Source organism: Ascaphus truei, chromosome 1, assembly GCF_040206685.1.
Source record: "Ascaphus truei isolate aAscTru1 chromosome 1, aAscTru1.hap1, whole genome shotgun sequence".
NCBI lineage: Eukaryota > Metazoa > Chordata > Amphibia > Anura > Ascaphidae > Ascaphus > Ascaphus truei.
The window spans coordinates 382,191,592-382,479,949 of record NC_134483.1 but is presented as its reverse complement, the minus strand read 5'-3'; positions in this window follow the sequence as shown (position 1 = coordinate 382,479,949).

Below are 288,358 nucleotides of genomic sequence, written 5' to 3'. Positions count from 1 at the left end.
ATTTCGGAGAGACATCTGCTAAGGTGGACCCTCTTTGTGAGAAGTAAAAGTTGGATTCTCTACAGGATGTGCCTGCAGTCATGGACCCTCCCTATAGGGTGATCACCAAGGAGGACCGTCCTCAGAGTGCTGCAGACCCCGTGTCATCCCTTTTCCCAGGCAGTGGTAGAGGAAGCAGTGAAGGAATCATGCCTCTGTGGCTCTCTGAGTCACTCAGGGGGGCACACCCTCCACCCAAGTGCCACCAGGTACCCCTAAATGTTCGTTCCCAGGATATGTAGAAGGTATTATTGAGACCCTTGGAAACACCAAAGAGGGACCCATCATAAGGCTGAAATTAACTTCCACAGGGAAGGGCAGGAAATTTTAAATCCTCAGCCAGGAGCAGTCATGGAAGTTTCAGATGAGTGAGGGGGAGTCCTCTGGCACAACAGAGTCAGTGGACCTCTCAGCCCACATTATCCCTATGCAGAAGCTAGCTGATTTCCTGGACAGTACCTTCTATGGGCATAAAATATGAAGGTGCAGTTGGCCCTCGAGAGGTGCAATGATGCCTCACTCATCCTCCACCCTCTAATTTAATATATGAGGGCCAACCACAGGACCAAAAACTCTGGTAGCGTTGCCCAGGCATTTTACCATTTGTTGCGAGCCCATAAGGTAAAAAAGTATTCAAACTGTGCTCCTGTGGGAAGCACAAGATAAACACTTGAACATCAATGGCTTGGCGCATAGGCACTCTTAAAATTGATGGCATCAGGGACAGGTTTCTCAGGATTCAGATGCGGTTCTTCTTGTGGTAGAGACAGTATTCTGTGAGCTTCCTGCTCCATACCATACATCTGGAATCTGGAGTGGCAAGGCAGGTTTTTTTTTCCAAACAGCTCACAGTGTCATCTTGTGAGGTGGTCACACTGTTCTTTAAGCCAGAGTTGCTGCTTGCCAAAGCTGTTGTTCCACACTGCCTATGGCAGGCAGTGCTCCGGCCACTGGACCCTTGAGAGTGCTGTTCTTTACCAAATTGTCTGAATATGTCAGGAATCGGCGTTCTCCACGCTCCTCACACAGAGCACCCCCTTCCCGCAGGGAGTCCCTGGACACACAAAACAAACCTGCCTTACCGGCCTCCACGGCTCCTCGCCCCTGCCGCCGTCGCGGGATCACTCCCCTCAGCGATTCCTCTGCTCAGCGCCGGGTGCGCCCATGCCCTCCTGCACGCACACTTGCACGCACACCTGCACCATCCACTGGCTCGGTTCATGCGCGTACACGAGTTACGGAGCACGCTCAGTCTGCACACTCTTCTTCCCGTCCCCCGGACCTCAGGCTCCGCCCCCGCACACTGCACGGGCATACTCAGGTTACCAACAAGTCTCACCTGGCCTGTTATGCCTGCACCAATCTGCAGTGTCTCCCTGTAGCTCTTCCTGTCCCGCCTCCGTTCCTAATTGGACCTTCCTGCTTTATCTAGCTCCTCTCTGCTCTCAGTCTTTGCTCGACATAGTCTCTGTATGGAAGTACTTCTGGATTCTCTCAGTGTTTTCACAGGTTCTGACGCGGCTTGTACGACTACCCCCTCTGGCTCTCGATCTCGGCACTCCTTGGACAACGCTCACTCTGGTAACCCCTTGAACACAGCTTCGACAAAGACCTATCTCCACTCTCCACTCCCTGACTTCAGCGAGGCATCCTTCACTCTATCTCTACAACCGGTACCGGCAAGTATTGTCTACCTTACTACACCTGGCCTGGCAACGCTTCATACCACACTCCGGACACGCTCCCTTTGCTGCAGGTGCGTGTATTACCACTTCCCCCTTAAGCTCAGGGGACGGGTCTGGTCTGCGGGCAGGACCGGCGTAACATTATGTCGAGCCCACAAGACGCAGACCAGAAAGAACTTCAACAGTTTCTCTCCAATTTGCTTCAGCAAAACCAGGCCATGGCGGATCAAATTGTGGCACTTACACACCAGGTCGCAGTACTCTCAGACAGGGTACCGACCGCGACCCCGCCAGATGTAAGCCCCCACTCCGCAAGCGCAGTTAGCAGCTCAGATGTAAGGATTCCTCCCCCCAAGCCTTATGCAGGTGAACCGCAAGATTGTAGGAGTTTCCTAAACCAGTGTGAGGTGCAGTTTGAAATGGCCCCCCATCTCTACAATACTGATCGCAAGAAGGTAGCCTACATTTATAACCTCCTCACTGGGAGCGCCCTGGCTTGGGCTTCCCCGGTTTGGGAGCGACGTTCTGACCTTACCCAAGATTACCCGGCATTTAAAGCCGAGTTCCAACGAGTATTCGATTCTCCCGCTCGTCGGGAGATGGCATCTGTTTCTCTCCTCCAGATCACTCAGGGACGGCGAATGGTGACACAGTATGCTGTGGAATTCCGGACTCTAGCAGCCGAGACTAACTGGGGACAAGAGGCTCTTGTCTCCGTATTCTGGCAAGGCCTGGCAGATCCCATCAAGGACGAACTCTCTCGCCAATCCAGGCCGGATCAATTGGAGGTCCTCATTGATTTGGCTGTCCGAGTGGATCAACGTATCCAGGTACGCCGCTCTGAGCGTCAGCGCACTCGCTTCCATAACTTTCAAGTTCCATTCTCCAGTACTCCCAGCAACACTCCTGCTCTCCAAGTGCTACCATACCTCTTCGTCCTGCACTGGAGTTGCCAGAGCCAATGCAATTGGGGGTACAACGCATCCGCACACCGATACGGCAGTTCCGCCACGCCGGGGGATTGTGTTTCTACTGCGGATCCATGGAACATCTGGTTCGGGAGTGTCCACTGCGTCCGGGAAACGGGAACACCCAGTGAGTACAGAGGGGCTCTCTCTGGGTGTAATGTCTCCACGTCCCCTTTCTAAAGGTGAACTCCCTAAAAAACTTACATTTCCAGTCTCCCTTTCAGGCGATAAGTTCAAGACTTCTACCGCCACTTTCATTGACTCAGGAGCTGGAGGAAACTTCGTGGATCTTGAATTCGCCAGGTTAAACCGCATACCACTCGTGAGAAAGAAGGTTCCCATCGCACTCGTCGATATCGATGGACATCCACTTACCCCGGCCCACATCTCCTTAGAGATGGCTCCCTTGCTTCTGTCCTCACATCTGCACAAGGGGATCTTAGTTCTCTGTGCCATTCACGCTCCTGGGATACCCATCACCCTTGGTCTTCCTTGGCTACAGCTTAACAATCCTCTCATTGACTGGACTTCCTCTGCTCCCATTTCCTGGAGGCCGAGGTCAGGCGAGACTCATCAACTGCTGGCCAATACCTCTGTTCCCGAAGTTATTCTACCTTCCGTTTACCATCAATTCCGGGACGTTTTCAGTAAGGTACAGTCAGACCTCTTGCCGCCACACAGGACTTACGATTGTCCGATCGATCTAGTTCCAGGTTACTCCCTACCCAAGTCCAAGACCTACCCCTTGTCGTTACCAGAATCTCACGCTATGGATGAATATATCCAGGAGAATCTCAAGAATGGCTTTATTCGTCATTCCAATTTCCCAGCAGGGGCTGGGTTTTTCTTCGTCAAGAAAAAGAACGGGTCGTTGAGGCCTTGCATTGACTACAGGGGTTTAAACCACATAACTATTAAAAATCGTTACCCCCTTCCTCTTATTACCGAACTGTTCGATAAATTACAGGGGGCCAAGATTTTTTCCAAGTTGGATCTACGTGGTGCCTATAACCTGGTGCGCATCAGGAAGGGGGATGAATGGAAGACGGCCTTCAACACGCGTAGTGGACACTACGAATATCTGGTAATGCCTTTCGGCTTATGTAATGCTCCCGCTGTCTTCCAGGATTTCATCAACGACGTCTTTCGTAAGGTACTCAATATTTTTGTTATTGTATACTTGGATGATATCCTGATTTTTTCCAAAGATCTCCAGGACCATATACGCCACACCTCCTACGTCCTTTCCCGTCTCCGTGAACACCATTTGTACACCAAACTGGAGAAGTGCACCTTTCATCAGACCTCTACTCCTTTCCTGGGGTACATCATTTCCGATGAGGGCTTTATTATGGACTCCGGTAAACTTCAAGCAGTCACTGAATGGCCAAGACCCAACTCTCTCAAGGCCATACAACGTTTTTTAGGGTTCGCTAATTATTATCGTAAGTTTATACGGAGTTTTTCCACCATTGTGGCACCCCTTACTGCGCTCAACAAAAAAGGAGCTGATCCTTCTGCTTGGTCATCCGAGGCCATCTCCGCCTTCGAGACACTCAAGGAAGCCTTTATATCCGCACCTATTCTCCGTCATCCCAACATTGAACTTCCCTTCGTCCTGGAGGTCGACGCTTCTGATTGCGGTGCTGGTGCCTTTCTTTCTCAGAGACCCAAGCCCCAAGATAAGTTACATCCCTGTGCATATTTTCCCAAGAAATTCTCGTCTGCCGAGAGGAACTATGACGTGGGTAACAGGGAATTTCTGGCCGTGAAGATGGCTCTTCAAGAGTGGAGACACATGCTGGAGGGGTCGAAAGAGCCGTTTACTATTCTCACGGACCACAAGAACCTTCTTTACATAGAGAACGCTCGACGCCTTGGTCCACGACAGGCTCGTTGGGCTCTTTTTTTTTCTCGATTCGATTTTCACCTTTCCTATATCCCCGGGACCAAGAACGTAAAGGCAGACGCACTCTCCCGTATACATTCTTCTGAAGAGAGGCCAGAGGAGTCTTTGGAGACTATCCTTCCACTAGAGAGGATTCTCGCCATGTCTTCTTTCAAGAATCTTGACAAGATTTTGCACTCCCAGAGACGCATTCCCAAGGACTTGGTCGTTCCCAACAACAAACTCTTTGTACCTTCCAAATTTGTTCCAGAGGTCCTGTCTTAGGGTCACTCCTCTAAATCTGCAGGTCATCCAGGTTTTAAGAAGACTACTGATCTCATTCGTCGGAATTTCTGGTGGCCAAGGATGTCTCAAGATATTCTGGAGTTTACCCGCACCTGCCCCAAGTGCGCTCAAAGCAAGACTCTCCATCAAAAGCCTCAGGGTTTTCTGTTACCCCTTCCAGTTCCCGACCGCCCCTGGTCCCACATTTCAATGGACTTCATCGTGGAGTTGCCCAGGTCCAGAGGAATGAACACTATCTTGGTGGTCGTGGACAGGTTCTCGAAGATGTCCCATTTCATTCCACTTAAAGGATTACCCACCTCCCCCGCCCTTGCTGAAATCTTTACGGAGCAGATTTTCCAGATTCATGGGATCCCTTCGTCCATTGTTTCTGACAGAGGTTCTCAGTTAGTATCCAACTTTTGGAGAGCTTTCACGAAGAGATTGGGCATCTCTTCTTCTTTCTCTTCCGCCTATCATCCTCAGTCCAATGGACAAACGGAGAGAATCAATCAATCCCTGGAGAAGTACCTGAGATGTTTCATATCCGATTTCCAGGATGATTGGGCTCAACTCCTCTCTTGGACAGAGTATGCTGTCAATTCTGCCAAAAACGAGTCCACCCGGGAGTCGCCCTTCTTTATAAATTATGGGTTCCATCCTCCCTGTCTTCCCATCCCCAACATCCCTTCTGGAGTACCAGCCGTAGATGAACGCATTTCTTCCCTCCAAACCGCATGGTCCAGGATTCAGTCTACCCTTCTCAACTCCTCCCGCAGATCGAAATTACAGGCTGATCGTCGTCATCGTTCGGCGCCCAGTTACAAACCAGGGGATTTGGTATGGCTCTCCTCTAAGAATATCCACCTCTAGGTACCATCTCCTAAACTAGCACCTAAGTTCCTGGGTCCCTTCCCTATTTGCGAACAAATCAATCCCGTGGCATTCCGGCTCCAACTACCACCCAGTATGAAGATTCCCAATGTCTTTCATGTGTCCCTCTTAAAACCATTTATCTCCAGTCACTTCTTTCCGGATCAGACTCGTAAACCGGATCCCATTACTGTACAAAATAACGAGGAATATGAAGTTCACTCTCTTTTGGATTCTCGCCTATCCAGGGGTCAGCTCCAGTTCTTGGTGCAGTGGAAGGGCTTTGGCCCTGAAGAGAGATCCTGGGTACTTCAAAGGACATTCATGCCCTGGCCCTTCTTAAGTCCTTCAGGAAAAAGTTTCCAGAGAAACCGTTCTTGGATCATCCTGAGGCCGTTCCTGAAGAGGGGGGTACTGTCAGGAATCGTCGTTCTCCACGCTCCTCACACAGAGCATCCCCTTCCTGCAGGGAGTCCCTGGACACACAAAACAAACCTGCCTTACCGGCCTCCACGGCTCCTCGCCCCTGCCGCCGTCGCGGGATCACTCCCCTCAGCGATTCCTCTGCTCAGCGCCGGGCGCGCCCATGCCCTCCTGCACGCACACTTGCACGCACACCTGCACCATCCACTGGCTCGGTTCATGCGCGTACACGAGTTACGGAGCACGCTCAGTCTGCACACTCTTCTTCCCGTCCCCCGGACCTCAGGCTCCGCCCCCGCACACTGCACGGGCATACTCAGGTTAATAACAAGACTCACCTGGCCTGTTATGCCTGCACCAATCTGCAGTGTCTCCCTGTAGCTCTTCCTGTCCCATCCGTTCCTAATTGGACCTTCCGGCTTTATCTAGCTCCTCTCTGCTCTCAGTCTTTGCTCGACATAGTCTCTGTATGGAAGTACTTCCGGATTCTCTCAGTGTTTTCACAGGTTCTGACGCGACTTGTACGACTACCCCCTCTGGCTCTCGATCTCGGCACTCCTTGGACAACGCTCACTCTGGTAACCCCTTGAACACGGCTTGGACAATGACCTATCTCCACTCTCCACTCCCTGACTTCGACGAGGCATCCTTCACTCTATCTCTACAACCAGTACCGGCAAGTATTGTCTACCTTACTACACCTGGCCTGGCAACGCTTCATACCACACTCCGGACACGCTCCCTTTGCTGCGGGTGCGTGTATTACCACTTCCCCCTTCTGCTCAGGGGACGGGTCTGGTCTGCGGGCAGCACCGGTGTAACAGAATATTTGGATACAGTCAATGAGGATGAGTGCGTGGTGCTTGGGTCTGATTTCAACTTCGCCCTCAAGACTCTGGACTGGAAGAGGATTTGATTGGGACATCGTTTAACTCCCTCTCTGCATTGACTCTGCTGGATTGTCTCCCGCAACTCCTTGGTAGAGGTCTGATGAGAACAACATCCCGGATCATTAGTTGAAATCACCTAACATACATTAGGTGTGGGGTGAACATATGTCCAGGTTCCAGATGGACAGGATTTATATATGCATCCACAGCCTGTTTCAAGCACAGTCAAGTGTCATTAGGCTGGCGCAGTTCTTGAACCACAATTGTGCGTCCGTGATGGGGGCGCTCTACCAGCAGTGTCCTCGGTCGCCTATCAGCACTTCAAAATACATTGTTCGAGAACAAAGAATTTGGTACTTTGGTCTGGGAGTTTTGTATGGCATAGAGGGGTTTTCGGGGTAGACTTTGCCACATTAGGGCAGTGGTGGGACATTCAGAGCCTGCACCTTATGTGTCAAGAGTACACCAGAGGTGATAGCAGACAGAGCAATGATGGAATCAAAGCTTTTAGGGGGTGGTTGATCTTGAGAAGTGGCTGTCTACATGAGGGGACCAATTACTGCAGATTGTGTATGTAGAGAGGAAGTGTGGTCTCTGAGACTTGTACAGTGACAGGGGACTATGTGTGTTCCAATGGTCAATTAATTAGTTTTAAGTGTAACCAGAATTGATTGTACAGTACAACATTGTTGAACTGGGCCGTTCTCTGAATGCCTTATGGTAATATATCTATCTCTTACATTTTACAAATAGTAAACCTTCAACATTTCACACCAATCACCATCTGCCCAGCCATATTGTCACTGAACAGTGACAGATGATGAGAATTATAGAGTAAATTAATGAAAGTGTAATATGCTTGATCGTGTTAAACAAATCATAATTTTTTTTGCAGCCTCATTCTCAGTTTTTCTGCTGAGACACTAAGCAGTGTATGAGAAGCTGACTTCAGATGAAGAAAAGCATGTGCTGGTGAGATATGGAGTCGGAAAGGTGGTCTCAGTCTAACTTCATAGCAGTAAGGTAGAAATATTATAAGCAGATTGCCTCATTGGGTATTTTTGATATCCAAACCACTTATTTTGGCAACCTAACATTTTTCTGCCATACTCGTACTCATTTGTAGACATTGTTCTGTGTTGCAGAGCTACGTTTTCTCTATGAAAATTGAGCCTGAAAGAGGGGTTCATTGAGGAATGTGTTAATTGTACAGCGCTTTTTTTTTGGTGATAAATTAGAATCAACGTTTTTTTCAACAATCCTTCAACAATGTTCATACATACAGTGTATGTATTTTTGTCTAATCTGTGTGCTACTACTGTACATGCACATGTTATTGCCGTTTTTGTTTTTTGCTTTACAGTCTCTATAATTCTGTTTTAAATGTTGCCACTCCTTCAAAGGAGTGTAATACAAGTAAAAGTTATTGCTATACAATATTTATAAATATAGGTATTGATTGCCGTATCCACTATAGCCTTCAATATAACTTATTTTTAAATAAGCAACATAATCATCAATTGTTTATTTTTATATTTCACAGTGACTCAACACTAATTGAAATATAAATATATATATATATATATATATATATATATATATATATATATATATATATATATATATATATATATATATATAATAAAAAAATAAATAGATGATACCGTTCTGTGGCTAACGAAATGCTTTTATTTGTGCGAGCTTTCGAGATACACTGATCTTTTCTTCCGGCGATGTTACAATGAATGAAGCAAGGATTACTTAAAAACAGTGTCTCTTGGAATGTTATCTGTGCTGGTCCTTCCCCCGATGTGGATGTGTTATGGCTAGAGGTGTCAAAGGGTTACTGAAAGCAAGTGAAGAAAGAGTGTGTATGTGTATCAGTGTGAATAAGAATGAATGGAGAGCCCACAGTATAAACAGTGCTCTACACAAGGTGTGTGTGGAGTGAGAGGGGATATAAATGGTGTGGGTGGGTGTGGAAATGTGAGAGTTTGTAGCACAACTAAAAGTGTGTGTGGATACTATGTGGTCCCTATTGGTGTATAGGGATGGAAAAATAAGGGGTATTAGTATGTGTTAGAGACAGCTGTGTGTGCATACATGTAGCACAGTATGTACAGACATGGCCTTTAGCGCTCATGGGAAGAGAGTTCGCTAGTGTCAGTAATGACTCATAAAATTTCGATCTCTGTTTAGGCCACTGCTAAGTGCCCCAAACAGTTGCATAAATTTGTATTCATGCAACCGTCTCTCTTTCGGGGTTTTAAGATTACCTTTGAGTATGGCAACCCTCAGATCGTTCATCTTATGGCCAGAGTCAGAGAAATGTTCGCCAACAGGACTGTCTCTTGACATTTCTCTCACATTTCCACACCCACCCACACCATTTATATCCCCTCTCACTCCACACACACCTTGTGTAGAGCACTGTTTATACTGTGGGCTCTCCATTCATTCTTATTCACACTGATACACATACACACTCTTTCTTCACTTGCTTTCAGTAACCCTTTGACACCTCTAGCCATAAAACACATCCACATCGGGGGAAGGACCAGCACAGATAACATTCCAACAGACACTGTTTTTAAGTAATCCTTGCTTCATTCATTGTAACATCGCCGGAAGAAGAGATCAGTGTATCTCGAAAGCTCGCACAAATAAAAGCATTTCGTTAGCCACAGAACGGTATCATCTATTTATTTTTTGATTATTGAAGCTCGGCTAACACGGTACTGATACCTCTACATGTATATATATATATATTTATTGTATTCATTTGAAGAGGAATCAAAAATAATGTCACAAAATACTTGCTAGTAAGCTATAGATTATGAGAAAGCCGGCTTAGATGCATTTTTTTTAATTTAACCTCTACTTTCTTATAACTAAATACAAAACAAACAAAATTGGCAATTTGTAAACTAGACATGAAATTTTGCTTAATGCCTATGTATATGTACAGTAGATCTCCTAGTGATAGGAATCCTTAATGTACTATATGTAAGAAAATAGTTATAAATTAGTGATTAACAAGAACACAAACCAGGTAAAGGTAAAATATTTTAGGGCTGAATTAGTTACATTAATAACTCATGTCAAAAAAATTCCAAGCAAAATAAAATAAGTTTGCTTAAGTAAAATCTAACCACTTTAGACTTCATGAGACTTGTGTGCACCTACTGTATACAATGAAGAAAAGACCTATGGCGCAAAAAGAAAAAAATACATAGTGCAATCTGGAAAAGTAATATGATCCTCCACTCCAAAGTATTACACCCACAGAAAAAATGTATTACTTTTACAGATTGCACTATGTATTTTTCTTTTTGTGCCATACAGTACAGTACTTTTTTTCTTCTACTGACATTTCTTCACTGTACTTCACTGTACATCTATGGCGCGAACCTGGTACTCTGGAAACAATACATCAATATGTTTTTTTTTTTGGTGGGGTCCTGAAGATGATTTGAAAAAAATTCCTTTCGAAATGAATATAAATGAAAAAATTTGAACAACATTGGGAGAGCCTAAAAAAATATGATCTCCTAAAAACTGCTGTATCAGACAAGCCAAGAGTCCAGTTTTATCAGGCACCAAACCTTAAACAACGTTTGGTTCCCAGCTTTCAAAAAGAGCAAAACAATTGAGATAAGGGGTCCAAAGGTTTCTGAAGATGCCTTAATTGCAAAATATGTCACTGTAATCCCAAACAGGATAAAAAAATCACTAGAATTCACATCTAAGTATACTGGTGAAACACTTAATATAAAAGAACATATTCCTGTAATAGTAAAGGGGTTATATATTTACTTGAATGCGACTGAGCACACAATATGATGGCCGCAAAATTAGAACATTAAAAACAAGGCTATCTGAACATGTGAGAAATATTGAAAATAGTTTGGAGACACGTGGAGATTATGCACTAAGTGGTGGAAAAATAAAATCGGAGAGTTGTTTAAATCGCCAGTTTTGACAGCGTTGCTATCACGCATGCAGAAAGCCCAGAATACCTGTGATAGCAACATTTGAAAACCTGGCGAGTAACTGGCGACATGATGATCGCCTCTCTGAAAAGGCTCACCCGGCGATTTTTTTCTTCTGTAGAGAGAGAGCTGCCTCTCACTGCGCAAATCTCACCAGAGATCAGACATTTGTAATATTACATTAAATACTAGTGTATTGTAGCAGGGGGTCTCCGGAGCAGAACCTCGTTGATTTGAAATCCTTAGCAGCACGCTCCTAGAGGGCACCACTATTAGGTGTGAATAATTTATTTAGCCATCCACCTGCAACTGCTGATTGAGCAGCTTGTGGGAGGCCAGTCCCTCCTTTTTCAAGGTATATATTCTCCCAGTAAGGTCTCTGTATATTCACTTTTTACTTTACTTGCTTACATGTAAGTATCTTCACTGGTATATACCAATTTTTAACTGCACTAAGTTACATAAGCGTATGCTTAGTATATTAACCCCTTCAGGGTATATTTCACAGAACATTTGTATGCATTTAGCATAAGGACCTGCTATTGGGACTTACCTTGACGTTGGTTAGCAGGCTTGGCATTATTTGATCAAAGAATGTAACCAAAAGTCTCCTGTGTCTTACAGATTTAGTGTGCACTACGTATATTTATTTCCCCATTTATTGCTATCCGAATGGGAGAAGTGCAGGGATTCACTTCCTGTTATGGGGTGCCAGTATCTCCTATGCAGTTTATTCCCACTGTCACGTGACATGGGACATTTAAATGCATAGGAGAACCAGCACCCCATAATAGGGCCTGTATCCCGGGAAGCAAGGGGTCCTAGACCTCAAATCGACAAGGTTCTGCTCCGGAGACCCCCTGCTACAATACACTAGTATTAAAACCCAAATAAAAACTTGAACAAATTTGTTACTATAGCTGGTATCTGCTATTTTAATGAAGCTGCTTTATTTTAATTTTTATTAATAGTGTGCGGGAGCAAGGGGTCTCCTGAGATGAACCGCATTGATTTCAGCCTCGGGACCCCCTTCTTCCTGAGTTGCAGGCCCTGGTATGGGGTGCCAGTATTTCCTCCTGTATTTAACTCTGACTGGCACGTGACCCGGATGATTTAAAAATGTCGGCCATACCGGCACCCGATATAACTCGGGAACTCAGGAATCAGCGGGTTCCTGAGGCAGAAACCATAGCGGTTTAGCTCAGGAGACCCCCTGCTCCAGCACACTATAAAAATATTATAATAATAAAAAATTTCATTAAAGCAGCTTCATTACCTTAGCAGATAGCCGCTAAGGCAATGAAGGGGTTAAGGCACAATGGCAGGTTTATTGAGGGCAGAGGCGGTGAGTGAAGTGGGTACTTGGCCCTTTACTCACGCCCTCTGCCCCTAATAAACATTACAATATGTGTTAACCACCAATACACAACCCACCAACCCTTGTGCCCCCACTGTCACGGGAGACCAACATTTTTAACACCTTAATACCCGGATCCTTTGATTGAGCAAAGCAAGAGATAAATTAAATTGTGATTTATTTACAGAATTAACACTCGCAGCTTAGTTTATAAAAAACATTTGAAATACACTTACTGGGATGGGGTAAAGCAAAATCTTCTATTCCCAAAATGAAATCTTTACAAATAGAGTCTCTAGGCACAATTTCCCAGGAGTGGGAGCTGTGCGCAAACAGAGCCAAAAACAGTCTTTATTTTTGTACTTCAATAAAAAAAATCTGTATTTTTCAGTACCTACAGTGGCGAGATAAAGTATGTGAACTCATTAGGATTTTCACATATTTCAAACCTAAAATGTTATTAGTTCTTAATCTAAATTCAAATAATAGATACATATAACATGATACTTTTTCAACATTTATTTATCATGATTCAACATTCAATATACGTGTGAAAAACCACCGTTTCTCCGCCGGAGCTGCTTACTTTGTTCTACTGTCGTGGAATTTGTTCTGGATTCCTTAGTTCTTATGAACTCTTGACTTGGGTTAAGATGGCAAAATAACATGAGAAGAAGAAACAACTTTAATATACTGTAGCATCATTATGCACATAAACACCCAGTAGCATCCCTAAGAATTATGGGTATTGAGCAAGTTAGCAGACCAGTCTTAGGGACAAACAGGGACATTTCATTATTGCGTATAGAAACACTAGACACAGCCCACCCAAAAGAATTAAATGATCATTTACAACTGGGATGTTTTTGGACCAGAGATAGGATCCGTAATCACTCTTAAAATTATGATTAGAGTCTTAGAGATTAGAGAGACATAAGCAATTTATTTTTTGCAGTTGGAACCCCTGCTGCTAATTCTCTCTGGTATCAAAATACCCCATGAATCAATGTAGGTATTGTTTACTTTGAGCTTGAAATTTGTGTTTTTACTATTGTTTTATTATGTTTAGCTTATTGAAGTACTTACTGATATACTCTTTTTCCATAATTTTAACCATGTTCATTATGGATATGCTAAGCAAATTTATATTTACTTAACTTAAACCTTTCAATTTTGAGAGATGCCTCAGTTGGTGTACTAACGTACAGTGGCAGCCGCCTTTACTCTAAAGCAGCCGCCACTGCGGGAATTTTTAACCCGGGGATGGCGCGCGGCTCCTTTTCGGACGGTTTCCCGCGCCTCGGGCGCTTTCAATGATAAGCGCCATTAGCGCTTATCTGCTGAAGCGGCCGCCGCGTGGGAAACTCCGATTCAAATCGGAAAAAAGCCCCGTATTTATCCCGGCAAGCTTTAGAATAAAGCTGGCCGGGACAGTATGTAACTATAACTTAATTTGTAGTCACACAGGTCTGCACCTATCATAGTTTTTGCACTTTATTAGGTGGGCACTTTATTATTGAGGTTAATATGACAGATTTAGGGGACTTTACTATGCCAGCTTGTCCACCCTGTAGTCTGCTCACTCATCCCCATTTGTCTAGTAATTTTTAATCTGGACTCTTTTGTCGATCTGTGCATTTCTCCTTATTTGTTATATACACAAGATGCTTTGATGATATCTGCATGCATGATCCCGAGAATATCACATCTCTTTATTTGATGATGTGATATTCTCGGATCGTGCATGGTTCGATGGACATGGACTCTATCACTGTACATGAACTGGGGACACAATTTTGGGGTATCAGCTGGATTTTAGGTAAATACATGCACTATGCATGTTTCTGTACTGTATTGTGAAAGAGTGAAGGGTTAAACTCATTCTGTTCTCTCAGGAAACAGCACCCTAGTGATTGGTTTCTTGAGCTGTTTCATGGGAATTCCTGATTGAGCAGATATAAAATGCCTGTCAGTTGTTTCTGCACAGCAATAGAGGAGGGTCACAGGATGATTGACTGGGACTGGATGGAACATAAAGCCAGCACCAAGCCCCATGTCTGCAAGGACTCAGGCTTCTTACTACCAGAGGGATTTGCCTGGGAACAGCGGGGACCCAAAATCCTTGCACTAAAGACATGCCTGTAGAGAAAAATTACAGGAGTGGACCAGTGGAACTTCCTGAAGGTTACCTGGAGAGACCAGGGAGTCTGATCCAGCACCAAACAGTTAAGAACTTTATATTGTTCTCAGACATATTCTATGTCGTATACTGTAAGACTGGTTACTAGCTTAGCTATCCAGTCACTTATTTAGGAATCTTTCCTGTGTAGTAAATCTATCCAAGGTGCAGTAGGCTTTATTTTTATGTTTGTTTGGCTAAAAGGGACAGTGTACCAAAGGATTTATGTTTACTTGTGTTATAAATAAAACTAGAGGGCTTGCTTAAACACAAGTACATTGCATGGATGTTTTACTTAACTTGCCTACAGGCCGCTCCATTACATGTATGTGGAAGGCTGAATCATGCCATATTCTTGAAAAAGGCTGCTGTGATAGCTGAAATGACGGTCAATGATGGCTGAAAAACCCTTCTTTCTTTGTTTAAAAATCCAAAATGCCCTTTCTTCATTGTCTTCTCTGTCTGGGCATTCTGGACAGCAGCAGGTCTGAGAACAAGTTAGGAACACTGTTATTTAGACATTATTATTGTTTTCAGATTTATCAGGAGTGCTTTTACCTTTTTATTTGAACACAACTCCAATCATGGCTCCTTATGAAAGGTTAAGATTAGTTATAACTACAAAGATGGCAGACAGCACCACATTATAAAAGAGTTACCAGAAAAAATAAAGAGACTGGTGTGAAGGGAACAAACAGGAGCCCCTCAAGTTCCTTAATACAACAAATGTATACAAAATGGTTCCCCGCACTCACTTCACAAAAATCATTGAAGCAATTACAGTGACGAGAAAACGTTTGTGAACCCAATGGTAATTACGGATATTCCATAGTTTTTTCATTATAACCTTCTTGAATCAAAACCAGGCTTTTATTAAATACCCAATAGGGGTTATGTTTGCCAATACCATCTTTTTTTTTTTTTTTTTTAAACAAAATGATGTATGAATTAGACAAATAATGAGTAATTATGAGTCAGGGTATGTACAAAAATAAGTGAAATCCTTGTTTTATCAGCTAAATTAAATGAGATAATAGAATGAGGTGTTTCAATAATAATGTAGATCTTTAGGTGTGAATATAAAGACCATAAACTTTGTGAATTTGATCTTCACCACACAGGTGTGTGGAAACACGTCATGGCACAATCAAAAGAAATCTCTGAGGACCTCAGAAAAGTAGTTATTGATGCTCATCAGTCTAGAAAGGTTTGCAAAACAATTTCTAAGGATTTGGGGCACCACCACTCCACTGTCAGACATTCTACAATTGGAGAAAGTTCAAGACCACAATCACTCGACCCAGGAGTGGTCGTCCTACCATTATCTCACCCAAAACAAATTGGCAAATCATCCAGGAAGTCACAAAAATAACCAAAGTAACATCCAAGAATCTGTAGGCCACTCTCACCTTGGATAATATAAGTGTTCATGACTAAACTATCAGAAAAAGACTGAACAAGAATGGTGTTCATTGATGGATAGCCAGAAGGAAACCACTGCTCTCCAAAAAGAAGATTTCTGGCCTTCAGGTAGAGGATCCACAAGACATCTGGAACAATGTTCTCTAGACAGAGGAGTCAAAGGTAGAACTTTTTGACCTCAATGAGAAACGTTATCTTTGAAAAAACCAAATACTGCATTAAAACAGAAGAACCTCATCTCAACCATGAAGCATGATTGTGGGAGTGTGATGGTTTGGGGCTGTTTCGATGCCTCAAGACCTGGATGGCCAGCCATCATTGTCACAACCATGAATTCTGCATTGTATCAGAAGACTCTAGATTAGAATGTCAGGCCATCCGTCCATTAGCTGAAACTGAAGTGAAAGTGTGTCATACATTAAGACAATGATTATAAAAATATAAGAAGATCTACAAAATAATTCCACTTTTTAGAATGGCCCAGTCAAAGTGCGGACATAAACACCATTGAAATGTTGTGGCAGGACCTGAAGCAAGCTGTACATGTAAGGAAGCCATCAAATGTCATTGAGTTGAAGCATTTTTGTAAGGAGTAACATGCCAAAATACCTCAAAATGGATGTGAGACACTGACCAGCAGTTAAAGGAAATGCTTAGTTGAGGTCATTGCTGTTCAAGGGGGTGCCACCAGGTACCGAATCTAAAGGTTTGCATTATTTTTCACACGTATATTGAATGTTGAATCATGATAAATAAATGTTGAAAAAGTATCATGTTATATGTATCTATTATTTGAATTTAGATTAAGAACTAATAACATTTTAGGTTTGAAATATGTGAAAATCCTAATGAGTTCACATACTTTATCTCGCCACTGTAGGTACTGAAAAATACAGATTTTTTTTATTGAAGTACAAAAATAAAGCTAAATATACAGAATTGGACAAACATAGACATCCAAACAACATATGTGCACTGACCCAGTTAAGCAAACACAAGGACCTCCTGTGTAACAGAGTAGAAGTACTATATCCCCACCAAACAAGGAAATGCCATACTGCACTAACTGTAGAATCTACAAGTAATCGCATTGGAGTAAACATATACTTATCCTTCTATGGAAATGGTCCAATGTGTACACAAGATCATGGTTATGGACTAAATGTTTAATACAAAATGTAACAAAAGAATCATCATACAAATAAAAGAAGAGAGCCCTATCAATATAAGAACTGACTGACCTACAATAGTAAAGTTGGTAAAGGGGGGTAATGTTTCAGCGTAAAAGCCCTTTCTTCTGGTCTGTCCCCATGTTAAGAAGAAATATGGTACTTTCCACTTGTACTTAAAAAATCTTATGCTCATGAGGACTGGTGTCTACACCAACCCCACACAAAGGGCATCATATCCAGAATATATCACAGTTTATCCTCTATCAAAAACAACCAAACCCCCGATAAATACATGGTTTCCTGGGAAAAGGATCTTAACATCTGTATAGATCTCGATACCTGGACAGACATCTGGGAAGCTGCTTCCAATAACTCATCATGCGTTGTAATTAAGGAGAATATTTACAAGTTAATATTCAGATGGTATATGACCCCTGCCAGGCTGCACTCTTTTCTCCCAGGCGTCTCCCCTCTGTGCTGGCGCGGTTGTGGTGAAGTGGGGAATATACTGCACATATTCTGGTCATGCCCCAAAATCCAACAAACATGGACAGAAGTGTTCACCTTAATACACAAGATACTAAAAATCTCTGTCCCACACGACCCAGTATATATATTACTAGGAAAACCAATGGCAAATATCTCCAAAAAAAAAAGCTAGAGTAATATCCCAAATTTTAAACGCTACACGGTGTACAATTGCCAAAAACTGGAAACAACCGACCCCCCCATCCTTAAATCAAATAAACAACAAAATTTGGCATATAGTCTATATGGAAAAACTCTCAGCCCATCTGAACGGCTCTACCTCGCAATTTTCTGATATTTGGGCGCCTTGGTTCCGCCATGCAGGTATATCCCCATATATAGACTAGAATACTTTGAACAGAGTGATACATGTGATATTTAAATTGTTGAATACAGTACGATACTGATACAAATGCTACCCCTTCCCCCCTCTCCCCGATCTCCCTCTTCCCCATTGTTTCATTACCAGTTTATTTGTATTACTGTATCCCTCTTTTTTTTGTGTAGTATGTTATGTTTACCTCATTTTGTATGTTTTTGAAAATGCTCAATAAAAATTCAAGTAATAAAAAAAAAATGTCTTATGCTCACACAGAATAACTAGCTTAGTCTGTAAAGTCACTTAGCGTGCATCCTGCTGGTTCACATCCTGCTCAACAGCTCAGGAGTCCTAGCAGTCACAGCAAGAAGTAGGTGCTGGTGGGCACCTGACCTCAGAGGTTGTGAAATCTCCTCCCATCTACTATCTGTGTTCATTGGAGTCAAAGCACAAGCAGATACAAACTCAGAGGTAGATGGCGTCATGATTTCAGAAAGCATTCTCGGTAGTCATGTAAACCCAGTGGAGGAATACAGCCTCCGTTTAAACCAAGTGGTATAAAACCAGAGAGCTGTATTATATCCAGTTAGAGTCAGCTTAGTGGCTGTTTAGGGCTTGCGGGGGGGTTGCCGGTGGACTTAACCCCTTCATTACCTTAGCGGTTAATACCGCTACGGTCATGAAGGGGTTAAGCCCTCCCGCAACCCACCCGCAAGTCCTAAACAATCACCGTTGGGGCTAATACCCACTTCGCACACCCCCGCTACCCACAATTAAAACAATACACACACAACAGCCCCACATTAAATAAATAAATACATATATAAATAAATAAATATATATATATATATATAAACAGTGTTCGACAAACCTATACATTTGCTCGCCCCGGGCGAGTGGATTTAACCCCCGGGCGAGTAAATATTAGCCCAAGCAGAACACGTATGGTACTAGGTGGCGAGTAGATTTTTTTGTGTGGCGAGTAGATTTTTTGGTGATTTGTCAACCACTGTATATAAATATATATTACACCAACAACCCCTATACCCCCCCAACATACAGTACATAAATGCACAGAAATTATACTATAGGCCGGCGGTGGCCCTCGGGTGTTACCCGCAGGTGTCCCCGCGGGCCTCCAGTACCAATTCTGTGCCCCCAAAAAATAATTTAAAAACACATACATACTTATAAATACATACACCCCCTCCCTAACACATACAGTATAGTAATGTGCACAATTACTATTATCCACAAATGGATAATAGTGCATTTGCCCATTTAAAATACATAAAGAACAATAAATACATTAAATACATATTGCACTCACCCTTATCCGGCTGCCACGATGAAGGCCATCCTCATCTTCATCACCGTCCATGCCCACTCCGATGCTGCAAAACATAAACAAGAATAAAAACAGTCAATGTAATGTCCCCTAACCCGTTAATCACCATAGCGGTTATTAACTGTTAACCCACCCTCACCCACCACTCGGGAGGCCTAAATACCCTCCCCCACTACCCCTCCACCCCATGAGGCATACTCACCCTTGCACACTACCCAGGTGGGAGGCCTACCCACATACCCTTGGGGCCAATACCCCCTTCCCCCACCCCCGTTACCCACAATAAAAACAATACACAGCCCCACAATAAACATCATTATATTTATTAAATACATAACCCACCCCCTGTGCCCCCCCCATAAATACATGATTTATTATTTTACATACAGGGTTAATACCCCAGGCCCACGGGAGTCCCCGGTGGGCCTGACGGGTGTACGTAGACCTCACAGTAGCCCAGCACCAGGTTTCAAACAGGGTCTGGAGGCCTACGGGTGGTCCACGCCAGGTGCCGTGGTCCACCAGGTGGTCTCCGCGGGTCACCGTGGGCCACAATGGGGTCTCCACGGGTAGGCCCAAACACATACAGTACAATAATGTGCAAAATAACTATTATCCAGCCCATTATTAAACACATTAACTAGTATAATAAAATAAATAAAGTTCTACTAACCTCATCAATATGAAGCCCCTTCGCCAGCAAATTCAGTGTCCTCCATTGCCAACAAAATACATAGCCAATACTGCACCGACACACTTTATTCGAGCAAATACCCAGTATGTACCTGGCAGATACCTGGAATGCGCCGCTCCTCACCTCTGACAAGCCCCGTTGCGTTTGCCTTCCCAGCCTGGGTTCATGCCTGGCTGACGGGCGGCTGATCTGTTAAATGATAATGATTAGGATTTAATAGGCTGCAATGCTTCGCGTGTCTACCAGATGGCATAAATTCATGAATTGTAATGCAGTATATATATATATACTGTGCAGTATTGCAGCCAGCGGGAATAAAATGCTTCAATCCCTGCCTGGAAAATAACCCAATGCACTCGGGCAGAAAACAGTCACAAACCTCAATACACCCGGGTATACCCGAATTCGTGGGACTAGCCGAGCTCGAATAAAGTGTGTCGCCAGTGTACATTGCAATTACATTCTGATATCAATGAACCCCTTACTCACCTTATCGGATAATAATCGCAAAGGTAATTAAGGGGTTAAGCCACCCTGGCCCGATAACCACCCTTCACCCATTCATTTGTACAGTGGCTTCATCATGCAACTATATATACACATATATATACACATACATATACATATATATACACATTATTAACCAATATACAAAGAAATGTTTAACAGTTAACAAAAAAATGCACAAATAAAAATACCACTTCTCCAGATCAAGACATCATCTTGAATATGAAAATTACAATATTATATAGCCACAGTAAAACTAAATCCTATTTCCTAATAAAATCATTCTCATCTTCCAATCAATATCATCAAATGCCAATTTTATATTGTATACATGATGCATAAAATCTGTGCATCATGTACACTCTGCCAATCAATGTTAACAATAAAATATTCCAAACAAAATACAATGCCCGCATGGGGGCACCGTGGACCCATAGGGACCACCCAAGGGGCCCAGACCCCCCCGTGGGAACGACCCGAGGCCCCTCAGACACTAGTGAGTCTGACCCAGGGCCCCTCAGACACCCGCGGGCCTACCAGGGAGACCCCATTGTGGCCCACGGTGACCCACGGAGACCACCTCGTGGACCACGGCGCCTGGCGGGGACCACCCATAGGCCTCCAGACCCTGTTTGAAAACTTGTGCTGGGCTACTGTGAGGCTTACGGACACCCGTAAGGGCCACCGGGGACAGGGGAAGGGGGTATTGGCCCCAAGGGTATGTGGGTAGGCCTCCCGCCTGGGTAGTGTGTGAGGGTGGTTAGGCCTCACGGGGTGGGTAGTGGGGGAGGGTTTTTAGGCCTCCTGAGTGGTGGGTGAGGGTGGGTTAACCCCTTAATGACTGAGGCGGTTAATAACCGCTGTGGTGATTAAGGGGTTAGGGGACATTACATTGGCTTCTGTTATTCTTGTTTATGTTTTGCAGCATCGGAGGGGGCCATGGACGGTGATGAAGATGAGGATGGCCTTCATCGTGACAGCCGGACATGGGTGAGTGCTATATGTATTTATTGTATTTATTGTGCTTTATGTATTTTAAATGGTCAAATTCACTATTATCCATATGTGGATAATAGTAATTTTGCACATTACTATACTGTATGTGTTTGGGGGGGGGGTGTATTTATTTTAAAATATTTATGTGTTTTTTAATTTGGGGGGGCACAGAATTGGTACTGCAGGCCTACGTGGAATACCCGAGCGTCACCGCCGGCCTATAGTATCATTGCTGTGCATCCCAAAAATTTAATATATGTACTGGGGGTATAAGGTTTGTTGAGGGCAAAGGGGGTGTAGGTTGTTTATTGCAATGTTTATTGGGGGGCAATTGTCCCCAATAAACATGCTATTATGCCTTAACCCCTTCATTGCCTTAGCGGAGAGCCGCTATTTTAATGAAGCAGCATTAATGTATTTTAATAATATTGTGCGGGAGCAGGGGGTCGCCTGAGCTGAACCGCATTTATTTCTGGCTCAGGACCCACTGCTTCCCAAGCCAAAGGCCCTGGTTTGGGGCATCGGTGCCAGTGTTGCTGCCATCTTTATAGTGGGCACGTCGCGTATGGGATGTTATAGAGATGGCGGCGACAATGGCACCCGATGACCCATTCCGGGGCCTGTAACTCAGGAAGCAGGGGGTCCCTGATCCACAAACCAATGTGGTTCAGCTCAGGGGAACTCCTGCTCCCGCACACTCTTATTAAAATACATTAATGCTGCTTCATTACCATAGCAGATAGCCACAACGGTAAGGAATGATTCTTTATTGATATGTGTGTTTTACTCATACTGTAGATGTGCAGAGGGTCTCCGGAGCTGAACCGCTTTGGTTTTAGGTCCGGGGACCGCCTGCTTCCAGAGATACAGGCTCCTTTATGGGATGCCAGTATCCCTCTGCTTTGTATACATTCCGCGGTCACGTGATCGGGACCTTTAAATGCAGAGGGATACCGGCACCTTATAAAGGGGCCTGTATCTCGGGAAGCCGGGGGTCCCCGACCTGAAACCAATGCGGTTCAGCTCCGGAGACCCCCTTCACATCTACTCTATGAATAAAAATTGATTGCAAATATTTTTATATTGCCGAGGTTTGCGCAGAGAGAGCGGCGGATCTCTCTCTGCTGCAGACACATCCCGGCAGGGGACGGCATATCGCAAGGTTATCGGCAGACAGACTGTCTCGCCACCGGCTACTCGGCGTGTTGCTTTCGCAGTGATTCGCCAGGCATTCGGCCCTTCCTGAATACTGCGAGGGCAACAAGCCAAAATCATGCCGATATTGGACCCCTGCCGAGAGTGCTTTTTCAGTGCTTACTGCATAGAGCCCAAGATCTGAGAGGTAATGTTGATGAAAAATTGACAACATATTTAAATGATACACAACACAAATATTTAAATGCTAATGTTAGCGTGTTTCAGAAATGATGGTTCCCTTGGTACCTAAATGTCAGGAGATATGGCAACATAGCCCTATTGACACTGCTCTAACTGGGTATAATACAGTATAACACTGTACCAGAGTACACCCCACCCTAGGCAATCCTGGATTCTTTGTTTTTGTTGTATACATTTAGCCACGCCCACTACCACTCCAATTGACACATATACATTTATTATTATGTGGTAATTTTTGGGGTTCCTTAGAGCTTGCTGAGTTTGTGTGTTTACATCTGTATACACAGGAGTACCATAAATTACTTATCAAAAAAACTATCTTTTAATGCATGCCTTTATTTGTAACTTTTATCTCTTTATTTTCTCCATTTGTAGTATCAAACCAAATCATATAGTGTACATTTTGCTAGTTAATGCAACTCCTAAATTTGCCACAGATTTTTAATATGCACATCAAAATAACCAATTTACGAGTTCACTACATAATTGCCATTCCATGTATTTGCACTTCCTTCTATTTGTATGACAATATCCTGAGCAACAGTAAATCAAGAGTGAATCATTGTCATGAGCTTTTATGATAAAATATCTCTTTAGCATTTCTGAACAAGCCTTTTTCAGGAATCACACATAAAATCCATAGTATTCCTTTTGATTACTTTGATTAGCTTGGCCAATCATTGTTCTTATTACTGCACGTTGCAAAACTTCTAAGTATATACATTTCTGCCACAAAGAATTAAAATTAGTATTTTCCAGAAGTTTATTTATTTATAGTTACTCATACTCGAGACATCCCATTATCATTGGGAGTATACTTATAACCAAATAAAATATTTGATGGAACTATTTTTTACCAGAAAATCTTAATCAACAAACCTGACTTTTTCCCCTTTGTTTTGTCACTTCTAATCAGAAATCTCCAAGTTCACTTAATATTTAAAAAGTAGGAATGTAATGGTGCACATCGCTTTGAAGACACCATTTTTACTTTGTGAAAATTGCAATACTAATGTGGAAAGACATATTGTTTGCACTTATTCCTGTGGCTGTCAGTTTTCCTATGTGATTAAAATGTGTTGGACTGCAAAAAAAAAGCATAAATGTTCAGTGAAGTTCAATTTTCATCATCGTCACTTCAAAAAAAGACTCATTCATTAAAGCCAACAAAGTATGCATGGTTCAGAATGCTGCTGTGTATCTTACATAACTGAAATCTTTTATTTCTGTTTGAAAATGTTTACTGCTCTGGAACAAAATATATTAATAACCATTCCAACGGGAAAAAGCTATAAACGACCAAACCGCAACCGTGCATGGGTGAACTGTGTGAAATACAGCTAAAATCAAATCAGAATGCTGTCCTGTTTCAGCTAAAATTGCTTTTCAAAGCCTAGCCAATTGTCTCACTTCAATTCAAAAACTGCAATCATATAAAATATAACTTAGCCAACTTTGTTTTGTGAAAATCTGTTCATTGCTTTTTATTTTATTTTTGCAATACAAAGATGCACATACATCTTTTGCATATTCATTTCTTGTATTTGTCTGTACATATTTTGTAATAGAATGTACATTACATTGTTAATTGTTAAACTGTTAAAGGTATAATGTCAGAAAAAGAACCATTTGAAAAGCAATAGCTAATTTTTAAAGCCGTTTAAGTAAATAAACCCACATTTGATTCCAACAAATACTCTAGGGTGTATTTAAATTGACATTTGAAATTAATGCTGTTTTAAATGCAATCTACAGTCATAATCTGTACTAAGACAGGGCTTTAATATTAACTAAGAGAAGTAAAAGTATCAGTAATGTAATTCTGTAACAGTGTTCTGATGAATAATTTATTGGTGCTTCTATAGGCACACAAAAGCTACAGTACATTATGCCAACCCATTATTCATATTCATTAATAAAGAGGTTGTCATTACTTCAGAAGGTTAAACTATCTCTGCACTACAGTATATAGCACCCTGTTATATGATCCCTGTACACTCTACACTTAGTTGATATAAGTTTTTTTTTATGTACATGTGTAAAATCCTGGCTAGACTAGCTTGGCACAGATAAATAATGTATTGTAAATGACATTAAACTTTTAATACAAGCACAAATGGCTATTGTTCATTAATTGAAAACCACAATGGCACCTCCAGATAATTTCATTGGTTTCTTTTCATGTCAAAGCAAAGCTAACCCTGATGTCCATATTGTTTTGCTACATAAATATGTTGTCATGGACACCAGAGGGTCCTTAATGGTATGAGTGTTGCAATGACTCCAATTCCAGTGTAGCAAAAAATAATAAGAAAAAACAGGACAATTAGCGCAGATTGCTGTTTTGGTTATACATAGAATTTGTTTAATTAGCGCTATAGAATATATGTAGGGTAATGAAAAAGGAAATTATATCTAAGAAACATTGTATCACTGTTATGAATGTATTGCTTAATGTTGGGAGATCTTTATTTGCTTTAGGAAATAATTAATTAGAAGACTATTGCTAAAACTCCTTTTACTTGCTCTAAATATTCCACCAACCATTGCAGACCAACTCAAATAACAAACACAATTGCATTAATGGCTATTAAACACATTAGTTTGGGTTAGAGATAATTATCAGTTCACAGGTTTCTCTTGAATTTAAAAATAAATAAATCTTGAATATTTTGAAATAACTTTTAGGGTCAAAACTACAGACGAGACAACGAGTATTCTAAGGCTTGCCTTAAACTAGCCCGGTTACATGCTGGATACATGCTGGGTGTAACCTGGCTAGTTTAAGGCAAGTTTAAGGCATTTCTGCATTGACTAATGACTCATCGGATTAACACAACAGGGGTCCCTGGCAGTCCCATTCAGTTTGGATGGGACTGCCAGGGAGCCTCGCTGTTAATCTGATGGGCCATTAGTCAATGCAAAAATGCCTTAAACTTGCCTTAAAGACGACCCAGCATGTACCCAGCATGTACCTGGGTCTTTTTGGCAATTGCCACTGGTTTGTGTTAGAATTACCGTCGGCACTACAGTGCGAGGAAAATTGTTCAATTTTACTGATTTTATTAAAAAATATATTTTACACGTGTAATATTCAGTATGTTTACATTTTTTTTATTAGATTCCCCCCCCCCAAATTGTCAAATATTCAGAAAAACAAGCAAACACATTAGCACCAGTTATTTTTAAACTCTTCTGATTTTGTGACTATCATTTTTTTTTTTTAAATATGGTCTTTTTCACTGGGACTTCGAACATTGCTGAAAAAATCCATCCAATGTAGTTGAAACAATGAATAATAACAATAATAATATTTTGTTATGCAGCACTGACAGTATACATAGCATTTCATACTATAAAACTTTGCAATTACTGTACATCACTTTGCTCATCATCTTGGTTTCATACAGTGTATGTCGACCCCTCTATGTAATTATTTATGAATTAGCAAAACAGAAACTTTAATCACAAAGACTATTTCAGAGTTCATGTGCCCCTAAACATGGCAACTTCCAGAGCCATTATAAAAAGCTTACTTAGATTGCTAGCTTATTTATTTTTCAGAAAAACAATATATTTTTTGTCATTTCTATTTAACATTGAACAGTGTAACAATCACATTTTGAAATACTGTATGCATCTCATCAGCTCAACATGTCATTGGCACGGAGGTCTCTTGTCAATCCTGATAACAATCTGCTATACAGTACAACAGGAATAACGGTCATGAAGAAAAAATGTGCGAAGGTTTTTTTTTAAGAGATTGGACCTTTTAAGACTAATGCAAAAAAATACTAAAAGAAAAACAAAAAAATATGAACTGAACATATTTGCTTTATCAGTGTAAAGATCATAACTGAAGATTTTTTTTTTTTAATTATCTGTGAAAATCCAGAGCTGTGAATTGTTGTTTGGGTTTGAAAGACTAACATTTGTGCATCGAAAACACTTTGATTCTAATATTCTTTAAACAAAGTCAGAGAAGAAATATTAATGTAATTGTCATTTTTTTAACTCACGTTTTAGTGACATATTTAAAGAAGGGGTACAGAAAAAAGAATAGACGGTTGAAGGGTATCTATCAGGAAATAGCCCTGACATATTTTCCTAAACCTCCCTCTCTCCCAGTTCCTTTTACTGTCCACCAGGTGTGCTGCTGTTTCCTGTCTGCTCTGGGGTTCCTCTGTCTGCCTGTTTCCTCTTATTGCTCCTGTCCTCTGTCCTTATAGCTTCCTGTTTCCTGTTCCTCCCTTGCCTTTGTTTTGTGTCAGACTCTTTTGCCCATGCTTCTGCCTCTGCTTCTGTTCCTGTTCACATTTGAGTCCTGTACATTATTAAAGGCCCTTACTGGTAATCTGGCTTGCCCCTGTTTGTTCCTTGCTCCCTGGTCTCAGTTCCTGCTCCCCTGACCTGCTCCTGCCTTCCTGTTGCTGAACTGCTGCTTGTGACGCCAACACCACTACCTGCTACCTGCCTCCGACCTCAGCCTGTGACCCCAACAATCCTTGCCTCCCCTGCTGTTCTGGCCCGAGGTCCTACCCGCTCCAGAAGTCTCCCCTTGACAGTAACGTCACTGGGCAATGTACAGAGATAAAGATGATAAAACTACTAATAAAGTCCAATAAAGGGAAATTAACTACTGTACACCACTAAATATACTATTATTATCATAATTTATTTGTAAATCAACAATATATTCCGCAGAGCGGTACAATGGTGGTACAGAGTTATGTATATTACAAAAACAATTTACATACTGTACCAAATAAGAACAAACAAGTACTGTACAAAAAGATATAAAAGGTAATGAGGGCCCTGCTCGTGAGAGCTTACAATCTAGAGGATATATATAACATATACACAAAAATATGGGTGTTAGGATGTAATCGTGAAGTCAGATTGACATAGCTACAGATGCAGCCACCAGTATTTGAACACTTACCTTGGAAAATGTAGGAGATTCTGGGGCAGTCTCACAGTAAATGCTTCAACATTTCTGTGCGATTCTTAATGGCCCATCGGAATAACACAGCGGTGGTCCCTGCTGTCCCATTCAAACTGAAGGGGACTGCAATGACCTCTGCTGTGTTAATCTGATGAGCCATTAAGAATCTCACAAAAATGTTGAGGCAATGTTGAGGCATGTTGAGGCATTTACTGTGAGACTGCCTCAGAAGTTCAAAATCAAGAGTTCTAATACTGGTGGCTGCATCTGTACATGCCATGGATTTTAAGCTCTATAGAATATAGGTGTTCATTCTTTAACGTAACTGGAGATTTGTTCTAAGCTCCAAATTGCAAAGGCAGTTCAACCAGCTTCACACTGTTGAGACCCAAAAGGTAGAAACAGCTGTCTGTGGGTAGATTTACTGGCTATGCATCGTAACCCAGGCTGTGGTGAAAAGCTTTGCAATGCAGCAAGCATGTGCTTATAGGTGTCCATGTCAAAATGGATTTGAAGCAAATGGTGGCACTGTGTGCTCATTTGCATGTCATTTCCCAGAATCACTTGCTGCAGTGGATGCTGTGTATGCTGGGCAATAATGGTGAAAGGCAGGTTTGCAGACCAGACTAAGACATGCAAATGAGCACAAAGTAATATTTCCATTTGCTATATGCTTTACGGTGGAGAGTTTTTTGTCATTTTTTTTACCCACCATGACTTAACTAATGTGTGGTGGATACCAATCCAAGCTTCAAATTGCCAAGACAGTATAACCAGCCTCCCACTGATGAGACCTAAAAGGTTGAAACAGCTGTCTGTAGGTAGGTTTACTGGCTATGCAGATTAACCCAGGCTATGCAGAAAAGCTGTGCAGTGCAGCAAGCATAAGCTCATATGGGTCCATGTCAAAATGGAATTGAAGCAAAAGGTGGCACTGTGTGCTCATTTGCATATCATTTCCCAGAATCCCTTGCTGCAGTGGAAGCACTGTATGCTGAGCGATACTGGTGAAAGGCAGGGTTGCAGACCTGTCTAAGACATGCAAATGAGCACACTGATATTTCCCTATATATATATATATATATATATATATATATATATATATATATATATATATCATACACAGGGGGTGAATACCGCATCAACTGCCAATTAATATATGCAATGTCTAAACCTATCTTAACCAGAAAAAGTAAATCTGAGAAAGAAATCACAGAAAACACGTTAACTGCTAGGCGGTGCTAGAGGAAAGGGTAAATGTATAAACACAAAAAACAAAACCTCTAAAAAGCACTCAGACAAGTATATGCAAAAATAGTAATGGTAATTTATTAAATCAACAATTAATGAAAGACACAAACAGCTGACTGAAGAGCCTGCCTGACTGAATAAATCAGAAAATCATACAGATAAACCAAAAAAAAAAACCCCCCACAAAAGTACAATATTGTAAACCCAGCATGAATGATACAGTATCAAAAAAGTGAGTGATCACTTACGGGAACATGGTTCCCACAGTGAAGACAAAAGAACGGCCGGCCATAATCAATAATACTGAGCTGAAGGTAGTTAAATATAAACCCTTGAAAATTAAGCAAAATACAATGTTGTGAAGTAAATAACAGGTGTGCTATACCAATATGCAGGATATTAAATGACAGAAACCTGTATGCCTATTGCCATAACATAATGCATATAATATGGAAGCATGTTAAATAAGTACTTCAGTGACCCAAATACATATATCACAATGATGGGAAACCAAGGAAGATACTCAGCTCCTTATTGGCAAGGCAGTGCAGTCTCAGGCAAGCACAACCCACAAAAAACGATTTCCATGGATTGGAAGAAAAAAAAATTGTCCCAATAGAGTGTCAGCAGGCAGGGTCAGCAGCAGCAACAATTAAAAAGTCCCACAACGCGTTTCGCCCGCTAAGGCTTCTTCACAGATTTGATAAAGTCTTTCCAGACGAAACGCGTAGGGCAGTGTGCTTTTAGAGTTCCTACAGTTAAACGGACTCTCTTAACAACATGCCTTTTTAAAGGCATGTTTGGACTTTTATATCAAGTTGTATTGTTCCTCGCTTATTGAGGACTGTCGGTGAAACACAAGATCGCTAACAACATTTGTACAACAGAGCAAACATCGCGGGAACAGCTGACCGAGAGGAGAAGGAGCCAGACTGCAGTCGCTTTGTAACATCAGAAGGCTGAGAGCGGAAGGCGTCCTATGCTTCCCTGGGTGCTCCAATGCTTGTGCTGCTGTGAAAGATTTATACCAACATGCTTGTTTTATCTACAACTTTGTAAGTTGGATCAGTGCTGGCATTGTGGAATCCTTAATTATACGTACTGCACCATATTGGCTCTTCTTTCTTTATTTTAGGTTTCCAGTCCCCCCTTTATTACTGGACTTTCAAAGTTTGTAACCACATGTGTGTTTATTATTTGTAAACACTGTTTATATAGGCTGCGTCTTCTGTTCTTTTTCTCTATATATATCTGGTTTTGTGTGTATCCTACACATTCTGGCAGCATCCTATATATTTCTTATTCACAGTTTGATATAATATTTTGCGCACTATTGCATTATATATATATATATATATATATATATATATATATATATATATATATATGAAAAAGAAAAGAAAAAAAACAGGCGCACACCTAGTGCATTAAAGTATAACAATGTAGTTATAGAACAATAAAAACAGTCAAATGCCCACTCACAAAAGTAGACGGTAAATAGGCAGGTATGAGATAGGCTCTCATAAGCCAATAATGCCGTCCGACTCAGCAATGGTGTCCTTCTCATGTGTGCTCTCCGCGTGGTCTCCCCGTGGTTTCCTGCAACCGGAAGTGACATCCACCCGGTCGGGTGCCTCGCACAGGAAATCCCTCCGGGAACCAGCACCTTCAGCTCCCTGCTTCTGGTCACTGCACCACCGGGGGAAGAAGGGATCCAAACTTCTGCTTTGCCTCTCACAGCCTGCAATAGTTCTCAAACCGCAGTGATAGTCTCCGTGGGAAAGTGACTCCTCTGTCTTAGCCACGCCCTATGCGTTTCGTCATCTATGTGTCAAGTGCATAAATTTGTATGCAACTGTTCGGGACACTTAGCAGTGGCCTAAACAGAGATTGAAATTTTATGAGTCATTACTGACACAAGTGAACTCTCTTCCCATGAGCGCTATAGGCCATGTCTGTACATACTGTGCGATATGTATGCACACACAGCTGTCTCTCACACATACTTATACTCCTTGTTTTTCCATCCCTATACACCAATAGGGACCACATAGTATCCACACACACTTTTAGTTATGCTACTAACTCTCACATTTCCACACCCACCCACACCATTTATATCCGCTCCCACTCCACACACACCTTTTGTAAAGCTCTGTATATACTGTGGGCTCTCCATTCATGTTAATTCACACTGATACACATACACACTCCTTCATCACTTGCTTTCAGAAACCTTTTGACACCTCCAGCCATAAAACACATCCACACCGGGGGAAGGACCAGCACAGATAACATTCCAATAGACACTGTTTATAGTATAGCTTTTGCTTGCTTCATTCATTGTAACATCGCCGGAAGAAGAGATCAGTGTATCTTGAAAGCTCGCACAAATAAAAGCATTTAGTTAGCCACAGAATGGTATCATCTATTTATTTTTTGATTATTGAAGCTCGGCTAACACGGTACTGATACCTCTACATGTATATATATATATATATATATATACATATATACATATATGCATACAATATATATATATATACATACTATATATATATATTTATATATATATATATATTTATTTATTTACACCGGTATATGGTGGACAAAATGATTGCACACACTACAGTAAGTTGAGTCCCTCAGCAGAAGGGTAGGTGGGGCATGGTAAAGGTAAATCATAAATGTCAGTAGAGATCACAGAAGGGACCTAAATACTAGCACAGCACTAGGAGTTGGAGAGAAAAGATGTTTATTCAGTCCACAATGTAGACATATCCTGATGCTTTGGTCTCCAGGTTCGACCTTCTTCAACCCTGAAGGGGATTATCTGTTTGGGTAATTTAATGAAACAAAAATACGGAGTGTACATAAAAAACACCCATTTTTGTCCACATTACAGTATTATAAAAAAATGTATTTAGGAGAGTACCTTTGAAAGAGGTTCGTTGGTGCAGATGGAGGGTTCTTAAGCTTACCCTATTTTGTTTATCCACAGGAAAATATATACTTTTTTGTACCATGCAACACTCTTCTTGCAGTTTCAAACCAAAATATAACTTTGAACCCACATTGAAAAAAAACCTACATTGAATCCAAGTAAGAGTTTTCTTGTATACAATCGGGCTATTTACATATTTGCTACTAATCTCAATGGATACAGAGGTTTAGAGCAGTGGAGCAATATATAGTATGTCAAAGATCCATAACAATTCGGAACTCCTGATCCTTCACCAGATGGGAAATAGTGCCAGGAACAGAACTAGTCACAGGTTGGCTGCGGTGCAAAAAAAAAAAACACACCCTTTTCCAGAGGGCCCTACCTGTGGTGCAGGTCTTTAAATGGCAGCAGCGGCAGTGAAAGAGAGAACCCTCCCAGGCTGTTATTTTGGAAGTTGAATCCAACTTCCTGTGGAGCTTAACTTCCATATTAGGACCAACTAGGTGAGTTCATTCCACTATCGCCGGGTAATGTACCACACCAAGACTCAACAAAGTATCCGGACGTTCCTCCTTCTCCTTCCGTGGACCCCAAAACTGGAACAACCTACCAGAGACTCTCATATCCACCACCAGCTTAAATTCTTTCAAATCTAAGGCTGTCTCACACTTTAATCTGGTCTGTAACTGTTTCATACGCTCATAATATATATTTTCTTTAACTGTGCATGCAATGTCTTGTATATAATGTATACCTTGTTCATTTATGTAACTGTACTTGTAACCATGTATTATTTTGTTTTACTCTGTGCCCAGGACATACTTGAAAACGAGAGGTAACTCTCAATGTATTACTTCCTGGTAAAATATTTTATAAATAAATAATAGGTAGGGCCCAGGGAGGGGCTGTGAAGAGAGAGGGGGTCTGCTAAAATGATTTCCGGAACAGCATTCCAGTGCGTTTTGGATTGGCCCCTATAGGTGGTACCGCTTAACCGGCTGCACATATGGTAGTTACACCCCTGAATAGTGCTGCCATTTTTTGTCTTGTGGTAAAATATATATATTTTGGTTTTAAACTGCAAAAAGAGGGTTGCATGGTACCATAAGATATTAGTGAAAAACAGTGTGTTTTTTTTTACATTTTTTTACCATAAGATATTAGCAAGTTAATTCAAATGAGTTTTCATGAAAAAAAAACAGGTTTAAACTAAGAGCTACAGAAAAACAAATATCCTGGCCCATATTTATTAAACTGTCTTTTGCTATTAAGACACTTTCCAGTGCTGGGTGACGTCTTACAGCACATTTCAGTTTTCCAATGTCTTATGCCAGAAAACTACTCTGTAAATATGGGTCAAATATATACCAATATAAACCTTGTCTTATTTGCCGGTTAAATCATTTTCAGATACAGTACTAAGAAAATTGTACTAAATAGATTTGAAATGTATGATTAAAGGAGGTTGGGGTGTCACACACAATTACAGTACATACTCTTGGTCTATATGTGTCAAGTGCTTCTTAATCATACAGTATACACATTATCAAAAGAAAGTAGGTTTTATGCAGATTTGTAGATCATTCCTCAGCTCAGCAATTAAGATTGTCATATTAAATACGGGATTATTTATTACGCTTTGTATGTGCCTAATTATAAAACTCTATTGACTGCAAAACTTGAGCAAAACCAACGTAAAGAATTGCAAAAAATGCATATAAGGGAAAATGCCATTGGCATTCTGTACTTTACTTTTACAAATCCGTGTACCAGTTTTGCTCCAGTTTTGCAGTCAGGAGGCTAATATTTTGCCTTTTGAGCAAATTGTTTATTTACTTATTTTAATTGATAGAGTGGTATTGTATATTTCTTTGCAGAGTATTTGCATGGACAAAAATATTTGTTGCTTTAATGCATTTGTGCTCCAGATTGTAAAATCTCAAAAGCAGGGTTCCTCATTACCTTTTGTATCAGTTTCTGTTTGTTTGTCCTTATTTGTATGTCATTTAGTTTATGCAATTGATGTCACTCTGTACTCCCACTCTACTGCTTTGCAGAATATGTTGGCGGTTTAGAAATAAACGATAATAATAATAATTTGTTTCTACATCATCCTTACTCATCTTGTTCGACTGCAATGGCACATATTTACTCTCATATCCAGACGCTGATGGTTGTTGGTGGGTTGTTCATCTGACAAGAGGTCCCTTGCTCCATGCATGAGTACACAGTAGATGCTGTAGGTAATGTACAGTATCAAAATAGTGCTTATAATGCTGGGCTTACAACATTTAAGGACGCTGTTAAGAAGAGATATTTAATTCTGGTGCCATTTATATTTAAAGCTGTATTACTATGAGGATGATTATCTAGGCTTGTTTCCTAAATAATATGTTTTAGTAATTTCAGCAGTTATGCATTTTTGCCTGCACAAAAAAATAAAAGCTTTAGATGAAAGCATTTTTGACATGATGAGTTTGCATAGTTTCTATAACCTAATACAAACTGAATGTTTATAATAAAATTAACTGTATGCATTACATGTTTGATACAGTAACTCTTTTTTTTTTTTCCACAAAAAGGTTTTTATTGGGTTATGGTACAGCTCAAACATTGTCTAACAACCCATTGTCTTCCCTTAGTGTACACATTTCCCAATTTTTCCGCTTTTTCTCCTCTTCACAATTAAAGACATACAAGGCAAACCGACTCACAGACCAGACGAACTACACAAACAAGCGGGGGGGGGGGTAGGGGCAGAGGGGGGGAAGCACAGCGTATTCCGAGCATTTCCATCTTCCGCCCGTGTCGCACCCTTCCAGTGCGGGTCCACCCAGCGGAGCGCTATCTCTGTATGCCGTCATCCCTACCTGTGTCCCGTCAGTTTATTGTCGGTACTGTCACTTCGAAGGAGAACGCATCTTAGTTAATTAAGGCATTATGGTGGTGGCATTCACCCCGGGGATGTCTGATTGGTCTAGCCACGGGGCCCAGACTTTTTGAAAGTTTGTGCCGGTGTTATTGACCAGACTCGTCAACTGTTCCATCCGGCAAATATACCAAATCCTGTTCCGAATTTTCGTAATTGTGGGCAAATCTGGAAGCTTCCACAATGCTGCGATTTCGCATCTCATGGCCGTTGCAAAATGTGCAATCAATTTCTGTGCTGGTCTGCCTAGCCCCCTGATGCGCCTGCCCAGCAGGAACAGCCAGGGGTCCAGAGGGACCGCCCGTCTGAGAATACTCTGTAACCAATCTTGGAGTTCCTCCCACAAAGGAGCCACTTTGGTGCAACCCCACAGCATGTGGAGTAAGTCTGCGTGTTCCCCACATTGTTTGGGGCACAATGGGGGATAATCCTTTACAAACTTTGCCAATCTCGTTGGGGTAAGGTACCACCGCATTAGGACTTTATATGCGTTCTCCTTCAAGGTGGTGCATATAAAACTCTTAGCTGCTGCCAGTACTATTGTAGACCAGTCCTCGTCATCTATCATCTCCCCTAAGTCCGATTCCCATTTGTTTCTGTAACTAAGTTTGATGTCGTCATCCGTTCCCGGACAGACCACCTCTCTGTAAATCCTAGACGTAAGTCCCGTAGTGTCCGTACCTCTGGAACACAGCTGCTCAAAATTTGTTCGCCGGGGGCGTTTTGGAATTTTTGTGTAGAATGCTCTTATCTGGAGGTATCTAAAAAATTCAGAGTTTGGCATCTCTGTTTCTGATTTAATTTGTTCAAAGGTTTTTATTAATTGGCTCCCCTCCAGATGCAGTAGCCTCGTGAGGCCTTTTGCTTTCCAGACAGCTAAATTCTTGCTCAGCAGACCCGGAGCGAATTCAGGGTTCCCCATAAACGGGGTCATGAGGGTGTGCTGGGTTGTAAGGGCACACCTCATTCTAGTGTTCTCCCAAGTTGTCAACGAGCTACTCAGTGCGGCCAGCGGCTCTCCCATGGTCCTATGAAATTTTTTTGGTAGCCAAATTAGATCTTGTAGATCTACTGGGGCGCAGCATGTTGTTTCTAGTTCCACCCATCTGCGTAAGCTAGGATGCATGTGCCACTGAATAATTTGGGTTAATTGTGCCGCTCTAAAAAACGATATCAAGCAAGGTACCCCTAATCCTCCTTATACTGTTGGCCTGGTGAGAATGCTAGATTTGATGCGTGGTTTTTTATTGCCCCAAATGAATTTCACCATGGAGGACTGTAAGCGGAGGATGTCGTCTCTGACCACTTGTATCGGAAGGGTCTGAAAGAGATACAAGATTCTGGGAAGGAAATTCATCTTCAGGCTATGGATCCTGCCGATCCATGAAATTGCGTAGCCTGACCAGATCCGAAGATACTCCCTCAGAGTCCTAATCAGTCTGGGGTAATTGGCTTTATATAGGGCGTTATAATCTTTGGTTATATTAACCCCTAGGTATTTAATGGAGGAGGCTTGCCATTTAAAGTTAAAATTTAGCTCAATTAGTTTTTCGGTGACCTTTGGCAGGTTTATATTTAAAGCTTCTGATTTGGTTAGATTAATCTTGAATCCGGAAATCTTGTTAAATTCGCCCAGCAGGCTGAAAACATTCGGCAGGGAGGCAAGGGGCTTCGATAACATTAGGATAATGTCATCCGCATACAGGGCCACTTTGTGTGACTGTTCTTTAATTTGTATACCTGCTATATCGGGTCTGTTTCGGATATGCGCTGCCAGGGGCTCAATACATAATGCAAAAATAAGTGGGGACAGGGGACAACCCTGCCTGGTGCCACTCCTTATCGGGAAGTCTTCCGAAGGGAAGCCTTGGTATCTGACCCTCGTCCTCGGTTCCCGATAGAGAGCTAGAATGGTGCCCAACATTCTCCCCCCTATGCCAAACTCCCCAAGCGTCTCTTTAAAGTAGGGCCAATCGATTCGGTCAAAGCCCTTCTCAGCGTCCAGACTCAATGCCATTGACGGAATATGTTTTCTTTGTGCCAAATTAATCAGGTCTATGATCCGTCTAGTATTGTCTGCCGCCTGCCTCCCGCATATGAACCCTACTTGATCGGGGTGGACCAGCTTTGGCATCACTGCGTTTAGGCGGTTAGCCAATAATTTGGAGAAAATTTTGGTGTCCGAGTTGATGAGGGATATCGGACGGTAGCTTTTGCAATCAGCTGGGTCCTTCCCTGGTTTGGGAATCACTGATATAGACGCTTGAAGCATTTGGCCAGGTATAGGGGCACCCTCCAAGAATGAGTTAAACAGTCAAACCAGGTGAGGTACTAAAATTTTTCGGAATTTTTTGTAATAGAGATTAGAGAAGCCATCCGGGCCTGGGGCCTTGGATGACTTCAGTGCTTTAATTACCTCTGTTATTTCCTCACCCGAGAAATCTTCCTGTAATGCCTCCCTTTCCAGCCTGCCCAGTCTGGGTAGTTTTGCTCCCTTTAAAAATGTCTTCAGCTGCCTATGAGTGGTCTCGCAATGGGAGACCTTTGCCCCATCATAAAGGGTCTCATAGTAGTTTTTAAATTCTTCTACGATTTGTTTGGGATCAGAAGTGAGGTCACCTGTTTTAGTTCTGATTGTTTGAATATGGAAGTTACGGTTAATGTGCTTTAGTTTATTGGCAAGAGGGGTATCTGACTTGTTCGCTTTTTCGTAGAATTTACGCCTGGACCAGGTCAGCTCCTTCTCAGCTCGGGAGGACATCAGTAAATTTAGTTTCGTTTTGGTATCACGCCAGGCCTGAAGGGTCTGTGCATGTTTGTTATTTTTATGGAGGGCGGATAGGGCTGTCAAATCTGATTCGAGGGTCTTAATCTTATGTTCCCTTTCTTTTTTCCGCCTGCTCGCTATCCCTATGAGCTCACCACGGAGAGTCGCCTTATGGGCCTCCCATAGGGTGGATTGAGATGTCACGCTACCGACATTCTCAGTGAAATAGTCCCTGATTTTGTCCCCTATTGTTATTTCAATCTCGGGGATTTTCAAGAGTAACTCATTGAGTTTCCACATCGCTCCTGGTCTGTCTAGTCTGAAGTCTGTACACCGCAGCTCTATAGGTGCATGATCACACCATGAAATATCATGGATATCCATGTGGGAGATCTGCGAAACCATTCTATTGGACACAAAGAGGTAGTCTATCCTACTGCATTGGTCGTGCAGTGTGAGTAAAATGTATATTCTTTGTCTCTGGGATGCTGTTCGTGCCATATGTCCACTAATCTGTTTGCTTTAAGGCCAAAGGTCCATTCTGCTCTGCTTTGCGGGTGTTTCGCCCCGCTAGGCGTGCATCTATCGGCCTGAGGGTCCAGCGTGAGGTTAAAGTCTCCTCCCAACATTATGCCGCCCTGCGCCACTTTGTGTAGGGTCGTGAAGAATCTAATGAAAAAGGTGTCAGCCCGCTCGTTAGGCGCATAAACATTTGCTACTGTGAGAAGTTGCCCACGGATGACACCCACTATTATTATAAATCGCCCATTTTTATCTCGTTTCGTAAGTTTAATGTCTATCGCAAGGCGGTTGTGCAACAGGATCGCGACCCCTCTTTTCTTTTTGTTAGCCGCCACTGAGACCCAAGTGTGGTATCTACCATCAATGTATTTTGGGGAACTGGACCTAGAGAAGTGTGTCTCCTGTAGGAGGATTATGTCAGGGTCGTGTTTTCTGTAATCAGTCATAGCTAATCATCGTTTCAGGGGGCTGTTGAATCCTTTCACGTGTGAGATTATAGTGAGATCCCTACCCATCGGTGATGTCGGGAGAGTGTCCTGCGATTTCAATTGGCTTGTGGGCCGGGGTTCTCTTGGGCCTCTGGATGCATAGTGCGTCTTGTGCTTCTCCATTCTGTGTGGGGGGGAAACAAAGGGGTACACATAACGGGAACAAAGGGGAAATAACGTATAGACATATATGACCTTCGGTGAGCCATAGGGACTGAGTCCCCCGGGACACCTGAACTGCCCCTTCAGGGGGTCCGGCTTGGGCAAGCTCGCCTCTGAACGTGCCGAGGCGCACCTGGCTCGAGTCTGCCAGCCCAGTGGGGTCTTGCATGGATCCCTTGGGGGTTGACCACCAAGTACCCATGTGGAGTCTCATGCCGACGATGAGCGGGCAGCCACCCCCTCCCCCGCCCTAGTCAATAACCTTTATAAACAGTTACAACCAACTTGTCTGTGGAACATCCCATGGTTCGTGGGTAAAAACAATAAGCCGCTCCCGCGTGCAAGATAAAACCTCGCTCTGTTGTACAATGTTTCCGCTTTTCCCCTGTTCGTGGTCAGCTCCCCGCCTCCCCCTAACACCCTGTATATCGATCCTGTGATTTGGGCGCGTGTGTAATCCCAAGGGAGCTTCCCTCCGGACCCCAGTGTCCCTGACTGCCCCAACGGTGGAGCTTTCATCAGCTTCCCCCCTGAACCCATCTGTCATCTCCCCCCTTATGAGTGGGCCTCCTCACCCTGTGTCGCGCTCTGGCCTGGTGTTGTGATTACGTCCCAACTTAGATGTATTAGCCGCTAACGTATGAGGCCTGTGTGGGGTTACTTTGGAGGCTGGTCTATATCTGGGGTCCACATACCCTCTCCCTCCTAGATCCCCTGGCGCAGGCCCCCTATGTGTGGTTTGGGGCCGTTGGTGTGTAGTGCATTCGTGTGCTTTGGCCTGGGAAAGCTTCCCCGCGGTCCCTTCTGGCCCCCAGGATGCTTCCGTCGCTCGCCGGTTGCGTGCTTCCGGACCCGGCTCTGACGTGCCCCAACCAAAATGGCCGTGCGGCCATATCCGGTGACGTCTGTCCGGTTCCTGTCATTCGACTGCCGGATGTGTTCGGGTGCAGACGTCTTCCCGCGCTGGGACCTTCTCCTTCCGGCGAAGTGGTTTTTAGCCCTCCAAGACCTGGAGCGCCACCATCTTCATGGGCGTGCGTGTCACGGCCCTCTTCTGGGTTGCCGGTTGCCCTTCTCCACCGGGATTTCTGGTAAGGCTTTGGTTTTGTAGTTTTGACAGGGAATCCTGAGGTCCGGTGGTCACCCGCCCCCTCAATAGGGTGATATATCGGTTTCTCAGGGGTCAACCTCGCATTGTTGGGCAGTCTATTAGGGGTTAACTGGGCTCGTAAACAGTAAACTTGTGCCTCAACTTCGGCAACAGAACCATGTATCATGTCTTTTATTGCCCCCCTATGATTGTTTATTCCTTCTCGGTTTCACTTGTTGTGCTTCTTGGAGGCACTGGCCTGATGCCATTCTGTGACAAAAAGAAAAGAGGTTGGGGCGCTCCCTATTTGTATAGGCTTGTGATGTTGCCTGTGTGGTAGTGTGTAACCAAAGAAAGGGTAGTGTATACTTGCCCTTGTTGTTTTCTGCAGCTGGACCAGTAGAGAAGATAAAGCCCGGAATCTTCTTGTAGTTGCAGTGGAGGTGGAGGGTTGGTCAGCGCACGGGATTTTGCTCAAACGTAGAGATAAGAGGATAGGAAGATATGGAACACGGTATTAGTGTTTCGAACGGTACAATACAGCCAAAAGAACTTTGGAATTAAAAATGTATGAGAAATATATTTTTAAAATAGCTTAAAACTCTTTGGAATTAAAGAACCTTGGTAATTAAAAGTAAATGTATGAAAAAATATATTCTAAAATAGCTTAAAAATCCTTAAATAAAATCCTTAAATAAAATTTAAATGGAATTGTGTGGTTTTTTTGTGAACAGAAGCAGAATACGTGCTATATGTGGATGACTAACAGGGTGTGTTTATATAGCCTGTTGTTGGTCTGGGGTAAAAAGGGGATAATGGGGCTGGTTAGCAGAGTTTAATGCGCAGTCTTTCCTTCACGGAATGCTGCTAAAAACAATAGCTTTCTCACCCTCCTGGTGGAGGCAGTACGTGAGTTGCTTCTCTCCCGGGGGCCCAAATAGGAAGAAAAGGGCCGAACTCGGTGAGTGAGCAAAATAGAATTTATTAGGTACAGAAAACAAAGTCAAAATAACACTCACGGTACAGCTTTAAAACAGCCCAGCATCAGCCTGATCGTCCGGTGATATTCCTCTGATGCCATTCTGTGTCTGGTTCTGCTTCCCGTCGAGGCCCCGGCGCCTCACCCTCTTTCACCCCCAGCTTGCGTAGGATGTCGTCGGCTTCCTCGGGGTGTTTCATTGAGATGGCCTTCCCGTTTCTAATGACCAGCAGGCCAAACGGGAAGGTCCATCTATAGCGTATGGCTCTGTTCCTCAGTATCTTTGTGACCGGCTGGAGCTTCATGCGCCGGGCTAAAGTTATGGGGGATAAGTCCTGAAATAGCTGGAGGGCAACCCCCTCAAACCGACAGGCTCCCTCCCCTCTTGCTTTCTGAAAAATCGTTTCCCGGGTACGATAGTAATGCAAGCTGGCGATAACATCTCGTGGCTGGGCATTTGCCACTGGCTTACTCCTCAGAGATCGGTGGCACCTATCCATCACAAGCTCCACCCCGGGGGTGTCTGGGAGCAGGGTCGCCATCCATCGGGTGACAAAGTCCTCCACCTCTGTTATTTCTTCAGGGATGCCGCGTATTCGCACATTGCTGCGGCGGTCCCGGTTTTCGGAGTCTTCCTGGCGGTCCGCCAGGTCCGAGATCTGGGCTTGGAGATAGGAGGTCCGTTTCTCTGCTTTTTTGACGGCTGCGGAGACGGTCGCCATTTTATCCTCCAGGGCCCCTGTTCTTTAGCCAAGGCCATGCACCTCCTTCTTGAGCTCCTGTATCTCCGCGCGAAAGAGCGACTTCATGCCATTATAAAGGCGATCAAAGTCGCAGCGCCGTACAGGTTGCTGCTCCAGTGTTTCGTCCAGGTCGTCCTCGTGGTCTGAACCCGAGCCAGCGGCGGAGCCGGGTGCCATTTCTGGCTCTGCATCTCTAGCCGCAGACCGGCTAAGATATCTCCGTAAGTCGCCCGTATTTTTCTTTTTTGATGATTGCGGAGCCATCCCTGCTATCTCCTGGTCTAGCGTGGGGGAACGTTGATCTCGGGATTCAGGTTTTTCTGGTTGTAATTATGTTAGTGCATTAGCGGGGGTAGGAGCTCTTGTCTTAAGCAGCTATTCCCCTCACCATCGCGCATGCGCCTCCCACAGTAACTCTTTTTAAAGTATCTGCAAGCACTGGGCTGTTTGACTGAAATGCAGTGTGGTTCAAGTGCAATTTGGATTGTGTGGTTATAACCAGAAGGAGTTTAAACAAAGAAGATGTGAAACATGGTATTGTATATTGAAATACAGTAATCTCTTAGCATTTATACTCCATACTGTAGTTGCATTAATGAGAAGGATTGAGAATTCCAGTCAATGTACATCTTGCCACAAGTATGTTCACTTGGCGCAGCAGTTCTAGGGAGCATACCGCTGTGGGAAGTGTGAGCACACAGCCTCTTTGGAGTCTCACATTGCCGATCTGAAGAGGCAACTTGCAACATCGAGGGATATTGACAATGAAAGGAGTTTATTACTCACTAAGCAGGCCCTGGATGGGACTAGTGGTACAGAAGGTGGAGCTGTGACTGAAGACAAGGAAGAGGTAGATAATTGGGTAACAGTTAGAACGGGAAGTAGGGGGAAGAGAAAGAGGCAGGCCAGTTATTAGCTGAGGCTAATGAAATGAAACTTCATTCTTTTAATACTAGGAAAAGTGTATTCAAAAAATATATTACACAGATATGAGTTGCAAGTATAAAAAATCAATAAAAGAAACAGATAAAAATAATAATAATAATAATAATAAGAAGAAGATATAATAAATATAAGTTAAAATATAAATGGTAATAATAAAAAATATATTATTAAAAAATATATAAAAAAAGATATTGAAAAACAGTTAATAAAAAGTAACTAAAATATAAGAATAAGTAAAAATAGTAAAATAGCTAAATTTGGATATTAAAAGAATTTAGTTCGAAAAGTTCCAAGTGAATAGACCTGAATATGATTAACATGAATATGGGATATATAGATAAGACTACTTGGCGCTCCCCAGACACAAGACACAGCAGTATAGTGACACCACCTAGAGGTGTTTAAGATGTTAAATAGTAGTAAAAATGGTATACACAGATAAGTGAAAGTCAAATAACTGTTGGAATCACTCAACCTCTAACAAGGAACAACCACATTCCTCCAGGAGTACAAAAGCAGAAAGGTGAGGGAGTTGATGATAACAGTTGACCACTAAGGGTTAAACGAGTTCTTTCTAATCACTATATGTTTCCAGTGAGTAGGTAGATAGAGCAGGTGAAGAAAGCAGGGGATTGGTTGTGCAATAGTTTTAAATAATTTTTAATACAAGGTGCACACAACAACAATAAAAATCCCCTTACAGGGCACTCACATTTGTTAGTGCCCTATGGGCATAAAATGGTATTTTTAGTATACTGTCTTTTTCCTCCGACACTGGATCCCGGTGTGCGTCGTGGCTATGTGGCTTTGTGCTGTGTCCCCCCGAATGCGGCCGCTGGGAGTGACGCTCTGCTCGGCACAGTGCTCTGACCTCACTGGTTCCTGGTCTGTCGGTTTTCTCCCTCCTCACTCACCGTGGTTCACTAGACCGGTGCTAGCTTCGTCAGGAGTCTAGTAATAACTACTCTACCTACAGTTAAAATAGTCTATGTCCGCCTCCTATTGGTCCGAGCAGAAACTTAGCCCGAAAATGTAAATGACTGATTCGTCAAAATCGGACTCAAAACACCAAACATCAGGAGCTCATATGCAACCGGATAATGATTAAATAATACACAATACTTTATAATTCCTAAACTGATGCCTTAAATAATAAAAGTGTTCTATTTAGTGGGATACAATACTTGTATATAAAACAGGAATGAAATGCTCAGACTGGAATAATTAAATCAGCAGCTTATTCACAGAAGCAGATTCGTCATAAACAAATGGGAACATCTGAGAGATACATAAATGACCGCTTGCAATCTAATCGGATAGTCTGACTCCAGTAAACTGTACTATATTACTAAACTGTGTAGTTATTCCAGTTGAGGTATTTTGATGTGCTCCATGTTGATCCTAATGTGTTCCCCAAAAAACAAAAAGGAAAGAAAATAGGGGCCATAATTGCCCATGGGTTAAAATAAGCATAATGACCCAATGTATTTTGAATGGCAATAAACATCATAATGAGATATGGTAAAGGAGGTTTAAAATGAAACTTCATTCTTTTAATACTAGGAAAAGTGTATTCAAAAAATATATTACACAGATATGAGTTGCAAGTATAAAAAATCAATAAAAGAAACAGATAAAAATAATAATAATAATAATAATAAGAAGAAGATATAATAAATATAAGTTAAAATATAAATGGTAATAATAAAAAATATATTATTAAAAAAAATATAAAAAAATATATTGAAAAACAGTTAATAAAAAGTAACTAAAATATAAGAATAAGTAAAAATAGTAAAATAGCTAAATTTGGATATTAAAAGAATTTAGTTAGAAAAGTTCCAAGTGAATAGACCTGAATATGATTAACATGAATATGGGATATATATATATATATATATATATATATATATATATATATATATATATATATATATATATATATATATATATATATACAGTGTTCGACAAATCACCCAAAAATCTACTCGCCCAACCAAAAAATCTACTCGCCAACTAGTCCCGCCCCCAACCCCGCCCCCAACCCCGCCCCTAGTCCCGCCCCCAACCCTGCCCCTAGTCCCGCCCCCAACCCCGCGTTAAAATAAAATAAATAATTAAAATACATTTAATAAATTCCTAGTCAGAACAACATTCGTTTTTGACAAATGTATTTAGTGTGTGTGTGTGTGTGTGTGTGTGTGTAAGTGTCGGATCTAGAAATAAAAGCCAGGTGTGAATGACTAGTTTCCTGAAACCCTTAACCAGTGTCTGGATGTCCCCGCTTCACAATATCTAAAGCAGCAATCCCGCCTGGGATCTTACCTGATCTGCAGTCCCTCAATGTCCAAGTACCTCATTCCCGCAATGTTATAAGTTGGAGGGGATGTGTTCCCTACCTGTGTTCTGGGTTAGGGGTGATTCCGATGTCTTCCGTGTGAAGCTTGAGTCAGATCTGGAAGAAAGCAGTATAGGTTATTTTGGTGTAGTATAGGACAGTTAAGATATATAGGGTAAATAAGATATCCAGATACAGAGAGGGGAGAGAGAGGAAGAGAGAGGAAGAGAGAGAGGGGGAGAGAGAGAGAGGGGAGAGAAAGAGAGAGGGGAGAAAGAGACCAGAGAGAGGGGAGACGGGGGAGACCAGAGAGAGGGGAGACCAGAGAGGGGGAGACCAGAGAGAGGGGAGACCAGAGAGAGGGGAGATGGGGGAGACCAGAGAGAGGGGAGACGGGGGAGACCAGAGAGAGGGGAGATGGGGGAGACCAGAGAGAGGGGAGACGGGGGAGACCAGAGAGAGGGGAGACCAGAGAGAGGGGAGACCAGAGAGGGGGGAGACCAAAGAGGGGGAGACCAGAGAGAGGGGAGACGGGAGAGACCAGAGAGAGGGGAGACGGGGGGAGACCAGAGAGAGGGGAGATGCGGGGAGACCAGAGAGAGGGGGGCAGGGGTGACTGACCGGGGCAGGGGTGACTGACTGACCGGGGCAGGGGTGACTGACTGACCGGGGCAGGGGTGACTGACTGACCGGGGCAGGGGTGACTGACTGATTGGGGGGGGGGGAGGTACCTCTGGTGTCACACATACTCCCATACACACATACACATTCTCCTATATATATACATACACACACACACACACACACACACACACACACACACACACACACACACACACACACACACACACACACATACATACACACACTCCCACATACAAACACACACTCCCACAAAGATACACACACTCCCACATACATACACACTCCCATACATACACACACTCCCACATACATACACACACTCCCACATACATACACACACTCCCACATACATACACACACTCCCACACACATATACACACACACACACACACACACACACACACATATAAGCGGGGACATGAGGGGGCATCCCCCGCTCCCATCACCCGGCGCGCTCTCTGACACGGGACCGGGGGGAAGCGGGGGGGGAAGCGGGGACTTGAGGGGGCATCCCCCGCTCCCATCACCCGGCGCGCTCTCTGACACGGGACCGGGGGGAAGCGGGGGGGGGAAGCGGGGACTTGAGGGGGCATCCCCTGCTCCCATCACCCAGCGCGCTCTCTGATGCGGGACCGGGGGGAAGCGGGGGGGAGGGAAGCGGGGACATGAGGGGGCATCCTGCGCTCCCATCACCCGGCGCGCTCTCTGACGCGGGACCGGGGGGAAGCGGGGACATGAGGGGGCATCCCCTGCTCCCATCACCCGGCGCGCTCTCTGACGTGGGACTGGGGGGAAGCGGGGCTGGGGGGAAGCGGGGACATCCCCTGCTCCCATCACCCGGCGTGCTCTCTGACGCGGGACCGGGGGGAAGCGGGGGGGGGGGAAGCGGGGACATCCCCCGCTCACATCACCCAGCGCGCTCTCTGACATGGGACTGGGGGGAACCGGGGACATGAGGGGGCATCCCCCACTCCCATCACCCGCCGCGCTCTCTGACACGGGACCGGGGGGAACCGGGGACATGAGGGGGCATCCCCTGCTCCCATCACCCGGCGCGCTCTCTAACACGGGACCGGGGGGGAAGTGGGGGAAGCGGGGGGGGACATGAGGGGGCATCCCCCGCTCCCATCACCATAACTGCGGGCATCAGGAGCACCGGGGAGGGGAGGGGAGGGAGGTGGAGAAGGCACAGATAATACTTACTGTGTCCTCCATCCTCCATGGAAAAAAATGGCCGCTTGTTGGGGGCTGGCTCATATAGAGCCTGGCCGCGCGCCCACAAAGCCTGGGAGCGCGCGCCAATCATCTGTCAGGTAGGGGGAGTTTTTTTTTTTTCCAGCCAACGCGAGCAGGGAAATGTCAGCGCGAGCAGGGAAAATTTAAAAAACAAAACACGTGTGCTGCTTGGGCCAATAGTTACTCGCCCGGAGGTTAAATCCACCCGCCCCGGGCGAGTAAATGTATAGGATTGTCGAACACTGTGTATGTATATGTATATATATATATATATATATATATATATATATATATATATATATATATATATATATATATATATATATATATATATCATGTGATAAAACAGCAACTTCGGAGTGATCAACAATTCTACTGTTGCGGCCCCTTTTATCCTCCTACATCCCCGAATTTTTTCGGGGATGTTTTCCGTATGTCACGCACTTTGCCGCGTTTAGCCGCATTCATGGCTAGACAGCGCTAATAGCGCTAAACAATAAAACCGCCCGCGGCGCCTAAAATGGCCGGAAAACGGCCGGAACATGCTGCATCTGCCCGCGGTTTAAAAATCGCGTTGAAACGGCCGCACGATGCTAAAAGCAGCCGCCACTGGAAGTGAGAAAGACATCCAGCTCTATGTCTATGTTGAGGCCATAGGGTGTCAGGGTTTTTAACCTGTGAATCCAGAAGGTCCCTTTCTTAGTGAGCTGGATGTCACTATTGCCTCCCTTCCAGTTTGAATTAAGTGCCAATGTGTGTTTATGATTTTCGTGATTTGTTTTGCATCTTTATTATATTTAGTTAAAAATGCCCATTCCATATTTTTTTTACATTTTTATTGCTATTTATGTTCCCAATCTTGTTTGTGATTATTTGTTTTCTTTCTAATCCAGAGTTTTATTAAGGGCTAGCGTATATTGTCTTGTTTGTATTTTCTTTCGAGGAATTTGTCATTGAGGACCTGTGGCTGTGCCACAAACTATTTATCATCTGTACAATTCCTTTTCATCCATCTAAATTGACCATATGGAATGTTTTTTTTCCACCGTGGATGATGACAGCTGCTATTGAGAATAAAATTGTTGCTATCAACTGGTTTAAAAAATGTCTTTGTTTTAAGTTTTCCTTCTTCAAAAAAAATTGTTAAATATAAAAAATCAATACTACTCAAACTCGAAGTGTGTGTAAATTTAAGATTTAGGTCATTGTTATTTAAAAGAACCTTAAAATCATTAAAACTGTCTATATTGCCCTTCCAAATAATCAATACGTCATCTATGTAATGCTGCCACAGGGCCAAATTTGCGCTGGGTCCTGTTGGGGGCCAGATTGTGGACTCTTCCCAGACCCCCATAAAAAGATTCACATAACTTGGCACGAATTTGGACCCCATGGCGGTCCCACGTGCTAGCTGGAAGAAGTCCCCATTAAAATGAAAGAAATTATGATCTACAACGAAAGCAATACTGTCTACAATACAATCTCTCTGAGGTTGATTAACCTTTGAGACTCTGGATAGGAAGAGAACTACAGTACAAGTCATACTCAAATTACTCTGTTTATACTGGAGTTCTTGCCTTTCTTGATTAAACTCTGACATTCCGGATAGCAAGAAAACTACAGAACAAGTCATACTCAAATTGTAAGTGCATGAATATTAATTGCCAGAACTTTAAAAAGGAGGTTAATTTTTAGTAACACTTTGTTATCTTCTTTGATTTTTTTACCTGGACTATTTATAACAAATATACTTGGGTCAAAGCGCTGGAAGATATTATTTCTTCTCTGCTCACATTTGGAGGGACGTGGAAATCTCTCCTGGACTCTGGCAGCTGGACTTGAGTATATCTATATTGGACTCTTTACCTTCCTCCATTAACACTTTTAAGTTGTATTACAGATGCAGCCATCAGTATTAGGCTGAGGCCCCGCTGCACGTGTATGCACGGCCGCCTTGCTTGCCGGCGGCGTGTGCAAGTCACTGCACTACGATCTGCAGCTGATTTTTTTGGCGCGGGGGTGCGTGGCCAAGATGGGTCAGGGGGCGCGGCCATGACAGGGGTAATATCCCTCTCCAGTCTGTGCTGTCCCGCAGATGTCACAGCACTCCCCCCAGTCTCTGCAGCTCCCCACAAACCATAGCCGGGGAGAGACAGGGAGCGGATCTGTGCCCTGTCACCCCAACTCCCATCGGCAAACACGGGGAGAGGGAAGCGCAGGATATGGGGAGCGTATGGAGCCTTTTATATGGCTAAGTCTGTTTCAGCCCAGCACTGTTTCAGCCCAGCCTCCCTCCCTCCTGTAGCCGCCTCCCTCCCATAGCTGCCTCCCTCCTGTTGCCACCTCCCTCCCATAGCTCGACAGCTCCCCTCCTCCCCTCCTCACTGGCTGACTGCTGCACCACGTGACGCGTCAGAGCTGCAAATCACGAGGAGCTTGCAGCTCTGGTGGGCTGACGCGTCACAGCACGAAGTCAGCCCTGTCGGAAGGAGGCAGCGGGGACCAGCACACTTGAGGTAAGGGGCTGGTGGCCCGCGCGCACGCGGCCACGCGCTCCACCGACTGCAGCGGGGCCTCAGCCTTAGAACTTGGATTAACACAGTATGGGTCCCTGCAGACCCATTCAGTTTGAATGGGACTGCAGGGAACTACCGCTGTGTTAATCCGATGGGCCATTAAGAATCTCACAGAAATGTTGAGGCAAAGTTGAGGCATTTACTGTGAGACTGCCCCAGAATGTCCCAGCATTTCCCAGGTGTTCTAATACTGGTGGCATCTGTAACACTGTATTTTGTAATATATATTAGTAGTAGTAGTTTAGTGATTAGCACTACTTTATCCTTTTTTTTTACCTCTGCATATTTAGCTGTTGTTCAGATAGGGTTGTATGTTGTCTTTTACTCACATGTTGGAAAGATATGATCTATTTCTAATTATATGTGATTTTATTATTTTTAGGTGCCATTTGTGTGCACTAGATCTCGCTGGTCTGAATGGCTTCTGTCCTTGCCCTCCTAGAGGACTGGGAGCCTGCCACTCATCTCCCACTTTACTGTTTATTTCTGGGTATTGGACATTTTGTTAATGATTGCCAGGCAATAGTGACAGACGTTGACGTCATTGTGCCATCACGCCATGTCATCATTGCATAATGCCGGAGGTCACAAGGTACAGATTACATGCAGAGGCTCTTTGACAAGGCAGGAATGTTTTAATGGATCTCACCTGGAGTGTCACTGTGGATTTATTAGGCAGGTATATACACGTATGTTTGTTTGGTCTTTATTCACTATATCCCTCACCTTAATAAAGGTTGCATGTAGCAACTAAAATGTTGTTTTTCTTGGCTTTATTAAATTGTTTTTGCAAGTCCACATTGCCCTCCTCTTCATTCCTTTCTGCATGACACTGTATGGGACCATCCAGCATTTTTTCTTATCACATTATTTGACATCAGGTATGTCTGGGGAACCTTTATTTTGTAAACTGAAATTGAGCCACAGTGACTGCCCACAATTTCCCCCTTCCACGGAATAACAGGACTTTTTTATCCTGTGGCTATAGGGATTTTCTCTTCTGTCTCTATGGGGAAGAGAATTCTGCCGACATTTGTAGCATCTGCCCTTTTTATTCATTTCTTTTAAGACAATACAAATTGACAGATCTGCAAATACATAATGTATGCATAATATGTATATTAAATGTAGCCCTGTTTCCTAGTGAATACAGTACGCTACCAATGCTGTACAACCTGTTTGGCTCGCAGGGCCTAAGCCTCCGCCACGGAGAGCCTGGGGCGCTCGTAGGCATATTGATAACCTCTTACTTGGTGCAGTGCCTCCACCTGCGATGGCTCCCACCAGAGGGGGAGTGGTTCCTCGCAGGACAAATATATATCACTCCACACACACAGCATGTAAAATAACCAATGACTTTACTCACACCATCATAACTTTGCATAAGATCAACAGGTGTCCCTCCCTAGAGGAGACACTATTCTACTGCGTCTTGCAGGGCGTGATCCCCCTTTCACCGGGTGCTCCCACCCCGTGTCCAGTACCCACACTCAGTGTTCCCCCACCCTCAAGTGAGATATGTGTGTGTGACTGCGCAGCCACTATGTCCTGATATAGATATATGGTATAGTTGGTGCACTTGATGATGTTACCTGCCAGGCGCTCCAGCGCCCAGGCCTGCCAAGGGACTTCACAAAGGGTCCGACAACGGTTGAATGTCCAGACTGCCGTCCGGGGCGATCCCACCCGGTCGGCTGCTGCTGCGGCTGTTGAGGTCTGAGCCCAAACCTCTGGATGGCTATGGCAACAGTCTCTGGGTATACCACTCTCCTGCAGATTCTAAAGGGAACTGTCTCCTATCTAATGGCCAGTCCCTACTTCCGCTTCACTCTATGGGGACTCAGGGCCTAACTGGGCTGGGGTATGTGGCCTAGTGTAGGGGCTGTTGGCCTCCCTACACATTGAGCTCCTTCTCCTTCCTCCTTCCGCTCGGTTCTGCTCAAGCGTGCTCTCCTACGCAACCTCTCACCCTTCCTCCCATTATTACAGCCGCCCTATTGGCTCCCTGGCATCACCTGGTCTCGCCATGGCTGCTGGGACTCATAGTCCTGCGCACTCCACCTTATAGGAACCGCTCCTCTTTCGCGGGCTTTGCAGCCTCTTGCTGAGCATACGCGACCTCTGCTCCCTCACCACCTCCATGGGCTCACCGTGCATGCGCGAATACTAACATGGCGGCGCCCTATCACTCAGGTCACTGCGGAGCCTCCGATGCACTGAAGCACTCCCTACACGCCGCAACCTTCCCTTCCTCCCAACATGCAGAGATTAGGGTAACCTGGGGGACCTGGCTACATCCTCCCCCATGTGGACTCCAACATCCCCGCTTGGAACACTAGAACCTCAACTGGCACATAATTATATAATAAAAATGCATGAATACGTGCAACGATACATTTCACACTCTATATAAGATTATACATCTCACTGAACATAACGATAACTGGCTTTACTCGATTACGAGTCCACTTCTGAGCCTCATAATGGGGTACCTCGAACTGATCATAGGTCATCCTCATTGGAGGCTGTCCAACTCTCTAGCTTCGTCGTAATTGTTCTTCGGTCACTCCCTCGGGAGAATGACTATTATAATCCTGGGGCTCAGCCTCTCCCTCGGTGGGGATTACAGTCTTTACATGATCATTGGAAGGCACAAAACATGAACTCTGCGGGTCCAAAGTAGATTCCTCAAGAGCCATCGTATTAGGCGGTTGTTTACCGAGCCCTTTACCCGTAGCTCCGCCGGGAGATGCTCATTGCGTCTGAGGGCCCCTTTGGGAGGGTCCCTCCTGAGGGTCTTCATAGGCCGTATTATTGTCAGTCTCTGGACCACCCTCACCCTGGGTCGTTTCTCCATCCATTGGAGTAGCTGGCAGCTCAAGCTCATCCTCCCCCACTTGCGGGATAGGAAGCAAATGGTTTCTGTGCCATACCCTTACCCGGCCCTCCGAGTCCTTGATATGATAGACTGGGAGGCCAGGCATCTGCGACTCTACTTTGTAGACTCCTTCTCTCCACCGGTCGGCCAATTTGTATTTCCCCGGTACTCCCAAGTTGCGAAGGAGTACCGCATCTCCAGGTTGAATGTCCCGATGTTTGACCTTGTGGTCATAGCATTTCTTGTTACCAGCATTCAGCTTTTCTGTAGATCTTTCAGCTTGCTGATAGGCCTGCTGCAGGTTCTCTTGTAGCCTCTGCACATATTTGAAATGCGTAGCATGATGAACCCCATCAGTGGAGACCCTCAACCGTATGTCTACTGGCAGACGGGCTTCCCTTCCGAACATCAGGAAGTAGGGCGAAAATATAGTAGATTTGTGCCTGGTGCAGTTGTATGCGTGTACTAGCGTTTCCACATGTCTACTCCACTCAGTCTTTTGCACCCCCGTTAAGGTTCCCAGCATGTCCAGTAAAGTGCGATTGAACCGTTCAGGCAAGGCGTCCCCCTCAGGGTGGTACGGGGTGGTTCGGGATTTGGTGATGTGCAAGATCTTTAGTAATTCCCAGATAAGCTTACTCTCAAAGTCTCTGCCCTGATCAGAGTGTAGTCGATGGGGAAGCCCATAATGGATGAAGTATTTTTCCCAAAGTACCTTGGCTACCGTGATGGCTTTTTTGTCTTTTGTCGGAAAGGCTTGCGCATACCGTGTGTAATGATCTGTGATGACCAGCACATTGCAAATTCCCCGGCTATCCGGTTCAATACACAGGAAGTCCATGCATACTAAGTCCATGGTACCCGTACTTTTCAAATGACCCATTGGGGCAGCTATGGTGGGAAGTGTTTTGCGCTGGATGCATCGGCTACACCATCGACAATGATTCTCCACGGCATCCCTCATTTTTGGCCAGAAGAATCGATCTCTCACCAGTCTAAAGGTTTTGTCGACGCCCAAATGGCCATGTTCGTCATGTAGTGACCGTAACACCAAGTATTGTAGCATTTTAGGTAGGACCAGCTGCCTCCTACTGGGATGATTATGATATTCCACCACCCGGTATAATAAATTGTCCCGTATTTCAAACTTATCTGCTTCTCTCATCAGAATGCCCCCCACATTGCCCGAAGCGTGTTTGAGTAGATCGGTACGGTTCCTTTGGATAGCGTGGCAGATGGCGCCGGCTATCGGGTCACGGACTTGGTAATGCACCATGTCTTTCCAGGATATGATTTTGTCAGGGTTGATGTGCATACCGCTAGGGTCCAGATACAGAGCTGGGATGGCTTTGGACGCACACCCTAGAGAATCCGCCACCCTTAATTTGGAAAATGCTACTTGATCGTTAACTATGGCTGCGGTGCAGCACAGAGCCCGCATCCCGGGGCCGGGGATTTCTTCCCATTGATCGTCGTTGGGGGAGGCAGCCAGTCCCGGTCATCTGGATAGGGCGTCGGCTTCCACATTCAGAGGGCCCGGTTTGTATTTCAGGGTGAAATTGTAGTTGAAGAGTGCAGCCAACCAATGATGACCAGCCGCATCCAGCTTGGCTGAAGTCATGATATACATGAGGGGGTTACTGTCTGTTCGCACCTCGAAGGTGATTCCATAGAGGTAGTCATGGAGCTTATCCACGATGGCCCACTTTAAACACTCTGCAGTCCACTTGTCCCCGAAAGGTTGTCGTGCGGGGGTCGTCTTTCGTCCTGTGTCCTCTGGATATATTTTGAGGAGACTGTTGAGGGTCTTGGCCCGACGAGAATACCCTTCCACAAATCTACGATAGTACCCACAAAACCCCAAGAAAGAGCACAATTTGACCACGTTGTCGGGTCGTGGCCAGCTTACTACGGCTTCTATTTTGGCGGGGTCGGTAGCTATTCCCTCAGCGGACACGATGTGTCCTACGTAGGTCACTGAGGTCTTACAAAATCGGCATTTATCCAAGGACAACTTGAGTCCTTCATGGGCTAGACGATCGAGTACCTTCAGGAGTCGGGTCTCGTGTTCTTCCAGTGTTCTGCCGAACACGATTATGTCGTCCAGATACACCAAACATTCTCTGGGGTTCAGATCCCCCAAGGTTTTCTCCATCAGCCGCTGAAAGGTGGTGGGCGCTCCACAAATGCCCTGTGGCATGCGAGTGAATTGATAGAACCCCAACGGACAGATGAAGGCAGTCTTCTAAGTGGCCCCTTAATCTCTCTCTCCACTCTTCGGGCAACCCGGACAACCCAAAGTCGAAGTCTAGTCCTTCTGAGGGGCATCCAGCTCGGGCGGTTTTGACCTGGACGGGCTCATCCACTAGACTGACCGGGTAGATCCTTCCCAATTTCTGCCCCGCATCTATAGCCATGGTGAAGGGGGATAGGTTCTGTACCAACACATAGATGCGACGAGGGATGGCAGCGGACCAATCCCAAAACTCAGGTTCTATTCGGTACTGTAACAGGGGACTTATCCCTGTTCAGGTAATGTGCCTCTAATCCAGCAGTGTGGTGGTTAACTGCTGGTAGTCAATTAACAAAACACAACCTGCCTGATTAGATGGCTTAGAAAGCCTGTCTTTTGAAACAGGAAGTGAGAACTCCTTAGCTGTGACTGAGAGCTGAACTTGGGAGCGAGAGCAGAGATTGTCTTTGACTCTCACAACAGTCTTGAGCCCTGCCAGAAGAAACAGCAGAGCTGCTTACAAGACACACGGAAAACTTCTAAACCTGTATGCTGACCAACCCTGGAGACAAGGGAGCTGAAGCAGGAACAGTGAAGATTTTCCCTCCAAACCACAAGGAACAGATAAGACTTTCATTCTTAAAAGACTGCTTATATCTGCTTATTGCATGCTATGTGTTTGGGGCTGCGAGAACTGCTTGACTAAGGGAGATGTGAATTATTGCATAGCGTTTCACTAGAAATACTCCCAAGTGAATAGAAGCTTTGTTCCCCCCCCCCCTGTGTTTGGAAAAATTTCCTGATGAAAAGCAAAAGGCACAATAAAGCCTTATTATAATTTCACATTATAAACGACTCCAAGTGTGTACATCTGTGAACGTCCGTCTACATTTGGTGTCCGAGATGGGACAAGAGGTGTCTTTGTAGTTAAAAAGGACCGGAGTTTTTATGTGAATTTTTTTGTTATGCTTTTTGCCTACAAACAGTCTAAACAACTTGAAAATAAAACCTCTCATGCAGCAGAGGCAGAGTTAAAGGGGTACACACCACTGAAACTTACACTGCACTGAGACTTACAAAAACCATGGATGGACTCTTTTCCCCAATCCCAAGAGACTGCTGAAGCAGGTAAACCTTTAATTGCCTATCACAAAGTGTAATACAGTCATTGAAATAGGGGTTTTGCCTTCCAGCCATAGTCAGGGTTCAAGAAGTGAGTCAGCCCTTGAAAAGGGATAGGTGTTTGTTGTTTTCAAAAGTTTCGCTGAAGCAGTGAATACAGATGGTGACCCACGAGTGGTACTGATTTTGCAGATAAAGGTTGCCACACCGCATAGGACTACCAGCTGTGAATGGAGTATATGCAGAAAAGTGTGAAAATTGATACAAGACTGTGCTTAAGCAGGGGAATTTTTAGCAAACAAATGCTGAGTGTAAAATTTCCCTATAAAGGTAAAAGGTTTTTCAAAGCCAATTGTTGAGTGTTGAGTCACCCTGCCGGGAATGAAAGAAATAGTCCACTGCAAAGAATGGTTTTTTTTCTGCAAGTAAAAAAGTATGCCTATTATCTTGGGAGCAAAACAGACACCCAAAGAGTGAAGTGTGAATGTCATAATACCCAAAGATGAGACTGAAAATTACTGAACTCAGGCAGAAAACCAAATTCTGTTGCTGAAGCGGAGGGATTGCACCCAGCAAGTAAATGGTGTATAGCAAATAGACTTTTTTTTTTACCTAGCCGCTGCACAACTTGTATACCTGATAAAAGAAAATGCATGCACAGTACTGCTGATATTGAAAAAAAAAAATTATCCAAGAAAGAAAAGTCTACAGAGATGCCTGTGAAAGCTACGACCTCTACAAGCAAAATATGCCCATCTGTAGGACTACCACAATTGGGGGTTTTAGCAAATACAGTGGCAACAGCTGCAATAGCGCCTCCTGAGGTCAGGAAGAAAATTACACCTGATAGCCTAAAAATGGAGGACAAGATGCAGCGTTCCTGTAATGAACCCTACCCCACGGAAGAGTGGCCCTTCCAGTCCAATAAAGAGGAAGACATCTCTTACGGGGAACCCGAACCGAGTCACACCCACAAAACACCCCAAGAATGGTAGGGGTGCCTGAACTCGGCCCGAACAGAAAAGACCGCTCCCTTTGATGACGAATATGATCAGAAGGAGACAGAGCGGGAGCAGTGGATCACCGAATATTTCTGTCAGCTAAAGCAGCTGCAAGAAAAGCCTGGCGTATATAATGAAGCTGCTAAAACTTCATATGAAGATGGAGACCCCAGTATCCCTGAAGAGACGGTGTCATCCAAATCAAAAAGGAAGAAAAAGAAAAGCAGTTCTTCACTTACCGTGGAAGGAACAGACACGTCCGCAGATCCTGTGGAGGAAAAGGGGGACCGAGTTGCCCTGCAGCCTAGAGAAAATGGCGAATTCGTCCCACGGTTAACCGAATATCCAGAAGGCCCAAGGCAAAAGTCGTGTACCCCAAAGAAGTGTCTGTCCGGTGCCAACAGTGAGGAACCCTCAACTAGTCATCCCAGGGAAGCGGAGCCGGAACCAGTGAGTGACGATCCCTTGACCAGCCCTGAAGATGCCCTGAAAATTGCCAGGCATGACTGTGATCTGCTCTGTGAAGAATTAGTAAGAGAGAGAAAAAATAATGCTGAGCTACAGAAGACTGTGCTCGCAATTTATTCTGCGGCCAAGACCGAATTGGAGGATCTCAAGACTGAGCTAGATACTGCAAAGGCTACTATCTCCGCCATGGATGAAAAGCAGAGCCAATCTGTTAAAATGGTGGCTACGCTAAAGCGGAAGTATGAGGAGACACTGAAGCAGATGACAGTCTTCCAGCAAGAGGTTCACACTCTTCGTATAGAGCTTGATGCCTCACATCATGAGACCAACTGCTGCCGCACAGACCTGGAAGTTTCCAGAAAGGAACTACACAGTCTCACTGAGGAGCTGGACATTGCTAAAGAAACTATTGGTAATCTTGGTACAGTTCTCAAAGTCTCTCAGAAGGAGCTTCAGACCCTCAACCTAGTGAAGGAAGTCTCACGCCAGGAGATTGTCATTCTCAAAGCAGATGTGCGTAAAGGGAAGGAGGACTGCAAAGAGGCCCCGAAGAATACAGAGACTGAAAAAAGAGAAAATTCAAGATTAAAAACAGAAAACTTAAAACTGAAAGAAGAAACTTTTCAGTTAACAGAAGAAGTCAAGGAAAAGTTTGAAGCAGAGCACCGACTGCAGAACCAACTGCAAGGTCTGCGTACACACCTCCAGTATGCTGAGGAGAAGCAGCAAACGCTGCAGGAAGAAAAGCTGCGGGCTGCTAAAGAAATTCAAGTGCTGCAGGAACGTCTGATGACCCAGTATGTCCCCGCAAAGCAGCATCAGAAACTGAAGGCTACCCTGAGCATCACCAAAGCAACGCTAAAAGCCAAGTTTAGAACCCAGGTGACGCGTCACAAAAGGTAGCACAAGAAGGTCCAGAAACTGAAACAAGTAACATTTGGCCCAAGCAAAGAAGTTCATAGTGCGCCACAAGGCAACAAAAATTACAGAGCTCCAGAATATGAAGGAGACTCTGATACAGACTCAGAGAAAGCACCAGTATCCCACAGTAACTAATGCCCGTGAGGACAAGGGTACAGTGTGTGTTGGGGACTCCATGCAACTTCAAAACAAAATTACGAAGTTTGAGCCACCTAAGAAAGCACTAGCCAAACCTACAGCTGCCCAACAGGCAACAAACAGAGGTAGGAGTGCAGAATCAAAACCAGAAGAGTCCTTAGCTGAGGAAGCTGAAAAAATAGGACGTTCTCTGGAAAAGGAGGTGGAGGTGCAACTCGGTCCCAAAGAAGCTGAACTGGCGACTCCGTGGTGTGGAGAAACTGCAGAAAGACCACTTAAAGAGCAGAAAACTCTAAGGGCTAGTCCTAACGGCCCTACAACTGTTGCCATACATTTTGTCTACAAAAAGAGGAGTGCCCGACACAACAGAAATCTCATGACCGCGCACGAGATAAAAAGACTTTACGTGGAAAAAGTCCTCCTCGAGCGACTGAGGAGTGCTGATCTCAAGCACCTTCGGGAGGAGACAAAAATAAACTGGAGAAAGGGCTCCAATCACAGCGGGACAGAGGGTTCTCTTCCTCCATCCACTCTCATTCAAGTCACAGAAAGATCTCGAATGAGAGTGGAAGGATGGGCTTTGGCCGTGGTAAGCCCGAGCTTCCCACAAACAGGGGAGGTATGTAACAGGGGACTTATCCCTGTTCAGGTAATGTGCCTCTAATCCAGCAGTGTGGTGGTTAACTGCTGGTAGTCAATTAACAAAACACCACCTGCCTGAATAGATGGCTTAGAAAGCCTGTCTTTTGAAACAGGAAGTGAGAACTCCTTAGCTGTGACTGAGAGCTGAACTTGGGAGAGAGAGCAGAGATTGTCTTTGACTCTCACAACAGTCTTGAGCCCTGCCAGACGAAACAGCAGAGCTGCTTACAAGACACAGGGAAAACTTCTAAACCTGTATGCTGACCAACCCTGGAGACAAGGGAGCTGAAGCAGGAACAGTGAAGATTTTCCCTCCAAACCACAAGGAACAGATAAGACTTTCATTCTTAAAAGACTGCTTATATCTGCTTATTGCATGCTATGTGTTTGGGGCTGCGAGAACTGCTTGACTAAGGGAGATGTGAATTATTGCATAGTGTTTCACTAGCAATACTCCCAAGTGAATAGAAGCTTTGCCCCCCCCCCCCCCCTGTGTTTGGATAAATTTCCTGATGAAAAGCAAAAGGCACAATAAAGCCTTATTATAATTTCACATTATAAACGACTCCAAGTGTGTACCTCTGTGAACGTCCGTCTACAGGTACCCTCTTTGCACGTCTTCCTCCGGCGTGCTATCCAACGAGAAAAGATGCTCGGTGTCTTCACGCTCGGCATATGAGCACCAGGCTGGCATTCTCTGTATTGCTGCCGGTGGAATTTCCGTTAGACCGGCTCTGCCGCAGAACAACAATCCGTAGCTCTCCAGAACCGAGGCTGGGGGGTCCTGGCCCACCTGAACGAGCTGCAGTTGAAGACTGGACATGGGTAATTCATTCGTCTCTAGCAAGTAGGCCCGGATAACAGCCTGTACAATGTCTGCATTGGTCCCCAGGATGATAGGGTATTTGGGCAGGTCCTTGGGTTCTGGGCACACGAGGGCGTCCATGTTCATGGGGTGTGACTTCCCGGTGTTGAGCTGCTGAATCTCCAGAGACACCGTCACGATGCCATCGATAGTTTTGCTCAGGCCCCTTACTTTTATATGTTCGGCCGACTTCAGTGGTCTGTTCTGGAGATGTTGATCATAGAACCCTCGATATATAATGGTCACCTGCGACCCCGTGTCCAGCAAGGCGGAGGAGTAGATGCCATCCACTAATACGCGTATAAGGGCCACTGGTCCCACTCGATTGTTCCAGTCACGAGGACATTCACTATCTCGGGTAGTGGTCGGAGTTAGGTCAGTGGGAATTGGGGGGGCAGGGGAGACCGGCGCCTCCAGGGCTCTGCCGTCGACGGCGTATACTCCACAGACCAAGGCATTGGGCGTGAACTTCTTGGGGGAGGGGCTCGGTCACGAGACTCTCCCATCCGACAGTCATAAGATATATGTCCCTTTTTCCTGCACTTGTAGCAGGTCAGATCACGGGGTGGCGTACGACGGTTGTAGGGGGGGAAGGTTTTCCCCGAATACTTTGGCCGCTCAGCCCCGGGCTTGTCCGGAGGATCTTCCTTTTCTCACAAGTTCCCTTGCTTTTGGGGGTGGGTACCCCTTTTGATTTTTGCGGGAAATGAAGCATTAGAAGAGCCTCGTGCTCCTTGACTTGCTGTAACAATTTCGTGAACGTAGGGGGGCTCCCCCGGATGAGGTTATCATGAATCATGTTGGCAATGGGGTGGTTAGGGCTGGACCCCAGCAGGTATTGCTTACGGAGTTACTCATCCATTTGGGAGGCTATAACATACTTGTGGTGGAGTAGGGGCCCCAATGCTATCTGCACTCGGTGGATGTAGGCCGATAAGTCTTCCCCTTCCTTCTGGTTAATGGCATAGTATTTGGCCCACAGTGCCCCATCATCTTCTGCCATGCCATAGGCCTCCGTCAAGAATTCGACGATCAATCGAGAGGTCAAATCAGGATGTTGCTCTCTATGAATGCTGACAGAGTGGACGCTGGGGGTCTCAAGCATTCCATGAAGCATTGCGTTTTACCGCGTCCGTACAGGACCATTCTTCCATTACACCCCTGGTGTGTTCTTCCATGGGTCTATTCCATCTTCCCCCGTCGGAACGGGCAGGGTCCCTGAGAAAGCTTTCTATTTCCGGTAATTTTGGGAGTGTGTGGCCAGTGTGAGGGCTTCTACTAAAGGCGGTAGACTGGGTGGGGCGGTCAGTTGGCCTGCCTTGTCATTGAGTTTCTGTAGCATCTCCCTACACAATCCAGCTTCTTCGGACCCCCGGGTAACTGAAGTCCGACCAACAACTACCAGCGTCACTGGCCGGGTAATTGGCAGAGGTGGGAGTATGGCAATCTTCGCCAAGCACGACAGTGGGTATGTCCCTGAGTGGGTAGACAAAGGGGCTTCTGCCAGGTGGATAATTGGGAAGCTGTAGGTCTTGAGGAACAGAGGGCTCTAGTACCATCAAATCTCTGCGACAATCAACTAGCAGGGTGTTCCACTTGGCGCCTTGGTATATGAGGACATCCACCAGTCGGGCTTTGGAGAATCCTGGTAGTTGTCTTAGGGCCGTTTGTAATGTCTCTAAGGGCAAGGCCATAGGAACTTGACTCACGGCCACCATACGGCGGGCGTTTGCCTCTGCCGCGCCCAGTCACGCACGCTCTGACGCGAGGGGAGCGTTATTCTGGACAGGTGGCTGTGTAAATTTATAAGTGGGGCACCCCAGGTCTGTCTCTCAGCAGCGCCTCCAAATGTAGCCCTGTTTCCTAGTGAATACAGTACGCTACCAATGCTGTACAACCTGTTTAGCTTGCAGGGCCTAAGCCTCCGCCACGGAGAGCCTGGGGTGCTCGTAGGAATATCGCTAACCTCTTACTTTTTGCAGCGCCTCCACCTGCGATGGCTCCCACCAGAGGGTGAGTGGTTCCTCGCAGGACAAATATATATCACTCCACACACGCAGCATGTAAAATAACCAATGACTTTACTCACACCATCATAACTTTGCATAAGATCAACAGGTGTCCCTCCCTAGAGGAGACACTATTCTACTGCGTCTTGCAGGACGCGATCCCCCTTTCACCGGGTGCTCCCACCCCGTGTCCAGTACCCACACTCAGTGTTCCCTCCACCCTCAAGTGAGATATGTGTGTGTGACTGCGTAGCCACTACGTCCTGATATAGATATATGGTATAGTTGGTGCACTTGATGATGTTACCTTCCCGGGCGCTCCAGCGCCCGGGCCTGCCAAGGGACTTCACAAAGGGTCCGACGATGGTTGAATGTCCGGACTGCCGTCCGGGGCGATCCCACCCAGTCAGCTGCTGCTGCGGCTGTTGAGGTCTGAGCCCAAACCTCTGGATGGCTATGGCAACAGTCTCTGGGTATACCACTCTCCTGCAGATACTAAAGGGAACTGTCTCCTATCTGATGGCCTGTCCCTACTTCCGCTTCACTCTACGGGGACTCAGGGCCTAACTGGGCTGGGGTGTATGGCTTAGTTTAGGGGCTGTTGGCCTCCCTACACATTGAGCTCCTTCACCTTCCTCCTCCAGCTCGGTTCTGCTCAGGCGTGCTCTCCTACGCAACCTCTCACCCTTCCTCCCGTTACTACAGCCGCCCTATTGGCTCCCTGGCGTCACCTGGTCTCGCAATGGCTGCTGGAACTCATAGCCCCGCGCGCTCCACCCTATAGGAACCGCTCCTCTTTCACGGGCTTTGCAGCCTCTTGCTGCGCATGTGCGACCTCTGCTCCCTCACCACCTCCACAGGCTCACCGCGCATGCGCGAATACTAACATGGCGGCGCCCTATATGAACCTTGACAAACAAGTTTCTTTCATTAAAAAAATCTAAATGATATGCTATTTTTTAAGTAAATAATGATCCCGAAAAAGCTGTACTGAAAGAATGATAGCTTTGTTAATATAATGCCATCAGTAACAGACATGGTACATATAATGATTTAATTCCATTATATGTGCCAATTTTGTTTAATTGAATTGTCATCATTACATTTTTCTTCTTACTGTATTTAGAAAATTACAAAATATTATAGCATTAGTCATACCAAAGCCAGGGAATTAAATCAAAATCACAACATATATTCTGGTAAATATGATAATATAACCCTGCAAAGTACATCTCTAAAACTAATGAGAACACTGTGGACGTAGGATTTTATTGGCAAATATCACATAAATGCTAAAATTTGTAAGTGGTTGTCAAAAATATGACACAACTGGAGTCATATCAATGACAGAAAAATATACTGCATTAATAATCCCAAAATATAGTCCTCAACTAATCTTTGACAAAATTATAATGTAGAGTAGTCATTAATTTAACCCCTTGAGTGCTGCCTAATGGAGGGCTTACTGACATAAAAGGCACGCTGTGTTGCTGCATAATATTACCGTTATGTGAGATGCATAATCATCATAGTTTGGGTCTGCAATTACAGTATAAACAAGGTTTTAGTTAACTTCTTTATTATCAGACTGTGACTGTGTGTAAGTATATACAAAAGTACCCATATGTACCTACACATACACAAGCAGCGATAATAACAGACCAAGTTAAGATTTATTTACTCTGCTGTCATAGGCCAGTTTGTGCAGTGGAAGTCCCATTCCTGATTTTACAGAACTCTTTAGTAATAGACCTCACCCAAAGGAACCAGGGCATTCCTTTATTTAATTTGGGGGTTGTTTTTTTTTTTTTATCTACTGCAGTAAGAAATCAAATACTTCCTATTCCTTCCATTCAAGCTTGCTGCTCAGTTTCTCACTACCCAAGGCCACTATGTTACTAACTGACTAAAATGAATACATTGACACCACCTGGAAATAGATGTAGCGCACTTTCTCCCACCCCGTGTGAGATATGGTGGCTAGTGTGTATGTGCTGCTTTACCTGTGGCTCACAGGAGGTCTGAGCCTCCACTGCTGGGAGCCTGGGGTGTACCTGATCCGTCGGTCGACAGCACCTCCACCTGCGCAGGATCCTAACAGTGTGGGATGATCCCGGGCAGGACAATAAAGAAAACACACTGGTATAATATAACCAGTTAACTGTACACATGTAGCTATTACTAATAGTAATATAGAACCACTCAAGCCTCGCAGGGCCATAACCCCACACCGTGCCCCCAACACCGTACCAACACCCCAATGATATAATCCCTAATTTAAGGAGCCCTCGGTCACCCAACCACCCTGGTGTCCATGAGTAGTGACCCACCCAAATGTGTAGGTCAGCGCTGCCCACATAAACTGATGTGTACATTGGTGCAGTTGTGGAGGTGAGGTACCTGTCGGGTGGTCCCACACCCGGGCCCGATGGGGTCATAATGATGGGCTGCAAGGATCCAAGGATGTCCTCCGCGTAGCCTCCGCCTCTACGTTGGTGGGTCCCACGTGGATGGTATTACCATGTTCAATGTCTATATGATCGCAGATGGATGATCTGGTCCCAGATTACCAAAGGCCAGGATGCAGTGGCATCCTGGCTTGGTCTCTCTATGGGCACTACAGGGGCAGTGTCCTTGCCTATGGGCCTGTCCCTGCAGCAACCACAAGCTGAGGGGAGTCGATGTCTAGCTGAGGCCTAACAGGGGGTTTCTGGCCTAGTGCTGATGCAACAGATCCCTGCACACACCACCTACCCTAATGGTGTCCCAGCTCCGACTGGCGTGGTGCTCAACGCGCAAAATGTGTCTATGTGGCCACAGAGGATTGCTGCAGCCCGATTGGCTGGCTTGCGCCATGTGATCTAGCAGCCCCAGTGGCTGCTGGGTGTTGTAGTCCCCTGGCGGGGCTTTTGGGTGTAATGGCCACCGCTCAGGACCTCCTGCGCATGCGCGGGGTGTAACAAGATGGCCGCCACACTTGGAAACCTATTGCGCATGCGCAACTGCTTCTGCTCATGCGGAAGCATATCCAACATGGCCACACCCTGCTATGGGAGCCGCCAGTAGCCTCCGCGATCCGATCGCCTCTTCACTGGCAGCGCTTTCCCATGCTGTGCAGAGGTAAGCAAGGGGGACCGGGGGAATGCCCCTGCTACATAGAGAAAACACATTTTTACCTGCTTTAAAGGGGGTGAAATTGTTGAATATACTTCATGTAGGATGGTATTGGCAAATACTGTATAATGGATAGAATTAAAAAGGAATTAGATATTGCCGTTAGAAGTATTTCAGTGAAGCCTTAATGTAAGTTCAACATGATAGACAACATATAATTTACAATGTAATTACATTTATATTAACTTATATGTAATGCAATTCTTGATATTCTTTTAATATGATAACATATACAGCACAAGGTGTTAATATTAAAGGCTACCTGTTTTTACCTGTAAAACACTGTAAGTATTGTGTTTTAAAAACAAATCTCAGCATTACTAACACTGGTCTCATTCCTGTAAATAAAAATATATATCTGATACATAATACATGATGAATATTGTACAAAGAGTACCAATTAGTCAAATAATGTGTATTTATAATGCCTGCACTGGGATGTTATTTCATAAAATTATATGATCTTTCTGTTTCTATGATTATTCTGATATTGTATGAATGGCATGAGATGAATATTAATCAGTTCATGATCACTACATTTTAGATTTAAAATTACATGAATCCCACAAGGTAATGAATAGAAATGCAAAGGTGATATATCATCTAGATGTTTGAAAAGATGGGTTCCTGCTCACTGTTGTTTTCTGAACGTGTATAGAATACTGTGAGATATCAGAAACATATTCATGGATATAAAAATGTTAAATATGGAATTCTGTGAGTACACTACAAAATAAGATAAGGTCGCTGTGCATAATTTAGATAACTAAGATATTTAGTAGATCTACAGATGTTTAGATACTGTTTGACAGAAAAATAAGATGCCTTGATAATGCAGAATTACATTCCTAAAATGTGTGCTGCTTTCAATTTAATTATGTACAGAACATACTTTTAGACAAATATAAAAAATATATGTGTATATTCTAAAACATCACCTGCTGCAAAAAACATTGAAGCTTCCCTTTGAAATACAAACACATCTAACATATATTTGATATGAAATAACACATCTGACCTTTCTGTTGTATTTTGTTTTTCTTCTGTCGTGTATTACTTACTGTGGGTTGTGGTAGCCATTTTAATCCAGTTGCAGTTGTGCAAGTACTTCAATGGATTAACACAATAGAAGTAAAAAGTATCCCTCAACCAAAAACTATATTTAAGTCATCATATGTATGTTTGTAGAATTTGTGTGTAAATTATTGCTTTAAAGAAAGTAACAAATAGGAAAAGTGACAGGTTTATATCCCTGGGACTTAGTCTATAATAAAAGTCACAAAGAAATTATGTAAAAAAAAAAAAAGTGCTGTATAACATACAGTATACTCTGGCTGCGATATAGACCTAGATCTTAGACCTATATTGACTATGTATATTATGGGCTTCATGGCTTCCATATACAGTACAGTATATAGTAGCAATATAAGTTAAAAACTTAGAGAAAGTGCTAAAATAAACTAAATAAAACATATATTGATATTTACTAGTGTAACCCCCTCCTTGCCCGTCTCCTAAGGAGTGTTACTGTAAGGTAGTGTAGGTGTGGTGACACTGATTCTCTTTACATGACCAGGGAGGTTCCAGGCGGTTCCCCTCTCCCCCCTCCTTGTACCCACATGCAACGAACAAATAAAGACAGGAAACGGGAGCTGGAGGTAAAATGGCCGCGGCTATTTATTTATACAGAAAACCTAATGGGGTAAATGCACTCCCTGCCAGAGTGTGCTCCTTTGTCAGGAGGGGGAGGGGACGGTCAGCCAGCCCTCGAACCGCTGACCTCGTGTTCCCTACGCGAGCGGGCTCTCGAGGTCATGGATAACTGACCTTGCCCACTCGTACTCCCCCCGGGCTCAAACGGCCCAGCTCCCAGTCTGGCAAGAACAAGCACCTACCCCCCAAAAGCCGCCACCGACGGGCCTATTTAACCCCCCTTAAACTAGGCCCGTACCGCCAACCCTCCAGACCCTCTCGAAGCCCTCCCGGAAACTGAAATAAGTCTATCCCGCCTGGCATGCCTAGCAGCGGGACCCATGCTCCTCTACCAGCCCAGCCTGTCCTTACCATTTACCTGGGGCTGCCAATCGCGCCTGGAGCAGTAGTTACTCAACTTGCCATGGTTTTTAAAGATGCCCTGAGAATCGCTTTTTTCGCTGCACTATCCCTCACCCGGTCCCGGACATACCCACCTCCGGAGCCGCAGGCCGCCTTTGCCCAGCGCTATCTGGGATTTCGCCTTTTTTACTGCTGCAGGCTTCTTACCCGCCCTCAGCGACCCCTGGGGAATAGACCCTGGCAGTGGACTGGGCCACGCCTCCTCCCTTGCTCGCTCTGTGTCGCACACTGCAAGCCTTGATGCCTTGCCCTATCTCCTCGATGCCGCCCTAAACGCGACTCCTTACCATTACCCGATACGCCATATGCCGTACCTTACACGGCGTGTCCCCATCAACCGCCCGCCGGGGCTGTTCCACCATCTGTGCAGTGCGTGATGCTGCCGGGTGGGTCCGCTACCGTGCCCCTGACCCCGGCCGTGGCTGAAGAATTGAAAGACACCGGGGTCCGGCTGATGGCTGTTGGTACTGGAGTGGGATTCGCGGTGCCAGTGACATCCGGCTGTGGCCATTGTGGCCTCTCGTGAGGAAGAGACCTGGGCCGCGACTTGGTTCGCCCTTCACCCGATGCCGTCTCCACGTAGTCGAACCATGCTGGGTTCTCTGCTCTCTGAAACACATTGGCACCAACCGCGGCTGCGGTTGGCCGTCTTGGTCTACTTGGCCCTGCCGACTCTGCAGGCGAAATCCTGAGTGACACCGCCCGCGTCAGCAACGGGCGGCCGTGTGGCGTGCCGTGACGCCCTGTTCTGCGTCACGGTGGCTGGAAGTCACCGCCCCTCCTTCGCGGGCCGACATGCGCGCCGATCCGCCGTGTCCTGCGTCCCAGCTGTCGAAGTCCTACCCACCATCGCTGAGGCCCGACCTGGCCGCTGTGACGCCCTGCCTCGCGGTACCGTGACCGAGGGCTGCCGTCCTGCGTGCGGTTGCTGAACTTCGCCTGCCGCCTTGCACTGCAGCACCCTCCGCGCTCCTTTCCTGTGGAGCGCGGCCTCTCTGCCTGCCGCCTGTCTAGCGTGCAATGCTGCCTGGGGACTGTCGCCTGACGCATTGTGCTGCAGCGCCCTCTGCTTCCCCTTCCCGCGGGGAGCAGCTATACACGCGCGCATCTACGCGTGCCCATACACTCGCACGCATCCACGTGCGCCAATACCCACGCGCGCCCACACACCAGCGTCCCAGCAGTCGAAGTCCTCCCCATCATCGCTGAGGCCCGACCTGGCCGCTGTGACGCCCTGCCTCACGGTACCGTGACCGAGGGCTGCCGCCCTGCGTGCGGTTGCTGAACTTCGCCTGCCGCCTTGCACTGCAGCACCCTCCGCGCTCCTTTCCTAGGGAGCGCGGCCTCTCTGCCTGCCGCCTGTCTAGCGCGCAATGCTGCCTGGGGACTGGGGACTGTCGCCTGACGCATTGTGCTGCAGCGCCCTCTGCTTCCCCTTCCCGCGGGGAGCAGCTATACACGCGCGCATCTACGCGCGCCCATACACTCGCACGCATCCACGTGCGCCAATACCCACGCGCGCCCACACACCTGCGTCCCAGCAGTCGAAGTCCTCCCCACCATCGCTGAGGCCCGACCTGGCCGCTGTGACGCCCTGCCTCGCGGTACCGTGACCGAGGGCTGCCGTCCTGCGTGCGGATGCTGAACTTCGCCTGCCGCCTTGCACTGCAGCACCCTCCGCGCTCCTTTCCTGTGGAGCGCGGCCTCTCTGCCTGCCGCCTGTCTAGCGCGCAATGCTGCCTGGGGACTGTCGCCTGACGCGTTGTGCTGCAGCGCCCTCTGCTTCCCCTTCCCGCGGGGAGCAGCCTTAGTGCCACGTGCTGGTTTCGCAGAGAACAACGCCTGCAGCCGCCGATCCAACCATGGTTTTCCGCCTCGACTTGAAGAAGGCAGAACTGCTCTGCCATCGATGCCATGCTGCTGGGGGGGGGGGGGGGGAGGGGGAGATCCTCGCTTAACTTCCGGTGCTTAGCTGGGCCCTGAGCTATTCAAGCGCTGCATGTGCGCTTGCCAAGCTGTTCTAAGCCTATCGCCGCTACGCAGTCCCCACACAGTCACCCATATACACACGCACGCGCCTCTGCGTGTGCCCATATACACACGCGTGCCCTGCGTGTGCCCATATCCATACGCGCGCGCCCTGCGTGTGCCCATATACACACGCGCGCATTTCCGTGTGCCCATATACACACGCGCGCATTTCCGTGTGCCCATTTACACACGCGCGCATTTCCGTGTGCCCATTTACACACGCGCGCATTTCCGTGTGCCCATATACACGCGCGCATTTCCGTGTGCCCATATACACGCGCGCATTTCCGTGTGCCCATATACACGCGCGCATCTCCGTGAGCCCATATACACATGCGCGCGTCTCTGTGTGCCCCTATACACGCGCGCATCTACGTGCGCCCATACTCGCACGCATCCACGTGCGCCAATACCCACGCGCCTCCATACACACGCACCTTTACGTGCGCCAATACCCACACAGTCACCCATATACACACGCGCTCGCCTCTGCGTGTGCCCATATACACACGCGCGAATTTCCGTGTGCCCATATACACACGCGCGCATTTCCGTGTGCCCATATACACACGCGCGCATTTCCGTGTGCCCATATACACACGCGCGCATTTCCGTGTGCCCATATACGCGAGCGCATTTCCGTGAGCCCATATACACATGCGCCCCTATACACATGCGCCCCTATACCCACGCGCGCGTCTCCGTGTGCCCCTGCAAGCGCGCATCTACGCGCGCCCCTATACAAGCGCGCCCATACACTCGCACGCATCCATGTGCGCCAATACCCACGCGCGCCCATACGCACGCGCCTTTACGTGCGCCAATACCCACTCGCGCATCCACGTGCGCCCATACACCCGCGCGCATCCACGTGCACCCATCCGCACTCGCACCCCTTCCACATGATTAATTGGGGAATTCAGATAAAAGTAACCAAGCATAAATGCTAAACACTGTGATTCCCATTAACAAGTATTTATCCTCTAATAATTACTACAGTATATTTATATAGTTTATAATGTCACTAGATAAAGAGCTCTATTGACATCTATGTGTGCCCATACACACGCGCATCCACGTGTTTCCATTTTTTTAATTTTTATTTTTATTTTTTTATAGCTTATAGTATACATGCCTATATACACATATGTATGCACCGATTTACATGCACCCATATATACGTACCCTTATACACATATATATATATATATACCTGCACACAATTGTCCTGAGCGCATCAGCATGTGTCCCCGCGCCGAAACTTTAACTGCGGGGGCAGACCGTGAAGAGCCAACCTTGGCCGCCCACCCCTTCGCGCTTACCCCCGGCCTAGGGCTGCAACCACTAAGAGCGGCTGCACTAGCCTATACATGCGTATATCTCCACCTACGTATACATGCATACCCATATACACATGAACATACACACCCACATACCTGAAAATAACACCCATAAATACCTATACGTACATCCACATATATACCCACGCACATATACATATATACCCATACCACACACATATATACATATATACCCATACCACACACATATCCATACCACGTTATTTATTTATTTATTATACATTTATCCCGGCCGGCCCCCTCCTCACACATACATTTTAACGACCCCACAGGTGTGGGAGGGGGGCCGCGGGAGCAGCCGCATCTCCAGCCGCAAGGCTGACCGGTCCACCACAAACCCCCCTGCCCCGAGACCACTAAACGAAAAGGGGAGGGGTAGGAGGGTCCTCTGCCCGCGCTACATTGCCCACCGGGAGACTTAAGGCCCGCACCACGTGGGACTGCGCACCTGCCCCCGAACGGGCCACGAGCAGCCGACGGGAAACGCCGCGGGGACCGGGAAGGGAACTGACTGAGGCCGTGCCCGCACCCTCCAGGCCGTGCCTCAGCCCCCGAGTGCCCACACCACGTGGGACCACAGGAGGACGCCAGACCCCCGCGCCGACAGTGAGAGTTGGGGGAAGGGGTCTGCACACCGCCTACTGCGCGGCCGCCGCCCGCAAAGCGGGGAAACCTGCCCGCCAGCCGCGCGACACCAACAAGGGAAAAGCAGGAGGCCGCGCCTCTGCCCTCCCGAGCGGGCCGCGAGCGGCCGCCTGGCCCCCTCTTTTGCCGCCCGCATGGACCACATGCGGCGGAGCTCCTCATGTTCGCGTGGGCCGCATGCGCCAACCGGACCCTCCCTCCCCGCACCAACAAGTACCCTTCTGCCCCGAGACCGCCCCTCCCCGCCGGCCATCTGCCGCGGGGATCAGGGGGTAAGATGGAGGGGGCCCCTAACCCCACGACGCTCCGATTCAGGAGCAGGTAGCCCCCAACCCTAGAGGCAGAAGCCATACTGTACTCACGTGCGGTGAAGGGAGATGTCCAAATCGTCTGGCGGGCAGCCAAAGAGGATGTGCTGCCCACCAGCCTGGCCTTAAGTAGGCCTTCCGTGAACTCCTCCCCTCTGCTGGGGAGGGAGGTGTGGGGGCGGGCCAGCGAGGGGAAGGCCGGACCCCCCCCGGTCATGAAGCCCCCCCGCCTATGGCTAGGGGTGCCGCTTTCTCAGGGTGCTGACATTCAGCTGGCTGGTAGTGTAAGCTCTCAGGGTGATATTAAAAGGGTTACTAAAGGTGAAATGCTGCACACCACATAACAATTATCAAAAGATACAACTACCGGTGCACCTGGTTCAGGATTCTCTGTGATGATCCAGCTTACAATGGAAAGTATAAGAAACAGGGCTCCACAGAATTTTCAAGATTAATTTATTGCCAACAAATTGACGGACGTTTCGGCCACAATTGGCCTTTCTCAAAGCAGAATGGCATAATACCTCAGGGTGATAAAAAAAGGGTGCCATGAACTTTGGTATACAAACAGGACAAGTTTATTGACAGGACAGGCTTTCACACATACAGTTTTCTTCTCCGGAGTCCAGACAGCTCCACAGGGAGGTACTGACCCCTGAGACTCCCCTGGCCCCTGAGACTCCCCTGACCTCTGAGACTCCCCTGACACCTGGGACTCCCCTGAGCCCTGGGATTCCCCTGACCACTGTGACTCCTGTGATTCCACAGATTCCTGTAACTGTCTACCCTCTCTAACTCCTGTGGCTCTCTGCCCTCTCTGACTCTTGGGACTCCACTGGCACCCCTTCCCCCTCTGTTACTCCCTGCCCCATCTGAATCCTCTGGCTCCCTGCCTAATCTGACTGTCTGTGGGGCCTATTCACAAAGCAGTGATAAAATCAGTGCATTTGCGTCCGACTTTGAGGCCTATGCACTAAGCACCGATAAGCCACTTATCAACGCTTTATCGCCAAAAAGGCCTACAGGCCTACAGTAAGCCCCGATAAGTCGGCGATAAGAGACCTTTTTGGCAATTTTTTTCCAGAGACATAGGAAAAACAAATGCATCTTTCCTGCATCTATTAATATCAGCACCGGAGACCCCCGGCATCAATCCAATGCAATAAAAATGCATTTACAGGCAACTTCATTACCTTAGCAGCTAACTGCTACGGTAATGAAGGGGTTAAGGACCAACAGCAGCTTTATTCTGGGCAGAGGGGGTGAGTGAAGGGAGTACGTGGCCCTTCACTCACCCCCTCTGCCCCAATAAACATAACAATATGTACTAACCACCAATACACAACTCACCCACCACCTGTGCCCCGACATAAAACCATAATTTATTTTTTTATACACAGGATTAATGCCAGAGGCAAGCGGGGTCCCCAGTTGGTCCCATAGGGTGACCGTGGGCCTCCAGGTGGTCCCTGTGGGTGTGCGGGAGCCCCAAAGGGGTCCACAGGTGGTCCCTGGAACATCCCTGCAAGTGTCTTGGTGCCATCGGGTGGTCCCTGTGGGTGTCCTTGTGTCCTCAGGTGGTCCCTTTGGGTGTCTGGGGTTCCTTGGGTGGTCCCCGTGGATGTATGGGGGTCCTCGGGTGGTCCCTGTGGGTGTCCAGTAGTTCCAGCGGGTTCCTGCTGGCCTGCGGTAATAATCCTTTTGCAAAAAAAATATTTGGAATACATTACAAAAAATACATCTCCCCCCACACCCATAACACATACAGTACAGTAATGGACAAAATAACTATTATCCGGATATGGATAATACAGTAGCTCATTTGCCCATTATTAAATCAAACATTAGCCAGCCAGCATAAATAAAGTAAATAAACCTTTCTTCTTACCCCTGCCATCATGAAGGGCGTGCATGTCCTCCGATGCCAGCATGAATACATGAATACATGAAAAAATACAATCTAATAGCCCCTAACCCCTTAATCACCTTAACAGATAATAACCGCTATAGTAATTAAGGGTTAACCGACCCTCCCGCTACCCACCCTGGAGGCCTAAACAACCACCCCTGGCCCACTATACCAACCCTGTACCCATTGATTGGCCTAGTGGTAAATCATGCCCATATAATATGGGCATGATAAGTCACTATAGCAGTCAATGGCACCCTAATAAAAAAACATGAAGGTCAAAAATACACAATAATAAAACATATACACAAACACCACAATTCGATAAATGAAAACACTAGCCAACAAATTAAATAAATGAAATCACTAGCCAGCCAATTAAATAAATAAAAACACTAGCCAACAAAACAATTAATTAATTTTAACCAGTAGTCAACAAATCAATTAATTAATTAAAACATTAGCCAACTCATCAATTAATATCAGGAGCCAACAAAATAAATAATTCATTAAAAACGCTAAAGATTTGGAAAAATAAACAATTTAATCCAAACAATAAACAGAAATAGAAATAATAACACTTGTTCCATCTGGGATCCCGCTGGGAGGGCGCTGCTGAGGAGGAGTTTGTGCCCCTTGGAGGACCAGGCCCACTGCACAAACACTCGCCCAACCTCCCCCCGGCGACCGGAGCTTGCTGCTGTGGGTGTTGACAGTCCCGAGCGGCGTTCTGACATGATCTGGCCCCGGATCAAGATGGCCACCGCTGGTTGGTGAGTGGGGGAAGATGCCGAGGGTCCGAGGAGGGTGATATGACTGCCCTGCCTGTGCTTCTGTGGAAAAGGCAGCCGGGGCTCACGGGTCTGCCTTTCCCCCTCCATCCTATTTGCTGACTGAGCCCCAGAGTCGTGCCGGCAGATGGGACCTGCTCTGGTGGGGAGGGAGGAGAGAGAGACTGGTAGTGACCGAGCAGTAGCAGGTTTAAGGTACAGGCTCTCTTAGTTCTGGGGCTGAGGGGGAGATTTGGAGAAGTGATCTGGGATCCAGTGCCAGAATAAAAGCCTACAGACTTAAAAAAAAAAAAAAAAGGGAGGGAGGCTGAGGAGACGGCCACCCTGCGCATGGGTATTGCACCCTTGCAGAGGCATTGAATCACCCTAGCAGACAAACATCAAGAAAATGCCCTCACCCAGAAAGCCAGACACTGCCTCAAATCTTACCATCAGATTTTCCCCTCTTGCCCAAAATGGCACCCATGAGTCTGTGAGACGAGGAGTGAAAAGTGAGGAGCAAGGAGGAGAGAGAGATTTAGAACTCCCCCCTCCCCCTCCCCAATACAAATAAAAATAAATAAAGAAGCAACAAGAGCCTGGCTAGGGTGCTGCTGAAGAGGCTATACTTACCTTCTCCACTAGACAATACTCATATAATAGCCAAAAATACACGCAGCTACTGTAGTGCAGATGATTATTCTTAAACAAACCTGGAGCAATCTCCAAAAGGACCCAGGTACATGCTGGGTACATGCGGCAACATTTCACACATTTCTGCAGACAGAATAATGACCCATCGGATTAACAGCGGGGGTCCCTGGCAGTCCCTTTCAAATTGAACCCCTGCTGTGTTAATCCGATGGGCCATTGGCCTCTGCAGAAATGTCACTGAAATGTACCCACCATGTACCCAGCATGTACCCAGCATGTACCTGGCTAGTTTAAGGCAAGTTTTATAATACTCGTTGGCTCGTCTGTACCTGTAATATTGAATGACTTTAGTTCACAAAATTTTTTTATAAATGGGGAGATTTCTGGTGACGTCACCGAGTATGGCCACCTAGGAGAGAAGCTCCCGAGACCCTCTTGAAGCATTAGCTAAGATCGAGTGCAAGCCAACACAAAATTACATTCTTTGTAGAGTAAACTGTCCCCCAAGAGACCTACAATGGCAGGAAAAGCCAAAAGAACACAAAACCAAGATGTTTTACGGTACTTTGCAGCGACACAGTGCTTTACAGAACAAAATACAGATTCCCAATATGGTGCCGCCGCAGCATGTGCGCAGCATTGAGTCTGCAGGCAAGCAGACACATGCAGGCATAACAAATAACGAATTCAACAAAGAGTATATGGAGACCCTTTTCGCAAGAATGAGGCAGAGTTTTCAGGCAGATTTAAAATCAGCATATAATGGACTCCAAGTGGACATAAGCGTTCTATCCAAAATAACAAATGGACTGGAGACCAAAATGGTGGAAGCACTCCAATTGCAATCCTCTGCAGACAATGAAATTATCAGACTAGGGCATGAAATAAATACATTAAAAGGCAGTCTGGAGGATCAGGAAAAAAGGGACCGCAGGCAGAACCTGAGGATCCGAAATATACCAGAGGCAATAACCACAGAAAACTTCTACACTTACCTGTACAACCTATGTCACTCACTGGTCCCTGGCCTGAACTTCCAAGATCTTGAAATAAATTGAGCCCATCAAGCGCTGGGTCCCAGATAAGAGGATCCAAGGCGAAGACGAGATGTAATTGTTAAATTTCATTCATACTGTATACGACAAAATAAAAAATAATGTTTGCGAGCAGGGAAAAGGGGGACTTCCAATTTGAGAAGGAATCTCTGCAAATATATAACGACCTCTCCAACGTAACCATCGCAAGATTCTGAGACATGAAACCACTTATTCAGATATTGAAAGACCAAAACATTCATTATAGATGGAGTTTCCCCTTTAAACTCATGGTGCAAAGGAACAGTAAATACAGGACAATATCACGCCCTGAAGAAATCCCACTATTTCTGAGAGCTGTGGGCATAAAAGTCCCAGAGAGACAAGAAGAACTTATGGAAGATAAAGGGTCAAATAATAACTCAGTTCCCCCTCAGGGCATCAGAATGCCTCGCTAGTCTAAGACTCCCTAAATCAGTGTAAGGAATCCGTTTCTGGCTTTGCTTGTAGCCTTGTAGATCTCTGCAGTTCACCTAATACTCCCTCTTGCAATTAAAAGCACCAGTGCTAGCTTTCACTGCAGCCTTAGTCCTGTGCTCTGTCATTGGAGGATTCTCACACACCTCCCTCCTGTTATTGGCTTGCTGCCATTTATATGCTGGGCTCTGGCACTGATTCAGTGCCGAGCATAATCCTACTCTGGATGTTACTGTGTTCTGCCACAAGCCCCCTGGCTTGCCTTGTTCCTTTTTCCTGTGACCCGCTGCTGCTCTCCACGCAGAGGTCGGTGTTCCCAGTGACCTGCTGCTACTGTTCATGCAGAGGTCTGTGTAACTGTTTACTGGGGCCTGCTGCACTAACCCTTCTGCAGAGACCTACTTCGGACTACTGTACTGAAGCGCTGGTTTTTCCCCGGCGCTATCCTACAGTGTTCTTCGGCCAGCCTGCTGTCTCCTCCTACTGAGACTGGCATCATGGGCCGTTCCCGCTCCTCGCGCAGAGGCCACTACCGTGCTCTCGCTCCTTCGCTGAAGAAGAGAGCACCCGTCTACCCGTTGTCGAACTCCTGCCTGTACCACGATGATCCTGGCTTCACCTCAGACTATTTGCAAAAAGTGATCAAGAGGTAATCACCAAAAGATTCCCATTTGGTTGCATGCACTCAGCCTATTTATGGTATATATAACTGAACCGTAGGTGTACAGAAAACGCATTAATAAATGCAAATACCAGGGAGGTAAGTACAGAAAAATAATAAAATTTTATTAAACTCATCTATCCAAAAAATATATAAACATAAACACTCTAATAAAAAGTTAAAACCAACGTCTCTATTGTTTACACAGTATCTACCAGACTCTGCAAATACATTCAAAACCCAGTGCCAAATGTCCACTGATTATAATATTCTCTATGAAATGATATATATGCAAAACAGTCTGGGAAGTATAGAGTACCCAAACTTGGGTTATGGCATGGAGGAAAGTATCAAATGGTTGCTACTAATGGTTTCAATGTTTGAAACAAAGTAAGGTATAGTGTTGCAATCCTGACAGTTCAAAGTGTGTGTCTGCTTCTGTTTGCAGCAGTAAATCCTACACATCCAATAACATTATTCTGACCATTCAGCAGATGTACATATAGCTTAATCCGACAAATACTTGTGATGTTCAGATTAGATGTATACATTTGTCCTCATTTACGCAATATAATCAAACAATAGATCATACAATGCTGTCTTGGCCAGCCGTCACAGATGAACATCAGGAAACACTATCATTGTGGTTCATGACATATATTCACCACAGTTAGCTTCCAGAAGTAGCAACTCATATATCAGTGAAACGCTATCTAAGCTGTTAGCCAACAGCCATCACAGATGAAATTCAGAAAATGGCTCAAAAATGCAAATAGAGTGCCACGTGTTATACATGGGGTTAATACCTTTGTGGCATATATCAATCCTAATGCCTTAGTTGTATAGCAAGGCTGAGTGTTTATGCATTATGAGAAAGTATATAGAGCCATACAACCGTGATTCTCCATGCCTCTGCTGTTAGTTCAATATACTGTGTACAGCATGTTCCTCCAAGCTGACTGACGTCATCAGTAGTGGCATCGCCAGGCTGCCCGACAGCTGTTTCGTGCCGTAAACCGGCACTTCTTCAAGGGGGAGGAGTGTGCCTGCACTCGTAGTGTCTGCATATTTATACCTCTCCTATGGGTGGGACTTCGGGATACAATTAGTATGTATTTGTGTCCCCATTGCGTCTGTCCCAATGAGGTCACATTCAGACCTCTTTCAAGGTAGGATTTTAGTAAATTGCTATTTTATTGTATTTGAATAGTATAAACCCACATGAGTGTTAGCGTTCTTTTGCCATAGTAAAGTGGTATGTGGGAAAGTGTAGATCAGGCATTACACACCATGTCTGTAAGTCAGATTGCATATCATTGCTTCTTAAAGGCATATGCTCACATATAGGGTTGGACAGCAGATATATTGAGGTGTAGGACTGAGAGCTAAATAAATGGACCGCCCCTAAGGTCAATACGATCCTACTAGAAATTAAATTATTTAGTTCTAACTATCAACAGGATTTTCAGAAGATCCCTTGAGTTCCGCACAGGTTAGATAAATGGCGAAAAAATAAAACCTTCATTTAATCCCAGTGGGCTCTGTGTTTTTAATTTGAAGATCCATTTACACTCTTTCTGCAGTAGATGTTTATTCCAATCCCCCTTACGTGGTCCCAGGGGTATTTGTTCGATGCCTGCAAACTGTAGTACTTTGCAGTTTCCATGGTGAATGCCGTTTACATGCCTTGAGACTGGTGTGTCCTGATTATTGCGTATAGAGCTAAGATGCTCTAAAATACGTACTTTGAGTTCTTGATATGTCTTTCCCACATACATCTTTTCACAAGTGCACTTGATCAAATAAATAATCCCTTTACTATTACAATTAATAAAGTCCTTGATTTTAAATGTATTTTGTTTATCAGTGTCTGTGAATACCTTAGTTTGGGGCATGAACACACAGGCTTTACAGAGGCCACATGGGAATGAACCCTGCGGCTTCTGATTCAGCCAAGTCCTTGTGAGGACAGGTTGGTAGTGACTTTGAACAATTCTATCTTTGATGTTCCTAGACCTCCTACTTGTAAATGTTGGAGACATATTAAGTACCTCAACCAGGTCTTCGTACTCTGTTAGTAAATTCCAGTGTTTATTAAAGATACGTCTAAGGTCATTCCACTGTGTATTATATGTGCTTATATAGCGGATCACTTCCTTATTGGTTCCTCTTCTCCTATTTGGAGTTAACAGTGTATCTCTTTGTGTGTGTAGTGCTCTTTGGTATGCTTTTTTCACCACCCCTTTGCCATAGCCCCTATCGTGAAAATGCTTGCTCATTTCCTCCGCTTTAGATACAAAATCAGATAGTGTGGAACAATTGCGTCGGAGTCGGAAGAACTGGCCAGTTGGTATATTTCGTATGAGGGGGTCAGGGTGGTGACTGTCAGCTTTCAATATACTATTGGTAGCTGTTTGTTTCCGAAATATTGTTGTTTCAAGATATCCATCAATGCCTCTTTGAATGGTAATATCTAAGAAATCAATCCTATTTCTATCCATTTGCATAGTTAGTTTCAAATTGCACGTGTTGTCATTAAGTTTTCCCACAAATTCATATAGTAGTTCAGATGTTCCTCTACACAACAACATAATATCATCGATATAGAGGACCCATAAAATAATGTGGTCCGCATATATCTCCAGGGCCTCGCTGAAGACCACGGTTTCCTCCCACCAGCCCAGATATAAATTGGCATAGCTGGGGGCACACGTGGTCCCCATTGCGGTTCCCTGGATTTGATGATAGTACTTTCCATTAAAGATGAAAAAGTTGCTGCTAAGTGTAAAGTCTAGCAGTTTAATGATAAAGTCATTGTGTAATTGTGTTTCTATATTTCTTGATCTTAGGAAAAATTCCGTTTCTGCGAGTCCTATTTGATGTGGTATGCTCGTATAGAGGTTAACCACATCCAGTCCAACCAGATAGGTCTCATCATCGATTTGCACATCATCGATTTTGAGTAGGATATCCCTAGCATCTTTAAGATGGGAAGGAAGGGAGCTTACGAATGACCTAAGAAATTTGTCGAGATAAACACTGGCATTATAGGTTACGTTACCAATCCCCGATACTATCGGTCTACCCGGTGGTGGTGACATTCTCTTATGCACTTTCGGGAGATGGTAAAAGGTCGCAATCCGTGGGTGGGGTACAAAGATAAAATCGTGTTCAGTTTTTGTAATCACCTTGTGTTCAAGCCCCTCTCAGAATTGTTTTGAGGACATCTTGGAATTTCTCTTTTGGGTCTGTAGCTAAGATTTTGTAACATTTTTTATCACTTAACAGTTTAGCGCACTCCTGGAGATAATCATCTTTATTCATAATGACCGTGTTACCCCCTTTGTCAGAGGGTTTGATTATTATATTTATATCCGATTCTAGATCTTTTAATGCTTCTATCTCTGAAGATGAGATATTGTGGTTAGTCCTTGTGTGTTTATGAAGATGTTCAATGTCACTTGTGACCAACCTCATAAACACGTCTATATTAGAACATGTTTCCATTGCCGGTACAAATTTAGATTTGTTTCTAACATCTGTGAATGGTCCCTCCCCAGATGGTTTCTCACTCTCTTTCAGTAGATCTCCTAATAAGTGAATCGTCATCCGGTCAAGATGATCATAACCCTCCATTGGAGTATTTAGGTTAAGTCTTTTTTCCCGCATTGGTGTGGAACTTATGCAAAAGTAATTTTCTTAAGAAAAGGTTCAGATCTTTTATACATTCAAATCTGTCGAGGGTATTGGTTGGACAGTATGACAATCCCCTTGATAGTACTGCAATATGTGCTTGGGTAAGTATTTTAGCTGATAAGTTAATTATCTGCGTTGTCTCCTCGTCCTTCTCGATCCCCTCCCCCTGCTCTGTGGTCTGTAACCCCAGCGCTCCCGATCTCTTAAATGATTTAGATTGTCCCCCTCTCCTTGTTCTCGTCCTCCTCGATTTATGTCTATGGGGCCACTCTGGTCTAAAAAATCATGGGGTGCGGAGTTAGATCGATGGTCAGTGTAGGTGTTTTGGATATGGTTTGGTTCCAGTTCTATATCACTGTTTTCCCATTCAGTAGAGGAATCTCCAGTCCAGACCCCGGCTTGTTTGCCATGAACTTCGCACTCCGGATCCGGCTCCGAGGCCTAAGGTCGGTGATTATGCAACCCCACCTCAGTCTTGCAGTCCGGTCCCGGTTTGTGGCGAGCACGTCCGTGACAATCAGGAGACTGAAAACAAACTTAAAACTGTAAAAGAAAGAAGATCAGAATGCTAATTCTACGAGATGCTTTACCATGAACTTTTTAACTAAGCTTGGGTGAGCCTCTACCCTGTTGCTGTTGGATCCTTCCTCTTTAAACAGTTTACCTTGTTGGTGTTCCATTTTGCTGTTCGCTGCAGACCCAGGTGCGACTCGCTCCTGGAATGACCTCGTCCTGAAACTGCCAAATTGAGATAGACTTTGGATAGCTTGTATGGTTTCTCTATTTCCACCGTTGTGGGTACGATTGCTGTCCAAGAGAGCCGCCCAGAGTAGGATGTGTCGCACCATACACCCGGGGCCTCCGGCTGTCCAAAGCAGATGTCCAGATGTTCCAGCCTGTCAGAGCCTGTTATCCCCCCTCCACTACCTACTCGATGCATAACCACTCCACTCCGTTCTCCACCCCCCTTGTTACCCCCCCTTCCTTCGTCCATTCTCTCTCCTTTTCCCCCTCCCCATTTTTCCCTACCCCAAACACTCACCCTATTGTGTCTCCCTGTGTCTCCCAATGTTTGTCTGGTCCTCTGAGCAAGCCTTTCAAACAAGATGCCCGGTCTCCACCCACAAGGCGCCGTCAGCTTCGGCACATGAGCAAGACTTCAGCGTAATTTCTTGTGGTGGGTCAATATGGTCAGTAGCCCACCTGCAGCCCTTAGTGAAGCATCAGAACTACAGAGGAGAGTCTCCCTGGCAGGTGGGCCCATCAGTGCATCCATCTCCCCTCCCCGATGACCCCATCGCTGCTCTGGTGAGGCATCTGTGAACAGGATCGAACCTAAATGATGCCCCCCTCCCCCTTCCCACCCCCCATCCCTGTACTGATAATGTTATACCCGCTCAAATGTCTGAACTTTTACTGTGTTTAAAGTTCAATATTGAAATTCCAAAGTCTCAAAACCAACTGTTATTGTTAGGATCTTTCTGTAGATCTGGGGTGGACTCCACCCCTTTTGTCCCCCCGCCCCCTTGCTGATAATGTTATATCCACTCATGTGTTGGAGCTATTGGACCATTTACTGTGTTTAATGATTAAAATTGAGTTTCTGAAAGGTCTCAAAATCAAGTGATATTGTTATGATATTTCTCTAGATCTGTGATGCACTCCACCCCCTCTCTTCTCACTCCCCTGCTCCCTCCCCCCTTTCTCCCCCCTCCATCTCCTCCCCCCCCCACTCCCTTCCTGCTCTCTTTAAACCAAGAACACAATGAAGCTTTCACAATTCAAGGTCCCAGTTTTGCCAGAATCTTAAAGTTAATATTGTCATGTTATGTGTCTGCAATTTACCCTAAGAATCTTTGGTGGTTGTTATTTAGGTTCACAGAGGGTACTCTGCTTTTTTTCTGACGTCCCCCATGCTTTGTGTCTGTGGAATTTCTCCTAAGGGCATTGTGCCCAACTGACTTTTCACCATGGTGACTAAGGCTTTCATACTTGGGCTTCCATTGAGCCCACCTTTTCTTTTTCTTTCTTTCTCTTTATTCCTGTCCACCCCCTCTCCCCACCTCCCTTTCTCACTTTCTTACTCCTCCGACCCCTTATATACTTCCAGGCAGAAAAGAGCAACAACTGCTCTACAGTAGAGGCAACTCTTATTCTAACAAAAAACAGTGGCAATTCCCCAAAAAACCCAGGAAACACCCAGGTACATTCTGAATACATGCTTTAAACTTTCCTTAAACTAGCCCCAGCATTTCTGCATTGATTAATGGCCTATCAGATTAACAGCGGGGGTCCCTGGCAGTCCCATTCAAACTGAATTGGACTGCCAGGGATCCCTGCTGTGTTAATCCTATGGGTCGTTAGTCAATGCAGAAATACCTTAAACGTGCCTCAAACTAGCCCAGAACATACCCAGCACATACCCAGCACATACCCAGAATGTAACCCGGCTAGTTTACGGCAAATGTTAGAATAAACGTTGCCTCTACTGTATCTCTCATTAAAACTATTTGAGACACACCAAGATTTCCCCACCTTGGGAAAGTGGATGGTCTCCATAATGTTCTATCCAAAACAAAACCATGTCAAACATGACTTCCATAAAACTAGTATCCCTCAATGTCAAAGGACTGAACTCCCTTTAAAAAAAGAGAATTGCACTTCTAGAATTTAAAAAAAAACAAGAGACATAATTTTTATTCAGGAAACACATTTCAACTCTCTTTCTCTGTCCAATACATTTAAGAATATTTACCCTCAAGCATATTACGCATCATTCTCTACCACGAAGAGAGGAGTTGCAATTCTAATTAAAAATAACGTCCCTTTTGTCTACAATAAGGTGATCTCAGAGGGTAGATATTTGATTGTCCAGGGCTCCCTTTCAGGGACCACAATTTCTTTAATAAACATATGTAACCCTTGTTCCCCCCCCCCCAGACTCATCTGTGGTGTCTAGGGTGTGTGAGGGCAGATTACATGCGTAGTGGTGGTGCATACCTGCGTGGAACAGGATGGCCTGAGCTTCCTGCATTGTTATTGGGGAGACAGGACCAGCTTCTGGGGTGGTAGCCTCAATGCTTTAGTGGTGCAGCGCCTCCATCTTCTATACTCCCAGGGATATGGGATAGGACCCGTACAGAAGAGTGAACCCTGGTCCCAGGGTGAATACTCCAGACTCACACAACAGTCTTTGTATAAAAGTATTGTCTCTTTATTTATCAGATCAGCGACTCCAAATGTAGTGGCGGCCAGCAGCCACAACAACAACAGCAAAGTCCCGCTAATTACTCCTCTCTCCTCCCTTCACAGATCTTTCCTCCTCTCCTTCCCTCCAAGTCTCTCCTCCGACAGGATGGTCTGGGCTGGGGCGCCAATACCCCGCAGCCCACCTCAGAGGTTATCCCCTGGGTGGGGAATGGATTCTCCCCATCACCCCAGGCATGGGGTGAGGGACATTGGTCCACCGGGTCTATGATCCTATCAGCTCTACTCAAAGTGGCTGAGTCTCTCCTCTCCTCTCTTTGCTCCTGTACGACTGCACAGGTGAGACCGCACGGTCTCCTCCAACTCCGCGGACAGAACAGACAGTCACTCACAGGAGCGGGCTCCTAAATAGACTCAGCCCCACCCCGCATGTTGTCAGCAGAACCTCCCCTCCGTCTCATGCCTGCAGCAGAGTCAGGGGCCTGCATCTACCACTCAGGGCAGGGCTTGGAAGTGGGAAAACCCATGATGACTACTGGTGCCTGCCCTTAACAGGACTTACCACAGTAATAAGAAGATATGTATAGCCTGTGCTGTTTACAGGGGGCTACACATATATGCCCCTAATGAGAACCAAATTACATTCTTGATGGAAGTATTGGAATCTCTGGAGCAGCAGTCCCTCTCCTATTTGATAATAGCGGGAGATATGAACATGGTGTGTTACCCCAAACAGGACATGTCCACCAACCCAGGTATCACTCACTCAACTCAAATTCAAAGGCTGCCAAGAAATTAAAGGAACTGATGAAGGACTTTGTTGATATTTGGAGAGTACAGCACCAGGGTCAGCGGGACTACACATTTTTCTTAGCTCCACATCAGACCTACTCTAGGATTATTTTCCAGGTACCAAAAATATTCTACAGGCATCCTCCCAGTCGAACATAGGCCCAATAACCTGGTCAGAGCATGCCGCCATTGACCTAACTCTCTCTCTCCCCTTTGTTAAAAACAATTCATATAAATTGCTTCCGTTCCAGACATCTCCTCCACCACAGCAAGCAGTCCGTGCCAGCAACAATAGATTCCATGGAAGGAAGGGGGGCAGCAGTCATACGTTCCAGTGAATAGAGAGGGGGCCTCAGCTGTAACAAAGTCCAGCCCTACAGTACATGTTTCACACTAGATCTACTACCTCAGGGGCATTATTAATAAGCAATGGTAATGGTAAAGTAAGGGAATTGCAATTCTATTAATCAAAATAGATGTCAGAAATCATTCTAACCTTGTGTATACTGTAGGTATTTCAATCTAAAGATGGCATTCACACAAAATATGCTAATTTGAATATTTAACAGCGGGCACAGTTTTAAACTAAAGTAATATTATTAAATGCTCACTCATTGAAGTAGAAAACCTTTCTGCTTAGCCATATCTTTACCACACACAACAGTCATTTCAAGAATCCTTCCACAACTCTGCTTTCTCAGTCGCTTGCTGTGGGTCACAGACCTTGTCAGTGCAACTGATGGGATTCTGTCTAATGACAACTGATGAATTACCAGTTCAGCCGTAAATTTGTACTTGAAAAAGTTTTAGATGTCTCAGTCATATACTTCTAAGACTGATCTGATCTTTACTTCATGTGAAGGGAATTCATACGGCAATATGACCATTTGCCCCAAACCTTTTTTTTTCCACACGCTATTAAATGTTGACATTTTCTTGCTAAAACACAACAATATATTGTTACAATATGTGTTAAAATTATAGATAACAACATAAATCTTTAAAAAATGACCTGGTACACATAGGTACGGTAATTCTCATAACTCCAGTTGTATTCTATTTGGCATTATATCAGTATTTATATTACAGTTGTCATGTTCAGTTAATTACTGTAGTTATTGAATCTATCCACATCATGCACATTAGTTAGAAGTAAATAGAGATGTTATGTAAGAAATGTGTTAACTTTTAGTATTTATGCTATTTTTTTCTCATTAAAGAACCTTTAGTTAGAAACAAAAAACTCACAATGAAGCACTTCTTTCATCAGATATGACACATTACTTTTCTGTATTTTAAGGTGCATTATGTAGCTACTGTATGTGTTTTTAAGTTTTTGTAAAATAATATTGAAATATTGCAGCATGACATACACAATACACCAGAGAGAAGCATGCATTGTTTTAAATAAGTGGAGGGGCTAACTCCCTATTTAACCCATAGGAGCACATCATGGATTGCAATAATGTTGCCTACATCTGTATAACCATTATTTACAGAACAATTTAATGGTGATGTACTGGACATTGCCCTCCTACATACTGTATGTAACACAATTATTTTTCGATTAAATAACACTTTTAATGGCAGTATTGATTTCACTGGATTTCACTTTAGCCACAAAAAGAAGCAATGCACAGATAAAAAGCACCAATATCTAAATGCAATCTTCATTTGTGTTTATATCCAGCACACAATTAATAAAAGAGGAAAAATACAGTACAACACCTAATTATTTATCATTGTGTATCTACACATTTTTGTCAATAGCCTTATTGCATTAGTCATATCTTTTTCCCTCTTACCCATTTAGTTGACTAACGATTTACATCATTTTAGAATCAAGCACTCGTCAAGGTGAAATCTTTCTAATGTTACAAATATTGTAAATATGTTTAAACCAAACATCTGGTGTTTTTTTTTTAAAAGGGAACTCATAATGGAGAATTGTGTATTAATCAAGTGTTACTATAGCCTTCATCCACCCTGCATCTGTATGAGGGCCAACAACAGACATTTGTTCAGATCCATTGACATCACAAAAAAAAGCAATAGAGGAAACTTGACCTCTGAAATTAAAAAATGGTCTATAAAAACTATTTAAAGTATGATTAGGTGTCGCAAACTATTTAAAGTATGATTTGTGTAACAAAATGTAAATCATCCACACTTAACCCCTTAAGCATATCATTGCCATTGGTTTATCTTGTTCTTAGGAGGTTCTGCACGTTTCAGTGGTTTGGTGGTTTGTCTGCAGTCTCAATTATGCAAGTTTTTCTTCAATTACATTTACTTTTAACACTGCAATTAATTGGTTGTGTCTGATAAAGCAATTTACAATAAAAAAAAACAAGGAACATTGTTGTTTAGTATTTTGTTTATGAGTAATATTTTCAGTGTTTCAACAACTGTATCTCATTAAGCTTATATTTTGTAGTGATGGTACATGGTCTGTGTTTTTTTTATAACATCTAGACTGATGTACTATTCTGTACCTCACTGTTTTTGTGCAAAATTAAGTATATCACTTTATCACTTTATAACTGTTCATGCAACAGTCTAAACTAATCCCTCGACTATTTCACACTGAATTGGAAAGATTAGTTAAATACAATGCATATTATTACTATATTTATATGCTTCATGGCATACTTTGAACAAATAGGCAGTTGATTTAATATGACACACTCCAAGATCCGAATGAGCCTTATCATTGTATTCCATACCTGAAGTTATTCTTGATGAAATGACTTCTGTGGCGTATACTGTATTAATAATAATATTAGCTAGTGTAACATTGCACATCTAGCACTATGTAGATGGATCAAATATAGTATGCAACATTTAGAATTGGCAACATTTTGAGTAGTGGGAGAGTTCAATACAGTATGTCAAGTTGTTTACAAAAAATTATTGATATGTTAAATCAGAATATTTATCACTATATTATTCATACAAGTGTAGCCCTCCCTGTGGGGACTACTAATTAGGGTAAGAGGGTAACAGTTTTCTAGTGATTCTGTATCAGAGACCTACAGCCAGACTCACAACCTATAACTGAGTTCTAAAAATAGACGGAGAATTAGTGCTTTAAATTAAGCCTTTCCAACTGCTCGTATATTTGTACTGTCTTGAATCTGATATATTTCATAGGGGTCAGGGGATGAACATCCGTTTGACTCACTGTATTTTAGGAGCACACATAGTATATGTTTATCATATTTTCTTTTGCTGCATGTATTTTAATTAAGCCTATTAAAAATCTAAGTTTAATTATCTACTAATATTTTGTTATTTGCTCTAGTGGAGTGCACCACAAAGGGATTTCTTCTCTCTAATTACACACTAGTACATTTTTTATATTCTCGTTACATCCCAGGAAGCACACACCTCCTCACATACCACCCTGAGAGATTCAGTGAGGTTTCTTTCTATTCGTTTTGTCATTAATCCTCTATTTAATTTTTGTGACTCAAGTGCTACAGTATTTTTTTGGCATTTCATTGTAGATTGTATTATTGTAGTGTCTTTTGTTCAATTTTAAAGGTACACTAATTGACTAGAAAGATGACAAGCTAAGGTATAACTTCATCATGTCTTCAACACCAACACTTCCTGAGACAAGAACTGGTAACGCAGGGGAACTGAAGAAATGGTAGAAAGAAATCAAACACACCTGGAACTGAAGTGACATACAGTAGGCCTATATTTACTAAGCAGTGCTATTCCCCAAACCACCTACCAATGCTGGAAGACACAATGAAGTGAATAAGACAAAGGGTGTCTTCCTGCACTGCTAAATACTGCTTAGTAAATATGGCCCAGACTGACACAAGATATGTCAGGGTTGATCCTTATTACTGTTAATGCATAACATTTGAATGCATAAAAATTAAAAAATTTGCCATAGCAATTTTGGAAGACAAAAAGTATATACAAATATACTGTACAGTGCATGAGATCCCAGCATTTGAGAAAAAAAGTGAAGGATCAATAACATCTGTAAGCAACTTCAAACTTTTAATGACTTGCAGCCTGTTAATTACCTTACATTAATATAAAGGAATTGCAATGCAATCTGGGATTAGGTCATTAATGAAAAACAATGGCAAAAGATAAATGCCCTCATTATCAAACTTTTGTTCATATATCATTGGCAATCATTTTCATCTGCTGTTTAATTACTTTGTGACCTTTGACAATGGGATAATCAGGATTTGGTGAACTGTTGGAGAACAACTGTTGGAGGACAACACTGAAGATTGTCATTACTTGTTAAGTGGAGAAACTGCATCACTTTTTAGCCACTATAACTTTATTGTATACTGTTTAATAATTGACACTACATTGTAAATATAGATGTAAAGCCTAAATTCTAAATTAAAGTATTCTAAATTAGAAGTTTCAAAATCACACACTATTTTTATCAGGGGCCCCATTTCTTTTAATGGATCCACGATAATTCATCGCGTTAAACCGCAGTCTAGCGATATCATGCTTGTAAGTTTAGAATAACAGTGCTACATCTGTAGTTTTCACCTTGCAGTGAAGAACACTCAAAAACACTGTCATTTTGTCAATATTTTATATAGCTTACAAATTATGGGATTTTGCATTTCACTGGTTTCTTAATTACAGATAACAAAAAAAATAGACAACACTCAAAGTAGCTAACATAGATAATAAGTGATGCAACGTGAAACAAGGAGGAACCCTATTTCCTCCAAACACTCAATAGACACAAAACAATGTTCCCAGCACTCATAAAAGACAAATGGAAAAATGCATGTCAAATTAATTTAATAAAGAAAAGGACACACACTGCTAAGGGGTATACTGTAGGTCAAATTCAGTATCCGTATATATATGTGACAAGGGAGAAAGGGAAAAAACAAGGGAAGGGTGGGACAGGAAATGGAAACCTCAATGAGGTGGGTAAAGAGTAGGAAAGGAGGGGAGGAGCGGGGGAGGGGGCGTATAAACAAAATGGTGATGCAGGGGAAGGGGGGCAATGTTTTGGGTTAAGGCCCCTTCTTCAGGCCCATTCCCAACGGGCAAAAAAAGATGTCCAATGGTACTTCCCTTAAACCCTGTAAAGTGAAGAAACGTAAATAAAGTCAATCCAAAAGGAGAAGGTGAAAAAATCAGTCCAGCAACTCAAAGAGAATACTATGGGATTTAATGCTCCTGAACAATGCTCAGTGTAAACTGTCACGGGAGACCAGGCCATTTACACCTTTTTACCAGGATCATGCATTGAGCAAAGCAAGTAAATGAAATAAATTGTAAATTTATTCACAAGAAATGGCAAACACACAATGTTACACAAACTACAGTGAAAAGACACACAGTTCCAAATGCAACAGCTCCCCTCTCTCTCCAAAGGGCTGGAATTCACTTGGTGCTTAGAATCTTAGAAAACTTTGAGAGAGCTTTGAGAGAACTTTAAGAGACCATGGAGAACACTGGAAAAAAAACTCTATCTAATGGGCGCAAGGTGTTATAATACTTCTGACTATCATTCACAAAATGCTATGGCCCAATCCAACGCCTGTGAAATTTCTCCGCCGCCAATCAGAGACAAGCTGGTAGACACAACAGGGTTACCTAGAAATCTGAATGAACCAAGGGGCATGGGCAATTTGGCACCTCTGACACTGGCTCCCTCAATGCCCCCCGCGGTGACAGGCTCCTGCCAGTCTGGTGGGGCAAATGGACATGCAAATAGCATCCATTGATCTCAGGACGTGGATACTTGTCCTTCCCTCCTGTCCAAATGGTCTTGATACCTCAGACACATCCTCTATGGCTTTCATCTCCACTGTATGAGTAGACACAGTGGCACCCAAGTTGGTAGCCCACTGGCTCACTCATAACATGGGCTATGAAAGTCCCAGCTCATCTCTGTGCACAAACAGATATGTTTTAAAAAAACACTGTTCCATATATTATACACTTTAAAACACACTGTTCCATAAAATATACACTTTAAAAATATCCTAAGTCTATTGGTTATAGGAAATAGATTACGAAGCTGCACGTTATTTCTTATTAGCCATATTACCCACACTCTATACAATAAACTTAGGATTGGACTTTTTTTTTTTTTTTCAACTTGTATTTTATTGATAATTCACATGTTCAACAGACATTGCATACATTTCCATTGATATCATAATCAAAACAGTGTCAGGTGTCCATGCATTATTACTGTCAACAGATTACCACAAGACATACTGGGAAGACAGACCAACAGAAATACATCACAAACCTAAAGGAAAGGGGGGTTGGGGTATTAGAAGGGGGGGGGGGAAGGGGGACCTTCTGCCGTGGTTCCGCTGGGAGCTCTACATCTTCCGGCCCATTGTTTCCTGGGGAGCTAGATTTTTCCCGGCATCACCCGCATCCCCTCCATGGGGCTTCATTTAGTTCAGACCAGGTATTTCTAAGTTGTCTTGTATGCCTATTCTTGTGCTACAGCCCCAGAGGAGAACGCACTCATCTCTATCATTGCCAAATCGTGGAACTTTCGACCCCCGGTATGTCTGTCTGGGCCAACCACGGCGTCCAGACTTTTAGGTAATTTGTGCCAGTATGGTTGACTAAACTTGTCAGTTTCTCCATCTGGCAGACTGTCCAAATTCTGTTCCGAATTGTAGCTATCAATGGAATCTCATTTTGTTTCCAACATGCTGCGATCTCCCCCTGTACTGCCGTTGCGAAGTGCGTTATCAATTTATTTGCATGTATGGGGAGGCCCGGGTGCGGTCTATTTAAGAGAAACAGCCACGGATCTGACGGGATATCTATGCCTAGGATCCTGTTCAGCCAATCTTTGATTGAATCCCAGACCGTGGCTATTTTGGGGCAAGACCACAGCATGTGTAACAAGTCTGCTTGCTGTCCACATTGTCTAGGACACCATTGAGAGTAACTAGGCAGAAATGTAGCCAATTTTGTGGGGGTGTGGTACCATCTCATCATAACTTTATATGCGTTCTCCCATAGGGTCGTGCACATGGAGCTTTTGGAAACTGCCAGGGCAATTTTCGTCCACTCCTCTAGTTCTAAAACCTCCCCTAAGTCTGTCTTCCATTTGGTCATATATCCTAACTTTTCTGTCACTGTTGAGCCAGAAACCGTTACTTCTTTGTACAACTGTGATATGAGTCCCTTTGTGGTCGTCTCTGAGCGACAGAGCTTTTCGAAGTTCGTTAATTGGTTTAGAGGTTGTTGAGCCTGATAGAATGCTCTGACCTGGAGCACCTTTTTGGGGAGCCAAATTAGATTTTTCAGTTCAACCGGGGAGCATATCTTCTATTCTATCGCGACCCATCTTTTTGAGTCCGGGTTGGTGTGTTATTGCACAATTTGGCATAATTGGGCCGCCTTTTAATAGAAAAACAAGCAAGGTACCGCTAGCCCCCCTGCCCCTGTTTGTTTGCGCATTATCTGCTTACCCACTCTCGCTCTCTTCCCACCCCAGATAAATTTATCTATCTCCGATTGAAGCGCGAGGGTGTCCTTCAATCCTAGTTGCACCGGGAGGGTCTGGTAGAGATATAGAAGGCGAGGAAGCAGATTCATTTTGATGCAGTGGATCTTCCCTATCCAAGAAATTTTGAAATTGGCCCATCGCCTTACGTCCCCTTTCAGGGCGTGTATCAGTTTGGGGTAATTTGCCTGGTACAGCAGTTTGGTTGTCTTGGTTACGTTAATTCCTAGATATTTAATTTGCTTCTGCTGCCATTTAAAGTTGAAGTTGAGGGTGATCAGCTTCTCCAGCTGTTTTGTTAAGTTTATATTCATGGCATCTGATTTAGATTGATTAATTTTGAATCCGGAGATCCTGTTGAATCTCCCCAGTAAGTCGAACAGGTTTGGCAGAGAGGTAAGGGGTCTAGATATTGTCAGGAAAACATCATCTGCATACAGTGCCACCTTATGCGACTGGCTTCCAATTACAATACCTGAAATATCTTTGCTGTCTCGTATCTGAGCAGCTAAGGGTTCCATGCATGGTAGAAAAAAGGGGGTCCTCTGGCGCGTTGCTCTGCTTGTGGCTCCACGGCGTTTAAAGCATGTAAAATAAAGGAGAGAAGAGAGGGGACCACAGTGAGGGACCAACACAGTGGTTATACACAGCTCTTTGTTTGAATAAGGGGGGGGGAGTGGGGGTGGTTAGAAGAACAGTGGAGGTTGAAAGATAATGCTGTATGAGAGGAGACACACTCACATCAAATGTCTGATATCTTGAGCTGTTGTACTCTTCTCTTTATGTGACTGTATTTGTTGAGGGTGAGGAAAAGCCTCCTGGTATCCTCCTTAGCAAAAAATAGAAGGGAAAAAAATAGTGCAATAAAATTTATTAACAGGGAAACAGCCAGGACAAACCACCCCAACCCAGGGAGGGACGTGTTGTGGAGTCTGGCAGCATCTCCTCTCTATGCTTGAAATTATCGGCCGCTTGTAAGTGTTAAATCTCTTTTTTTCAACTGTTAATAAATTTTATTGCACTATTTTTTTCCCTTCTATTTTTTGCTAAGGAGGATACCAGGAGGCTTTTCCTCACCCTCAACAAATACAGTCACATAGCTAAAGTAGTTGTGCGTGAGCAAAAATGTGATAGATTCAATTAAAAAAATACAAAGTGCAGGAGAGAGATCAGATTTCTTAAGAAAGTGCTGTACAGCCTCTATGCCCTGCCTGTGGTCTATGATGGAGTACAATGACTTCACATCCATAGTCACCCAGACACAGTTGGTAGTCCAATTTATTGTTTGTAAGTCTTCAATTAAATGTCTGGAATCTTTAGTGTAAGAGGGCAGGCTGATCACTAGAGGCTGTAGAAAAAAATCAACTTAACGTGATAAAGCATCTCCCAAAGATCCAATACCTGACACAATTGGCCTACCTGGAGGTTGCGTCAGGGTTTTATGGATCTTTGGGAGATGATAAAAAATAGGTATAATTGGGTCTGGTGTGTACAGGAAGCCCTGCAGTATAGCACTCTTTGAAAAAGTCTCTTAGACGAAACGCGTCAGAGAACCTGTCCTGTTTTTAATGGCAATTTTGCCGGAATAAAGCTTTTGCACGCAGTCACTGCCGCCAGCCTGTCTTTTTGCTGTGCTCCAATGTCCTTGTCTCTCCCCTCCCCTGCGCAAGTCTAGCAACATGTCGGCGCCCTGCAATAAGAGCCGCCGGTTATGTGGTTGCCTCTCCAACTGCAGCTCTTCCCCACGCCTACCGCCGACACCTGCTCTTGCCTCTGCTGCTCAGCACAACCCTGCCGGGAGGTAAGGACAAAAGGGGGGGGGGACCCGGGGGACCCATGCTATATATATATATAAATTTGAAATATTATTGTGAATGCTGAGTAACTAATGACATGCTACAGTGTATGTGCTGTCTGTTTAGTATCATCCAGCAGTGCTAGGGCTAAGTCTCTTGCACATGGGCCTGCATGTGAGATGGCAAACCATAGAGACACTAAGTAGCCAAGTGCAGGTTGATGAGCCTGGCAGTTGGAGTCACATGTAAGGGGTGTGGGCAGACTAGGCCTGTGATGTCAGCTGGGTGATCGGGATTAACCCCTCCCCAGAGGGGGGGTGAGGGCCCCCTCCCTAGTGGGTCTGTTCTGTTCACTCCCCTCTGAGGGGAAGAGAGTTCTTAGTGAGTCCTGTTCTGCCTTACCCCTTAGGGGGTGAGGTGTGTCTGAGTACAGAGAGTAGCATGGGCTCTGGTTGCTTGGCCTTTCACCGTAGGAGAAAGAGAAGGATACCCCCGGGCCAGAATGCCTTGTTGGGAGAAGGACACTGAGGGAGATTCACTAAGCAGTGATAACTGCTTTTAAGTATGATAAATGGCTTTTAAGACAGATACTGCCTGCTGCGCGATTCACTAAGCAGTGATAACAGGGCTTTATCGACCGTAAAAGCATTTTTTCAGGAAAAAAAAAATACGTCCGATCAGGCAAAAAACGGCATACGCAACATTTTTTGCTTGTAAGCGCGATTCACTAAGCAGTGAAATGATAAAGAAGTGGAACCATGAATAAAATCATTGTTTATGTTTTTTTTCACCACACAATTAATAGAACAGGCGGATGACCTCGGGTGATTCCCGCGGGAGTTCGGGGCCCTCGGGTAATCCCCGCGGGAGTCCAGGGCCCTCGGGTGATCCTCGAGGGAGTCTGGAGTCTGGGGCCTGCAGCACCAATCGTGTGGCAAAAAAACCAATACCAGGCAATACATTTAAATAAATAATCCCCCATCCCCCTGCCCCCCCCCCCCACTGCCCCCTAACACATACAGTACATTAATGGTCAAAATTACTATTATCCAGATATGGATAATAGTGCATTTGTCCATTACAAATAAAACATTAAGCTGCAGAAATAAAATGAATAAAACTTGCACTAACCCCTGTCAGGCTGCCACGATGAATAGCAGTTTATATAGCAGCTCATATCTAATACCTCCTATCAAAAGTCCAGATACCGCTGCTATTTGGCATACATTAGAAAAGGTATCAACTACAATAAAAAAGAGTTAATTACAATATTCATACTAAAGGAGATAATAATAAAATGCAAAACATTAAATAGAATCAACACATAAATATAAGGACACTGCTAGGTAAATGGAGGAATTGTACCCATGCCCCTGACGAAGAAAGCACAGAGCTTTTGAAACACACAGGGCATACAGATGACAGACGCAGGTTCAGCCCCCTCTATTGTGGCCAATTCGAAGTCTCCTGAAACCCCTGGAGGCCCTCCTCCTACACTGAGGGAGATCGGAATGTTATTGGGAAGTACAAGGACGCATGCGCGAGCGCACATGTGCGCGCCCGGGTACCGACGGCGATTGGAGGAGGGGATGCACAGGCAAGGACAATAGAGGCATGCCAGAGGAAGCTGACACCAGATTATTTATTAATCATATGCTGTCCTTGTGCTGAGTGCAGTACCACAGAATGTGAGTGGGATTTATCACCAAGTTTTTATTGTGTTTTTTCCTTATTAAAATTATCTGCACCATAGAGGGGTGTTTGTTTTTGCTCTTCTCGTTTCTACAGTTTCTACCTCATAGTCAGTTCTTAAGGGCGAAAAAAAGAATTAGCATTCCTGATATGGTGTCCAATAGCTTGGATATTATGCAAGAGAAGTTTAGGATGAGAGGCTATCCGAATTCACTTCTCTGTGATCAAAGCAATAGGGCTGTGGCCCGCACGAGATCCACACTTCTCCACAAAGAGCCACAGGTAAGATCACAGAGAGAATAATCTATTCCATTTGTTTCTACTGTACATACAGTACCCTTATTGAACATATTAAAAACATAATTCTAAAACACTGGCATTTATTTGGGATAGACCTTCTTTTAGCACCTATACTTACCCTCCAACCGCTGTTTTCCTATAAACATGGTAAAAATCTTAGAGACAGGTTGATTAAAGCAGATTCAGAGTCATCTCACAGTTCCAAACCTTTCTGGGTATCCCAAGAAAATCCACAGACCTGCCTGTCTCTCGCTTGACTTTGTTGCCCATAGTTTGAAGTGTGTGACCCATACCGGCTTTGCTGTGCATCATCATTGTGTGCTGTGATCGGAGTCACCCTTCTCTTCTTCACCTCTGCCCTGCCACTTATTTGCCCAGCCTGACCAATTGTCTACAGGGTCTCCAGTTTTACTATTTTTTTGGATTTCTGGTGTTTTTTGGTGTTTGTGCACAGGGTGGAAATAGATGACCGGCTGTGTGCATACACATACACACACGCATGCACAGAACATAACATCCTCATCAGTAGATGGCTAGACCCGCAAGTAATAGCGGGAACCCTAGGGATCCCCAAATAAAGACCCCACTTATAATTACCCACCACATAATTTTGTACAACTACGAGCTAAATAAGCTAAGGGGATAACAGGGAGGAAGGGAATGCAGAACTCAGAATAGGATGTAGGATAACAAAGTTTGCAGGGGCTATGTTACTAGTGTTTCAGTTAGGATCTAAATAAGTTGAACCTAAATAAATAGAGTTAAATAGAGCAAATTAGAGTTTAATAGAGTGTATTACTACATTAGAGATCAGAATATGCTAAAAATAAAAGGGGAATGGGCCTGAAGTTGATTAAGAGATGATTAAGAGCTAAATTAACCCGGGATTACGATGCTAGGATAGCAATCACCCAAGATTTCACCAGTAACTATTAATCAACATCAGTAAATACCCTAGGGAAACTGGTGGGAGAGGGATCTGCAGCGGAGCGTAGAAATTGTAGACTGCATATAGCAGGTCTAAGGAAATAAGAACTTTAGCAGTGAAGATACGATATGTCAAAATTCCAGACGCAGTCGCCGGCTGGGGACGCGGTCTAGCTATTGTCATGTGCCTACAACCTCGGCCTGGAGCCTACACCTCGGGGTCCGAGAAAGTCCTTAGGAGGAGTGGGAACGGAGCCACCAGGTTGGAAGGAGGAGAACTGGGAGAGGCTCCAACAGATTCCCATGTCCTGAAGACAGGGGAAGGGCAATGGTCAATGGCCATTGATTTGTTTCCCATTTTGTTTCCCATTTTGTGTACCTTCCCTTATGTATCCTGTGTCCCCTCCCCTCAGGAGTCGCTTTCGAAACGCGTAGAGTGGGAGTCTTATTCAGAGAGGAGCATACAGCAGAGGAGTTGTAGGAGGATCCAGCCCTCACCGAGCGGCGAAACCGGAAGTGACGTCACACACCAGTCGGAGCAGTCTAAACAGCTGACCGGAGGCTGAGGCGGAGGAGTGGGGGAACGTTGTGGGACGGTGAGCCAGCTGGCTAAAATCTTCCTACATTAATGCAGTGTGATATGCCCATTTTTTATTGTTAGAATGTGAGTATAATATTTTATTGTTATAAAGCTATTTTTATCTTGAGTGATCTGCCCTATGCCAGTTTTTCTCTCTACATTGGGGTATGTGATCCTGGGGACCTGATCCACCTTGATGACAACTGCATCATCCACTTACCTCTGACCGTTTGAGTCAACCCTGCCTTTTTGACTCTTACATCTTGTAAGTAGTCAATTCATTAGAGCCAAGTCAATTGAAGGCTTTTTTCACATTGTCATTTTTGCTGCACTTAATTTATTTTTGTTTCCTCCCCATGCTCCCCGTGGATTTTGTGTGTTTTGCTGTTACTGTGGGGGAAGAGTGAAGACTACCCCTTCCAGTGGGTTCCAGAGCAGGGGGTGACACTGTATTTACTTACATTTTATCAAATTTTTCACTTATTTAAGTTTTTGATTAGTCACTTATTATTAGTGTCCACTTTTTATTTGTTTGCGCCTGTGTTCACTTTACCACTATACAATTACCCCTTAGGGTAGCCAGGGCTCCTATAGGGAAAAGCAGAGCAGTCAGAGCCATTGGACGTCCCTTGGAGATGACATCACATCCTTAAAAAAAAGAGGTGGGCACATGATACAGCGACCGATCGGATTGGAGCTGTACCATCTGACAATAAAATGTGACGTCACATGCCCTATATAAGGCCTGTACGTCTCATTTTACCTCAAGATACCGACAAGTGAACATCGTGTTCTGGATTTACCATTGGGTTTTGGATTGACAGATGAAGATAGAAGATTAAAGAAAAGATAAAAATAATGACAGAGGAAGAAAAAAGACGGTGATAGAAGATAAAAGAAAGATTTTTTTTACCTGATGCAAGGTGGATGGCGTTGGATTGCGGGTGATGATGTCGCGATTCGGAGGGTGAAGACTAACGACTTCTAAATGTAAGTAAAATATGTAAGTAAAATATTGAATGTATGTAAATGTCTTTTTTTCAGGTTTTTTCATTGTATTTATTTATTTTTATGTTTATGATTGCCCATTGATTGATAATGTATTAATGTGTGCCCCTTTAGGGTAATGATAAATATAGTGACAGCCAATAATTTTTTGGGCAAATACTTTTTTTGAATTGATTGTAATTTTTCCTATTTGTTTTTATTGTTTGGAGTCAACTGTTTGGAATTTGGATGGCTTGTTTTTAGTACATTTTAGCACTGGTTAGCATTTTTAATTAATTATTTGTTTTGTTGGCTACTGGTTTAAATTCATTAATTGTTTTGTTGACTAGTATTTAAAATTAAATAATTAATTAATTGTTTTGTTGGTTAGTGCTTTTATTTATTAAATTGATTGGTTGGCTCGTGGTTTTATTTATTTAATTGGTTGGCTAGTGTTTTTATTTATTTAATTGGTTGGCTTGTCCTTTTATTTCTTGAATTGGGGTGTTTAGGTGCTTGTGTATTTCTTTTATTATTGTGTATTTTTAGCCTTCATGCTTTTTTATTAGGGTGACCATTGACTGCTATAGTGGCTTATCATGCCCATATTAAATGGGTATGATGTACCACTATGCCAACCAATGGGTAGAGGGTGGGTATAGCGGGTGATCAGGCCTCCCGTGTGGGTAGTGGGGGACGGTGGTTAACCCCTTAATTACTATGACGGTTATTAACTGCTAAGGTGATTAAAGGGTTAGGGGTACTTAGATTGTATTTTTTATGTATTCTTGTTGCCATCAAAGGACATGGACTTGCAGTATGCTGATGAGGACACCCTTCATGATGGCAGGGGTAAGAAAAAAGGTTTATTTACTTTATTTATGCTGGCTGGCTAATGTTTTATTTTATAATGGGCAAATGAGCTATTATCCAAATATGGATAATAGTTATTTTGCCCATTACTGTACCATATGTGTTAGGAGGTGGGGGGAGGTGGGTGTATTTATTTCAATGTATTGCAAAAAGGATTGATACCGCAGGCCAACAGGAACCTTCGCGGGGACCACCCGAGGGCCCCGGACACCCGAAGCCTCTGATACCAATCAAGTAGGGTTAGAGGAGGTGGGTATTAGTGTTGTTGTGTTTTTAATGTTTATTGTGGGTACCAGCTATTTTAATATACATTTTAATACTAGTGTGTGATCAAGTGGTCTCCGGAGTAGAACCGCATTGATTTGAGGTCCGGGGACTCCCTGCTTCCCGAGATACAGGAAACAATAGGAAAAAGCAGGCACTGATACTCAGGAAACAGAAGGGTAAATGATGTCCAAGAGAGCATGTGCCCATAAAAAAAAATGATTTAATGGATACCCCATAATGTACCTTTTTTTTTGTAGTATCCTGAGTATCAGTGCCTGCTTTTTCCTATTGTTTCGTGTCAATTACCTCAGAAAAAACGGAAGCACACCCCCTGTTGTGGAAGAAGACTGGACAGCCTTAAGGACATCACCAACTCTAATGTGAGTTATTTAACATCACATGCAAATTCTCCATTCCGATATCATATGTTGGGACACTTTATTGTGAGGTCCCTTACTGCATTGCTTGTATGGACCCTAGCCTACTAGTCGGATTATAATGGAGTAGTGATTACAATACGGTTGTTCCACGTGCTAAGGGTTGGCTATCCCTTATTCATTATCCAGGGGTTTACACTACAAAAATCATCATTCAATTTCATTGAACTTTATTTTTTGTCTAGTACAACTTTGAGGCTTTTTTTTTCAGAGCACCAGACATTTTTCCTTTTTTCCCGAGATACAGGCCCCGTTATGGCGTGCCATATCTCCTATGCATTTAATGTCCTACGTCATATGACCGGGGGAATAAAATGCATTGGAGATTCCAGCACCCCATAACGGGGCCTGTATTTTGGGAAGCAGGGGGTCCCCAGACCAGAAATCAATGCGGTTCTGCTCCGGAGACCCCCTGCTCATGTACACGAGTATTACTGTACATTTTTTATTAAAAAACATTAATTTTGGGCGTCTCTTTCTGAGCAGCTCTCTCTGCTGGGTAAGGCCTTTTCAGAAAGGCGATCAACACGTCGCTGTCTACTCGCCCATTTTGTGAAGTTTGCTATCACAGGTAATCAAGGCTTTCTGAATATCGTGATAGCAACGCTCAAAAAACAGGCATTTTAAATGGCCTGGCAATTTTTTTATGAATGCTTATAGCATAGGCGCCTTAAATTTCTATATTATCACAAATAAATTTCACTGCTTTATTTAAACCTTTATAAAATGTTACTATACATTTCTTGTTCAGGTAACAATTGTTGCAAATTTCTTCCTCTCTGTAAACCCCATAATTGCAGAAAGTCAGCAGTGGCATTATGATATTCATCAACATGATTAACCTTACACATTTGAGTTTTTCTATTTCTAACAAACCTCACATGCTCCTGTGTTGTTTTAATTTTCTTATTGTACATCCAATATAAAATGTATTGCCTGAAAACCATAATATACCAGAAAAAAATGGACAAAATCCTATACCCACTAAAAGTATGCACTCCAGTGAGAAATATATTATATTCTAAAAAAATAGGAACGTGGGAAGGAGAAACCCATGGCAAGGATTGAGAGGCCACAAAATATGGTTCAGATTGCTTTATAAATGGATAATATAAAAAAAATAGTATAACACAAACGGAGGTTGAGTGTAAACATTGAGACCACCCTGGGTCAGACAGCGAAGAACAGTCCAAAACCTCATTCCTTCTCTGGGGATTCCTTCGTGGCGGCCATACACAGTGGTTCACAGGAAGCAAGGATCAAATCCTAGGCACATAGTCCCTCAGAGCACACCAATGTTGAACAGCCCTCCTATTGTCTGTGGTATTCACCCTATGCGTTTCATTTGTGAAGAACTTCCTCAGGGGTCATGTGATGTAATTGGCTGATGAGTTATTTTAGTCAACCAAACCAATTAAAAGAAAGTTGCTGTTCCTTCACTATGCCGACAATGCAGCAAATAAATCTTTGCAAGCGTAGTAATGATTGTCCCACTGCATAAAACTATTAGCTGCCAACAAGTCCTAGAACTAAACAACAGTGTTAAGCCAGTTGGAAAATCTAGTCAAACAAGCATACTAACACAAGTGTATGATCACTACTAGAGATCTGCAAAAAAAATCTTGTGGATTTGGATCTGCCTCGGATTGGCTGGTTCATTTGATCCGTGGATTTCTGCTGATCAGTCTCAAAAATGGCGATTCACCTTTTACTGATTTTTTTTACCAGCAATCCATCCACAGATTCTGCAATTTGGAATCCGTAAATGGATTGTTAAAAATCCACTAGCGGATTGTATCAAATGGCAATTTTGGATTAATTGGCACAGATTGAAACTGTAACAGTCCATCAGCGGATTTTGCACCGCAAAGCGGATTTTGAAAGAAATCTCTTGGAATATCCGGGAAACGAATATGGACTGGTTCGCCCATCTCTAATCACTATCTCAGTCATGTAACATTTGTGCTAAACTGACTTCTCCATCCTAATTCTCACACTGCCCTGCCCTCACTCATTAAGTATTAGCTGTTTTTTTCAATTATATCCTGGGTACACAATAATAAGTTCACAAATTATTAAAACTGAAGGAAAGGGCTAAATATAAAGCCCTCATGAACCCTAATATGCTAAATGTTATTTCCGGAAGAGTTTGTTATCACGATTTTCCTGTTTAATATTGTTGGTTCGATGGTCAATGGAAAGGGAAAAATATCCAGGCACACGGTCTTCTCGTCAGGGGTTTATTCAGCAAAGAAAACGACCAACGTTTTGACTGCCACGCAGTCTTTGTCATGGTGAAGGCTGACAAACATAAAAAGAGTAACAAATATATACCTGGCGGTGAGAGCCCGGCGCATACGTCTGGTGCAACGTCACTACGCCCGTGCATCACAGTGGACTTGGATCCACCTCCCCTCTGCTGCCATGACAACATGACGCTATAAATAGCGCAAGGCATAGCAGCAGGACAACAGTGAAGAGTACAACAGAGCCCCTCGGTGATAAGAATAAAATAAAGGACCCTTATCAGCACTAAGGGCCTTATTCAGAGAGGGTTCATAAAAAAAATCGCCAGGTAATTTAAAGTGACTGTTTTTTGGGCGTTGCTATCACGTTTTTCAGAAAGGCTCGATTATCAGTGATAGCAAAATGCCCAAAACGGGCGTGTTGCTGCCAGCGAGAGCATCGAGCCTCTGAAAAGGCCTGAACCAGCGATTCATTTCTGCTGCAGAGAGAGCAGCTCTGAGAGAGCCGCCTCTCACAGCTGAAATGTCGCCCGAAATTTATTTATTTAAATTTACATTTCTTTAATAGTGTAGAGGTGCAGGGGGTCTCCGGAGCTGAACCACGTTGGTTTTATGTCCGGGGACCCCCTGCTTCCCGAGATACAGGCACCTTTATGGGGTGCCGGTATCTCCTATGCAAGGAAATGTCCCGGTCACGCATTTATAGATTGGTATTGGTGTTGCTTTTTTTCATTTCATGTATTATGTGGATGTTATTGTTTGTTTTTTCATGCTTAATGTAATTAAAGGTTTGCGATTGGTGTTCGTTTGTACTTAATGTAATATTATGTTAGCTAATATGTTTTATGGTTACTTTAGAGATTGTTTTAATTTATTTTTTGGAGTTTTAATGGTTATATTCATTAATGTTGGAGTAATTCATTGTTTACATTGGTTAGTGTTACTATTCATTTTGAGTTGGTTTTGGAATTAATTGTTTAGATTGGTTAATGGTTTAATTAATTCATTGTTGATGTTGCAATTGATTGTATTGATTGGATTAGCTGGCTACTGTTTGTATTTAGTGACGTGTGATTTTTTGGAGTTTAGTTACATTTTATTATTGTGTGTCTTGTGTATTAATTTATTGTCATTAGGGTGCCCATTGAGTGCTATAGAGGCTTATCATGCCCATATTATTATTATTATATGGGTATGATGTACCACTATACTACTCATGGGTATAGGGTGGGTATAGTCAGTCAGGGGTGGATGTTTAGGCCTCACGGGTGGGTGAAGGGGGTAGTAGCCCTAAGGATGGGTGTTTAGGCCTTGCGGGTGGGTAGCGGTTGGGTTAACCCCTTTATTACCTTAGCGGTATTAACCGCTAAGATAATGAAGGGGTTAACTCCCCCCCGCAACCCTCCCGCAATGCCTAAACAGCCACTAAGGGCCAAATTCCCCCTTCACCCACCCCCGCTAGCCACTGTATTGTATGTTTCTTACAGTAAGCTTGGCACGGGTGTTTAACCCCTTCACTGCCTTAGCGGTTAGCCGCTAAGGTAATGAAGTTACTGTACATGCATGTTTCCTGCCTCGGATGCATGCCGGAGGGGTCCGGAGCTGCTATTAATGGCTATCAGCTCCAGAGACCCCGGGCATCAATCCGAGGCAGGAAAGGGGCCTGATTTTTTCTACGTCCCGACACATATCTGCTCATTGAGGCATCTCCCCACCAATTGACCAACAAATTTGTGGTGAATTGGATTTGGGGAGAAGACCGCCTTTGAGGGCTGCGATGGGCTGCGATATGCCGCGACAGCCGACTCGCGGGTCTCTGAATCGCGCGAGTTTATCAACCATCAGAAAATGGTTGATAAGGGACTGATCGCTGCTCAATCTGCGAATTTCTGATAGCGATAAAATTTTGCGTCGATACAGGCCGTTATCGAGCACTTATCGAGGCTATCTGAATACGAGTAGCCATTTTGGTCGATAAGTGCTCGATAAGGGCCTTATCGAGGCTTTCTAAAAAAGGCCCTAAATGTCCCACTATGTATTCCCATAAATAGGGGTGTACCACCCTTAAGAGCAAGAATTACACAACATATACGACATAATAGTGTATATAAAAGTGTTTTTACAATGAAAATTAGTGAACATAATACATTAAATAGAACCCATAAAGACAAACAAAACAATATATTCAGCACTAACAAACAAACATATACCACAAACATAACAGAAGTATCACGGAAATTGAGCTAATTATAATTGTAAATCACTCCAGATCCAAGATACAGTAAGACTTCCAGCATACATGACAATATGGAACCGGAGCTGACGGAGGTGTAGAGGTGCGAGTTCACTACTGCAACAACAAGGTTAATGCCTGTCAAGGAAACATTTAAAATCCACTTGTTGGTTGAGTCCCCTCCATTACTCGTCCGCAAATGTTATATCCAATATGCTTCCCTTCTTAATACCGCTGTATCTCTGTCCAGGGCTCCCCTTATTGGTGGTACAATTTAAATGCCCATAACCCTCATTGCCGATATGGGATGGTTATGTTGCACACAATGCTGTACAAGTATCGTGGGGTCGGTACCTTTTTTAATTACACTCTTGTGCTCTATAAAGCTCTGTTTGAGCTGCTACTTATTCTTTAAATCAGCCACTAGCTATTTATGTGGAAACATTTTTACAACTTGTAGTCCTTACTGTACCCTCTTACCTTAGGGACACCTTGGATTTTTTTGACAAAATAAAGAGCCATTCCGAAAATTCCTGTGAATTTTTCTTTTTCCATGTGAACATATTGGGGTTTTGCTGGACTTTCCCTTATCTCCGTGGGCACCAGCTATTGATTTATTTTACAAACAGATGAGACGTGTACCAGTAATCCGCCTGGAATGACTTCGATGGTCAATGCCCATGAAAATCAGGAAGTTAGTATTGTCATAATGATACGTATTCCTATTTCAAACTACTGGAATGTAAAGTTAATGCCTAACCAAGGTTATGTACTAAAGGACTCATATCTGCAATTGTTGGATCATCTTGCCTATGTACAATTTAAAAAGTAGATAACCCCTGATGTTTTACAATTTCAGAAATGTTTGATGGAATATTGTTTTGTACCATCAAAATTAAAAAAAGGATCTACTTGGTTCCACTGACTGTAGGAGCCCAATGTATATGTAGACAACCAATGTTTTGTTATTCAATGAGATCAATTTACTAATATATATCTGAGATTACAGTATGCGACCTTCAGCTGGTGATAGATGGTTTTAGTTCCTGAGATAGAATTTAGATCTTGGTCGGATAGGTGTACAGTATGTACCAAAGTTGGTTAAATATTGATTTACCTCAAACCACTATCAAGTACAAATGTATCTTATGATATTAGATGTTTCTCTAGGGCATTGTTCTCTCAAAAGATGATCTCTATCAGTGTAATGCCCTTTTATGTGCATTTTTCAAATTATTCTGAAGAATTTTGCCTGTTACTCTCTTGTTTCTAAAATACTGCAATGTTTGAGCATCTCCTGCAAAGCCGTAAATATTTACATGCGGGATAACCTGTAATTAGAGAAATTGGATGCTGACTGTGCACCAATAATTGACTGTTAGTGGCCATTGTTTCTGAAGACAGTGGTGCTGATTGCTGCACTAACATCTGTTGTTATTCGTAAATCCAAGAAAGTTATACTCTCTTTGCTGATTTCAAAAGTTAATCTTAAATAATGGTATTCAAAATCAAAGTTTCAACCAATTCTTAAAAACGTTCCAAAGGTCCATTACAAATCCAAAAGATGTCATAAATGAATCTGATCCAAAGGTCAATAGGTTCAACTGCTGTTGAGAACAATCTGATCTTCCCACCACCCTAGGTAAACTATGGGATATGTGGGGACACAGGCTTTGTCCATTGCTGTTTCCTGCATTTGGGGGTAGAATTTACCATTGAAGATAAACTAATTGTAACTTGTATTATAAAATAATTATGTTTTATTGAAGTGAACAGCATAATGCATTAATTAAATGTGTGATATTACAGTTAATAAACAATCGGATATTGTATATTACATTATCCTTAAGGGAAAACATTAAGGAGCCTATTCTATAAGCCTTGATAAGCCACTTATCGAGGCCTTTTTTTTTTTTTTATAACTTTGGTTTTATTGAGTTTTTCAGCAAAGAACATGTACAACAAAATCTTCACCATACATTGTACAAAGAAATTATGTTACAAACTAACATTTCTCACAAACAGTTATTTGGATACAGCTAACAGAAAAATAAAAATAAAATAAAAAGGGGGGGGGGATGTAGGGGAGAGAGGGGATAGGGAAGGGGGGGGGAGGGTGGTGTGGTGCGGGAGTCAATCTCACTAGGACTAATAGAATCGTGGAGTTTCAACTCCTAAAGGTTGTTATATCCTTAGCACCTCCAGGGGAACCTATCCACCCGAAGTCTTAGATACCCACTTCGCGAGCCTGCCAAGGGTGTTCTAGGCCCTATGTGTTCTGCGTGATTCCTAGACTCAGCGTTATTCAAGGGAAAACGCATCTATTACTATCAAAGCAGGATAGTATCTCTTCCTACTCCCGGGATGTCCCTCTGGTCCAACCAAGGTGTCCAGGTTTTTAGATAAATTTCGCCAGTGTCATTAACTAGACTTGTTAATTTCTCCATCTGGCATACAAACCAAATTCTGTTCCGAATCTTGGGAATTAGGGGAATTTCGGGTTGCTTCCATAGTGCTGCGATCTCGCACCGAGTAGCTGTTGCGAAATAAGCAACTAGTTTATTACTTGATTTAGTCCACCCCAAGGACGGTCTGTTCAGCAGAAACCGCCACGGGTCCATGGAAATTTTAAGATTTAGAATCTTCTCAAGCCAATCTCTGATTTTTCGCCAAAGCGGTTTAATCCTCGGGCAAGACCACAGCATATGTAGCAAATCAGCCGTTGCTCCGCACTGCCTAGGGCACAGGGGGGAGTACCCTGGTACGAATTTAGATAATTTCAAGGGAGTGTGATACCATCGCATAAAACTTTATATGCGTTTTCCCTTAAAGTTGTGCATATAGAGCTCTTGGCAGATGCCATAATTATTCTATTCCACTCTTCAGTCTCTAGGACCTCACCCAGATCTCTCTCCCACTGATCCATGTACCTCAGTTTGTGGTCAGCTTGTACTCCTGAACCGATCACCTCTTTGTACAACAGCGATATGAGTCCCCTGGTATCCGTCTCAACTAGACAGAGCTTTTCAAACTTGGTTCGTGGGGGTCGTGGGGTAACGCTAATGTAAAATGCTCGCAGTTGGAGAAATCTAAATATTTCTGAGGGGGGGACGTTTGATTCCTCTCTAATTTGTGCAAAGGGCTTTATATCTTTGCTCCCCTCTAGATCTCGGAGTCTATGTATGCCTAATTGCTTCCAAATTGAAAATTCCTTTCTGTACAGGCCTGGAGCAAAATCTGGGTTGCCCCACAATGGAGTCATCAAAGATCCTTTAGATAGCAGATTACATTTACTTTTATTGGCCTCCCAGATAGTCAGCGAGTTCGCCACTGAGGCCAGCGGCTTATTCAGCAGCTTCAAGGCTGTTTTGGGTAACCATATCAAGCTTTTTAACTCGATTGGGGAGCAAGCTTCGCTTTCAAATGCAACCCACCTTTTCGAATCCGGGTTTACATGCCATTGGGAGATTTGGCTTAATTGTGCCGCTTTGTAATAAGATAACAGACAAGGTACCGCCAGGCCCCCTTCCAATGTTGGCTTTTTTAGAATCATACCCTTTACTCTCGGTTTTTTTCCTTCCCATATGAATTTGGATATAGCAGACTGAAGTGAGAGTATATCCGTCAGTCTGAGTGGCACCGGTAATGTCTGGAACAAATATAGTATACGTGGGAGGAGATTCATCTTTATACTATGTATCCCATGAGATTTTAAAAGACGCCCACTTTCTCAGCTCTTCCTTCAGATCGCGGATCAGTTTGGGGAAGTTCGCCTGGTAGATACTATTGTAATCTTTGGGGATTATAACCCCTAGGTATTTCACCCCTTTTTTCGGCCAGTTAAAGTTGAAATTGAGCTGTATCAACTTTTCTGTCTCTTTCGGGAGGCTTATATTCAGGGCTTCAGACTTAGATTGGTTGATCTTAAAGCCTGATATATCATTAAATTTCCCTAGCAAGTTGAATAGGTTCGGCAAGGAAGTGAGCGGCCTTGAGATTGTGAGCAAGACATTGTCTGCGTAAAGAGCTATCTTATGCGTTTGTGTGCCCGCCTCTATGCCTCCCACATCTGGATTATTTCTAATCTGTGCTGCTAAGGGCTCTATACACATTGCGAATAGAAGGGGGGATAATGGGCACCCCTGTCTGGTGCCGCTTCTGATTTGGAACGGGTCCGACGGAAATCCCTGGTGGATTACCCTGGCTGCCAGTCCCTGGTATAGTGACAGGATAGCATTGATCACCCGCGCTCCCATCCCAAACTCTCCAAGCGTGGCCCTCAGATATGGCCAGTCAATCCTGTCGAAGGCTTTTTCAGCATCCAGACTCAACATCATAACTGGGATCTTACGTGTATTGGCTATATCTATCAGATCAATGATCCGTCAGGTGTTATCTGCAGCTTGTCGACCCGTAATAAACCCGACTTGATCTGGATGTATGAGTCTGGGCAGGATGTGACTTAATCGGTTGGCCAGCAATTTAGCATATATTTTGATATCGGTGTTAATGAGCGAAATGGGCCTGTAACTTGAGCAGTCTAATGGGTCTTTCCCAGGCTTATAAATTACTGAGATGGACGCTTGGAGCATCTGTTCCGGGAATGCAGCCCCGTCTAGCACCGCATTGAACATTCTGAGGAGGTGAGGCCCCAGGAGCTCAATGTATTTTTCATAATAAAGGTTGGAGAACCCGTCAGGTCCAGGTGCCTTGGCGGGTTTGAGGCTCTGAATAACCTGGGTAAGTTCCTCTAAAGTAAAATCTGCTCCTAAAACTTCCCTTTCCGAACCACTCAATCTTGGTAGGTGTGCGCCCTTCAGGAAATCCTTCATGGCCCTTTTGGTTTTACCATTATGTGCCACCTTTTCACCATTATAGAGGTTCTCATAGAAACTCTTGAATTCCTCCACCATCAGTTTTGGGTTGGCTGTTTTGGCTCCTGTTTTTAGTCTTAACTCCCGGATACTATAATTTGGCTGTCTATTCCTCAATTTGTTGGCCAGTAAGGTATCTGGTTTGTTTGACTTATCATAGAATAGCCTTTTGGACCAACTCACCGTGTTATCTGCCTGGGAGGTCAAGACTAGGTTAAGCTCGACTCTAGTGTCTTGATTTTCTTTGAGAAGGGCCGAACTCTGATCTCGTTTATGTTTGAGTAGTAATTCTCTAAGCTTATTTTGTAAGGTATTGATTTTCCAATTCCTTTCTCTTTTTCTTTTAGCCGCTAATTTAATTAGGGTCCCCCTCAAGGTTGCCTTGTGTGCTTCCCACAGTACAAGGTGGGATTGAACACTACCCGTATTAATTTGGAAAAATTGATCTATCTCTTTACTAATTATTTGTTCGGACCCTGGGACCTTCAACAGTGCCTCATTAAGTTTCCAATTTGCTCCCGGCCTGTCCAGAAATTTTTGTGTGCACCGTAGCTCTATAGGTGCGTGATCCGACCATGAAATATCATGGATTCCTGAGTGGGGGATCTTCGGGACCAGTCTGCTAGAGACAAAGAAGTAATCGATTCTGCTATAGGATAAGTGGGTGTGCGAGAAAAAGGTGTAATCTCTCTCTAACGGATGCATCTCCCTCCAAATGTCTATTAGTTGGCTTTCCCTAAGACCTTTCAGGAGGGCATCTATATATGACTTTATCGAGGCCTTTTAGGCAAATGCCTATTGCTATTCAGTAAGCCTCAATAAGTGGGCAATAAAGACATGAATCGCCAATTTTTGCAGCCGTCCTAAAGATCGCTGAGTGAGCAGAGATGTTCCACTTATCGGCAGGTTTTGAAACTCGTGCAACTCTAGTAGCCTTGATTAGTTTATCAAGGCTAATCGCGGCTCTAGAATGGTGATTTTCTCTCAAAAGCCTCACACCAGGAAAAGTTGGCGTTAGGCTGGGGAGAAGCTGCTGAGAAGGCATCCAGAGAGGACAGAAAAAAAAATGCATTTTTTTCTGCATCGGAGTGATGCCGGGAGTCACCGGAGTTGATACCCATTAATATCAGCTCCGGAGACCTCCGGCATGAATCCCATGCAATAGAAATGCATTTACAGGCAACTTCATTACCTTACCGGCTAACCACTAAGGCAATGAAGGGGTTAACTACCAGTGCCATGTTTATTGTGGGTATCGAGACTGGGTGAAGGTGGTATTTGGCCCTTGGTGGGTGTTTAGGCCTTGCAGAGGGGTTCCGGGTGGAGTTAACCCCTTCAGTACCTTAGTGGTTAATACATCTAAGGTAATGAAGGGGTTTACCCCTCCCGCTACCACCCGGTAGGCCTAAACATACATCCTTGGGGCTACTACCCCCTTCATAGGGTTGTTTCATGTATTTTTGTTTATTGTGGGTAGAGAGATTTCTCTACCCACAATAAACAAAAATACATGAAACAACCCTACTACCCACCTCCTCTACCCCTAACAACCCCCCTGCCCCCCCACACATATAGTAAAGTAATGGGCAAAATAACTATTATCCAGATATGGACAATAGCTTATTTGCCCATTCAATTCAAACATTAGCCAGCCAGCATAAATAAAGTAAATAAAACTTTCTACTTACCCCTGCCATCATGAAGGGCATCCTCATCAGCATACTGCAATGTCCTCTGTTGCCAGCAAGAGTATAAGAAAAAATACTAATGGCCCCTAACTTTTAATCACCCTAGCGATTAATAACCACTATAGTAATAAAGGGGTTAACCTCAGTTCTTCGCTTTCCACCCGGGAGGCCTAAACACCCACCCTGTCCCACTATACCCACCCTCTACCCATTGATTGGGACATTAGTATATCATACCCATATAAAAATGGGCATGATAAGCCACTATAGCACGCAATGGTCAACCTAATATAAATCATTAAGGCCAAAAACATACAATAATAAAAGAAATACACAAGCACCTAAACACCCCAACAATAATAGAATTAAAAAGCCTAATAGTACACATTAATAAAAAATATCTATCACGAAAACAGCAAAAGAATAAAAATTATGTTATTCCAAAATATAAGAATAAAATTAAGTACACTCCTATCCAACTAATTCAAGAAATAAAAGCACTAGCCAACAAATCAATGTAATCAAAACAAGAAACAGAAATAGAAAAAATAACAATCAATTTTTAAAAAAGCATTGCCTGTCACTGTATTTATCTGTACACAGATTAATACATTAGCAGTCAATAGGCAATCAAAAACATAAAAATTAATAAATACAATAAAAAACCCTGAAAAAAGACATTACATACATTCAATATTTTCCTTACCTTTAGAAGTTTTGACCCTCCGAATATTGGTGTATCAGGAAGCTCTCGACCCGCGTCGTCATCACCCACAATCCGTCTCCATCCTCCTTGAAGATCACCTTAAAGTACCAAAATATTCTTTTTTTGAACTTCTTTCACCTTCTTCTATCTTCATCTGTCATTATTTTCTTCCTTTCTTTAATCTTCTTTCTTCTTTCTTTCAATCCAAAGTACCCCATGTTAATAACACCATAATGAAGGGGTTAAATCCACCCGCAACACCACCCCTCCGCAAGGCCTAAACACCAACCAAGGGCCAAATACCACCCCCGCTACCCACAATAAACCGGGTACTGGTGGTTAACCCTTTCATTGACTTAACGGCTAGCCGCAAAGGTAATAAAGCTGTTTTAATAAAAAATGTAATATTAGTGTACATGAGCAGGGGGTTTCTGGAGCAGAACGGTGTTGATTTCAGGTCCGGGACCCCCTGCTTCCCGAGATACAGGCCCGTTATGGGGTGCCGGTATCTGCTATGCATTTAAATCCCACGAACACTTGACGCGAGACATTTAAATGCATAGGAGTTACCGGCACTCCATAATGGGGCCTGTATCTCGGGAAACAGGGGGTCTATGGACCTGAAATCAACGCAGTTAGACACACTGCTCACATACACTAGTATTAAAATTTTTATTAAAACCCTGCGATCGTTGGCGAGATATGCGCAGGGAGAGGCGTCTCTCTCTGTGCAACTCTCTATGCAGCTGGGCCAAATCGTGGGGGGAGCCCTTTTGAGGGAGGCAAACATCAGGTCGCCGGCTACTCGCCAGTTTTGGGCATTTTGCTATCGCAGGTATTCGAGGCTTTCTGAATAATGTGCTAGCAACGCTCAAAAAACTAATGGCGTAACCGGCCCAGCCATTTTTCTTATGGAGGCTTATAGAATAGGCCCCTAAATATTTGTTACGATATTTACAAAGTAAAAAAAAAAAAAAAAGAACTTGTGTGGGTATCCTCATTTATTTGTTCATCAAATAATCCTTGTAATTTTTTTCTTGATAGATATTTTCTCAGATTGTCACAACACAGAGAAACATATGTCATTTCTAAATATTCCAGATCAGTGCTACTGTAATTATATGTATTGGTAGTAAACCCAATCTTTCAATCCAACATTATTTCAGTGTACTATACTATTTATTTAGCTTTTTCTAAGTCATTCAATTACTACCTTGCAAGTACTGTATACTGTTTATGAATTCCATGTACTGAGGCCATAGAAAGCAATTCAACAATTTTGTTTACTAAGATCTGAATGTATTTAGTCAGTTTGTTTAGAAAATGTCTAAACAATGTGCTGCACTATGCTTAGGTTTACTGAATGGAACAAAATTACTTTACCATCATTTGTATTTAACCCCTTTCTCTATGCCTATGGGAAACTGTGGATGAGTATGCGTGCTGCTGTTACCTGTGAGGCTCACAGGAGGCAAAAGCCTCCGTATCTGGGGAGCCTAGGGCATGATATCTCGCGGTGCAGCGCCTCCACCTATGAGGATCCCAGCGTAAGCAGGATGACTCCTCATAGGGCACAATAATTAATATACAACCTGGTATAATATAACTTTACTGTACACTCTATAACCATAAATCATACACACAATACAATACAATGCCCAAACACAATACCCAACACCCCGGTGTGGTTCCCCCACTGTACTGAGGGTGCCCTAGGCACCTAAGCACCTGGTGCCCTTAGACCAGTCCCACCCAAAGTGTGATGTAGAGCTACCACTGTGTGAATCATTGGTGCACTTATATACCTCACTGGGCACTCCTGTACCCAGGCACTGGAGATGGATAAAAGGGTCGGTCAGGTCCCACAACATCAATCCCCACACACCATAGGGTTCTGATCCTCCTCACAAGGTGCGAGCTCCAGTTTGAGGCTCTCACACAATGGGACAAATTCACAAAGCAGTGATAAGTGCTTTTAAGTGCGATAAATGCCTTTATAGCGCGATATTGACCACTGTGCGATTCACAATGCAGTGATAACAGTGCAGAAATAGCCTTCACTTCTTAGTGAATCCCGCTTTTGGCTTCATGTTTTAAAGTGTGATAAAAAAATGCATTGTCGTTTTCAAAAGCACTGATTTTACCACTGCTTTGTGAATAGGCCTCACTGTCTCTATTCCCTGTGACCTGGTCCTAGGCCAAAGAGTACCGCGTGGCCTTCTGGTCTCCGATGCGTCAGCACTACCTGTAACTAAACTGGAAGAGTCCCTATCTGGGGCCTTCCCTACAATACTGGTCTGTGGTTGCTCGGGGCCTAGATGGGGGCTAAGGGGTAAGGCCTAGTCCTTGTCCAGGAGCCACTTGCTCCTTGGACTCTACCTGCTTTGTTGCTGGCTCCCACCAGCTGACTCGCGGGCTCAAGTCCCGCGGAGGATATCCTCCTCCTTTTCATCCGGTTCCTGGGCTTTCGCGCATGCGCATTCTATTCGCAGCACCACACTCAAGCTGGCCACACATCGGCCAGGACCTGCCCATGCGCAATGTAGCTTGCAGCGCCACATCAAAGATAGCTGCCACACTCGTTGCGTCCTGCGCATGCACAATGCGCAATGTCTCGCGCATGCGCAATAGCCCCGCAAATGGCCACTGCCTGCCCCTGAGCACAGGAGCGACTCCCAGACCCAGAGGCAAGGTAAGGGGACCCCGCTACATCTACATAAAAAAAACATTACCAACATGATATAGCAGAGTATTTCAGATTCAGGCCCATACTGTACATAAAGATATTAAAAAAAATAACAAGCTTCAGTTTAACACTATGGGCAGATTCCTAAAAATGTGATGTGTGGTATTGCACCTGATCAAGAGTTAACTGCCACTGACTAGACTCCAAGACGTAAAATTCGTATTTACAGTACTTCAAATGTCTTAACTATTACTGTGTCTCTATCAATAGGACCTACAAATTGCTTTGTACTGCTATATCCATGATTTCCTCAGAGGCTTTGCGGAGGAAGAGGATGAGGGCTGTGAGGAGGAGGAGGAGGAGCAAGGCCGCGAGGAGGAGGAGGAGCAAGGCCGTGAGGTGGAGGGAGGAGTGGGGATTAGAGATGGAGGGGGGTGAGAAAGAGGTGGGAGGAGAGAGAATGGGGGATGAGAAACAGTACAGTATGTGTTGTTGTCATAAAAATATATAGAAAATGTCCAAATTTGTATTTAATTTTCCTACTGGTTTTTGTGTCCCATATTTAAAAAACTTAAATGGGGCAACTCTACTCTAGTCATTATTGGCTTTGAATAAAGAGTGAGGCCACACACTCTCATTTTCACAGGTACTGTATTGTGTTACACATTTATTAATTTATGAAACTTACATTTTATCTAATTCCTTTGACTTATTATACAGAGTTTATATTAGCTGTCAAAAGCTACTGTGATGTTCCTAGTGCAAAAATTTGCAATGATAGTAATAATGAAAAAATGTTTTATAGGCTATTAACATGTCTTGCCACGTGTTTTAGCTTATTTTTATATACTGTATCCTCTCAGACCCATGCTTTAAGCTTAAAGGGCAATTGTTTAACTTTAAATGCCCATTTGTTATGCTGATATACTTAAATGATACATTGTTCCAAATTTACATAATGCTATAGAACATATTTTTTCTGTGCTGATAACTTAATTAAATGTCTGCCTAGGTTATTAGAACATGTCAGCATTGCTCCCTACATGCTGGAATATTGGAAGAAGAGGAATACAAATGTTCTACAATATATTACCATCAGGTATCATTACGACTCCATCAAAACAGACTTAAATAACTTGTATGGTAATAATGTTATGTGAGAGCTTGCAAGATATGAAAAAGAAATGCTAGCTACAGTATGACGGTATGACCCATAAATCTTGATTAACAATATGTCTTTCCTCAATCTTATTTATCTTTCTCAGCCGTCAATAAATGCATTACTAAAATGCTTCTCCCCAATAGTTTTATTTTGAAATACGTTCAAACTGATTTTTAAATACATTCCATAAATATGTGTAAATGCAGTAATCTATATTATTTTTTGTTAGTGAGTAAGGAAAGTATTTGGGGACTTAACCCCCTTTTATCCCAGAGACTACAGTACTAATATGTGTTCTGTTTAACATCCATATTATCTCCTACTTCCAAATATCCTTTGTATTAATACCTCAGGGTAATTGTTTTTTCTCCCTCACAAATATGTCATCTTAAAAAAATTCTAAATTATTTGCATTGCCGGTAGTACTAAGTAGTTCCAGGAGACATTGTACTATACCAATGTATACAATACAGCCTTTATTGGGCAAGTAACTGTGGTACTGTAAGTGGGAGCCGGTCGGACGTTTTGGAGGTCCGCCCCATTCGGTGACGTCAGGACAACACTTTACGGCGATGTCACACAACCACGTGACCCGGAAGTGCACCGGCTGCACGTGCTGAAGGAGAAAGACCCAGGAATCATGAGGCAAACCAACAGAGCACTGCACGTGCTGCTGACAGCCCAGCTTCCCCCACAGTGACTTCATACACAATTTTATGTGCTGTATATTCACTGACGTCTGTGAGTGTTTTTAATCCTTCTCTTTGTGTTAAATAAATAAAAACTTTACTATGAGCCTTGCGCTATCTTTTCTTTTCTAAATTTAGTTTACCTTGGACCTTCCAGGTTAGATCCATCAAGAAGAGATCTGCATCCTCAATAATGGACAGAATTTCTCTTGACTTTAAGATATTTTATCTGTTGTTTGTGGGGATCCATATTTTGGATTTTTCCATCACTAATTTTCCTACCTTTTTACATTTACCCCTAATTGTTATGAGCGCATAGATGATCTATATTTGATATACCCATACTCACAAGGGGATAAAGGGCCTAAAGTATTTAACTATATTATTGATAGTGTTGAATTTTTCACATCAGCAGGTTTAAGTTGATTTGCCTTTACATTAATATAGGTGTCTCAGTGCTGGTATAATAACTATACATTTTACCATATACAATGACTGTGTTGTTATTTGAGAGAAGACTAATTGGTGCACTCTAAAGACCATATTTTATAAAGCACCCACAGGGAGGCACACTGTAACCAATTCAGTGGACTCGGCCTACGTGTACTCTGCCCGGATACCGGAGATCACTAGCGCAAAGAACATTGGCACAAGTTTCATTGTGACCTCCCCCCCCAAATGCTGCTTCCTGGTCTTATAAAGGGCTGTCGAAGTCAATGCCAGAAGCAGGTTGATGAGGAGATCCCAAGGCTTATTCTCCCAGGACACTGGGTGCCAAAAATAAAAAGGTAAGAGGAAAAGTGCTGCCAGAACTGCATGAGAAGGCACCTCAAGGTGGATAAGAGGGTCTGCAGTCAGGCACAGCGAAAATAAATATGGTACATGGACTCCCTTTTGCCACAGAAGGGGCTGGTTGGCGAGGAGTCTGTGAAGTGGGCCAAGTACTCTCCTGTGCTCAGTGCTCCCTGGAGGACTCTCCAACTCAGATCCCTGGTGTGGCGGGGAAAATGTTCGGAACAGAGTTCCCTCAACCGGGGCCTCTCACTCTCGTTTGCTGGTACCGACCTCCAGATGGTATCAGGGTGGGCAATAAGGACGAGGTAGTGCACTGTGTGGAGTATGAGAGCGTACAGCCCTTTCCTCGGCATGCCATGGAAACATGCAGGGGACATGTCCTCCAACCTGCTGAGGTTGAAAACAAGAGGAGCCTGTAGGGGTTGCCGTGCCTTTGGTCCCACGCAAAGATCCAAAAGAGCTGGGAGTGAAAGGTGGGCAGGAATCTCCGGTCTGCAATACCATCTCGATCAAGATGCGTGAGTCGGGGAAATTGCATCTTTAAACTCCTGGATCAGACGGCGAGGGATGTATGGATGTTGGGTAGTAGACAATGCAGTAGACAATGCAAGCATCTCTGTGTGAGGATTCACCGTCCCGGCGTTCAAGGACCATCTCCTCACCTTACTGGCCCTCCGGTGACAAACACTTAAGTTGCGCATCCTGTTGGTCCTGTGACGCGCATGCGCGGACCTTGCGCAGTCTGCTCCGGCATCTGCGGATCCTGATCCCGCCCCTGGCGCTCATCCAGCCTTCCTGCTGACGTGTGTGGTAAACTCTGCCCCGCTCTGTTGATCAACAGAACCAGCGTGGCAGTAACGCGCGCTCTCGGCTCCGCCCCAGCTCTGACGTATCACAGATCCGGCGTGGGAGTAACACTCTCTCTAAACCCTGCCCTCTGAAGTCTGTGACATGTGTGGGCTGCAAGCAACCTCCTACCTGATCAGGCTGCATCATCGGGCACACCTGCGTGCACCAGCAGCCTATGAGGTTTCACTTCCTGGTTACTCCCCTGCTTGCTATTGGAGCCTCCACCTTTATATACCCTTCACTTTCAGCTTACCTTTGCTGAGCATAGTCATTGTGATGCCGTGCCTTGCCACTTCTAGTTCCTGAACCTTGCCTTGCCTGAATCTTTTTGTTATTAACCTCTTGTTGCCTGAACCCTGCTTGTACCTTGGACTCCGACTCCGACTCTCTCTACTCCTGACCCGGCTTGTTGACCTTTCTCCTGGCTTCTGTCCTGACCTTGACTGAAGTACTCCTACGATCTGACCATCTCCTAACCTGCACCTGGCTACGTACCCAATACTCTCCATCCTGAACCTGGCAATGCACACTGACGATCTGCAACTCTCCACTCCTGAACCTGGCAAGTACCTCAACTACTCTAATATCTATAATCCTGACCTGTCCTTAACGACTACCATACACTCTAGGTGCACCCGAGTGGCTTTAGGTCAGCGTATCTCAATTCCCTGCCTCAGCACAGCGGTCGCGCTTCGTTTATGGCGAGCTACGCGTTATACTCTACCTCTATCCAGACCTGTCCCTCGTAGTACAAAAAATCCTGACTGGTCACTCACACCAGGATTAGTTGGCAGCGAATATAGGGTGAATCCAACATCCGAGCCCCCACTGCCAGATTAAACAGGAGGGGCTTGGTAAAGATATCAACCCCCCACTGCCTTTCCATTCCTTTCCTGGTCACAGAGACATGGCTCCAAGTCCTAAGTTGGTCCTGATAGTACTGCAGCACTGAGAGTTCTCTACCTAACACCTCAGGCTTGATTATAAACAGTTGCCGGTCATACCCCATATCACGCATACCCCAAAACTGGTTGCCAGCTGACAACACTGCAGAGACAGATCTGAAAATACGTATCTCTGCTGGTATTGGAGGCAGAAAGTGTGTATCTGGGACTGGACAAACACTTCTCCCTGTCCACTCTCTCCTAGAGGGAGGCACGCAACACTAGGTAGAGTAAGGGCTCAATGTTCAGAATGGGGACAGCCTTGCTGTATTGCCTGAAAAAATGCCAAAGGAGTTGTCAGGGAACAATTAATCTTCACCAGACACTCTGCAGAGGCCTAGAGTGGCTGGAGAAGGCCCAGTAAGCAGGTGACATGTTTATGGGTTCTCCTCTTTTTCAAAAATCAAATAGGATACAGGGCAACCTGAATTTCTGCAAAAAAAAAAACCTATTTATTGGGCCAAGTAACGACGTGACATTTCGGCAGGCATAGCTGCCTTTCTCAAGTTTGGCTTTTCTCTACCGCGTAGAAGAGGAGTGACTCACGACCGATCTCCTGAAGGAATTGGATACGTTAATGATCTTATGCCCCCCGAGCTTGCCCATCTTCCAAGTATCCCCAGACGCAGACAGCCGCTTCTCAAGATCGAGCACTTCCCCCCTAAGGTCCTCAATCCCAGCATGTCACAGCATCTTTTGCATATTCCTAACACTCGAGGAATAGGCAAACCTTGCCCTCATCCTACCACAGCTCTACCATGGCAGAGTCCGCCCTGCAACCACTCCAGGCCGTCCAAAACTCCCCGGCCCGATGTAGCGAACGCCTTGTCCTCTATTATCATAATGTTAAAGTGCCAATAGGTGGCACAATTGTGGTCCGAGAGAAGCACCAACCTAATGGCACTAGACTGGTCTCAGGACAGGCTGCATTTGAATAGATGCAGCTTGTCGATCTGGGACCAGGACATCCGTTCACTTCACACCCTAATACACTACCGACACACTTTATTAAAGTGTGGCCGGTACCGCAAGCCGGGAGATTTCCCGGCTTGCTAGTGGCCGCCCCTCGGCGTGCCGCGCGTCATAGACGCGCGGTCACGCGTCTTCGGGAGCGTGCGCCCCCTGCACGAGCCCTGGTGTCCCGCGATCGCGGGACAGCGGCAGGGGGTTCCGGGGGACCCGGCGGACCCGGCAGCGGTAGGGAGAGCGCCCCGATCGGAGGGCGCTCTTCCGCTGCTTCGGCGCGCGCCCGTCACTCTCGGGCGCGCGCCAGGCTACTGCTGCGGCCAAGAACGGGCAAATGCTCGAATAAACTTGGCCGCAGCAGTATACTGTAGGTGAACTCAGTGGATTTTGTTATCGCCAAACGTCTACCAGGGAGTTGTGGGCGATAATCTCCCTCAGGGTCGATGCAGAGTACGGGTTTGACTCTGTATCAATTCCAGTCCAGAGCCTTGAGGGTGCAGTTGAAATTACCCCCGTGCACCACGCACTCATCCTCATTGACTGTCTCCAGATATTCAGACATTCTGGTGAAGAACTGCATTCTCAAGGGTTCGGTGGCAGAAGCATACGCATTCAAGAAATTGAGTGGGCAGTCCTCGTACCGTACGTGATATGCAATAGATGTCCTGGAACAACAGCTTTGGCAGGCAGTAGCTCTTTCTGAAAGGACTCTGAAAACAGGGTCACCAACAAACTAGATGAAGCCATGAGGTGGTTAAAGAAGACCCTAACTCACCACTTCAGATGTCAGCTGGCTTCAGCCTCTGGAGGTGTATGGGTTTCCTGTAGGAAACTCACATAATACCCTCCCTTCCGTAAAAAGGAGAGTACCCGCAACCTGTGAAACCCGTCCCTATAGCCATTAACATTAAGCAATTCTATGCACAAAGCCATTGATAGTCAGGAGTTTATCTTGTGCTTCCCACAAGCACTCAGGGTGCTGAACCCTGAGGAGCCTTGTGAACTCACAACTAGTGGTAAAACTTCCGGGAGTGTATATGGCCAAAGCTCCTGAAGTTTCTGGCCCTGTAGTTGTCCATCATATATTCCGAGAGAGAGAGGAGAAAGAGCGAGGCATCCTTCCACCTCTCGAGGGCCACCTTGATATTTTGTTGCCCATAGAAGTTGCTTTCCAAGAACTTAGCTAGTTTTTGGGTGGGGATAACAGGGGTCAAGGGGTCCACTGACATCAGTGCAAGAGGACTCCCCCTTACTTAGCCCCCACTCCCCAGGCTCCACTTGGCTGAGGATCTCAAAACTCCTGCCTTATTATGGGCTCTCCTTTAGTGTTTTTATGGGGGTTCCATCGTACCCTCTACTTGTGACCCTGGAGTAGAATTTTCAGGGGAAGCTGGTGGAGGTGGGGTGGAGGTAGTGGCTCCCTGAGTGACATTGAGGGCCACAGAGACACACAGAGACACGATTGCTAGCATTGGTAAGAATATAAAATTATACATTGTCACGTGTGTTACATTTAAAAATAAGAGATAAAAAGGGGAGAAATAGTATTGTTGCTGTAAAAGCAGACACTTTTTGCTGTCTGGTTGTCAGTTCAATGTTCTTTGTGCAATAAAATGAACACACCTTAGCCACCTGAGCTATATACTGTATGACTGGAGCATCCCAGCATCTGGTTTAGTTCAATGCTAGAGCTGCTGTCCTGAATGGAAGGGTTGGGGGTTCTAATAATGTTGGGTGCGATATTCATACCCCCTTTATCACAAGGGCCTTTAGATTGTTTGGTTTAAAGGATATATTTTAGGATGTGTGACTCATTTAAATATACTTTGTATAGACATTAGCATATATCCCAGGGTACCTGAGGTATATTCCTTTTTCAGAACAGGCTTCTCTCTTTAATTTATTTGGAGGCAGGTTTAAGGGGACATATATACAACTGGAGATACTAGTAAATTAGGAAGTTTACCTCATCCTATTCCTCCTCCACCACAACACAAAAGCCCCATTTTGTGTTCTAGAGGGAGTTACTGTATCAGGTCATTTTGCTACTAAAGCAAGTACAAATTGGGCGGTTTGTCACTTTATACATATGTGTTTCGAAAATACAGTTTTTCACACATTTCAAATCATGAACATGCCAACACGTGTGATTACGCAATGACACATTTGAACTACTAGAATAGGCCTCATTATGTTTTTGGAGTATTGAGATTGGCACAATCAAATGATTTTTTATTTGCCAGAGGGGAAGTAGTAGAACTTAAAAGTGAAGGTTAAGGAGGCTTCTGTATATTATTAGGAAAACTTACGCTTAGGCAGTTACAAAACTTGCTGGATAATCTTGTTCTTGCCTGTCAGGTAATTCCTATGGAATGTGTTTTGTGCCATTTTCTGAAGCAAAAAAGCTGTATAATTTTCTCTTTGTCCAACTATATGAGGGACAATTTGGTCATTTGGAATACCTTCTTGGCAAACAATAATGATAGGTCCTTTTCATTGATGGGGAGTGGGTTGAGGCAGGGCTGACTCGAAAACTGTCATTCTTGGAATTATTTCCGGTAGTGGTTGAGGTCTGTGTTGATGAGACAATAAGAGTAATATGAGGATTTGGTTCATATTGGATCATAATGGTGTGAAAAAAGTGGTGATCTGTTGAGTCAACTGATGCTAAAATGGTTAGGGCCTAATACACTGAGCTCCATTAAATCTGAGCAAATAATGTTAGATTACCTAATATAAAAATATTCTCCATTTTCCCTGAGTTTAACACATATCCAAAAAGCTAAATATATGCAAAAACATGCACTGCTTATTCTTATTAACATAGGCATACAATCAGGTTAAAACTACTTTGCACTAGATTTTCAATAACCTGGTGTTAGCATTTCTTACCTAAAGGTCAAATCCTTCCAGACCCTGACATATAGGTTTTTCTGAAGGGAGAAAGGGATGAGAGGTCTATAAGTATCAAGGGACTTGTACACCATCCCAAACACTCCTTTGTACAACATGTGGAGAGATACCTATGAATAAAACTGCACACCTGAGATACCTGGGAAATCTGCTAATTGCTGTATGCAAATGATCTAAATTTGCATATTTCACAGGTCTCTCTCTCTTTAGATAAGACCTAAATAACCTAACATTAGTTTCCTTCATTAACCTGAACAGCCTTTAGCTGCTATGCAATGTTTGGGGCAATGCCTAATTTGCATATCATTAGCACTAACTGGGTCAACGTTAGGTTATTCCCTTTTCCAGATAAGCATTACTATTAACCCAAGCTTAATTTAGGTTAGCGTTATGCTAAATAGCCTAATGACGCTTAGTTATCTAGACCTAGGCTCACCATGCAACAATGGCGGAGAACAAAGTCATGGATGAATTCTACAGATTAAATGTTTCCCTGTTGTAGCAGCTGGTGCCGTAAGCCAATCCAGTCATGTGGGTATGTCTGCACTCACTCTGGAAACTGGTTTTGTAGGGTTGTGGTGGTGATTAGGGACTGCATACTGGAAGGCTTAGATGCAGTGACCTTGCAGAAGGGTTGGTGGGTCACTTTCAGAGTACCATCTGGCTGCGATATAATTCTTTATAGGGTTGTTGGTTTGTGAAAATATTTTTTGGTTAGTTGACTGCAGGAAGCAAAATAGTAGGGTGCATCAGAAGTAGTGAAGGGCAAACCGGTCAGAATTCTGATCCACAGATTTTCCCTGCCAAATCGGCTCTGCTGAAATCTGAAGTCGGATTTCATCCATTTTAGCCTGCTGGGATTTTTTAACTCCATCCATGGAGCTTAAATTCTTGGATTTTACACTATGTATATACTTTACTCCTCTTCCCCCTTTTATAATTCCGTTTAACGGATTCAGATTTAGTTTACAGGTTCGGATACAAAAGCCATCAGATGGATTGTCAGTAATACAGTAGGGGAAAAAAATTAATCTGCCCTTTTAACTAATCGGTGGAAATTCGTGACTCAAAGGAACTATCAAATCCGCGTTGGATTCGGATTTTGGCAGACAATTCACCCATCTCTAATCAGAAGTGACATGTTAAGCCCGATATTTCGACATGTATTGTGAATCAGACCACATGTATTTTGTGGATTTCATACACAAACTTTTCCGAGTGGGGCTTTTGATCGGGGTTTGTTAGGCTATCATACCTACAGTGGCGGCCGCCTTTAGCCTCCTGCGGCCGTTTCCCCGCGATTTTTAAAATCGCGGGCAGATGCGGCATGTTTTCAGCCGTTTCATTGTTTAGCGCTATTAGCGCTGTCTAGTGAATCGGCTGACGCGCGGCAAAGTGCGTGACAAACGGAAAACATCCCCGAATTTTTGGGGGGATGTAGGAGAATAAAAGGGGCCTCTACATTATTGCACAGGCATGGCAATGGAGGTTGTCTGCTTAGGGCTGGGTGACAGTGTTATTAAAAGGTTAAGGAGAGGAAAATCTTGGACATTTCAGAGCTATGTTAGACATCATCTGTTATTTTAGGATTATACTGTAGTTTAGCTACGGGTTTTGGTCTTGCATTGTTTTGTATACAATTTACTAAGTGCCTGGATGTTAAGAACGTGAATGCAGAAAGTATGTTGTATAAATCACACTACCGTACATATGGTTGTGATCCTGATGTAAGTACGCTGTGGGTGCATGGAAACAATGAAGAGACCCCTAATCTCTCCTAAGTACACTATAGAACACACCAGGTGTTCCCCGCACTCCAAACGAATGCAAGAGAGTAATTGATGCTTTAAAATGCTATTGTGTATTATAGAGCGAAAAACATACAACACAAATATGTACACGCAATACTATTGTGTATTATAGAGCAAAGAACATGTGACAACAATATGCAAATGCAAGTTTCAAGTGATAATTGGAGCTGGAGCAGGACAGCACATTACTCACTCTAATATCACAGATTTTTCCTTGTCTATACATACTGAGGACTTTATTCAAGTTTAATTGATATAATACTGTAGCCTGTTGAGTCATAGAGGCTTGCTCTAAGTGAATGCTGCAAATACCATAGAACTACCTGCAGAGACTGTTTACAGTGCCAACACAGTTTATTCTAATGCGGCTAGAGCCGCAAGCCGCGAGGTTTCCCGGCTTTCATGTTGAATCCCCTCGGTGTGCCGCGCGTCACCGATGCGCGGTCACGCTTCATCGGGAGCGTGCGCGCATGGCGTGCGTGCCCAGGGCACCCCGAAGGGAGCCCTGGTGTCCTGAAAAGTGGAGGATGGCAGTTAGGGGCTCCGGGGGACCCGGTGGACCCGGAGAGGGGAGGGGGATGCCTCGATCGGAGGACCGATCCTCCAAGGCTCCGGCGCGTGTGCGAGACATCTCGGCGCGCGCCCGGTATCTATCGCGGCCGAGACCGGGTAAATGTAAGAATAAACTCGGCCGCGACGGTACATACACCATATTTGTTGTGTTTTTGTCTTCAGGTCCTATCTTTATAAGGGTGTGTCAAGTGTTCATTGCATTAGGTATCATACTTGCTAGATGACATAGTCCAGTGTATGTAATACTGTTTACATTTACATGTTTTCATCAAAAAAATTATATTCTCTTAAAATAAGGAGGATTAAGTTGGGAGGGAGTCGGGAAGTACCGTAGCCCCAATTTTGTTGAGGCTATGGGTTTTGGCCTGTAGAAGGGGTAATGTTGCCCCAAGCTTCTTCCTACATCAATATCCGTCCTCTCTAGAGGTTTCTTTACCCTACCCTCACTTGATTGTGATATCACATTCCACCCTCCTCCCCTTCCCGCATCCAATTATTACTTGTAACATGCGTTTGCATATTGTTGTCACATGTTCTTTGCTCAATGATACACAATAGTATTGCGTGTACATATTGTTGTTATATGTGTAGCAGGGTCCCCCCTGGCCCTCTTCACCTGCGCAAAGTAGCGGGTACCCACGCACCATATCGGGCATTTGCAGGTGCTCCCGGCGACATCGGTGATAGGGCGCCGCCATCTTGTGCGTGGTCGCACATGCGCGGTGTGCATTTGCAGTCGCGGTGGCCATTACACCTAGCGCAGGAAAGTGTAGGGAGGCAGGAAGGCTCCCTAGCTGTTGCGCAGGAAAGTGGCGTGGCGGCCATTACTCTAGCGCAGGCGCAGATAGGGAGTGGTATAGCGGCCATTAGAGAGGCGCCCATTCGGTCCTCATAGGGAAAAGCCCAGAGGGGACTACAACTCCCAGCAGGCTTAGAGGCAGGTGAGTCAGATGATTGCAGGCGGCCAATAGTGTCTGCAGTTTCCCCTGCAGAGAGTGGATACATTGTATGGGCAATGTGCTAGAAGTGAGTCAGACTAAGGAGACAGTGGGGGAAGGAAGGGGGGCAGAGAGCTGTGAGCTTCTGCCCTAGGCCAGAAATCCCCAGGCTAGACTGTGGCCCTGACTCCCCACAAGTGAGGGTGGGTGTTCATAGGGACAGGCCCGTAGGTTAGGACCCTGTGCCCCTTCAGCTGTGCAGTTCCTTAGAGCAGGGAGAGACCTTGTGCAGTTCCTTAGAGCAGGGAGAGACCCTGTGTAGTTCCTTACCGCAGGGACCCAGTGAAAGGGTTTGCTGCATGTTCCTGTAAGTTGTGTTGCTCATCCAGAGACTGTCCTCATGGTGGGACGTCCGGCTGGACCCCATCCCACGCAGAGGTACAGATCAGCGCTGGACCAAGCGGCGCCGGTAGACCCTTTGTGAAGACACCCAGGTGTAGAGACACCTGGGCAGGTATTTACATCCTTCCACACGTGCACCAACTTTACCTTGCTCCTCACATGTGACAGGCCTGTTCACACACTTGGGTGGGCTTGGACTCATTGGACACGGGGTTGGGAGGGGGTGTAAGGGTATAGCCCAGTTAGGGGCTAAAAAGGTATAGCCCAGTTAGGGGCAAGGTTATAGCTGCCAGCTAGTGGCAGAGGGTAACACGGCTGTGTTGCTATTTGTGATGTGATGTGATGTTATTTTTTGCCCATATAGTAAACAGTTACATATATATACTTCATTGTATGTGTTTCCTATTTGTGGGTCCTGTGTCAGGGGTCATTCTATACACCTGGAATCCCTGCACAGGTGGAGGCGCTGTAAGCATACTTTCCAGTTATACACCCAAAGCTCCCAGTGGCGGAGGTTCAGGCCTCCTGTGAGCCTAACAGGTATTGCACCACACTGTAACATATGTAGATTTCCCCATATGGTCCCTATCTGCGATTGGGGGGTGGGGGGGAAATACCCGTTACATATGTTTTTTGCTCTAAAATACACAATAGCATTTTTAAGCATCATTTACTTCCTTGTATTCATTTGGAGTGCGAGGAACACCTGGTGTGTTCTTAAGAACGCGAATGGTTGGGGACTTACTTCCGCTGGGAGGAAAGGAGGAAAGAAATAAGGTATTAAGAAAAGCCCTTGCTTCCCGAAAATTTTTAATAAAAATTGAGATTAAAAAAAAAAAAAGAAAAGCCCTTGCATTTGCAGTAGTACTTCTGGCAGATTTCCTGACAGGGATGTTGTCGGATGTGTTGGACACATGGTATCTTGGATATATTGCATGCAAATCTAGTTATACCAGATATATTGGTGCTTTATGCAGTGGGTAAAAATGTTGGGAAGTGAGTTCAGTGGAATTAGTGAATGGCATTAGGTGTGGTTTGGTTTATAGGTTGCTGGCTTGTTAATCTGAATTCTAAGTCTGTTCAGGAATTGTCCCTATGTGGGACAGGAGGGATATGAATGACTTTAAGGTGGTTGACAGAGTAAAAGTAACATGAAACAGAGAGTAAGGGATTGGGTAAGAGAAATAAGAGGTGTAGCATTATGGGAGAGGTATAGTATTTGGAAAGGGGTGAATTAGAATTTTACTCTGAGAATGGAGTGCATCTCTGGAAGATGTCTTTATATATATTTAATTTGGGAATGTAGGAAGGGCTGGGGTGACTGATGAGGCTGTCAAGGAAAATTTAAGGTGTCATAAGGCCTCGCCGTGGCAGGATGGACTGGCCACCTAGACCCAGGCAGAGAAGGTAATTGGATATTAATGGTTGTTTTTGGTGGAGGGTATTAGTTCTTGGTTCTGGGTCAGGAGTAACAGGCTAAGGGGTGTCCTCTCGGGTGGTTACGGTTTTGGTACTGATGGAGCTCACCGAGCCTGATGCAGTGGTGAGCAATAATTGTTGTGGTTGATAATAAAGAAGGAGGGCATGTAAGATCCATGTTAATCCTCCTATTATTTATTTGATTAAACATAAGCTTTGGCTATTTGTACCCATAATATGGTGTTCACTTGTTTTGTTGGTGGATGGTTGTGTGCAAGGGGAAGGGTGGTTTTGAGGGTCCAATGGTCAAGTTTTTTTAAAACTTATACTACACTTATCATAAAGTAGATGGGGATAAACAAAGTACCCCCACATGGATATTACAATACATGGAATTACTATAGAATACCCTAATTTGTCAAGTTCCAAAGACATAAAGTAGAAGCAAAAAACTTTATCTGAAAATGCATTTGTATACAATAGCTATTCATATAATTATTACTGATAAAATATAAAATCCTGATGAGATAGTAAGTTCATGCCATCACAAAGGCTTTATAAAAAAATAAGAATTATCCAATTAAAATTAGTCACACAGCAGTATTTAATTTGTGAACATAGTATTATTTGCATGAAATGGTTGTTGAACTCAATCATTAATATATTATTCAAGTAAAACTGATTCCGTTTTTTTGAAGTTTAACAAAAGCAAATTGCATATATTACCTTAAAATTATAGCAACATGATTGTTTACACGTATAATGCAAATGTATTGCTTTTTAAATTCAAGTAATTTAAAATGTGGGTTATGTCATGTCATGGTAAAGTAGGTATACAGAAGTAATTAATGCTATAACAGTACATTTACATATGTTTATTATAAATAGGTGTTTAATGGAAACTATATTTTTTAAAATTAAACAAAATCATTATTTTCCAAAATATGTTAAAATACCTGAATAGAAACTCTAAGATCAACGTTTTTATGTTGCACATATGAGCTTTTATAAATTGGGATATTTTCATGTAATATTTGGAACAGTGAGAAACTGTACATAATACCGCGCTCCTCCCTATAGAAGTTTGCTGCAGGTAAAAAGATAGGCCTTACATATAGAAAAACAAAAACAAAACAAAAACAAATCGTTCTTTTTTGTTTTAATATTTGGTACAGTACCTCAATAAATAAAAATGCAATATAAACTGCAGGATGGCTTGTACATATTTTTACTAGATTTGGTCAATAAAAAAAACAAAATGGGGACAAAATCTTACCTCGGTAACCAACCAGTATGTGCAGCCAACAAAATAGGTAAAAATACAAAGAAGAAAACAGGTATACCCAAAAATATAAAGTACAGCTCCACTTCCACCAGTCTTTAAATTGATTTTCCTTTATTTTAGGAACAGTGAAGAATAAAACGTTTCATGTCCAACATAGACCTTTCATCAGGTAAACGTGACTATACAAAAAACACATACTGTATATAGCTAAATTTGGTGCCAAAACCTCATGAACAGGAAGTGATAAATAGTACTAATATTTACTAAACTGCAGTGATATACAGTGTATAGGGCCTATTCACAAAGCAGTGATAAGCCCTAAGGGGGCATAGATAAATACATTGGCAGTCAATGGGCAAGCAAAAAAATAACAATTTAAAAATACAAACAAAATACCTGAAAATTTTAAATTACACACATACAATGTTTTTCTTACGTTTAGATGTCTTCACCCTCGATTCCAGGGTATCAGGAAGCTTACCATCTGCGACGCAATGATCCTCAGCTTCAGTTTGCTTCTTCTTTTCTTCTGTTCTCTTCTTTCTTCTGTTCTCTTCTTTCTTTTGTACTTCTAATCCACTGGGGGGGGGGGGGGGCTTGTTGTCCCATCATCTTCTTGAGGGCAAATGAGATGTACTTATATAAGGCCTGTGACGTCTCATTTTACTGTCAAATGACACACCTCCAATCCTATTAGATGGTGTACAGTGTAACAGAACCTCTTTTTTTTGGTAAATGATGTGACGTCATGTAAAGGGAGGGAAGCCAGCCAATCAGAATGGCTGTGCTTCCCCCAATTTAAGATGATGTCACCAAAAACGAGATGGCTGCCATCACATGTTACTCCAACCAATCGGATTGTGAGATATACCATGTGAGGCATCACAAGGTATATCTCCAATCTGATTGATTGGAGTAAACCATGTGAAAGAGACCATTTTTGGAAATTATGTGAGATCATGGAAAGGGAATGTAACAACCCACCCTTGGGCAACTTCCCCCTTCAACCAAACCCACTACCCCCAACAACTCCCCTCAACACATACAGTACAAAAATGGGCAAAATTACTATTATCCTGATCTGGATAATAGCTTATTTTCCCATTAAAATAAAACATTATCCAGCAAGCATAAAGTAAATAAAAGTTCTACTTACCCCTGCCAGGATGAAGGCCATCCTCATCACCATCCTCTGTGTCCATGTCTTCCGTGGGCAGCAACAGTAAAATAAAAATACAAACTAATGGCCACTAACCCCTTAATCACCATAGTAACTGCTATAGTAAATAAGGGATTAACCACCCTCCCCCGCTACCCACCTGAGAGGCCTAACCACCCTCCCATGGCAATTACCCTCACCCTCTACCCATTGATTTGCACAGTAGTACATCATGCCCATAAAATATGGGTATGATTACCCACTATGGCAGTCAATGGGCAACCATACAGCACCAAATACAGGTCCAAAAAGACACAACAATTAAAAAAACAAGCACCTAAACAACACAACAATTTAAAAAAAAACAAGCACCTAAACAAAACAACAATTTAAAATACATGCACCTAAACACAAAAATTAAATAAAAATAAACCCTACAAATACATAACAATTAACTAAAAACAAGAAACAAAAATACAAAACGTAACAATTAATTAAAATCAAGCATTTGCCAAAAATTGCATTGCCTGTCACTGTATTTATCTATAAACCGAAATGAGCATAGATAAATACATTAGCTGTAAATGGGCAACCTAAAAAAAATATACCAGCATCAAAAAGACACAACAAATAAAATAACCAATCAACAAAAAATACACAGTAACAAAAATGAATCAACAAAAAACACAATAACAAAAATCAAGATTTTAAAAAATACAAATAAAAAACCAAGAATCAAAAATACGCACTGAAAAAAATACAATCAATGTTTTTCTTACCTTTGATGTCTTCAGTCTCCGATTCCGAGTCCATCAGCAAAAAGGAACATCTTGACACTTGACACAATGATCCTCAGCAGCCGGTAAGTCCATCTTCTTCTTTATTTTCTTGTCTATCTTCTTGTTTATCTTCATGGGATGATGTCAGTGATGAAGTCACATCCTTAAAGTCATCCAATTGGATTGCAGCTGTACCATCTGACAGTCAAATGTAGACTAAAACAAAAAAGGGATGTAAACCGCGCTAGGGCCAGGTAAGTTGAGGAGAGAAGAAATAACAACTGAGCAAATGTCTTGTGTGCAACACAGATTTGCAGAATTTTAAGGCTGGTGAGGTATTTAGCTTTGCTTCTGCTGTAGTCTTTTCAAATTAGAGTTGATGCACTTGCTTCTGCTTCTCACACAAGGGTCTGCTGCATCTTAATAAAAAAAGGATAACAGAGTGCATAGCATATTTTATGTACATACAGGAAAAATAAATAAAGTTCCACTAATAAACGACAATGTTTCTGAGCAGTTGAATAAAATGCTTTCCAGCAATGTCTCTGTCCATGCTCCGGTCACATCACACGTGTAGCGGGCAGTTCCCAGGGCAAGGCAGGTACCCACGATTGATGAAATGAGCTCCTCGTGGCATCCTTACTTGCTTCCTAGTCGGGTGCAGTCTTACTCCGATGCTTGGGATGTCGGGGGAAACTTCAATCCCCCTGCCGTATAGCGAAGGCACTTTTGGATTCGTGTCAAGTATTTCGGAGGAGTACAGTGGCTCAAAAGGATCAACCTAATGTGTTTCGTGAATCTCGCTTCGTTAAACGAAGGTCTGTGATAAGCTCGCTATTTCAGAGCCTCTATAAGATTATCGCTATTATACTAGAATAGCATGATCTTATCGAAATGGCACTATTTTGTTTTTTGAAGCTCCTGCTAGGTGTGTTTGGCCAGGAGCGAGACCGCTGTGAAAAATGCACTCCCAATGCACTCCCTGTCAGAGTTTGGCAGGTTATCGAAGCTTTCTGAACAGCAAATCTGCCAAATCATGCAGGAAGTGCCAAAAAAGCTCGATGAGTTAGTTATTGAAGCTACTAGAAAAGGCCCCATAATTTATTTATTTATAAAATATTTTACCAGGAAGTAATACATTGAGAGTTACCTCTCGTTTTCAAGTATGTCCTGGGCACAGAGTAAAACAAATAATACATGGTTACAAGTACAGTTACATAAATGAACAGGGTGTACATTATATACAAGACATTGTGTGCACAGTTAAAGAAAATATATATTATGAGCGTATGAAACAGTTACAGACCAGATTAAAGTGTGAGACAGCCTTAGATTTGAAAGAACTTAAACTGGTGGTGGATGTGAGAGTCTCTGGTAGGTTGTTCCAGTTTTGGGGTGCACGGTAGGAGAAGGAGGAACGTCCGGATACTTTGTTGAGCCTTGGGACCATGAACAGTCTTTTGGAGTCAGTCAGTTTAAATTTCAGATCATTGATTCTGTAGGTCCCTTAAAAAGAGGAGGTACTAGGGAGGAACTTTTACTTCAAAGATAGGTGAGCAAGTGGATTTTCACATTGGACGATGTCAGACCAAGAAGAATGAACAAATCTTGGAATCTTAGACGTCTCATGTATGGTCTGTGTCTCACTTTCTGTTATATCATATAGCTGTATTGCTGTGAGAGATCTGATTGATATAATCAGTTTTCTTAGAATTTCCAAAATATTGAAACGGGTGCTACTGCTAACATACTAAACAGTACTGTGTAGAAGGATCAGAAAAAGAAGCACACCAAATGGTACAATAAAGATGTCATTACTAAATTGACGTTTTGGATTCCTAATGGAGTCTTTTTCAAGTGCTTTGAAAAAAGCTCCATTGGGATGCCGAAACATTGAGCTAGTAAACAAAAAATCTGCATCGTGTAAATCCCAATGAAAAAAAATACCATTATAATCAATAGTATTTTTTCTTTTATATATGTTCAGTATTGCAGTTTGTTTTTCCCCAGAACTGCACAGCGTTGCTTTGATAGATAGCTCTAACAGTATGTGTATGCCTACAGTATACTTTAAATGGAATCAGATACTCTAATATCACAATCTAGAATACACTGTATGTACAACATTTTACTTAAAGCAGCATCATTTACTAAATAAGTATAAATGTAAGTTTACTTAATAATTGAATCTGGGTTTTTTTGTTGCTTAGATTCTCATCTTTTTCCTTGGTTTGTCTCGACAGCTATGTTTTTATTCATATTGCTGAGTATGCTGCACTATCTCCAATGATAATATGTTATTCATATCTTATTTTCTTCCTGACAGTAATTTCAGCTTTCATTTTCAACTAATGTCAGGATGATACGGTTGTGATAATCAAAAAGAGGGCCTTTACAGGAACCCACCGGACAGTGAAGTCTAAAGGCAATTCCCCAAGGTTGCAGTCACTGTGACTTACTGTACTTTTAAAGTGCAATCTGAGATGAATCGAGCTGTTTTAAACTGCAAGGGCACATTGGTTCCAAAGCCATTCAGCATTCCATCTAATAATTTGGTTGCCAGCAATGACACTGCCCACAGTCACCATTTGGTTCCTGAAAATATCGAGAACAATAACATATCTGTTTATCCTAGGATCTTCTTTTAGTAAGAATGGGGAAGTGGTGTTACAGTGGTCAGTGCCATGGTTCAGAGTTTAATTACTTCCATTACAAAATAAGTGCATAAAGGCCTTCTGCTATAACAAGAGTACAGGGCTTCATCTTCTTGCACTTACTGTTGAAGAGATTTTAACCTTTATAACCTTGTGCATACAGTACATTGAAAGCTGAAATGAAAATACGGGTGACAGTAAGAGATCCCCACTCTCAAGCCCAAGAATATGGGATTTAAATTCAGAATTAGGTGCCAACATAGGGTAAATTCACCTGAACTACCCAGTCCATTGTTACAAGTGTGGCCATGTCCCCCTGATATCAAAAGAGAATAACTTTATTTAGATATGTTCAGATGGTATCTAACGCCGCAGAGATTGAGGTAGATCTATCCAGGCACCACAAATTCTTTGCTGGAGAGGTTGCGGTGGTGTCGGAGATATGGCCCATATTTGGTGGTTTTGCCACAAAATACCAAGATTTTGGGAATAGTGTAGAATTTGTTACAAGAAACTATTGGGATAAGAATCCCCCTAAACTCACTTATAATGGTCCTGGGTAAGCCGCTAGATAATTGAAACCAAAAAAATATCGAAATTATTGTTACACATTCTGACTGCGACGAGACGTGCAATCGCAGGGGCCTGGAAAAAGGATAGAGATTATCGCGAGAGTAAATGAGGTACAATATATGGAAAGACTAACAGCTTATGTGAGGCATAACTCAAGAAAATTTCAAAAAGTTTGGGAGCCCTGGTACTCTATGGGTAATAGGTGAATTTTTGAGTTCCTGTGGATGGAGGGCTGTATTTTCTCTCAGAGAATTGGTTACTCTGTGAAATAGGTTGAGAATTGGTGGGTCTTTTTTAAAATTTTCTTTTATACCTGGGTTTAAATTGTGGTACCTTCCCCCCCCTCCCTCACCCCTCCATTTTCTATGTATATATATAAAAAGAACAAATATAGTAGCGCCAGGGTATTATAAACCCTAATAGTGACTAAAATCTAATAGTGAAATAAACTGTCTTTCATATAAAAAAATATATCTATATCTATAATAAACAATCAATGTATGCTGCTTCCCATAAAGGTTGAAACATGTCTGTGAGTGGGTTTACTGGCTTTGCATCTTACCCCAGCCTTTGCTTAAAAGATGTGTTTAAAGCAGCATACATTGGCTTAAGGGTTGCTCTGTAAAAGGAGCTTGAGATAAAAGGTGGCACTGTGTGTTCATTTGCATGTCATTTCCCAGAATCCCTTGTTGCGGTGGAAATGCTGTGTGCTGGGTGATAATGGTGAAAGACGGGGTTGCAGACCTGTCTAAGACATGCAAATGAACATACAGGAATATTTACAGTTGCTATATGCTTTACTGTGGAGGGTTTTTGTCACTTTTTTTTACCCACCATAACCTTAATTATATATATATATATATATATATATATATATATATATATATATATATATATATATATATATATATATATATATACATGTAGAGGTATCAGTACCGTGTTAGCCGAGCTTCAATAATCAAAAAATAAATAGATGATACCGTTCTGTGGCTAACGAAATGCTTTTATTTGTGCGAGCTTTCGAGATAACCTGATCTCTTCTTCCGGCGATGTTACAATGAATGAAGCAAGGATAACTTAAAAACAGTGTCTATTGGAATGTTATCTGTGCTTGTCCTTCCCCCGGTGTGGATGTGTTTTATGGCTAGAGGTGTCAAAGGGTAACTGAAAGCAAGTGAAGAAAGAGTGTGTATGTGTATCAGTGTGAATAAAAATGAACGGAGAGCCCACAGTATAAACAGTGCTCTACACAAGGTGTGTGTGGAGTGAGAGGGATATAAATGGTGTGGGTGGGTGTGGAATCTTAAAACCCCGAAAGAGAGACGGTTGCATGAATACAAATTTATGCAACTGTTCGGGACACTTAGCAGTGGCCTAAACAGAGATCGAAATTTTATGAGTCATTACTGACACTAGCGAACTCTCTTCCCATGAGCGCTAAAGGCCATGTCTGTACATACTGTGCTATATGTATGCACACACAGCTGTCTCTCACACATACTAATACTCCTTATTTTTCCATCCATATACACCAATAGGGACCACATAGTATCCACACACACTTTTAGTTGTGCTACAAACTCTCACATTTCCACACCCACCCACACCATTTATATCCCTCTCACTCCACACACACCTTGTGTAGAGCACTGTTTATACTGTGGGCTCTCCGTTCATTTTTATTCACACTGATACACATACACACTCTTTCTTCACTTGCTTTCAGTTACCTCTTGACACCTCTAGCCATAAAACACATCCACACCGGGGGAAGGACAAGCACAGATAACATTCCAAGAGACACTGTTTTTAAGTTATCCTTGCTTCATTCATTGTAACATCGCCGGAAGAAGAGATCAGTGTATCTCGAAAGCTCGCACAAATAAAAGCATTTCATTAGCCACAGAACGGTATCATCTATTTATTTTTTGATTATATATATATATATATATATATATATATATATATAAACACCATATATTCCGGCGTATAAGACGACTTTTTAAACCAGGAAAATCTTCTCAAAAGTCGGGGGTCGTCTTATACGCCGGGTATAGTCTTATATACCGACTGGGGGGCGCAGCCTGTGCGGCGAAACCTGGGGGCAGAGCAGAGCAGTGGCAGGCAGAAGCTCCGTGCTGCTGCTGTTTCCCTGTGCTTGCAGAGGGGGCGGGGCGTCCCTCTGCACACAGACACAAGCCCTCCTCTTCCTGTCTTTACTCCTCCAGTGCTCCGCAGCGTGGGGAGCCGAGCATGCACAGCGTTTGGAGCCGAGCATGCAGTACAGTAGTACTTTCACATGTGTGTGTGTGTGTGTGTCTGTATATAGTGATGTGTCTGTATATAGTGATGTGTCTGTATATAGTGATGTGTGTGTATATAGTGATGTGTGTGTGTGTGTGTGTGTGTGTGTGTGTGTGTGTGTGTGTGTGTGTGTGTGTGTGTGTGTGTGTGTGTGTGTGTGTGTGTGTGTGTGTGTGTGTATATATATAGTGATGTGTGTGTATATAGTGGTGTGTGTGTGTGTGTATATATATATATATAGTGATGTGTGTGTATATAGTGGTGTGTGTGTATATATATATAGTGATGTGTGCGTATATAGTGGTGTGTGTGTGTGTATATATATATATATATATACTGAGTTAAGTTATGGTGAGTAAAAAAAGTGACAAAAACCCTCCACAGGAAAGCAAATATGCAAATATAGCTGTATGCTCATCTGCATGTCTTAGGCAGGTCTGCAACCCCGCCTTTCCCCATTATCACCCAGCATACAGCACTTCCACTGCAGCAAGGGATTCTGGGAAATGACATGCAAATGAGCACACAGTGTCACTTTTTGCCTCAATAACCATTTTTAACATGGTTCCCTATAGGCTTAAGCTTGCTGCATGGTTATTGAGGCAAAAAGTGACACTGTGTGCTCATTTGCATGTCATTTCCCAGAATCCCTTGCTGCAGTGGAAGTGCTGTATGCTGGGTGATAATGGGGAAAGGCGGGGTTGCAGACCTGCCTAAGACATGCAGATGAGCATACAGCTATATTTGCATATATATATATATATATATATATATATATACTGCACCGACACACTTTATTCGAGCAAATACCCAGTATGTACCTGGCAGATACCTGGAATGCGCCGCTCCTCACCTCTGACAAGCCCCGTTGCGTTTGCCTTCCCAGCCTGGGTTCATGCCTGGCTGATGGGCGGCTGATCTGTTAAATGATAATGATTAGGATTTAATAGGCTGCAATGCTTCGCGTGTCTACCAGATGGCATAAATTCATGAATTGTAATGCAGTATATATATATATACTGTGCAGTATTGCAGCCAGCGGGAATAAAATGCTTCAATCCCTGCATGGAAAATACCTCAATGCACTCGGGCAGAAAACAGTCACAAACCTCAATACACCCGGGTATACCCGAATTCGTGGGACTAGCCGAGCTCGAATAAAGTGTGTCGCCAGTGTATATAAACACCATATATTCCGGCGTATAAGACGACTTTTTAAACCAGGAAAATCTTCTCAAAAGTCGGGGGTCGTCTTATACGCCGGGTATAGTCTTATATACCGACTGGGGGGCGCAGCCTGTGCGGCGAAACCTGGGGGCAGAGCAGAGCAGTGGCAGGCAGAAGCTCCGTGCTGCTGCTGTTTCCCTGTGCTTGCAGAGGGGGCGGAGCGTCCCTCTGCACACAGACACAAGCCCTCCTCTTCCTGTCTTTACTCCTCCAGTGCTCCGCAGCGTGGGGAGCCGAGCATGCACAGCGTTTGGAGCCGAGCATGCAGTACAGTAGTACTTTCACATGTGTGTGTGTGTGTGTGTGTGTCTGTATATAGTGATGTGTCTGTATATAGTGATGTGTCTGTATATAGTGATGTTTGTGTATATAGTGATGTGTGTGTGTATATATATATAGTGATGTGTGTGTGTATATAGTGATGTGTGTGTGTGTGTGTGTGTATATATAGTGATGTGTGTGTATATAGTGGTGTGTGTATATATATATATAGTGATGTGTGTGTATATAGTGGTGTGTGTGTATATATATATAGTGATGTGTGCGTATATAGTGGTGTGTGTGTGTGAAAAAATATATATATATATATATATATATATATATAGTGATGTGTGTGTGTATATAGTGGTGTGTGTGTATATATATATATATATATATATATATATATATATATATATATATATATATATATAGTGATGTGTGTGTATATATATATATAGTGATGTGTGTGTGTATATAGTGGTGTGTGTATATATATATATATATATATATATATATATATATATATATATATATATATATATATATATATACATGTAGAGGTATCAGTACCGTGTTAGCCGAGCTTCAATAATCAAAAAATAAATAGATGATACCGTTCTGTGGCTAACGAAATGCTTTTATTTGTGCGAGCTTTCGAGATACACTGATCTCTTCTTCCGGCGATGTTACAATGAATGAAGCAAGGATAACTTAAAAACAGTGTCTCTTGGAATGTTATCTGTGCTTCTCCTTCCCCCGGTGTGGATGTGTTTTATGGCTAGAGGTGTCAAAGGGTAACTGAAAGCAAGTGAAGAAAGAGTGTGTATGTGTATCAGTGTGAATAAAAATGAATGGAGAGCCCACAGTATAAACAGTGCTCTACACAAGGTGTGTGTGGAGTGAGAGGGATATAAATGGTGTGGGTGGGTGTGGAAATGTGAGAGTTTGTAGCACAACTAAAAGTGTGTGTGGATACTATGTGGTCCCTATTGGTGTATATGGATGGAAAAATAAGGAGTATTAGTATGTGTGAGAGATATATATATATATAGTGATGTGTGTGTATATAATTTCCCCCGGTGTGGATGTGTTTTATGGCTAGAGGTGTCAAAGGGTAACTGAAAGCAAGTGAAGAAAGAGTGTGTATGTGTATCAGTGTGAATAAAAATGAATGGAGAGCCCACAGTATAAACAGTGCTCTACACAAGGTGTGTGTGGAGTGAGAGGGATATAAATGGTGTGGGTGGGTGTGGAAATGTGAGAGTTTGTAGCACAACTAAAAGTGTGTGTGGATACTATGTGGTCCCTATTGGTGTATATGGATGGAAAAATAAGGAGTATTAGTATGTGTGAGAGATATATATATAGTGATGTGTGTGTATATAATGGTGTGTGTGTGTGTATATATATAGTGATGTGTGTGTGTATATAGTGGTGTGTGTGTGTGTGTGTATATATATATATATATAGTGGTGTGTGTGTATATAGTGGTGTGTGTGTGTATATATATATATATAGTGATGTGTGTGTGTATATAGTGATGTGTGTGTGTGTGTGTGTGTGTGTGTGTGTGTGTGTGTGTGTGTGTGTGTGTGTGTGTGTGTGTGTGTATATATATATGTATAGTGGTGTGTGTGTGTGTATAGTGATGTGTGTGTGTATAGTTGTGTGTGTGTGTGTGTGTGTGTATAGTGATGTGTGTGTGTGTGTGTATAGTGATGTGTGTGTGTGTGTGTATATAGTGATGTGTGTGTGTGTGTATATATATATATATATATATATATATATATGTATAGTGGTGTGTGTGTGTGTGTGTGTGTGTGTGTGTGTGTGTGTGTGTGTGTGTGTGTGTATCGCAAACTCTATATTTTAACTGGAAAAGTTGGGGGTCGTCTTATATATATATAAACTGCATTGATTTCAGCCTCGGGGACCCCCTACTTCCTGAGATACAGGCCCCGGTATGGGGCGCTGGTATTCCCTGTGTTTTTAAATCGGTGTCACATGACTGGGGGATTTAAATCCTGCAGTGGGATCCTGGCACCTGACCTGGATCTCGGGAAGTAGGGGGTCCCCAAGGCTGAAATAAATGCATTCCCCTCAGAAGATCCCCTGCTCCCGCACACTAGTATCAAAACCCAAATAAACTAAATGAAAAAGGAAGGTTGCAGGAGGCGTTAACCCCTTCATTAGCATAGCAGGGCCTGTATCTCAGGAATGAGGGGGTGCCGAGGCTGAAATCAACTTTGTCCAGCTCAGAAGACCCCCTGCTCACGCACACTATAAATATAAAAAAAAAAGAAGAAAAGAACATCTCAGGACCGTGGCTGTTGAGGATCATTGCTTCTTTGGTCGAGAACTTCCTGAGACCCCTGGAATCGGAGGGTAAAGACATCTTAAGGTAAGAAAAACCATTGAATGTATGTTATTTTAATTTTGCAGGTTTTTTTACATTTTTATTTTTTTCATTGCCCATTGATTGTCAATGTATTTACATTATCTATGCCCCTTTAGGGCAAGAACCCAGAAGACCCCGAAAGACCCAGAAATTGGATTACAATTTACAGATGAGCTCAGAGCTTGCGGTGTCCCCAGGAATCGGATAGTGAAGACATTTAAAAGGTAAGAAAAAACATAGAAGGTTATTCTTTTACAGATTTTTAATTTTATTTTAATTGTGATTGCATTTATTTTTAATGCCCATTCATTGCCACTGTATTTATGTATGTCTCTTTATGGATATACATTCATACAGGGTACAAGCAACGGTTGTTTTTGCAAATGCTTGCTTTTATGTATTTTCAATGTATATTGGTTATTTGTTTTTAATTTTGTATGCTATTAATTTTGCATATTTTTGTAGTTTACAAAAAGTTTTGCTGATGGTTTAAATTGGTTATTTCTGGCTTTTGATAGGTGTTTGCTTTTTAATGTTGGCTAATTTTTAGCTTTTGAATTTGAATAATGCAGTTTATTTGCATATTTATTTTATTTATTCATGGTTTTATTTTGGGTTTTTAATTGTGGAATTTATTTTGAATTGGATTAATTGATTTGTGGTAATTTAGTTCGGTTTACTTCTTTATGTTTTTAGTTTCTCATTGTTTTGATTGCATTGGAAATTGTTTGTGATGTTTTTTTTTTTAGGTTGACCATTGACTGGCATAGTGCTCAATCATGCCCATATTATATGGCATGATGTACCCACTGTGCCATACAATTGTTTTATTTGCATTTGTTATCTATTTAATTGACTACGTAATGTGTGTTATTTTGCTGTGTTATGTGTTTTATTTTGCTATGTGATGTGTTTTATTTTGCAATGTGATGTGTTTTATTTTGCTATGTCATGTGTTTTATTTTGCAATGGCATGTGTTATATTTTGCTATGTGGTGTGTTTTATTTGGGCTTATTTTTTTATTCCTTCACCATTTCTTGCTATAGTGGTAAATCATGCCCATATTACATGAGTATGATGCACTCGCTGAACCAATGAATGGGTGAAGGGTGGGAATAGTTGCCTGGGGAGGGTGGTTAGGCCTCCTGGGTGGGTAGTGGCAGAGGGTGGTTTAACCCCTTAATTACTATAGCGGTTACTAACTGCTAAGGTGATTAAGGGGTTAGGGGACATTAGATTGTCTTTTTCAATGTACTGTATTGTTTGTGGTAACAGAGGACATGAACGGTGAGGAGGATGAGGATGTCCTTTATTGTGATAGCCTGGCAGGGCTGAGTGCAAGATTTATTAACTTTATTTATGCTGCTTAAAGTTGTATTTTAAATGGGCAAATGCACTATTATCCATATGTGGATAATAGTCATTTTGGCCATTATTGTACTATATGTGTTAGGGGGCGAGGGTGTATTTATTTATTTATTTGGTCCCCGGACTCCAAGCGGGGACCACCCGGGGACCCATTTTACCAGTCCAATCCATGGATAACGCAATCCGCTGATGGATTTTAAGAATGCAAACCGCAGATTCAGAATTTGCGGATTACATTCTTAAAATCCACCAGCGGATTGTATCAAATGGCTGTTTTTGATCCGCCTGGACTGGAACTGAAACAATCTATCGACGGATTTTACAGTATTAAAAGAATTTTGAGAGGAAATCTCGGGAAATCTCGGGAAATTCCACAAAATGGATTTCAACAGTTTTGCCCATCTTTAGTCATAAATCTACATGGAAGATTAAAGCTGCTCCAGAAATTGTTTACTGATAACTTGAAGCAAGCTGTTGGTACAGACATAGCATATTTCTCCCAATAATCTGATGCAAGGAGTTAACTCTACTTCATTATTATTGCTAAATTTACTGTTGTTTTTTAAAACAATGGTAACTCTTTTTTTTAATACTAATTTTTTTTATTGAAGATTACAGAATACAGGTATACTGTACCTATACATGAATCAGTGTGGTAAGGGAGGGGGAGGGAGAAGGATTACAGAAAATAAGTGGGGGAAGGAGTTATGGGCACATTTGGTTTCATTTTGCATTATATTTTTAAATGCACACATTATGTCCTGAGTTTTTCTGTATTAACAGGGTAATAATCCTGGCTATATCTGTATCAAATAGAGTCACATTACTTAATTTGTACAGTTATTAGGATGCAATTTCAACAACAAAATATTAATCAAAATAATGTTGCAGCTTTTTCTTGCTACAGGTTTATTCTGTAGATGATTGTAGAAATAATTAAAGATAATTTACCTTGATCCTTAGTACTCTGAGTCTGTAGAATATATAATTAGTCCCACTTTAAATAAATATCTGGCAAAATGAATAACCTCACTACTTATGAATTGCTACTGTAACTTCCAATCCAGATTCTGAGGTAAACATGTACGTAGCACTGTAAGCAATAAAAACATCTGTTTTCATAAATTATTTGGTAGATTAATTTTTCTATCATTAAATACACAACAGGATGGACTTTCTATTAAGGTACTGTAGCTTCATGCCGAGATTTGTTTTATCTACCAGTCGTTCTGTTAGCAGCAAGTGAAGAGTATGTGTGCTGGCTGAAATGTTGTTTAGGTACAACAGAGATTGCAATTGCAGGGTATAGCTGTGTAGTTTTGCTTGGTAGAGAATAGGAACAAATATTCTTGCTTCTTTAACCCGACTTTTTAATATTTTTGACAGATTCTCTTTTCCCAGTTTAACGTACTTTAGTATTTTTGAAGTAAAAGTACTGTGAAATGGCACCTGATAGTCGGTGGCAAAGAAAAGCCAGATTCCATCTACAGTATAATGTCTCTGTTGTAGCAGGGCTGGTACTGTTGTAGGAGGGTTACAGCTCTAGCTCTTTGTGATCCACTGGAGACGCTTACATTCTCTCCTTTTAGCCCCTCCACTCAAAGGTAACCAATCATATGAAACCTCCATTGGATTCTCAGTCATTGATGTCTTATGTGTTATGGGGTACCTGGGTTGTGATTGCCTTGACTCCCATATACTGTTAGTCATCTGTCTTTGATATTTTTGCGGCTGGTAGATTAAGACGTGGATGGCTGGTTGGTGAGAATGGCAGGTATATTAAGTAATTATAATCACTACTATTTACTGGAAATGTCATCGTTTTTCTTTTACTTGACATAGTATATGGAAGACAGCTATGGCTGCTCAACCGAGCCTCCATCCCAAGTACAGAGAAGCCCTACAGCAAAGCACATGTTATCAAGCAGACATTTGGATTTAAAAAAAAATTGTTTCTGGTGCTTGAATAAGATGGGGGTGTCCTACAGTATTTACATGAGTAAGTGGTTGCTGTTGCTTACTACATTTTACATACAGTAACATTGCAGTCATAAATAACATTGCAGGTACATACAGATGTAGCAAGGTTTATAGCTCCTGATGGTGCATTATTCTGCTATTGAATTCTATGGAAAATGTGATATTCGGTATTATTAGTACAGTACTGTAGGTAAAAAAATGCTCATAAAGGGATTTCACATAATGTGAAGAATACAGTATATGTGGAACTAATAATTCACTTTTTCTTTTCACTTTTTCACACCTCGTCCTTAATACCCAGCAGCCTTTTTTTGGGAACAACTCAAGCTATAGTACCAACATGTTTTTACACCCTTCAACAATGATCAAGTTTGCTAATGAAATATTAGAATTGAATTGCTGATAATTTTGTGATAAAAGTACTGGAATACTAGGATTATATTTAGATATGGCAACAGTGTATGTAAGTATGCATAAATGTGTGTGTGTAATATGACATTTAATTTTAAATATGTCATTAATAATACATCAACTATTTTATGTGCCTAGATTTAGAAAAATAAAAGCTATGTTGCTTATTTAGTGTCTGTCTACAAATTAATTCCCTCTACACAGGTGTCTGACTTAAGGAAATGCATACAGTATATCTCCATGTCTATAGGCATAAATGTCTACCTGTGTGAATTTCTCTCTATTTCTCTCCTTTATTTTATATGATAATGTATGCTCTTTCCCTGTGTGTGTGCTTAAATGTTCTCTCTTTAGGCACATATTTTATTTGTAAATATATTAATAAATATTTTGCATTACAGAATTGTATTCGTCCTATATACTGTATGCCAACTGTGCTGTTTGCCATTGATTAAAACATACAGTATACAAATGATTATAATGCTATAAAACATCTTATTTGAAAAATAAAAAAACATGCCTATTCACATGAAAGGCTCAGAAGGGTGTTTTATTGTTACCTAAGTTGTTGAAGATGAAAAATATATGAGTAAATGCCTAATTTCCATGATTTATAGGAAAATAATCAACAACTTAGAATCAGTGACCCTTTAAAATAATATTTATTTTTTCCTCCTGTTTCTTTGCAGGTAGAGGAGAAGGGGTTAGAGGTCTGCGACATGTTGGTGCTCGTCCCCTGTGCATTCACACACCTCTGCTGTTAGCTGTAGTGCGCTATTGTACTGTAGCTGAAGTGGCAGGTTTACTAAGACCCTGTTATTGTGCTATTTAATGTTGAAGGCGTAAGTGGTTGCTGTTAAGGCCTGAACAACTCCATGGCCTGTCGGAGCACTGAACATAATTGTCAAGATGTGTTTCCCATCTGTTGATATTTAGTGGCAAATAGAATTGTCCTCATCTACTAGCTGGTTTTGCTCTATGCTAACAGCTGTATCAGCTGTTGGTTGAGGTGGTGGCTCCACAGCTTTAGTTGAAGATGAAGAGCTGGAATGTTTGCTGTTCATTTTCCTCTTTTAAGGAAGATACAACCACGTTACTCAATGGTACTTCTAGATATAATTAAGTTAACACTTCATTTGGGTTGGGGCGAATCTGTTGTGGTGTTTCTTGTTACTGGCTTTTAATATTTGATCTTTAACAGGCTTATGTGCTTCCAGAGTAGGCCTATTGCAAGAACTCTCATGTCAAGTACAGTAAGAAAATAGGTCTTAATCATCATCAAAACCACACCATGTTCCATACAATAATATGATATATGCTTTTCAATTGGAGTATGGCTTAAATTACAGAATCATGTTACAACCAAGTGGTCATACATGCTATACGTGCTTTTGAAGAAGTAGACATCATTTTAACTTGTTGTAAAAGAGAAATATGAAAACGATCACCAGTTTAGACCCAAATAAGGCCTGGGACATAGTGGACATGAAGCTCGCTGAGGCGCGCTCCTGCTCTGCCTCGCCTGCTGAAAATTGAGCTTTTTCCTGACCTTGCAGGCGAGGCAGTGAGCGCGCTCAGGGGGCGGGGCGGAGGCGGAGCAGAGCCAGAGCGGAGGCGTTCCAGGAGGCGGAGCGGGAGACGGGGCTAGCCTGTCTCGGCAAAGTTTCTCGCCTCCGCACGCATCAGCGTGCATGCGGAGGGGGAAACTATAGCCGCGGTGATGACAGATGCAGGGGCTTTGTGCATCTGCTCAGCGCGGTTCAGCCCGGCTCAGCGACGCTTAAACTCACTATGTCCCAGGCCTAAAGGTAGTATCACAAAAAAAGCTGTGTGTGCTGTGCACGCGCATAGTAAGTGAAACTTCTTTGACTTTTGTCACAGAAATTGACTTATAACCCGCGTGCTCGGCACATATGTGTCAGTCAGTGTATGTGTCAGTGAGTGAGTATTTATGTGTGTAAGTCAGAGAGTATGTATGTGTGTCAGAGAGTATGTGTGTGTGTTTGTTTGTGTGTGTGTCAGTCAGTGTGTGCATGTGTGTCAGTCAGTGTGTGCATGTGTGTCAGTCAGTGTGTGCATGTGTGTCAGTCAGTGTGTGCATGTGTGTCAGTCAGTGTGTGCATGTGTGTGTCAGTCAGTGTGTGTGAGTGTGTGTCAGTCAATGTGTGTGTGTGTGTGTCACATTGTGTGTGTGTGTGTGTCAGTCAGTGTATGTCTCTCTCTCTCTGTGTTGTGTGAATGTCTCTGTGTCGGTCAGTGTGTGTATGTGTGTCAGTCAGTGTGTGTATGTGTGTCAGTCAGTGTGTGTGCGTGTGTGTCAGTCAGTGTGTGTGCGTGTGTGTGCGTGTGTGTGCGTGTGTGTGCGTGTGTGTGTTAGTCAGTGTGTGTGCGTGTGTGTCAGTCAGTGTGTGTGCGTGTGTGTCAGTCAGTCAGTGTGTGTGCGTGTGTGTGTGTCAGTCAGTGTGTGTGCATATGTGTGCATGTGTGTGTCAGTCAGTGTGTGCGCGTGTGTGTGTGCGTGTGTGTGTCAGTCAGTGTGAGAGTATGAGTCAGTCAGTGTGAGAGTATGAGTCAGTCAGTGTGAGAGTGTGAGTCAGTCAGTGTGTTAGTGTGAGTCAGTCAGTGTGTGATTGTGAGTCAGTCCGTGTGTGAGTGTGAGTCAGTCAGTGTGTGAGTGTGTGTGTCAGTCAGTTTATGTCTCTCTCTCTCTCTCTGTGTTGTTTGAATGTCTCTCTGTGTTGTGTGAATGTCTAGTTGTGTTGTGCCCCCCTCCCCCCTCGCACGCAAATTCTGCACCCCTCCCCTCGCATGCAAATTCTGCCCCCCCTCCCACACAAATTCTGCCCTCCCCCCCTCCCCTCGCATGCAAATTCTGCCCTCCCCCCCTCCCCTCACATGCAAATTCTGCCCGCCCCCCCCCTACCCTCGCATGCAAATTCTGCACCCCCCCACCGCGGGGTACATGTGCCCGGCACGGGCATGGATGACTGAGCCCCTGTGCCGTGCGGGTTGCGCCCGGGTTTTTGCCGTGTGCCAGTGGAGGGCTGAAGGACTAGGAGCGTGTGGGGGGAACGACTCCGCTGCCAGCCGCTTCTGCGCATGTGTGGCGTCCATCAGCGGCGCCATCACAACTGCGCATGCGCGGCATGGCAGCGGGCGGGGAACAGTGTTACAGCGGCCGTGGGACCGTTAGGAGCATCAGGTCAGCAGCCGGGTGTGTGGGGGTGTGTGGGGGTGTGTGGGGGGGGTGGGTGTGTGTGTGTGGGGGGTGCAGCGGTGATTAGGAGCGGCGCCGGCGGCTATTGCCGCCGCCGCCGCATGTGACAGGGGACGTGTGAGCGGAGCGACGTCCATTACGTGACGTCCCTTCCGTTTCACATTTCGCCCCCCATCTATCCAGTTTTATCCCATCAGAGGTGCCACTAAAGAAGTTTCACTTCAATAATTATTATGTAGGTGCAGATGGAGAAAATAACGTATCAGAAGCCGAAATGATCCAAGAAGGATCAAGGAAACCCCAAATTAAGCACTCAATATATCTGTATTGTTCAGTAAACTGGACTGTAATAGTCCTTCCCATTAATATGGAGTAAAGCAATCCAATGAACTGATGTAACCGGCTGTTACAATCCAAAAATAATAAAGCTTTAATACATATCATTAATTATGAACATCAAAATGAAGTATATACATAGAAAATATAATAAAGTCTCATAAAATCCTCTTAGTGGGGTGGACAATTGATGTTACAGGAGTATCTATGTATTTAATAGCATATAGATCAAAATTGATCCTAGTAACACTCAGTGACGTCTCGTGGCTCAAGTTATAAGTTGCGTAGTTGTGTTGTATATAATAAAACAACAAGGGGTTAATCCCAATATCACACAATATAACAAAGATATCTAAGTAATAATTATATACACGTTCTCGGTCTATTTAGAATAACTATCAGGTGCAAACTGTATAGGTGAAGAACCAATATTATTGTACATTCTATCAGCAACAGATCTAATAAGCCAATGAAGGTTTGCTAATGTAAACCTATAATGCACACTGATAAAGAACATGAATAACCCAATTTGCCGCTCAATGCAACTAACCGCGTTTTATATCAGTAAAAATGCTAATGTACACCATCGGGAATTATTACCACACCCCGAAAATACTAGTGTGGCATGCCCTACCAAAGTATGACTCAAGCACAGTATCAAGGTCACAGCGGACCAGCACAAAAGTCAAAAGAAGAAAACGTGCCGGTATTCAATCCAGAAACGCTACTTGTTGCTGCAGCCGGATTCTCTATCAGGGATGATAGAGAATCCAGCTGCAGCAACAAACCACGCTCCTGGCTTGTATACCGGCGCTTTTTCTTTTGGCTTTGTGCTGGTCCGCCATGACCTAGATACCGCTTGCCCAGGCTCTTCCTGACACAGTCTTTTAGGGTTTGGTTTATATAAAAGGGGGACAAACACATGTATACACACAAGGGGCACTCAGCCCCCAACCATCAGTGGTTTATTCTTACATTAGTGATATTACACATTTTTAAAACATCGTCACTTTAAGAACAACATAAATCATAAAAGGAAACATACCGAACTGGATACTGGGGTAGCAGCCAAACTAACTGCCATATATTCCTCTTCATCAATTAGGAGAGCAGGTGAGTGAAAAACCAGAACCACCAATCTATGGCCTGGAGTTTCTATCCCACAGTCTCAGCAACTGTGAAACTGTGGAATGGATCACTTCCATACCAAGTCTGCACTTTCTTCTATAAATTAGACGGAAAGCTGCCCATTATCCTGCGACTATGTCACATATCCTCCCCCCGCAGCTTACACCTTCTGGGGCGAGTGACCATGGATATATAGTATACAGAAGTGTCCCCTCTAAAACACTTTAGCTAATTCCCACACATTAAGATTCAGTGGAAACTAATATGACCCTTTTCCTAAGAGTTCCATTTGACTATGTGCAGCAATTACTGACACTATGTTTTGTCATAACATACTATTCTTCACAAACCATTTTTGTTGCCTATAAGGAACCAGTTTCATCACACTAAGAAAAGTGGTAACAACTTCCTATACCCCAAGATATGATAATCATTATCTATATCTACTGTATATCCACGAAACCGGACAGTTTCTAACACCTCCCAGGGGTTTTCCTATTCTAGAATATTTATATAAAAATGGCCATTAACTTTTTACATTTTCTAGTAATCTTAAGGGCCATTACCCTGTATTCTACCTTGTCTTACCTACATTTTCAGAAAATATAGCCTTGCAATATTCATGCATTGCTCCTTCTAGAGACATAATATACAATATAACCGTACTAGCTTATTATGTTGCAAGGTTAAGTGTCCGTGACATAGTCCGCACTTGTAACCTAATCAGTTAGTTCCTACACATTTTTCTTCCCTTGACTTACAGTCCTTTACATCCTTAGACTTAATTTCAATGCCCGCTGCATCCTGCACATGACTGGACTGTTTCTTCAGGCGCTGACGAGACACCCGGACCGGATTCTCCTTGGCTCTACACTGTGGTCCAGAGGGGCGAGATCTGGAACTATTCAAGCGCAGTGGTACCCTTCATCGCCTCTGCTTTCGAATCTTTGAACCTTTTAGGCTATTCTTACTGAAATGTCTCCTCCCAAGAAAATTTCTACTCATCAGAAATTTTTGATTTCCCTTTTGGGGCAATTATCTTCGGGTTTTAAAGACCTCATTGCTTTTGTATAAACGCAGTCCATGTTAATAATGTTATCATGATTTTCCATGCACTTTGTTTTTTCAGGAACTGCCACCCACTTAGCTAAAACATCTTTTGTGGTGGCCTGGGTGTCTTACTAGTTTGATAATCATCTGGACACAGCAAATGAAATTGAGGATCTGGAGTTTTGAATCCCAGATCAGGGAGTTCATTCTCAGTATTCTCAGGAGGGTGTCTATCTGCTTCTGGAATTACAGCAGCACTATCAAAAGCAATTATTTCTCGTTCCTCTTTGTCATCAACGAAGGCACTAGTTTCTGTAGGATACAGACAGTTGGGATGGACCAATACCTTTTCCTGTAATGGAGACACCTATGCATTACTGTTCTGCTTAGCTTCCTTTTGTCTTAACTCTACCACCATCTTTTCTATGTACTGCTTCTGTGACCCAAGTGTCTGTCTTAGGTTTGTAACCTTTTTCTCCAACTTCATCTGAGGAACCTACTGCTGGGCAGCAGTAGAGTCCAACATAGCGTCCCACTCAGTCTTCAAAGCCTCAAATTCCTCGCCCAGGTCACGCTTTTGTTTCTCTGTGATCTTGCAGCTAGTAGGATCAGACTCCAGGTCCTTCCTCAGGTCTTGAAGCTGTCCTTCTCTATTTTTTTTTTGCTCAGTGTGGCTGCTAGTTCAACTTCTTTGGAGTTGAGTCACGATTTCACGTCTGTCAGCTGATTCAGAGCAATGTTTAACTATTTTTCCTTTTCTCTATACTTGACCTGCAGCTGCCTGTGCTTCTCCCAGACCTTGCCCAGCTCCAGCCGGGCCCTCTCATTGGCCATGTGGTCCAGCAGCTTACGGGTATCGACCATTTCTGTTTCATAGCAGAATGACAGGCAGGTCACCTAACGGACGGACACCTCCTCCTTCTCTGTGAGCTTTATCTTGCACTCAGCAATCTGCGCCTGCAGTTTTCCAGTTTGATCTTGCAAACCCTCTCAGGGCCTTCATCTCTTCCCGGTGCTTGCTCTGGGTTTGCATCTGAGCCTCCTTCAAATTTTGGAGCTCTGCGATTTTTCTCGCCAGGATCGCCGATGCTTCTATTGTCCAGGCCTCTTTCTCCTTGTTGTACTGACTCATGGGGATGGAGCAGGCACTCTGCTTCTCCATCTCTTGCTTCAGTTTCTGGACGTTCTCCTGCTTCCACTCATACAGAGTCACCTGGCATCTAAGCTCTGCCTCCATCGATGCTCTGGTGACATGCAACGTGGCCTTCAGCTCCTCATACTGCTCTGTATGCTGCTCAGCAAAGCCATTTTTGTAGCACTTGTACTTGGTTAGCCGCCTGGACACTTGCTTCCTGTAGCACTCGCTGCTTTTCCTCGGCATCTGTCTGTTTCTCTTTGGCCTCCTGCAGACTCGTATGCAGCTCTTGCAGCTGGCTCTGCGTAGGTGCGCTACTTATGTGTGCTGCTCCAGGGAGACACATTGCACCCTCTCTGCAATCTGTAGTGCTTCCTGCTCTTCTAACTTTTCCTGGATCAATTGCTTCTTCATTTTTTCTGCTTGGTGAAGCTTCTTATCGCCTTCACAGACCTGATCAGTCAAGTCTAAATTTTTCTGTCTCAGACTAGTATTTGCTCTTTCTACCATCTCTAAACAAATCAGGACCTCTTCCTCAGCATCCTTCAATTCACAGACCTCTGTGCTGAGAGTGTAGACCTCATGGTGTGAGAGTTCCCGCTCTGTGCTTAGGATGTGTATCTCTTTATGGGAGACTTCGAGCTCTTTATTTAACTGTTCATGGACAAGATCCAATTCATATCTGGTAGGTTGCAGAGCATTTTCAGCGGTGTTCCCTTCTGACATTACAGGGCCATCTTTAACATCTTCTATAGTTTCCTGTGTAAGCAACCTACCAGCCTTATTTTTCTTTTTCTTCTTTTTATTTACTGGGGTATGTTCTGATACATCAGCAGCATGGGGCACAAACTCACTTTTATCAGCTTCCACATCTTGCTTGCGCTCATAAGGTGTTGCTTGATTTTGTACAGTAGCTGTTTGTATTTGAACATTTTGGGACACATGTCTTCCATGTGACCTACTTCATGACAGGCCCAGCAAACTAAATCATCATCATCGTCATCATCATCATCATCATCATCATCATCATCATCATCATCATCATCATCATCATCATCATCATCATCATCATCATCAATCGGGACACTGTTTTGTATGATTACATGCATTTCAAAACAAACATTTCACGTCAGCCATTTAAAAAACCAAGCAGGGAAAACTTGACACTCAGCACTTTGCTTATGGCGTTAGCTTTACACAGCACTCTTTTCATACCCGACGGACATACTTTACACTCAGCACTTGCTAGATGCCATTTCCACTTTCTTCAGCAACATTTTTGGTTTTCTGCTTGGGTTCAGAGCCTTAATATATCTTCATCTACTGACCTCTGGGTGCTATTGCATCCACACATTCGCTGTGTATGCTGTAAGCACAACTGGTCAAACACAGTGGGATAGACTTCACTCGCAGAGTCTGCACTTTACTTCATCGGGCGGCCATTTTAAATCCCCACTTTTTTCCTCAAACCCACAGACCTTTTAGTGTCTGCCCGCACTCTCCACCATATGTGGCAAATGGCTCCCTTTATGTAGCACTGCCGACTGCCCAGGCTCTTCGTGACACAGTCTTCTAGGGTCTGGTTTGTATAAAAGGGGGACAATCACGTGTGTACACACAAGAGGCACTCAGTCCTCAACCTTCAGTGGTTTATTCTTCAATTAGTGACACTACACATTTTTAAACACCGTCACTTTAAGAACAAAATAAATCATAAAAGGAAACATCTACTCCTGTCAGAATTCTAACTCACATGTATATCCCTATCTGCAATCTTGGCTGGCTAAGCCAGTTACCAACTTAAAATAACACACAGAGATAACATTGAGTCCTTAACTGTGAGATGGCGACAGCGTCCCATTAGATCCTCAAATGCTGCAACATGTGTGGGGGCCCGTCTACCTCGAACTAGATACTAGGAACAGCAGTTTCCTCCCAGCCTCCAGGCTCTAAGAGAGAGAGAAGCAGCCAACTAACTGCAATATATTCCTCTTCCTCAATTAGGAGAACAGGTGAGTGAAAACCAGAACCACTAATCTCTGGCCTGGATTTTCTATCCCATAGTCTCAGCTACTGTGAAACTGTGGAATGGATCACTTCCATACAAAGTCTGCACTTTCTTCAATAAATTAGACAGAAAGCTGCCCATTATCCTGCGACTATGTCACAATATATTAACCATAACGCACTGTACCTCCATTATTGGAGAACCAGGGTACCCTGCAGCTTAACTTGCTGAGCTATAGTAGGTCAGTGGTAATGCTCAGGGTCAGGCTTCTTCACCAGCCTACCCTGACTATCAGGCACCGTGACAGAGTAACAGCACCTCCTACCTGACTCAGATATAAATTCCACCTTGTCTAGATGGATATTACGCCCCTCACCCCATACATTTATCAAACACATTATTTCAGCCTGTTCTTTGATCATAAGCGGACCCTCCTCCCACCAACATTGCACCTTCTTACACTCCTCTAGGACAAAGCATGTCCTGTACAAATGGGGCACATACAGCCTATACAAAGCGTCCCACCATGGTAAGGCACCCTCTATAGGTGTAACATGCAAGGCAGGCATAATAACATTAATCGCTGCTAGTAGCCACAAACATTACCGGTGATAAGGGCCAGGGTGACAGGGGTTTAATACTAGGGTTGGGATTAGCCTATGGCACGCTGGCAGTGTGGAGCGGAATAGGCACATTAGAGTTCTTGGACCGGGAGACTATTGAGACCTCCCCCGGCGGAGCAATAGTAATGTCCTTAGTCCTGGCAATGCTCAATTGGAAACGGCCCGAGCAGTAATGTACCTAGCCGCAGCAATGGCTGCCACCTCTCATTGGTCCCGCTCTTCTTTTCTCCCCCGGCACGGCAGGAGAAATGAGTCAGGGGACTTATCACTCACCGGGGAGGTAGCATCAGTCTGGGAGTCAATTCGACCGGACAGCTCCACCTGCTCAACCCCTGGATCGTGGAGATGGAACCAATACCAGGGTGGTGTAGGAGGTAGTAGTATCGTCCGGTACTACTTTGTGGAATGCATCCACGAGTCCCATGGTTGCGAAGCGCCTCTCTGATGCCTGGATATATGCAGCGGCACGGCCGCAGGCCTTGCACATTTCCTGACTCCGGGTAAGGGCCCATCGTGGGTCATGTTCCCGGACCTCTGACTAGGTGCAGGCCTCGGAATCAGGAACCGGCATGACGATCTCCAACTTGGGAGCGTGGGAGGCCCCAACCGGTACCTCGGAGATCATTGCACCCTCGCCGTCAGTCGAACCGGAAAAAGAGCTCCCTCTACAGGGTCTTCCCTCATGAAGTGGGCTGTGTGGAAGATAGGCCGATTACCTCACAGTAGGCAGGTGGGCCTCCTCCGCAGTTCTTTGGCAACAGGCTGAGCAGCTCTGACATTCCTCTAGATGGGGCAATAGAAGACTTTGGCCACGGCATGGCAGCAGGTAAGTTGCTGAGGGCGTCAATCCATGCAGCAGAGCCGGAAAGGGAGCTTCCCATCTGCTCTTTTCTGCATAGAGAGTCTACCTCAGATTCGTGACTCACCCCACCGAATATAGCACAGAAACTGTAGGAGGGCGCCTGCGGCTCCGGAGTGACTAGTTCATAAATTATGCCAAACTCGGCGTCCATTTTGTTAGCAGCAAGGGAGCAGCTCCGCACACATATCTGGTAGCTACTGAGTGCATGTGATTGAGCTCCTCACGTACTGCAGCGTCATCTTGGTCATGCCCAGCTCCTCCCCCTTGTGGACCCAGGTGTCCAATCTGGGAGAGAGAAGGAGGCGTGGACTCAGCATTTTACACTGATTCTGGAGGCAGAGCAAAATAAAAAGCTTGCAACTGACTGCAAATGACTGCAAATAACCATTTTAGATAGTCCAGTGCCATGTGGGTCCCATTTTCAGCGGTAACCACCATTTTGTGGCAATAATAGTCCATAATGCAGCTCCCTTTGGGGGGCCGCTTTGGGGATGATGGCAGCTCCTCCAGCAGAGGTTCTGGCACCCGTGGAGCGGGCACCCCTTCTCAGATGACTGCCTCATCATACCGAGGTGTAAAGCGGGTAGGCAATAATTTCCACGGTGTCGCCTCGCAGAACTATCCCCACCATCTTCTTAGTCCCTTGTGTTGCTTCAGGGAATTGCCCCCACCATTCTTCTGGTAGCCCATGCAGGCAGTAGTCTCCCTGGTTATGCCTCAGAAAACTACCCCCACTTTTCTTCTCGGATACCCGTTTGGCAACAACCTACCTGGCGTCGCCTCAGAGAGCTGTCCCCACCTAACTTCGGCATGTAGATCGCTTTATGGCAGCTCCACGCTAATGGGACAGAGTACAGTGCAGCTCTTCTAACAGGGATACTGAATCACCCCCCCCCAGATCCCTGCCAGCAATACTGATGAGGGTAGTGCAGGTCTGCAAAGCACAGACCCCAGTTTCCTGCACTCCCTAGAGTCCTAAAGCACATACTGTAGGTCACGTACAACACAGTCCTTAGTTAGCACATAGTCCTACTATAAAAACCTGTCCTGATGCTGATCTCAGCAGCGCCTCCATCTGTAGCACCATTTCCCCCACCCTAAGTGAGATAATTCGGCTACCTGGTGTTGCTGACGCGGTGCATTCCTGTTTTGATGCTGAGGCTAGGCTATATCTGTATGTATGTATATATGTATGTAAAATTAGATACTATAAATTGCATGCACCTGCTCAAGTAGGGGCAATATCAAAGTTTAGTAAATCTAGACCATTGATCTATATATTCAAAAGGAAAGCTGTTTATAAACCTCAGACATTAGAAATTGTTCAGTAACACATGAGCATTTCTAATTGCTCTTCTGAGGATAAGAAATTAATCAAAGCTTCTTTAATTATATATCATTAAAAAAAAGCTGTAAATGCTTTTTGCCTCAGGCAAGCAAGAAATATGATCTTGCCTTGTGCTCTCATTGTGTATATTCTAGAAGAAAATAATTAGTGCAATGTACTAATGAGTGGGATTACGATTAACACTGGGGATTTCCTATTGTAATTTTTTTTTAACTTTTGCTTATGGAATGAAAATTATTTCATTTCCAATGAAGAAAAAAACCCAGATATTTCTGGAGTGCTTCATCAATGTGAAGCTCACTACTAAGGCAAAAAATAAAATGTTTAAGATAAATACATGTGTAATGGGATCATTGTTATTATACAGATGCAGTGGCCGTTATTTTAAGGCATCATGGTGGCGTTTTCATGTGCGCTGCTGTACTCCATTCGGCATGAACGCCGCCAATCGCCCCAGGCGCACGTGTTTATCGCAGTTGCTTTGTTTGAATTTTATGGATTGTGTGCAATTAAATGTGTAACCCTATTTCCCTCACCCAATCTCACATAGGGTCTCCTAAGGGAAATACTGCTCTAGTAACAGGGGGCCCTGGGTCTCCCGCATGATGTTGTAGGGGAATACCAGGACAGGCTCCTGGTGTTGTGCCCGAATTCTACTTACAGGTGCAGCACCTACATCTTGTGCAGCCCCCAGTGGTGTGGGGTGAAGTATCTGCAAAAGAACTTGCCCTCTCCTCCAATATACTTCACTCTCAGGCAGGAGGTATAGGTAAAATGCAGATGTCTTTATTGGTCTTCCGCTTAGCAACAGTCTCAATCACAGCAGTTAGAAGGCTCTTCACCTTCAGGATGTCCCTGAACTCACTCCTGGCCAAGGGCACTGTGACAGGGTGAATGAACATCACCAGCTATATGCCTGGCAGACGTATGTGTACAGTAGGTATACAGTGCAGCAGTGACGAGGTTAATTTTCAGATGGGAAGCTCCTGACAATTAGAGTGGTCCCAGCTGCAAAATCAAGGTGTTTTAAAACCCCCAGGCTGTACACACATGCAGGCTTGCTGGTCAAGAGATAGGACTGAAATTCTGAAGTAAGATTACTGCTATAAGGTCTGTTTTCAAAGTACAGTACATGTTTGATGAACTGTCTGTGTCCTGCATGCTGAAGAGAAGCTGTTTTGTTTTTTTGTATGCTGAAATGAAGCTGTTTTGTTTTTGTGTGCTGTATTTTTTAAGGCTCAATAAACAAGCCTTATCAAGAGAACCCGCGTGTGTGGTTGCATGTACCCTGAAACATATGGTGTCAGAAGTGCCAGGATTTTGAGAGGCCCCTGCAGCTGAAGAGCCACACAAAAAAAAAATGGAAGAATTTTTAAAAGCGTTTCTGTGCGAGCAGGCCCAACTACAGGCAGAGAGAGATGAAAGACTATTGCAGCAGCAAACCCAGCTCCTAATCCAGCAGCAGGAAGCACAGGATGAGCGGATGGCCATGTTGCTGACTCAATCCCAAGGGTCTGCCAGTCCAGAACTTGTGAACAAACCCCCGGTCCTCCTGAGGAAAATGGCTCTGAACGAGGATCCAGAGGCTTTTTTACTGACGTTTTAAAGAGTTGCCGAGGCCCAGGGCTGGTCTGCAGATCGCTGGGCAACCGCTTTGGCCCCGCTACTCATAGATGAAGCCCAGGCCTCATATCAGGGCCTCCCAGTGGACCAGGCAATGGATTACAAACAAGTAAAAGACGCCATACTGGATCGCTTAGGTCTGACCCCAGAGACTTACAGGCAGCAGTTCCAGAGCCTGAAGTACACTGCTAAGATGAGACCAAGGGGCCTCACTCAGCAGTTATTGGACTTGTGTACTCGCTGGATAAAACCCGAGAAGAGCACTAAGGAGGCAATTCTTGAGCAAGTTGTTTTGGAACATTTCCTACAGGTAATAACCCCTTTTGCACGCTCTTGGGTAAAACGCTATGCTGCTGAAACCCTAGCTTTGGCGGTCCGACTCGTTGAGAACTTCCTTGGGGCCGAGGAGCAGGAAAGTGTCCTGGACCCGACGGATCCGACTCCACCGGCACTTGCGGATGCCCAAATAGGGAGGTCGGACCAACGGGGAAAATAAGGCCCATCCATACGCAACCGCCAAGTCCCATGGAAGAAGCAGTTGGTCCAGCAGGGTAGGGGTTCAAATGCTGGTCCCCGCCGAGACCCTCATCTACTTCCTGATGTTGGCTCGTCGCCAAATGAGAGGAACTTCAGAGGACGTCTCACACAGTACCCATCGGAGGCCTGGTCTCCAGTATCCAGTCCCGCTGAGTGGTATCCATGGCACCCTCCGGCAAGGGAAGCCTCTCCATGTTCGGCCTGCGGAGAACAAGGCCACCATCATGTGGACTGTCCACAGATGGAATGCTCCTTCAGCAGGACAGTAACCTCAGCCTACCCCAGAAAAAGTGGCAAGCCCTGGCAGCTTCCAGTCCAGATTGGTGGTAAAACCGTCCAGGCCCTTATAGATTCAGGCTCTGGAAAAACGCTGGTCTTCCAGGAACTGTTACCACCAGACGTGCTTTCCTTTGACTCCCCATGGAGTATAGAGTGTATACACGACGGTGTAAAATGGTATCCGATGGCCAAAATCCTGCTACAGGTGAAAGGTCAGGAGGCCAGGATTGAAGTAGGAATCGCTCCTTGGCTCCCTGCCCCCGTTTTACTCGGCCGTGACTGGCCTTTCTTTTCAAACCTAATGGCTTCAGTCTCTCAGGAGGAGCCTCATTCTCTGACTCAGGAGAAACCTGGTAAACTGTTCACCTTTTCGGCTGACCTGTTCCCCAGTAGACACCGGGTTCCAAAGACTCAGAGGCAAAGGCGCTGTGACAAACAGGACTGGTTGCAGAAATCTGGGACTCAAGGTGGCCATACTAATAGGCATGTCACAAGTCATGACTGGGGATTTTATTTATTTTATTTATAAAATGTTTTACCAGGAAGTAATACATTGAGAGTTACCTCTCGTTTTCAAGTATGTCCTGGACATAGTTAATATGACAAATAATACATGGTTACAAATACAGTTACATAAATGAACAGGGTATACATTATATACAATACATTGCATGCACAGTTAGAGAAGATGTATATTATAGGCTTATGTAACAGTTACAGACCAGATTAAAATGTGAGACAGCCTTAGTTTCGAAAGAATTTAAACTAGATAGCCAGAAAGAGGGAGAGATAGGCCATGGGGATTTACGAGAGTTTTGTCTCCCTGATTTTTGCCAGAGGCAGAGGGAAGACCCAGCCCTGGCCAAACAATATGATAAAGTGGTAAAGATTAATGACCAGATATTGAATGCACAAGGGGTAATGGTGTTCCCTCATTTTGAATTGTATATAGGGTATATTGTGTATATTGTGTATAGGGTGAACAAGCAGACACAAACAGGGGAGGTCACCAGACAAATATTGGTTCCCAAGGTGTTTGTTAAAGCTGTCTTCACCCTAGCCCATACTGTCCCTTGGGGTGGTCACCTGGGAAGAGATAAAACCTTGGACTGTATTTCGTTCCGCTTCTATTGGCCAGGGATGCATAGTGACATTGCTAAGTTATGTGCGGCATGTCCTGAGTGCCAGCTAACTAGGTTCCTCTACCCTTGGTGTCCGTTCCCTTTGAGAGGATTGGTGTAGACTTGGTAGGACCGCTGGAATCTTCTGCGAAAAAACACAGGTTTATTCTCGTAATAGTCGACTATGCAACAAGATATCCTGAGGCGTTCCCCCTGAGGACAGCAACGTCGAGGCAAGTAGCCAACAAATTGTTGGAGCTGTTCTCACGGGTTGGACTTCCCCAGGTTATGTTGACAGACCAAGGTACACATTTTATGGCTAAACTGATGCAGGATGTCTTAAAATTACTAGTGGTCAAGTCTGTTCGGACATCGGTCTACCATCCACAGACTGATGGATTGGTGGAAAGATTTAACCGAACTCTAAAGGGGATGCTGAGAAAATTTGTAGATTCAGAGAAGAGAGCCTGGGATGAACTTCTCCCTTTTCTGCTGTTCGCAGTGCGGGAAGTTCCCCAGGCCTCCACGGCATTCTCTCCATTTTAATTATTGTATGACCGCCAACCCCGGGGAATCCTAGACCTCCTAAAGGAGTCCTGGGAGGAACAGCAGTCCCCTTTTAAGAATACCCTGCAACATGTACTAGACCTTAGGAAGCGACTAGATGTGGTCGGGCATTTTGCTAGGGAGAATCTTAGATCAGCCCAGGACAGTCAGGAGAGACATTACAATCAGAATGTTCGCTTGAGAGTGTTTCACCTGGGAGACCAGGTGATGTTACTATTACCCAGTTGTGAGAGCAAACTCCTAGCTAAATGGCAGGGCCCATTTGAAGTACTCCGCCGCATGGGTGATGTGGATTACGAGATCACTCAACCAGGGTCCAGGAAGGGTAAACAAATTTACCATGTGAACTTGCTGAAACCCTGGAAGGTGCAGCGGTCTCTATTCATCCACCCGGTGGAGGAGGAAACGGACCTGGGTCCTCAGCCCCCACGGGAGAACATCATGGGTGATGATAAAATCCCAATGGGTAGACAATTGTCCTCTGAACAAAAAGGGGACTTGTTAGAAATAGTTACACAATTCAATGATGTTTTTTCTGATTTATCAGGGCAAACTAATTTAGTTTCCCATGTGATAGAGACTGCACCTGGGGTAAAAGTACATTCTCGTCCTTACAGGTTGCCTGAAAGCCGTAAGGCCCTGGTAGAGAAGGAGGTACAAGAAATGTTACATTTAGGCATGATTGAGGAATCATGCAGTGAGTGGTGTAGTCCAATAATTATGGTCCCTAAACCCAATGGGAAGGTACGATTTTGTGTGGACCTCCGAAAGGTCAATGCGGTATCCAGGTTTGACGCATATCCGATGCCAAGGGTGGACGAGTTAATTGATGCCCTTGGTAACGTGGAATATATATCCATGCAGGACTTAACAAAAGGATACTGGCAAATACCTTTAGAGGAAAAGTCCAAGTGCAAAACATCCTTTGCCACTCCCATGGGTTTATACCAGTTTGTGACAATGCCATTTGGACTGCATGGAGCCCCAGCCACATTTCAGAGGCTCATGGATAAAGTACTGAGACCTCATAGGTCTTATGCCGCGGCCTATCTAGATGACATTGTCATTTATAGTAAACACTGGCGGGCCCATCTAAATAGGCTGAAAGCAGTCCTCAAGTCGCTAAGAGAGGCAGGGCTCACAGCCAACCCTAAGAAATGTGCCTTAGGTAAGGTGGAAACCAAGTACCTGGGGTATGCAGTGGGTGGTGGAAAAGTAAGGCCATTAGTCGATAAGGTAACTGCCCTGAAAGAAGTTCTGACCCCCCGAACAAAAACGCAGGTACGCTCCCTGTTGGGTTTAGTAGGGTACTATCAGAGGTTCATCCCCAACTACTCGGAAGTTGCAGCCCCACTAACAGACCTCACAAAAAAGTGTGCCCCTACACAAGTTGTATGGTCAAGGGAGTGCCAGAGAGCCTTTGAGGAGGTAAAAAGGTGTCTATCAGAGGGTCCCGTCCTTAGAAGCCCAGACTTCGATAAGCCTTTTATTGTACAAACTGATGCCTCAGAGATAGGGCTAGGGGCAGTGCTCTAGCAAAAGTTTGAGGGAGTGGAATATCCGATCCTTTTTCTGAGTAGGAAATTATTTTGTTTTGAATGTGCGTGGAGTCCCCAACTCTTACTGTACCCTTGTCCTCACGGGCATTAGTTACTGTGGGATACTGGTGATTGGGCAGAGCCAATACCTTTTTCCGTATTGGAGGAATCTGTAAGTTACTGGTCTGCAGAGTCTCAACCTGTTTGAGTGCGTCTTGCAAGTCTCTTCTCATGGAATTTATCTGCGCACTTTGCTTTCTCTGAGTCTGTATCAGTGTCTCTTTCATATTCTGGATCAGCATCACGTCCACTCTCCTGCTCTTTATAGGTATAATCAAGTCCCTGTGACTCACCCTCTTCTTTATCTGACTGTTTGAACAGCTCTTCAGAGCTGTTAAAATGCTTTCAATGCCAGAGCGTGTTTGACACTCATAAATGTTTTTGAATGTGACAATAAGGATGTGTCTTTTACAGACGACTTAATAGTGGGTATGACAAAAGTAACAGGCCAAGTAGCATCTGACACTGGTCGCAGTGGTGGTGGGTTTGACTTTTCCCTAGAGCTGATACTTTCATTAACATTCTCAATAATATGCACTATTGCCGTAGCTGTGTGCTATCGGCTCCAGAGACAGTAAGTCTTGCTACATCTGTACGTCAAAAATCAAGAAAGGGTACTTACTGCATTTTGCAAGAATCACTTTTCTCTCACATGGTAACATTGGTAATGGTTTGGCCCATGTGGCGTGGGAGATTTAAACCCCCACCATAGTGGCTACTAGCACCCCTTAAGGAAGTCTATATCTCCGGAAGCAGTATGAAACATACAGTACATACATTGCCAACTTTCATTACCTTAGTGGCTAATGGAGGGGTTAACCTCTCCCGCTACCCCCTCCTTCACCTCCAAGAGGCTTAGAGCAACTACCCTCTTCACCCCCCCCCCCCACACCCCTCTCCTACCCACCACTACTACACACAGTAATGGGCCATAGCCTATTAGCCATATAGGGAGTTGAAATTTTTGAGATCATCTCCTGTGACCCCCTGCTTCAATACAGCATAGAAAAATAATAAAATATTGGATCATTGTAAGAGCTGCTCAGGAAGACACAGAGAGAGACTGCTTCTCTCTCTGGGATTCCTCTGCGTAGCTATTACAAACCATCTGACTCGGGACGATTAACACTGCTTTAATTCTCCCAGGTCATAAAATGTACTGCTTTCAGGTTCCAAAGAGATACCGCACACAGGCTGCAGATTTCAGCCTGTCGGTCTGCAGCAACGGAGGCAGCAAAGCTTACTACAGTACATCTGTATGTAAACATATTTATTTTTCGGTCCCTTTTTTGTAAGAAATGTATCCTCATCTATGATGAGCTCTCAGTTTGATCTGTTAAAAGACCTCACAACCTGCATCAAAACTATGCAATTCCAGGACCATGTAGAGATCAATTAGACGTCTTGTTAGATCCTATGCTATATTGATTTATTTTTTAATATTAAAGTAGTACCACTACTGTAAGTGTTATTAAGGAAAAGGAATGTTAATAGTGTTAAACAATAATATTCAGTGTGTAACATGAGTAAGCTGACATTATCCTCCTCTACTATAATTTTTACTAGACTTTTTTTTAGCTGTACCATTTATTATAGATACTGTATTAACAAGGTTTCAAAAGCACTGTGCACTATAATAACTCTCATGTTGGTCCATTAACTTGCAATGACTGGTTGGGAAAATAGACCAATTATATTTGAGAAAGAGTCCTTCTCTTTGTCATCATTTATATTTATATTTTAATACTGTGTGTGATTGAGATGCAGGGCAGTAGAAATAGCTGTGCTAAAAGTCTCAGAGATAATTATATCACTTGGCTATGAAAAATCTGAAAAATCATATATTAGCCATGCATGCACGGAAATTTGAGAAATTATGCCAAATGATTTGTTTTTCTCCATCCTTAATAATGTATGCGAGAGGTGCTGCTCAAATTGTTAAAGAGACACTTTCTTATTGGCTACAGTACATAACCCTGCATCTTATTACAAGATCTGGCTCAACGAAACCGCCTCCTCCATACATACATTGCCAACCTTCATTACCTTAGTGGCTAATGAAGGGATTAACCTCTCCCACTACCCCCTCCTTCCCCTCCAAGAGGCTTAGAGCAACTACCCTCTTCACCCCCCCCCCCCATCCCTCTCCTACCCACCACTACTACACACAGTAATGGTCCATAGCCTATTAGCCATATAGGGAGTTGAAATTATTGGAGATCATCTCCTGTGACCCCTGCTTCAATACAGCATAGAAAAATAATAAAATATTGGATCAATGTAAGAGCTGCTCAGGAAGACACAGAGAGAGACTGCTTCTCTCTCTGGGATTCCTCTGCGTAGCTATTACAAACCATCTGACTCGGGACGATTAACACTGCTTTAATTCTCCCAGGACATAAAATGTACTGCTTTCAGGTGCCAAAGAGATACTGCACACAGGCTGCAGATTTCAGCCTGTCGGTCTGCGGCAATGGAGGCAGCAAAGATTACTACAGTACATCTATATGTAAACATATTTATTTTTCGGTCCTTTTTTGTAAGAAATGTATCCTCATCTATGATGTGCTCTCAGTTTGATCTGTTAAAAGACCTCACAACCTGCATCAAAACTATGCAATTCCAGGACCATGTAGAGATCAATTAGACGTCTTGTTAGATCCTATGCTATATTGATTTATTTTTTAATATTAAAGTAGTACCACTACTGTAAGTGTTATTAAGGAAAAGGAATGTTAATAGTTAAACAATAATATTGAGTGTGTAACATGAGTAAGTTTACTTTATCCTCCTCTACTATAATTTTTACTAGACTTTGTTTAGCTGTACTATTTATTATAGATACTGTATTAACAAGGTTTCAAAAGCACTGTGCACTATAATAACTCTCATGTTGGTCCATTAACTTGCAATGACTGGTAGGGAAAATAGACCAATTATGTTTGAGAAAGAGTCCTTCTCTTTGTCATCATTTATATTTATATTTTAATACTGTGTGTGATTGAGATGCAGGGCAGTAGAAATAGCTGTGCTAAAAGTCTCAGAGATAATTATATCACTTGGCTATGAAAAATCTGAAAAATCATATATTAGCCATGCATGAACGGAAATTTGAGAAATTATGCCAAATGATTTGTTTTTCTCCATCCTTAATAATGTATGTGAGAGGTGCTGCTCAAATTGTTAAAGAGACACTTTCTTATTGACTACATAACCCTGCATCTTATTACAAGATCTGGCTAAACGAAGCCGCCTCCTCTTGTCACCCTCGATAAATAATAAGATACAAGGACAAGGGTACCACAAGGGACCATAATTCGTTTTTGAAATCTCACAATAATCTCTCCTGATTAGGTTGTATATACAGTATGCATCGTTAAAGAATCAATAACCGTTTTCCCATAGTCTTGCAAGTATTGGGGATGTGTTAAATAATGGTATCTGGGAAAGCCAGGTATTTCTTTTTCTATTTTTATCTTTGATAATCCAAAATCACAAAACTCCTTTATTGATCTTCTCCAAAAACGCAATAAAGTATTTTGCCTGGCAGCTGTAAACCATATGAAGAAAATGCATTCTCTCTAGAGACCAACTGTCCTGTAGTTATTGCATTAGGAGGGCAATGCAATATCAGCAGAGAAAATAATAAATGGAGGGAGATCAATTGTCTCTCTCTCTCTCTCTCTCTAGAAAATGATCTATATTCCATATCTAAATCAATTTTATTCTTGCCAAAACAATATACAGTAATCTTAAAGTGTATATACTTTATATCTGAACACATTTCCAATTTTCTTTTAATTTAAGAGTTGAATTATGAACATGCTGTATTTGTAACTTGTCCATGGAAGCCTCCTCCTCATGGCAGTATGTGTTGCTGTCTGTCTCATCCTTCAAGCAAAATGTGAAGTGGACATCCTAGAGCAGCCCTGATAGAAAATATTTAAAGCAGCAAAACCCCTCTACTGTTTTTTCTTTTGCCTCTCCTTTATTTTACAGCTTCTGGTCTGTGGAGATGTCTAGAAATGAATAGCACAAATTTCAGCTCTGAGAGCCCCTAGTTCCTAAGAGATACATTTCCTTGCTTCAGAAAAAATTACTACAAATGGATGAAGACATTGAGGCAACTTCCGTTGATGGAATTAACATGGGGTTCTATTGGATTACAACAGAAGAAGATACAAGATTTTGCCCATTGACTGCTAATGTATTAATCTGTGCCCCATACAGATAAATACAGTCATAAGCAATGCATTTTTTGGCAAATGCTTGTTTTGTATTGATTTGGTATTTTTTCTATTTCTGTTTAATGTTTTAATTAAATTGTTTGGAATTTGTATGACTTGTTTTTAGTACATTTGTGGATTGGCTAGCTGTTTTATTTCTTGTTTTGTTGGTTAGCTGTTTCTTTAATTGTATTCTATTATTTTATTCTTTAGCGGTTTTGGTGTTTGTGATGTGTAGTTGATGCTTTTTAGTTCTATTATTTTTGTGGTGTTTATGTGCCTGTTTATTTCTTTAATTGTTGTGTATTGTTGTGCTTGATTGTTTTAATAGGTTGGCCACTGACTGCTATAGTGGCTTATCATGCCCATATTATATGGGTATGATGTACCACTGTGCCAATCAATGGGTAGAGGGTGGGTATAGTGACCTATATGTGGTTAGGCCTCCCGGGTGGGTAGCGGGTTACGGTGGGTTAACCCTTTAAATACAATAGCGGTAATTAATCGCTAAGATGATTGGGGGTTTGGGGGCGATTTGATTGTGTTTTTTTTTCTTGTTCTCTTGCTGCCAACAGAGGACATGGAGCAGGAAAATGATTATGAGGATGCCCGTCATGATGGCAGGAGTAAGTAGAAAGTTATATTTACTTTATATATGCTGGCTGACTAATGTTTGATTTTTAATGGGCAAATTAGCTATTATCCATATTTGGATAATACCATATTTCCTCGATTCTAAGATGCACCCTTTTCCAATTTTCACATGTTTGAAATCGGGGTGCATCTTAGAATTTATGTTTTAAAAAAATGACCATGTTTCAAGAGAGGTCCCATGTCAGCAGAGGATGAAGTGTGCGGCGGTTGAAGGACAGGTCCCATGTCAGCAGATGAAGAAGTGTGCGGCGGCAGCAGGACAGGTTCCACATCTGCAGAAGATTGAAGTTAAGATAACGAGCGGGTGGCGGCGGCAGGAAAAGACCATCATAACAAGAGACCTGAGCAGGAGGAGAGCGGCATAGGAGAACGGCTGGAGAGGAGCGCGCTGCATCACCGGAAATCAGACACAGGTCAACTTCCGGAGTTACAGCGAGCTCCTCCATTCTAATATGCCGCTCTCCTCATTCTCATGTCTCATATTATGACGGTCCTCCTGCCACCGCCGCCCATTCGCTATCATAACTTCAAACTTCTGCAGATCTGGGACCTGTCCTTCCGCCACTTCATCCTCCGCTGACATGGGACTGGTCATTCTGCTGCCGCACGTTTCATCTTCCACTGACATGGGACCTCTCCTGAAACATGGTAAGTGAAAAATTATTTTTCTTGATTGTATGTGCCAAATCGATGGTGCGTCTTAAAATCGATGCAATACGGTAGATATTTTGCCCATTACTGTACTGTATATGTTGAGGGGGGTTGTTGGGGGTAGAGGAGTTGGGTAGTAGGGTTGTTGTGTTTATTTTTCTTTATTGGGAGTAGAGGGATTGGGTGAAGGGGGCAGTTGCCCCAGGGGTGGGTCTTTAGGCCTACCGGGGTAGGGGGAGCGGGACTGGTTAACCCCTTCATTACCATTGCGGTTCCCACCATTATGGTAGTGAAGGGGTTAACTCCTCCCGTACCCTTCCAGGCAGGCTTAACTACCCCTTTCATCCACCCACTCTTCCCCCCAATAAACAGGCTATTGAGGTTAAACCCTTCATTGCCTTAGTGGCTAGCCGCAAAGGTAATGAGGCTGTTTTAATAAAAAATGAAATACTAGGTGCGTGAGCAGGGGGTCTCCGGAGCAGTACCACGTTGATTTGAGGTCCGGGGACCCCCTGCTTCCCAAGATACAGGCCCTGTTATGGGGTGCCGGTATCTCCTATGCATTTAAATCCCACGGTCACGTGACGCGAGACATTTAAATGCATAGGAGATACTAGCACCCCATAACGGGTCCTGCATCTCGGGAAGCAAGGGGCCCCCAGACCTCAAATCAACGCGTTTCTGCTCCGGAGACCCCCTGCTCAGCTCACGTACTCTAGTGTTACATTTTTTATTTAAAGCCTGCGATCGCTGGTGAAATATGCACAGGGAGAGGCAGCTCTCTCTTTGTAGCTCTCTATGCAGGTGGGCCAGATCGCTATAGATCCCTGAGTGAGCCCTTTCGAGAGAGGCGATCATCACATCGCTGACTCACCAGCTTTGGGCATTTTGCTATCGCAGGTCTTCATAGCTTTCTGAATACCGTGATAACAACACTGAAAAAACTGGCGGCTTAATAGGACCAGCGAGTTGGCTTATGAAGTCTACAAGCATAGGCCCCACAGTATGTTATGGAGCCATTCGAAAATCTGTATGTTTCAAAACGGCTAAAAGGGCATTTTCCGTTTGCATATTTGTTTTGTTCTGTTGGCATTGTTATACCATTCTAATAGTGTCAATAGGAGGAGTTAGAGATTTATTAAGTAATGTAATTTTTCTAAGGCTATGTATTTACAGTAGTTGGTCCGTGCAATTAGGCAAGCGACCCATGGTGCTAGTGAGATCTCTTCCCTAGTCTTGTTTCCTTGGCAGCAAGTGGCATAAGATGGCTCCCTGAGTTATTTGGGGGCGGGATCTAAAGGGTCCCATATATTCTGTCAACTGTTGCTGGAAGGCCTCATACCTGTGTGGTCTTCTAGAGATGTACACTTGACCTGTGTTTTAATGTTGGGTCCAATTTTACAATAAAATAAACAGTTCATGATAGATCGAAAAGACCATCCCTTAAGGTCAGTTTCAACGCTGATAGATGGATTGTACCTGACAGGCTAATTTTATCATTCAAGCAGAAGAATTCAATAATAAAGTACATTAAAAGAGAAATGTTAAGATGAAAATGTAATTGAGAAAGCTTTTACAGAGGCCAACAATTTGAAAAAGGAGAAGTTACTGTACATAAATATAAGAAGAGTTGTGAGTCAAGAAATGCTAGAGGAATCAAAGAAAATGTGGGGCGCAATGGATAACTTATTAAACTTAATTTAATTAGTGAATGGAGGATATTGATAAAATTCTAAATAAACTTTGGCCACTTCTAAAATGATATCCTATTTTAGAATATTTCTTACTGATAAGCCTTCTATAGTACTGTATATAGAAAAAGGCAAAATATTAAAAATATATATTTGTTTTCTAGTATGTTTAGATCTTATTTCACTTAATAAAAGATAACTTGACTTCCTTGTAAACTACTATAGTGGGCTGTAGTGGGTACAATATAAGGCTTCTAGTATTGAAGAGATTTTATAAGCTAAATAATTAATTAATGGTAACACTACAGTACCTTTGTACTGTAGTCTTCAACAAAGGAAAACTATTTTATACAGCACAAGTCTCACATTAGGTTTCAAGACACTTTGCAAATAAGCATAATAGATGAAGCCCCCTGTAAACAGCCTGGGCTATTAAATCTTCCTACTACTGTGGTAAGCCCTGTTAAGGCAGGTCTCAGTAGTAATCATGGGTTTTCCCCCTTGCAAAGCCTTGCCTGCTAGATTAATACAAGCCTGTCCCTGCTGCAAACCAGTGCAGAGGGGAGGTCTTGTTGATGTCATAGGGGCGGGGCTGACCAAACTTAGTTGCGGTTCCTGTGTTCTCTAGTTCAGTTGAGTTCTGAGAGTGAGTCTGTCTACTCCCGGAGTAAAGAGAGGAGAGAGTTATGCATTGGAGGCTGCGAGTGTTGGAGTGTCTGCCGGGACCGACAGGCCAAGAGAGAGAGAGAGTGTAGCTAGGTTCCTGAGGAGTAGGGCCTAGTTTGTAGAGGTGAATCCATGCCTCTCATCCTGCTTAGGGGGTGAGGGAAGAGCAGCCCCACCGTGGCGCCCTTGGTTGCGGGTGGAGGCAGGGAAAATTGTACCCTTCAGACCATCCAGTGGAGAACAATCTGGAGGGAGAGGAGGAGGAGGTGTACCGTGTACCTGTATTGCTGTGTTGCTACTACGTGCCTGCTAAAGAGAGTACAATAAAGACTCTGTTACTTTCATCCACTGTGCCGTGTGATTCTGGAGTATTCACCCCGGGACCAAGGGGGTTCTTCTATAAGGGTCTCTTCCCACATCCCTGGGAATTATAGGAGATGGAGGCACTGCACCACTAAGACCATATGGAGGCCACTACCTCAGAAGCCGGATCCTGTCTCCCCCATAACATCGCGGGAAGCTCAGGCCCTCCTGTTCCAAACAGGTATGCATCACTCAACACCATGTAATTGCCCCTCACGCACCCAAGATACATCAGTTGAGTCTAGGGGGGAAAAAGAAGGGTAACATTTGGAGGCGTTGCTGAGATATATATGTCAGGAGAGGACCGGCTAATAGCAAAGCGGAACGGGCAAAGTAAGATGCACTCTCCGTGCAGGTGCTGGAGGAGGAAGGGTGCGATTGCACAAACCAGGGGTAGTCAGGGGAGCGGAGACTCCAGCACAGTACGCCCTGGGCGCCGTTAGGAGGTAGCGTGAGGCAACTGGGGGGGACATAGTGGTAACCAATCCGGGGACCATGGCCCAGGCCCCGCGTTACGAGTGGCCAACATTAGGAGACGCATTTACCGATGGAGCTGCCAGTACCTAGCTATCACCCACACAGACGCACCACAGAGCACTTGCACATAGACATCGAGAGTACAGTGCATAGGAGGAGAGAAGTTCCGCTAAGCCTGGGGTAGAAGCCACCTCATGTTAGTGGGCAACAGACAGTATGAAGATGAAGAGTTCACATTTGGAGGGAAAGCATGGTCTAGGTACGAGATACCCGTTAGACATGGAGAGTAGGGCACAGGCACATTTGGAGGGAGTATCCAAGATGGCGGCCATCCCTACATGTGCTCCACAGAGCTGGAGAGGCGAGCTAAAATGGTGGTTCCCGCCAAGCCTGGAGCAAGCACGTGAGAATTGCAAAAGGACTGTGAGACAGTTGTGGCGGGAAATGTGCAAGAGTCTGGCGCCAAACCCAGATTCCTTGCAGGAGGAGAGGAGCGGCGCGAATGCCGAGAGTCCACCCACCTTTACCATGACTGGTCAGAAGGCCAGACCACGTCACTTTGGAGGAGGGAAAGCCCCGCCTCTGGATTCCACCAGAGGGAGGAGGCACAAGGAGAACCAATCAGGAGAGTCCGCCTGTGGCAGGACGGCCTGTAGCCGAGGTCAGGGAACAGTCCACACGTGTAGTTTCAGGATAAATGAAAACGTTCAGTGGCTTTATTTCTCCACAGCAACATAACATGCGGGTACACTGTCCCTTTAAGCAAATAAATCCTGCTCCACGTTGGGAGAAAACTGACTAACACAACAGTCCTAGCTAGCAGGCTGGCTGGCTAAACCATACCCAAACCGTAAGAGTCTTTTAAGCAGTCATGCAAACAAATGAAAGAAATCTTACTTTGGCTGCAGTAAGTAGTGTGCTGTATCCTTCTGGCTAGCAGCACATCTATCCATGTGCTCTCCTCTGACACAGGCAGCTACTGCTGGTAACAAGATCCTTATCTACCTTCCTGGCTCTCAGGTGTCAGCTTACTTCCTGACTACCTAACTTCCAAATGAATTAACCCTTATGAGTGCTGGATGAAGCACTCAGACATATATTTCCCAGGCATAATTGATAGGGTTTGACTTCACCCTGTCATATACCTCCCCTGTTTGTGTGTGGCTAGTGTCCCACACGGCTGAAGCCCGACCCTCCACTCCTTCTCTTGACAAAAAAATCAGCATTTCCATGGTCCTTTCCAGGTCTATGCTGAATATCAAAAGAGAAGGGTTGGAGGGCCATATACCACCTGGTAAACCTTGGATTTGTGTCCTTCATGGTGTTTAACCACTTCAAGGGCGCATGGTCAGTGACCAGGGTGAAGTGTACTCTGGCGACATAATGTCTCAAGGCCTCAATTGCCCATTTTACAGCGAGGCACTCCTTCTCAATAACGGAATACCTCACTTCCCTTGGGAACAGCTTCCTGTTGATGAACAGTATGAGGTGTTCAACACCATCAAATTGCTGAGACAGCACTGCTCCCAGTCCTACCACTGAGGCATCCGTCTGGATGATGAAGGGCTCTTTAAAATCTGGGCTCCGAAGAGCGGGCCCTCCGACAGGCACTTTTTTAGCATGTCAAAGGCGTCTTGGCACTCCCAAGACCATTTAACTTGGGTCGGGGCACTCTTTTTTGTCAGATCTGTTAGGGGTGCAGATATTTCTGAAAAATTGGGGATAAACCGCAGGTAATACCCTGCTAACCCCAAAAGGGAGCGGACCTTTGTCTTTGTCTGTGGGGTGGGGACTTCCTTTATGGCAGCCACCTTGCTAGCTAGTGGCCTTACTATCCCTCCCCCAACGGCATAGCCCAAGTACTTTGTAGTGGATTTACCCAGGGCACATTTTTTGGGATTTGCAGTGAGCCCTGCTTCTCTTAAGGACGTTAGGACTGCCCTTAACCTTTTTATATGAGACTGCCAGTGTCTGCTATAGATGACAATGTCATCCAAGTAGGCCGCGGCATATGCCCTATGGGGTCGTAGTACCTTGTCCATTAACCTTTGGAATGTGGCTGGAGCCCCATGTAACCCAAATGGCATAGTGACGAATTGGTATAACCCGAGATGGGTGGCGAAGGCAATTTTGCATTTGGATTCTTCCGCTAGAGGTATCTGCCAATATCCTTTCGTGAGATCTAGGGTAGAGATATACTCTCCTTTACCAAGCGAGTCAAGCAATTCATCCACCCTAGGCAGTGGATATGCATCAAATCTGGATACAGCATTTACCTTTCGCAGATCCACGCAAAACCTCACCTTCCCATCTGGTTTAGGGACCAACACGATAGGGCTACACCACTCGCTGTGGGACTCCTCGATCACACCCAATTCCAACATGTCTATTATCTCCCTCTCTAACAGGTCTTTTCGGCCCTCTGGCAATCTATAGGGACAGGACCGTACTTTTACGCCAGGTTCTGTCTCAATCCTATGGGACACTAAATTAGTCTGCCCTGGCAGCTCCGAAAAAACATCTGGGAACTGGTCACATAATTCTAGTAGGTCTGACCTTTGTTCCGTTGCTAACTGCCCTCCCATGGGAACCTGATGGTCATTGTACGTACTACCCTTTGGAAGCTGTGGACCCAAATCCGTCTCTCCTTCCCGAGGGTGGATGAACAGCAATCTCATCGTTTTCCAGGGTTTCAGGAGGTTTACGTGGTAGATTTGTTTACCCTTCCTGGACCCTGGTTGAGAGATCTCATAGTTCACCTCCCCGGTGCGGCGGAGAACTTGGAAAGGACCCTGCCACTTCGCAAGTAGTTTACTCTCTGATGTCGGTAGTAGTAGCATCACTTGGTCCCCAGGTTGGAAGACCCTCAAGCGAGCATTGTGGTTATACTGTCTTTCTTGACGTTGTTGAGCTGATTTGAGGTTTTCCTTAGCAAACCGACCTATCATGTCTAGGCGATTTCTAAGGTCTATGACATACTGAAGGGTATTCTTGGAGGGGGAGGGCTCCTCCTCCCAGGATTCCTTCAGTAGGTCAGAATACCTCGAGGTTGGCGTCCATATAGGAGCTCAAACGGGGAGAAGCCTGTAGATGATTAGGGAACTTCTCGTACCGCAAACAACAGGAAAGAGAAGTTCATCCCAAGCTCGCTTTTCAGTGTCCACAAACTTCCTAAGCATGGTTTTTAAAGTACGGTTAAACCTCTCTACCAATCCATCAGTCTGAGGATGGTAGACTGCGGTCCGGACGGATTTTACCTCCAATAACTTCAGGACATCCTGCATTAACTTTGCCATGAAATTTGTTCCCTGGTCAGTTAACATTACTTGGGGAAGTCCTACCATAGAGAACAGTTCTAACAGCCTGTGAGCAACCTGTTTAGCAGTGGCTGATCTCAGAGGGAAGGCCTCAGGATATCTGGTGGCATAATCTACCACAATGAGTATAAATTTATGTCTCTTCGCAGAGGGTTCTAAAGGTCCGACCAGATCTACCCCAATTCTCTCGAATGGGACGGCTACCAAGGGCAGAGGAACCAAGACTTTTGTCCTTTTTGGCTAGTTAACTGGCATTCAGGACATGTCTCACATAGTTTCATGATGTTACCATGTATGCCTGGCCAGTAAAACCGGGACGAGATGCGGTCCGTGGTTTTATCTCTGCCCAAATGACCACCCCATGGGAGAGTATGGGCTAGGGTGAACACCGTTTTAATCAACCCTTTAGGGACTAGCATCTGTCGAAGGACTTCCCCTGTTTGTGTAACCTTATTCACACGATATAGAATGTCATTCAACAGTTCAAAATGTGGAAACACTTTTACACCCTGTTCATCCATTATCTTCTTGTTGACCTGTACCATCTTCTCATGTTGTCTAGCCAGAGCTGGGTCCTCCCTCTGTCTCTGACAGAAGTCAGGAAGATCCAGGTCTGGCAAAATTCCTGTATCTATCTGTTCCCCACCCTGGTCATCCCCGGCCATGACCTGCAGTCCATTGGGCTGACTAATGTTACCAAGAGTCCCAGCCTTTTTTAACCAGTCCTCTTTTTCCGCACGTCTCTGTGTCTACGTGTCATTGGGACATGGTGTCTACGGGGAAAAATCTCTGGGGAAAAAGGGAACAAGTCTCCGGGCTTCTCCGTTACCAGAGAAGTAGGCTCCGTAGGAGTAGGGGCCAACAATGTTTCGAGGTAGGGCCAGTCTCGGCCAAGTAGAACCGAAGCAGGTAGCCAGGGAGCAACTCCCACTAGTAGGCTAGCCTCTTGATCCTGGATACGCAGTAGAACATTCGCCGTCGGGAATCTCTTTGTATCCCCATGGATACACTCGATATTCCAAGGAGAGTCATAAGATAGTCTATTGCTTGGAATTAGGCCCTCTAGGATCAGGGGTTTTCCAGAGCCCGAGTCCAGCATGGCGTTTACGTTTGTCCCCTCCAGAGATGCTGGGACTAACCACGGATTGTGGTCCCCTCGGAGACAAGCTGTGGCAGTGGTTCTGCCATATGAACAGTCCATCTCATCATCTCCTGAATCCGCAACCTCGGTCGTCAGCGGAAGCTCTCGACGGGGCTCGGTGTTTGGACCTCTCCGCTGTTGGATGGGGTCCTCCCTTCTGGTTGGTGGGGTTATCCTCTGCACCGGGTGGGTGACAGGAGTCCAGGTTCTCGGGGAATACTGTGGGTGGCGGCCTCCCTTGAGTGATCCAGTGGCCTCGGACCCAGGATGGGCGTCTCTGCGGGAGTTTGTACCAGGAACCCTCTGAGATGGGAAAGGGTCTTCTGATCGGGTTGACTGGATCTCCCGAGCTGGCGGGTTGTAGACCCCTCGATTGTCTGCTTTCCTGCCTCTAGCATCAACGAAAGCAACTGGTGTTTGCACCGGCCATTCCAAGCTATCCTGTTGGGTGTCGTCGCCCAGGAAGTTTTCCACCAAGCGGACCGCTGAATTCAGGGAAAATGCATCGTGTCTTTTTACCCAGGAGCGGGATGAGGGGGGCAGTATCTGTATGAACTGCTCGAGCACAAACTGTTCAAGGATCTCTGCCTTGTCATGTTTTTCCGGTTGTATCCACCTGGTACATAAGTCTACTAAGCGGTGGGCTATGACCCGGGGTCTGTCTCTGTTTGTATACAGTGGCGACACAGTTTATTACACTGCGGCCAGATCCGCAAGCCGGGAGATTTCCCGGCTTGCTAGTGGCCGCCCCTCGGCGTGCCGCTCGTCATAGACGCGCGGTCATGCGTCTTCGGGAGCCTGCGCCCCCTGCACGCGCGTCCAGGGCTCCCCGAGGGAGCCCTGGTGTCCCGCGATCGCGGGACGGCGGCAGGGGGGTCCAGGGGACCCGGCGGACCCGGCAGTGGTAGGGAGAGCGCCCCGATCGGAGGGCGCTCTTCCGCTGCTTCGGCGCGCGCCCGTCACCCTCGGGCGCGCGCCAGGCTACTGCTGCGGCCAAGAACGGGCAAATGCTCGAATAAACTTGGCCGCAGCAGTATTTGACTGTCCGGAACCGCTGTCGGTAGGCCTCTGGAGTGAGGACTAGGCGATCCAGAATAGCAGCCTTTAGTTGCTGATAGTCCATGGCCTCGTCTTCTGGAAGAGCCTGGTAGGCTGCCTGAGCTTCCCCTATGAGGAGTGGAGCCAGAGTCGTTACCCAGCGATCAACTGTCCAGCCGTGGGCCGTGGCTACCCTTTCAAAAGTGAGGGGAAATGCCTCTGGGTCTTCGTTTGGCTTCATTTTATGCAGCATCACCGGTGGGTTATTTGGAATCCCTGGTCTGCCTGGGGCTGGGCCGTCGGCCAGCAATTGGAGTAGCTTTTCCTCTCGCTGGGCCTGTCGCTCATCTTGCTGGGCCTGCCGCTCAGCTTGTTTCTTGCTAGCTGGAGCTGTTGCTCAAGGAACTGAGAAAAAATTGTCTCCATTTTTTTTTTTTCGTCTGTGTGTGTGTGTGTGTGGCCCTTCAGATACAGGGCCCGTCCAAGTCCCACTTCTGACACCACCTGTGGCAGGACGGCCTGTAGCCGAGGTCAGGGAACAGTCCACTTGTGTAGTTTCAGGATAAATGAAAACGTTCAGTGGCTTTATTTCTCCACAGCAACATAACATGCGGGTACACTGTCCCTTTAAGCAAATAAATCCTGCTCCACGTTGGGAGAAAACTGACTAACACAGCAGGCCTAACTAGCAGGCTGGCTGGCTAAACCATACCCAAACCGTAAGAATATTTTTAAGCAGTCATGCAAATTAATGAAAGAAATCTTACTTTGGCTGCAGTAAGTAGTGTGCTGTATCCTTCTGGCTAGCAGCACATCTATCCATGTGCTCTCCTCTGACACAGGCAGCTACTGCTGGTAACAAGATCCTTATCTACCTTCCTGGCTCTCAGGTGTCAGCTTACTTCCTGACTACCTAACTTCCACCTGAATTAACCCTTATGAGTGCTGGATGAAGCACTCAGACATATGTTTCCCAGGCATAATTGATAGGGTTTGACTTCACCCTGTCACACCGCCCCAGCGAAGGGAGGGACAGGAAGTGAGAGCGAGGAGCTTCATTTCTTTCTGACAGTCACAGAGAGGGGAGCTGAGCTATTGAACTGTTTCAATCCTACGAGAACTATGTCAGTGATGAACACTAATGTAGTTCAAGTACCAGGCGGCCTGCTGGTGATCCAGATCGAGGAACAAGAGTACCTGCGGTGTCTGTGTGCCAACTGCGGTGTGCCCGGCGAGGTACCCAGCACCAAGGCACGCTGCTCCTTGTGTGGTACGTACTTCTTCTGGCCTACGGAGCCAGAGTTGATGACCGAGATCTCTCGGGGTGTGTCTCCGGGAACAATAACGGAGGTGGCGGAGGGCAGCGAAAACAGCCCTGGTTCCCCGTTACAAGCGGACGGGAGGAACCCAGGCCCAACCGGCTGTCGAGCCGAAAGAATCGTCCAAGGAGAAGAGCGCGACCGCAGTGGAGGTACCGGAGCACACCAGCTTTGTGCCTGTACCCACTGGTTGTATCGCAGAAAATTCCGGTGACTTCCGAGCGGAGGAGCCGATCATAATTTCGTCAGACTAGGATGTTGGTGTATCATCGGTGGAGATGCGCCTACTGGCGAACCACCCGAGCGGCATCAAAGAGGAGCAGCCGAGCGCAGACCCCGTCCGACAGCGAGCGGTGGTGCGGCCTGAGGCCCGATGCAGTCCCATGACCGGGGTGACTCCCAGTGCGGAGGAGATGGCGATCGATAAGACCCTCGAGGAGCCCGATCTCATCAAAAGCCAGCGGAGCGGTAAGGAGACTTCACCACCCTCTTATTCCTGCCAGGAGGAGACCGTAACCACGGAAGATGAGAAGGAGAGGCTTGAGGCCTACTTGTTCGACCGTGCATCGGATGCTCCGCCATGGCCCATGCCGGTCAGCGACGCACTTCCGGTGCGTGACCACGGAGCGGATGGCGACTCTGCGGGCACACCTGATGACGTCGTGTCCGGTTCCACCGGAAAGAGAAGGCCTAGAATGTTGTTTTCATCATGGAGTATCGATGCGGCCATTGCCCTGACTAATCTACGGAGCCGCGGAACATCGCGAGAAGCATGGAGCATGGCGGGGAACGAATTAAGGAGAGCGTCCCTGGGTAACGGGATTGCCCGTTTGCTGGACACTGATCTGGACATTGCCCCAACCCCAGTACCTAGCTCCACTGCCCCGGCCACTGCCCCTGCCCCGTCGCGAGTGATACCACTGGGACCTATCGGGGATAAGTTGTGTAAATTCCCCAAATACTCTAAGGACTTGTGGGATTGGGACTTAAGTGATTAGGGTTCTGAGGGGGAGATACCGTATTCGAATGTAATACCTGTGCCTAACCCTGTACCATTTTGTCCTACAGCTAGAGGGAGAGCCCGTGGCTCACATACTCCAGCAGAGGTTGGGCCTTCAAGACCAGTGGTGCATAAAATTAATTCGACGAGGTACATAAATGCTAAGGGGAGGAGAGATTGCTCGCAGTCTACTGATGCGGGTACGTCCGGTGTATCGTCTCAGGTAGAGTCAGAAATAGAATACACAGGTCCTTCCACCGAGTACGAGCACCATGACAAGTGGTGGGCACCCCTATTCACCGGTTACCACGAGGGGATGGACCGTACACGGTTCCTGCTCATAAAGAATAATGTTGTTAATCATTGGTGGGCGGCTGGTTCTTTCACTCAACAAGAGGTGGAGGATGAGTTAGACCATAGATACAGGGAAATAGAGCAAAAGCTTATTGTATCCCGTGGTCCTAGTGTTTTGTACGACGAAATAGCTCCGGAAGAGCCTGTGTTTTGGGTACTGCCTGGCAGGGTGAGTCACAGAAAGCTTACTAAGTTGAGTAGGGCTGACAGAGCCATAGTGGCTAGATACAGACAGTCACACGGTTATGAGTACCCTTATGTGCCTGAGCCTATCATGCGGGAGATTGAAGCAAACAGAGATAATTGGCTAAGGGAAGCAGTTCAAGAGTACTTACGGACCAAGTTCGGCAAGGCCGGTTATCACAATGAAGATAAGATTAGCGAGCTAGTACGCATATGGAGCATTGGGAGATGTATCTACATGCATGGTGTGAGTTATCGACCAGAACATGGGTCAGTTCAGTCGTTTGCTGTAATGGTCACTGATCACAACGGCAGAAAGATAAGGAAGCCAGACACTAAGCATTATTATTAGGTTCTTCATGTTAGGTGTACCTGGATTCATTGTGTGACAAATATTACCTCATAAATGTTTGATGTAGATGTGTATAACCTGTGTTTGTTCCCCAGGTTGTTCACTGCAGGATGGTACTGCCAAAGCGAGGTCCAAGTGGGGACCATTGGATTCCACCATAGGGAGAATGTAGCCCCCTGTAAACAGCCTGGGCTACTAAATCTTCCTACTACTGTGGTAAGCCCTGTTAAGGCAGGCCCCAGTAGTAATCATGGGTTTTCCCCCTTGCAAAGCCTTGCCTGCTTGATTAATACAAGCCTGTCCCTGCTGCAAACCAGTGCAGAGGGGAGGTCTTGTTGATGTCATAGGGGCGGGGCTGACCAAACTTAGTTGCGGTTCCTGTGTGCTCTAGTTCAGTTGAGTTCTGAGAGTGAGTCTGTCTACTCCCGGAGTAGAGAGAGGAGAGAGTTATGCATTGGAGGCTGCGAGTGTTGGAGTGTCTGCCGGGACCGACAGGCCAAGAGAGAGAGAGAGTGTAGCTAGGTTCCTGAGGAGTAGGGCCTAGTTTGTAGAGGTGAATCCATGCCTCTCATCCTGCTTAGGGGGTGAGGGAAGAGCAGCCCCACCGTGGCGCCCTTGGTTGCGGGTGGAGGCAGGGAAAATTGTACCCTTCAGACCATCCAGTGGAGAACAATCTGGAGGGAGAGGAGGAGGAGGTGTACCGTGTACCTGTATTGCTGTGTTGCTACTACGTGCCTGCTAAAGAGAGTACAATAAAGACTCTGTTACTTTCATCCACTGTGCCGTGTGATTCTGGAGTATTCACCCGGGGACCAAGGGGGTTCTTCTATAAGGGTCTCTTCCCACATCCCTGGGAATTATAGGAGATGGAGGCGCTGCACCACTAAGACCAAATGGAGGCCAGTACCTCAGAAGCCGGATCCTGTCTCCCCCATAACATCGCGGGAAGCTCAGGCCCTCCTGTTCCAAACAGGTATGCACCACTCAACACCATGTAACTGCCCCTCATGCACCCTAGATACATCAGTTGAGTCTAAGGGGGGGGGGGGGGAGAAGGGTTACATAGAGATCACCAAGGATTACAGTAGCTAGGTGTGGAGGTGATTAAAACTGGTAAGAAAAAGGGTAATTGATTTCACCTGCAGTACTTTACAATATAGAAGCATTTTGGATTTTTAACTTGGAAATTCTCCCAAATTATAAAATGAAGAAATACACCTCACACCTTTCATCAGAGAATATTAATACTCATTGTCTGTGTCTTTATAAATGTGTACATAAACTGGAATATTTAACGATTTTTTTAGTGTCATTTATATTTTTGTATGTGTTTTATGCAAATTTTGTATGTACATACGCGATATGTGTATGTTCCTATATGTATCTTTTGGTTTCATTTCTCATATCTCAAAACAAACAAATGCAGACAGATTAATTTAGCATACAGTATAGCTTCCCCATGGCCAAATACTCAGTCTACTAATTGCCCATAAGGATTAAAACAGCGGTGGTCCCTGCTTCTGAATGGGACTCCTGTTGCCTTAATGCTACCTGACCAGTCTGGAAGAGCTTCGCAGTGAGAGCAGAAAGAAAAGTTCCCTCTTCCTGAACAGCTCTAACAGGCTAGCGCACTGTTTTTATTTTATTTTATTTTTATTAAATAGTATTGAAGCAGGGGAGCTCCTGAACCACATTAATTTAAGGTCCGGGAACATCCTGCTTCCAGAGGTACAGCTCTCCGTATCGGTGCCGGTATCTCCTGCAAGTTTCAATGTCCCTATCACGTGGGAGCACTTCTGTCTGCTCTCACTGTGCAACTTTTCCAGACTGCTGGTGGCCTGGTAAGATTACTGCAGCAGAAGTCCCATTCAGAAGCAGGGACCCCCGCTTTGTTAATCCTGATGGGAAAGTCACCCCCTGCACTGTACTTGGCTCTAATCGGGTCGCGGTTCACCCACTCCAAGTGCAGGGCAGGGTGGAGATGAATCTGACTGCATCTGTATTTGTTGTTAATATATAATCATGTTATGAAAATATTTGCTATATTTTATTATGGACTCATTTTTTATTAATAGTATACGCATGAGATATCATGATAGCTCCAGACCCTGCTCACACACAGCTGACGGGTTGTGTATCTTTTTCTGCTGTGTGCCACGGGTTTCAATAATGTTTTCTATATTTTTTATAGATATAGAATCCTTTTTGTAGATAAAAGAGATATTTTAATATATGTGTTTTTTTTATATTCAATTGGTAAGATATTTTAGTAAATGTTGTTGTTTTTAATACATTTAATATCAAGGGGTAATGTAGGGTTTTATAAATTAGTCCAGTTACCATGACTACGTCCCTATAAATAGCATTAGATTAGAGCATACAGCATGCAGGCTGAGGAAGTAGCATTGCTATGTAAGGCATAGGAGTATGCTCTGATTTATTGGTGAGTTGTACTAGCTCTCACAACCCCCACCTCTCTCTCTCTCCCTCCTCCACATCCACACCTCTCTCCCTCACCCCCACCTCTCTTTCTCCCACACTCCCACCTCTCTCTGTCCAACACCCCCACCTCTCTCTCTCCCACACCCCACCTCTCTCTCTCCCACCCCCCCATCACTCTCTTCCACACTCGTACCTCGCTCTCTCCCACACTTCCACCTCTCTCTCCACACACCCACCTCTCTCCCACACCCACCTCTATCTCTGCCACATCCCCACTTCTCTCCAACCCACACTCAAGATCCCCTCTCCCCAATACACAATAAGCTCCCGCAATGCACATAATAACCACCCCATCTAGCCATACTAACCCCCAATACACATATCTTCCCAGTACACATAATACCCCCCAATACAATAACCCACTTCCCCCAATAACACACACCAGTCACTTATTGTTCAACCCTGTTGCCTGACACATACAGTATGCCTAAACCTTTTTGTTCTCTACTGCCTCATTCTATTACTACAGCCAGTACCAGCTTCAGAAAATAAAAGAATGCTTTTTATTGTGCAAATACTGTAGCTTATTCTTTATAAACTCCATTACTAATGAGGAGGTTTATCGTTAAAAACTGTAAAACCAGAGACTTCCGGTGACGTCATCCAAGATGGTGGGTTAGCAAGGGAGCTCTAAGAACCCTCACGCATAAACAAGATTTAAAGCTCTTTTCTCCTATCGAATACCACCAGAGTTTTATCTACAAAGGTGCCTAAACTCCACGGCATGTCTAATAAGGCAAAAACGCCAGCTCCCAAGGGAGTAACAAAATACTTTGCGCCACAGCAGCATCGCGGCTCAGGAACCACGCAGGGAGCCCAAGATGGCGCCGAACACCACGAGATCGCATCCCCACAAAGGGACAAAGATCAGCCAGCCGAGAGCGCAACGCTGGAGAGGGAGATCACGTGCACTTACCTCGAGGAAATGCTAACGAGCATCCACGATAGACTCCACAGAACCCTGCAGCAAGATTTAAAAGAGGCGGTTGTCTAGGCTAAGAGAGGAGCTGGGAAGCCTCACGCAAAGAACAGAGGATCTGGAGAGCAAACTGGAAGAGTCCATACAGGCCCAAGCAGCCGCTGATGAGGAAATTATACGCCTGGGGGACGAAATTAGATACCTGAAAGATGGTATGGAGGATCCGGAGAATCGGGACCGGAGACAGAATGTACGGATTCGCAATGTCCCGGAAACGGTTCTCCCTGACCTCATCAGACCATACCTGGTGGAACTCTTCAACACGATCTGCACAGGCCTGGAAGAAAGAGATTTGGAAATTGATCGCGCCCACCGCGCACTGGGCCCCAGATCAAATGATCCCAAAAGAAGGAGAGACATCATAGTGCGTTTACACAGCTACTCCACGAAAGACAAAATAATGGCGGCAAGCAGAGAAACCAACAACCTAATGTTCCGCAACGAGCCTGTGCAAATTTTCAGTGACCTAGCAAGACTCACGATCGAGAGACGCCGGGAACTCAAGCCCCTAACCCAACTGATGCGGGAGAATAATATAACCTACAGATGGGTGTTCCCGTTCCGACTCGTGGTGACCAGAGGCGGAAAACAACTATCAATCAGACTGCCAGAAGAGATGCCAGGATTTGCCCGAGGGCTTGGCCTGACGCTGCCGCCCACGCGGGACCGCGATCAGATGGAGACACGAGGACCAAGTCGGGGCCAAGGGCCCATCAGAGCTTAGGAGAGGCTGGCTGGCCAGCACGTGCAGAGAAGTTAATCACTCCGCATCGGAGCCCGACGACCCTGGGCTATTGATCCCCAACACAAGATCTTAATGGAGGGAGGGGGGTCCTTTTTTTTATTCACCTTTTGGACCGGAAGTCCCCCGGGTCCCCTCGGTTGGAGAGCGGGGACAAACATATACCCCACACAGTTGGATGAATTGAGTTGAGATGCGTGGAGGCGGGAGACCCGGTTAACCGCATAACTCCGCTGGGACCTCCTCAACCCGCCCGACGACGAGGGTCTACTCCACCTGGAACAGGTTTGAAAGACACCCACCTAGATAAGACATTTTATCTGGGATAAGTGGGACAAGTTTCATTCTCTACCAAGTTTGGCACTAGAAGGCCCTCTGCCTACGTTGAGGCTGTTGAACTATCCTCCCAAGTTTCACCCCCCCCCCCACTCCTCCGTTTGTTTAGTAGCATATCGTTAAAATGTTATTTCTAGTGTTATCAGAATGTACACACTCATTGCAGATTATTCCAGCAAGCTGAAAAGCGGCTCAATGTTGTTCACTAATCTCCCCCCCCCCCCCAGTACGCTCAACAAGAGACATTATAAAAAAAATTGTAAGCATTAAACCGAAGGTGTTACCACAAAAAAAAACCCCCTTGCATCCCCCCCTTGTTCCCTTCCCCCCCTCCCCCGCTGCCCCTCTGCCCTCATTGTACTATGTGTTTCATAACGGCTGTGACCAGCATAGTAGATCTACATGACAGCACAACCTGGGGAAATAACTGTATTGATGGCTGTAAAAGTCCAATGTGCACTCTCCCTTGTGAACAACTATGCGCTTGCAGAACCCCCCCCCCCCCGGGACTCCCCCCTACATCCACCGTAACCATTTCTTCCCCCCCACCCTTCCCCCTCCCCCTCCAACTCCCCCCTCCACCCCTCCCACCACCACCCCCCTTCCCCTCCTCCCCCCTCCCCTCCTCCCCCCTCCCCTCCCTCCCCTCCCACCCCAGAGACGACTCCTCCACATGTCCAATATATCTAGATGAATGTACAGATGAGTCCACTCCCTCCTCTGCCAAAACTGTTTAGAATAACACTATGCAACTATTGGTTTGGTTACTCAATGTAAATATCTCGTTACCTGTCATGCCAAAAATTCAATGTACAATGGTAAAAACATACTCTACGAACCCACCCCCCACCCACATCCCACACCCTCCCCCCTCACTATCTCCCAGCCCTCCCCGCCAGTTCACCCCTTCCCCTCGACCCCTCCCCCCCTTCATGGCACATACGCCACAGTAGCAAAAAGTTCCCAGCCCCTTATCCAAAGAGGACAGACTCTTCCCTAAATAGCAACCCAGCATCTAGGAATCGACCTCCCTAGATACAGTGACCCCCCCCCTGGAACACACAGAAGCGACAATGCAGACCCAACTCGAGACAGACTCGAAGTAGATCTAAGGCAGTCCCCCCCTCCTCCCCCACAGCCAACCCCTCCTGCCACCAGTGCCCCTCCCCCCCCACCCCCGCCCCACTCCCTGAATCAGAAGAATAGCCCCAAGGCATACATAAGACACCACCGAGAACAGGGGAAAAGAGAGCTCATAAAAAAAACCAGAGGGTTTGGCCCCCCTGCTGCCCACCGGCTGCCGACACCGAAACCACCCCCGAAGGGCATACCAGCCCAAATGCCGGTCACCCATGGACCTGGCAACTTTTTGTTGGGTTCTAACGCGGACCTAATCATCTTTTACTACCATCTGCTGTCTCTGTTCCAGCAGATCTTTACCCTACCCCCCCGCCCTTCCTACACCTCCCGCCTCCTCAGTGCACCCAGACAATCCTACGCAGAGAGCGACCCAATCCTATATGTTTGCCAGGGCATAGAGTGCGCCTACACTACAGAATCAAGACCCCCCCAAGTGGGAAAGGAGGGGTTCTAAGGCTTCACCCCATAAAAATACTCAATGGCTGCCAAGGCCCCAGTCAAGATACTGTCACTAAACGTCAAAGGACTACAAAATAATAAGAAAAGGAGACTAGCCCTCCAAGATATGAAAAGATCAGGGGGAGACATCATATTCCTGCAGGAAACCCACTTCACATCAGGAGACCCCCCAAATTTATTCAAAAAAGTGTTTCCAATGTGCTTTTTCGCACCATTTAGTAGTAAAAAGCGGGGAGTGGCTATAATAATCAGGCAAGGAACTCCATTTAATCATGTCAAAACAACTGTGGATCCAAAGGGTAGATTTCTAGTGGTATACGGCTCCTTGGCGGGCTCAGCAATAGCTCTGATCAATGTTTATGCCCCAAACGAGAATCAAACAGAATTTCTAAAAACAGTTCTCGAGGGCATTGACCCGGAATATCTGTCATCGATGCCAGTGGGCGGAGACCTAAACATGGTCTCAAACCCCACCGAGGACAGATCAACTGCAATGGGTCACCCCCGTACAACCCACTCCCAAATCACCGGGAAAAGGTTCAGGGGAATAATGGATGAGTTCTCATTGGTGGACATATGGAGATCCCAGCACCAGGGCCAGAGGGACTACACCTTCTACTCAGCTCCTCATCAGACCTATTCTCACATAGATTACTTTCTGCTAACCAAATATGTCTTGGAGGCGACCACTGAATCAGATATCGGCCCAATCACGTGGTCAGATCATGCCCGATCACCTTGACCCTGTCAACACCGTTCGAAAAGAATACATCCTACTCTTGGAGATTAAATGACTCCCTACTGAACCATCCTGAGATAGAGAGGGAGATCAGAGCCTCACTTAAGGACTACTTTTTCTTTAACTCAGGATCAGTCTCATCCCCAACAATCCTATGGGAGGCCCATAAGGCAGCAATTAGAGGTAAATTCATCTCTATTGCGTCTCTAGGAAAAACGTTAAACAGAAACTGATTAAAGAACTCACCGATAATATCCTAAAGCTGGAGCAAGCCCACAAAACCAACCCCCTAAAAAAAACCCTAACCACAGCTAGACAAAAACTCAAACAAATCCAATTAGAAGATGTAGAAAAAGCCCTCAAATGGACTAATCAACACTACTACGACAAGGGAAACAAGGCCGACAGACTTTTGGCTAGCAGACTGAGAGGAATACAAAAGAGATCCCATATAACAGCGATCAAGAATAGAGCTGTGAGATACAATATAGTGATAACAAGATAGCAGCGGAATATACTAAATACTATACGGAACTTTATAACCTAAGATCTAAGAACGGCCGACCTAAACCAATGGCGTCCGAAGCAATAAAAAAATACCTAGATAACTGTCAACTCCCTACGTTAACAGAGGAGGAAAATTCAATCCTCAATGCTGAGATATCAAAAGAAGAATTAGAAGAGGCAGTACAAGTGCTAAAACTCTCCAAGTCACCTGGCCCTGACGGTTTCACCAATGTCTACTACTGTATAAGAGATTTCTACCTATACTATCCACGCATCTACTAAAAATGTTCAACTATTTTCTAGAGGGAAATCCAATTCCCACCTCTATGTCTCTCGCTAACCTAGCTATCATTCATTAGGAAGGCAGAGACCCGATGCAATGTGGTAGCTATCGAACCAATCTCCCTTCTTAACAATGACCTCAAACTATACAGTAAAATACTAGCTAATAGGTAAACCCTATCTTACAGAGACTGATAAATATAGACCAAGTTGGATTTGTGGCGGGCAGACAAGCCTCAGACAACACTCGTAAGATAATTAATATTATTGACCATGTCCACCTCACAGGGACCAAAGCAATACTTCTTAGCTTAGATGCAGAGAAGGCTATTCCTAGACCACACCATGCGTAAATTTGGCTTTAAAGACGCATACCTAGAAGGGGTCCGCAGACTCTACCAATACCCCTCAGCAAAGGTAAAATTAGCAGGGGGCAGTGCCCAAATCCGAGACACTTAATCTAAACCTGCCAGAGCCAGAGGTGAAATTCTTAAAGCTAAACTTTAACTACCGCTTGAGTTCCTCGCATATCAAATACCTCTGAGTAAAGATAACGGGGAACTACCAATCTTTATACCACCATAATTATCCAGCCCTATTTCAGAAAATTAAACAAGATCTAGACAAATGGGGAGCATACCAAATATCATGGATTGGGAGAATGATCTCGGTGAAAATGAACATACTCCCCAGATTACTATACTACTTCCAGACTCACCCGATCCACATCCCTGGCTCAGAATTGAAGAATATCCAAAAACAAATTTTCTATTTTATCTGGCAGGGGAAAAAACCTAGAATCGCAAGGACAGTTCTACTTGCTTCAAAAGTCCCAGACATTACAAGATACTATCAAGCCGCCCAGTTGCGGCAGGTAGTAGTTTGGAATGCAGAACCAGGCCAATATTGCTGGCTGGACATAGAAATGCAATACGCCGGCACACCTTCTTTGCCAGCATGTCTTTGGTCCCTGAGCAGGGAGGACATGCAGAATAATAAATTTAAATTAGGACCAACGAGGCACACACGGGAGACCTGGACGAAATACCAACTTAAATTCAAGCTCACGGCCCCCAAATCTCAACTCACACCAATCATTAAAAACCCCAAATTTCCACCTGGCTGTGAGCCCCGACAATTCGATCAGTTCACGACTAAAAAGATAAGAGCGATTGCCGACTTCCTGAGCTTAGGGCAATTCCTGAGTTATCAAAGACTACAAAATAAATATGAAATAGTTGGACTTAATGTCTTCAAAATCCTTCCAAATTCGGCACTTTATTCAAACATTATCCCCAACGTTGGAATTTCCCCCTCTCACTAACTTTGAAAGGCTATGCAAGGAAACAGCCCACCAAAAAGGTCTTATAACACAAAATTACGCAGAACTGGGCAATAGAAGCCCCAGGGCAATAGAAGCCCCAGTCCATGACTACATGCTCCATTGGGCAGCAGAATTGGATATAGTTATAAACCAAGAGGACTGGGAAAGTATTTTGGAATCAGCCTCAGGAACTTCCATATGTACCACAATCAAAGAGAATATATACAAAATACTGTTTCACTGGTATCTCACCCCAGTTAGAATAAATCAAATCTACCCTCTGGCCTCCGATCTATGTTGGAGAGGCTGCAGACAAAAAGGCGACATGACCCAGATTTGGTGGTCATGTCCGGAAATCCAGAAATATTGGGAAACCATACAGTCTTTAATTAAAGAGGTCACAGACCTCACCCTACCCATTGATCCGCTGACCTACTTATTGGCCAGGCCAATTGAGAATATTGACCGCCCAACAAGAAAATTGATCTCCTTCATCCTCACAGCGGCTAGATGTGCGGTGGCGGCCTCATGGAAGAAGGTGTCTCCCCCCCCTAGGCAAACAGTTAAAAAGTGAATACAATGAGGCATATGTGCAGCGGCTAGGTGTATGGATGCCTAAGTAAGAGGCTCCGTCCCTGCCGGCACGAATTTTAAACAATAAAAGCATAAAAAACCATTGAATCGTAGAGGCAAGCAGTGATTCAGCAACTGGAACCCCCTAGGATGCCAAAGAAAGCGGAATCACGTAAAAGAACCTCCGTGGTCACTGATTATTTTCAGAAGGGAGAGCCGACGCAAGTAAGTGGAGGGGAAGACAGCGGGCAAATGGCGGGCTCAGACTCTGAGAGTGACAGGTCCGCGAGCAGACCCGCAAGCAGAGTGGGGGCCACGGACCAGGACTGGGTCACGAGAACAGATATGAAGGCATTCTGCACAGAAATTAAGACCTTCTTTCAGAAGGAGCTATGAAAGCTCAGGAAAGACGTTGACAGCATAGGGGAAAGAACGAACACACTTGAAAATAAAGTTGACGCACAAAAAAATGACAAGTCAATGGCCCAACTCCACAAATTGATCACAGACTTGCAAGACCGGCAGGAGGACTCCGAAAACCGAGATAGGCGCAATAACATATGCCTGCGTGGGGTACCGGAATCCGTGTCAGACCCAGAAGAATTCACCTCAAACTGGCTCCAACATATGCTGCCCGATAAAATTGAGGCTGAGCTACAGTTTGACAGGTGTCACCGGGCTCTGCAGTCCAGACCGCAACAAGGGGACCCCCCACGGGATATCATAATTAGGCTACATTACTTTAAAATAAAAGAAAGTGTGTGCCAAATTGCACGAGAATCCAAGACCCTGGAGTTTGAAGGGGTGAGACTGCAGGTATTCCAGGACATCGCCCCACAACCCCTGACAAAACGGAGAGCCCTGTCAACCATTACCAGGGTCCTGCGTGACAATGGGGTCCGCTATCGATTGCTCTTTCCATTCGGATTGATGGTGATAAGAAACGGCGTGGCTTTCACCCTGAAACACCTAGAGGGGGGCGCTGAATTCCTAAAAAAAATTGGCTTACCGGTCTCTCCCCTGGGTCCTGAGCAGCAGGGCCCCGCAGAAGCTCCTGCACCGGAGGAGTCTTGGCAGCGTGTGGAGCCGTCAGGGAGCAAGCACAAGGTTTAACTGTCTATTAGTTGCTGATCATCCCCAAGCCAGTATTTAAAGGAGCCTTCCCTGGCTCAAAACTTCACTAAATGCGGTAGATGGGTAGCTGATTCCCTCTAGTGGCGGGAAGAGAATGGCGCAGCCATTTTACTCACATCTGGGGAAGATGGCAGGAGCAATGATCCCCTGGTGGCGGGAAGTCGAAACGCGGCCATCTTGCTCCAGTCAGTGAGAGACCGAGCTGAGGGAGACTCCTGGTGGCAGAAGACGGCATAGCGGCAGATTGTAATCTCGAGGACAGAATGGCGGAGGGAGCCCCCTGGTGGCAGGAGGACGGACCGGATCAGCAGGCTGGGCTGGAGGACATCCCTCAGAGAGGGACACAGAGAGGAGCAGGACGCACGGGGATGGGGAGAAAAGGAGACGGTCCGAGGCAGGAGGACGTGCAGCAATTCCATCAACATCACCACATAAGTTGTCCACCCCAGGGGGGGATGAGGGAGGAGAGAGAGGGAGGGGGGAGGGATGAATGTGGAGGGGACGAATGCGGGGGGGAGAATCAAGGGGGGGAGAGGGGGGGAGCGAGGGAGGAGGGGAGAGACTGGGGAGGGGGGGAAAGAGCGGGAGTGGGGAAAGACTGGGGGGGGGGAAGGAATATGGAGGAAGGAGGAGAGAGTAGGAGGGAGAGAAAAAGAGAGAAAAGAAGGGCAGGTGGGAGTGGGAGGCAGACGGGGGGGCTGGAGGGGTCGGGAATGATAGAAGGGGGGAGAGCTTGGGGGGCGAGAATGAGTGAGAATGGAGATCCCCCATATTGGTGTAGTGCCATGCATTTAACATTTCTCTCCAATCCTACAGCCGAGATCCGCTGGGAAGATGAGAGGGGGATCCTAGGCTGCATTGCGGAGAGGGGTGGTCAACAAGAGGGTTATCGCTGCTTATCGTCGCTGCACCGGGCCCAGAGACTAATCGCACAATGATTCCAGGCCAAGCTGAGCCTCCTCTATGGAACCAAAGAGACCGGTAGCGGGAGACGAGAAGGGAAGGGGGGGAGGGAGGGATGAGCATAATGAATAAAAGAATTATCTAGGGGGGGCAAAGGGGGCAATGGACCGGGACTTAACTCGATTTAGACTCTCAGCTCAGGCAACACAATGTAACAAGTAACTGGAGGGGCTGAACCCCCCCATGAGATGGACCGCTGAAAGGGGGGACGGGGGGCTGCCCAAATGGAACTCTGTCGCAACAATGAAGTTTTCACCAAACACTAAGGGGGAAGGTACACAGATGGCCGGGGATGATAACAAAGACAGGTTGAGTTTCACTGTATGTAGGTTCAGTATTATACCCACTCTGGTTTGATTGGGTACACAGTTTGCCTAAGTAAAATTAGCTTTGATGTATTTTGTAGAGGGTGCCGGTTTCGGGACCACCTGGGCCGGCTGCCTGCGACTCAAGCTGTGCACGAATGGGTCATACCCTCATGCACAGACAAGTCCCTCGGGCACCCAGCCAATGTCAGTGGTTGGGGTTAGGGAAGCCCCTACTGGGCATTCCAGGGCGCAAGGTAAGCCCGTGGGCTAAGGGACCGCTGCTGACCACGGTCAGCTTCGGCCCCTCAATTGTTTTGTTTTCCCCTTTTCTTTCCTTCCTCTCCCACCCCCCCCTCCCCTCCCCCTGTGGTGCGGGCTCGGGCCCCGATTGAGGTAAATGAGCCAGGGGGCTCACGGGTTCAACATGCCTACAATAGAGGTCGCAAATGTAGCAGTAAAAACAACCCCGACACCCAATGTCGTAGATTATGGTCTCCCACAACACTAAAGGTTTAAATAGCCCGGGCAAACGTAGTGTGGCAATAGCGGATTACTAGCGTAAGCGGGCTGACGTAGTGCTACTCCAGGAGACGCACTTTAGTAATAAAAGTGCCCCCAAATACTGGGATAAGAGTTTTAAAAGGTTTTATCTTTCCTCAGCAAGGAATGAAAAGAAAAGAGGAGTAGCGATCCTGCTTCATAACAATCTCCCCTTTATAGAAGAGGTGGTTAAGAGAGATAGGGACGGCAGGTTCCTCGTCATTGTAGGCACAATTCAAGCTCAGCCTATAACATTGGCTACGGTATATGCTCCGTGCGAGCAAGACCCCTCCTTCATCAAGAAGTTCTTCGATACGCTGAGATCAGTTGCTAAAGGAGATATAATTGTGGCGGGGGATCTCAATGTAGCGATCAACACAAGGATGGATAGGTCAGGTCCCCACAAACCCAACAAGAGAAAATATATAGATGCCCTACAGGAAGGACTGAGGGATAGCCAACTAGTAGACATTTGGAGGGAGATGCACCCACTGTAAAGAGACTATACCTTTTACTCACACCCCCATTCCACCTATAGCAGAATCGATTACTTCTTTGTCTCTAGCAGACTAGTCCCGCAGATCCCCCATTCAGGGATCCATGATATTTCATGGTCGGATCATGCACCCATAGAGCTACGGTGTACTCATAAATTTCTGGACAGGCCGGGAGCAAATTGGAAACTTAATGAGGCATTATTGAAGGTGCCAGGGACCGAACAGATAATTGGCAAGGAAATAGATCAATTCTTCCAAATGAATACAGGTAGTGTACGTCCCATTCACTTTTATGGGAAGCGCACAAAGCAACCTTGAGAGGGACCCTAATTAAGTTGGCGGCTAAAAGGAAATGGGAGAGAAACGAGAAAATTGCCACCCTACAAACGAAGCTTAGGGACCTACTACTCAAACATAAGTGGGACCAGGGTCTGGCTCTACTTAAAGAAATGCAAAACACTAGAATCGAGCTTAATCTGGTCTTGGCCTCCCAGGCAGACAACACACTGAGTTGGTCCAAGAGGCTATTTTATGAAAAGTCAAACAGAATACCTTACTGGCTAACAAATTGAGGAATAGGCACCCAAATTATAGTATCCGGGAGCTACGGCTAAAAACAGCAGTCAAGACAGCTAACCCAAAACTTATAGTGGAGGAATTCAGGAGCTTTTATGAGGATCTTTATAACGGGGAAAAAGTGGCACATAATGGTAAAACCAAAAGAGTCATGAGGGATTTCCTGAAGGGCTCACACCTACCAAGATGGAGTGGTTTGGAGAGGGAAGTTCAAGGGGCGGACTTTACTATAGAGGAACTTACCCAGGTTATTCAGAACCTCAAACCCTCAAAAGCACCTGGACCTGACGGGTTCTCCAACCTTTACTATAAAAAATACATTAAGCTCCTGGGGCCTCACCTCCTCAGAATGTTTAATGCAGTGCTAGAAGGGGCCGCGTTCCCGGAACAGATGATCTAAGCGTCCATCTCAGTAATATATAAGTCTGGGAAAGACCCATTAGACTGTTCAAGCTACAGGCCCATCTCACTCATTGACACCGATATCAAAATTTATGCTAAATTATTGGCCAATTGATTAAGTCACATCCTGCCCAGACTCATACATCCAGATCAAGTCGGGTTCATTAAGGGTCGACAAGCAGCAGATAACACACGACGGATTATTGATCTGATAGATATAGCCAATACGCGTAAGATCCCAGTTATGATGTTGAGTCTGGATGCTGAAAAAGCCTTTGACAGGATTGACTGGCCGTACCTGAGGGCCACGCTTGGAGAGTTTGGGCTGGGGGAACGGGTGGTCAACGCAATCCTGTCACTGTATCAAGGTCCGGCCACCAAGGTAGTACACCAGGGATTCCCGTCGGACCTCTTCAAAATTAGAAGTGGCACTAGACAAGGGTGCCCGTTATCCCCCCTATTATTTGCAATGTGCATGGAGCCCTTGGCGGCCCAAATCAGAAATAATCCCGACGTAGGAGGAATCGAGTCAGGCTCACAGACGCACAAGATAGCGCTATACGCAGACGATGTCTTACTAACAATCTCAAGGCCGCTCACATCCCTACCGAACCTATTCAACTTGCTAGGGAAATTCCATGACATATCAGGCTTTAAGAGCAACCAGTCCAAGTCTGAAGCCTTGAATATAGGCCTCCCGAAAGAGACAGAGAAGTTGATACAGATCAATTTTAACTTTAATTGGCCAAAACACGGAGTGAAGTATCTAGGGGTAGTCATCCCCAAAGATTACATAGGTATTTACCAAGCAAATTTCCCCAAACTGATCCGCGATCTAAAGGAGGATTTGAGAAAGTGGGCGTCTTTTAAAATATCCTGGATCGGTAGGATACATAGCATTAAGATGAATCTCCTCCCACGCATCCTGTATCTGTTTCACACGTTGCCGGTGCCACTTAGACTGACAGACATACTCTCACTTCAGTCTGTTGTATATCCAAATTTATTTGGGAGGGGAAAAAGCCGAGAGTAACACATTGGAGGGGGGCCTAGCGGTACCTTGTTTGCTATCTTATTACAAAGCGGCACAATTATGCCAAATCTCCCAATGGCACACAAGCCCGGATTCGAAAAGGTGGGTTGCATTGGAAAGCGAAGCTTGCTCCCCAATAGAGTTGAAAAGCTTGATCTGGTTACCCAAAACAGCCTTGAAACCGATGAAAAAGCCGCTGGCCTCAATGGCTAACTCGTTGGCTATCTGGGAGGCCAACAAATTTAGGTGCACTCTGTCATCTAGAGGATCGCTGATGACCCCGCTCTGGGGCAACCCGAATATTGCTCCAGGCCTGTACAGAAAGGAATTTACAATCTGGAAACAATTGGGCATACATAGGCTCCGAGATATGGAGGGGAGAAAAGATATTAAGCCCTTTGCACACATCCGAGAGGAATCAAACATCCCCCCCTCAGAGATATTCAGATTTCTCCAACTGCGAGCATTCTATACTAACATAACCCCTCGACCCCCACTAACCATGTTTGAAAAGCTCTGTCTAGTTGAGACTGATACCCGGGGACTCACATCGCATTTGTACAGAGAAGTAATCGGTTCAGGGGTAAAGGTTGACCACAAACTGAAGTACATGGATCAATGGGAGAGAGATCTAGGTGAGGTACTAGATGTAGAGGAGTGGGCTAAGATTATTATGGCTACTGCTAAGAGCTCTATTTGCACGACATTAAGGTAAAACGCATATAAAGTATTAATGCGCTGGTATCACACTCCCATGAAATTATCTAAATTTGTAACAGGGTACTCCCCGATGTGCCCTAGACAGTGTGGAGCAACAGCTGACCTGTTACATATGCTGTGGTCCTGCCCGAGGATTAGACCGCTTTGGCGAGAAATTAGAGATTGGCTCGAGAGGATTCTTAACCTCAAAATCCCTTTGGACCCGTGGCGGTTCCTGCTGAACAGGCCGACACTGGGGTTGACTTAATCAAGTAATAAACCGGTTGCCTATTTCGCAACAGCAACTCGGTGTGAGATCGCAGCATTGTGGAAACAACCCGAAATTCCACCAATTTCCAAGATTCGGAACAGAATTTGGTTCGTATGCCAGATGGAAAAGTTAACGAGTTTAGTTAATGACACTGGTGAAATTTATCTAAAAACCTGGACGCTTTGGCTGGCCCAGATGGACATCCCGGGAGTAGAGAGGGATACCATCCTGCTATGATAGTGGTAGATGCGTTTTCCCTTGATCGAGGCCCGGAGTAGGAATTACTAGGGACAATCGGCGACAAAAGCACCCTAGATGAGTGATCAGAGGTGGAGCCTAGGCCCCCTGTCCGATGAGAGCGCCCGGAAGGGAGTAGGGCGTTGGAACACCCAGGAGTCTGGGTTTCCAAATACCAATAGACCCGGTGAGAGATAACCCCGCACCACCCCCCCCCCCCCCCTCACCTTTTTTCTCCTTCTCCCTCTGTTCCCCTTTTTCCTATTACCCGTTTTGGATAAATGTTAAAGTACAACAAAAGGTTTTGGTACAATGTCTGTGGTTGCAATGACTGTACATGTACATGTATACGTATGTAAAATACAATAAAACAAAGTTATAAAAAAAAAAAGAGAATACAAGAGGTGATGCTTATGGAGAAATTATCAGCCTTCCTAAAAAGGAAGATGGATCCCTTCTACACAATATGGGAGCCATGGCTGACCCGAATAGTAGACTAAAACGGGCTACCCCCAGCAAGAGACGGACGGAATATAGAAGGAACCCCCAAAGGTAAACTGAGGAGGAAGGGTCCATCCTCTCTCAACCCCCCCCCCTCCCCATCTACCCTCTCCCCCTACTATTTTCACCCCCCTCTCTCTCTCTGTTTCTATTCTCACGCTAACCCTACCGACCCAAGTTGTAGGGTCGGGGACGTGTTGAGACTATCTCTATTACAAAATTAGAAAAAACCTGTATTAGGCCACAGCATGATTATATGTAAAATGTGTACCATATAATGCCTAATAAAAAAATTTGAAACAAAAAAAAACTGTAAAAGCTCTGTATTAAAATTAAAATCTATCACCTAGTAACATACTGTAGTAGTCTGTTTCTAACTACAGTTTTTTTTTTTTATATATATATACACAGACATTATTGAAATATTTTTGCAGAGGGGGAGCAGAAAAAGAGGAGGGAGTGAAGCAGCCTTATAGGGGGCGCGGAATTCTGTTTATTGGAGAGTTTTTAGGGCATATTCTAAAAACTCTGAGATTGCATATAAGGGCAATCTGTCCCAGAAGCCCCATTCACATCAATGGGGCTTCTGGTTCAGGTTGCACGGAACAACGATCTCAGAGCTTTGTTAATACAGTATGCCCCTTGAATTTCAATCATCAGTTGGAGAGGGAGGTGCAGTTGGTGGTACTTGCCCCGGGTGCAAAAAATACATAGTTTCACCTCTGTTTGTACAGTATGTATGTACAGTATGTATAGCTTTATGTACTGCTCACTGTGTACACAAAACTTCACAAAAAAATACACTACAGGAAATTAAAATACAATAAGTGCAAACAAAATCAGACAAGGAATGGAAATCTCTTCCCAGAAGAGTTTAACCATACACAGCGCTCGAGGGCTTGTGGGCAAAGTGACATACATAATAGTGGAAAACAGGCACTTCGTTTGGACCCAAGTGACTGATGCTGTTCATATGAGACATGTGATCAACATGAAATTGCTGTAATGCTACCTGTGCTAAACCTAATCCAACGGGGAGCTCAAGATTGAAGATGCCTGGTTACTATCCAATGAAGCTTTTAAACAGTTTTCTTTTTGAGTGTATCTTGTTATTTGATATTTGTATCAAATGTTTTAATAAACATTGCACTGTGGGGGTAGCACTGATAAACTAGTTTTTTTTAGTCATAATACATTGTAATCTGATGCAGTTTTGTTGCACTCTTTCCTTCATATTAAAAATGAATATGCAAGCAAGGTTATCAATGGTGTTAAAACCTCCCCAAACAGAACTGATTGACTGGCCTATATTGAGAGAGCAGGGACAGGTCAGATGTTTTCTCATTCTCTATGCTCACCTGTATACAATGTATTTAAACGTATAGGTATTATTTAACAGATAAGGGTGTTAACGTTAATTCAACTGGAACAAATTAATTGACTAGTACCGTTTTGTATTATATAGTCTGAGTAGGACAGTTCAGATGGGAGTATTTCTCTGATAACCTACAGCATGTGTGCGCAAACTGGGGCCGCGAGATTATCGGTGGGGGCGCAAGGTTTACAGAGGCCCAGCGCACTTCCCAAAGGCACTTAAAATAAATGCCGGGGAAACAGTGAAGGCCTCTCACTTACCTTAGTTCAGACGACTTCTTAAGACACGTCATCATGGCAACGCGGCGTCAAATGATGCCGCGGGGTCATGTGATGTCGCATTGCTATGTCATGATGTCATGGCGCCCAGAAGGTAACGGGTTGGGAGCGCAGAGAGGGGACAGCCGGAAGGGCGGTGCAGGAGAAGATTGCACTTTCCTGACCTAAAGTATATTAGGAAGGGGGATTAAATATTGCAATATATTTGCAATATTACATTTGAGGTAAGTGAGTGGAAAACCAAAAGGAGGTTGTGCCTTGATATTGCCTCAGACCAGCACAGATATTTGGGTGAGGGCAAGAGATGGGCGATATTTTTTTGTGGATTTGGGTCGATCTCAGATTGGCTTGTTCCTTTGGTTCATGGATTTCTGGCAATCAGTCTCAAAAGGGGTGCTTCGTCTTTTCCTTACTTTTTTTATCACCAACAATCTAATCCGTGGATTTCGCACACCGTTGGAGGATTTTACCAATTCAATCCGCGGATTTGGCAAATCGCTGGTGGATTTTAAGAATCCAATCCGCGGATGGCAGAATCCACAGATTGGATTCTTAAAATCTATCAGTGGCTTGCTAAATTCACGGATTGAATTGGAAAAATCCTTCAACAGATTGCTTAATCAGCAGATTGTAATGCAGCCTGGCAGGAGGCTGCTGGTTACTTGTTGATAAATAATAAATAAAGCTGCAGACTTGTTTATGTAACTGAATGGTGTCCCTGGTTTTATTGGGGGTGTATGCTCTTGTGTACCATGCCGTCGCCTCATTCTTCCAGATCACAAATCTCTGCCTTGGCTGAGGTGGCAGAAAGTTTCCTAACAATTTGCATCACATTTAAAAACAAAAAAATGATTTAATAGATTTCTAAAGGTTCTTCGCTGTCCTTTAGTAGTTAAATATATAAGATGATCTAGCAAATTAGAGGGATGGGGAATCTAGTAGCCATTAGTATATATACTGTATCTATAGTTAAAATTGCATTTTAATATTCTAACAGAATGAATTAAATTAATTCTGGAGTAGAGATGTGGAGCCTGAACATGTGGTAAACCTCTGTAAACTATTAGATAAGAATAAGAGTAAAAGGCCATATACATTACATGTGGAAAAAATATGGTGCAGTCAAATCAAGCAGAAAAGATCTGAACTTTTGGGAGGGGCTATTTCTTTAATTTAACACTTCTCTTTTGAGTTAAATAAAGACCCACTATGAAACAAATTGGAGAATGTCTATTGAGGTGCAAGATCCATTTTACTTCTTCATGATGAAAGAAAATACATCTGATTTCATTAACCACAGTTTCTGCGTTAATATGGACTGCAAAACACAATCATGATGTTTTTGTTTCAATTGCTGTTAACAAATTCTGAAACTATAATGGGATAGAGTTATCTTTAGCAAATGTTGTCTTTCGAATATTATACCTTGCGTTTTAATATTTTCTATGTAGAACTCTAAAATAGCAAGGTTTAGAAGTTATGCCATATTCTGTATTCTTAATAAAGTATACATAGTGCATCCTCTTAATGATAAGATAATTCTGCTTAATGCATTTTTCAACCTATACATTTACAAACAAATGAAAGAACATATATTCAGCTGTGAGTTTCCTTTATTTGAAGATTACTCCTGCAACCTTCTGTGCTGACAGACCTATGACAAAGACCCCCGGGAGCTATGGGGGTTTATTGAGTGTCAGCAGGAGTCCAGATAGAAGAACTGTGTAACAAGAAAATAGGACAGACTTGTCATTTCACACAAGCTCTGATGTAATAATTGTGTGACTGCAATTAAACATCAATCAACCTAAACTGTATCAATTACCTAAACAATGCATTTTCCAAATCTGTATTAGCAGTCGTAAAAATTTCAGCTAAGCAAATGAATTACAAAATAAGATTCAGCTAAGCAAATATACAGCTATAATTCCACAGTAAATTAGCATGTGTCCAAGATTTTGATAAATTAACCCTACTGAATGTCGATATAATGTATATTAATTTTTTTTATATAATTTTTTTATATATATATATATATATATATATATATATACTGTATATATATATATATATATATATTGTATTGTAGTTCCAAAAAAGTACTACCTCAACAATGTCACAAGACTACATGGCACAAGCTATTGATGGATCTTGAAGTACTGTATGTGGAATAAGGAATTTTCTGCTGATGCTCTCTGTGTTGAACATACAAGATGGAAAACAAACAACTGCCTGCTTTGCTATTCTCTAAACAGTGAAAACAGTGCGGTATCGTGCTATAATGGCTTTTTAACAACCTTTAACAGCCTGAGGCAAAAAAGTCATTCGACAAGCCAAAAAAGGGCAAAATCACTTTTTTTGCTAGTACTGAAAATGCTATTCACTAAACAGTGATTAGCTTATCGAACTTTAAAATCTTGCAATATTTTGGCGCCAAAGATATTGCAAGATGCATCAAAGCGTTGTCATTTTTTTTCTGCACAGGATTGACACCAGAGGCCTGTGGGGAACCTCTGGAGTCTCCGGGGGTCCCTGTGAGTGTCTGGGGGGTAATGAAGGGGTTAACCCCTTGCGCTACCCTCCCGCAGGGCCTAAAAATACACCCAGGCAACTACCACCCTCACCCACCCCCTGTACCAAAAATAGGAATTGGCAAAAGTGCTATTAATCAAAGATAGTTAATAGCACTTGTGACAGGGTAAACAAAAGCCACCAGTTATATGCCTGGAAAACCTATGTCTAGTCTGCAGTGCAGCACTGACTAAGTTAACTTCAGCTGGGAACCTCAGGATAATTAGTTGGATCCCAGCTGCCTGCTAAAGTGATTCCTGAAAACAAGGTCTGATAAACAAAGTAACTGAATTATAAACTGTCTGTCTCCTGCTTAGAAAAGGGATTGCTGCCTGAGTTACACACTGTCTGCTAAAGAGAAACTGTTTTGTTTTGTTTTTGCTGAAGAAAAGCTTTTTTTGTTTTGTGTGTTGTATATCTGTTAAGGCTAAATAAATAAGCCTTGGCAAGAAACCCACGTGTGTAGTTGCATGTACCCTGCAACATATGGTGTTAGAAGTGGGATGGATTTTGAAAAGGCCCCTGCAGTTAAAGGGCCATACATACACACAAGAATGAAAAAAAAATGGCCCAGTTCCAGGGGTCTGCCAGTCCAGAACTTGCAAACAGACCCCCGATACTCCTGAGGAAAATGGCGCCGAACGAGGATCCAGAGGCTTTTTTACTGACTTTTGAAAGAGTCGCCGAAGCTCAGGGCTGGGCTACAGATCGCTGGGCAACTGCTTTGGCCCCGCTCCTCATAGGAGAAGCCCAGGCCTCATATCAGGGTCTCCCAGAAGATCAGGCAATGGACTACCGCCAAGTAAAAGCACCATACTGGATCAGTTAGGTCTGACCCCAGAGACCTACCGGCAGCAGTTCCGGAACATGAAGTACACCGGGTCCTCACTCAGCGATTATTGGACTTGTGTACACGCTGGATACAACCTGAGGAGTGCACTAAGGAGGCAATTCTTGAGCAGGTGGTTTTGGAACAATTTCTACAAATAATACCCCCTTCCGCACGCTCGTGGGTAAAATGCCACGCTGCTGAAACCCTAGCTTTGGCGGTCCGACTCGTGGAGAACTTCCTTGGGGCTGAGCAGCAGGCGAGTGTCCTGGACCCGACACCACCGGCACTAGCGGACGCCAAAAGAGGGAGGTCGTATCAATGGGGAACCTACGGCCCGTCACGGAACCGCCAAGTCCAATGGAAGGAGCAGTCGTTCCAGCAAGGACGGAGTCCAAATGCTGGTCCCCGCAGAGACGCTCATCTCCTTCTGGATGTCGGCTCGTTGCAAAGTGAGAGGAACTTCCGAGGACGTCGCCCACAGGACCCACCAGATGCCTGGTCTCCAGTAACCGGTCCAGCGGAGCGCTATCCACAGCCCCCTCCTGCGAGGGAACCCTCCCCATGTTCCACCTGCGGAGAACAAGGCCACCGGTATGTGGACTGTCCACTGATTCCTAGTTTAAATCCCTGAATATTGTGGCCAATAGTTATTGGAATTATGTTGAGATATCTTGATGTTGGAAATATCTCCATGGAAACTTATTGAAGATGAATGAGTTGTTTCAATTTGTACTATACATTTCCCCATTTTGGGTAGTCCCTTGTGTGTATATATATATATCCACTCCTTGATGATGCAGAGCAGGCCTTTTACTTTAATTGTTTGATCATATTCAATTAGTTTTTATTGTGTAATTGTTTAATTCATGCAGTATATATAGCAAACATAAGACAAGGATAGGTACACTCCTGAGGAAGCCGATCCAATGAACAGGCGAAACGCGTAGAGTGGTACCGCCTACAACGTAATGCAGCTGGGGAAGAGGACTCCTGGGCATCCCACGTATACACCAACGATCCGCTGTAACGCCTCGACCGGAAGTGACGACATCGTCTCGCGACCGGAAGTGAGGCAGCAGCATCCGCCAACGGAGGTGGTGATCGGGTTGGAGCTCCAGACGGAGGCGGTGTGGTGGGAGACGCTGTCTATCTTCATCCAAGCCGCGTCACTTTAGCTTTTATAGCTATTAATGCTGTTTTTGCTTTGATACACTGTAACTGTGCATTTTACCAGATATTTGATAAAGGGTCATACCGACAGATCTGTACTATGTGTGTTCTTCTCCCTCTCTCGCTGAGGTACATCCCGTGAGGTACAAGAGCCAGTGATATGCATCCATCAGTCTATTGATCTCTATTGCCTGAAAACTACTATCTTCTTGTGAGTAGGAATAACACAAGAGCCAAGCTTTATAGGGTCAATCCCAGCACTGTTTATATTTCTGCACTTAGAGCGTTTTTTATGTGTTTTTTTCCCTATGCTCCCCCTTGATCGTGTGATACAAGTTCTACTCTTTGGGGATAATTGAAAACAACCCCACCAGAGGTTGAAGCAGAGGGGTATTACATTCTATTTCATATCACCTGTGAGTCATATATTGCACAGTTATATCACATCAAGTCACTTGCTATATTTTAGGGCTTAGTGCTTTGTTTACACCTTTTTGCTGCACAATTGTCGCCACATAGATGACATTCTCTGTGTGTGGGAGGGAGATGAGGAGTCTGTGGATCGATTTATCCAACATAATAACATCAATGACCATAATTTGGTCTTTACCCATGTCACACACACAGAGAATGTCAGCTATTTGGATCTGAATTTAATAGCGTCAGAAGAAATGGGTGTCACTACATCCACTTTCTTCAAGAAGGTCGATACGAATAACCTCTTATTGGCCTCCAGTAACCATAAGAAATCTTGGATAAGTAACATACCTGGAGGCCAATTTATGAGAGTTAAGAGAAATTGCAGTAATGAAGCCGATTTCGAGAAACAAGCACAATTTCTCTTTTTGAGATTCATGGAACGGGGATATGATTATAAACAACTTATGTTAGAATTAGAGAAAGTTAGGAATATGGATCGTAGTAAAATGTTGATACCCAAGAAAAAGACTAAAACTGATATAACTGGTGATAAAATAGGGGTTCCTTTTATTACTAATTATAATTCAATGTACAAACAGATAGAGGGGGTCATTAAGAAACATTGGGGAATTATATCGACTGATCCGATTTTGAGTGGTCACATTAGCTCATTCGCCAAGTTTATCTATAGGAAGGCACGTAGCTTGAAAGATGCGTTAGCCCCAAGCGATATTGGGAAGCGTGTGGATCCCAAATCTGAACAATCCTGGCTTGGCACTAGTTTAATAGGGAATTTCCCATGCGGAAGGTGCTATATTTGTAGATTCCTTCATCCTAAAAGAAAAACATTTAAGTCGTGTAAGAATCAAAAATTATACAATATTACAGATTTTATAAACTGTAATACTAGCTTTGTAGTGTATTTACTAGCGTGTCCGTGCGGCCTGCAATATGTAGGCCGCACGAAGCGTAGTCTTAAACGCCGCATTCAAGAACATGTGAGAAATATTAAAAATGCCCTACAGACTCACAGCGTAAGTCGCCATTATTCTACCCATCATAACAAAGATCCCTCATCCTTAACCTTTAAAGGGATAAAACATATACCTCGGAGCAGACGAGGAGGTGACAGGTTAAAGGACGTTTCTGTTCAAGAAACATATTGGATACAAAAACTTGAAACCTTAGGTATTAATGGTTTAAATGAAAATATAGACTTATGGTGTGTACTGTATATTAAAGAACGTGTCTTTAAGATCAATTTTCTGTGTTTTGTCTTGCAAATTTACTGTGTAAGATCTGGAATTTGTTTATTCTAAATATTTGTTATATTCCCCTTGAAAAAGTACTAACTGATTGTCTGTTTTATTTCAGAGCCATATATTTTTATTGACCATATTGGCAGTTTTTTATATACATATATATATTGTTTTTTCTACCTAAGTGTTATTTGTTGAAATAAAAGTGTATTTTGTAATATTACCCTGGACACACCTGATGGGGTTAAACTTGATAAGCATAGAGGTTAATAATGACCTATTTATACACACATACTGTATGTGTGATATTGCTAAATCGAAACTTGATTGGTGTAGTATGCTTTCTAGATTGACCTATCAGATGTGGTTATAGGGTATTTATATTCGTGAATTTATTAACCCAATATCCCTGATGAAGTAGCTTACGCTACGAAACGCATTGGATAGATTATATAGCCCTTATGATTATCTTGTTCACAATCTGTGTGCTGATATTTTCTCTGAGTCTATCAAAAAAATTTGTGGAATTTGGCAATATTGAAGTGACGCGATATCTCACTTTACGGCCATCCTCACTTTGGGGCCAGTCGTGAACTACATACGGGACACTTGACAAACCAGCCCGGCGGTGGGCGTCCCATCGGTGTTTAGCTGGACAGAACGGCGGTTTTGACGGCCCTGACCTGCAAGAGCTCCTTACCTGGACCTTGGAGACGAGCGGAGGGTTCTCCTCAAGTGCCATGGTGGTGTGTTTCCAGGCAAAGATCTCTCTAAAGGCAACAAAGTGGATATCCTTCGATCCAGCGGTGGCTGTGTGATGTCGGGTAACCCATGTCATTGTACATGAAATGCAGAATAATTTTTGATCTGATGTACGCAGATATCTTACCCTAACAATATATATATTTATTTTACTTACTTCACTATGTGCGTCTGCGCCTTTGTTCTCTTTGTTTTATTTTGTGCCTTTTTTTTTTTGGCTTGCCAATTTATTGCTATAGTGGCAAAGCATGCTTTGACACTGTTCAAATCAATGAGTAGTGGGGGTGGAGGGTGGGGGTAGTTGCCCTGGATAGTGTGGTAAGGCCTCCCTTGTGGGTAGCAGGGGAGGGTGGGTTAACCCCTTAGTTACTGCAGAGTAACTGCTAATGCAATTAAGGGGTTAGTGCCCATTAGTTTGTATTTTTTATTATTTTTTATTGTATTGTTGATGCCAATGGAGGACAAGGATGGTGATAAGGATGAGGACGGCCTTCGTCTTGGCAGGGGTTAGTGCAAGTTTTATTTACTTTATGCTGGCTGGATAATGTTTTATTTTTAAAGGGAAATAGCGTTATTATCCATATCTGGATAATAGTAATTTTTCCCATTACTGTACTTTATGTGTTAAGGGGGTTGTTGGGAGTACATGGGGTGGGTTGTGTATTGGTAGGTAGTAGGTATTTAATGTTTATTGGGAGTAGAGGGATTGGGTGAAGGTCTAGCCATAACCCTTGGGGTTTAGGCCTACCGGTGGGTCGCGGGGGTGGGGATACATAGATGATATATTCCTTGTGTGGCTTGGCTCTGAAGAGAGATTATATGTGATGGACAAAGATCTCAACTCCTCTAGGGATACAATAAGGGTTACCTGCACATCCAGCAGCTCCGTCATCAATTTTCTGGATACAACAATTAAAATTATGAATCACAAATTAAAATCAGATATCTTTACAAAATAAACTGATAGGAAAAACTTGTTGCATTACAATAGCTATCATCCACCAGGAACTATCAGGGGACTCCTTATAGTCAATTCTTAAGAGCAATACGTATTATCTGTACCCCTGGCATTGTCTCGAATAGACTTGATGATATGCAGAAGAAGTTTACAGATAGGGGTTATCAACGTTCATTAATGGAAAAAAGGCAGACTCTAGTGAGAGATTAACTTTATTACATAAGGAACCAGGTTCAATGAATGCCACCGGGGAATTCTCGGTTCCCTTTGTTTCTCCATTTAGTACCTGGAGTGGGAAAATAAAAAATATCATACTCAGACATTGGCATCTGCTCACTTTGGCTGAATACCTAATCTACATTAAACTCTAAGCCCCTTTTCTCTTATAAAAGAGGGAAAAATCTTAAATACCACCTTATTAGAGCTTACATAGGTGGGAACAGCATAACACAGACATTTCTTTGGGTTTCCAAGTTAGCGTGCTATCAATGCTGTAGCTGCAGTCAATGTGCAAGTATGCAGGAAGGCAACTTGTTTTTCAATCCCCTATCAAGCAAGCGTTTATTATTAAAAAATTATATACATGCCTTTCTAAAAATGTGATTTATCTTATTAAATGTCCATGTGGCATGGGTTATGTGGGGGAGACCACCCAAATTTGATACTATGACCCCTACTGGTATTAATAAGGAGCTTGATTTAGGTTGCATTTAATCTGACCTAGCTGTGACACATAATGTATACTTTTCTTGCAATAGATTCTTTAAGAGAGACTTTTTTTTATTCTCCTACAGAACAAACCGCCTCTGAAGTTGTGCCGATGTCCTCATTTACTGAATGTTGTGCCAATCCACCTGCTTCTCCCATATACAGACTCTCGTCATCATCTTGTGATCCTACCTTATCGTATTGGTCTTCTCTCACCTCTATCCTTCTATGTCCACATTAGGGACTGTAATAAATTATGCTCTACTCTGAGTTACAAATCTGGAATTACACTCCTGCAACAATGGGTAATTTATACTAATAGATATTACTATCAATTGCTGGCTCTAATTTATTGCTTACAATTTATTAGAGATTATGTAGGGGTCATATTGACATAGACACATTATGCAGTGAGAATATCTGTATTGGGGTAGTGTCTGCTTCAATAGTTGTAGATGGTACCCCACTGAGGGATACCATGTCATAGTTATTCCTCCTTTTTGTGTATCTTTTGATACTGAGTTCAAAATGTTTGGGAGCACTTGTTTGTAACAGGGGTACGGGAAGTACCTAGATCGCATTGGTCTAAGGGAACGGGCCAGAAGAAAGTTGAAAATATGCGCAGTAGTAAAAAAAGTATAAATACAGTATATATTTGTGCCCACCAGAATTATATGAAATAAAATAACTCTACAGTATTAAAAAGGTTAAAAATGATAATAGTTTTTAGACTTCAATCAACATCTTCTGGCTGTCGATTTGACAGCTTGATTTCTGTAAAATAATTGTGAGATTATTTACTGTACCCTATTAATAAGCAATAAATAATACATGCTTAAAGTACTGTATGAGCATGTGTGGTCTATGGAATGAATTTTCAGGTGTTTTAAAATAGGCACATATGTGGTCTATGATAGGGGTGCGCAAACTTTTCACCCTGTGCCCCCCTTTATGCTGTGCCCCCTTACCTTGGCATCAAATATCACTGTGGGGTCATGTGTCCTCAAGTTGCATGGCAATGCAGCATCACATGACCCCATGGTATCATTTGCCATGACGATGCGTCACTGGAAGCCTAGGAAAGGGAATTTACAGAGGCATTTTACGGTCCCCTGGCATTTAATTTAAATGCTTTGGGGGAGAGAGCATGACCTCTGTAACTGCCAAGCCCCACCCGGAAAATCTTACGCCTCCCCTGGGGGTTGTGGCCACCAGTTCTGTGTAATGCATATCCAGGTCTTTTAGTGTAGGCACATATGTGGTTTATGGTAGTCGATATGTGGTTTAGTGTAGGCACATATATGGGTCATTTGGGAATGACAGTTTATACTGTAAAGTACTCTATGTAAACATGTGTAAACTTATATTTAACTTGATTATACACAGGCTGAACATTGGTGATGCAAGTAGTTGTGATGTAGGTTCATCTCATTTTCTGAGTTGGTTGGTCCATACTGGTAATGATATTGGGGCAGGTACTCGCGTGCAGGCAAGTAATCAGGATGGAACAGGTACTCAGGTGGACAGATTGGAGGGATCGATCCAGGTAGTTCTATTATTCAATCTCTTGTTACCGACCAATCTTTCTCCTTCAAAAGTTTCCATCATCGAGCATACACATCCATGATGCGCGAAATGCCCAGCACTAGCTCCTTTTGCCAGGGCATGGTGTTTTAATAAAGCAATCATTAATGCTTAAGTTGTGGCGAATAGAATTCTTCCAGCCTTTCTGGTTTGGTGTTTTTTTGGAGAATGGGTACCTGTCAGTGATATACTGATAGATCTCAGACAGGGATGCACTCTTATCCCAACTTGAATTGCGCAATATATAATATAGGCATAACTGCAAGCCGGTCTTGTGTGCCAAGGAGAAAGTCCATGCCATGTACAGTACAGTACAAAATGTATGAGACAAATTAGGTTAATGCATAATGGTTTTCAATAAAGTGGGTAACTGGTACAGTAGAGATGTACAACGTCATAAGGCAAAGAGACATGTTTACATTTAATCTTCTCTACACACATCTGGCTAGGTTATTACTGAATTGTTGCATTCAGAATATCACAAGCCAAAATATTCTGTGCGACACCTGCCGCCCACACACTGAACTGCAACAAAACAAATAATAATTCAGTCTGACCACAAATTAGGTCAGTGTAGCTAAGCGCAGTCAGCCCTCGGAGGAGGTGCGGACAACAAAGTGCTCATAATGCACTTCAGCACAGCGGTTGAACATATATCACGCTTTATATGTAAGTGCCCTATGGATGTACAGTACCTGGTACTTGACGGTTGGCATGCCAGGGGCTTAGAGATGTAACGTAAATTGTGATAAGGTGGACTTTCAGGGCCCTGTCTTTCACCTTTTTCTATGTACATCGGCGCTAGCAATGCAGGTGTTATGAGTAACGCAGGTGTTAGGAGTAACCAGGATAAAGGTATATCTCTTTAACTCTTTATTTAATAGACAACACAAATTGGTACCTGACACTTTAAGAAACCAAACCATTTAGAAAATAAAAATGTTGTTCCCTTTTGGAACACCAAAAAAAAAGTCCTTACTGGTGGTCTGCTCTAACAGCCTAAAATGAAAAAATTACCCCAAAACGACTACTGTTCTTGCACAGGTATTCTTCCTATCAGGGCTATTCAAGAAGATGAATAAATAGAGCACTACTTTTGGAAACAAGTAGAATAAAAAATAGAGAATGCGTATTCTGTAAAAAAAAAATCATGATTTATTGGTCATCTGGACTAGCTAGCGGAGGTCTCTCCCAACCAATGCGTTTCACGCCTAAGCGCTTTCTCAAGGTACACATACAATCATGTCAGCCACATATTTATACCCACACAATAATAAAATTTACACCAATCATTGCACAAACCTTCAAAACCACCCACCATCATTCTTGGTGCTCTGGAAGCTCACTGCAGCATCATCATAATACGTGCGCATCCTCACCCTATGCCGCACCTCTGATACAGCCAGTGCACATTTGTAGGATCCCAAAAGTGGTGATCAGCACGAGGGTGCCTAATTGTCATACCTGTCTTGGATACTTGGGCTGCATGGAAATTTGGCTCAATTCCAAAATCATGGTCTAGATTAGGAATTTTAACTGCATCTGGAGTCCTTCCAGCTGGTACTTTGCAAAAATATATGTACAGATGAGCCAATGAGTATTCTAAAACTTGCCTTAAACTAGCCAGGTACATGCTGGGTACATGTCAGTGACATTTCTGCAGAGTCAAATGGCCCATCGGATTAACACAGCATGGGTCCCTGGCAGTCCCATTCAGTTTGAATGGGACTGCCAGGGACCCCCGCTGTTAATTTGATGGGCCATTAGTCTCTGCAGAAATGTCACTGAAATGTTGCAGCATGTACCCAGCATGTACCCAGCTGTACCCAGCATGTACCCAGCATGTACCCAGCATGTACCCAGCATGTACCCAGCATGTACCTGGGTCTTTTTGGTAATTGCCACTGATTTGTTTTATAATAACCGTCGGCACTACAGTATATTAAAAAAAAAATGGGTATGAGGTATTGAAAAGATGAGTGACATTATGGGTGAGTGAAGAGACTTCCAAAGTTTTAAGGCCGCCAAAAGCTAACACTACTTATGTCGATGCAAAGTTTCCATTTTACGTTGTCAGGCAGCATGACACTGATCCTCATAGCAGCAATGTGTGATGTCTTCTAATTTCTATTTTCCCGATATTCCACAACTTGCAGCGAATAAAAGCATAAGACAAGCAATTACAGTACTCAGATAGTACTAGATATATCGTCTGAAATGTCATGAATTGATGCTAGGAGAATACCATTTTGCTGTAAAGGCTTTCAAAAACTGTTTGAGAATGTGCCCTAAAGATGAATCAATTTTTACTGGAATTTATTAAGCATTATAACTGATTTAGTGAGGCTAACCACAATTTTTCAATCCATTCCCTTTTCAGCCCGCAGTGATTGCAGGTTGAGTTAACGTCAGTTACAAGGAAAGAAATATAACATACTAGAAAGCCATCTAAAACAATACTGAGAAGTAACACCATTCTTAGGATTATATGTAGTATGCCATGTGGATGTGCACTGAGCTCTGTCTGTGTTTCATGTTCTGTCTCTGGTTTTAAATTAATTATATGTAGTAGAAGCATGCCTTATACATTTGTGAAATTGTAATTAATAGTCAGCAAAGCACTGCGTGACATAATAGGCATAAAGCCAAATTGTGGCATAAAACTGATCGTTACATTGTAGATGAAGTTGAAAAAAAAAAGACATACGTCCATCAAGTTTAACCTATGCTAAATTTAGATGACAGATACTTTATTGTATATTTGTGCTTACTGTTCTGTATATTGATCCAAAGGAAGGCAAACAAAAAACTACTGTGAAATATAATTTAATGATATCTCATAAGGGGAAAATAAAATTCCTCCTTGACTTCAAATAAAGGCAATCAGATTACTCCCTGGATCAACATCCTTCACAATGTTTACTTATTTGGTATATACCTGTATACCTTTCCTTTCTAAAAAATATGTCTAACCTTTTTATAAACATATCTATTGTATCTGCCATCACAGTCTCCATGGGTAATTAATTCCACATCGTAACTGTTCTTACAGTAAAGAACCCTTTCCTTTGTTGCTGCTGAAATCTCCTTCCCACCAACCTTAAGGGATGTCCCTGTGCCGTTTGCACTGACCTTGGAATTAATAGTTATTTTGAAAGCACTATGCATTGTCCCTGAATATATTTGTATATAGTTATCATATCCCTTCTTAGACGCCTCTTTTCTAATATAAATAAATCTAAATAGCAAGCTTCTCCTCATAAAACTGATTATCCGTCCCATTTATTAATTTGGTGACTCTTCTCTGCACTTCTTCTAGTTCCACAATGTATTTTCTATGGAGTGGTGTCCAAAATTGTACTGCATATTCAAGGTGTGGTCTTACTAATGCTTTATAAAAGGGGCTTAATTACAGTATGTTTACTTCCCTTTCATCCCTGTTTAATGCAAGATAAGATCTTGTTTGTCTTTGCAGCTACTGCATGACTTTGGGCACTATTGCTAAGCCTGCTATCTACAAGTACTCCTAAATCCTTCTCCATTACAGATTCCCTAATTTCTCCCCATTTCACGTGTAAGTCACCTGTTTATTCTTGCTTCCCAAATGCATAACCTTACATTTATCTGTAGTAAACCTCATCTGCCATTTACCTGTCCAAGTTTCCAGTCTATCCAAGTCCTTCTGGAGAGAAATTACATCCTGTTCTGATTCTACTACCTAACACAATTAATGTCATCAGCAAAGATTGAGACATTGTTCTCTATGCCAAGCTCAAGGTCAATAATTAACAAGTTAAAAAGCAAGGGACCCAGTACCAATCCCCAAGGTGCTCCGCTCACAACATTAGCCCAACCTGAAAAAGTTCTGTTTATGACAACCCTCTGTTGTCTATCCTTCAACCAGTTTTCAATCCAGGTGCAAAAATTTTTACTGAGTCCAATTTGCTCTATTTTGTACTCTAACCTCTTGAGTGGAACCGTATGAAAAAGCCTTTGCAAAATCTAAGTAGACCAATTAATGCTTAAGTTGCGATTATCCTGGTCTAAATTCCTACTTACCTCCTCAAAGAAACAAATAAGGTTAGTTTGGCATGATCTATTCTTCATAAAACCATGCTGACTATTACTTATAATTTTGTTTCCATTAGGTATTCCTGAATATTTTTGCGTACTAAACCTTAAAGTAGCTCCCCACTATTAATGTTAGGCTTACAAGTCTGTAATTCCCCGGTTGTGATCTAGCTCCCTTTTTAAATATAGGCACCACGTCTGCTTTACCCCAATCTTCTGGTACTGAGCCTGTGTAAATGGAGTCCTAGAATATTGAATGTAATTGTTTGGCTATTACTGAACTTATAACCATTAAGAACTTTTGGATGTATGCCATCGTGACCAGGTGCTTTATTTACTTAAATTTTATCAAGCCACCTATGAACTTCTTCCTCAGTTAACCAATTGTTAATTAATATACACTGTGGCTTCCTCCTGGGGCACAATTATTGCAATTGATTCTTCCCTGGTAAATACAGAGACAAATAATGTGTTTAATACTTCTGTCCATCTGACTTTAAAAATCTAAATGCCTGCTTCTTCTTTTCCATTTCTTCCCCTACCTGGTAATTTAGCCACATTGGTTTAGATTTGTTTCTTTTTAGTGTATCACCCAAGGGTATACACTGATACAGTAAGCGTGCTTTTCTAACAATATTTTAAAGACTGCCCATCTTCCCAATTTATTTCTTGTAGCTTATTACTCAGTTTATTAAAATCTGCCTTTCTAAAATGTAAATAATTTTTTGAACCCATGTACTGTAATATGGTTTTTGATCATTTATTTCATATAAGACCATGGTATGATCACTGTTACACAAATGTTTCTGGACAGAATATTTGCTATTACTTCTACAGTATGGAGCCTATTCACTAAACTTCGATAAGTGCCTTAACGCTTGTTAAGTGCACTTTTCAAGCGATTTTGCGTGTGTATCTATTCAAAAAGCTTTGATAACATGGCAAAATCACGTGAAAACGGCTTTTTAATGAGCATTTGCACTCTTGCTATAACAACCAGTGTTGTAGCTGAAAAAATGCCCCAAATAAAATTTTGAAACCCCTGAGGAAGTGACAGGTGTGTATTGTATTGTATTGTATGTCTTTATTTATATAGCGCCATTAATGTACATAGCGCTTCACAGTAGTAATACATGTGGTAATCGAATAAATAACAGATAATATAAATAACAGATCATGGGAATAAGTGCTTTAGACAAACATAACATTAAGGAAGAGGAGTCCCTGCCCCGAGGAGCTTACAATCTAATTGTGTCATGAAACTAGTTGGGCGGAGCTTAGCAGTGCTGACGTCAGGTGTAGCAGTCGCACGCAAGAGACTGACATCATCTGGGAAGTGCCCATCCACCTGCGGCCGCGGTGAGAGAGAGACGCTGAACCTGCACTGTTGTGACCTGTGCTTCTGTATGCAAGTGGTGGACGGCACATTGTAACTATACGGTTAGGAGGGATACATTGTAAGTGTATCTCACCTTCTTTTTAAAATTGTTTTAGTAAAGTGTGTGGCTATGTTGCACTATTTTGCTTATTTCTTTTTGGGTAAATTTACGGTGGATGTTCTATTGGTTCTGAGCACTAAGAAAGTGTGGAGTTCAGCGTCTTAGAAGATTCCAAACACCACATGGGGTCCATGGAGAAAAATCCTGGAATTAAAGCACAGATTCTCTCCCCTGAATGTACCAAAAACCATCTTGAGGATAATTGCTGCTGACATCTCCCAAGGAACCCTACCAATTTGGACTTTGCTGGGTTAATCTACATTGTTGGGACATTGAATTTGGACTGATAAGTGGTATTTCTTTATCTAAGCGCTGAGGATATAGTAATTTTGTATTCATAATTATTCCACTGTATAAATAATTAGTAAGACCACACCTTGAATATAGATTACAGTTTTGAGCACCACTCCATAAAAAAGACATTATGGAACTAGAAAAAGTGCAGAGAAGAGCCACCAAATTAATAAAGGGGATGGAAATCTGAATTATAAGGCGAGGCTAGCTACATTAAATTGGTTTAAATTAAAAAAGTGGCATCTAAGACAGGATATGATAACTATAGCCAAATATATCTTTCAAAAGAACTATTCACCTCAAGGTCAGTACACACGCCATGGGAACACCCCTTAAGGTTGAAAGAAAGGAGTTTATCAGCAACAAAGGTAAGGGTTATTCACAGTAAGAGCAGTTAAAATATGAAATTCATTAGCCATGGAGACTATGATGGCAGATACAATAGATCTTCAAATAAAGGCTGGACATTTTTTTTGTAAAGGAAATGTATACAAGCATATACCAAATAAGTAAACATTGGAATGATGTTGATCCAAGGAGAAATCTGATTGTCATTGTCGGATTTGGGAAGGAATTAATTTCTTCCCCTTATGAGAGATTGTTGGATAATGTTTCACTGCGGTTTTATGTTTGCATTACACTTGATCAATATGCTGTAAATACAAATCTAGAATAAGTATCGGTCATCTAAATCTAAATGTAACATACAGTAGGTTGAACTTAATGGACTATGTAACTATGTAACATCTCGTGTGCATAATATTATCACAAACATTCGTTACACTTAATGTAATGCACTGTCTGATCAAAAACATGACTTAACCTAATGTTATTGAGCTTTGAAGATAGAGGTTAATGCATAATGGGGTGTTAGTTTAGGTTAGCGTCTTGTTAAGTAACTTAACTGACTTCTGTGGATCTGGGTCAAACAACCTCAATACCCACTTTCCAGGGGGGTTGCACAATAATGGTCTTTCACCCTTAGGTGACTTCATTGAAATTAAATCACCTTGACTCCAAGGTCAGTGCTTGTCAGTCCTATTTCCAAATATATTTCATTTTATCATGTATTTACTGTAAGATCCTACTGTATATCCCTCTTGTACTATTGATAGATAACCTCTGCAAGGGCACATTGGAGAGCATTTTAAAGTTCATTAGGGCAGATTTGAGGAGTTTCTAATAATTAAATAATATTAAAATGCATGGAAAGCTGGTGTAGGGGCACCACAAGAATAGGAACACAAACAGATATAGGAACTGTGCGAACCCCACACAGTGTACCCGCTGTTTTACCTTGTTGCATCCTTGAGGAACCAGAGCACATCAGGACTACTTAACTGGAAGGCCCCATGTGACCACCCTCTTGTAAGGTATTTTCTGATAACATGCACCAAATCAAAAATAATATATAGCCTTACTTGTGAACAAGTGAAGAGAGGAGCCAGGGCCTACTGGTCATGCTTCAGTAGCCTTAAAGAGGGTGTTTTCTATATTGCAGTTAAGTAGATATGGTGCTTTATTTAAATGGTAGGCATGTGGTAATGCAGCAATTGCAGACATGTACGTTTACAGTGAACTTCAATAGTGGAGGCTGCTTGTCAGTTCAATGTTCAAGTTGTACTATTACGGAATACTGTAACTTTTGAACAATAACTATTACTAATAATCATCTGTCTTTGATTATGCTAAAATAAATATGCACCCTCACCCACCTGCTGTGAAATAAATTGTTTATTTTTAAAATGAGTTGTCAATTCTGAGATGCATACTATACATTAGAAATTCCTACTAATACCAAGTCAGTGTGACGGTAGGGTGTAGCCGGCCTTCATAATAAAGGTGAAGCTCGGCTGGCTGCCCCTAAATCCATATGTCAAGGGCTGAGAGTGTCAGCTCTTGAGTCTAGTAATGCACCCTGTTATGTTTCTCTGTACCTCTGTTCCCATTTTACTGTCGCCTGCAGTATTTAAAGCTGTAGATGCTATGTGTGGTTAGGCTTCCCCATAGAAACTAGCTGCAGGACCGGGACTTTGGGAGCGGGAGGCAAGGGGTAGATATCAGGGGGCAACTAGAGTTAAAACTGTATAAAAGGTTACTGACCGGAGTAACCGGCAGTAGTGTTATTTTACCCACAAATCACGTATGATTTGCAGATACCCGTCTGTACTGTATATAAGGACGTGGTATATTGTGGAAGTACAATGTAATGTATAGTAAAAACCAGACCTGTTTTGGGTTTTACATGTTCCTTGTCCCCAAAAACATGACATTTTGGGAATGTGTGTTTTAGGTGGGATATGTGGGTCGAAATGTTTCCCTCTTGTTTGCAGTAGTTCGGGGGACCAAGGTAACTGGGAAACGTAATTCTCCCCGATGTTTTGCAGGAATGCGAGGTGAATTACAACGGGACTCCTCAATGTCCCACAGTTTTTCGAGCCCAAGTATCCCAGACTCATTTCCCACACAGGTATAAGGTTTCCCAAAAGTTATACTTTATTAAAGCAGTGTTTTAATGTTTCATCCGTACTGTACTAATGTCTATGTAGTCAGCACGGGCATCTTCATAGGTGCCGGGATCTCTTCATCGACATTGGAGTTCAAAGGAGGGAGGATGTTCAGAGGAGATAAAACAGTTTGGTGAGCGGGAAAGGGCAATATGCCAGGTCCGGAGAACAAAGGACACCCCAATAGGACACCTTTTGGACTGCCAGACCTGGTGGAGCTTGCACAGCGGTTGACATTGGGTTGGCTGGGGGCAGATGCTGCTCGGAGGTGCATTTCCCATTGGCCAATTCATATTTCCCGCTCATCTGGCTTTGCGAGCCGGCTTGACACGCCCCCTCCTTTGACAACAGCAGCCAGACACGTGCCCATTTCGATTTGCTGCTGGGGAAATTTCCCACGCTCTGGTTGCCACTCCTACTTCCATGTTAGAGGGAGCTCAGCAGAAGGTATATAAGGAGATGGCCCGATCAGAGAACTAGACTTTCTGTGGCTTGAGTCGGTGAAGCGCGGGCAGGCTTTTCAAAGTTGCCCTGTTACAAATAGCTGAGCAGCCGACTTCGTTTCTGAAGCTAGGAAAGCCTGCGCTGCAGAGTCAGACGCTAAGTCCAAATTCTCAAAATAGAACGTAGCGGTCGCGGTTGGGTATTCTAGCCGAAAATAGTACCAGGAAGCCCGGAAGGATTTCCCGGTCAGGGTAGGCCTTCTGAAGCAGATGAAAGAAAAAATATGATCGATATCAGCGCTGCTCCTTGGGATGACAGACTCACCAGGTAGGTAATAAAATCAATTTGTTAAATCTACATAAAACAGATACTAGAACATAACAAAAAAGACCTCCTCCAAGGAGGAGGAGGTCTTTTTTGTTATGTTCTAGTATCTGTTTTATGTAGATTTAATAAATTGATTTTTGTAACGGATCCACACCTTAGTTTGCTTTTTGCCTTACCTTACAGACCTGTGCAGCCCTGGAACACTGCTCCTGATGTTTGCTGCAGCTACAACCCTGGGTTCACTCATTGAAGCAGTGCTGTCACACGCTCCTTCTGCTATTGGTTCACTGACCTTTAAAGACACCTTTCCCACACTGCTTCCCTGACGAGCATAACCCTTCCTGGTTGTCACAAGTGTACTGTCACAAGCCCTAAGGCTTGGCTCTGTTGTGTACTAATCTCTCAATGTTCTATTCCCCAGTTCACGCAGAGTTCTGTTCCTGCCTCCTGTGCTGAAGCGTATTCTGTTCCTGTCTCCTGTGCTGAAGAAGTATTCTTCATGTTAACTTCAGAACCCTGTTTCCTGAGGCCGGCTGCTAGTCTCATGCAGCGGCCTGTTCCTGTCTCCTATACTGAAGCGGAGGTCTCTCCAGTGTTGACTTCAGCTCCCTGTTTCCTAAGGTCTGCTATTCCTACACCGCAGAGCCTATCTACCGGTACCTGGGGCCTGCTGCTCATTCTCCATTGCAGTGGCCGTGTCCTGGTTCCTGTACTGAAGCGGAGGTCTCTCCAGTGCTGACTTCAGCTTCCGGTTTCCTGAGGCTTGCTGTCCTTTCTCTGCAGAGCCAATCTACTGGATCCTGGTTCCTGGTGCCTGCTGCTCATTCTCCATAGCAGAGGCCGTGTCCTGGTTCCTGTTCTGAAGCAGAGCACCTCCCGTGTATTCTTCAGCTCCCTGTTTCCTGTGGTCTGCTGCCCTACCATTAGCAGAGGCCAGTCTATGAGTCCTGAGGTCTGTAGCTCTCTCTCCTTGCACAGGCACGCTCTGGACTCTTGCACTGAAGCACTGGTTTACCAGTGATGCCTGGCGGTGTGCCCACTCCAGTCTGCCTATCCCTTCCTGAGACCAGTACCATGGGCCATGTTTGCCGCACGCGCAGAACCCACGCCCGCGCTCACGCTCCTAAGCTGAAGCGAGGAACTTCTGATTACCTGTTGCTGAACTCCTGCTTGAATAACGTTCATCCTGATCTCTCCAGTCCTGACCATGGCTTGACCACTGATGATGCTACCTTCTCCAGTCCCGACCCTGCTACGTACGACTGCGAACTGCGAACTACGAATTTCATGGTCTGACCATGCATCTATCGAGCTGCGATGCACACTAATACCACTAGATAGACCTAGAGCGAACTGGAAGTTGAATGAGATCCTGCTGAAAATCGCAGATCTAGAACGGGAAATAGGGGAAAAACTCAAAGAATATTTCAAGGAGAATGAGGGGAGTGTGGCTTCACACTCCACGCTGTGGGAGGCCTGTAAGGCTACCCTCAGAGGAGTACTAATGAATTTGGCCGCCAAAAGAAAAAGGGAAAATAAGATTAAAGAATTAGAAAGGCAGATAGCGGAGCTCTCATCCCTACACAAGGTGAATAAGAGGGATCACATATTGAAACAGTTATTAGACACCAAAACGAAACTCAATCTCCTCCTCTCCTCCCAGGCTGAGAAGGAATTGGCCTGGTCTAAGCGGAATTTTTTTGAAAAAGCGAACAAGCCTGACACCCTACTTGCCAATAAGCTAAAAAAACAAGCTTCAAATTACCACATTCACGCTATTCGGAACAAAAAGGGCGATCTCACCTCCATTCCTGGGAAAATTGTAGAGGAGTTTAAAAAATACTATGGAAAGTTATATAATGGAGATAAGGTTACCCACAATACTAAAATGGGAGAGTCGTTAAAGACCTTCCTAAAAGAGGCGATATTGCCGGTTTTGGGAAGAGCCGAGAGAGAGGCGCTCCAAACGGACTTTATGCTAGAGGAGCTCTCTGAGGTCATAAAAGCATTAAAACCGGCCAAGGGCCGGATGGCTTCTCAAATTTATATTATAAGAAGTATATCAAAATACTAGCCCCCCAAATGTTAAAACTATTCAACGAAATTCTGACAGGGGCCTCCTTCCCAGCACAAATGCTACAAGCCTCAATCTCTGTGATCCATAAATCTGGAAAGGACCCGGCAGACTGCAAGAGCTACCGGCCCATTTCACTGATTAACTCGGATATTAAAATATACTCCAAACTTATAGCAAACAGGGTGGGTATTGTCCTTCCCAGGTTAATCCATGCGGATCAGGTGGGGTTTAACAGAGGTAGGCAAGCGGCAGACAACACCAGGAGAATCATTGACTTGATTGATTTGGCTCAAAAGAAAAACATACAATCCATGGTGTTAAGTCTGGATGCTGAGAAATCCTTCGATAGGGTAGACTGACCCTACCTAACAGAAACGCTGGGAGCATTTGGCTTTGAGGGATGCCTCCTACGGGCCATTCTCGCGCTATATGAGGGCCCGACAGCAAGAGTGAGGCATCAGGGCTTCCCCTCAGACCAATTTGCAATAAGAAGCGGAACTAGACAGGGGTGCCCGCTGTCGCCACTGCTGTTCGCCTTGTGTATAGAGCCCCTAGCGGCGCACTTTAGAAATTGCCAGACATCTCTGGAATCCCAATTGGAGAGCAGGTGCACAAAGCCGCTCTATATGCAGATGATGTTATCCTAACACTATCCAAACCTCTCACGTCTCTGCCCAACGTATTTGGCATCTTGGGCAAATTTAACCAAATTTCGGGATTTAAGATCAATCAGTCCAAATCCAAAGCCCTCAATATCAATTTACCTAAAGAAGTAGAAAAACTGATTGACCTCAATTTTAATTTTAAATGGCAAGCCTCCGCTATCAAATATTTAGGGGTATATCTTATAAGGGACTACAAACATTATATAAGGCAAACTTTCCCAGGGTGATTAAGATATTGGGAGAGGATCTCAGGACATGGATGAAAGGTAGTATTTCATGGATTGGGAGGATACATAGCGTGATAATGAACTTCCTCCGAAAGATGTTATATCTTTTCCAGAGTCTACCTATTCCTTTGGTACACTCTGACATCCTTTCCCTACAGTCACAAATCATGAAATTTATTTGGAATAAGAAAAACCCAAGAATTGCAAAGGGTATCTTGAAGCGACCCACTATAAGAGGAGGTTTAGCAGTGCCTTGCTTGCTGGCTTATTATAAAGCAGCCCAATTAGGACAAATTCTCCAATGGCACACGGACCCAAGCTTACGGAGATGGGTAGAGTTGGAGAGGAACTGCTGTGCACCGATTGAACTCCAAAATTTAATCTGGCTACCCAAAAGAGGGGTACGCAAGATGGAAATACCGCTACAGACCATGGCTAATTCATTGAGAGTTTGGGACGCCACTAAATTTAGCTGTAACTTGACTACCAAAGGCTCACTGATAACTCCAATTGTCGGCAACCCAGACTTCGCTCCAGGACTGAATAGCAAGAACCTTTTAAATTGGATTCAAACGGGGATAACCGTCTTAAAGATCTGGAGGGAAGAAAATATATACAAACTTTCGAGCAAATTAAATCCACTAAAGCTATCCAAAATAAGGAATTCTTTAGATACCTTCAGATCAGAGATTTTTATAATAAAACCCCAATCAGACCGGCACGAACTCATTTTGAGCAGCTGTGTTCTAGAGGTACGGACACAAGGGGACTGTAGACGGACGTTCACAGAGGTACACGATTGGAGACTTTATAAGGTGAAATTATAATAGGCTTTATTGTGCCTTTTCCTTTTCATCAGGAAACCATCCAAACACAGTGGGGTGGGGGGGAACAAAGCTTCTATTCACTTGTGAGTAGTTCTAGTGAAATCCTATGCAATTAATTCACATCTCCGTTAGTTAAGCATTTCTCCCAGCCCCAAACACATAGCATGAAATAAGCAGATATAAGCAGTCTCTTAATAATGAAACAGATGCAAAAAGCCTGTCCTGCGCTTCAGCCGCACCGCTGCTGCACCAATGGCGTCAGACCGTCGCTATGCTGGTTAAGAGGGAGCATGTGAGAGACCCTAGGGTGACCGGAGTGCTTTGAGAGATAGTAAAGTAAAGGAACTCTTACCTCGAATCTCCACTCCGGTCTGGGTCTGGCTCTCACTCTCTGACGGCGTCCGAGTGCTGCCTTGGATGAGTACAAGTAGTTGAAGTGTGAACAAGGCGCTACTGCGCATGACAAGAGTCCAGAAGTCTCCGAGACGAAGCCCTATTGCTAAGGGTGAAACGCGTAGAGGAGGAGATCGTGGTGTAGCCCCTGATCTGTATCTGTGCCAATAAAGTTTTTGTTGCATTATCCGGGACTTCTGGACTCTTGTCATGCGCAGTAGCGCCTTGTTCACACTTCAACTACTTCAACCTCTTAATCATGAAAGTCTTATCTGTTAGCTGCTGTAGAGTAAGCTTCTCTGCTCTCCTGGAACCGCACCCATGCATGCACAGAAAATCAGCATCCAGGTTTAGAAGTCTTATTTGGTGTCTTGCAATCAGCTATGCTGGGCAGAGCTCAAGACCGGTCAGCTCCAGAGATGTGTGTTCTCTTGGTCAGTCTCTCCTGGGAGACTCAAGAACACTGCTCTGTCTCTCCAAAGGTCAGCTCTCATTCCTAGCTAAGGAGTCACTTCCTGTCTCAAAGGCAGGCATTTTCTACCACCTCTAATCAGGCAGGTGGTGTTAGTTAATTTGCTACCAGCAGTTAACCACCACACTGCTGGATTAGAGGCACATTTGTGAACAGGGATAAGTCCCCTGTTCCAGGGACTTACATCTAGAATGTATAGGGAAGTGATCTGTCCAGCGACGCCCAACGAGACCAGACTGTGTTACATTAGACGTAGAAAAAGAAAGGAAACAGCGCACTGCCAGGGAGTCAGGTGGTGAAAAGATAAAATCCATTTATTTCAGAACATATCTGATAAAAAAACATCACCCCAGGGGGGGTAACAAACAGCCTCCTACACGTTTCGGATGGGTAGGTCCTTTATCAAGGAGTGTTACATTAGACACTGGGAGTCAGACTTAGGGGAGACTTTAGAGGACGAAGAGTGGGACAGAATTATCCAAGCAGCAGCAAAAAGCTCAATCTGCACCACATTAAAGGAGAACGCATATAAAGTCCTTATGCGGTGGTATTACACCCCAACTCAAATATCTAAATTCGTTAGGAGCTACTCCCCGCTCTGTCCTAAACAATGTGGGGAGGTGGCAGACTTGCGACACATGCTGTGGTCTTGCACAAAAGTGGCCCCTATTTGGGAACAAATTAGGGACTGGATACAGCGGATTCTCGGTTTGGAGATCCCCCTGGACCCGTGGGTGTTCCTTTTGGGCAGACGGAGCCGGGGTTTGTCAAATGCGGCGCATAAATTGATCACGCATTTTGCAACAGCCACGAGGTGCAAGATCGTAGCATTATGGAAGCAACAAGAAATTCCAATTATCCCTAAAATCAGAAACAGGATTGGGCAAGTTTGCCGGATGGAACAATTAACAAGTTTAGTTAATGACACCGGCACAAATTTTCTAAAAGTCTGGGGACCTTGGCTGGCCCAGTTAGACATCCCAGGGGTGGATGCTATCGCGATATTTCAATGATAATATTAGATGCGTTCTCCTTTGAGGGTCAGAAATACGACACGACATAGCGACGAACTGGTAGATGTCAGCCCCAACTATAGAGGATCGTTAAGCGGGCCGGGAGGAAGGCCTCGTCCCCAGGTAGATACAGCAAATATCATTTATTAGGACTGTACAAGGATAGCAGCGAGCAAAGAAGCACGGTGCCCCGGTTCCCTTCGCCCCCTCCCTTCCCTCCCCTCCCCCTCTTCCCTCCCCCGGATCCCTTGTCTGTTATGTCTTGTCTGTAGTGTCTTCAGTTTTTAGTAGCTTGCATTTCAGTTTCGGCCGGAAAGTTGTTGTTGTATGTTATAAAAATTGTAATTGGAAATGACACATTGGGCTTTGATACAATGTTTGAACATGTAACTCAAATAAAAATTTTAAGTTGAAAAAATAAATAAAGAAGAGATGCTTCTTTTAATACAGTAGGTTAATTTTCAGATCAGCTGAAATTAAAAGAGAAGGTGCTTGAAGAATATTGAGTTCATGAGAGTTTATGTAGGTAGGGAACAATGAGTTAAAAAATGTTAAGATGTGAGAGGGTTGTAGAGGTAAATGTGCAAGAATGGAAAATCATTGGGTTGAGCATAAGACTGCGTCCACGAAGCCGCTGAGCGCGCTTGGTGCTTGGCTCGCTCACTGCAATTAAAATCAATTGGTACAGCCATTCTCACGCGGTGCACGCATGATCATGAGCACGCACGTACGCTATCCCAAGCTTGGCGCTTCGGGAGACAAACAAAATTGATTTCCGCATGCGCTGAAGGGTCGCATGACCCTCCAATCAGCGCCAGACAATGCCCGACCATGCCCCACCCCTGCTCTTGCTTACAAAGGACAGCCTGCGCTCATGCTTGGAGAGTTGGTGACGTCACCGATCAAGCATGAGCGCGCTCAGCGGCAGCGTGGCCGCAGCCCATGAGGTGATGAGAGATCAGAGTGGAGACATAGGGAGGTGTAAATGAGTGCAGAGCCGTAATGGAAAGATGGAGAATTTTTTAGTTTATTACAAAGATAATACATAATGGATGTTTGGCAGAGAAGCAGATATGCGTCTAGAAGAGTAGGTGATGATTCTAGTCATAGCATATTTAATAGATTTTCAGGAAAAAACAGGAAAAGGCAAAAAACAAAACAAAATCCAATTATCAAAATACAATCAATTTAATGATGACAGATATATTGAATTTTTTTTTAAAAAACAATAAAACGGAGTATAAAAAGCACAGAACAGAACTGTATATCTGTTTTAAAGATTTAGTTACCAGTTGCTTTTCTCTGTTCAAATTTACAGACTGCTCTGTCTGTCTCTAAGAGCAACATATTAATTCAGTGGTAAAAGTATGTGTTATACACTAATTTCTTCACTCATCACTCTCAATAGATTTATTTTATGACATTTGTATTTGTTCAAACAATTAGGGGACTATTCTATAAGCCTTCATAAAAGTAATCGCTGGGCTGTTTGCGGAGCCAGTTTTTTGAGCGTTGCTATCACGGTATTCAGAAAGCCTTGATTACCTGTGATAGCAAAATTCCCAAAACGGGCGAGTAGCCTGCGATGTGATGATTGCCTCTCTGAAAAGGGCTTACGTGGCGATTTCTTCCAGCTGCAGAGAGAGCTGCACAGAGAGAGACGCTTCTCCCTGCGCATAGCTCACCAGATTTCGCAATATTTAAATTTTAATACTGGTGTTGAAGAGCAGGGAGTCTCCAGAGAAGAACTGCATTTATTTCAGGTCTGGGGACCCCCTGCTTCCCAAGTTACAGGCCATGTTATGTGGTGCCGGTGTCTAATATGCATTTAAATGTCTCGCGTCACGTGACAGTGGGAATAAAATGCATAGGAGATAACGGCACCCCATAATGGGGACTGTATCTTGGGAAGCAAGGGGTCCCCAGACCTCAAATCAACACGGTTCTGCTCCGGGGGTCCCCTGCTCAGCTACACTAGTATTACAATTTATATTAAAAAAGCTTCATTACCGTAGCGGCTAGTTGCTAAGGCAATGAAGGGGTTAGACCTCAATAGCCTGTTTCTTGGGGCATAGGGAGTGAATGAAGGGGGTAGTAGTCCCAGGGTGGGTGCTTAGTCCTGCCTGGAAGGTTGCGGGAGGAGTTAACCTCTTCACTACCATAGCAGTGGGAACCGCTATGGTAATGAAGGGGTTAACCAGTCCTACTACCCACTGGAAGTCCTAAACACCCACCTTTGGGGCTACAATCCCCTTCTCCCAATCCCTCTATCCCCAAGAAACAAAAATAAACACAACAACACTGCTACCCACCTCTATCCCCAACAACACCCTGCAACACATACAGTACATTAATGGACATAATAACCATTATCCAGATATGGATAATAGCTCATTTGCCCATTATAAAAATCAAACATTAGCCAGCCAGCATAAATAAAGTAACGAAAACGTTCTACTTACCCCTGCCGTCATGAAGGGCATCCTCGTCAGCATACTGCAGGTTTATGTCTTCCGCTGCCAGCATGTTCCATAACATAGCAATTCAATATACACCTATCTAAGCAAACTATTCAGGAAATAAAACCACTAGCCAACCAATCAATTAAATAAATATAAGCACTAGCCACCAAAACAATTAATTAATTTAAAACGCTAACCAATCCTAAAATGTACTAAAAACAAGCCATCCAAATTCCAATTTTTTTTAATCCAAACAAAAAACAGTAATAGAAAAATTAACAATCAATTTTAAACAAGCATTATGCTTTTATTTTAATTATATAGTATTGAAGCAGGGGCCTCCAGAGCTAAACTGCATTAATTTCAGTCCCGGGAAACTCCTGCTTCTCGAGTTACAGCCCCCTGGTATCTCTCTGCAAGTTTAATTCTCTCACATCACGTGACCGGGACATTTAAACTTGCCAGTGATACCGGCACTCTATACCGGGGCCTGTAACTTGGGAAGCAGGGGTACCTGGCTCTGAAATGAATGCTGTTTAGCTCCTTAGACCCCCTGCTTCAATACTATGTTATTAAAATCAAATTAAAACAGTGCGATTGCCTGTTAGAAATGCACAGAGAGAGTGACTTATTTTGTCTCTGTGCAGATCTTCCAGATTGATGCGGCCCAGTAGGATTAACACAGCGGGAGTCTAATTCAGAAACAAGGACCCCCACTCTGGTAATCCTGATGGGCCATTAGTCTGGCTCCGGTAATCTACGAGCAGGCAGTGGTCAGGTAGTTTTCAACTGCGGTTTCCTGGAGGAATACTCAACCAAATATCTGGCTAAATCTGTACGCTATCGGTGAGTAAAATGCACCAGTAAATGATGCTATATCTGCATTTTTCTAGCAAGCTGCTACTGTACCATAGGAAAAACACTCCAACGCACAGCCAGAAATAGAGGGGGTCCCACACCAAAAACGGATAAAAATTATTTTATTGATCCATATTTAAAAAAACGGAGGTAAGTACCCTCCTACGCATTTCGTACCTGGTGGTACTTTATCACTCCTTGATAAAGTACCACCAGGAACGAAACGCGTAGGAGGGTACTTACCTCCGTTTTTTTTTTAAATATGGATCAATAAAATAATTTTTATCCGTTTTTGGTGTGGGACCCACTCTATTTCTGGTTGTGCGTTGGAGTGTTTTTCCTTTGGATTTCCCTTCATTCTCCTGGTTGCACGCCTATCAAGATTCACAGGACTGGGGCAATACTAATTGTGAGTACGTTATTTCTTATCTACTTGAGGACTCTCCCAATGAGGGTTTAGGTCTGATTTTCTTTAATCTCAGCCTTTAACCTTCAGGGACAGAGACATCCTATTATTGGTACATGAAGTGCTATAATTACGATCACATACCTCACTAGCCCCAGTACCTATCCTTTGCATCTTTTTAAAGGACTTATATCATTTATCAAGATTGAATTTAAATGTTGGAGCGCATATCAGTAATTTACTCTATGCTACTGTACCATGTCTACAATTTTACTAACCAAGCAACAATATTTTAGGTTTTACAATTATCTGCAAAAAGGTCTCTCAAGGAAAATGAGACATTAACCAGAATACAGTTCTTATTAAAAAGTAAAACGTTTCACACATCTCTTCAAGCTAGTATTTTAGAATTTATGACATGCAAATAACTGCTATTACCTCTGAATTCTTGAAGCCTTTGGCTTATTTCTACTCGTTGAAAAGGGCAAATTATCCAGCAATGCTTGTGGAAACTGTTAATGTCTTATTACATTACAAACTAGCCACATCATCCTATCCCCTTGGTTATTCAATACCTTATGGGCACTTTACTTCCTGAAAGACACAGTAAAAAAGAAACCATTCTGCACTCAAAATAGAAGATTAAACATTGCATATATATTTTCGGCATACACAAGGTGACATTGAGTTGTCAGGAAACAGACAACTCGATGCAACAGAATTGGATCTAAAAATATTCTTCTTGACTCCTTACATTTAATAATGTTGCTGAGTAAGGAAAACAGGAGATGGTAACCCTGAATAATTTAACTAGTAAATATTCAGATTTTTATCAGCTTTGACATCTTGGTTGCTAAAGCAGTGTTATTCCTGAACACCTCATTTGTCCTCATTTGAAAGGAACAATAATATCCATGTGAACAAAATTATACAGCTCTCCTGATAATGATTATTCACCTCTGCTTTGAGAGTGAATTCTACAACATTTATTTGTAGAACACTTTAAAAAGTGAGAACACTTTAAAAAGTTCATTTGTTTTGAGTGGAACAAGGAAGACAAGCTGTTGCTTGACCTATGGATTCCCCATTATTTCCTTCCCCTCATAAACAGACACGGATACAAAGCACTCCACACTGTATATGGGGTAGAACAGCCACAGTTTTTATTAAACCCCAACACGTGTATATAACCCGTACACCGAACTGTGCCAGACTTATCATGGCTGTGCCTTGAGCCTAATCATACAAATAAATCGTGACAAAAGCTGGCCAGATAACCTGCTCAGTCACCAAAGTAATACCTACCAACCAAGCATTGCGCCATCTGCCCCCCAAAAAACAGGGCATTAGCCCACCACCTGCCCTAGGCCGCAGTCTGGCACCCAACAAAACCCTTGCTACAAGGACGACTATTTAAATTAGTTTTTCTGCCCCACCATAGCTTTCTTCCCCTATGCCATGTTATGCCCCATTGACTACAGCGGCTACAACAGGGAATAATGCCAATAATACACCAAATTCCGCTTCATCTCGTGATGTAATTTCACTGTCGGCCACTGAACAAGTTGTTAACTCCATGCGGAAAGAGCCAGAACACCAGTCATGCTAAAACATGCATGCACTGTCATTAAAAAGCCAGCACACCCCTGCTTACCTCCTGAGTATTGCAAACTGCCGATCGCTGACCACAATGGGCCCGACCTCTGAGGTCTCATTATGAACAGCCATATCTTTATAATCCCATCTAACCTCCTTATTCACCGATGCGTGCTGCTGAAAGGCCACATCCTAATATAGCCACACACCACCCCCATACATATTGTGGGCCTCCATGATGGTATCCATATAGCAGAGTAGCGCTCCTTCTCCACAATTACAGTAGCCAAGATGGCATACACTTCTAGCCAATACTAAAATCTCTAGGATAATGACCTATCAGCGTCCTTATGTCTATCTTTTGACCTATCCAGTCTCATCCCTATACCCCTGTAAAAGCGAAAATATCTCTATATCATCGTCTTTTTGAATTCTTTCTTTATCTGCCTGGTACAAATGCACAAATAAGCTTCTTTATAGCTACTATCATCTACCCCTTTCTACTCAACCTAAGATTTATCCTCAGAACTTGTCTGGATAGCCAATCTGCATCTGCCTTGCTTACCCCCACATGTACCACAGTGGCACTCACAGGATACTGTACTACCTGCCTGTACTACGGTGCTGCCCTCACCCTCACTTGACCAACCACACCCTACCACACCCTTGCCACTGAACTAATCCCTGATGTTCCACTACCTGCTACCCTGTGACATACAGTGGCGAGAAACAGTTGTGAACCCCAATGATAATTACAGAAATTCCAAAGTTTTTCCATGATAACTTTCTTGAATTAAAACCATTTTTTTCTTAAATATGCAATAGGGTTTATAGTAATCAATTCCATGTCTTTTTAAACAATATTATGTATGAATTAGACAAACAAGGAGTTACTAAAAGTCAGAGTATGTGCAAAAGTAAGTGAAACCCTGGTTTTATCAGATAAATTAAAGGTGATAATTATAATCAGGTGTTTAAATTATTATGAAGAGAAAAACAGGGGCACAAATTTCATCCGGACATGCAAAGAAATATAAACACAGAAATTAGTGCAACTCTGTATGACAAATTCAAACAGCGTCGTTAGGTCTTTGATTATTAAACTCACGTATTCCACGTGGCAAAAAGGCAGTATGGTTACATAGAGTAACCAACTCTGAAGTCCTCCAGGTAGGTACTTTACACCGTCATAGATAACAGCTCAGATGATCCATAGGGAAAAATATAGGGAGGGAGACCCCACAATATGTATATATCATTGGATAAAGATGGTACTGGACTGGATTCCAAAAGAGATTACAAGACCAAGTTGAGGACATTTTCCACGTCCAATATACTGCTGTTGTCTTTCACCTCAGTATCTGTTACCGCTGGGGAGTGCTGATCATGTGTGTATAGCTATCTCTTTCTTTAACCCATTGCCTGATTTGGCAGGTCTTTTCCTCAGACGTCGTGGTGTCTGTCATGTGGACTGGAGTTGAGCACCCCTGCTTTATTGCATGGGTTTTGCCCTAGTTTCATATCCAGTAAGTAGACTACTGTGTCTTGCACTTGTAATTAAAATTATTATGTAGATCTCAGGTGTGTCTTTGGGAGACAGCCCCCTAGATAAAGATCAAAAACTTTGTGAGCTTTGTCTTCGCCATACAGGTGTGTGGACATACATCATGCCACGATCAAAAGAAATCTCTGAGGACCTCAGAAAAGCCAACATAGTACCATGCCAGTTTTTAGATAAAAGTACTGCTTTATTATAAACAGTTACTTATGCTTCTAGAGATATGTGGGTATAAGCTAGCCATACTGTAGGGCAATAGATATACTAGTGTTCCCTCAGGTCTTCTTCCTCATCTATTATATGTGGAAGTTTTTTGTGGTGTGTCATTAGGGGGTGGTCATGGATCTTTTTACCACGCCCCTCTATACAATTTAATTTTTATTATACATTGAATAAAATAGCATTTTAATTTATATATCATAACTCACACTGTATTATTTGAGTGCATTCATGAGGGTATCTTTTCTGTTTTTTGTGTCTACCTAGCTCTTATCCCTTTTTGCACCAATTATTATTCATTATTATTTTTTATTATTATATCACTATGCACTAATTTTAAGCTGATGCGGGAGCTTTTCCTTTCTCCCCCTGTTCCCCTTGTATAATCTGACCTCAGAAAAGCAGTTATTGATGCTCATCAGTCTAGCAACGGTTACAAAATAATTTCTAAGGATTTGTTGCTCCACCAATCCATTGTCAGAAAGATGGAGAAAGGTCAAGAACACAGTTACTCAACCCAGGATCGGTCATTCTACCAAAATCTCTCCAAGAACAAACCAGCAAATCATTCAGAAAGTCACAAAGAACCCCAGAGTAACATCCGGGGATGTGCAGGGCACTCTCGCCTTGGCTAATGTTACTGTTCATGACTCAAATATCACAAAAAGACTCAACAAGAATGGTGTACATGGAAGGATAGCAGGAGGAAACCACTGTTATCTAAAAAGTATTTTGCTGCACTTCTGAAGTTCACCAAAGAGCACATAGATGATCCACAAGACTTCTGGAACAATGTTCTCTGCACAGATGAGTCAAAGGTATAACTTTTTGGCCTCAATAAGAAATGTTATGTTTGACAAAAATCAAACAATATGTTTTAACAGAACAACCTCATACTAACCGTCAAGTATGTTGGTGAGAGTGTGGTGGTTTGATTCTGCTTTGCTGAATCTGGACCTGGACAGCTTGCAATCATTGACAGAACCATGAATTCAGCATTGTATGAAAAGATTCTAGAGTTTAATTTCAGGCCATCTCTCCATGAGCTGAAGTTAAGCAAAGGTGGGTCATGCAGCAAGACAATGATCCTAAACATACAAGTACAGTAGTTCTACAAAAGAATGGATGCAGAAGAAGACAGTTCATGTTTTAGAATGGCTTAGGCAGGTGGTAGGCAGGTCCAAACAGAAGTTCTAACACAGGCAGGCAATCACTGGACCAAAGGCAGAACTTAAGCAGGAACAAGTAACCGAGTACTTTGCACAAGCAAAGACAGAGAGCAATTGCCTGCTATTTAAAGACCAGAACAAGCTGCAGGCAATAGAGGATCAGAGGGCGGCTGACTTCCTGTCGGCAGCCATGTTGGGTAAGGCAAAATATGACATGGTCCATCGGCCATCTTGGTATCTAGACATATCCATTATAGTTAGGAGCCTCAACAGCATGAACTGCAAGTTGAAATCTCTACAGCACAAACGTTTTACCTTATTTATATAGCAAGGATTAATTTGGATTAGTTTTGGTTGCATAGAAAAGTAAATATTAAAATACATTATTCATATTGCTGTAATATTCAAACAGCCTAAAACAATGATTGTTATAATTGCAACAATATAATAATCCAAAATAAATCCCCTAACAATCAATTTATATTTTTTAGAAAATAATACTGAGCTGTATCATTGATTAGTCATATACATTACAAATTGGCAAAGCAGATTAGTACATTTGTACCTTTCTTGTTACATAGTATCTAGGGGGGGAAAGATTTTGAATGCATAAATTGAGATTGAAGAAATAGCTACGTTGATATAAAATTATATTTATATCTAGTGTGACACTACTTTTTCTCTCTTTGCCTATTTTACTTCTGGCACCCTACATTGCTAATTATTTCAGTAGTACATAGACAATACTGTATTTGGGTTTATTTTGTCAAATATTCCAGTGACATAATTGAGTCAAAACCATTGCATGACCAATCATGAGCCAGACCTGATGCCCTCCTCCTGGCTGTACTTAAGGGTACTACCGCCCCAAATTCGTTAGTTGTACCTTCCCCTACTGAGGAAGGCAGGTCACACAGTGGAAAGGCTAAGATTGGGCATTCTTCAGTCCTCTTACCTCCAGGGGAGAGTGAGTGTGAACAATACCTCTGCCTCTGCTAGGGAGGTAGGGAAGAGTTAGGACAGCTGCGGGAGCCCTTGGCCTGTAGTGACGGTCCAGGGACCATCATTCAGTGATAGCTGTGAAACTGCATTGGGCAGAAGTCTGCCGTTGTTCCTGTACTGTACAGAAGAGTAATAAACTGTTCCTGTTTGCATATACCTCCTGCCTGGTGCGTGACCTTAATTGGGGGGGGGGGGGAGAGGGGAGGGGGGTTGGTAATAGTTCTACCATGGGAGATCACCTTCAGTTCCTGGAGCCTAATGAAGATGAAGGCACTGCACTGCTAAAGAGATATGTAGGGTGTGAACCCCAGAAGCCTAGTCCTGTGTCCCCACTACCATCAGCGGACAACTCAGCCCTCCTGTTACCAGCAGGTGTCATGCACCCCATGACCAGTAAAGGCCAAATCTCCCACCAGGTGGGGGAAACCCTGTTGCAATACAATAAGGCATTACCCTTTAAATGGGTGGAGACAAACATGATAATTGACTTCAGATTACAAGTCAGTATTTACATTAAGAGTGAAGCAAGCTATATCGTCTTCATACTATTAGCTGTACTTGGGATCCTCAGCCTAAGGATATCTTATATGTACAGTTAAGTCTATACCTTTTAGAATCTTGACAGATTTAGCTATTACTACTAGACTCTATATATACCCTAGGCATCATCCCAATACAGGCTGTTGTCTAAGTTGACACTGTTGGGTTACTTATATGGATTTGCAACCTAATAGCTAAGGAGTGGATTATTGTACCACACCTTTACTACTTTGAGCTGATACCTCTTATTAGATTGAGCTTGGTCTTTTACAATTTGTCAGTTTGTCCTTTATGTGCACACTTTATTTTAATATTTGACTAATTAAAGATTTAATTTTAACTCATTCCATTCTACACACTAAGGTTACAGAGTGCTACTTTAGCTGAGTTCTTTCTCTTTTGGTTTATTATTAGTACATTTCTCAGCCCAGCACTTTTACCCTTCTTATTGTTTCCCATATGGCAATTAGCTGAGCAGGTGTTTCTCCCTTCCCTTCCCTCTCCCATCCTTTTCCCACCAGGTGTTTCCATTTATGTCCCAGAATGTGGATAGGTGTACCACACATCTCAGGAGCTGAAGGAGTACTGACACAAAGGACACCTAAAGGGAATTATCAGATTATCAGGTATCTAAAAACACCATCCCATTATTGATTGATGTTTGGTTGCCACATTGATGGAATTTGTCGTGATTTATCACTTAACAGAATAGGCCATGTTAAGGCTGCCATTCCTTATCAACCATTGTGCCTCACACCAAGTCATTCTAATGACCTATGTAAAAGAATGCTGTAAATTGTGTGTGTCAATCCCATGCTTCAGCTTGGGAATCCTACTTGCTTTTATGAACAAGCAGGCTGAATTTGGTTAACACTGAATTACTAGGATATATTCCTATAACTAATTTAGTTCTTACTAATCTACATTAAAGCAATTTGCAATTGAGGAGTATGCAATCATGGATTCTTGGACTAATCCAGCTAATTCAAAATTAATCTTGTAATATTTTATTTATCATGTATTATAAATAATAACAACTGACTAAATACATAACTTCAATTTTATAACAGTGTTTAGACTTGTTATCCCATTTAAGGAAAATTATCAAAACAAAAGTTCTCTCTTCTAATTGAGTAATAGGGACTATAACAGACTTTTCTTCATACCGTATGTATAACTTTTCAGTAATAGCAGATACAATACTAAGTCAAATAGGAAAAAATGGGTGCGCTTGAAAAGACCTGCTCCAATAAACCAAAGCCTGTGATCTGGTAACCAATTGTGGAGCAATGGGAGAGTGATAGATAAACCTGGAATGGTTATGGGGCTGAGATAAAAACAAACAATGGGACAAAAAATATATTAATAAATAACAAAAATGAAATAAATGAATGATACACTTGATCTAAATAAATGAAACCCTAATGAGGTAAAAAAAAAAACGTGACATGAACCAAATGAGGGAACAAACAAACAATGGGGGAGCATGGGATTAGAAAGACATATACAATAATAATGGTGAGGAATATTGTCAGTAGTTCCAAAGGTGGGGGGCGGGTTGTAAATATAATAAGTCACAGTAGAAAGGTGGGATAGAATCCCAATAGCGGCGCTCCAGTGAATGAGATACACCAAGAATGAGTATATGTTGATGAACAAGATATGGTAAATGATGTTAGGATTGTAGTAGTATTTGACCCAGTGCAAACGCAGGAGTATATGTTCAAAAATGATGTCTTATGGTGAGGGACTGTTTAATGCCTGTTGGCACCTCACAAGACCATTGTAACTCTTACCTGCTGCACTGTACCGGTCTGGAAATCCCCTTGAATCCAATGAAGGGGGATCTGCAATACTCACTACCATAATCTTCACTCCATCGGTGCGTGCATCACGCAGGAAAGGTATGTAGAAGCTTGAAATCCAAAGATTTGCAGCGGAGCACAGCTGAGGAATGGGGCCAGCACCAGCAGTTGGAGGGTTAAAAATAAATATTTATTGCATGGTATACACGGAGGGGAGACAAAAAACACACTCTGACACGTTTCAGGCTATGCAGCCCTTTTTCAAAGAGTACAGTCGCGTCTCATACTCCCGCAGTTATGAAGGGGATTCCCCGCCTCCATTACCCAGTGCTGCCGCGCGATTTTGGCGCGAACGCTATCTTGCAATGCTATTGGCTGGGACTAGCTCCCTATCAGACTACTGGATCGGAAGGTGCGTCTGAGAGAGGGGGAGGAACTAGGGTCTCCCGTTCGGCTGCGAGAGTAAAGAGAAAGACAGGGGATAAGACATGGCATTAAAACATATACAAAACAAAAACATGTAACATATATATATGCGCAATTGATTCATTATATGGATGTGAATAGGACATATATTTTGATTTGTTCCATGAGTAAAAAATGATCTTAATACATTGTCTAGAATCAGAACTACTGTCATATATACTATATTATGTAGAGTTGTCTCTTATGTCATATGCAGTAATTAATAATATAATCAATGGATTTTGGGTAGTATTCTACATATGTGACAGTTACATTGTTCATAGACATTTTCTGTACTAGTTTCCAGTATTTGTACAGAATAGTAGGCTGTATTTGATAAACCCTAAATGAAGAATATATTCTGAGGATAAATCGCAGGGAGATGTTCTGGATTTATGCCCTTGGGACACTTGCACCCAGGGGCATGAACCAGGACAGGGAACTCAAACATTTTCTTAACTAATTATACTTTACTTTATACTCATGCATGATCATTTATTGTATAAATGTGTTCATTTCATGTTTGAAGTTCTACTCACAAAATATCCATATCCTTTGTATCCCTTTCTTTCCCCCCCTCCCCCCCACTTTCCACCCCCCCCTCCCCTATCCCCCCCCTTCCCTATCCCCCCCCTCCCCTTTCCCCCTTTTCTCCCTTCCCCCTGTTTCCCTCCCCTCCCTACTACCCTATTATTTATCCTCAGAATATATTCTTCATTTCGGGTTTATCAAATACAGCCTACTATTCTGTACAAATACTGGAAACTAGTACAGAAAATGTCTATGAACAATGTAACTGTCACATATGTAGAATACTACCCAAAATCCATTGATTATATTATTAATTACTGCATATGACATAAGAGACAACTCTACATAATATAGTATATATGACAGTAGTTCTGATTCTAGACAATGTATTAAGATCATTTTTTACTCATGGAACAAATCAAAATATATGTCCTATTCACATCCATATAATGAATCAATTGCGCATATATATATGTTACATGTTTTTGTTTTGTATATGTTTTAATGCCATGTCTTATCCCCTGTCTTTCTCTTTACTCTCGCAGCCGAACGGGAGACCCTAGTTCCTCCCCCTCTCTCAGACGCACCTTCCGATCCAGTAGTCTGATAGGGAGCTAGTCCCAGCCAATAGCATTGCAAGATAGCGTTCGCGCCAAAATCGCGCGGCACCACTGGGTAATGGAGGCGGGGAATCCCCTTCATAACTGCGGGAGTATGAGACGCGACTGTACTCTTTGAAAAAGGGCTGCATAGCCTGAAACGCGTCAGAGTGTGTTTTTTGTCTCCCCTCCGTGTATACCATGCAATAAATATTTATTTTTAACCCTCCAACTGCTGGTGCTGGCCCCATTCCTCATCTGTGCTCCGCTGCAAATCTTTGGATTTCAAGCTTCTGTAAATATAATAATACTTACACGGCCATGTGTAAGCAACCACAATTAGTGATCACCTCCTTTGGGGCGAGCTGTGCCTCTCCCAGCTAGATATAGCTGTATGTTGATAGGGTTAGGGGAAATGATATATAATCTATAAGGCTATACTCACACGGCCCTGTGTGAGCTGGTGTAGAAATTGGTTACTTTGGGGTTAAATTTAACCCATCCACATCTATTCGTCACGTAATGGGGGTTTTCTCCAGTATCCAGGGCAGCACGAAAATCAGTGCTAACTCCCAGGCGTCAGCCAGGCTCTCCCCCCAGGTGTTATGATGCGTGGGGGAGGGGAGGGGTTGGGTGATGAGAAAAATGAGTGAGGCACGGTTCCAGTTAAATATTCACAAAAAATCGCATTTATTAATTAAAACAGCAAAGGGACTCACATACATATAGAATGGACCCCTGGCCTCCTCACGCAGTCCAGGATCGAGTTTGAGCAGCTTTGTGCGCCCTTCCCGCGTCCGGGATGCAGGAAGAAAAACTATCCTGCTGGGCTGCAAACACTGCTCCACGGTCTGACTGCGGAAGCCTCCTTAGGTCAAAATCTTCTGGTGGTTTAGAGCTACGCGTTTCGTCGACACATCGACTTCCTCAGGCTCAAATAATGACGTTGCAGGGGTCTGGTGGCTTTTTATAGACCCTCTGGATGATTAAAGGATTGATTAAAGCTGATTTGTTGTTTCAAATTGAATTCAACTTGGTTGTGTTGTTTTCAATGACATGGCATTGCATATATATGGAAAATCCTTTCTGTACATATTCTAACACACATATGTGCCTCTTGCTCACTTTCATACTAATATGAGTCTAAACATCTATATTGGTTTCATTAACCATGTTAAAATCATTAATCAAGCCTCCATTAAGGTAGGGATCAATGGAATAAACTATCACCCGATAGGGGTAAGGATTTAAGACAGTGTTTACTTATAATGTCTTAAGTATATAAATATATAATACAATACAATCTTTATACAAATATCTGTAAAATCATTAAATAGCCATTGTCACAAAATTCTCCATTAACTCTTTCATCATTAATTAATGGTCCTATTAGGTTACCAGCTTGCATTAATGTCATGTATACCCCCTAAGCATTCGGTATTGAATTTGGGCAAAGAATGATTTTAGCAAAGGGCTATGTTCATTATAAACATCATATTCAAAATCTAAAAAAATAATTAAAATTCATATAATATACACCTCACGTGTAATCTAAAAATTCAAGGTAATTACTCTCTAAAATATATTGATAATCTCGACACACTCAATGATTACTTATTAATACATTAAAACATAAATAATTACATAAATACATAAAAATGTTTAAAAATGCATAATGATCGGAAAAAGAGTCTGAAAAAAAAGGAAAAGAACAAGCGCAAATAAAAAGTTTGTTTAGATACTTTATAATGTATAACACTCTTCTTAAATAGTTAGACATATAAGTGGCACTTATGAAAATGTCTTATACCTCTAGAAAATCACAGTTGCCTTTTTATATTTTTAGTTGAATGCTGCAATATCAAGGTCGACATTAAGACCAGCTGGGGACATGGATTTCAAACGATATATCCAAAACGTCTCTCTCTGTCGGAGACGTTTCAATCTATCTCCCCCTCTCCAGTTCTCAGGAATCACCTCTAATTCTCTGTAGAGTAGTCCTGAGGGGTCTCCCCCATGATGTTGTGTAAAGTGGAGTGGCACGCTATGTGTGGTCAGGCCCCTTCTTATATTGCCCAAGTGTTCCAGTATGCGTACTCTAAGACTTCTTGATGTCCGGCCCACATACTGCAATCCACATGGGCACTGGAGTAAATACACTACGTAGTTCGTTCTACAACTAATTAATTGTTTGGTCTTAAAGACCTCTTTGGTGACATTTGAACTGAAGTTTATTCTGTTAGTAAGTGCATGTTTGCAGGCCTTGCACTCAAAACACTTAAAAAATCCTATTGGTTTCGGTAGCCAATTAGTAACCTTGGTTTCCGATTCTTTTCTATATACACTCGGTACCAGTCTACTTTTTATATTCTCTGCTTTTTTAAAAATTATGCGGGGTGTTTTTGGCAAATAATCTTTTAGTACTGGGTCTTTGCACAGCACATGCCAGTGTTTCCCTAAAATTTTTTTAATTTTATGGGACTCATTGTTATATTTGGTGACAAATGTTACAATAAAATCTGTTTTGTCTTTTTTTTGTTTTGGCACCATCAATTGTTCTTGGTTTAAATCTAAGGCTCTAAAGTGCTCTGCTTCAATTACGTCTGGTTTGTACTGCCTTTCTCCAAATCTGGCTCCCAGAATTTCTGCTTGTTCTTTATATATTTCAACCTCCGTACAATTCCGCCTTATTCGTCTAAATTGCCCGAATGGTATGTTATTTAGCCATCTACGATGATGGCAGCTATTATTAAGCAGAAAATTTTGGCATCAACTTCCTTGAAATAAGTCTTGGTTTTAACCACATTGTCCTCAATGTAGATGGTTAAGTCAAGGAAGTTGATGCTTTCTTTACTTATCTCAGACGTAAAACTCAAGTTGACACTATTGTTGTTAATATGCGTCAAAAAGGGGCCGAGGCTCTCCTCACTCCCCTGCCAAACAATGAGCACATCGTCGATGTATCTCCGCCAGAGGACCAGGCTTGCTCCATATGGGTTCCCAGACCAAATATTGGTCTCTTCCCAATGTGCCATGAAGGTATTAGCATAGCTGGGAGCAAACCTGGTCCCCATGGCGGTCCTGCACCTCTGCAAAAACATTGACCCATCGAACCAGAACAGGTTATGTGTTAGGATGAATTTAATCCCATCTAACATAAAGCGTTTCTGCTCTGGTGGAACTGAAGCGTCTTTATCTAAAGCTGATGCCACTGCTGTACACCCATCCTCATGCCTGATTGACGTATACAGAGACGTAACGTCACAGGTTACTAATATATAGTCCTCCTGCCATTGTAGTTTTGATAGTAAACTCAGGACCTCTACTGTGTCTTTCAGATAGGCTTTCGCACTTGTCGCGTATTTCTGGAGGTATATGTCCACATATTCTGAAAAGTTCTGTGTCAGAGAACCAATACCCGAAATTATGGGTCTGCCTGGTGGTTTCTGGCGGTTTTTGTGAATCTAGGGTAAAAAGTAGAACACCGGTTTCACTGGTTCTGTTTTAAGCAGATAGGTGAACTCTCTTTCACCCAAGATTCCAATGTCCCTAGCTTCGCCTAAAATTTGTTTTAGCTCTTCCTGGTAAGCCCTTGAGGGGTCTTGTGTTAACTTCTCATAAGTCGTTCTATCGCCTAAAATACGAAGGGACTCAGCAAGGTAGTAACTAGTGTCCATGATGACGACACCTCCCCCCTTATCTGCAGGTTTGATTGTAATGCTAGTGTCGTCACCTAGTGTTTTAAGTGCGTGTTTTTCTTCTTTAGTCATGTTTTCTTGTTGTCTGTTTTTTCTAGATGCGAGTTTCTCAAAGTCGTCCAAAATAAGTTTATTGAAAACTTCTAGGTATTGGCCTTTACAGTGTCCTGGGTAAAAGTTAGATTTATTTTTAAGGTTGGAGTGTATAAACACATCCTTCCTGGTGGACTCTGACTCTAATTGATCCGTTACTGGTGTATGGTGATTTGTGCTATTTCCAGTGATATTCTTATTAATAAAAAACCTTTTGATTGTTAATTGTCGTAGATATTTTTGTGCATCAATAAAAAGATCAAAGCCACTGGGACCCCTGTGGCTTTGATCTTTTGAGCCTTAGATTTAAACCAAGAACAATTGATGGTGCCAAAACAAAAAAAAGACAAAACAAATTTTATTGTACCATTTGTCACCAAATATAACAATGAGTCCCATAAAATTAAAAATTTTTTAGGGAAACACTGGCATGTGCTGTGCAAAGACCCAGTACTAAAAGATTATTTGCCAAAAACACCCCGCATAATTTTTAAAAAAGCAGAGAATATAAAAAGTAGACTGGTACCGAGTGTATATAGAAAAGAATCGGAAACCAAGGTTACTAATTGGCTACCGAAACCAATAGGATTTTTTAAGTGTTTTGAGTGCAAGGCCTGCAAACATGCACTTACTGACAGAATAAACTTCAGTTCAAATGTCACCAAAGAGGTCTTTAAGACCAAACAATTAATTAGTTGTAGAACGAACTACGTAGTGTATTTACTCCAGTGCCCATGTGGATTGCAGTATGTGGGCCGGACATCAAGAAGTCTTAGAGTACGCATACTGGAACACTTGGGCAATATAAGAAGGGGCCTGACCACACATAGCGTGCCACTCCACTTTACACAACATCATGGGGGAGACCCCTCAGGACTACTCTACAGAGAATTAGAGGTGATTCCTGAGAGGGGGAGATAGATTGAAACGTCTCCGACAGAGAGAGACGTTTTGGATATATCGTTTGAAATCTATGTCCCCAGCTGGTCTTAATGTCGACCTTGATATTGCAGCATTCAACTAAAAATATAAAAAGGCAACTGTGATTTTCTAGAGGTATAAGACATTTTCATAAGTGCCACTTATATGTCTAACTATTTAAGAAGAGTGTTATACATTATAAAGTATCTAAACAAACTTTTTATTTGCGCTTGTTTTTTTCCTTTTTTTTCAGACTCTTTTTCCGATCATTATGCATTTTTAAACATTTTTATGTATTTATGTAATTATTTATGTTTTAATGTATTAATAAGTAATCATTGAGTGTGTCGAGATTATCAATATATTTTAGAGAGTAATTACCTTGAATTTTTAGATTACACGTGAGGTGTATATTATATGAATTTTAATTATTTTTTTAGATTTTGAATATGATGTTTATAATGAACATAGCCCTTTGCTAAAATCATTCTTTGCCCAAATTCAATACCAAATGCTTAGGGGTATACATGACATTAATGCAAGCTGGTAACCTAATAGGACCATTAATTAATGATGAAAGAGTTAATGGAGAATTTTGTGACAATGGCTATTTAATGATTTTACAGATATTTGTATAAAGATTGTATTGTATTATATATTTATATACTTAAGACATTATAAGTAAACACTGTCTTAAATCCTTACCCCTATCGGGTGATAGTTTATTCCATTGATCCCTACCTTAATGGAGGCTTGATTAATGATTTTAACATGGTTAATGAAACCAATATAGATGTTTAGACTCATATTAGTATGAAAGTGAGCAAGAGGCACATATGTGTGTTAGAATATGTACAGAAAGGATTTTCCATATATATGCAATGCCATGTCATTGAAAACAACACAACCAAGCTGAATTCAATTTGAAACAACAAATCAGCTTTAATCAATCCTTTAATCATCCAGAGGGTCTATAAAAAGCCACCAGACCCCTGCAACGTCATTATTTGAGCCTGAGGAAGTCGATGTGTCGACGAAACGCGTAGCTCTAAACCACCAGAAGATTTTGACCTAAGGAGGCTTCCGCAGTCAGACCGTGGAGCAGTGTTTGCAGCCCAGCAGGATAGTTTTTCTTCCTGCATCCCGGATGCGGGAAGGGCGCACAAAGCTGCTCAAACTCGATCCTGGACTGCGTGAGGAGGCCAGGGGTCCATTCTATATGTATGTGAGTCCCTTTGCTGTTTTAATTAATAAATGCGATTTCTTGTGAATATTTAACTGGAACCGTGCCTCACTCATTTTTCTCATCACCCAACCCCTCCCCCCCCCACGCATCATAACACCTGGGGGGAGAGCCTGGCTGACGCCTGGGAGTTAGCACTGATTTTCGTGCTGCCCTGGATACTGGAGAAAACCCCCATTACGTGACGAATAGATGTGGATGGGTTAAATTTAACCCCAAAGTAACCAATTTCTACACCAGCTCACACAGGGCCGTGTGAGTATAGCCTTATAGATTATATATCATTTCCCCTAACCCTATCAACATACAACTATATCTAGCTGGGAGAGGCACAGCTCGCCCTCAAGGAGGTGATCACTAATTGTGGTTGCTTACACATGGCCGTGTAAGTATTATTATATTTACAACCCGCCCCCCACCTTTGGAACTACTGTCAATATTCATCACCATTATTATTGTATATGTCTTTCTAATCCCATGCTCCCCCATTGTTTGTTTGTTCCCATGTTTCTATAAGGGCTCTGGATTAACCCTTTTCTGGGGTTGAAGCTGAAGGGGTCCTACTGTTTGCTCCAAGTATTTGTAAGAGAGCTATTGTCGAATTTACCGCTTTACTGTAAGCAGACTTTTGTTTCTAATCTGAGGAAAGCGCCTGTTTTTTTGCACATGAACCAAATGAGGAGCTAGCAAATAAGGGTTGCGGATCAGTGATAGATGTAACCAAGTCACTGTGTCAAAAAGACCAATGTCTTATTCATATGCAGAGATGCAGCCTCTCAGTGTATGGATACCCTATCCTTAATATGGCCAAAACCTCAAAGAGAAAATATAAAAAAGAAGAGAGGCGCAAAAAGAAAGCAATGAATAAAACAGATTTTAAAGTTAAAATTGTTTATAGCATAAACACATAAATGAACAATGCTCAAATGCAGACATGGTGAATGAAAAATAAAAAAATGGAGAGACTTTGCCTGATATTTGTGCTGCTGCCGGTGTGTCACTGATGAATGGCCAGGACACTTATGTTCTCCCACAACGTTCCCAGCTTAGCCCAGTCAGATGGTTCCGCATGTACAGTATCCAGGGAGGAAGATGTTAAAGCTGTGCCGATATTTTCTGCGCTGCTCGATCGCTGAGTAGAAAATGTCTCCTGGACGGAAAACACAGTTGGCCCGCTTCCACTACTCCCTTGTGATGGCTGCTGCAGTTGGCCAGTGCTCCAAAATCTCCCCTTCGTAACCTGGAAGTGACATTGGGCGCAGGACTCCGGGTGTGAAGTCAGTGTCCGGATGTGACATCGTACCCTTACCCGGCAGGCTGGTGGGCTGGTGGGCTGTGCTTACAGATGGGCAGAAAGACTCAGGCAGACAAATAGTGGTTGCAGACTCTCAGAGCTCACCCTGAGCTCACTCACTGATCCTGCTGTAACCCGTAGCTCCTCCTCCTATGCGTTTCACCAATACATGTTGGCTTCATCAGGGATCAGGAACTAAGTGTACTAATTACTAATAGATTAGACATTTATAATCCTACAATTTCTTTCAACATACAAATATTGTTATTTCACTAAATCCCAATTTAAACAGAATATAGTTCTTCTATCATTAATTTTACCTGGTGACACTGATGTCTGATTGTTGGTATTTTTAAGTAGTAGTTGCGTTTGGTATACTAATTAATTTCATACTGTATCTGATGTACACATACTGTATCACCTAATGTTGAAGTCCCCTTTTAACAATACTTTTAAGACTGTCTTTATTAATCCTCACTTTTCCTAATTTGTGCATTCCCCAGGTATCTAATTTGTGTTTTAAGATTTATTTTAGCATGATAAGAAATGGCTGTCACTATGTCATTGTTTTTGAAATTTTAGTTTCTAATAATTAAATACATACAATATTGGATATTTTAAGGATGGTGATTTTTTAAATAATGCATGACTTTCCATTTTCACAGAGTGTAAAAGAAATATTGTAGATTTCAAAATACTGTGTAAATCATTATATCAAACAGAATCCTCACACGGCCCTCACAAAAGTGGTCAATTAAAAATACTACCTTTTTTTCCCCTCAATATATCTACTGATTTATACACTTTGTTGTTATAAGGATTGTAAATATGGTTAACAAAAGAGGTGTGGAGACAGTTTGAAATCAGTGTTTTTTACTCTTTTGGGGATATTCTAGTAGCCACGATAACTGCATATTAGTGTAGAAAGTGCCCTTTACTCTCAGATATGCAGGTTCGTGTATTCTGAAAGTCCTTATCGCGTGTCCAAACCATGCAAGAAAGGATTTTTAGAAGCGGTTTCTTTCCAGCTCTGCAAACCTGAGTGGTATGACAAAAATAGTTCAAAATCACAATTTTTGCAAACTTGCTGGAATTGTAGTAGTTTTGTTAACTTAAAAAGGAAAAAAAAAAACTTCAAATAACTCGCAGATTTTTTTCTCGCCAACTCAAGGCTTATGAGATAGCCTCAATAGGTGCAGAATTGCATCATTACAAGCATAATGAGCATCCACTTACTTAGTCAATATGTCTAAAAACTATTCTATGCAATTCTACACTACTGTCTAGATGAAGATGTATATTGCAGCAAAAGTGTTACATCTACAGTACATAATACGTCCTTCACTACAAATTTATGCTATCCTGTTTCAACTCTGCTTTCTCAAGTTAAACAAACCAACTTTTCTGCACTGATCAACATACAAAAGTCTAATCCACGGCGACTCTTCTCTTTCTTTGACTCCCTACCCAGACCACCCTCTGCTGCTTGTTCTTCTTCCTCCATCTCACCTCAGAACTTTGCCGACTATTTCAAGGAAAAGGTGGAATCCATTTGTCAGGCCATCCCCTTTGTATCCTTCTCCTGCTTTTCTTGACTCTTTATCCGCTGTCACAGAGGAAGATGTGTTGGTGCTGATCTCCTCTTCGCCCTCTACCAACTGCCCTCTTGACCCCATCCCCCCATCTCCTCAAACCTCTTGCTCCCTACGAATACACACATTTTTAACTCCTCCCTCTTCTCTGGTTCCTTTCCCTCTTCCTTCAAACATGCAAAAGTTATACCATTACTCAAAAACAGCAAGCTTGACCCTAGCGGTCTTTCAAACTATCGACCTGTCTCCCTCCTGCCTTTTGCCTCTAAACTCCTTGAACGTCTTGTATTCTCTTGCTTGCTCCATTTTCGCAACACCTATTCTCTTCTAAACCCTCTACAATCTGGCTTCCACACTGCTCCCTCCACTGAAACAGCCCTCACTAAAATAGCTAATTACCTCTATTCTGCTAAAGACAGAGGTCATTATACTCTGCTCATATTACTCGACCTCTTTGCAGCATTTCATTCTGTGGACCCCACTATTCTCCAAAACATTCTCCATATTCATGGCATTCATAACAAAGCTCTATCCTGGATCTCCTCTTACCTCTCCTATTGTACTTTCAGTGTCTCTTTTGCAAACTCCTCCTCCTACGCTATCGATCTCTCTGTGGGGTACCCCAGGGCTCTGGCCTGGGACCCCTTCTCTTAACACACTCTCTCCAGGTGACCTAATAACATCTCTTTGGTTCAAATATCACCTCCATGCTGATAACACACAAATGTACTTTTCTACCACTTACCTTACACCTGCTGTACAGACCAAAGATTCTGCATATCTCTCGGCTATATCATACTGGATGACCGTTCGTTGAAATAAACTTAACATGGCAAAAACAGAGCTCCTCATACTTCCTCCTAAACCTGGCCCTACTACAGTACTTCTGTCCACATTATTGTTAGAAGTACTATCATTCACCCAGTAGCCCAAGCACGCTGCCAAGGGGTCACACTCGACTCCTCTCTCACATTAAAAAGGTAGTGAAAAACTGTTGTTTTTTCCTCCGCAATATTACCAAGATACGCCCTTTCCTCTGTTGCTCAAATGCAAAAACTCTGACACAGACCCATATTATCTCCCATCTTGACTACTGTAACCTCCTGCTGTCTGGCCTTCCTGCCTCTCACCTGTCTCCCTTACAATCTATCCTAAATGCTGCTGCCAGAATCACTCTACTCTTTCCGAAATCTGTCTCAGCATCTCCCCTGCTGAAATCCCTCTCCTGGCCTCCTATCACATCCCGTATCACACACTCAATTCTCCTCCTCACTTTTAAAGCTTTATACTCTTCTGCTCCTCCTTACATCTCAGCCCTAATTTCTCGCTATACACCCTCCCGACTCTTGCGTTCTGCTCAAGGATGTCTTCTCTCTACACCTTTTGTATCTAAAGCCCTCTCCCGCCTTAAACCCTTCTCACTGACTGCGAAACACCTCTAGAATGCCCTTTCCCTCAATATCCGACTAGCACCCTCTCTATCCACATTTAAGACCCACCTCAAAACACACTTGCTTAATGAATTATATGATTAGCTCCATGGCTGATAATTAACACCTCATACATAAATCTTTGCCCCATTGCAGGCGTGCTTACCAGAATACCCTCCTACTGTCCCTGTATGTTCTTCCTACCAACCAATTAGATTGTAAGCTATTCAGAGCAGGGACTTTGCTGTGAAGCGATATGTACATTAATGGTGCTATATAAATAAAGACATACATACATACTGTAAGTATAATTACACACAAATACAGTCCATTCCTAATTGTGGGAAAAAAAAACAGGTAGAAAAATTTGGCAGTGCACTGCCAGAAGGAACAGAATGAGGCTCACGGTATGCAGAAGCAAAAATTATTTATTACATAAAAAAGATGTACCAAATGTTCCCCCTAAGCCACAGCAAAGATCCACCAACGCGTTTCGGGCAGTATGCCCTTTCTCAAGGTGTACATAATGCCATAAGAAACCGAAATTTATACCCTAGCGCCGATCGCGCTATCGGGTGACATAACGGACAGTCCAACCAATCGGATGGCGTCTCCTCATAGACAGATCCTGATTGGATAATGGGATCATGTCATATCAACCAACTTTATTGTAACGAACACATCCCTCCCTACAATGCAAGGGACATGAGCTTAAGGATGATACCCTCCGATTGGTGCACTAAACCCTAGCACAAATATAACTTTATTGAATATAACACTTAACAGCTTATCTAATAAAAACGTCCGTGACGTCAGAAAAACGGCTTCATACCCTGGTGCAAAAAGAAAAAAAGGAAAAACATAACAAACAAAAATGTTTTTCAAAAGAACTAATACTAATAATAATAGTAATACTAATAGATAATATACAGAAAGAAGAATAACAAAAGTTAAAATTAAAACTAGAAATTAAAAAATGCTATTTAATCAAATGATTATAAGAAATATATTAACCCCTAAAAGGAAAATATTACTATACCCTAAGAATCATAACATCTAGAAAATAGCATATTTGCACAATACAACACTTACCAGGCAGAGAAGGCAAAAAGAAAGTTTTGATATGAACTTTGATATAAACTTTTCTCCTTTATAACACCTGAGCACACAAACCAGCAATTAACCATAAGTATAAAGAGAGGAAAAACCTCAATTCAGTATATAAATTATAATGGTTACAGATATAATTATGTGCAGACCCAGATTGTCTAAAGAAGAGAAATGACAATATTATACTTCGATCAGTGATAAAGGTAAACTGAATGTGATACAAAGATCTCAAATTACTTGAACACACATTGATTACTGGTTTAATGTTACATGATTCTTTATGCTGGTTTAACAGAAAAAATATTTATAAAAAGAAAGAAATTGTCCTATTAATGAAGTCAGAGAAAATGACTCAGGTCCCAATCTGTATTAAGTCCAAATGGAACCTGGGTTTTTAATGTGAATATCCAAAAGGCCTCCCTTTGGTCTAGCCTTTTGATACGATTCCCACCTCTTTCATGACAGAAAACAGACTCGATCCCACAAACTTTGAGTAATCTACCATCTCCCTGTGGGCAGTGGGTACAGTAGTGGTACCGGATGATTAAGATCCTTTTTCTTAATGAGCCTAACATGCTCCATAATGCGTATTTTAAGGCTCCTTGTGGCCCGGCCCACATACTGTTTCCCACACCCAGGTGAGACGGTAGATCACAAACGTTGTTTTACAATTGATAAAGCTACGTATATTAAATACTGCCTTAGTATATGTGCTCTGGAACGTTTTAGTTCCAAAATTAAAATTAAAACGGTACAAGTCACGCGGAATGTCTGTTTTAATATAAGCGATGTAATATATGCGATTTGTGTAGCAGAATATGGCTAGTTGTCGACATTTTATACCGCTACTTATTACCTTGACAAATCATGCAGTTTGACAGGGACAAACTGGTATCTACTACAATATCCCCCACTGTGTCCAAAGGCAAAAAGGGGGAGCACAATGTAAATTTTAGCAAGAAAGGTATTAAGATATGCATTTAAAAAGTCTTGGGTATTTACAACAAGTTATTTGGCAGGCATGGCAATGAATAGCCACGTGTTGCAGTATATCCACACAATGCTGAAAATTGCAAAACATTGTATGTAGACTTCAGAGTTACAGGCAGACACGGCCCTAGTGAAAATCCCCCAGATAATCTCTATTCTATAAAGGCTCCAGTGTATCCTCTGTCCAGTCCTTGTCTGTGGAAGGAGAAACATACATTGGGATTATAACATTTGTTACATATCACTTCAAAAAGAGCACATACAGCACAGTACATTAAGTAGGTTTCTTCAGTATGTCTGAAAAGTTGTTAAGATTTACAGGGGAAACTGCTGTTATGATTGCATTTATTTCTTTTCTTTTGAGAACATTATTTTGAAAAAGGTTTATGGCCATAGAACACCCCTTGAGATTGTCAGGAAGTGAATTGGCTGTAATGTGTCTTCCAGCACTAGGTGTTTTATGACATAGGGCTGCTTAGTAAATATAAATGGCAGTTATCGCCAGCTTGGTAAAACCTGGCCTATGTCCTTTTAGGTGTGGAAGAAACAAAACCTTACTCATACTTTAGGTTTATAGTCTATCGGAGTCTTTTTATTACATATTGCGTAGCTAAAGCAAGAGTACATATAATAGTCAGTCTTGAGTCTGAATAACATAGGCACTGAATCTTTATTCTTAACACATCTGCTTTATAACATAGGCAAGGAGGCGTGAATGCATAATTTCACAATGTCATAATGTTTTAAAACAATGGGTGGTTTACTTGTTGTTTTGGCATCTAAATAGTTACTTATTATGCAAAAGGCATATATTTTAGCAGTCTAAGCAAAAAAGAAAAGATATGATACAAAACAGATTCATCACAAAGGCCAACAGCTTGCATATTTCCCGTTCAATCCCCCACCAGAGGGAGAAAATAGAGAGGGGAGAGACAGTTAGTGAGATAAAGAAACTACAGTCTAAGAAATCAATGAGGTGAAGCAAAGTTAAGGGAACCTCACATACATTCTTTTAGTAACAAACACAAATTTCTACCCACAAAGCACCATTATACAAAGCAAGGGTTTGTTATAGTTATACAGAACAAAAGTCTGAAGTTATATAAATTTTACAAAGGCCTAGAGAATTATCCAGCAAAGCAGTGACATTATGTTCTACTACAGTATGTCTCACCGTGTCACTTTAATTTCCTAGGCACCTATAACTTTTCCAGATCATGTTTCATTTCTGAAATTTACTGTACCACACCATCAGACTTGAATAACAAATACATTTGTATCTCTATCCACCTCTTGCACTAAGGTTTGGGGCAGATTAATAAAGCGCTGGTATGGTTTAGCACACCCAATCCGGTGTTAACTTGGAGCTTGATAAATCTGCTACTTTGTGTCTGCCAAGTTAAACTTAGTTACCTACTATGCTACTTAATTCTACTATTTTCAATAATTTAACTGGGAAATGTACATAGACGCACACTATTTATTTATAACAACATTTATATAGCACCCTTATCCAGGGCAGTGTACATTAGCTTGTAAAACAATGGTGGGGTTACATATGGAACATTTCATGTGATGGGAATAGAGTAATTGTTACATTGATTTTTATTCAAACTATAATTAAATTATCCCACAAAGTGCTTGTAGAATGCAGATAAATCTTTTTATGTAATTATCAGAGCTAGAAAATATAGGCATTGTCTTCATTATAATAATTATTTTGTGTGATTATTTTAATAGGCTAACTTTTTTTTCAACTTTATATTTTATTCATTTTTCAAGAACATATAACATTTGTCGTATACATTTTGTCACATACGAAATCTTCTGTAACTTGTTTATACATTGTAATATAATAAAACACAGAAACATACCTACATCTATGACAACGACATGGGGGAAAGTCACATTAGGAGAGGAGGGATAGGGAGGAGAGGAGGGATAGGGAGGGGAGGGTGGGGTCGCTGGATCTCATATTTCTGGCTTCGTAGAGGATACTGTTTAACCGATTCCTTTTTCTTGATGACGGACTCTCCAGCTCTCGTTCCACCTGCCGCCTATTGAAGAATTGCCCTAACTTATGTCCCAATTTCTTATGTCTTATGTAGATCTCCTACCTATCCTAATTCTGTCACTGTTGTACCTGCCCGACCTTAGATACAGACCGTCAAAGGAGAACCCATCTATCTCTATCAAAGCCAGATAGAGGCATTGCTCACCCCTGGGATCTCTGTTTGTGCCAGCCACGGCAGCTAGACCTTTTGGAAATTTGGGCCAGTGTCATTGACCAAACTTGTCAAATTTTCCATCTGGCAGACAAACCAAATTCTGTTCCGAATATTTTTAATAGTTGAAATTGCATTCTGTTTCCACAATGCTGCAGTCTCACACCTCATTGCCGTCGCAAAGTGAGCAATTAATTTATTCCCCACTCTTGGCAGTCCCTCAAGTGGCTTATTTAATAGGAATAACCAGGAGTCTAATGGAATTTTGAGGCCAATAAGTTAACTTTTGATAAGCATAAATCAATGGCCACAAATGCATATGATACATAATTTAGTAAAGGGCAGGATCTAGCAAAATCTGTCCTACTGTAACAGAATATCGTATACAATTACAAGGTGCTGGTCAATAATTACAATGTTCTTTTATATATATACACTACCGACACACTTTATTGAAGTGTGGTCGGTACCGCAAGCCGGGAAATCTCCCGGCTTGCTAGTGGCCGCCCCTCGGCGTGCCGCGCGTCAGAGACGCGCGGTCACGCGTCATCGGGAGCGTGCGCCCCCTGCACGCGTGTCCAGGGGCTCCCCGAGGGAGCCCTGGTGTCCCGCGATCGCGGGACAGCGGCAGGGGGTTCCGGGGGACCCGGCGGACCCGGCAGCGGTAGGGAGAGCGCCCCGATCGGAGGGCGCTCTTCCGCTGCTTCGGCGCGCGCCCGTCACACTCGGGCGCGCGCCAGGCTACTGCTGCGGCACAGAACGGGCAAATGCTCGAATAAACTGTGCCGCAGCAGTATACAGTATTCTGCAAATTATTCTATAGCAAATTTTTGTTTAAGAGTTTGATGGTTTAAATATATATGTATATATGCATACAATATGTTTATCTTTTTTTTAAACTAAAATAGAGTTCTGCACTCTAAAAATCCACTTCTATTTAACAGCACTGGAGATTAATTTGCCATTTTGTTTCAGAAAGAAAGTAAAGCAATTAACAACAGCTAAATTGTTGTCCGCAATGGGAAACTGCACACTTGAACAGCATGCTTTTCTGGATAGAGAATAATTCTACAGCAGAGAGCAGGCCGTTTGAATATAAAGTAGGGATATCATTTCAACTGCCTTTACACAAATCACTTCTATGACATAATGAAGTCATACGTGTGATTACATTAGCATTTGCCAGAAGGAAACCAGGAGTATGCTACAATGAATTGCTTGTGTTGTAGCCAAGGTAAAACCAAATCACCCAGATTTTTCACTTTCGATTTATTTTTTCTGGTGGAAAGAGGTCAAACTGAGGGTAGACCCTTAAAACCTTTATTTTGCATTAGGAGGATGAATGTGAAATATCTTTAGACTCACAAATTAAATTTGTTGATTATCAATTATCCACTCCAACATGAGCCAATCATTTAACAGAACTCTATATTCCTGACTCTTGTTTAAAATAATTATGTGATCTCTATACATCAATGCAAAAAAACATTTAAAAAAGCAACTGAGACCTTTCATTTCCATTTCATGCTCTTGATAAAAGTCCTGTCAATATGGTCTTCCCATTTCACATTCTGTACTTCTTAGCTCATCACTTTACATTCATTACTGTATATTACTCTCGTGCCGCAATAGCATGATTGATTCTGATTGGGTATAAAGAGAGCAAATGGCCCTGGATAAATCAATCACTAAATAATTTAGATGTGTAAAATATACAAATCATGGCCTTGTGCACTAATTGCAAAGAATTGCAATGAGACAAGAAGTGTATGTGTTATATGCTGGGCTCAATACTTATTTTGGGCTCGATTTTCAAAGTATTGCAATCATGCAAACTAAGTAGATTTCTTTTTGTTGCAAAAATTAAACCGTCTTTTCTGCAGATGTGTTGTTTTAATATGATTTGGGACATTTGTATTTATTGCATGGCTTTAAGATACCTATTTTACATAGCAACAATTGAGAAGCAGTGGCCTTTTGATAATGAGATGGTATTAGAGTAAGAGAACCTGGTTCCAATATGAGCATCAACTCTTTGTGACCTTGGGAAATTCCTACACCAAATGTCAGATTGCAAGATTCATGTGGCAGGAACTTGTGCCTGCAAACTTCTATGTACTGTGCGGCTCACACTGCAGTACTATGTACGAAAATGATTATGATCATGATGATTATATTTATTATTATTATTTCTTCATAGACAGGAAGAGACAGGACTCCACTGGAGAGCACTCAAACATGTACAGAAATCACAGTGTACTATCAATGGAAATGGTCATAAGTGGAGTGAGGGTTGAGTGATTAAAATAAAGTTTAATGGGAGTAATAACTCAATTAAAATAGGGGTAGAACACTTGGTTATCAGGGTGAATGTGATATGGGAAAAGTTGGAAGTGCGGCGCAACTGCGCATGTCTGAAAGAAGCTCCCGGATATTCGGTTCCAAAAAAAAAAAAAAAACTTTATTGACACACACCAGGGCTACACCAGCATCTCCCCCTCAACGCGTTTCACCCTTACGCAGAGGGCTACGTAAGGGTGAAACGCGTTGAGGGGGAGATGCTGGTGTAGCCCTGGTGTGTGTCAATAAAGTTTTTTTGGAAACGAATATCCGGGAGCTTCTTTCAGACATGCGCAGTTGCGCCGCACTTCCAACTTTCCCCTGACTTGCATCTCGGCGGCGGCACGCAGGAGGAGACAAGGAGAGCGGTCCCACAACCGGAGGAGCAGGTGAGGTTACCCCTTCCCCCTGCACCGGTGGAATCAGCGACCTAAGTTAGCTCCCTTATGCCCACTCCAGTGTCTGACACTCTCAAACCTGCCTCACACAGAAGCGCTCGACAGACCTTCACTATCTGAATGTGATATGGTTGATATAATTAAAAACCTTTTAATCACAAATGTAGTAAAACCATGTTTGTATAGAGGGGGATGGTGAGAAGTCCAAGGCCAATCCCTACTAACAGACCAAGAAAATCTTCCAAAATATATACACGGAAGATAGTGTAAATGACAATACACCACCTCAATGTGGGCTCGTAGACTGCAGTAATCACTTATGTAAACCTTCAGAGTTGGAAACCTGTCCTGTCTACAGAGTTCCTATTTACAGAAAAACCATCAGACCTAAATAAGTATAGGCTGATGATACAGAATCTGGAGGGCTGATAAATTGACAGTCAGTACGGTCATGTAGTGTACCTATAAGGTATCAGTGGACCACATTAAGATATGATGTATGTCAACTCCAGATTTTCTTGGTCTGTTAGTAGGGATTGGCCTTGGACTTCTCACCATCCCCCTCTATACAAACATGGTTTTACTACATTTGTGATTAAAAGGTTTTTAATTATATCAACCATATCACTTTCACTTACCTTTCTGAGTGCATTCAAGGAGGAACTTTTGTGTTTGTGTTGTTACTACAGTTTCTATCCTCTTTTGCACCAGATTTTGGTTGTACTTTATCCAGATATTATTTTCATTTTTGATTTTGCTGATGCGGGAGCCTCCCTTTCCCCTTTCCCCTCTTTCCCAATCCCTGATTTATTATCAGGGTGAATGAGACTCAAATTGAGCCAAAAAAGCATGGCGAAAATAAAATATGCCGGATAGATGTGTATAATATGTGCTAACACCCTTGATTATATGTTCAAGGTGTAGCTAGATGGTCAAACCGAGGTGGCCTCTGCCTGTGAAAGTATAACACAGGTACAGCCTGTATGTATAAGGTTGTATTAGATAGCAGCATGAGGGGAAATATATACACCAATAGTGGTATAGGTAAGTCCCCCTGCCTGAATTGGCAACAGATGATATACACTGGCGACACACTTTATTCGAGCTCGGCTAGTCCCACGAATTCGGGTATACCCGGGTGTATTGAGGTTTGTGACTGTTTTCTGCCCGAGTGCATTGAGGTATTTTCCAAGCAGGGATTGAAGCATTTTATTCCCGCTGGCTGCAATACTGCACAGTATATATATATATATACTGCATTACAATTCATGAATTTATGCCATCTGGTAGACACGCGAAGCATTGCAGCCTATTAAATCCTAATCATTATCATTTAACAGATCAGCCGCCCGTCAGCCAGGCATGAACCCAGGCTGGGAAGGCAAACACAACGGGGCTTGTCAGAGGTGAGGAGCGGCGCATTCCAGGTATCTGCCAGGTACATACTGGGTATTTGCTCGAATAAAGTGTGTCGGTGCAGTAGATGCTGAATAAGCACTGCAACTGTCTGTGTAAGTAGGCTGTACTAGGGACTATAATGATGGCTCTACATATCCCATAGTGTGACAATCCAAGCAATTGTACCACTGTGAATATCAGTGATAGTAGCTGTCATATATGGACACAGTTTTAGTAGTAGGCAAACACCCCACACTAGGTGAGTCACCTGTGTAGGGAAACCCAGTGAGGGTTATAAATCCCAGCACAGCATACAGCTGTTGGCACACCAGTTGACAAAAAATAAAAAAGAGAGAACAGCAGTACACAAGTAGTGTCTACTTACACCTCGGTAGGTAGGAACAACAAAAGTATCCGGTATAGATAAAAAGCAGTGGTAGCACTAGATAATAAACACCTACTTGCTAGTGCTGGGTGTATTCGAGCTTGCCTAAAAGTGCTGCTTAGATAGTTTAAGGTAAGCTTAATGCATAAGAGAAGATCCGTGTTAGGGAGCTAGTATGGGACGGTTGCGCTCCGATCACGAGCGTTAGTCCCGCCCCTTTGACGTGATGACGTCACTGGACTTCTATGTACTGTGCGGCTCACACTGCAGTTCTATGTACGAAAATGATTATGATCATGATGATTATATTTATTATTATTATTTCTGCAAGAATATTTTGTTTGTTTGGTAAAGTAAATGTCGCATCATGAAACACACTTCGAGTTTTGTTTGTAAAATGTACAGTAAAAACTTGTGGTGCATTTGTATGTCTGAGACAGGTCTGCCACCCTGTCTATCTCCATTATTGCTTAGAAAACAGTGCTTCCACTGCAGCCATCGGTTCTGGGTAATGACAAGCAAATGAGACCAGTGTGTCACTCTTTACTTCTTATCCATTTGTTTAAATCGTAATGATACATAAATATATAACTTTATTTCTGCTCTCTAATACCAGTATGAAGACATGTGAAGCCTTTTGGCATTGCTGCTCCCTTCTCTCCATTGTGTATTACTACAAGTCATGTCATAATTCTCACCCTTGTCACAATATAATAAAAGTGTACAGATGCAGCGGCCGTTATTGGAACATATCATGGAGCCATTTTCGTGTGCGCTGCTGTATTTAATGCGGTATTCATGCGGCATTCATGCCGCCAGGCACCCCTGTGTTTACCGCGATTGATCTGTTTTAATTTAATGATTTCGGATTTCTTTGGGTGCAATTCTTAACGTATCCGCCAAGTAGCAGAAATGAATGAATTGTAATGTGTACTGTACTGAGCTACTGTGTCAATTTGCAGGTGTTTAAAAACCAGATAAAAAACAAGTCTACTACAGTGGTCCATTGTGAATTGACCTTGGTCCTTGAAGACGCTGAAGACGTTATCAAATTTAGGTGTTTCATAGTAAAAACTTATAAAACTCAATGCTCTGTGCTTTTTTCTACATTCCTACAGTATCCTTGCACAATTGCTTACTGGACTGGACTGAACTGGACTGGAATGGATACCATGTGTACACCGTTCATGCATAAAAAACCTGACTGTAGTTATGCATTTTTAATATGTTCTGCAATTAATGCTGCAGCAGATAACATGGTGACTGTAGCAGAAATATATGAATATTTCATTTCGAACTATGATTTTTACAAATTTTCTCCTGACGTTCGTGGGTGGAAGTGTTCGATAGGACAAACCTTATGTAACGATCAGTGTTTTTTTTGCATTGACCCTGCACCCAGATAGAAGAGAGTATTGGGGTGTTTTCCCAAATTTTTACAGTATGTTTGATCATGGCAACAGCAAAAGGAGAAAGGTCGGGTTAAATCCATATAAGATTCGTCAATCCCAATTCAGCAATGTGCCGGCAACAGCGCCAGCACCGGCACCAGTACCGGCTTACAAAAATGGTCCGACCGTCAATGAAAACCTGGTGAACAGCAATCCTTGCTACCTGTCCCCGCTGAAATACCTGCAAAATTTCCAGCCTGAGCCTGATTTCACGTACAGGTACCAGCAAGCTTGCGTGTACCAAAAAGATTTCCAGCTTCATCAGCTGTCAACTACAGGTGTAGCAGGCCAGCTGTCTCCTGTCAACTATAATGCAGTCTACTGGAATGACAGTGGCTCTTCTCCACCCGTTTGGCAAAGTTTATAATGAAGATAAATATAATGTACTACAGTATACTATACACTATACAGTACAGTATTAAGTTTAAAGCTGCAGTTCAAGCTGCCGTGTTTAAAAAAATATTTTATTTAAAAAAAAAACAATATGTGCATCAATACAATATGCACACAGACAATTGATTAGCTACATAAGCCTCAGATCGGTCCATTCTCCTGTAACCAATCGCTTTGCCCAGGGTTATTTAATTAATTCAATTCTTGCACATTTATTGAAAATTTAGTCCTGCAACATGATTGACTAAGCAGTTACAATATTAGATACAATTGGTGGACAGCTAGGGAGAGGGTGAGGCTCAAGATCCAGAGCCTATCAGAAGTTTATTCTCATCGTACAGGCACAAATGTAGGATATTGCTTGAACTGCTGCTTTAATTCCCAATGATGCGACTTGACGCATGCGCAATACCGGAAATCATAGCATGTTTTTTTTTCCTAGAAAGCAACTTTGACGTCAAGCGGCAAAAGACAAAAGGAGGAATTTCGATGGACCTCTAATATCACTTTTTTTAAATGTTGCATGTGCATTTTTATTGATTAGGAGAGAATAATAGGGAGCTTTATAGAAAACCTTATACAGTATGCTGCTATGTTTTCATATTCGATACTTTTTATTGACATTGCATTTGTTTGCATTTTGCAGTATAATTTCAGTAGATTTACATGTGTAATTAACTCTGCTAAGAAATCCCAAAAATAACAATGTATATCTTTTATTCTATATGTATTATTTATTATTCAATACTTTCAACTTTTGCTAGGCTTGCTCTTCTTTTCATACTGTTTTTATTTTATGCGCATGCGTATTTGTCTAATTGGAACCTTGTTGAAACGCATATGCGTGTCATCACATTTAGGCGCATGCGTGTATGTCTTTGAACTACTGTGCGGGTATAATCCTGCACACCCAAATGAGTGTGATACTGGAAATCCTTCTTGGGGATTTGGCGAGAATTACTGACTCCGCATTCAATGTGAATTTCAAGTCAGAAAAAAAAAGAGAGACAACCCTTTTTCATCGGCTTAACAATTTTTGCCATTCTTACAATCACTAGCTTTTTGATTCTATAGTCATGTACAGTATACTGTATTTTATGAGGTGGGTGGCATACTGTAATTTTTATTTGTGGGTGGGGGTATTCAAATGATTCTCATGAATTTAAAGAAGGAATCGTTTTATTTGTACAGGATAATCAAGAAAAAATTAATAATACAAAAATACAGTAGGTCGTCTCTTCTTCAAAATGTACAATCTTCTCTTTATCTTCTTCGTAATGGCTGCATTGTATTCTGTAGTTCTTTTGTCATTGAGAGAGGGGGGGATTTGGACAAATTACTGACTGTTACTCCAGTATTCACACAGTACAATACATTTGCACATTTCCCCCCATCCCTCCTTCCTGTAGTACTGCAGCACTGAAAAGAAAAAAAATTTCACCAGGATTAGTGCATTTATAGGCAGTGAGTATTTCACAATATTAGACTATAACTACTGTCTAACTATATACAGTGTAACTGTATAACTACAGTATACTGTACAGTATATACTGTAACTCTATACTGTACAGTATACAGTATAACTATACTAAATTATGGATTGGAGTACTGTGTCTTCCCTGCCAGTATTGGTGGTGGGGGAGGGGGGGGGGGGGTTTCCTGCACTTTATCTTCGCCCAGCTCCAGACATGAACATGAAAAACAGAAATAGAAATAAATTATTATACCAAGCATTAAACAATGAAACAATTTAAAACAATCAACAGGTTTTTTTTTTAATTAAAAACATTTTCATTTAAATTTTGAACTACAGTACAATCAAACAGAAAGGTTGCCGCAAAAGGCCATTTATGGTGTCTCTCATGGTTCTCATAACATGAGTGTTAACATTAAAATAATGCTGCAGTTCTTCCAAAACTGAGTTCATTAAATTTGCCGCTAGACCTTTCAGGAATTTTACTTCATAATTTACATTGTGGGTCCATTCGCTGCACATCTCAAAACTGACGTGGTGTTTAAAGATGAACAGGGCATATTTATACTAGACGAGCACTTCCGATCTTGTATTTCTCCCGGACACGCTGGGGCAGTTCTCTCAAGATGATGTCTGGGAGCGTTACAATCCTGGGTGCTAGAGCGCATGTGCTTCTGGCTGCAGGCGAGGGTATATGGTCTGGGATGATGCTTTCCTCCTGTCATGGCCTTACCAGGGTTGTCATCCAATACCACCCAAACAATGGTAAAATAAAAACAAAGCAAGAAGTAAACAGACATAAATTACCAAGTAGTCAAACCCAAAATAAATTACACAATTCACTATTAAAACCCCAAAACCAAACCATTCTGATATAAATGCAAGTTCAAAGTAATCACCATCATCCAAAATCTAACTACCAAAAAGAAGCCACTATTAAACAGCAAGTCCCCCCGAAATAAACTATTGAAAACACCACTCAAAATTACATCTTACTAAATAAAAAGAAAAATTACATTGCACCAACATTTATAAACAAACACGCAAAATATATTTAAAATACATCAAAAGAAGCCAAATAAGCATTTGCAAAAACAACCATTGATTGTTCCTGTATGTATGTATGTATATCCATAGGGACATACATAAACACAGGGGCAATAAATGGGCATTAAAAAAAAACAATCACATTTTAAAAAAAAATCAAAAACCTGTAAAATAAAATTACCATACATTTAATATTTTTACTTACCTTTAGATGACCTCACCCTCCAAATCCCGGGGACAACGTATGCTCTTGAATCAATCCACACAAAAGGAACAGGTTACATTTGTAATCCATACCGTCACTCTTCTGGGGTCTTCTGCGGTCTTCGGGGTCTTCATCTCTCTCTTCCTCGTCATCTGTGTCTTCATCCGGCAGGCCCTTGTCCTCTTCTTCCTTCAGAAGGTCCTTCCTCCTCGGCTTCTTGCTCTAAAATGAGGCGTCACAGGCTTTTATCGGCCTATGACGTCAAATTTCCATCAAATGGTTCCCAAGGCCCTGATTAGGCAGTGAAAATCATGTGATTTTGTGGGGTTTTTTTTGGTGACATCATTTAAAGGGAATGATGCCAGCCGATCAGAATGGCTGTGCTTCATTTCCCTTTAAGGTGACATCATCAAAAGCAAAATGGCCGCCGTCACATGGAACATGTGCGAGTGAGATCGTGGGAACTAAATCCCCAATCTGATTGACTGTAGTAGACCATGTGACACAGTTTTTGGAGAAAGGATGTGATGTCATCCAAAGGGAGTCACATTTGGGATTTAGAATGTTTGGCCATTCTGCATGTATCGGCAGTTGATGCATCCATGGCATTTGTAGACCACAGACTTTCTATGAAGCCATGATGTGGTTGGTGGATAGTTCATAACTGGATCTGCCTGTGTCAGAGCATCCCTCAGATTCCGGACTCGTCGGTAGCACAGTCATGGCTGAGTTTGACAGATATCGCCAATTCTCGCATCATTTGCCAAGATATTCCAATTCTTGTAAATGCTACGCCAGATAAGGCGTACGGAGTGTGAGTAGGGATCCTCTATCCACTGCTCGTGCCTTGGCCAGGGCAACATCTACTTCAGCTTTATGGTATTCTCTGTCAAGGAACCATTGGACCATTTCCCGTAATGAATCCTCCCCTTCCATGGGGTCACTGGAGATTCTTTTGACTATTAACATCTGCGAGTACGGGAGACCACATTTTAATGAGATAGGGTGATGACTTGTTGCATAAAGTAGTGTGTTTTTGTCTGTTGGTTTTTGGAAAATCGTTGTTGCAAGTTTTCCACCATGGCTGCATCAACTGCCGATACATGCAGACCGGCCAATCCTTCTCCCACCCCCACAATGGGAATCAGATCCGAATCAATACTTATCTCAATTGTGAAAGACGATTCGTTGTCTACTTCATTAAGTGCCCTTGCGATCTTTATTACATAGTCAAAACCGGATGCTAAAAGACAGAATGGCGATTCACAGGTCCACCATAAGGAAAGCACTTCTAGACCAGATCACAGATGAGGACCTCAACTACCTGCCGGTAGCAAGACATTTCAGGAAACATAGACACAGCTTGACGACATTAAAGTGCATGCCAATACAGGTGCGCCGATGAGTATTCTAAAACTTGCCTTAAACTTGCCTTGGAAAATCTGGGACTATCACCAAAAAGATCCAGGTACATGCTGGGTACATGCTGCAACATTTCAGTGACATTTCTGCAGAGACTAATGGCCCATCGGATTAACACAGCAGGGCTCCTTGGCAGTCCCATTCAGTTTGATAGGGACTGCCAGGGACCCCCGCTCTTAATCCGATGGGCCATTATTCTGTCTGCGGAAATGTCACTGAAATGTTCCAGCATGTACCTGGGTCTTGTTGGTGATTGCCCCAGATTTGTTTTAGAATAATTGTCGGCACTACAGTACATCTACGCGGGGCGTAGACATAAATAAATTGCTACTACAGTTGGAGGTCAAGATGATATTTGAATTGTAGACGATGTCTCCACATGGTCTGAACGAGGATTTCAAACTGGGATGTATTATCTAATAGTGCTCCCGTTCTTAGGTTCCCACTGTTGTATATTTCTAGAAGACATTACCATGATAGATTGGGAGCCATCTGGAGACACCATGTGAATTCACACAGGACTGTTTCAGTTTATCTGACCCTAACAATTTCACTAGCCTGCTGTCTTTATTTATGCCACATCCTGGTTTACACCAGGGTTGGTGTTTATTTTTTGCTTTATAAATATGTGAGGTCTTTCATTAGCTTTCACTATCTTTCCTTTCCTCCCCCCACCTCACCTCCCCCCTCCTTTCCCTCACTACACACCCTCCCCGATGGTTCTCCCAGCGTCGTCATTCTGCAACTCCTGCAGTTGCGCTATTGGCCAGCACTCCAGCGCTATGTATGAGCGTTCATATGATAAACATTGCATTGATCACCATGGCTACAAGAAACGATCTCAGCAGCAAGCTCAGTGATCAGCTGTTTCTTTGCTCACCATGGATATTGACGTGACGTCAGCTCCAATCAAGGCAGAGACTCCAGATGGAAAAAAGGTGATCAGTGCGCAACTAGAACATAGTCCCACATGAAGCAAGTGCTAGACACTAACACAATATAAACAAAATGACACAATAAGGAGTGATTAAACCTTGTAATGGATGTCACTATGATGCATTTGCAGCCTTCATGAAGGGGTGGCTCGACACCATCGGGAAGATATTGCTCCCCAATCTGATCCAGACCCTGGTGCTGTGTCAAGTTATGCCAAACACTTGGTTCCCCTCCTTGTCCCCTTCACTATCACTCGCTGCTCTACAATACGTGTCTGATGCTGCCCTGGACTTTCCTCCACGCTTTGGAGCGGAGGTGAATCCTATGACGTCATTGGCAGGCGCACCACGGAGCTGAGCGACGCATTGGTAGAGACTCCAGAAGCTGTGCAGGTTTGTGGGCTTTGCGATCATTGATTCAATTAGTGAAATTATTTTATTGGGTTTAGGTGGTGGGTATATATAGGTGTGTGGTTGTCACTGCGTCTTGAGCAGTCCCTTGAGAAAGGTCCTGTTTGAAGGACTGAAACGTCTGTGAATGTGCCACTTATCTGCAATACATTGTTGATACTGGATTACCTTGTGTGCTGTCTCTTCCTTGCTGTTAGGTCCTCGGAAAAGTGTCTGTCTGATACGGATACATATATATATATATATATATATATATATATATATATATATATATATATATAGCAACTGTAAATATTACTGTATGTTCATTTGCATGTCTTAGACAGGTCTGCAACCCTGTCTTTCCCCATTATCGCCCAGCATACAGTGCTTCCAGTGCAGCAAGGGATTCTGGGAAATGACATGCAAATGAGCACTCAGTGCCACCTTTTATCTCAAGCTCGTATTACACAAGCAAATCCTCAAGCCAATACATGCTGTTTTAAACACAGCTTTAAGACAGAGGCTGGGATGAGATGCAAAGCAATTAAACCCACTCACAGACATGTTTCAACCTTGATGGGTATCATCAGTGTGAGGTTGGTTGTAATGGCTAAGCGGGTTTGAGACTATAGACTAGGTAATCACCACAATTATTAAGGTTATGGTGGGTAAAAGAAGTGACAAAAACTCTCCACAGTAAAGCATAAAGCAATTGTAAATATTACTGTATGTTCATTTGCATGTCTTAGACAGGTCTGCAACCCTGTCTTTCCCCATTATCGCCCAGCATATATATATATATATATATATATATATATATATATATATATATATATACATAAAACAAAAGAAAAACCGGCGCACTCCTAGTGTAATAAAGTATAAAAAGTTTTTATAGGACTGTAAAATATAAAAAAATATATAGAAAACACTCTCACAGAGTAATATTTAAAGCATGTATGAGATATACTCAATCGCCTGAGAGCTGCAGGGGTCCACGCCAAAACATCCTGTTGGTGCCACCTCTGGTGTGTCCGTTGATATACTGTAGCAGGATGTATTGGTGCTTCAGGAACCGGATGCTGTCAGACTCAGTGTCTCGGACAGAGACTCCCTCCGGCTACACCTCCTTCAGCTACCACTGCTCACCAGCAAACAACCGCAGTACCGGAATGACGGCAGTCCCATGCAAATTTGCAATAGCCTCAGAATAATCTCTCCGTTCGTGTAGGATAAAATCAGCTACAAACTCGCCACTTTGGGAAACGCCCTTTTATATATATATATATATATATATATATATATATATATATATATATATATATATATATATATCTTGTACATTTTACAAGTTTTTTTTAACATTCCTGTATGGCCACCCTATGCTCACCTAAATCCTTCTAAAGCCCAGTACTAAATACTCAACTCCAAAGAAGCTGAACTGGCAACAGCATTGAGTAGGAAAAGAAATGCACAGCTTAAAAAGCAAAAAAACTCAAATAGATGGTCTTAAATGCTCATTAACTGATACCACGAAATGGCAGGAGACTTCGACAGTAGAAACAGATTCAGGACATCAGACAGAATTCAAAAGCAAGCTGGCAGAGGCTTTGCAAGACCTGAGCAAGGGTTACAAGGAACGGACATTTAGTGCTAAACTGAAGTCTGAAAAGATGAAGGGGCCTATGCAGAGAGCAGCGAATTTTAAAATTGGCGAATTTATTAAAAAGTAGCTTTTTTGGAGAGTTTTATTCTCCATATGCAGAAAAGTGCGAATTCTGCTATGTTTAACATGGATGCGTGTGGCGAGTTTAAATTGGCGAGATGCGCGCTTCAGAAACGTGTAAAAACAAATTTGCGCCTTTTTTTTCCCTTTGCAATGGCCGCGAGCGGCAGCTTCTTGCCAATTTTTTCTGGCGAGGCAAAAAGGAGACAATCGCGCCATTTTATTGGCGCGAACAGCCGCTAGATGCCGTTCGCGCCTCTCTGCATTAGGATATTTTTAAAACTGGCGAGATTGAGGTTCTCGCCAGCCGCGAGGCGAGTTTTACAAATAGAAAAGAAAAATTGGCGCGTTTTTCGGAACTCGCCATTTTCTGCTGCTTTCTGCGCGATTTTCTCCAAAAAATGGCGAATTTCGAAATAGCGCTGCTCTCTGCATAGGCCTCGAAGTTGGAGAAAGAGATGCCAAAACTAAAAGAGATGGTTGGTCACAAAAAGAGACCACAGAGAGTGAACTCAATTTCCCACTGACTCGTATGGAGAGTCTGATGCATCCATTCCTGATGCCTATGTTCCTGATCTCCATACCTCTGCAATTGAGTTGAACGCACCCATCGGGAAGTTCCTTGCAATGTCTGATGTACTGGTTCCTGCACCGTCACTGTGGGGACAACTATTTTGCCCATCAACAAACCACCATAAGTGGGTCACCCTGAGTCCGCCTTTCATCAAGGCCTTCTGGAAGAGCCTGGAGGATCATCCGGAGAGTGCTCTTGAGAGGAGGGAGTAATGCCAGGGTCTCCTGGACATCCTGCTCCTAGCCATAGCTCCTTTCTCTGTCCACCAAGTGTGCTGCTCTACAGTTCCTCTGTCTGTCTGTCTCCTCTTGTTGCTCCTGTCCTCTGCCCTTATAGATTCCTGTTTCTCCCTTGCCTTTGTTTTGTGTCCAGACTCCCATGCCCATGCTTCTGCTTCTGCCCAGTTCTGTTCTGTATTGAGTCCAGTACTTTTTAAAGGCCCTTGCTAGTTTTCTGGCTTGTCCCCATTTATTCCCTGATCCCTGGTCTCAGTCCCTGCTTCCTACTCTCAGTTCTTGCTCCCGTGCCCTGCTACTGCTTTCCTGTTGCCGACCCCTGCCTGGATCCCGACTATCCTTCATGCTGCCACCGAATCCTGCTTGTGACACCGATGATCCTGCTTGTTGCCTGCCACCAAACCCTGCTTGTGACCCCAACAATCCTTGCCTGCTCACCGGTGTTCCAGCCACCTATGTTCTACCCGCTCCAGGAGTCTCCCCTTGACACATTATAGCTATAGAGCACTTATAATGGATTTATACATTGTAGCATCATCAGCCAAATATAACGAAATGTCAATCTACTATAGAGAGAGATACTTTTTTTTTAAATGTGTAGTTTATGTGTTTGTATTAATTTTTCCCTGAAACGGCAGTATGCATGAGTGCTGCGCCAGATTGAACTATTTATCATCCGTCCACTATTTCCATCTCAAGTGATCCCTACTAGATCACTGAGGGCGGCAGATTGTTACATCCGGCGGCACACCCTGCATATAATGTATATCCCAGCACAGAGAATATGGCAGTACTCTTTGATAAAGCGCCCCATGCGTGAAACGCGTTAGAATGCTTCTGTATTTTTTGGCTGTTATGCTGTTCCTTGTTCGACAATAAATCCGTTTTTTTACCAGCAAGTTCATTTTTGCACCCATCTTTTCAAGGAGCTCTGCTCTCCATCCGTCTTGTTCACAAAGGGTCTTTTCTCTATCTATGCAAAAAGGTACAGGTTTGGGGGAAATCCCTTACATTGCAGACCTTTCTGGCAGTGCAGGACTTTAAAGAAAAACACAAGTCATATAAAATGTATTATTAAAAAAAGGAATAGGAATATACATATATTTCTAGTCAAAGTGGTCAGAGAGACATAAACCATCTCTCTCATCTACTCTAATACTCTTTATGCCAACAGACTTTTCAAGGCATTATAACATTTATAATGATTATTATTTCAAAAGTGATATATTTAATCTTTGTAAACACCTACTCTAGGCTGTTCTTATTCACTGATGACTCTCAGGCTGGAACAGGTTTATGTGATCTTTTTCAAGTATCTCTGCAACACTTGAATATATAATTTTGCAATTAATACTCAATTGCATGGTGATTTACAGAGAGAATGGAGCAGTAAAACACTGCAGTACATGAATTAATGCTGGGAAAAGGACACAGGGAATAGGGCAATCAATTGCTAGAGACAATAACGCAAGTCAAGACAGATACGTTTTCATGCTAAAAAAGGAAATAGAACTCTGCCTGCTGACACTTTCCAAATGTGTTTCATCTCTTACCGTTATTGTATTAGCTACAGTTCTTTGCTTATAATTTGCAAAATCTGTCTTGATATATTGCTATTTCCAAAATGTCAGGAAGTTTCTGAGAGGGGGGAATAATTTCTAAGCACAGTTAAAATAAAAAGTAATGGAAATGTTTTTCTTGTGCAATTTTTTGCCCAGGTTTGCAGCTGGAACATTTACATACATAACCCCATTTGTATCAATGATACCAACCTGTTATGTCTTCTGGATGTTATGAGTCAATTTCATGTGGCTGCAATTAGCATTCAATTAACATGAGTGCATCTTGACAAAAAATAGCACTATGTCAATGCATAATTATTGTCATCTTTATAGACGGCTTTCTTCAACTAAAAAAAACAAAAGTGGTCATATAAGAAACATTATTAATAAACATCTTAAATACTGCACTATTTTGCAGTAATATAATATTTTATATTCAAGACACTATTTAAACTTGGAGTAAAAGAGAAGTGGGCATATATAGTACTGTATATTCACTTAAGGGTGCTATATTTGAGTACACCCTAACTATCATTAAAATATGGGAGTTACGGTATGATGTGCTAAAGCAAGCACCCTTTAGTGAACATGAGTCTTGGGGAGCACAAAAAACATAAAGTACAGCTTTGGTGAAATATATGGAGAAACATTATATAACATGAAACTGATCACTGAGTCTTGTTTATTTGGAATATGCAAAATCATGGTAAGTTAGAAATAGCCACAAGCATAAATATGATGTGTTTATTTAAACTACTCCTTGTTTATTCTACTTTATGTACTGTAATAGAAAAAAAGAGGAACAAATACTCAATACCAACAGAGAGCCAACCTAATTATCTATTTTCGTATAGCTTTAGAGGAAGGTGCATGTCTCTTCTAGTGTGGTCACACTACATAACAACAGAGAAGCTAGAGCAAGATGCAGCATACAACCAAGGTAGCAAAGTACAGATGGAGTCACTGGTTCGGGACAATGCCTCCATTGACACTCTGTGGGCAGCCCCTTGGCTGGCCGCGGGGGAATTTGCACTTTCTCTGCACTTCCTAACGGCAGGTTGTCCCTGCTCCTTCGAATTTATTTAGTGGTCAGACGCAACTATTATTTGTGTGGTTGAAGTTCAGTGCGTGTCTGGCAGATGGCAAAGTGAATGTCTTTGCCTATGGGGGACATTGAATGCTACAGCTTTATTGAGGCACACTGTCTCAATCTGTGATCACCTTTTAAAAATAAAATATGTATTTGTAAATGGAATATCATACAATGGGGGCTATGCAATAAATTGCACGTTTTTGCGCCCAATTGGAACATTTTTGCTCGGCCATTAAAACGTGACGCCAAAAGTGGGATTCACGAACAAGTTCAGCGAATTTTGGTCCGGCCAAGCAAAAATATGCTCAAACTTGTAAAGCGCGATAGCTGATAGAAAAAAATGCTGCCTGTAAGAACTGCATGGAGACGCTGCGTCGTTCTTACAGGCGATCGTGAAGCATAATATACATTTTAATAATAGTTTAAATGTGCAGGGGGTCTCCTGAGCTGAACAGCATTTGTTTCAGCCTCGGGGACCCCCTATTTCATGAGATACAGGCCCCATTATGGGAGGTCGGTATCCTCCTGCAGGATTTAAATCCCCCGTCAAGTGACGCAGGAGATTTAAAAGCACAGGGGGATACCGGCACCCCATAACAGGGCTTGTATCTCATGAAGTAGGGGCTCCCCGAGGCTGAAACCAATGCAGTTCAGCTCAGGAGTCCCCCTGCACATCTACACTAGTATCAAAACACACAAAAATAAAAAATAAATTATTACCGTAGCAGATATCCGCAGCCTCAGGGACTCCCTACTTTCTGAGTTACAGGCCCAGATATGGGGTGCCGGTATCTCCGTCATTATTTACATGTCACACGTCACGCGACGTGGGCGCTTTAAAAATGGTGGTGACACTGGCATCTGATGTCCCTTACCGGGGCCTATAACTTGGAAAGCAGGGGGTCCCTGAGCCAGAAATCAAAGTGGTTCAGCCCAGGAGACCTCCTGCTCCCGCACACTATTAAAAACAGTACATCTGCGGCCGCCATTATCCTAATGCGGCCGTAGCGGCGCAACTGTGATAACCGTGGGCAGATGCAGTATATTTTTTGTTTCAAGAATATGTTCCGTATTTTAGCGCTTGTAATATTAGCATATTATTAGCGCTGTCTGTAATACTGCAATACCGTCTAAAAACTCAGGTGGGTGTTCGCGAGCTGTTGTCTTCAAAGTCTAATACTGTAGCAGTTCAACCTATGTCAGTACACAGTCTGCTTGTGCGCGCACAGTAATTGTAAATGTGCATATTTATACATGCATGTACAGTGCTGTATGTCTCATTTGAACATTGTTGAAATGCATAGGCGTGTACTGCAACAGTATCACATTTCGGCGTATACAGCGCTCTCCCCTCGCTCGCCCCCACACAATGTACTTCTTATCTACAGTACACCTCTCCAACACCATTCCTTTGAATGGATGGCTTTCTGTCTTCAATCACATTCCTGTCATCACATTACTGCGTGTATAACGTGCAGTGCAGTGCAGAGCCTGGTTTGATTTATTCTTCTGTGTTATTATTAATGCTCATTTTTTATTTTTATTTTCTCAACATGTGCCTGCCTAAACTATCTTGATATTACGATATTCAATCTGTGCTGTAGCTTTTGACTGCGACACTGTGCTTTTGACTGCACATGATTGATTTGTGTGATTTTTATGTATTTGGGGGTGTGGGGATCAAATTATTATTATGACATGCCTGTTTAAAATATGTAATGTCTTTCAACTACAGTACAGCTAATCCTTCATGCAGCTTTACCCCCCCCCCCCCGCAGACACACACAAGACTCGCTCAAGGATTTCAACCTCTTATCGACACCTCTCCAAAACCATTAATTTTCAAAAGCTTGTCTGTGCTTTTAATCGTCCTGAGCCGAGCATCACCTCTCTGCGCCTGCGTGTAATCCTCTTTGGGAAGGGAGCTAGCTGATGATTACTGTGCATGTGCCTATAACTTCACCACTGCTTGCTTGCGAAGTTCAAGAGTGACCAAAAAATATATTTATGTTTTTTCTCGTCATTGTTTATTTTTATTTTCTCAACATGAACATGTGCCTGCCTAAACCATCTTGATATTACGATATTCAATCTGTGCTGTAGCTTTTGACTGCGACACTGTGCGTTTGACTGCACATGATTGATTTGTGTGATTTTTATATATTTGGGGGTGTGGGGATCAAATTATTATGATGACCTGCCTGTTGAAAATATGTCATGTCTTTGAACAGCTAATCCTTCATGCAGCTTTAACCCCCTCCGCCCCCGCAGACACACACAAGGCTCGCCCAAGGATTTCAACCTCTTATAGACAGACACCTCTCCAGAGCCATTCCGTTTCTAAAGCTTGCCATTGTATTTTTAATTGTCTGTCCCTAGCCGAGTATCACCTCTCTCTGCGCCTGCGTGCCTAATTTTCCTATTGTTGGCTTAGAGTCACCTCTCTGTAATCCTCTTTGGGAAGGGAGCTAGCTGATGATTACTGCGCATGACTCACCCATCCACCCCCCAACCCTTTGAGGCTTTGTTTACGGTAACGCTTTTGATAATCCCTTCTCGAATTTGATAGGTAAATCTGATTTGCACAGCACTGTGAAATTGAGAGTTAAAAAAACCATTATCTGATTCATGTTGTTGATGCAGTAAATTACCACTTTTTGTCATTCTTTCTTTTTCTTTGGTGTAGGTGTGGGGGGGGGTTGTCAATGATTGTCATGAATGTAAAGAAATATTTCTTTTATTTTATCAGGAACAAAAAATACAAATATAGAAATAATCATGAATAATACAAAAGGCAGTCTTTATTCAGTTCTTCTGTCAGATGAAAATTGAGGGCGGTGGATAATCATGAATAATGCACATTGATAATAATATTAATTAATAATATATAATAATATATATAATAATATAATTTGTTCCGTCTTTATCTTCTTCTTCATTCTATGTACAGTAGTTCATTGAGAGAGGAGAGGTTTTGTGTACATCATGACTGCAGTTTAGATACTGTACACTTTACTGTACAAACAGTTCACAAACTTTACACGATACCCCCCCTCTCCCCCAGTCCATCCTTTTTTTCTGAAAAGACAAGAAAACAAAAAATTAGTGCAGTTATGTGCATACTGTATTATGGCATTGTGTGCTGTATAGTACTGTCAAACTAGTCTATACTGGAACTATTGTATACTGTGACTACTGATAAATACTTTGTAACCAGATGGCTGGTGCTGCTCTCTCTGGAAAGAAAATAATTGAGCAGTTAGGTGCATACTGTATTATGGCATTGTGTACTGTATAGATACTCCATATTGGACAACACTATGCAGTTAGTACTGTCAAACTAGTCTATACTGGAACTAATGTATACTGTGACTACTGTTAAATACTTTGTAATCAGATGGCTGGTGCTGCTCTCTCTGGAAAGAAAATAATTGAGCAGTTAGGTGCATACTGTATTATGGCATTGTGTACTGTATAGATACTCCATATTGGACAACACTATGCAGTTAGTACTGTCAAACTAGTCTATACTGGAACTACTGTATACTGTGACTACTGTTAAATACTTTGTAATCAGATGGCTGGTGCTGCTCTCTCATTGAAAAAAAAATCTGTGCCATACTGTAGACGGACGTTCACAGAGGTACACAATTGGAGACTTTTATAAGGTGAAATTATAATAAGGCTTTATTGTGCCTTTTCCTTTTCATCAGGAAATCCATCCCAACACAGATAGGGGAACAAAGCTTCTATTCACTTGGGAGTATTTCTAGTGAAACACTATGCAATTAATTCACATCTCCCTTAGTCAAGCATTTCTCCCAGCCCCAAACACATAGCATGAAATAAGCAGATAGAAGAAGTCTCTTTAGAAAGAAAGTCGTATCTGTTTCTTGGAGGGAAAATCTTCTCAGTTCGTGGTTCAGCTCCCTTCCCTCAGGGTGTGTCAGCTTCAGGTTTAGTAGTTTTCTCTGTGTCTTGAAATCAGCTCTGCTGTGTCTTTTGACAGAGCTCAAGACATGGTCAGCTCCAGAGATCTGTGTTCTGTTGGTCAGTCTCTCCTGGGAGACTCAAGAACCCCTGCTCTGTCTCCAAAGGTCAGCTCACAAGTGTGCTAAGGAGTCACTTCCTGTCTCAACAGACAGGCTTTTGTAAGCAATCTTAATGAGGCAGGTGGTGTTTATTAATTGACTACCAGCAGTTAACCACCACACTGCTAGATTAAAGGCACATTACTTGAACAGGGATTACTCCCCTGTTACATACCTCCCCTGTTTGTGGGAAGCTCGGGCTTGCCACAGCCAAAGCCCATCCTTCCACTCTCATTCTAGATATCCCTGTGACTTGAATGAGAGTGGATGGAGGAAGAGAACCCTCAGTCCTGCTGGGATTGGAGCCCTTTCTCCAGTTTATTCGTGTCTCCTCCTGATGGTGCTTGAGATCAGCACCCCTCAGTCGCTCGAGGAGGACTTTTTCCAAGTATAGTCTTTTTTCAATGTGCGCGGTCATGAGATTTCCCTCGCGTCTGGTGCTCGTCTTATTGTAGGCATACTGTATGGCAGCAGTTGCAGAGCGTTTAAAAACAGCCCTTTGAGTTTTCCGCTCTTGAAGCTGTCTCTCTGCCCTTTTCCCACTCAATGGGGTTGCAAGTTAAGCCCCTTTTTGATTAAGTTGCAATTCCATACCCACTTCCAGAGAATGTCCCATCTTTTCAGCTTCATCAGCTAAGGATTCTTCTGGTTTTAATTCAGCACGTGTACCTTCTTTTGTTGCCTGCTGGGTGGCTGAAGGTTTTGCTAGTGCTTGTTTAGGTGGTTCAAATTTTGCAACCTTGTCTTTCAGATGAGCGGTATTCCCAGCTCTCACTGTACCCTTGTCTTCATGGGTTTTTGAGGCTGTGGGATACTGATGCTTAGTCAGGGTCAATACTTGTTCTTGTAGGACTGTAATCTCATCCGCGAGAGATCCCTGTTTTTGAGTGCGTCTTGCAAATCTCTTCTCAGGGAATTTATCTGCATGCTTTGCTTTCTCTGAGCGTGCTTCTACATTTTTATTGCATTGTGAAGCACTATGAACTTCTTAGCTTGGGCCAGAGTTACTTGTTTCAGTTTCTGGACCTTCTTGTGCTCCCTTTTGTGCCGCGTCACCTAGGTTCTAAGCTTGGTTTTTAGCGTTGCTTTGGTGATGCTCAGGGTAGCCTTCAGTTTCTCATGCTGCTTTGCGGGGACATACTGGGTCATCAGACGTTCCTGCAGCACTTGAATTTCTTTAACAGCCTGCAGATTGTCATCCTGCAGAGTTCGCTGCTTCTCCTCTGCCTTCTCGAGGTGCGTACGCAGACCTTGCAGTTGGTTCTGCAGTCAGTGCTCTGCTTCAAACTTCTCACCTTCCAAAAGTCTATTTATTTCTTTAAGCACGTGCAGCTTTTCATTTTTTTCCTTGACGTCGTTTGTCAAATTAAAATTTTCTTCTCTGAGTTTTACGTTTTTTCTTTGTAAGCTTAAATGTTCTCCTTTTTCTGTCTCTGTACTATTCAGGGCCTCTTTGCAGTCCTCCTTCTATTTACGCACATCTGCTTTGAGACTGACAGTCTCCTGGCGTGAGGCATGCTTCTCTAGGTTTAGGGTCTGAAGCTCCTTCTGGGAGACTTGGAGATTTGTATTAAGATTGGCAATAGTTTCTTTAGCAATGTCCAGCTCCTCAGTGAGACTGTGTAGTTCCTTTCTGGAAACTTCCAGGTCAGTGCGGCAGCTGTTGGTCTCATAATGTGAGGCATCCAGTGCTCTGCGGAGTGTCTGAACCTCTTTCTGAGATCCGTCCACCTCTATCTGGACACTGTTGACCTCCTGTTGTGAGGCATTCAGCTCTATGCGAAGAGTGTGAACCTCTTGCTGGAAGACTGTCATCTGTTTCAGTGCCTCCTCATACTTCCGCTTTAGCGTAGCCACCGTTTTATCAGATTGGCTCTGCTTTTCATGGCGGAAATAGTAGCCTTTGAAGTATCTAGCTCAGTCTTGAGATCGTCCAATTCTGAACCAGATTCAGAGTACATTGCGAGCACCGTCATCTGTAACTCAGCATTATCTGCTCTCTCAAGTTTCAATTGTTCTCGAAGAAGATCACAGTCACGCCTGGCAATTTTCAGGGCGTCTTCAGGGCTGGTCAAGGGATCGTCACTCACTGGTTCCGGCTCCGCTTCCCTGGGATGACTGGTTGAGGGTTCCTCACTGTTGGCACCGGATAGACACTTCTTTGGGGTACACGATTTTGGCCTTGGGCCCTCTAAATATTCGGTTATCCGCGGAACAAATTCTCCATTTTCTCTAGGCTGCAGGGCAACTCGGTCCCCCTTTTCCTCCACAGGATCTTCGGACGTGTCTGTTCATTCTACGGTAAGTGAAGAACCACTTTTCTTTTTCCGCCTTTTTGTTTTGGATGACTCTGTCCCGTCAGAAATACTGGGGTCTCCTTTATTTGAAATTTTAGCAGCGTCACTGGATCCACCCAGCTTTCCTTGCAACTGTAATAGCTGACGGAAGTATTCGGTGATCCACTGCTCCCGCTCTGTCTCCTGCTGATCATATTCGTCATCAAAGGGAGCGGTCTTTTCTGTTCGTGCCGAGTTCAGGCACCCCCACCATTCTTGGGGTGTTTTGTGGGTGTGACTCGGTTCGGGTTCCCCGTAAGAGATGTCTTCCTCTTTATTGGACTGGAAAGGCCACTCTTCCGTGGGGTAGGGATCATTACAGAAATGCTGCATCTTGTCCTCCATTTTTAGGCTATCAGGTGTAATTTTCTTCCTGACCTCAGGAGGCACTATTGCAGCTGTTGCCTCTGTATTTGCAAGAACCCCCAATTGTGGTAGTACTACAGGTGGGCATATTTTGCTTGTAGAGGTCGTAGCTCTCTCAGGCATCTCTGTAGGTTTTTCTTTCTTGGGTAATTTTTTTTCAATATCAGCAGTGCTGTGCATGCATTTTCTCTCATCAGGTATACAAGATGTGCAGTTGCTAGGTAAAAAAGTCTATTTGCTTTACACCATTTACTTGCTAGGTTTAATCTCTCATTAGTTATGCTGAATGTGTGGTTGCTAGGAAAAAAAAACTTCTGTTTGCTTTACACCATTTACTTGCTAGATCCAATCCCTCCGCTTCAGCAACAGAATTTGGTTTTCTGCCTGAGTTCAGTAATTTTCAGTCTCATCTTTGGGTATTATGGCATTCACACTTCACCCTTTGGGTTTTGCTCCCAAGATATATATAGGCAGACTTTTTTTACTTGCAGAAAAAAAAACATTCTTTGCAGTGGACTATTTCTTTCATTCCCGGCAGGGTGACTCAACACTCAGCAATTGACTTTGAAAAACCTTTTACACAGTTCAGCAATCCCCTTTTCCTATATAGGGCAATTTTACACTCAGCATTTGTTTGCTAAAAACTCCCCTGCTTCAGCACAGTCTTTTATCAATTTTCACACTTTTCTGCATATACTCCATTCACAGCTGGTAGCCCTATGCAGTGTGACAAACTTTATTTGCAAAATCAGTACCACTCGTGGGTCACCATCTGTATTCACTGCTTCAGCGAAACTTTTGAAAACAACAAACACCTATCCCTTTTTAAGAGCTGACTCACTTCTTGAACCCTGACTATGGCTGGAAGGCAAAACCCATATTTCAATGACCATATTACACTTTATGATAGGCAAATAAGGTTTAGCTGCTTCAGCAGTCTCTCTCCTCTTGGGATTGGGGCAAAGAGTCCATCTGTGGTTTTGTAAGTTTCAGTGGTGTGTATCCCTTTAACTCTGATCTCTGCTGCATGAGGTTTTTTTTCTAAGTTGCTCAGACTTGTTTGTAGGCAAAAAGCATAACACAAAAATTTCACATAAAAATCTCCGGTCCTTTTTAACTTCAAAGACACCTCTCATCCCACTTCGGACACCATATGTAGACGGACGTTCACAGAGGTACACAATTGGAGACTTTTATAAGGTGAAATTATAATAAGGCTTTATTGTGCCTTTTCCTTTTCATCAGGAAATCCATCCAAACACAGATAGGGGAACAAAGCTTCTATTCACTTGGGAGTATTTCTAGTGAAACACTATGCAATTAATTCACATCTCCCTTAGTCAAGCATTTCTCCCAGCCCCAAACACATAGCATGAAATAAGCAGATATAAGAAGTCGATTAAGAATGAAAGTCTTATCTGTTTCTTGGAGGGAAAATCTTCTCAGTTCGTGGTTCAGCTACCTTCCCTCAGGGTGTGTCAGCTTCAGGTTTAGTAGTTTTCCCTGTGTCTTGAAATCAGCTCTGCTGTGTCTTCTGGCAGAGCTCAAGACATGTTCAGCTCCAGAGATCTGTGTTCTCTTGGTCAGTCTCTCCTGGGAGACTCAAGAACCCCTGATCTGTCTCCAAAGGTCAGCTCACAAGTGAGCTAAGGAGTCACTTCCTGTCTCAACAGACAGGATTTTGTAAGCAGTCTAAATCAGACAGGTGGTGTTTATTAATTGACTGCCAGAAGTTAACCACCACACAGCTAGATTAAAGGCACATTACTTGAACAGGGATTACTCCCCTGTTACACATACTTACCTGTATCATACTGTACTTACAATACTACAGTACAGTACTATACCATACTACCTTCCTGATGCTTGCCCATTACACGCAAACACAATGGGCAACACAGTCGCAACATGGTCAATATATTTATTGCATCATTCCACTGTGAGTACATCGTTCCAAAAACTCATTAAGCCTTGCGCCAACTCATCTTTTTTGGAGGGTTTCACGACTTTTCGGATATGGTCCTTCAGCTGATGCCAGACCATTTCGTTAGGATTGAAGTCTCGCGATCTGTCATTGGAGGGGGAAAAAAAGGACAATTAGTTAAAGAGATACAGTACACAGTAAAAACAGTGGGAAAAAATGAGACACGGTTACCGCACTTACTCCGGTGGCGTCTTCACCCAGTTGATACCGCGCTCAAGGATATGTGCTGTTGACGTGGTGTGCTTGGGATCGTTGTCCTGGTAGGAACGGTGACCATCCGGGAACTCACGTGTGATGTATTCCACAATCTCAGGCACAATTTTCTCTTGGAAGAAAGCTTTATTCATGATTCCTATAACAAGAAAAGAAAAGTGCTCAAAAAACTGCACACTAGTACAGTACAGTGCATAAGGCAAAAGCGTGTGACATACATTTTACTGTACCTTCAAAGATGACGATGCATCCTGGTCCACGCCTAAAAATGGCACCCCACACATGCATCGTCACTGGGTGTTTTGGACGCGGCTACATAGATATGTGACCTTTTTTGTGGAATGCAAAGGTGGCAAATCTCTCCAGCGAAACAGTAGACTCGTCAGTGAAGATGCAATCCTGGAAAGTTTCTCCACTGTCGATCCATGCCTGGGCCTGGACCACTCTCTTGATCTTGTTAACGTCCCTTATCATAGGGTACGCTCTGTAATGACAAGGAATAATTTTATAGGTACAGTACAGTTTCTTAAACAACACTTTTACCTCCTGTACTGTCCAGTACTAACCTCACACTTCCATATTTCCATCCAATTCTGCGTCTCATCTTCTTTATACTGGTCTCGGATACAGTGAGATTGTGATTTTGCTGCAGAGTGTATTTGACCCTTAATGCACTCTTCTCATCATTCTCTTCACTTATTTTGTCGACCAGAAGAGTTGTCTCCCTACAATGTACAGAAAAACAACAATCCGGTAAGTTACAGTGCAGTAGACCACAAGTACAGCACATTATTTGCAGTAAAAATAGTATAAAATGAGATAGATCTACACAATATATAGTTCTATTAATATGCAGCAATATAAACAATAGATATACTGTAGTTATATAAATATACCGAAATAACTATAAAATTAGATAGGTCTACACAATATATAGTTATATTAATATGCAGCAATATAAACAATACTAGATATACTGTATTATATAGTTATATAAATATACTTACGGGTTAGTTACCGTTGGTGTCCTCGTGCGTTGTTTGGTTTTTCCGTGTGCATGATAGCACACGGTGGTTGATGGCACAACGAGGCCAGAAGCAGCTAACCAGCGTTGGATATCTGCAATTCGTTGTCCACTCGTGTACATCTCCTTAATTCTCATGCGGAGATCCTTTGAAATCTTTTTAACAGGCATTGCTGCGAGTAGAAAGAAATACAAACAAGAATGTGTATTCGATGTTTAGTCGATGTGTATTCAATGTGCAGCGAATCCACAAAATGGATGGTGTATTTATACGTTAATGACTCACATTAGAGTACGCCCACTTTCAACACCTGTACCTCGTCACCATGCATAAAAGGTTACACACTTTGCATAGCCCACCACTCGCTGATCTTTATCTGAACTTGCCTTTGTCCAGATACTGCAGTGTGCCATCTGCTTCCATGGATCAACCCTGATTCTCCGGCGCAAGAAGCCACTCGCCTCAGCCGTGTCTGTCACGCAGAAAAAGCGAAAGGCAGGAGCCATTTCCAAGCCCAGGCCAAAGCGACAGGCTAAGGCCAATAAAGAAAACCTTCTGCTGACCCCAAAGGATAAGGGTTTTAATACACGTAAGCCTTATTATGTCAAGAAGAAATTCGGTGATGTACACTCAATGCAAAACAAATGGCAGCCAACCCATCGAACCCGCAGGCTACTTCCTCACAAGAGTTCCTGACGAAGCCGAATACAGTTCCTGTTAACTGGGCGAAACGCGTTGAGTGGACCTTTTTTGATCTTGGAGGCGATCCGTAGTTCACCAGCCTTGCAGCCGTGACGTCACACGCTCCAACGGACGCAAGGAAGGAAGTTCCAATCTCGGATCTCGAGCGGTGGAAGCTTGAAAAACTCAGGGGAGGTGGTGAGCAGTACAGCGAACCTTCAATTTCACTAACTGAGTGATATATGCTTATTTTATATTGGCACATTGTAAGTGCGCATTTTTATACCTTTTTAACATAAAGAATTTTATTTCAATCTGATCGCACTATGTAGTTCTTTCTCTCATCCTACTTATACTTCATCCCATCGCTGATTGAGCCTTTAAGGGGAGATCCTAACTACATACATTCCATATGGGTAGCAGCCCTTCTTGCAAACTGCTTTTTATTCACTGATATCTTGTGAGTAGAGAACACATACGAGCCAAGAACCATCACGTGCTTTATTAATTATTTTTCTGTACATCTACACTTATTTGTGTGTTCTTTTGTCTTTTTCCCTTACATGCTCCCCCTGGATTGTTTGAGAAACTGTCATACATCTTGGAACCCGTGAAACAGGTCCCACCAGAGGATTTGAGCTGGGTTATTAGTCTTATATTATTTCACTCATTTATGTTCACTGTGTGCTATTCAATCTATATTTGTTTTACACTTTCATGAATATTTTATTTAAGTTGTTCGCGCCTTTATATTCACTTTTTCACTACTAATTACCCCAGAAGTATGCCATGTTAATTTTTAAGCACCACGTGTCCTACTTGGTGTACTGTGGGTGGGTCTACAATGTGAACTACAAAGGAAATCACGAAAAAAGGGCGCTTCCTGAATATTTAAGAAGGACTATTGTGGAGGAATTGCGGCGCTATTTTTCAATTACAGATCCTTTAATGAAAATCGTTCGAGACTCCATTAATGGCATTTTGCGCCATACACGGCATCGGCCCTGGAAGGACAATCTGGTGGGGATCGCATTTGCGTGACTGTTCAACTGTTATTTATTTTTTGTAAATGTTTTTGTAAATGTTTTGACTTTCTGTACTTTAATAAAGGAGATGTTGCGTTTTTTTAAATTTTATGAATAAAGAATTTTTTTTAATAACACCATACTGTTGTGCGATACATGTTTTGACTTTCTGTACTTTAATAAAGGAGATGTTGCGTGTTTTAACTTGTATTAATAAATAAATGTTTTTCCTTACTGTACACAGGACCTGCACAATTCCAGTCCCCGAGGGCCGCAAACAGCCCTGGTTTTCAAGGTTATCCTTAAAACCGGGGCTGTTTGCGGCCCTCGAGGACTGGAGTTGTGCAGGCCTGACTGACTGTAAATGTTTTGACTTTCTGTACATAAATGTTTTCACTAGCAGTAAACCATACACCTGTTGATGTTTTGAATTGCTGTACACTTAAAATGTTTTTACATTGTACTTGTAAATAAATGTTTTTGTACTTACTCCACCAATAAAAGAAAATGTTGATTTGTTTTAAATTGTTCCATTGTCTCCTTTTATACTGTAACAAAATACAGTGTTTCTAGAACATATTGTACAGTACTGTCCAGGCATACTGTACTGTATACTGTAGGCATGTCCAGAACTGTACATCACAAGATTATTACAACAATACATGCTGTACGGGTATAGAATACACATATGTACTGGAATACATGTAGAATAAATGCATTCTTTTAATTTTTTCGGGTTTATTATACAGTACAGTATATATAAAAAAAAGTATTGTATGTGGTCTGAAAACAACAGCATACTGTTTCAGGTATTCTATCCTAATCAATAACAACGGCTACTAAACTGTAGACTCTGGTACTTGTTTTTTTTTACTCAGATTCAGCAATGTGCAGGCATTGTAACACAAAGCGATATTATCCATCGAAATCCCTCCATTTGCCGTTTTCCGCATGAGTTGGCAAAGTTTTATTTTCTGAGGAACAAAAAAAAAGTAAAAGTTTTACTGTAATGGTCAGTCAGTCCCCTAAAGAAGTTCCCACAGTCAGTCCCACCAATAATTTTCTCGGGGGGCGTCTCCTGTTCACATGCGCATGCGCCTACCATCGATGTAATGATACGCATATGCGTTTCAAGAAGGCTCCAATGCGCATGCACCTGGCTTTCCACCAATTGTGGAGTATCTACTGTAGAAGCTGCTCAGCCAATGATATTGCTTACAGGAGAATCGCTTGACTTTTGAATAACATTGATATTGATATTTTCAAAATAAAAAAACAGAATAAAATACGGCAACATTAATCACCGTAGACTTTCCCAATTAGCTGGCGCCGAGCCACTGCCAGTCCCGTATTCTTCATCATACACGTCGTTGACAGGTGACAGAGGGACTACTACACCTGTAGTCAGCTGATGAGGCTGGTTGATAATAGCTTAGAAACATGCAAGCTTGCTCGAATCTGTACACAAAATCCGGCTCAGGCTGCAGGTATCCGGGCGGGGACAGACAGCAAGGTTTGCCGGTCACCAGGTTTTCACTGATGGTCGGACCGTTATTTGAAGCTGCCGCTGTCGCATTGCTTGCCAGCGACTGACGTTTATTAGTTGGTTTTAACACGACCTTTTGCCTTTTGCAGTCTCCATGATCATAGATACGGGGAAAACCCGGTGATACACACCAATACCCTCCACTAACATCGGGATCAATACGAAAAAAACATGGATCGATACATAACTTTTTCCTTATTGCATGCTTCCACACATGAGCATCTGGCGAAAATTTGTAAAAGTCTTAGTTTTCGGTAAAATACTGATAAATTTGAACAACTGTTGCCACCTTATCATCTGTTGCATTAATCATGGCCCATATTAAATAAGCGTACGTTCTGTCGGGTTTTTGGAACACGGACTGCAGTTGTGCACTCATGTCTGGAATCTCAGGACAATGAAACAAGACCAGACACTGTGCTTTTATTTTTTTAATATGAAAAGCCTAAATTGATACATTATTGTAACTTCTTCCTTCAGTCCCATGGCCAATTTACAATGGACCATTGTGGTATTTTTTTAAACACCTGCACGTCGACACATTACTGAAGCGCATGCGCATTACAATTCATGAATATCTGCCATCTGGCGGATACGCGAAGAATTGCAACCAATTTAATCCGAACCATTATCAATAAACACATCAACCGCGCATCAACCGCGGGTGTGAATGCAACATGAATGCAGTATAAATTCGGTCAGAATGCGGCATGAACGTGGTGAAGTGCAGTGAAGTGAGTGGCATTCGGAAAAAAATCCCGAAAAAATTCGGAGATGTTGGAGAATAAAAGGGGCCGCGGCTTTACTCCGCTGGCGTCTTCACCCAGTTGATACCGCACTCAAGAATATGCGCTGTTGACGTGGTGTGCTTCGGATCGTTGTCCTGGTAGAAACGGTGACCATCTGGGAACTCACGTGTGATGTATTCCACAATCTCAGGCACAATTTGCTCTTGAAAAAAGCTTTATTCATGATTCCTATAACAAAAAAAGAAAAGTGCTCAAAAAACTGCACACTAGTACAGTACAGTGTATAAGGCAAAAGCGTGACTTATTTTCCCTTCAAAGATGACAATGCATCCTGGTCCACGCCTAGAGATGGCACCCACACATGCATCTTCACTGGGTGTTTTGGACGCGGCTTCATAGATATGTGACCTTTTTTGTGGAATGCAAAGGTGGTAAATCTCTGCAGCGATACAGTAGACTCGTCAGTGAAGATGCAATCCTGGAAAGTTTCTCCACTGTCGATCCATGCCTAGGCCTTGACCACTCTCTTGATCTTGTTAACGTCCCTTATCATAGGGTACGCTCTGTAATGACAAGGAATAATTTTATAGGTACAGTACAGTTTCTTAAACAACACTTTTACCTCCTGTACTGTCCAGTACTAACCTCACACGTCCATATTTCCATCCAATTCTGCGTCTCATCTTCTTTATGCTGGTCTCGGATACAGTGAGATTGTGATTTTGCAGCAGAGTGTATTTGACCCTTAAGCAACTCCTTTCATCATTCTCTTCACTTATTTTGTCGACCAGAAGAGTTGTCTCCCTACAGTGTAAAGAAAAACAACAATCCGGTAAGTTACAGTGCAGTAGACCACAAGTACAGCACATCCTTTACAGTAAACAATAATAGATAGATATACTGTATTATATAGTTATATAAATATACAGAAATAACTATAATATTAGATAGATCTACTGTATACTATATAGTTATATTAATATGTAGCAATATAAACAATAATAGATATATATACTGTATTATATAGTAATATACATCAACAGAAATAACTATAATATTAGATAGATCTATACTACTGTAAATAGTTATATTAATATGCAGCAATATAAAAAATAATAGATATATATACTGTATTATATAGTAATATAAATAAACAGAAATAACTATAATATAGATAGATCTATACTACTGTATACAGTAATATGCAGCAATATAAACAATAATAGATAGATATACTGTATTATATAGTAATATAAATAAACAGAAATAACTATAATATTAGATAGATCTATACTACAGTATACAGTATAGTTATATTAATATGCAGCAATATAAACAATAATAGATAAATATACTGTATTAAATAGTTATATAAATATACAGAAATAACTATAATATTAGATAGATCTATACTATATAGTTATATTAATATTCAGCAATATAAACAATAATAGATAGATATACTGAATTATATAGTTATATAAATATACTTACGCGTTAGTTACCGTTGGTGTCCTCGTGCGTTGTTTGGTCTTACCGTGTGCATGAAAGCACATGGTGGTTTTTGGTACAACGAGGCCAGAAGCAGCTAACCAGCGTTTGATATCTGCAATTCGTTGTCCGCTCGTGTACATCTCCTTAATTCTCATGCTGAGATCCTTTGAAATATTTTTAACAGGCATTGCTGCGAGTACTGCACCGACACACTTTATTCAAGCAAATACCCAGTATGTACCTGGCAGATACCTGGAATGCGCCGCTCCTCACCTCTGACAAGCCCCGTTGTGTTTGCCTTCCCAGCCTGGGTTCATGCCTGGCTGACGGGCGGCTGATCTGTTAAATGATAATGATTAGGATTTAATAGGCTGCAATGCTTCGCGTGTCTACCAGATGGCATAAATTCATGAATTGTAATGCAGTATATATATATATATACTGTGCAGTATTGCAGCCAGCGGGAATAAAATGCTTCAATCCCTGCCTGGAAAATAACCCAATGCACTCGGGCAGAAAACAGTCACAAACCTCAATACACCCGGGTATACCCGAATTCGTGGGACTAGCCGAGCTCGAATAAAGTGTGTCGCCAGTGTAGAAAGAAATACAAGCACAAGAATGTATATTCGATGTTTAGTCGATGTGTATTCAATGTGCAGTCAATCCACAAAATGGATGGTGTATTTATACGTTAATGACTCACATTAGAGTACGCCCACTTTTAACACCTGTACCTCGTCGCCATGCATAAAAGGTTACACACTTTGCATAGCCCACCACTGGATGATCTGTATCTGAACTTGCCCTTGTCCAAATACTGCATTGTGCCATCTGCTTTCATGGATCAATCCCGATTCTACGGATGCAGGAACCCACTCGCTTCTGCCGTGCCTGTCATGCAGAAAAAGCGAAAGTTGGGAGCCATTTCCAAGCCAACGCCAAAGCGAAAGGCTAAGACTAATAAAGAAAACCTTCTGCTGACCCCAAAGGCTAAGGGTTATAATACACCTTATTACACCATATACGCCTTATTATGTCAAGAAGAAATTCGGTGATGTACACTAAGAGCAAAACAAATGGCAGCCACCCCATCGAACCCGCAGGCCACTTCCTCGATTACGCTTCGACGACTCTGCGGCGGCTCTCCCGGAAACCCACAGCCCATCTTCTCCACTACTCTTCGACGACGCTGCCGCTGGTCTCCCAGAAATCTAGAGGTCACTTTCTCCATCCCTCTTCGACGACGCTTCCACTTCTCTCTTGGAAATCCACAGGTCACCCCCTCCATCCTTCTTCGACGACGCTGCCGCTTCTCTCCAAGGAACCCCCATCTCATCCTCCATAGCACCCATCCACCCAGATGTCCACAGCACCCCGTGCACAAGATCCAGCTCGTTAGACCGCATGCTGAATGGGTTAAGTGTCGATATCCCCGGGAACTCTACTATGCTGGTAAAGATAGATCTTCTTTTAGAGACCATGCTAAATATGGATCAACGGATGGAGAAGATGGAATAACGGATGGAGAAGATGGATCAACGGATGGAGAAAATAGAGACTGACATAGTGGGGATACATAATTTGCTCGGAGTTCATGCCCCTGTATCTCCAACGCTGGAGCAGGATTGTGGCATGGATGGGATGAATGGGACCTTCGACCGCCTTCCATCACCAAGCGCACCCCCTCCACCAGAAGAATATGTGTACATGTATGCCGTTGACGAGGATGACATGACAACCCCGTCAAGACCACGGCAGGAGACAACACGGCGACCAAGCCAGGAGGAAAGCATCCTCCCAGACAACCTACCCTCGCCCGCCGCCACAAGCACACCCGCTCCCAGAAGAACACCCGCTCCCAGAATCCAACCCACATACGCTTGCATCGATACGGTACCCGACATCATCCTGCGTGAGCTGCCCAATCCACTCAGGGAGAAGTATAGGGTGATGAGTGCTGGTTTACCCCAGAAGTATGCCATGTTAATTTTCAAGCACCACGTGTCCTACTTGGTGTACTGCGGGTGGGCCAACAATGTAAACTACGAAGGAAATCGCAAAAAAAGGGTGCTTCCTGAAATTTAAGGACTATTGAGGAGGAATTGCGGCACTATTTTTCAATTACAGATCCTGTAATGAAAATCGTGAGAGATGCCATTAAGGGCATTTTGCATCATACAAGGCATCGGCCCTGGTGGGGATCGAATTTGCGTGACTGTTCATATGTTGTTTATTTTTTGACTTGTTGCTTGTTTTAACTTGTATTCATAAAGAAATGTTTTTACTTACACAAGACCTGCACAGCTCCAGTCCTCGGGGGCCGCAAACAGACCCAGTTATCAGGATCTGAAAACCGGGCCTGTTTGCGGCCCTCGAGGACTAGAGTTGTGCAGGCCTGACTTGCTGTTCAGCACACCATCCTTGTTTTAAATTTTATTAATAAAAAAACATTTTTACTAACACCATACTGTTGTGCTGTAAATGTTTTGACTTTCTAAACTTTAATAAAGGAGATGTTGCGTGTTTTAAATTTTATTAATAAAGAATTTTTTTTACTAACACCATACTGTTGTGCTGTAAATGTTTTGACTTTCTGTACTTTAATAAAGGAGTTGTTGCGTGTTTAAAATTTTATTAATAAAGATTTTTTTTTACTTACACAAGACCTGCACAACTCCAGTCCTCGTGAGCCGCAAACAGGCCCGTTTTTCAGGATATGCTGAAAACCGGGCCTGTTTGCGGCCCTCGAGGACTGGAGTTGTGCAGGCCTGACTTACTGTACACCATCCTACTGTAAATGTTTTGACTTTCTGTACATAAATGTTTTTACTAGCAGTACACCATACACCTGTATATGTTTTGAATTGCTGTACACTTTAAATGTTTTTAGATTGTATTTGTAAATAAATGTTTTACTTACTCCATAAATGTATTTGTACTTACTCCACCAATAAAATAAAATGTTGATTTGTTTTAAATTGTTCCATTGTCTCCTTTTATACTGTAACAAAACACAGTGTTTCTAGAACATACAGTACAGTACTGTCCAGGCATACTGTACAGTACTGTACTGTATATTGTAGGCATGCTCAGTACATCACAAGAGTATTAAAACAATACATGCTGTACGGGTATAGAATACACCTATGTACTGGAATACATGTAGAATAAATGCATACTTTTTATTTTTCGGGTTTATTATACAGTATATATATATATATAAAAAAGTATTGTATACGGTCTGAAAACAACAGCATACTGTTTCAGGTTTTCTATGAAGCTCTCAGTTATAGTATTCTATCCTAATCAATAACAACGGCCACTAAACTGTTGACTCCGGTTCGTGTTTTTTTTTACACAAAGCGATATTATCCATCGAAATCCCTCTATTTGCCATTTTCCGCATGAGATGACAAAGTTTTTTTTTCTGAGGAAAAACAAAAGTACAAGTTTTACTGTAATGGTCAGTAAGTCCCCTAAAGAAGTTCCCACAGTCAGTCCCACCAATAATTTTCTCGGGGGGCGTCTCCTGTTCACATGCGCATGCGCCTATTGTCGATGTGATGACACGCATATGCGTTTCAAGAAGGTTCCAATGCATAAGCGCCTAGATTTCCACCAATTGTTCAGTATCTACTGTAGTAGCTGCTCAGCCAATGATATTGCTTACAGGAGAATCGCTTGACTGTGCATTGATATTGATATTTCAAAAACAGAATAAAATACGGCACCATTACTCACCATAGACTTTGCCAATCAGCTGGTGCCAAGCCACTGCCAGTCCCGTATTCTTGATTATACACGTAGTTTACAGGTGACAGCGGGTCTACTACACCTGTAGTCAGCTGATGTGGTTGGGAATCACTTTGGTACATGCAAGCTTGCTGGAATCTGTACACGAAATCCTGCTCATGTTGCAGGTATCCGGGCGGGGACAGACACCAAGGGTTGCCGGTCACCAGGTTTTCACTGATGTTCAGACCATTATTGGAAGCCGGTGCTGGCGCTGGCGCATTGCTTGCCTGCGACTGACGTTTCTTAGTTGGTTTTAACAGGACCTTTCGCCTTTTCAAGTCTCCATGATCAAAGATACGGGAAAATCTGGTGCAACACATCAATACCCTCCTTTAACACCGTGTGCGGGATCAATACGAAAAAAACACAGATTCATACATAACTTTCTCCTTATTGCACGCTTCCACACATGAGCATCTGGTGAAAATTTGTAAAAGTCATAGTTTTCGATAAAATACTGATAAATATGACCAACTGTTGCCATCTTATCATCTGTTGCATTAATAGCGGCCCATATTAAATAAGCGTACGTTATGTCTGGTTTTTGGAACACGGATCCCCGTGGCGCATTCATGTCAGGACTTGCAGGACAATAAATCAACACCAGACACTTCGCATGTATTTTTTAATATGAAAAGCCTATATTGATACATTATTGTAACTTCTTCAGTACCAAGGTCAATTTACAATGGGCCACTGTGGTATTTTATTTAAACACCTGCAAGTCGACACATTACTGAAGCGCATGCGCATTACAACTCATGAATATCTGCCACCTGGCGGATATGCAAAGAATTGCAACCAATTAAATCTGAACCATTATCAATAAACACATCAATAAACACATCAACCGCGGGTGATGCCGGCATGAATGCAACATGAATGCGGCATGAACGCGGTGAAGTGCGTGGCATTCGGAAAAAATCTCCGAAAAAAATCAGAGATGTTGGAGAATAAAAGGGACCGCGGCTGTACATTTTAGCAGCTTCATTACCATAGCAGCTATCCGCTAAGGCAATGAAGGGGTAAAGGCACAATTGCCCCCAATAAACATTGCAATACACAACACACACACCCCCTGTTCCCCCAACAACGCCTATACACCCCTAACAAACATAAAATATCTTATATATATATTTTTTTTGCACATGAATTATACTATAGGCCTCACAGGGGTCTCCAGGTGTCCGGGGGTCCCTGCTTGCCTGCGGTACCAATCCTGTGCCCCCCAAAAATACGTAAATAAATACTTTTAAATACATACACCCCCCCTCGCCCCCCAAACCCCTAAAACATAAAGTACAATAATGGTCAAAATTACTATTATACAGATATGGATAATAGTGCATTTGCCCATTTAAAATACAACATTAGCAGCATAAATAAAGTCAATACATCTTGCACTCATCCCTGCCAGGCTGCCACGATGAAGGCCGTCCTCATCCTCATCACCGTCCATGTCCTCTGTTGCTACAAACAATACAGAACATTTATACTCCCATGCACATATATATATACAGTATATATATAACAACAATCCCTATTGTCAGGATCGCCTAGACCTCCTGCCTAGCCATAGCTTCCTT